The 288,358-nt window shown below is 39.0% G+C and overlaps 2 protein-coding genes across 2 annotated transcripts; both read left to right on the top strand.

The window, feature by feature from the left end:
* The first annotated feature begins 198,645 nt into the window (after positions 1 to 198,645).
* On the top strand, positions 198,646 to 199,086 carry LOC127105416 (secreted RxLR effector protein 161-like). The gene has a single exon (XM_051042601.1). It carries the CDS (start codon positions 198,646 to 198,648, stop codon positions 199,084 to 199,086), a length of 441 nt encoding a protein of 146 aa, XP_050898558.1.
* A 9,070-nt stretch (positions 199,087 to 208,156) lies between these two features.
* Positions 208,157 to 208,606, top strand: LOC127105404 (secreted RxLR effector protein 161-like). Its single transcript, XM_051042592.1, has one exon. It carries the CDS (start codon positions 208,157 to 208,159, stop codon positions 208,604 to 208,606), a length of 450 nt encoding a protein of 149 aa, XP_050898549.1.
* The last annotated feature ends 79,752 nt before the right edge of the window (positions 208,607 to 288,358 follow it).

Below are 288,358 nucleotides of genomic sequence, written 5' to 3'. Positions count from 1 at the left end.
TTACTTTCAAATACAGAATTTCCTCATCCGGGAAGTCATACTGAACTTATTGGTTCCATTCTGGATATCAACCAAGTGGTATGGTTCAACATATACTAACATAAGCGCTTAGCGGCCCAAACCAAAGCACATCATGTCTTCTCAAGCATTGAATATCGAGACTCACAATCGGTGAACTTCTTACTCAAGTAGTAGATATCATACTCTTTCTTCCCTGATTCATCTTGCTGGCCAAGGACACAACCCATAGAATCTTCAAGAATAGTCAGATACATGATCAAAGGTCTTCCCTCTACAGGCGGAGACAGAATCGGAGGCTCAGACAGATATTCTTTAATACTGTCGAAAGCATTCTGGCAATCCTCGGTCCAATCATGAGACTGATCTTTCCGGAGGAGCTTGAATATTAGCGCATATGTGGCAGTCATGTGGGATATGAATCTAGAGATATAATTTAAGTGGCCAAGAAAACCTCAGACTTGCTTCTCAGTTCTGGGCGTAGGCATCTCTTGTATTGCTTGGACCTTTGCAGGATCAACCTCAATACCTCTCTCACTGACAATAAAGCTCAATAACTTGCCAGAACGGACTCCAAATGTACACTTGTTGGGATTTAGACGAAGCTTATATTTCCTCAAACGCTGGAAAAGCTTCAACAAATTCTCTACATGTTCAACTTCCGTTCTTGACTTAGCAATCATATCGTCAACATATACCTCAATCTCCTTGTGCATCATATCATGAAACAAGGTGGTCATAGCTCGTTGATACGTGGCTCCGGCGTTCTTCAAACCGAAGGGCATCACTTGATAACAGAATGTTCCCTAATGTGTGATGAATGTTGTCTTCTCCATATCCTCGGCTGCCATTTTAATCTGATTATATCCGGAAAATCCATCCATAAATGAGAAGATATTGAATTTAGCTGTATTGTCTACCAACATATCAATATGTGGTAGAGGGAAATCATCTTTCGGACTAGCTTTATTCTAGTCTCTATAGTCCACACACATCCGAACTTTTCCATCTTTCTTAGGCATGGGCATAATATTGGCCACCCATTGAGGATATGTAGAAGTCACCAGAAACCCCGCATCAATTTGCTTCTGAACTTCCTCTTTGATCTTCACTGCCATATCAGGATGAGTTTTTCTGAGTTTCTGCTTCACAGGCACGCACTCAGGCTTTAAAGGTAGGAAATGTTGCACAATATCAGTATCTAGACCAGGCATGTCTTCATATGACCAGGCAAAGACGTCAACATATTCTCGTAGCAATTCAATCAACCCCTTCTTAACAGATTCTTCCAGGAGTGCCCCAATTTTTACCTCTCGCGCACAATCTTCAGACCCCAAGTTGACTGTTTCCAGATTCTCAAGATGCGGCTGAATGATATTCTCTTCATGCTCAAGTAGCCGGGTGATCTCATCAGAAATCTCTTCAACATCATCTTCCTCTACCTCAAATACAGGGAATTCAAAATTGGGAGATGGTGTTGGGTCATTATGTTCAATGGGTTTAGAAATCAACCTGCATTATGATTTTGGATATGAAAAGATTTAGAATTCAAACAAGGCAAATCTTATGCAGATGAAAAGATTGATTTTATTCCATTTTGAGGTTTTATGTGATCACCAATTTCATGCCAAAGCGAAAAGGGAAAATAAATGGAAAAACAAACATCAAAAATTAAATTATTGAATGAAAATATCATTGTATCTATGCGCCATCAATGTCATCACTCCTCCTTTTGGCATGGGAGAAGGGTTTTTAAACAAAGTGACCATTATGTTGACTTATGGACAACTGTTGGAATATCCTTAGCGACCCAATTGTTACAGACCCCACTAGGGATGATGAAGTTGCCAGAATCCTTTGTATCTTCTTCTAAAACAGCAGCAACCTCCTCATCTAGACCAGTGTGGATGAAACCTCCACTCTTGAATAACCCTTGCTTGTTGAAAGTACCAAAAGAAAAACCTATGCCAGCCCGGGACTCGTTGTCTTCTAACTCAATCATTTTTCCTAAACCAGTGGTTGCACCACGCTCAATGGCCAGCTTTGCATCTTTGTAGGAAGCAAATGAAGGAGCTCTTTTCTCAATAGGCTCAGCAATAGATAACGCTTGGAAAGGAGTTCCAACTTCAACCTCAGCGTCTATATAAGAGAAGGAAGACAAATGGCTAACCAGGAGAGCCCTTTCTCCCCCTACCACCACCAGCTTCTTGTTTTTCACAAATTTCAATTTCTGGTGTTCTAAGTGATCCCTCAGTCTTGAAATTTTGGCTCTAGTGTAGTACCGGTGAGTCAGCTTGTCTTCAAAATAAATGAAGGACACAGAGTTAGACCACAGGGCAAGGGACCGGAAACAAAACCTGCTTATGCATATGATGCATGCAATGTTTGTGCATATGATTTGTTTTTTATTTCAAAGGAACTTTAGAGTTTTATTTGCAAATTCTGGAAATATTAAGCATTTTATCACATATGGAAATATCTCATCAAATAATATCAGGGAAAAGAAGTGTAGCATCGTCAATCATATACAAGAGAAAAGGAAAATAATCGTCTTATGGATCCCTAGAAACAATCATCTAAAGCTCGGGACACAGGAAGATAAGATGCGTGAAGCCTCTTCACCTCCCTCTCGTAGGCTGCCTCCATATCGACCTTCTCTTTGGCGAGTCGATCATACCTCCTCTTCCAGAACTTAGAAGACTGAGGAAGTAGAGAAGTCCATATATCATCAGGGTCATCAATAACCTGATGCTCAAGAAACTCAATCAACGCATCCTTCTCTTTAATCTGCTGAAGAAACTCGTCACATTCACGGATCCAGGAACGTGAACGGTCTTCGTCTCTCAACTCCTCTACTCCTTGATTAGGGAGGGTTGAAGGCCCATCCATAATCATAGGTGTAGGTATCGGATACTCGTAAGGCATGAGATACTTAGACGCCCTCTTCCTAACCCAAACAGAGTAAGGCTCCAAAGCGATGCAATTCTTAGGACCCAACTCTTTCCTTCCTTTCCTATGAATCTTGCGCCAAACGCGGACCATCCTAGCTTTCAAGCCTTGGGGATCTTTACCATCCTGAAAGAATACACCCTCTAATAGAATGTTATTGGGTTTATCCTTTAAGGGGAACCCAAGCTGCCGACGTACCAAAACAGGATTATAGTTAATCCCACCACATGTACCAAGAAGAGGTACATTGGAGATTTCGCCACAAGAGTCAACAATCTGCACACCATCATACGCACGGTTATACCAAGAGATATCATCATTAGTGAGTGACATAAGTCTCGTGGACCACCGTAGACATTCTTTGTTCTCCTTGAAAGCGACCGTCTGAGGTAAGTGAGAAATAAACCACTTATACAACAGAGGCAAACAACACACAATGGCGCCACCACCCTTTGCATTCCTCATATGCAAAGAGAAGTAGGTATCGCCCAACAGAGTCAGAACGGGATTAAGAGTAGAGAAAATCCTGATAGCGTTCACATCCACAAACGTGTTGATGTTGGGGAACAATACCAATCCATAGATGAGAAGTACAAATATGGCTTCAAAGGCATCCTCACTCATGGCCTTCCCATATATAGTAGCTTGAGCAATGAGGAACTCAGAAAGGAGACCTTGAATTCCACCTTTGGTAGTCATATGAGCATCAACCAGAGATTCATTTATGTGTAACATATCTGCTATCTCTTGAGAAGTAGGAATACTCTCCAAGCCACTGAACGACAACTGGTCTAGAATAGGTATACCCACAAGGTAAGCATACTCCTCAAGGGTAGGCAAAAGCTGGAAATCCGGAAACGTGAAGCAACGGTACAAGGGATCATAAAACTGCACCAATACACTCATCAATCCTTCATCCACCTGAGTAGTCAGAAGAGGAATAAGCTTCCCAAAACGAGCTTTGAAACCCAAGGGATCTAATACATAAGATGTCAAATTCCTTAACTCTTCCAAATTTGGTTGCCTGAAGCTGTACTTCTTTGTATTCCTTCTTTGTCTTTCCATGTCTGAAAATTTTGCAAATAAACCCCTTAAGTTCCTTGAAAATTTTCTTATTTATTGATGATATGGATGCAAATGGGTGCATGAATACATGAATGCAACAATCACACTCAAGGATCAAGCAAATCACACCAAACAAAGGTCATGGGATGGATCATGTTATCCTAAATATCAACCATCCATTCTGGTGGATTATGGTTTGCACCTTATCAACACCCAAGTTCCATTGATATTAAGGATTCATGAACGGATCAACCATGAATCAAGGGTTTGTTGTAAGTCACGAGCATGGAGTTAGGTTAAGAACCACCCAAAAGGGAGTGTACTAAGGTTTAAACCTGCCAAACATGTTCTACAAGAGGTTCCCATAGTCATCATCCCATCTTTTGTATATTATTAGAGAAATGACTACTCGTATTCCAAAATTATTCTCAAGAGAGACTCTTATGAGTGTAGTATCGCGTAACAATCATATCAAATCTTACACTTGAACGACTTTCGCACTACATCCTAAGAATAGGCCAAGATGGGCTTGGTAAACTAAGGTCCTTGGCTTCTAAGGTCTATATTGGAAAGAGTAATGTCTAACCACAACTACTTATGTGACATTAGTGATCCCAACATAACCTCCACCAATTGAATGGACTTGCAAGTCAACTTGCTAAGGAATAACTCCACACAAGTCGACAAGACTTCTCCTATCCTAAGTGCACTCGAGTTCGGGTATAGAACTCATCTCACAAAGATCACCAAGCATACAAGGAATTAATATTCAAGCAATTCAATCATTACATACAATACAGTAATCCCAAATTGCACAAAAATATGTCACACAAAGAAAAATATACAATACAACAAATATGAAAAGTAGGCAAAACCCATTAGGCAAATGGTTGTCCCCAGCAGAGTCGCCACTTTTCTGTAGCGGGGTATTCGTTACCATTAGAGATATTGACTAAATCCAAGGTAAATCATATAAGTCGAGTCGCCACCGCACTTCTATTTATCCAAAGGAATGGTTAGAAAGCGAACAAAAACCTAAAAGTTTTATCGAATCAAAAACTAGTAAAAATGTAAGAGATCTGGGTAAGGGGGTTGGTTATGCAATGGGAAGGTATTAGGCACCCAAAGCATCCTAGGTACTCCTAGGGAGCCCTTTTCACATTTGTTGCAAAGGTTGTTATTTTTTTTTTTGAAAATTTATTTGTGCAAACATGATTGAAGGGATGAGAAAAGTGTGTATGTTTATCTAATGTACTACTTACTGTAGCGGTGTATTCGTCGCTATATGATCTATCGATTAAATCATAAGCTAGGAGATACATTGAAATTTCGAGTCGCCACCGCACTTTTATTTATCCAAAGGACTGGCTAAAAAGCGAACAAAAGCCTAAGAAGTTTTACACGTAGAAAACTAATAAAAAGATCAGAGATTCTGGGTAAGGGGTAAATTACGCAATGGGAAGGTGTTAGGCACCCACTACGTCCTAGGTACTCCTAGGGAGCCCTTTTCACACTTGTTATGCTAAATTGTTATTTGTTATGACAAAAATATTGTGCAAACATGATTGGGATGATGAGAAAAGAATATACATTTTTATTGGGTTATTGGGTTCGAACGGATGAACCCGTTGCCTACGTACCTTCCATCAAAGGTAAGGATCAGAACGCCGTAGTTCGGCTAAAAGATTTCCAAAAATGGGTTAGGTTCAATTTTAAACACAAACCCTAGGTCTTACGTTATCCACGGGAGAAAACTCAACCTTATACAGACAACAACGTCCATCATGTGAGAACAGCTTCAACTGGCCAGAGAGGGGTTAACCCTATAATAGGCGAGGAAGACTTACAATTCAATCACTAAAGACAGAAGGTGAGATTAACATCAACCACTAAGATAAATCAAACCTATAGCTCATGCATGAAAAGATTAATGGACAAAGCCAAAACAAGTGAATGAGTGGAGTTACTGATTATGATTATGAAAATGAAGTCAAAGTATGATTAAGATCAATTCAAATAAGTATTATGAAATGGAGTTTGGAAAAAAAGTCAAGGACTTGAGTCCAGGTTTTTAATTTGAAAACATGAAAATGTTTGCACAACACTTATGTCAAGTTTGAAAAGTATAGTGTGAAAAGGTTCTAAGACATAATGAATGATGAATGGATGGAGGATGGATAGTAAAACTTCTTAGAAGGTTCACTTCTTGAAATCATATAGCAGATGATTCAAGTGTGTCCTTTGGAATAGCAATTAATAATAACAAACAAAGCAAAAGAAAAGCGGATATCGGATGCCAATCACTGGTCTTATACCAATCTCCTAAAACAAAATGGGATGTCAGAAGCCACTCAATGGTCTTACACTAATCTCCTTAAAAGAAAAACAAAGATGAGAAACGGAAGCTAACTGCCAATCTATCTGGACTTAGGTTAATTCCACAGTATGGTCCTAGGAAATCCAATGCCACATCACTGGGACTTACAATGGATCCTCACATACAAGAACAAAAGCAACAATATGATCACAGGTACGCAAATGCCAACTTACAGGGACTTATAATTGCAACCTCTCATGCAAACAGATGAACAAACTATGATCACAGGAAAGCAGATGCCAACTTACAGGGACTTATAACTGCAACCTCACATACAAAACCAAACAGATCAAATTATGATCACAGGATAACAGATGCCAACTTACAGGGACTTATAACTGTATCCTCACATACAAACAGATAACAGAAGATATGAGTGACCAATGAGGTCTTACACTCTATCCTTCCATATCATAGGAGCAAATGCCAAAGAGATGGACTTACAATTGTCCTCAATGGGTAAACAAACAATGATAGCACACAACAGCAAATGAGATGAGCATGCACTAATGGCAATTGATGATGATGATAAATGCATAGCATACAGGCAAACAAGTGCACATGGAGCAATCAATCAATCAATGAATATCAAACAGCACACTCTATAGCCAAACAATTGGGGCTCACACAAGAGGGTTTGACTTTAAAAGTCCACTGTAATGGGTAAAGATCGCTCTTAACCTGGCCATTGAGGGGCTCAGGTGAAGCAGATGAATAGGAGATGAGGGGTGTGCCTCATTGCTTCTATCTCAGATTAGAGAGAGCATCAAAGAAAGTGTGGGAGTTCAGAAAGTAGGAACTCTCTCCACATTATTGACTCGATTAGATCTTGGGTTTTTATCTCATTGCTTCAACCATGTGATGGGAGCAAAGAGAGGACACACTGAATAGTGGGGGATAGATTGCTTATCCCTACCTTCCACCAATTGCCTTACTTGAAGGACTTTTCCTGCTTGGGACAAATATAAACAAACACAGGCATTGCCTCTTAAGGAGGACTTCAGACAGTTTGCCCGGTCAAATAACAGACCGGGTCTCCAGACTACATGAAGAAGAAGTAATTATACCTCAAAGCAAATGCTAAATAGCAAAGCAAGCAATCAAGTTCAAAGAACTTAGGCAACTAAAGTACCTGCAAAAGTCAAACCAATTATTAAACAGCTCAACAGTTAAAATCAAAAGGAAATGAACCAATAGTCACACAGTGGGACCAATTGTGCAAGGCACACAGACTCAAGCATATGAGTCACCTACAAAACAAAATGTTAGCACAATATAAACAATTCAAATCAAGCACATCAGAATGATCCTCAAGGCATTGATGCTTAACCTGAAACAGATGAACTCAACATAAGCTCAGAAGACCACTAGGACTAGCCTAGGGTCAAAGATGAAAGAAAAAAAAAGTCAAGGCAGCAAGCAATATTCAATCAAAGTCAAATGCAATCATGTAGGAAGCAAACACAATTGGATTCAAACTTATATCATGCATCAAGGTCAATTCATATGCAAAAGGATGCAAAGCATGGCAAGAGAAGCATACAAAAGTCAACAGCAAAGACTTCATTCAAAAGTCAACTCAAACATTTTCAAAAATTATGAAATAAATCACACTCAATCCTAACATCTAACATGGTATACATGTAAAATTTCATGGCATTTGGATGAGAGGAAGGCAGTCAAGTAAAATCATGAAATCAAACCAAATTCAAGCAAGCATGGTGAGAGTCAACAAGCATGGGTCAACTTCAAAAAATCATATCAATTTGAAAACAGAAGAGAAATGAATGAGATTAACACCATTGCAAAGCTTGAGATGTCTAGTTATCACATATGAAATTTCATGGTCATACAATAAGATTTGAGAATTTCACAAAAGATTTGGCAAGGCATAGCACAAAAAGTCAACAAATGACCAAGTATGGAAGAAAATTCTCAATCAAATGGAAAACAGCATGATTAATTCCAAGAAAATTCATACATCAATTAGACATACAAGGGATCATTCATGCAAAATTTGAAGTCATTTGGATGTGGGGAAATGTGTGAACAAAATTTGTGAAAATACATGATCATGGTATGACACCAAATGCAACACACAACTTCAAAAAATCAAAGCTCTCAATCCACAAATGAGAAATGCACAAACTTTATACCAAAATGAAGGTCAATGTGTCTAGTTTTACCACAAAAAATTTCAAAGGCATTGGATATAACATGAATATTTCACAATTGAAATGGTGAGATGTATCATTTATGCACACATGTTGGGAAAACAAATACCAATAAAAATCCAGCCAATGAAAAATTTATTAAAAATCAAAATCAAATACTAGACACTCTTGTGAAAATGATGGAAAAAGTTTCATGATTTTTGGATTTGATTTGAGTGAAATATGAATTATGGAAGATTGGTAAATATTTGGATGAAACATGAACAAAAGTAAGGCATGGCAAGTCAACATAAGTTGACCGATGGCATTTTTGCAATTCTAACTATCACTTATCAAAACGGCTGTGTTTTGGAGGGCCAAACGAAATAACCTGATTGGTTGGCCCTCAATGTAACAGTACACACAACAACAACAGCCAATCGAAAATCAAGTTGCTGGGCAACATAAACCCTAGGGTTTCAACCATGGCAAGGCATTCTTGTGCAACCAACTCAACAACGAATTTCAACATCATCAAACAAAAAGCATGGCGTTGATGCAGCAGGTTCAAGACACAACATACAAACAATAAAATTCAAACATGATTCATGAAAAATCTGGGCAGACATGCTTTATGGTTGGTACAGCAATTCATGTTCATGTGACCAACATCAACAGACCAACATACACAGCAGGATAGTCATCCTCCTTATCACAACAGCAAGGCATAGCATCATGTTCATCAATCATCATATCAAATAGAACAAACAAAAGCAACAACATGTTTCAAAATTGCAGCATGGTTTTAGCATGGCAGCATGTTCATAAACAAAACAACAGCACATGACAGTATATAAACAGCATGGATTTCTGGGCCAAGTTCAAAACAGCAATAGCAGCATCAGTTTCATGTTTATGGTTCATCAACATCAAAACAAAAAAATCGACCATCACCCAACAGCATATCATTTAGCAGGACATTGGTACAGGAGCATCAATCAATACTAACCAAAACACAATGTTCAAATTTCTGGAAATTAAAACAGGTGAAGCTCATGAACAGCAGGGGTTTATGGTTTCAGAAACAACAGCACATAGCAGCAAGCATTTGGCAATATGTAGCAGCAGGCAATCAACAGCATACAGCACAATCAAATGGATTCTTAAGGCAATGTTCATAAGGCTCAAAACTGCAGCAAGGTTTTATCATGGCAAAGGCATTTTCATTCAAACATCTACACAGAACTCGACCAGCATACAACAGCATTGCATTACCAACCAACACAGCATAAGCATATTTCATGAGATTTTCTTGACAAAGTAATTGGTTCAGCAGCACTCATCATATTCAGCCACATCAAACAAAAATGATTCAACCAAAACACACAACATAAGCGTGAAAACCTAGGCATATTAAGATAGCAAAATAGCAGCAGGGTTTATCAGCATGGTTAGCATCATGGTTTAGCACAGTAGGTTCATGCAATTAAAACAGACAACAGCAGCAGTATTCATCATTGTCATGTAATTATCATAACAGCATCAAGCAAACAGCAATAGTCATGATCATCATCGAACCAAACAAAACAACAGCAATGTAGCATAGCATAACAGCATTCATCATTATCATGTAATCATCAAAAATAACAGCATTCATTATGTTTCACATGGATCTTCTGGCATGGCATAAGGTGTTCATCAATATCCAAACAAAATAACCAACAGCACACAAAGGCAATGGCATTTCAAAGTTCTGGGCAAAGTTCTTGTAGCTAGGGTTTGGCAGCAATGGTATTCATCATCATGCTTCATCATGCACAACAGCAAGCAACCAACAAGATATAGCACAAAACATATGGTTTTTGGGTTCAAGCATAACAGCAGCAGGGTTTATAAGCATCTTCATATTCATCATCCATGCTCATCATGTTTTAATTAAAATTCGAATGGCATGGCAATCACCCAAACAATGATATAACAAGTTCATGCAAGGTGTAAACAGCAACAAAACACAGCATGTCAAGCGAAAATCTGGGCAGAGTTTGGTTAATCATGAATAGCATATCAACTTCAACATCATCATACACTTAAAATCAAATCAACCAGAAGTTCAAATTAAGCATGGTCACAGCATCAATAAGCATCAAATAACAAGAATACAACATCAAACTTCCCAGAATCAAATCAAACATGGCAAATCGAGCAAGACTTCACTTGTACACAAAACTTCAATTTCAAATATCTCATGCAATACTTCATCAATTCAAGCAAACTATGGCTCTTTAGAATCAGTGAAGCAAGGCCTACTTAAAGCATATCATTATTTGTCAAAACAAGGTAATCGAAAAACTCACTTGTTTGGAGAAAATCAATGGAACAATGCTTATTCGAAGGTGTGAAGCTGAAACAGTTCCTCTCTATGCTCTATAATGATGGATGATGAAGCTTTCTTAGCTTAAGAATACTTGGAAATGAACCAATCAACTTCTGCCATTGGAAGGATTTAGAGAAAACAGAACTCGAGGATGGGGTTCCATCTATGATTTGGTGGTGAAAATGTGCTCAATATGTTGTTCAGGTAGTGAAGGGAGCAAGAGTTTCTTGTGGTTTGTGATGATTCTTCCAATTCGATCCAACAATGCCAATTTGCAAGAGATGAGAGAATGTGTATTTTCTGTGGTATGGCTGCAGTCTAGGGTTGTGGAATGAGCTGAGCAAATGCTTTTATGTGACTGTTTAGAGTTAGTTAATCAAATGGTAATCTGGTTTTGACTTAATGAACCTATTTGCAAAAATTGCTAAGTGAAGCAAATGGAAATGGAGGTGTGTAGGCTGCTCAAATTGGGCCTGCTACAGGCTGCAAAAAGGACAACATATTTGCTGTTTTGGTTGTACAAGAAAATGCTGTACTGATTTTTACTTTTGTGAAGCTTCTTTTGCCAAATTGCCAAATTTGCATTTTGATTCAAAATTGTGATGGAATGATGGTATGGACATGGTTTTGGAATTGGAACAAGTCACAAATGTGATATGGAACATTTCCCAATTGACCAAATCAAGAAAAAGTCAAAAACTCAAAAAGTCAAAGTTTGGTCAAACTTTGAATTTAAATGCAAAAGGTCCAAAATTGCCATTTTGAATGGTAAGGTTTTAGGTCATGAAATTTATATTTTTGGAAAGAGGATGAAAAATGTGGTTTGTAGGAAAAAACCCCACCAAATTTGGCCTTATGGTTTGAGAGATATGGCTTGTTGAAGTTCAAAAATTGATGAAAATGATTTGATCACATCTTGACAACCACACATGGGATTTTGATGTTCTTGGACTTTTTGAAAATGGGAAGACAAGATCTTCAACTTTCATGTTGGGCAAAAATTCATTTGAAGCTTGTATCATGATGTAAGTTTAAGATCAAGAAGTTTCCATTTTTGGCAGTTGAAATTACAGGTCCACTTTCTATTTCTGGAAAATTTCTGATTTGACTTGATTTTCTTCCATGATGAGGTTGAACATGATAGATGAGGCCTATACAAGCATGAGTGAACTCCTTCAAATCAATTCTATCCATCAAATCTCTGATTAAATCAACTGTTGACCAAGTTTGACTTTTCTAGGGTTTTGAATGACTGGACCACTTCTGATGATTTCAAAACCCTAATTCCTTGAGAACTTGACTTCAAATGATGTCTCAAGATGTATGAACTTGTGATTATTGATCATGATGCCCAAATTCCACAAGAATGGCCATCATCCATTGCTTTGACTGATCAATGACTGACTTTGACCTAATTGCTGATGATTGCTTCAACTGCAAGCAACAAGGTTAGACTGACAATATTTTTGTACTTTTTGAATGATAAACATATGAAAGCAAGAATATACAAATGCAAAGTATGCTTGGTGATCAAGAAACAAACCCACAAGGCAATCTATCCACTAAGAGGAAAGCAAAGGCATGCATTGATCCTTGAGGCCATGATATGAATGATATGGGCCATGAGGGATCTTAGGGCCCAAAATTGGGGTCTTACAGATGCCCCTATTTAAGGTCATTCTAGCCGGAGAAGTGAAGTTTAGAAATCTTCATCTCGACGCGGTAGAATGGGCTTAAATAACAGTAATGAGACAAATTTTGGTCCCTAAGAGACCTCATGATGCAAATGTATGCATGCAAAAGACACAAATTCTGTGGGGAATATGATTCACACAGAAGAAAAGACGATCCATCGGAGTAATACACTCACCAGGAACAGAGACTCTAACAAGACTCTATGGGGATAATAAAAGAAAGAGAGATGTGTGAACAATACACGACTCCAAACTGGGGAATATAAAACTGACATAACGTGAACAAAGCACGACTCTGATTAAGGAAAACAGAAAAACAGACTGGAGAGCTCACTGGGGAGTGAAGAACTCACACTGGGGAAAGATTTCCAAATGGAAAATAAATCCATTGGAGAGGCACAAGCTGACTCCTGAGGAGAAGCAACACAAAGTTCCACTGGGGAAGTAACAAAGCACATGAGATGTTACCGAGCATACGGGTAACAAACTCAGGAAAATCTGACTCCACAGGGGGACCGAGGTCATAATAGGGAGCAGAAAGGAAGGAACACCAAGGATACCGGTTACTGGGTATATAATAGGTGACCGACCAAAGCGTGAATTGGATTTCACTTCCAAAACACTCATCATCCTGAAGTGAGCGAAAGCAAAACTTGTTTATAGGATGGACATTTGTTTCTGTAAAGAATGCAAATCTTACTCAATTGGGGAAACAAACAAAGTGTTCGACAAAAGAGTGCATGAGATATATTATTCATAGCCGTCAAAACGTGAATAATGTACTCGCATGGAAAGTTATCCTGAACCGGGTTGTAGGTTGTTTATAGGGTAAAAATCCGAAGACGTGAATTGGTGTGTGTTCCAAAACACTCATCACCCTGAAGAAAGCTAGAACAGCAAACTTGTTTATAGGATGGACATTCAATTCCACAAGGAAAATGAATCTTACTCTGAGGGGAAAACAATCAAAAGATTGACTCCAGAGCGAACGAGATATAATATCCATTACCGTCAGAACGTGGATAGAATACTCAGATGAGACATATTATTCATTACCGGCAGACCGTGAATAATATACTCGAAAGGAAAATTATCCTGAACCGGTTACTGGGTTGTTTATAGGATAAAATCCGAAGACGTGGATTGGTTTTCACTTCCAAAACACTCATCATCCGAAAGGAGGGCTTGAAAAAGCAAAACAACTTACTGGATGGACATTCGAATCCACAACGGGAAAACGAATCTTACTCAACTGGGGACACAAACCCAAAGAGTGCATGAGATATAATATCCATTACCGGCAGACCGTGGATAAGAAACTCGCATGAGATATATTATCTATTACCGTCAGAACGTAGATAATAAACTCGCATGGTAAGAAACACCAGAGATACCGGTTACTGGGTATATAATAGGTGATCTACCGAAAACGTGAATTGGATTTCACTTCCAAGACACTCATCATCCGAAACACGAAATGGTTAAAGGATGGCTACTCGATTCTACAAAGAATACGAATCCTGCTCAGTTGGGGAAAATCAACAAAGGATTCCAACTAAAGAGCGCATGAGATATATTATTCATTACCGGCAGACCGTGAATAATATACTCGAAAGGAAAAGACACCAGAGATACCGGTTACTGGGTATATAATAGGTGACTATCCAAAACAGAGAGACGATCGATACCAAGCATCCGGGTAAACGAAAGACAACTCAAAGGATAAATTGCAAGCATCCGGCAATTATCCAACAACAAGAAATATTCGACTCCGCAAAGGGAAATAACGAATCTTACTCGACTGGGGAAACACAAAAGGCTTCGACTGAAGAGTGCATGAGATATATTATTCATTACCGGCAGACCGTGAATAATATACTCGCATGGAAGATTATCCACAACCGGTTACTGGGTTAATAAAGGATAAATCAACCGAAAAGAAAGGCATCGGGATACCAAATTCGGTATATAATGATAACCAATCAAAAGGAGCAACAGACATTACCAACAAAAGGGTAAATGAAAGGCGAACTGCTGAGGATAAATTGCAAGCATCCGGCAATTATCGACAGAGACTAGCTGGGGATACATTGATAAAGAATCAATGATCCAGGGACAAATCACTAGCATACGGTGAAAAGACCCACTGGGGATAAAATTGCTAGCATACGGCAATTATCCACAAAAGACTTGCTGAGAATATAAGTGCTGATCTGAGCAACTTATCCAAGCAAAGGAAAATCATCATCAAAAACTAGATGAAGATAACCACAAAATTAGGGTTTACATCTACCGAATACGGGGTAGAAGACCAACAACTCCGCGTGGGGATAGAACAAATCACAAATCCGCCCGGGAAACCAAAATTGGGTTGATAACAAACCACCAACTGCTGAAGGGCAGGAAAATAGGATTTACAACTACCGGGTACGAGGTAGAAAACCAAAACTCTGGCTGGAGAATAAAAGGTGTATAACCACAAATTCTGTTAAGAAAGCCAGGAAAAGTAGGACTTATAACTACCGGTTATGAGGGTAGAGGCCCAAAAAACATTCCGCTGGGGAACAACCCACTGGGAAGCACAAGATATCTGACAAATAGTCAATTCGGGAATAATCCGAGAAGACAAACTGAATAAAGACACGTCCTAATGAGGGTATAACTCAAATAGGAAAATCCATCCCAATATATGTGTTGGAAGAAAACGGAAGAAACCGTCATCCACGAGGATATATCTCAGTGGGGAACTGCAGAAGGAAAGACAAACACTTTCTGCTTATGGGGTTGACTCTATATGGAGAGATTTATAAACACCCAACATCTGCTTGGGGAGATCTGTAAAGAGATCTATATCACCATAGCAGGAGACACGACAAACAAAAGATATATGGCAAGAAATGCAACATGAATATCTGAATGTTTATGAATATGCATGAATATGCGTGATTTATGTTTGATGAATGCTGACAAAACAGACAATTCTAACACAAACAGGTTCAGGAACCAGACGTCCGGTATTATACTTCCAGGGGGAAAAAACCAGCTGGAGAGCCAATCTGCGGAGATCTACATGCTGTAAAGCAAAGATCTGCAGGTACTGCTGAAGAAGCAGAAGATCAGAAAATATCAGGAAACAACCCAATTAGGGTACAGAAAGTCACAACGGGCAAAACAGCCACCAAGACAAATCTGTAGGGGAACAAGATAAATCCCAAAGATATCCGCAGGGGATCCCAGTGTCAACTGAGAAACAAAAAGGTGCATAAGCACGAACTGCTGTAGAAGCAAATCCACATAACTCCGCTGGGGTACAACCCACTGAGGGAGAAGGATATCATCCAAATAGAATCTTACTGCATAAGCAACTCTACTAGGGAAAACTGTCGACTACTCTCTTGGGAACAAACCACTGAGGGAGGACAGACCAAACAAGTATATTCTGCAACGAACCACTCCACTTGGGGAGAATATACAGCAAACTGATCACAACAAGTAGATTCTGCAATACAAGCCACTCTACTGAGGATCACAAACAGTCAAGGAAATTAATCCGTTCACTGGACGCTAAAGCCATCATCCGACCATATCGGGGATTGAAGGAGCATTCAACTGGCGAAGCTGCCACAACAAACACTCTGCAGACTAAGCTGAGGAAAAGATGGTTGCAATACGGGGATATCAACCCAAACCAACCACTGAGTAGGAAAATAAATCCTGCTCTGCTGAAGAGAATAACTCTGATGGAGAGATAGCAACAATTCCACAGACGACTTTGCCGGGGAAAGGGTAAAGTACCGGGTATCCAACCACTGACTTACCGAGTCTTCAAAAAGAAAGCGATCATGCTGAGGAAACAGACAAATCCTGCACACTGCATGGGGAAAAGAGGTAACAACTCCACTTGCAACCCTGGTGGGGATGTTAATAACAGCTCTACTCGCGACTCCGAGGGGAGTATCAATCAATCAGTAATACTCATGACTGTGCTGAGGAGACAAATAAAGTCTGGGGCATACGACCCACTGGAGAAAGTGACGGGGCACCAAGGTGACAAAACATCAACCACCGAAACTTCACAAGAAAACACCCATGCTAGGGAAAACTGCTGCTGGAGAAAACGAAGTCTTCAACAGTAAATCACTTGCGACTATACTGGGGAACAGCCCCAACAGCAACTCTGCTTGAGGGATAACCTCAACAAAGATCTGGAGAAAGAAGATACCACCAAACCAGGAATATGAACCAATGTCTTACCTGTTGGGAATCATGCAACCCTCGGGAGAGCACTGAGATATTCTTGAGTATCCTTTCAATCTTATGAATGTTCACTTTGTTTAGAACAAAAATTTGAAAAAATTGATTTGTTTTAAAACAATGACATTTTTATCAATTTAAAACATGCAAAACATTTGTTGAATTGAAACAAATAAGAGTGCAAATAATTGGATAAAAAGCTCAAATTGATTTGATAGAATGGTAGTCTGCAAATGGCAAGACTCCATAGATCTGTACAAATTTGAAATCAGTGATGTATATTGGAAGAGGGCTACATTGAACATAATGATCCTTTCTCTACCAATTTGAATCTCGATGTATCCGAATCTTCAGTTAACGACGAATCGAGAATCTTCTGACGAAATGACGACTGTGAAACAGAAAGTCTTGTCAGGATGCAGTCACTTGCCAAATCCCTAATTTTTGCCTAGATTGCCCCAGAGTGAGGTACTCAATCTAGCGGGATGCAAATATATTCTTTTTTTCAAGTCTCTAATTTTTGCCTGAATTACCCTTGCGGGTTCTCCACCGAGACGCTCATTTTTGCCTAAGCCGCCCTTTCGGGTTTTCAACTTAGCGGGCTATTCTGTTTTTTTTTTTTGTTTTTTTTTTTTTTGTTTTTTTTTTTTTTTTTTTCCATTTGCATATACTTTTTTTTTTAGGCAAAGTATCTCTTAACTGCATCTGAATTCACAGGACGAGTGAAATCCTCCCCATCCATTGTTGTAAGCATCAAAGTTCCGCCTGAAAAGGCTCTCTTAACAACATATGGACCCTCGTAGTTTGGAGTCCACTTGCCCCTGGAATCGGGCGCGAAAGACAAAACTTTCTTGAGCACAAGGTCACCTTCTCGGAACACACGAGGCTTGACCTTCTTGTCAAATGCTTTCTTCATTCTCTGCTGATACAACTGACCATGGCACATGGCAGTTAATCGCTTCTCTTCAATCAGATTCAACTGGTCATAACGACTCTGAATCCATTCAGCATCAGTCAACTTGGCTTCCATCAAGACTCGCATTGATGGGATCTCCACCTCTACTGGGAGAACGGCTTCCATGCCATAAACAAGAGAGAAAGGGGTTGCCCCTGTTGAAGTGCGTACAGACGTACGATATCCATGCAAAGCAAATGGCAGCATCTCATGCCAATCTTTGTACGTGACAGTCATCTTTTGGATAATCCTCTTGATATTTTTGTTAGCAGCTTCAACAGCCCCATTCATCTTAGGTCTGTAAGGAGAGGAGTTATGGTGTGCAATCTTAAATTCAGCGCACAACTCATCCATCATCTTATTGTTCAGATTGGATCCATTATCCGTAATGATCCTCTCTGGCACACCATAACGGCAAATCAACTGATTCTTGATAAACTTCACAACCACCTGCCTGGTTACATTCGCGTACGAAGCGGCTTCAACCCATTTGGTGAAGTAATCAATTGCTACGAGAATAAATCGATGTCCGTTGGACGCTTTCGGCTCAATCATACCGATCATGTCGATTCCCCACATGGAGAAAGGCCATGGTGATGAAATCACATTCAGGAGTGTCGGAGGGATATGAATCTTATCCGCATAAATTTGACACTTGTGACATTTCTTCACATACTTGCAACAGTCAGACTCCATTGTCAGCCAATAGTAGCCTGCTCTCAACATTTTCTTAGCCATGGCATGTCCATTGGAATGAGTACCAAATGAACCCTCATGGACCTCAGTCATCAACAGGTTTGCTTCGTGTCTATCCACGCATCTGAGCAAAACCATATCAAAATTTCTCTTGTACAGCACTTCACCACTGAGGTAGAAACTGCCTGACAACCTTCTCAAAGTTTTCCTATCTTTCACAGATGCCCCAGGCGGGTAGACCTGGTTCTGGAGGAAATTCTTGATATCAAAATACCAAGGCTTGTCATCTTTTACGTCTTCAATTGCAAATATGTGAGCGAGTCTATCCAAGCGCATCACAGTGATGTTGGGAACATCATTCCACCACCTGACAACAATCATGGAAGCAAGTGTTGCAAGGGCATCTGCCATCCGATTATCCTCTCGAGGAATATGATAAAATTCAACTTCTGTGAAGAAAGTTGAAATTCTCCTTGCATAATCTCTGTATGGGATGAGACCTGGTTGATTCGTCTCCCATTCACCTTTGATCTGATTGACAACCAAAGCTGAATCACCATAGACATCAAGATACTTGATTCTCAAATCAATGCATTCTTCAAGTCCCATAATACAGGCTTCGTACTCCGCCATATTATTCGTGCATTTGAAGGTTAGCCTTGCTGTAAACGGAATGTGCGATCCCTGGGGATTAATAATCACTGCCCCAATTCCATTTCCATATTGATTAACAGCGCCATCAAACACCATCGTCCATCTGGAACCAGGTTCTGGACCTTCATCAAGTGTAGGCTCATCGCAATCTTTCATCTTCAAATACAGAATTTCCTCGTCAGGGAAGTCATACTGAACAGACTGATGATCTTCAATTGGCTGGTGCGCTAGATGGTCAGCCAAGATACTACCTTTGATAGCTTTCTGAGCTCGATACTCAATATCATACTCAGACAACAGCATCTGCCAACGGGCAATCCTCCCAGTTAAAGCAGGCTTCTCGAAGATATACTTGATCGGATCCATTCTGGATATCAACCAAGTCGTATGATTAATCATGTACTGGCGCAAACGCTTAGCTGCCCAAGCTAAAGCACAGCACGTCTTCTCAAGCATAGAGTACCGAGATTCACAATCAGTAAACTTCTTACTGAGGTAGTAGATAGCAAATTCCTTCTTCCCTGATTCATCTTGTTGACCGAGTACACAACCCATCGAGTCTTCAAGAACTGTCAAGTACATAATCAGAGGTCTTCCTTCCACTGGCGGAGACAAAATCGGAGGTTCAGACAGATAATCCTTGATACTGTCGAAAGCTTTCTGGCAGTCCTCGGTCCAATCATGAGACTGATCTTTCCGGAGGAGCTTGAATATCGGCGCACATGTGGCAGTCATGTGGGATATAAATCTGGAAATGTAGTTCAAGCGGCCAAGAAAACCTCGGACTTGCTTCTCAGTCTTGGGTGCGGGCATCTCTTGTATTGCTTTGACCTTGGCAGGATCAACCTCAATACCTCTTTCACTTACGACAAAACCCAACAACTTGCCGGAACGGACTCCAAAAGTACATTTGTTCGGATTCAGACGAAGCTGGAACTTCCTCAAACGCTGAAAAAGCTTCAACAAATGCTCAATATGCTCAACTTCCGTTCGGGACTTAGCAATCATATCATCAACATAGACTTCTATCTCCTTGTGCATCATGTCATGAAACAAGGTAGTCATAGCTCGTTGATACGTGGCTCCGGCGTTCTTCAAACCGAAGGGCATCACTCGATAACAGAATGTTCCCCAAGGTGTGATGAATGTTGTCTTCTCCATATCCTCTGGTGCCATCTTGATTTGATTATATCCGGAAAATCCGTCCATAAAGGAAAAGACTTTGAATTTAGCTGTATTGTCTACCAACATGTCAATGTGCGGTAGAGGAAAATCGTCTTTCGGACTAGCTTTATTCAAATCTCTGTAGTCAACGCACATACGGACTTTTCCGTCCTTCTTAGGAACAGGCACAATATTGGCCACCCATAGAGGATATGTCGAAGTCACCAGAAACCCCGCATCAATTTGCTTCTGAACTTCCTCTTTGATCTTCACTGCCATATCTGGATGAGTTCTTCTGAGCTTCTGCTTCACAGGCACGCACTCAGGCTTCAAAGGCAGGAAATGTTGCACAATATCTGTATCTAAACCCGGCATGTCTTCATAGGACCAAGCAAAGATATCTGAATATTCTCGTAGCAAGCTGATCAAATCTTCTTTAACAGACTCTTCAAGAAGTGCCCCAATCTTCACCAGGCGCTCACAATCTTCAGACCCCAAGTTGACTGTTTCCAAGTCTTCGAGATGCGGCTGAATGATCTTCTCTTCGTGCTCAAGGAGACGGGTGATCTCATCAGGAATCTCATCAACGTCATCTTCTTCTGCCTCAAACACAGGGAATTCAAAATTGGGAGATGGCGTTGGATCATTATGTTCAATGGGTTTTAGTATCAACCTGCATAATGATTTTGGTTAAGAAAAATTCAGCATTTTAAACAAGCAAATCATTATGCAGATGAAAGAATGTTGCTTTTACAGCTTTTATTTTTGTTTTTATGGTTTTTTGTGATCACTGATTTCATAAAGAAAAGCAAAAAGTGAAAACAAAGGAAAAACAAATGTTTTGACAATGCAAAAATTGAATGAAAATATCATTGTATATATGCTTTGCCAACAATGTCATCACTTCTCCTTTTGGCATGGGAGAAGGGTTTTAAACAAAATGAACAATTACTCTGATCTATGGATAACTGTAGGAATATCCACAGCGACCCAATTGTGGCAGACACCACCAGGAATAACAAAATTGTTCAAGTCTTCTGCATCTTCTTCTTCAATGATAGCAGCAGTTTCCTCTTCTGCAGGTTGATCAGCATGGATGAATCCTCCACTGGTGAACAGACCTTGCTCATTGCATGCCCCAGAACCATAGCCAATGCCAGCCCGGGATCGATTATCTTCAAGTTCAAGCACTTTCCCTAATCCAGCAACTGCACCACATTCAATGGCCAGCTTTGCATCACGGTAGGAAGTGAATGAAGGAGACTTCTTCTCGATTGGTTTATCAATAGATAAAGCTTGAAACTGAGTTCCAACTTCATCCTCTGCATCAATATACGAGAAAGAAGATAGATTACTGACCAGGAGAGCCTTTTCTCCCCCTACTACAACCAATTTCTTGTTTTTCACAAACTTCAACTTTTGGTGTAGGGTGGACGTCACGGCGCCAGCCTCGTGAATCCATGGTCTGCCCAAGAGACAGCTGTATGATGGGTGAATATCCATTACTTGAAAAGTGATCTGGAAATCACTTGGTCCAATCTTGATTGGGAGGTCCACTTCCCCAATCACGGTCTTGCGCGACCCATCAAAAGCTTTAACAACAACCCCACTCTGCCTCATAGGAGGACCTTGATATGACAATCGTGAGAGTGTGGATTTTGGCAATACATTTAAAGAAGATCCAGTGTCCACCAACACATTGGACATTGCATCAGATTTGCAATTCATTGAGATATGTAAAGCCATGTTGTGGTCTCTTCCCTCCTCAGGGAGATCAGCGTCACAAAAGCTCAAGGTGTTGCAAGCGGTAATGTTTGCAACGATGCTATCAAATTGTTCCAAAGTGACGTCATGATCAACGTACGCCAGGTCCAAGACTTTCTGAAGAGACTCCCTATGAGGCTCTGAATTCAGCAATAGAGAAAGAATGGAAATCTTGGAGGGCGTGTGTAGAAGCTGGTCTACAATATTGTACTCACTCTTTCTGATGAGCCTCAGCATCTCATCAGATTCTTCATCAACAATGCCACTCGGGCCATCTGAAGAAACAGGAGTCTTTTGTACAGACGAGGAGGGTTTGGCAACATCAAGTGCCGGATTCTGAACATTCACAGCATTCCCTACAGGGCGCTCAACGGATTCAGAAGAAACAGCAGGAGCTTTGGCAGGTGCAGAAAACACACGACCGCTTCGGGTCAACCCACTAACATCAGCGATAGTGGTTACGGAAGTAGACGGCAGAGGTACCTCAACCCCATCCTGGACAGCAACAGGATTGTACCGGAAAGGTACAGCTTTATCAGATGAATAAGGCACGGGGCCAGCTGGTTTAATAATCAAAGAAGGTGAAGCCTTGGGCTTGTTGCTATTATAACGAATAACAACGGGCTCTGGCAACTTGAACACCGGTGATATAACACTCACTTCGGGCTCAACTACATCCACATTGCGATTCTGGAGAATCTCAATGGTACCTTCATTCAACAATTTTTGAAGTTCACAGCGAACCTGATCACAACCCAAGCGGTTAACAGCACAGACGCGGCACTGGTCATGGTTATGCTTCAAATAGCTGTGCTGACACAGCATCTTATGTAATCCAACCAATGACTGCCGGATATGACTGACATACTTCACCTTGTATTTCCCAAGGTCTTCCTGGATCATGTTCACAGATTTCCCATGCGAAGGCAATGGGTTCCTGGTGACATTCGGATTAGAGTCTTCAAAACTCAGAATTCCGCTTCTCATAAGGTCTTGAACCTTATTCTTCAGCGGGAAACAATTCTCAACGTTGTGGCCCGGAGCACCGGAATGGTAGACACAATGCTGGTCTGGTTTGTACCACCATTGCGGATTGGCAGGAATAGCAGGAGGATCCTTGGGAGAAACCAACTTCCTCTCCAACAAGGAGGGATAAAGCTCTGCATATGTCATCGGAATAGGGTCGAAGCTGACCTTCTTCCTATCATAGTTCACATTAGCCTGATTGGTTGTACTTCCACGAGGCTGGTAAGCCTGTTGTTGTGGACGCTGCTGTTGCTGTTGATATTGCGGTTGTGGATATTGCTGCTGATGCTGATACTGCTGAGCATTATCCTTGAATACAGGCGCCACACTAGCCACCTGATGCTGATGTCTGGCACGATGTGCAGGCTTCCTCTGAACAGAGGGTCTTCTATGTTTCGGCTGAGACTGCACGGCATGCGCTTCACCTTCTTTCCTCTTAAACGCTCCATATCGTTTAGAGGAAGAACCATCATCTTTAGTCAATCGTCCTTCTCGGACGCCTTCTTCAAGACGCATCCCCATGTTCACCATTTCGGTGAAATCAGAGGGAGCGCTGGCCACCATTCTCTCATAATAAAATGACCCAAGAGTCTTCAGAAAGATCTTGGTCATCTCCTTCTCTTCTAACGGTGGAGTGATTTGAGCTGCCAGCTCACGCCATCTCTGGGCGTACTCCTTGAACGATTCCTTGTCCTTTTGTGACATAGACCTGAGTTGATCTCTGTCAGGCGCCATGTCAACGTTGTATTTGTATTGTTTGACGAAAGCTTCGCCAAGATCATTGAAAGAGCGGATGTTGACGCTGTCCAGGCTCATGTACCAACGGAGGGCAGCACCAGACAAACTGTCTTGAAAGTAGTGGATTAAGAGTTGATCGTTGTCGGTCTGCGTGGACATCTTCCTGGCATACATGACTAAGTGTGCCAAAGGACAAGTGTTCCCTTTATATTTTTCAAAGTCTGGGACCTTGAATTTAACAGGTATCTTCACACCGGGAACCAAGCAAAGTTCGGCTGCTGATTTGCCGAAGAGATCTTTGCCTCTAAGAGTTCTCAATTCCTTCCTCAGCTCGAGGAATTGATCGTTCATTGCATCCATTTTCTCGTGAACATCTGAGCCCTCAGACGCTTCAGAGTGATAAATGGTGTCGTCTACCCTAGGCATGGTATGCACGACAGGAGGAACAGGAATAGGGACCGGGCTAGATGCCGGCATTTGAGCAAATGTTGGAGCTGGCAGATCAGGCATGAAGCCGGGAGGCATCCCCCAAGGAAAACCGGGAGGCATGGCATTTGGCTGATGGGCACTAACAGGCACCGACGACGTAGCTATTTCTGATATGACAGTCCGCTGAACGGGAGTTGCTGGCTGAGGAGCAGGCTGATTCTGGGCAGCAAGAAGTTGCTCCATCAGAGCGCCAAGTCTGGCGACTTCATCCCTTAAACTCTGGTTCTCTTGTTCCAACTGCTCCATAATCCTTGCAGAGTTGACTCTCGTATAATACCGGTGAGTCAGCTTGTCTTCAAAATAAATGAAGAGCAGAGGGTTAGAACCAGAAGACCAGAAAAATGGGTACCTGTTTATGCAAGAATGATGCATGAAATGCTTGTGCAAATGCTTTGATTTTCAAGGAACCCTCAGGGTATTCATTTGCAACATTTTGAATATTTAAACATTTTGATTACTCATGGAAAATATTTCATTCAAAATATCAAGACAAAGAAGTACAGCATCCTTTTAAATATTACAAAGAGGAAAGGTAAATGACATCCTATGGATCCCTATTAGCTCGGGATGCTGGAAGACGAGAAGTGCACCACTTCTTGATCTCTCTCTCATAGGCGGCCTCCATATCAGCTTTCTCCTTTGCAAGTTGATCATACTTCCTTTTCCAAAATTTGGATGACTGAGGAAGCAGAGAAGTCCAAGCGTCGTTTGGATCGTCGATCACTCGGTGCTCGAGAAATTCAATCATATCATCCTTCTCCTTGAGCTGCTGCAGCAATTCCTCTCTCTCGCGGATCCAGGCACGCGAAAGGTCTTCTTCTCTCAACTCCTCTACACGTTGGGTTGGGAGGGTTGAAGGCCCAGCCACATCCAACAGTGTAGGTCTCGGATGATCATATGGCATCAGGTAGGTAGCAGCCCTCTGTCTGACCCAAGAGGTATAGGGCTCCAAAGCAATGCAGTTCTTTGGACCCAATTCATTCCTACTCTTTATGCGAATATTGCGCCAAGCGCGGACAAATCTGGCTTTCAGGCCTTGGGGATCTTTACCCTCCTGAAAGAACACACCTTCTAACAGAATGTTATGGGGTTTATCCTTTAGGGGGAACCCAAGCTGACGACGTGCAAGCGTAGGGTTGTAGGTAATCCCACCACATGTACCAAGAAGAGGCACATTGGGGAATTCACCACAAGAATTGATGATCTGGACGGTATCATACACGCGATCATACCAGGTGATATCATCATTGGTGAGAGACATGAGTCTCTGAGACCAACGTGGACATCCCTTGTTCTCCTTGAAAGCAACTGTCTGCGGCAAGTGCGAAATAAACCACTTGTACAGCAGGGGTAAACAACAGACAATGACTCCTCCATTCTTCATATTCCTCAGATGCATGGAGACATACGCATCACCCAACAAGGTCGGAACCGGATTAAGGACTGAAAAGATCCTAATAGCGTTCATGTCAACGAACTTGTCAAAGTTGGGAAACAGCACCAATCCATAGATGAGCAACACAAATAGAGCCTCAAAGGCATCCTCACTCATGGCCTTCCCATAAAAGGTAGCTTGGGCAATGAGGAACTCGGAAGGAAAACCTTGAATTCCGCCTTTGATAGTCAGATTAGCTCTAATCAGATCTTCATCTATGTGCAACAGACTGGAAATCTCTCGAGCAGATAGAATACTCTCTAAGCCACTGAACGGCACTTGATCCAGAATCGGAATCCCAATAAGGTGAGAGTATTCTTCCAAAGTTGGCAGCAACTGGAAGTCCGGAAATAAGAAGCAATGATAGAGCGGATCATAGAACTGAGCAAGAGTGCTCATCAATCCCTCATCCACTTGAGTAGTCAGCAACGGCAGAAGCTTCCCATAGCGAGCCTTGAAACCCAAGGGATCTAATACATATGATGTCAGATTCCTTAACTCTTTTACATCGGGCTGCTTAAAGCTGTACTTCTTTGTATGCCTCTTTGGTCTTTCCATGTCTGAAAATTTTGCAAATAAACCCTTTAAGTTCCTTGAAAATTTTCTCTTTTTTTGATGACATGAATGCGGATGAATGCGTGAATGTATGAATGCAACAAACACACTCAAGGATCAAGCAAAGCACACCAAACAAAGGTCGTGGGAAAGCTCTATGTATCCCTAATATCAATCATCCATTTTGGTGGATTTAGGTTTTCACCTTATCGACACCCAAGTTCCATTGATATTAACGGTACATGAACCGGTTCAGACATTCTTAATATCAACCAGCCGCTTTGATGGATTTTAGGTTTTACACCTGATCCGGGATCCATTGATATTAACAATGTTTTGAACGACTCAACCACGAATCACGGGTTTGTTGAGAGTCACGAGCATGGGGTCTCGGTTAAGAACCACCCAAAGGGAGTGTACTAGGGTTTAAACCTGCCAGACATGTTCTATCAGAGGTTCCCATAATCATCGTTCCATCTTTCGAATATTATCGGAGGAACGAATACTCGTATTCCAAGAATATTCTCAAGAGAAACTCTTATGAGTGTAGTATCGCGTAACAATCGTATCAGAACTGACATCTGAACGACCTCCGCACTACGGCCCTAGAAATAGGCCAAGATGGGTTTGGTAAACTACGGTCCTTGGCTTCTGCGGAACATGATTGAAAGAATAATGCCTAACCACAAATAACTTGTGTGACATTATTAGTTCAACATGACCTCCACCAAGTGAATGGGCTCGCAAGTCAACTGGCTAAGGACTACTCCACACCAGTCGACAAGACTATGCCATTCTCCTATCCTAGAGAGCACTCGAGTTCGGGTACAGAACTCATCTCACAGATCACCAAAGCACACAGCAAATGTATATCAAGCAATTCACACATTACAATCAATACAGTCATCCCAAATTGTAAAAAAATATGTCAGATAAAGAATAATAATATAGCACAACAAGGGTGAAAAGTAGGCAATACCACCAGGGATTCTGGTGAGGTTTCCCCAGTGGAGTCGCCACTTTTCTGTAGCGGTGTATTCGTCGCTATATGATCTATCGATTAAATCATAAGCTAGGAGATACATTGAAATTTCGAGTCGCCACCGCACTTTTATTTATCCAAAGGACTGGCTAAAAAGCGAACAAAAGCCTAAGAAGTTTTACACGTAGAAAACTAATAAAAAGATCAGAGATTCTGGGTAAGGGGTAAATTACGCAATGGGAAGGTGTTAGGCACCCACTACGTCCTAGGTACTCCTAGGGAGCCCTTTTCACACTTGTTATGCTAAATTGTTATTTGTTATGACAAAAATATTGTGCAAACATGATTGGGATGATGAGAAAAGAATATACATTTTTATTGGGTTATTGGGTTCGAACGGATGAACCCGTTGCCTACGTACCTTCCATCAAAGGTAAGGATCAGAACGCCGTAGTTCGGCTAAAAGATTTCCAAAAATGGGTTAGGTTCAATTTTAAACACAAACCCTAGGTCTTACGTTATCCACGGGAGAAAACTCAACCTTATACAGACAACAACGTCCATCATGTGAGAACAGCTTCAACTGGCCAGAGAGGGGTTAACCCTATAATAGGCGAGGAAGACTTACAATTCAATCACTAAAGACAGAAGGTGAGATTAACATCAACCACTAAGATAAATCAAACCTATAGCTCATGCATGAAAAGATTAATGGACAAAGCCAAAACAAGTGAATGAGTGGAGTTACTGATTATGATTATGAAAATGAAGTCAAAGTATGATTAAGATCAATTCAAATAAGTATTATGAAATGGAGTTTGGAAAAAAAGTCAAGGACTTGAGTCCAGGTTTTTAATTTGAAAACATGAAAATGTTTGCACAACACTTATGTCAAGTTTGAAAAGTATAGTGTGAAAAGGTTCTAAGACATAATGAATGATGAATGGATGGAGGATGGATAGTAAAACTTCTTAGAAGGTTCACTTCTTGAAATCATATAGCAGATGATTCAAGTGTGTCCTTTGGAATAGCAATTAATAATAACAAACAAAGCAAAAGAAAAGCGGATATCGGATGCCAATCACTGGTCTTATACCAATCTCCTAAAACAAAATGGGATGTCAGAAGCCACTCAATGGTCTTACACTAATCTCCTTAAAAGAAAAACAAAGATGAGAAACGGAAGCTAACTGCCAATCTATCTGGACTTAGGTTAATTCCACAGTATGGTCCTAGGAAATCCAATGCCACATCACTGGGACTTACAATGGATCCTCACATACAAGAACAAAAGCAACAATATGATCACAGGTACGCAAATGCCAACTTACAGGGACTTATAATTGCAACCTCTCATGCAAACAGATGAACAAACTATGATCACAGGAAAGCAGATGCCAACTTACAGGGACTTATAACTGCAACCTCACATACAAAACCAAACAGATCAAATTATGATCACAGGATAACAGATGCCAACTTACAGGGACTTATAACTGTATCCTCACATACAAACAGATAACAGAAGATATGAGTGACCAATGAGGTCTTACACTCTATCCTTCCATATCATAGGAGCAAATGCCAAAGAGATGGACTTACAATTGTCCTCAATGGGTAAACAAACAATGATAGCACACAACAGCAAATGAGATGAGCATGCACTAATGGCAATTGATGATGATGATAAATGCATAGCATACAGGCAAACAAGTGCACATGGAGCAATCAATCAATCAATGAATATCAAACAGCACACTCTATAGCCAAACAATTGGGGCTCACACAAGAGGGTTTGACTTTAAAAGTCCACTGTAATGGGTAAAGATCGCTCTTAACCTGGCCATTGAGGGGCTCAGGTGAAGCAGATGAATAGGAGATGAGGGGTGTGCCTCATTGCTTCTATCTCAGATTAGAGAGAGCATCAAAGAAAGTGTGGGAGTTCAGAAAGTAGGAACTCTCTCCACATTATTGACTCGATTAGATCTTGGGTTTTTATCTCATTGCTTCAACCATGTGATGGGAGCAAAGAGAGGACACACTGAATAGTGGGGGATAGATTGCTTATCCCTACCTTCCACCAATTGCCTTACTTGAAGGACTTTTCCTGCTTGGGACAAATATAAACAAACACAGGCATTGCCTCTTAAGGAGGACTTCAGACAGTTTGCCCGGTCAAATAACAGACCGGGTCTCCAGACTACATGAAGAAGAAGTAATTATACCTCAAAGCAAATGCTAAATAGCAAAGCAAGCAATCAAGTTCAAAGAACTTAGGCAACTAAAGTACCTGCAAAAGTCAAACCAATTATTAAACAGCTCAACAGTTAAAATCAAAAGGAAATGAACCAATAGTCACACAGTGGGACCAATTGTGCAAGGCACACAGACTCAAGCATATGAGTCACCTACAAAACAAAATGTTAGCACAATATAAACAATTCAAATCAAGCACATCAGAATGATCCTCAAGGCATTGATGCTTAACCTGAAACAGATGAACTCAACATAAGCTCAGAAGACCACTAGGACTAGCCTAGGGTCAAAGATGAAAGAAAAAAAAGTCAAGGCAGCAAGCAATATTCAATCAAAGTCAAATGCAATCATGTAGGAAGCAAACACAATTGGATTCAAACTTATATCATGCATCAAGGTCAATTCATATGCAAAAGGATGCAAAGCATGGCAAGAGAAGCATACAAAAGTCAACAGCAAAGACTTCATTCAAAAGTCAACTCAAACATTTTCAAAAATTATGAAATAAATCACACTCAATCCTAACATCTAACATGGTATACATGTAAAATTTCATGGCATTTGGATGAGAGGAAGGCAGTCAAGTAAAATCATGAAATCAAACCAAATTCAAGCAAGCATGGTGAGAGTCAACAAGCATGGGTCAACTTCAAAAAATCATATCAATTTGAAAACAGAAGAGAAATGAATGAGATTAACACCATTGCAAAGCTTGAGATGTCTAGTTATCACATATGAAATTTCATGGTCATACAATAAGATTTGAGAATTTCACAAAAGATTTGGCAAGGCATAGCACAAAAAGTCAACAAATGACCAAGTATGGAAGAAAATTCTCAATCAAATGGAAAACAGCATGATTAATTCCAAGAAAATTCATACATCAATTAGACATACAAGGGATCATTCATGCAAAATTTGAAGTCATTTGGATGTGGGGAAATGTGTGAACAAAATTTGTGAAAATACATGATCATGGTATGACACCAAATGCAACACACAACTTCAAAAAATCAAAGCTCTCAATCCACAAATGAGAAATGCACAAACTTTATACCAAAATGAAGGTCAATGTGTCTAGTTTTACCACAAAAAATTTCAAAGGCATTGGATATAACATGAATATTTCACAATTGAAATGGTGAGATGTATCATTTATGCACACATGTTGGGAAAACAAATACCAATAAAAATCCAGCCAATGAAAAATTTATTAAAAATCAAAATCAAATACTAGACACTCTTGTGAAAATGATGGAAAAAGTTTCATGATTTTTGGATTTGATTTGAGTGAAATATGAATTATGGAAGATTGGTAAATATTTGGATGAAACATGAACAAAAGTAAGGCATGGCAAGTCAACATAAGTTGACCGATGGCATTTTTGCAATTCTAACTATCACTTATCAAAACGGCTGTGTTTTGGAGGGCCAAACGAAATAACCTGATTGGTTGGCCCTCAATGTAACAGTACACACAACAACAACAGCCAATCGAAAATCAAGTTGCTGGGCAACATAAACCCTAGGGTTTCAACCATGGCAAGGCATTCTTGTGCAACCAACTCAACAACGAATTTCAACATCATCAAACAAAAAGCATGGCGTTGATGCAGCAGGTTCAAGACACAACATACAAACAATAAAATTCAAACATGATTCATGAAAAATCTGGGCAGACATGCTTTATGGTTGGTACAGCAATTCATGTTCATGTGACCAACATCAACAGACCAACATACACAGCAGGATAGTCATCCTCCTTATCACAACAGCAAGGCATAGCATCATGTTCATCAATCATCATATCAAATAGAACAAACAAAAGCAACAACATGTTTCAAAATTGCAGCATGGTTTTAGCATGGCAGCATGTTCATAAACAAAACAACAGCACATGACAGTATATAAACAGCATGGATTTCTGGGCCAAGTTCAAAACAGCAATAGCAGCATCAGTTTCATGTTTATGGTTCATCAACATCAAAACAAAAAAATCGACCATCACCCAACAGCATATCATTTAGCAGGACATTGGTACAGGAGCATCAATCAATACTAACCAAAACACAATGTTCAAATTTCTGGAAATTAAAACAGGTGAAGCTCATGAACAGCAGGGGTTTATGGTTTCAGAAACAACAGCACATAGCAGCAAGCATTTGGCAATATGTAGCAGCAGGCAATCAACAGCATACAGCACAATCAAATGGATTCTTAAGGCAATGTTCATAAGGCTCAAAACTGCAGCAAGGTTTTATCATGGCAAAGGCATTTTCATTCAAACATCTACACAGAACTCGACCAGCATACAACAGCATTGCATTACCAACCAACACAGCATAAGCATATTTCATGAGATTTTCTTGACAAAGTAATTGGTTCAGCAGCACTCATCATATTCAGCCACATCAAACAAAAATGATTCAACCAAAACACACAACATAAGCGTGAAAACCTAGGCATATTAAGATAGCAAAATAGCAGCAGGGTTTATCAGCATGGTTAGCATCATGGTTTAGCACAGTAGGTTCATGCAATTAAAACAGACAACAGCAGCAGTATTCATCATTGTCATGTAATTATCATAACAGCATCAAGCAAACAGCAATAGTCATGATCATCATCGAACCAAACAAAACAACAGCAATGTAGCATAGCATAACAGCATTCATCATTATCATGTAATCATCAAAAATAACAGCATTCATTATGTTTCACATGGATCTTCTGGCATGGCATAAGGTGTTCATCAATATCCAAACAAAATAACCAACAGCACACAAAGGCAATGGCATTTCAAAGTTCTGGGCAAAGTTCTTGTAGCTAGGGTTTGGCAGCAATGGTATTCATCATCATGCTTCATCATGCACAACAGCAAGCAACCAACAAGATATAGCACAAAACATATGGTTTTTGGGTTCAAGCATAACAGCAGCAGGGTTTATAAGCATCTTCATATTCATCATCCATGCTCATCATGTTTTAATTAAAATTCGAATGGCATGGCAATCACCCAAACAATGATATAACAAGTTCATGCAAGGTGTAAACAGCAACAAAACACAGCATGTCAAGCGAAAATCTGGGCAGAGTTTGGTTAATCATGAATAGCATATCAACTTCAACATCATCATACACTTAAAATCAAATCAACCAGAAGTTCAAATTAAGCATGGTCACAGCATCAATAAGCATCAAATAACAAGAATACAACATCAAACTTCCCAGAATCAAATCAAACATGGCAAATCGAGCAAGACTTCACTTGTACACAAAACTTCAATTTCAAATATCTCATGCAATACTTCATCAATTCAAGCAAACTATGGCTCTTTAGAATCAGTGAAGCAAGGCCTACTTAAAGCATATCATTATTTGTCAAAACAAGGTAATCGAAAAACTCACTTGTTTGGAGAAAATCAATGGAACAGTGCTTATTCGAAGGTGTGAAGCTGAAACAGTTCCTCTCTATGCTCTATAATGATGGATGATGAAGCTTTCTTAGCTTAAGAATACTTGGAAATGAACCAATCAACTTCTGCCATTGGAAGGATTTAGAGAAAACAGAACTCGAGGATGGGGTTCCATCTATGATTTGGTGGTGAAAATGTGCTCAATATGTTGTTCAGGTAGTGAAGGGAGCAAGAGTTTCTTGTGGTTTGTGATGATTCTTCCAATTCGATCCAACAATGCCAATTTGCAAGAGATGAGAGAATGTGTATTTTCTGTGGTATGGCTGCAGTCTAGGGTTGTGGAATGAGCTGAGCAAATGCTTTTATGTGACTGTTTAGAGTTAGTTAATCAAATGGTAATCTGGTTTTGACTTAATGAACCTATTTGCAAAAATTGCTAAGTGAAGCAAATGGAAATGGAGGTGTGTAGGCTGCTCAAATTGGGCCTGCTACAGGCTGCAAAAAGGACAACATATTTGCTGTTTTGGTTGTACAAGAAAATGCTGTACTGATTTTTACTTTTGTGAAGCTTCTTTTGCCAAATTGCCAAATTTGCATTTTGATTCAAAATTGTGATGGAATGATGGTATGGACATGGTTTTGGAATTGGAACAAGTCACAAATGTGATATGGAACATTTCCCAATTGACCAAATCAAGAAAAAGTCAAAAACTCAAAAAGTCAAAGTTTGGTCAAACTTTGAATTTAAATGCAAAAGGTCCAAAATTGCCATTTTGAATGGTAAGGTTTTAGGTCATGAAATTTATATTTTTGGAAAGAGGATGAAAAATGTGGTTTGTAGGAAAAAACCCCACCAAATTTGGCCTTATGGTTTGAGAGATATGGCTTGTTGAAGTTCAAAAATTGATGAAAATGATTTGATCACATCTTGACAACCACACATGGGATTTTGATGTTCTTGGACTTTTTGAAAATGGGAAGACAAGATCTTCAACTTTCATGTTGGGCAAAAATTCATTTGAAGCTTGTATCATGATGTAAGTTTAAGATCAAGAAGTTTCCATTTTTGGCAGTTGAAATTACAGGTCCACTTTCTATTTCTGGAAAATTTCTGATTTGACTTGATTTTCTTCCATGATGAGGTTGAACATGATAGATGAGGCCTATACAAGCATGAGTGAACTCCTTCAAATCAATTCTATCCATCAAATCTCTGATTAAATCAACTGTTGACCAAGTTTGACTTTTCTAGGGTTTTGAATGACTGGACCACTTCTGATGATTTCAAAACCCTAATTCCTTGAGAACTTGACTTCAAATGATGTCTCAAGATGTATGAACTTGTGATTATTGATCATGATGCCCAAATTCCACAAGAATGGCCATCATCCATTGCTTTGACTGATCAATGACTGACTTTGACCTAATTGCTGATGATTGCTTCAACTGCAAGCAACAAGGTTAGACTGACAATATTTTTGTACTTTTTGAATGATAAACATATGAAAGCAAGAATATACAAATGCAAAGTATGCTTGGTGATCAAGAAACAAACCCACAAGGCAATCTATCCACTAAGAGGAAAGCAAAGGCATGCATTGATCCTTGAGGCCATGATATGAATGATATGGGCCATGAGGGATCTTAGGGCCCAAAATTGGGGTCTTACACTTACTAAAAGAAAGGTCAAAAGAAAATGACTCGCACGGATGTCGCATCCACTGCATACGTATCTCATCTGAATAGGAGAATCAAAGTCTTCGTAGCTCGGCTACCTATGGGTTAAAGAGGAGTGTGCTCGCTAAGACATCGCATCTTATGCCTACGTATCTCATCTGGGATGAAAATCAGAGCAAAACGTAGTTCGACCAACTACGGGGTAAGGGTTAAACGAAGTTACTACGCAATCTACCGGATGCTAGACCTTTGGAGACTTACTCGCCTGTAGTAGAAGGAGTAAACGTGTTCTTAGGAGAAGAAAAATCAATGAGTTGGGGTGTTTAGGGATGCTTATGCAAAAAGGCAGTCCTAGATGAAGGAACCGCGCAACCTTAATTGACATGCCATGAGAGGCTGTGCGAAACCTAAGAAATCGGTTACATGCGGGAAAAGTAAAGGGATCGAGAGAGCTACCGTACGGATAAAGATCTGAAGTAACAGCAATTAGATAAATAAGAAACCCAAAGACTCTTCCAAGCTAAACACCATCAAAGAAAGTGAGTCAGTACAGGTAATCGGAATAGACCTCCAGGTGGTACCCCACAAATAAAGTGGAACACCAAGCAAGCTATCCCTGCAAGAGTATGTGAGCCCTCACAAAAACTCAACAAACAGGTTAGAGTAATATGACGGAATTAGGAGAAAACAATGCCATTACAAACACAAAACAGGTTAGAGCAAACAGGATGGGGTAATCAAGAGTTGCCCCCAAATCAAAATGTAACCACATGAATCATGCCATTAAAATTCACAAAAAGCTCACAAAAAGCAACCAAGGGTAGGAGGCCTAAACCACTTGTCAAACACATGCATCAAAAGGGTATCAAATTCACCCATAATACCTCATACATTCAGAGCATTCAAATTAAAAGCATAAAGTAACGGGAATAAGGCAAACCTGACTGGAGAGATCGACTGAAATTGAATTGCCCGATTGGATTTGCAAAGCACTCTTAGGGTTTATATGAGAGGGAATTGGTTCTTTGCCGATGAGTTCCCTTCAGTCTCTGGAGGTTGCTCTGAACTCTGTTAGCTCTTCTCTCACTATCTTTTTCCCTGCCAGGGTAATAGGAATAAAATGCAATTTTGTTTCACTGAAACTCTCAATTTATAACCTGATTTTTGTGGACTTGTGGGCTCAAATGAGAGAGGCCCAAGTCCAAAATTTTATTTATTTATTTATTTTTAATTTTTTTAAACACGTGGGCTTCGCCTAGCGAGCATGACAGTTCAAGAAATTCCTCTGAGCGTAGGTGATTCTGGTGGCTTTTCTTGGGACTCGCTAGGCGACCCATTCTGCTCGCCTAGCGAGCATGACAACTCATGAACAAACTTTTGCTCCTTCAAGATTAACATTTTGACTGACGAATAGACCCCATTTGAACCTGTTGGAAGTATCTCAAGCCATTCCCTTGTGTTGACTGATCATCTAAATGGAACCCACAAGGTGTCTTGGATGATACTCAAGCTTCAAACAAAAGATGTTAGTGACACATTTTTGTGCTTTTGGTTAGTAAACAAAAGTAAGAGAAACAATGATGTATAATTCAAGCATGCTTGGTGATCTCAAACCAATCACAAGGAGTCCCACCCAAAGGCAAAGGGAACCAAGATGCTAAAGATCCTTGAGGCAATGCAAATGCAATGTTATGATGCCATGAGGGATCTTAGGGTCAAAACTGGGGTCTTACACAAATGTTGTATGGTAGATTGGTATTTGTGAAAATATTTGTGCAAACATGATTGGGGGGATGAGAAAAGAATATACAATATTTACAATTTTGTTGTTTGAATGGTAGGATCAAAACCTCGTAGTTCGGGGTAAAATCTCAAAATAAGTTGGTGAATTGATTGGTCAAAATCCTTAAGGTCTTTTGTTATCAAAGGGAGAAAACTCAACCTAAACCACAATCCACCATGTGGGGAGAGCTTTAACATACTAGTGAGGGATCCACCATATAATAAGTATGGAAGACTTATAGTCCAATCACTAAGGATAAGGTGACGTTTACATCAACCACTATGATAACTCAAACCTAATATCTAATGTTTATGAAAAGTTTTGGCAAAGGTGGCCATTGGAACCACAAAAACAATTTGAGTGAGTTGTATTCAAAAATTAGAAGTATTCACAAAATGAAGTCAAAGTTAACTTAAGATTCAATTCAAAATAAGTATTAATGAAAAAAGAGTTTGAAAAATCAAAGGCATATGGCCTAGGTTTCTAATTTTTGAAAATAATGTCAATGTTTGTACAAAATGAGTTTGACTTGGGTTAGAGTGGAGAGAAGAAGAGAAGGGCTAGTCCTAAACATGCAAAGATGAGAGAAGAGAAATAAAACCCTTGGAGTTCCTTTCTTGAGATCATAAAGATGATCCAAGTTGCTCCTTTCCTTTGGACTTAGCAATTTAACTCAAGCAATCAAGCATATAATCAATCAAGCTCCCAGGATCTTCCAATTTGGCTTGTCTTTCTCTTAACTTTGATGCTTATGACAATGGTCCTTCTAATTAGCTCATGTTTGGGATGCCTATCACACAAGAACAAACAATCAAAAAGTTCCACAATGTAATAATAGAAATGGAAAAAGAGAGAGTTTATATTAGGGGTCCTTTCAAGTCATCTTCAAGATTAAGCATTCTAAAGGCATGAGGCCTAGTTGCTCTTCAACAATTTTAGCATTCTAAAGGTATGAGGCCTAGTTGCTCTTGAACTCCATTAAGCATAGGTAAGGTCCTAATTCTAAGTCCTTTCTCCTTTTTGCATTGGGTTCAAACAAACAAAACAAAAACAAGCACAAGGCAATAGTATATTTACACAATAATGTGCTCAAGTGAGCAAAAAGCAAATGGCATAAACATAAACATGAGCTCAAGTGAGCAAAGGGCAAAGACAATATGAATGAGCAAGAAATTAAATTGCATTAAAGTAAATTGCAAGAATTAAATGCTTGAATTAAAAGCTAGTAATTAGTAGTTAGTGTTAGTGTGCCATAAGGCAATTTAGCGCTATGTTAAGCAATCGTAAGTGGACTAATGTAGTAGTCACACCTATCTGAGGTCGGTCAATAAAACTATAGGCAAATAAACATAAGTTAGATATCATGACTAGTAAGCCAAGCTCCTACAACTTGCCATGCCAAAAGAAAAGAAGAATGACCTTCTATGGATTTCAGGTTCTTTGCTTGACCAAAAAAGCAACCTATCTTGGACACAAAACAATTCACTTGATCTTTGATCAAGTTGAATTTGATTTGGATCAAAGAAGGTTAGACCTCTTATATGTCAAGGCTAACCACAAATCATTAACTCATTGGTCAAAAGAAAAAAAAACAAGAAGATGAAGATGGAAATGGAATGTACAAAAATGAAAAATCAAAAGACATAACCAACACACATTGATCAAACATGAATGGAATCAACATCAATCAATGGTTAAACAGAAGTGAAATAAAGATTAGAAGTCAAGAAAGGTCAAACATATTTTTGGTATTTTTTTGGAATTAAAATAATACATAAAATAAAATGAACAAATAAAGGTCAAACTTCAAATCCAATTCAAATCTACTTGGATAAGTCCAATTGGATCATCATAAGTCTAACATGGTCAAACAAGGTTTGACAAATTTTCTCAACATTTTTTGAAAACAGAAACTAATTTTAAACAATTAAAATTGGAGAAAAATAACATATATGGACTAAAATCTCAAATAAATCTCAAATCAATTAAGAAACTGATGAGAATATTTTTCATAGACTTATAATCATCCAAAGATGTTAAGAAAATATTTTTGGCATTTTTGAATATCAAATGGTATTTTAAATGAATTAAAAACAATCAGAAATGAAATAATTCACAAAAAATATTAAATGGAATCACAAAAATAATTAAAAATCATTTTATGAAACTAGAATTTAAGAGAAATTTTTTGCAATTGGCCCCATATTTTTGTGATCCCAAATAAAGAAGTTATGAAATTTTGAAAATAAAAAGAATTAAAGAAAATAAAACAGAAATTAATAAAAGAGAAAAATCCAGAGGCGTCTGATCCAACCTCATTAATTGACGTGGACCATTAAAAGGCCAGGAAACGCGCGCTCACCAGGCACATTAGTCAAACGCGTGGTACCATGAATTAAATGAAGTCAAACAAAGAAACAACCAAGATTAGATCTAGAGATCGTCATCCAACGGCCATGGTTCAAACACGTGGGGACGGTGGTGGAAACCACCGTCTTCTCTGGTGAAAAGGCACAGTCCGGCCACCAGTTGCAGGTTTTGCAACCTCAACTAAAACACGTGATCCATACACCAAATTAAAGTTGGGGTGATGTACATCACCCCTGTAACCTTAGTTTTCACTCAAGATCCTTATGGAAGAAGAAATCTGAGGTTGAAAAACTAGGTGTTCAATCTGAAGTTCAACAATTCACAAAATTAAAGCCACCATTGGCTCGCCTCTCACATGAGGACTTCAGAAATGCAAACCAAAACAAGCAATGCCAAATATTCAGGGAGATTCGAATCAAAACAGTTATGGTATAAACTTTTGAAGTGCAGCTTTTATGAGCATAATCCAATCCAATTCTTGATTGCAGCTTGATCTTGAAGTGACAATGAAGCAAGGCTTAGGAATTAGAAGCTGAAGATCAACCAGGGAAGTTGAAATTCAAGCTTGAAAAGAGAAGTGAAATTTCAGAATTCCTTTGGTGAGAGGGTGGGAGATGATTTCAGCAAGGATTCAGGCGCCTTCAGGTTGAGATTTAAGTGAGGCAATGCATTCTATTAATAGCCACAGCTGCAAGGAATGAGTGAGCAAACTCGTGTGCATGAAATTGGGTCCTCCATACCTGGGTCTGTATAGGCGCATGTGAGGCCCAAAATCAATTTCAAATGAATGTTGAACATCAACCAAGTTGAATTGGACGTGCAAATTGCATGGTATTGGATTGTGCATGAAGATTTCACTTGGTTTCCATAAATGATCACAAATATTCATCTCTTCGAAAGCCCCATTTGGAAAATTCAAACATAGACATGTGAGTAATGGTTGGAAAGGTCTTGACATAAGGAAAAAAAGCTATGTTGAACAAAAATCCATTTGGAGTTTGGAAAATATTGAAAACTAGCCATGAAGTTCAAGGTACAAAACATGCATTTGGAAAATTTGCCAAAAAGGACCAACTTCAAACCCTTCTGTTTCAATGATGCAAGCCTCAAATGAAAACACCTTCAACATCAAAGTTGTATATCTATTAAATACAATAAATTTGGACTTAAATTTTGCATCATTTGGATTTTTGATGAGAAAGTTATGGGCACTTGAAGTTGGACTTTTTCAATATTCAATGGCTTTGGTCCAAAGTGACCTATAATGTTTTGTATTATCACATGTACTTATTTTAGGATTATGAAATTTTGTCCAACATAACATTTGAAGTAGACATCTTAAACTTTCCAATGCACTTGGTATAACCTCAAAATCATAAAAAATGAAGGAGTTAGGTCCTTGGGAAGTTGACCCAAAATTAGGGTTTTAGTCAAAATGACTTATAATGTTTTGAAATGACTGATGACCTTCCAAGTTTCAAATGGATTTTGGATGAACATTAAAGTTGTTCATATTGTTCTTAAGAACATGTTTTCTCTTGGGGTAATCTTCATTTGACAAACACATCAAAAGTTAGGTCTCAGTGGATTTCAAAATATTCAGATGATTTGACTGGTCAACTTCTCAAGTCCACACTTCAAATCTTGATGAATGAGTGATTGAGGATACTCAAATAAGCTCATATATGCATAAAATGATGAATTTAAGAACTTCCCTTGATTTAATTTGATCATAGGTTGAGGTTGCTTCATGAGCAAGGCACAGTCAATGCACAGTTGAATTAGGGTTTCCTTGGGAAGCAAGCCTCAAGCCCTTTGGTTTATCTTGATCAAATTGACAAATTGAGATACTTGGGAGGCATATATGATGATTTAGAGCTTTGTGGACCATTCACTACGCCAAAAACTGGAATAGACAGCGCCCCTTAGAGGGCGCTTTATTACAAAAGCGCACTCTAAAGTGAAGAGAAAAAATAAGGAGCATACTACTAGAATAGACAGCGCACTTTAGAGGGCGCTTTTGTAACAAAGCGCACTCTAAAGTGAAGCGAAAAAATAATGAGGAAATGGAGGGACACCAATAGAGGACGCTTTATTGAAAGCGCCCTCTAAGGGTAACCTTAGAGGGCGCTTCTAAAAAAGCGCTCTCTATGTCCATGTACATTTCCAGTTTATAAGGCGCTTTTGGAAAGCCTTAGAGAGCGCTTTTAGAAGCGCCCTCTTAGGCCCCCTTTAGAGGGCGCTTTTGTAACAAAGCGCCCTCTAAAGTGAAGCCAAAAAAAAAATGGAGGGACAACAATAGAGGGCGCTTTTGTGAAAGCGCCCTCTAAGGTTACCCTTAGAGGGCGCTTTTGAAAAAGTGCTCTCTAAGTCCATGTACATTTCCAGTTTAGAAGGCGCTTTTGGAAAGCCTTAGAGAGCGCTTTCAGAAGCGCCCTCTTAGGCCCCCTTTAGAGGGCGCTTTTTTTAAAAAAGCGCCCTCTAAGGTCCCCTTTAGTAAACATTAAAATTATAACATATATTGCATGTCTCTTTATTTTCCCTCTCTATAAGCTATTTCGTTTACGTAACTGGGTTTTCTCTCAACTGCGATTACTCTCTACTGCGATTACTCTCGTCCTCCGTTCGTTCTCCCTCCCTCACCGTCATCGTCGCCGTTCGTTCTCCCTCCCTCACCGTTCACGTTCACTGCGTTATCCTCTTCCACCGTCACTGTTCACTTTCTTCTCCATCGTTACCGTCACCTTTAAGGTATTTCTCTTCTCCATCGTTACCGTTCACTTTCTTCATGTGTTTGATTAGGGCATTTTCTAAACTTAGTTTTTCATTTTGTGCATTATGTTGATTAATGTTGTTTAGGGCAAACTGAGTTTTTTATTTCTGATTGAAAACTGATATATTTGAAGTGTGTTTGAGCTTGTGCTTGGAAGTTTGATGATTATGGATGCAAGTTTGTTCATGTTCCAAACACCATAAGTTTGCATTGGTCTTTTGCATGCAGTAGGTGTGTGTGAGTTTGTATTCAATAATGATAAAAAAAAAGAGTTTAGATTGTTGTAACATGAGAGAAATGGAAGGTATATGAATGTGTTCACGTATTGAATCATTGTCTTACTTGGGTCTTATTGAATCATTTCTATATTACAGATAAAATGGCTAACCAAGACGATACCCATGCCGCGAATGAATCACGTAATAATGTTGAAAAAGAAATCAAACGAGGATTGACTGTTATGAAGTCAATCATTCGTGCAAGAGACAAGGGTGTAAAATTTGAAGTACATTGGAGTGCTGAAGACCAACTAATTGAGCCTAACGGTTCAATGTTGGCAAGTTACATTGGTTTCCTTGTTCGCCAACATATTCCGATTACATGTGATAATTGGAGAAGTCCGGACTTGAAGGTTGGCAAGGAAAAAATATGGTCGGAGATACAGGTACTTACCATATATTGTTATATGTTTTTTTTTGTTGACTATTTGTTAACCATATATTGTTATAATATTACTTTATAATAACACACTCCATTTGTATGTTTTTTAGAGATCCTTTCACATCGATGAAAGCCGGCAAAAATATTGTATTCAATTGGCCGGAAAAAGACTCCGAGGATTTCGATCCTTTTTGTGCAACAAATTTCTCAAGGATGAGGAAGGAAAATTTGTTGAAGGAGAACGGCCAATGAAGTATGCCGAGATTATTTCAGCCGATGAATGGGATAACTTTGTCGCCAAACGAAGAAATGAAAAATTCCATGTAATGTCTATTAATTATGGTATTATACAATTGTTAAGTTACTTGGTTCTAATATGCCTTAAACTATTTTATCCAGGAAGTAAGCGACAAAAATAGGAAAAGGGCATCAAAACCCGCGTATCCGTACGAAAAAGGGTGTACGGGTTATGCACGGTTACAACAAAGAATTGTGAGTATATTCAAATGCTATGAGCTTATACATTGTCACAATATGTTATAATTGATGATCTTATAATCTAATTCAATGTGTAGCTAGCCGAGGAGAAAAGTGACGCAACATCTCTTCCGGAGCACGTATTATGGAAGGCTGCTCGGGTTGGGAAGGATGGGGCTGTCGTTGAAGCGGTCCAAAATGTTTATGACGAATGTGTAAGTATATGTAACATTATTTCTTTAATTATATCTAAAATTTTGTTAGACATATAATTCATTTTTAATCTCCTCTAATAATATTTCAGGAGACTTTATCCCAAAACGTACCTTCAACCGAGGTCCAGGATTGCAGGAGCGTACTTAGTCGAGTACTAAATGTTCCTGAGTATTCCGGTCGTGTGAGGGGTAAGGGTTTTGGTGTGACTCCGTCGTCATTTTATAAAAAAACAAAAACAAAAAATCCTACCAACAAAGAGGTGATGGAGACCTTGGCGGAGTTAAGGGCACAAGTACTCTAACTGCAAAACGAGAATGCAAGGTATAGAGAGGAAAGGTGCGCTTCCGAGGCAAAAGATACTAGTGACCGAGCTAGTATCAATCATCAACCGAAATTTCCCGAGGTAATTATATATGTTATTATGAAATTAAAATAGCACTTTTTTACTTGACACATATACAAGTTAACAATAACATTTATTATTGGTTTAGGGCATTTCACCTTGTCAGCTGTATCTATCGTCACCAACTTATCGCATGGTTGGCAAGGGAAAAGTGCACAATACTTCGGGTGAATTACTTCACCATAATCCCCTCCCGTTGGGATATATGAAAGTTTCGGTTGACCTTGTATTAGATACCGACGCGCTTCTACCATTACCTGACGTTGTTTCAGAGACAACGTTGATGCGAGATGCAGTCGGATCCTTTGTTGGATGGCCGTCAGATCTAATTTTCCCAGATGCCGAGGTATATATGTTCTAAATGATTATGAATATTTAGTATTCACATTTCAATTCAGCTACAATTATGATATTTAATCAATTATATGGTAATGTTAGACTCCTACAAGACCCACACATAAAGTTGGTAAAGGGATTTCAAGACGCATCGAGTCGGTTGCATCTCAAAAAGAGGTACAAATATATATACCCATTGAATTATATACGCAACGATTTTGTTGCATCACAAAAAGTCATGATTTATTTTATATGAATTTTTAGGTTCCCGGTCGAGAGTTGAAAAGCGCTGCTAAGGATATTCCAACGACGTCCGGGACAAAATCTCAAATTATGATGCGTCTTGAGAAAATGGTGGAGGAGTCCGATATTATGCATGGGGCCATTCGTACTATAGATTTTGATGAAGGTGTTTTCGGAGCTGCTCATTTCGAAATAATTGGAAAGGAGGACTTCCAACAACTTTTTGAACACACCGAATTGGGCATCGCTGTCATTCATACATACATATGGTACTCCGATCAATCTATAATTTACTTAGTTGAACAATTTATTTACACATTTCAATGAGTAGTCAAATGTTTATTATGTTTCTATTTAAGGTATATGTATGTAACATTGATGCGGGGAACTGAATTGTGTAACCGTTTCAATTTTATTGCTGCTTCCCGTATCAATGCAACGTTAATAACGAATAATCCAACATCCGTAAAGAATGATCTAGTCGATAGATTCATGGCGGCCGGCGATAATACTACACCCAGTTTGTATTTTTTACCGTTTAATTTTGGCAACAGGTTAGATTTTCTTTCTAATAATTTCATTCTAATCTATGTATATCTTTTACGTAGAAAATTTTCAATTATCTAAATTTTTGTTTTATTTTACAGTGGTCACTGGGTGTTGGTTGCTATGGATCTTTCGAGACTAATAGTGTATTATCTCGATTCTTTATCGGGTGATTGGAGTAAATATCCGAATATGAAGAAGACGGTTGACGCGTAAGTGAAATTCCCCTAAATATTCGTGTGTATTTGTATATTTAATTATGTCTGTCAGATTGATCTCAATATACGTTTTTATTTTGTTAGGGCAATAATAAAATTTAGATTGAAAAAGAAATACCGCAATAGGAAGGACATTACCTGGATCAGAGTTCAGGTATATATTAAGTATCTTATTTTTTCTTATAATAGTGTTTGTTTTTTTGCTTATAATAGTGTTTGTAAGAAATTAACTATATATATATTGTTTGTTTTTCTGTGTAGTGTCCTCAGCAAAATAATTCGGTCGATTGCGGATTTTTTGTATTAAGATTTATGAGAGACATCATTGCGTTGAATCGTATAGACATCCCAAAAATGGTATGGAATAATAACTTAGGGTTTATTTTAATATTATCGAATATTTCATCTAATTTGTTACTAAATCATGAATATGTTTTATTCTCTTAATTGTAGTACTTTGAGGAATACAAAACTTACTCAAGAGCAAATTTGGATGAAATCAAGGATGAATTGTGTCAATTCATTGTTGATCAAAGAATCATATAGCTAGGTTGTATATTGTTGTACATATATGTATGGAATGTTGTTGTTGTATGTTGTTGTTGTATATATGTTGTATATTGTTGTTGTAATTTTACTAAATCATGAATATGTTGTTGTATATTGTTGATCAAAGAATCATATATTAATGTTGTATATATGGAGGATTAATGTTGTATATAAATGGATTCATGTTGTATATATCAATGGATTAATGGTGTATAACATTGGATTAAAGGATGAAATCAATATGAATTTTACACTTTTGCAGCATGCGAACAGGTTACCAATTAAATATCCACTGTTTTTCAAACAATGTTTTTTTAAAATAACTAACACTTTAGAGGGCGCTTTGTCCAGAAAGCGCCCTCTAAACACTTTACATTGACAACTTTAGAGGGCGCTTTTTCCTGAAAGCGCCCTCTAAACACTTTACATTGTCAACTTTAGAGGGCGCTTTTTCCTGAAAGCGCCCTCTAAACACTTTACATTGTCAACTTTAGAGGGCGCTTTTTCCTGAAAGCGCCCTCTAAACACTTTACATTGACAACTTTAGAGGGCGTTTTTTCCTGAAAGCGCCCTCTAAACACTTTACATTGACAACTTTAGAGGGAGCTTTTTCCAGAAAGCGCCCTCTAAGGTGTCCCTTTATGGACCACTCCAGAGGGCGCTTTTTTCTTAAAGCGCACTATAATGTGGCCACTTTAGACAGCGCTTTCTCCAGGAAAACAAAGCGCTGTCTTTACCTATGCCAGCGCCAGATTAGAGGGCGCTTAAAAGCGCTGTTATAGGCCAAAATAAACGCCCTCTTTTCCCTTATTTGGCGTAGTGATTGTCATGTTTGATTTCATCTTCATCTGGCCATTTCAATGGGCATAGGAGCCTCCTAGGAGCCTTGGATCATCTGACTGCTCAAGCTTCAAAACAAAAGAGGTTAGTGACATATTTTTGTGCTTTTGGTTAGTAGACAAAATAAGAAAAGCAATAATATACAATTCAAGCATGCTTGGTGGTCTCAAACCACTCACACAAGTCCCGCCCTAGGGTTAAGGAACCAAGATGCCATGATCCTTGAGGCAAATACAATGAGCAATGTTATGATGCCATGAGGGATCTTAGGGTAAAAATTAGAGTCTTACAGTATCAAACCGGGTTGATTCATATCCCATTCACCTTTGATTTGGTTAAGAACCAAAGTTGAATCTCCATAGGCATTAAGATATTTGATTCTAAGATCAATGGCTTCTTCGATCCCAATAATGCAAGCTTCATACTCAGCCATATTATTCATACATTTGAATGTCAATCTAGCTGTAAACGGAAAATGAGTTCCTTGAGGAGTAATAATCACTGCCCTAGTGTCATTACCATGTGAATTAACAACTCCATCAAAAACCAGACCCTAATAGGAACCATGTTCTGGCCCTTCTTCAAGAAATGGTTCATCATAATCTTTCATATTCAAATAAAATATTTCTTCATCGGGGAAATCAAATTGCACTGACTGATAATCATCAATAGGTTGGTAAGCCAAATGGTCAGCCAAGACACTACCTTTAATTGCTTTCTGAGCTCGATATTCAATATCATACTGAGATAACAACATCTGCCAACGGGTAATTCTCTCAGTTAAAGAAGGCTTTTCAAATATGTGTAAGACCCCAATTTTGTCCCTAAGATCCCTCATGTAATCTCATCATATGCATTAGCATTGGGATCACACATTGGCATCCTTCTTACCCCTCTTTCATTGGGTTTGTTTTGGGAGATATTACCAAGCACCATATGATTGTATCATACTTGTATTTTAACATTTTACTAACCAAAATACCATAAATATGTATTTGCATTTGCCTAACTCTTTTGTAGGTAGGGCATGATCACCATTGATCTATCATGTTCACATATTGGGTTTAAGACCCTCATGGCTAAGAGCACAACCAACAAATGATACACAATGTCTCTAAGAATCATATATGAGTCTCAATGATCTTTACATGTTATTTTGATCAACTATTCTTCAAGAGTTTGGAATTGGTTTGCATTGGAAACCCTAGTCTGTCTGGGTATCTTGAGTAACTTCTACAACAAGCTTCCTCACCAATTGATCAAATTCCTCAAGGGACACTTCAAAATTCATCATCTTATGCATATATGATCTATCATGAGCCTAAAAAGTCAAGAGAATTGTAAGTTAGCAAGTTGGTTGATGGTGGTTGGCCCGATGAATTCATCTGATCAAAACTGGGTCTCCCTAGACCTTATCTCCTACAATTATCATCATATGGAAATGATTCTAAGAGAAACGTTACTCTAAATGACATTACAAACAACTTTCATGTTGAGGTCTAGAGCTTATTTTTCTTGGAAAGGCATTTTCTATGTTGAAACATTATAGGTCATTTTGTCTAAACCCTAATTTGAAAGTCAACTTCCCAAGACCATAACTTGCTCAATTTTTATGAGATGAAATATTTTCAAGTTTCACAATAAAATTGAAGATGTATACTTAAACTTTGATGTTTGGAGTGAAATCTATATCAACTTTTATGAGCATGTGATATGAGGATACATTATAGGTCATTTTGGACCAATACCATTGAACAAGTGATTTTCCTCAACTTCAAAAATGCATAACTCTCTCATTCAAATCCAAATGATGTCAAATTGGTGACCATTTTTAAGGTCTTTGAAATAGATACAACTTTGATGAAGGTACTTTTCTCATTTGGAGCTTAGATAAAAAGTTTAGTAAGTTGGAACATTGAAGTATATGACTTGACACTTCGAAAAAATTTCAACATGTTGAAATTTCCAAACTTCCACCTCAAAATTCACCATGATCCAAGTTCCAAATGGAAAAGTGTTCAACATAAGAGTTATTCCTCTTGATCTAAGCTTTCCAAAGATTACTAATTCATTCATTTTGGATGAGGTTTGCTAGGGATGCGCATGTTGTTAACAGGCCTGCATCAATTGGTAAAATCAAAACTTCGAATGACCATTTCACTTTGCCTTGCCAATAAAGCTTCATTCAGACTTCAGCACAATTGAATTCGAACCTTAGTGCATTACTTCATGGGCCTATAAACGCCCATGCAAGCATGAGCATGACATTACCAAATTTGGAAGAAATTTCAAGTGTGCAAATAACACTTCATTTTGCTATAAATATGGACCCTCTGAGCTCATTTGAGAGGACCCTTGCACGCCAGCTTTGCCTCCACTCTTCAAACTCTCACAATTCAAAGAAATCCCTGATAATTTTCACTTGAAAATTGAGTTTGAATCTCAGTGTTTGGAGATTCAAAAACTCCAGGATCCAAAGCTTTGTACCAATCCTAATCCACTTCTGCAAGCTATTGGAGCAAGATCAAACAAGAACTGGAGCAAAAGAGATCAAGTTCTGCACAACATTGAAGGTATTTTCCAGATTTTTTCTTCTCTTCGATTCTCACTTAATTCTCATAAATTCTCTTGGATCTTTGGTTGTCTGAATTCCTACCAATGTAGGCAAGAAGATTTAGTTGTTTTGAGGTCAAATTAAAGCAACTCAGTTGACACACCTCAAAATTCAACTCCTCATATCTTTCTATATATTTGGAGTTAGTTAAAATTGAGGTCAGATTCGTGCTCTATGCCATTTTTTCTTTCAAATCATGTCCTACTTTTTCATTTTGATCATGGTGATGATTGAACCAGTCCGGCGAGGTTCGCCTGAGAAGGTGACCAGCCTTTGGCTCCGGTAGTGATGTGGCATGGTTCAGAGCCATTGATTTCATTTAAAATGTTTTAATCACAGGCGTTGGTTTTGATTACCACTTGTGTGGCGCGTTGAATAAGTTCCATCATGGAACGCGCGTTTGTGTCCACTTGATCTGCCACCTCAATTGATGAGGGAGATCAAGTGGTCCACGTTTTTTTGTATTTTCTGATTTTCATTAATTCATATTAATTTTAATATTGATCCCAAAAATATGAGAGTTTCACCAAAAAAATTTGAATAAAATCCTCTTTCATATTTTGAATTAAAATTATTTTTTGGATCATTATTAATATTTTTCATGATTTAATTGATTTTGTGGTTATTTTTAATTGTTAAAAAATACTTTTAAGTTTCCAAAAATTCTGAAAAAATTTCTCCAAGGTCCTTTGACCTTGTTTAACCTATGAAAAATCTCATGTCCAATTCTTTGGTGTTTTGATGAGGTTTTAGGAATTTGACCAACCATATTTAAATTAATGCAGTATATTTAGTATTTTTAATTGAATAAATGTCAAATAATTGTGTTGATCCATTTTGATTGATTTATGTAAGTTTGACTCATGTTGTTGGGCCTTGGTCAAGGTTGATTTGACTTTGTTAGGTTAAGATCATTAGAATTAGGGGATTGATGGAATGTACATTTCATCTCCTAAAATGAATGAATGATCTTAATTTGGTAAAAGTCCTCCTTTATCCAATTTGAGTTTGATCTACCTCCCCTCCCTCTTCATCTCATTCCCCTTCTTTATGCATTCATGTCATGATCCTATGATATCTCTATATCCTAAGGCTAGTTGATTGCAAAATCAACATAAGTATGGATGAGATTAGGCCATCACTTTTGCATATTCTTTTTGTGTGTGGTATGTTTCATGAGCATAGTCCATTATACTATGTCTATAACATGCATTAACACCAAAATTCTATTGCCCGACCTCAAATAGTTGTGACTTCTACATAAGTCCAATTACGATTGCTTAACATAGCGCTAAATTTTGACACAAAAGGCATAGCATTCTAGTTAGTGAGATTGTAAATCTCCCCTCTTTCATGGTATTGTATGGAAACTTGGCCTTTTTGACTTTCTTTGGAAGATGTCTTGGTTAAAGGATCCATGTTTGTGATAAGTGGGTTGAGTTTTTCCAAAGAATGACTTAAATAAAAAAAATACTAACCTCTAACTCATTAACAACTAACGTTTAATTTCAAGTCATTTACTATAATGCACTTTATTTTCTAGGTCTTATTCATTTTCCATTATTCATACCATTATAATTGTTTATGTTAATGTCATTTTCACTTTGTCCACTTGGATCATATTTTGTGATATATTTTGTTTGTGTATATTGTGTTTGATTGTGTGGTCTTTGACCATCAATGTATATAATAAGAAAAAAAACCTAAAAATATCTTGTGTGGACTGTTGGTTTGATCTAAGACAATTGGACTTAGAATTTAGGCAACACTTCCTATGCAAAGGACTTGGCCAATGCCAATTTTCATGTAACCAAGTGCTTGTAACTTGAAACTTCATCTGATACATCATTGAAGATCCATTTGAGTTCATCTGCAACATGATCATTGTGAAGCTGTTATTTTGAACCTGTGACTTGTGGCATTGTGGAATTCATCTTCTACATGGGCAAATTTGAAGAAGATCATGGAATTGCTAAGCTTGGATTTGGTTATCTTTATTTGATGCCTTGCTTCTCAAGTTGATATATTGTGCATTATTTGCTGCTTGATTCTAAAGTCCAAGGGAATTTGGGTTTCTATATGACATTCTTGTCTATTGGATTGCGGCCCATTGGTCAGATCTTTTCAACTCTTAACTTTTAAATTTATGCTTAGGATTAGTCTCTTCATCTCCTCCCCATTTCTTTAATTTCAAAATCTCTCTCTCCTTTCAAAAAAACTTCTTTGCTTGTGCTTGCTTTTTAAACAGAGACCATATTGCAAACCTGAAACTTTGGCCTTATGCCATTGCATTTTCAAACTCATTTTCTTAATCAAACTTGTAAATAGACTTAACCATACTTGACTAAAAAAATTCAAAATCCAAAAAGAACTAACTCATTCAAACCATTTTTAGGCCTTTGTATCCTTCAAGCTTAAATTTTGTTAAATGCAATGTATCCACTTTGAAATTGATACCACGAACTACGAGGTTTTGATCCCTCATTTTTATGTTGGTACGTAGGCACAAGTCCGAAGGTCTTGTCAAACACAAAAATATAATTAATGACTTCTTTTCTCATCCCCCCATTCTATTTATTTGCAAACATCATTTTGTACAAAATACATATGCACACAAAAAAGGGCTCCCTAGGAGTACCTAGGACACTTTGGGTGCTAACACCTTCCCTCTGTGTAACCAACCCCCTTACCTGTAATCTCTGGAATTTTATTAGTTTTGATTTGAAAACCTCTTACTTTTGGGTTTTGTTCGTACTTTTCCCTTGGAAACAATAAAAGCGCGGTGGAGACTCTTGTTATTTGATGTCTAGCTTATCCATAGCTTGATGATCATGAATTTACCGCTACAGAAATTAAGTGGCGACTCTGCTGGGGAGTAGTCTCTAGTGGGTGTAGTCTACTTTTTTGTGTGTATATAATTGTGTATTTGATGTGTGTATATATTTGTTTGTATGATATAATCAACTTGTTGTGCTTGGTGATCTCTGAGTGATGAGATAAGTTCTAACCTGAACTTGAGTGCAATTAAGATAGGAGGATGGTATAGTCATGTTCGACTTATGTGGAGTAGTCCTTAACTAGTGGTCTTGAGACCCACCCGCTCAGTGGAGACCCTTTTGGATTTGGAAATGTCACACAAGTATTTATGGTTAAGCATTACTATCTCTAATTTGGGATCCGAGAAGCTGAGGACCGTAGAACATTTACCCCCTCTTGGCCTATTTAGGATGTAGTGCGGAAATTGTCCAAGTGTAGACTTGATAATAGTTGTTACGCGATACTACACTCAGACGAGTTTCTCTTTAGAATATTATGGATTGATGAGTCAGTCATCCTAACCTGTAATATCCGATAGATGGAATTAAGACTCCGGGAACCTTCTAGAACATGATCTACAGGTTGTTATCCTTAGTTCACTCCCTTGGGATGGTTCTTATCCAGACTCCATGCTCGTGATTTAGAACAAACCCTTGATTCTTGGTTGATCCAATCAAGTCTTGTCAATATCAATGGAACTTGGGTGTTAATATGGTGAAAGCCATAATCCACCAAAATGGATGATTGATCTTGATAATGACTTAATTCATCCCTTGACATTTGTTTTCCTTGTGTGTGATCACTTACTTGTGATTGTTGCATTCATGCATTCATGCACATCATAACATTCATCACATGGAAATTTCAAGGAACTGAGGTATTATTTGCAAATATTTTCAGACCATGGACTGTGGACAAAGGAACACTAAGAAGTACAGTTTCAGATGTCCCGAATTGAAAGAGTTAAGGAAGCTAGCATATTTTGTATTAGATCCCTTGGACTTCAAACAACATCATGGGAAGCTTATGTCCATCTTGTCTGCTGATGTGGTTGAAGGACTTTTGAGCGTGTTGGTGCAGTTCTATGATCCTCTCACCGTTGCTTCACTTTTCCTGATTATCAGCTTGTGCCTACGTTGGAGGAGTATGCCCATCTTTTGGGGATACCTGTTTCTAACAAAGTGTTGTTTAGTGGATTGAAAGAGATCCCCATATCTTATCTTATAGCTGAAGCTCTTCACTTAAAAAAGTATGAGATAGAGGCTCATTGGGTGAAGAAAGAAGGATATGTGGGAGGAGTGGTTCCATGCTTTGAGAGAAAAGCATGAGGAGTTGCAGCTTGAGTCTAAGGACAAATATGCACTTATTGAGCTACTTGAAGACCGAGTGACAAAGAGACAGAGAGAGTCGGAGGTTCCATCTTCTAGCATGCCTCAGCCTTATGTTGCTTGGAAGAAGATTGTCAATCAGCTTGTCCTCAAGAAGACTCGGATGAAGGCTTCTTTTGAGACCGAGATCCGACGCATTCAAAGAAAGTACATGCCTGCAGCCAGATCTTCTGACATTGTTGTTAGGGATCCTTAGGATGACTAGTCTCCTTTTCTCTTGTATTTTTCACTTGGTTTCTGAAATTGTACTCAGTGTAATCCTTCCAATTATATAAATAAAAGAGATTTTTATGGTCATATCAAATTGTTGCAATTGTTATTATATATATATATATATATATATATATATATATATATAGTTGCAAATAATATAGTAAGTTCCTTGAAAATAAAAATAATCAAACATTGCATTTCATGCATAATTTGCATAAGCAGGTTTCTCTTTTGCCAGATGTCTCATTGGTGTTTCTTTTGTACTTCAGCCAAGCTGACTCATCGATACCATACTCACGCCAATCACTCCAGAATTATGGAACATCTCGAGCAAGAGAATATAGATTTGAAAGAGGAGATAGCCCCCCTGAATGCCATGATGGAGTCAGTTCTAGCTGCACAGAGCCAATCTTCTACAACACCTGCAACTCCTCCTCCTCAAATGACTATTATTTCAGAGGTGGCTACCTCTACGGTTCCTGCACCTGCTTCTCATTTTGCGCCTGCCATGCCTGCCCGATTCCCATGGGGAATGCCTCCGAACTTCGTGCCTGAAGGCTTTACGCCTACATTTGCTTCTATGCCGGTATCAAGCTCGATCATGTCTGTGCCACCGCCTGTCGTGCATACCTTACCCCGTGTGGAGGACACCATTTATCATTCTGAGCCATCTAAGGGCCCGGATGTATATGAGAAAATGGATGAAATGAAAGATCAATTTCTTGAGCTGCGTAAGGAATTGAAGACCTTAAGAGGTAAGGATCTATTTGGAAAGAGTGTTGTTGAATTATGTCTAGTGTCGAATGTGAAGATTCGAGTGAAATTCAAAGTGCCTGACTTTAAAAAATACAAAGGGAACACATGTTCGCTCAGTCACTTGGTGATGTATGCCCTTAAAATGTCTACCCAAACAGATAATGATCAGCTGTTGATCCACTACTTTCAAGACAGTCTGACCGGCATTGTGCTAAGATGGTATATGTGGTTGGATAGTGCGAGCATCCGCAATTTCAATGACTTGGGGGGAGCATTTGTAAAGCAGTACAAGTACAACGTTGATATGGCTCCCGACCGAGATCAGTTGAGATCACTATCACAGAAGGACAAAGAGACGTTTAAGGAGTATGCACAGAGGTGGAGAGAACTCGCTGCTCATATCAACCCTCCTTTAGAAGAAAAAGAGATGACCAAGATTTTCCTAAAGACCCTTAGCTCATTTTATTATGAAAAGATGATCGCCAGTGCCCCCGGTGACTTTACCAAAATGGTAAATATGGGGATGAGGCTAGAAGAAGGTGTCTGAGAAGGACGGTTGTCTAAGGAGGAAGTATCGTCTAGCAAGAGATACGGCAGGAGTTTTGGAAAGAAGAAGGATAATGAAACCAATGCAATTTCCAGTGGGAGGCAGAGGTGGCCTCAGATTATAAAAATTCAATCATCCCTTCAAAATCATCATCAAGTATCTTCCGTAATTCCTGTATTTTTAGCAAGTCAATTAGCACCAGTTCAACAACAACAACGTCAACAACAACAACCATAGAAACGAACAAACACCTACAACAACAACAATACCAACAATCATCAACAACAAAATTTTGAGAGGAAGAAGGTACCTTTCGACCCAATTCTGATGACATACACAGAGCTTTACCCATTGTTGGTTCTCAAGAACCTACTTCAACCAAGAAATCCTCCGCAAATACCTGAACCACTTCCATGGTGGTACAAACTAGATATCCGCTGTGATTTTCATCAAGGAGCACCCAGACATGAAATTGAAAACTATTATCTACTCAAATATGAAGTTCAGAAGCTAGTGAAAAATGGAATGGTGTCTGTCGCACCCCAAAATTTGACTTTGGCTTTGTTGACCACATCTTGATTAATCTCGTTGTCTCGTATTCATCTCAATTTCTTAAACTTCGCGTGACAACTGGTTTGATTAGGTTTTGTGTGTTTTCGTTGCTTACCGTGTTGTATTTCGTTGTTTTAGCAAAACCTGGCCGATATCGTTGCCTCGTATTTATCTCGCTTATCTCTGTTGTGCGTGGCATCGCTTCGATTAGGTTTTGTGCGTTTTTATCTATTTAATTGTTTGTTTGTCGGTATTTTGACTGTATTTCGAATATATTAGAGTTTTCGTATTGTCCGATTATTTGTGATTGTGTTTGTCAGCGTTTTCGTGATGTCGTGTTGATTTTATTATTGCCTAGGGTTGTTTATTTAATTACGTGTTGTGCCGTGTGATTTAAATCGAGTCTGTTTGAGTCGTGTTGTTGATTTTACTGGTTTACCGGTTTACTGGTTTATTGGTTTTATCAATTTGTCTGTTTTGCTGTGCAAATTGTCGTCGTTTTTATCGCGTTCGTGTCGCTCGATTTTATCGTATTTTAATCGTGTGCCGTTTAATATTATTTGTGCTTAATATTAATTGTGTTTAGTTGTTAATTAGTTTATTTAATTAGGATTAATATTATATTAGTTTATTATTATTATTATTATTATTATATAATATATAAATTATATTATTAATTTATGTTAGATATTTTTTTAGGTTTCCTATTGTTTAAGTAATCTAAATATATATTATTAATTTATGTTAGATATTTTTTAGGTTTCTTATTGTTTAAGTAATCTAAATATATATTATTAATTTATGTTAGATATTTTTTAGGTTTCTTATTGTTTAAGTAATCTAAATATATATTATTAATTTATGTTAGATATTTTTTAGGTTTCTTATTGTTTAAGTAATCTAAATATATATATATATATATAGATGTGGTTAGTAAGAAAAGAGAAGAGGTGGATCAGTAAGGAAAAAAACGTGTGGTGAGAGAAACAGAGAATTGAAAAGAAATATTTTCCCAAAAGCATTACCGTATTTCACTTGTTCTTCATTTTCGGTAACCCAAAATCGTCCCGATTATTCACCGAAACACAAAACCGATTTCATATCTTTGAAGTTCGTTGAGTCCAGGTCACAAATATCCAAGGTTCATTTCATTCCGGCGTCGTTTCACCGATCAAAAGCGACGTTGAAGTCAGATACTCACGAAGGCAGCCAGCACTGCGTCGGTGACGGTTTCCAGCTTTCGGTCGATCATTTGGACGATCAGAAGTTCATCCTCTTCACACAAGGTAATATTCTTCACTTATCTCTGAAATCGGCAAAGTTCCGGCTTGCCGACATGTGTTTTAATATATTATTTATCTAAATATATATATATATATATATATATATATATATATATATATATATATATATATATATATATTATTTTTGTCTATTATATATATATATATATATATATATATATATATATATATATATATATATATATATATATATATATATATATATATATATATATATATATATATATATATATATATATATATATATATATATATAGACAAATAATATACAATAGACAAAGATAATATATATATATATATATATATACATATATATTATTTTTGTTTACTATATATTTATTGTCTAATATATATATATATATATATATATATATATATATATATATATATATATATATATATATATATATATATATATATATATATATATATATTACTTTTGTTTACCAAATATTGTTTATCTTTTATTATTATTTTGCATATATGTTTTATTTAAATGTTAGTTAAATTAATTATTTGTTTAAATGTTTATTTTAATTTTTATTTATATCAAATGTTTTTTTTGTCTAAAGTAAATGTTTATATTGTTTTTTTATATTTGTTTATGTTGTTACTAACCGTTTCGTTTCAGTTTCAGCTCGATTAACGCCACTAACTATTCGTAATACTAACTATTCATAGCTAATTGTGTTGTAATAATTTACTTTCTCGCATTTTTTATGTTCTGTATTGTGTGTTTAATCGTATTGTTCACGTTTTATGTTAAAAAATCGAAAAATTCAAAAAAGAGAAACCCGATGCGATTCCAACGGTCGCCGTTTAAGAAACCCTTTTCACACACTCACAAGCTTACTCTTGATAGAATGGATGAATTCCAGGATCAGTTTGCGGAATTACAGAAAGAGATAAAAGCTCTTCGAGGGAAAGACAGAATGGCGACTGGAGTAGTTATGAAGAACTGGACCACAGTTGACATCCCACATTGTGTCCATGTAACACCCCGAATTAAATAAGAGGATTATTCAAATTAAGTTAATAATATATTTAATAATTTAATTAAATAAATTGAATTATTGGATTATTATTATTATTATTATTTGGAATAATTATTTTGGAAAATATATAAGTTGGAATAAGAAAAAGGGTTTTCATTGTTGGTAAAGGGTTTACGTGAAAACTGAGAAGCTGCAGAGAAGTGGAGAAAGGGCAAAGAGGAAGAGCTAGAGAGCAAAGGTTGAGGAACGGAAAAGCTTGAAGCTCGAAGATTTGCCGGATTGTTCAGGTAAGGGGGGTTTATCGTCGTTTGATGGGTATTATAGATTAACATGTCATGGGTAGTGATAGCCGTTGAATTGACCCTAATTGGGATTATGAATGCTGGAAAAGTACGTTGGATGAAAATGTGTTTAGGCTGTAATTGAATATGTGTTTGGGTTAGTTGTGAATTTCCGAGCGTATAGCTTTTTACGGAATTGGAATCGGAGGTCCGGAAGTCCTCCAACGGCGGAAAATGCGGAGAACTTTGCATTCTGCCTTGTGTTAGCGCAGGGACTGCTGTTTTGCCTGCGTTAACCGGTTAACCCAGGGTGTTAACCGGTTAACACTGTTATAAATTGTGAAAATGTGCTGTTTTGTCCTGCGTTAACCGGTTAACCCAGGGCGTTAACCGGTTAACACTGTTGCGTGTTGCCAGAAAATGTATTTTTGTCCTGCGTTAACCGGTTAACCCAGGGCGTTAACCGGTTAACACTGTTGCAGAGTGGGAAAATTTGATATTTCAATGTTGGGAACCTAATTGGTGATTGGCATATTCTCGTTGATTTCGATGAGTAATTTTGTTGAGTTTATGTTATGAAGTGTTGATATAAATATGTTGATAAGTTGTGTTAAGTTGTTGAAAATACTGAGTTGTAGGCTTGATGAGCCAACGTTGATTATAAGTTGATTATGTTGAAAACATTGTTGTGTTGCTGTTATTATTATGTTGTCGGAATTTAAAGTCGTGTATGCCATGTACATTCATATGCATTAAGTCGGAGCTTTGCTCACACCACGTTGGCCTGGATTGGCAAAAATCGGAGCTTTGCTCACACCACGTTGGCCTGGATTGGCAAAATTTTAAGTTGAAAGTTGAAGGCTTATGCCTTGATGCCCACTAAACTGGCAATGATTTTAAGTTGGGAGTTTTACTCCGAATGGTACCACATGCATGACGAGTCGAGTCTCATTTGAGTTGCATTTTATGTTGTTGTTGAGTTGCAATTTATGTCGTTATTGAGTTGCATTTTACGTTGTTATTGAGTATGATATTTGAGTTGATGTGCCGTTACTGAATGCATGATACGATTAGGGTGATTAACGTGTAAATTTACTTAACATAACATGATAATTTATAATGTTTGTTATATCGATTGAGGAACTCACCCTTACAACTATTTTTCAGGTAACGAGCAGTGAGTGAGTAGAAGCTAGTGCTGGAGTCTAGTGTAGTCTACGTAGTGGGTCGTGCTCTGATAGATGTAACATCGGGACGGGATGTTTTAATTGTTTATTGTTGATTGTTGAACCTTTTTACCTGTAAAACGTTATATGTTTTGAATGGTTGGTTGATTCTATCCGCTGCGAATTTTGCAAAAATGTTGTTTTGATTAAATAAAGAGCATGACAGTTATTATGGTGTGAAATGTTGTGTGACACCCTTGGTGCATGATTACTCTGATATAAATATTGTTGTTGTTATTAAATAATTGGGGTATTTTAGAAGGGTGTTACATTAGTGGTATCAGAGCAGGTCGGTCTGTCCGGCCAGTTGTCGTGTCGTTACTGTCTAACAATTGTGTAATTGTTACTAGTCTAACTTTTAAGTTGTGTTGTAGTGATAAGTTGAAATGGCTGGAAGGAATGACGCTGCAATGGCTGCCGCAATGCAAGCGATGGCACAAGCTGTGCAGAACTTGCCAAATGCTGGTGGTGATGCTGGATCACGTAGTTTGGCGACTTTTCAGAGAGAGAATCCGCCGGTGTTTAAAGGGAAGCATGATCCAGATGCAGCCTTGGGATGGTTGAAAGAGATTGAGAGAATCTTCCGTGTTATGGATTGCACTCCAGCTCAGAAGGTTCGGTATGGTACTCACATGCTAGCAGTCGAAGCTGATGACTGGTGGCTAGAGACTCACGAGAGGTTGACCGTGGCAGGTGAAGTCATTACTTGGGATGTATTCCGTAGGGAATTCATGAGAAAGTATTATCCGGAAGATGTCCGTGGTAAGAAGGAAATTGAGTTCCTTGAGCTGAAGCAAGGAAACATGTCTGTCACTGATTATGCTGCGAAATTTGTGGAGTTGTCCAAATTTTATCCTCATTACACTGGTGCTGGTGCTGAATTTTCAAAGTGCATCAAGTTTGAAAATGGACTGCGCTCTGAAATTAAGAAGGCTGTTGGGTATCAGAAGATACGCATTTTTACTGAATTGGTTGATAGCTGCAGGATATTTGAAGAAGACAATAATGCTCATTACAAGGTTGTCAGTGATCGCAGAGGCAAGCAACATCAAAACCGTGGCAAGCCGTATGATGCTCCAGCTGGAAAAGGGAAGCAAAGAGCTGCTCCGGCTCAGAGAGCTAGTGGGGGAGGTGCTCCTGCTGGTATAGTTTGCTTCAAATGTGGTCAGGCTGGTCATAAGAGTAATGTATGCACTGCTGAAGTAAAGAGGTGTTTTCGCTGTGGTAAGATTGGTCATGCAATAGCTGATTGCAAGCACAAGGAAGTGATTTGTTTTAATTGTGGCGAAGAAGGGCATATTGGAAGTCAGTGTCAGAAGCCAAAGAAATCTCAGACGGGGAGGGTGTTCGCATTGACCGGAACTCAAACCTCCAGTGAGGACAGACTTATCCGAGGTACGTGTTATATTAATGGCTTTCCTCTTGTAGCTATTATTGACACAGGTGCGACTCATTCCTTTATATCTTTGGATTGTGCTGTGAAACTTAAGTTAGAGATATCTGAGATGTTTGGTAGTATGGTAATTGATACTCCTACGAAGGGTTCAGTGACTACTACTTCAGTTTGTTTAAACTGTCCTTTGAGTATTTTTGGTAGAGACTTTGGGATGGACCTAGTGTGTCTTCCACTAGTGCAGATTGATGTTATTCTGGGTATGAACTGGTTGGTGTTTAACCGAGTTTCTATCAATTGTTTTGATAAGACGGTGGTCTTTCCTGAGATTGAGGAGGGAAAGAGTTTGTTTCTATCAGCAAGGCAAGTGAATGAAGAAGTAGCTGATGGGGCAGAGTTGTTTATGCTGTTAGCAACTTTGGAGGCTAAAGATAAACTGGTGATTGGCGATCTAGCCGTGGTGTGTGATTTTCCTGATGTGTTTCCGGAAGAGGTGAATGAATTACCACCAGAACGCGAAGTGGAGTTCTCGATTGATTTGGTACCTGGTACTAGGCCGATATCGATGGCTCCGTACCGTATGTCTGCTGTTGAGTTAACTGAATTGAAGAGTCAGTTGGAAGATCTGTTGGATAAGAAATTTATTCGTCCGAGTGTGTCACCGTGGGGTGCACCAGTGCTATTGGTTAAGAAGAAAGAAGGTACTATGAGGTTGTGTGTGGACTACAGGCAACTGAATAAAGTGACGATCAAAAATCGGTATCCTTTGCCGAGGATTGATGATTTGATGGATCAGTTGGTTGGTGCAAGTGTGTTCAGCAAAATAGATTTGAGATCTGGGTATCATCAAATCCGTGTGAAAACTGAGGATATTCCGAAGACTGCTTTCAGAACAAGGTATGGACATTATGAGTATTCTGTAATGCCTTTTGGTGTGACTAATGCGCCTGGAGTATTTATGGAGTACATGAATAGGATTTTCCATCCGTACCTAGACAAGTTTGTTGTGGTGTTTATTGATGATATTTTGGTGTATTCGAAATCTGAAGAAGAGCATGCTGAGCATTTGAGAGTGGTTTTAGAAGTTCTCCGAGAAAAGAAGTTATTTGCTAAATTGTCCAAGTGTGAATTTTGGTTAGAAGAGGTTAGTTTTCTTGGTCATGTGATTTCAAGAGGTGGTGTTGCTGTTGATCCTTCTAAGATAGAAGCGGTATCTAAGTGGGAAGCTCCGAAGTCTGTTGCTGAGATTCGAAGTTTCCTTGGTTTGGCTGGTTATTATAGGAAGTTCATTGAGGGATTTTCTAAGTTGGCGTTACCATTGACGATGTTGACTAGGAAGGGGCAAGCGTTTGTTTGGGACTCAAAATGTGAAGAAGGTTTCCAAGAATTAAAGAGAAGGTTAACTACTGCTCCTATTCTGATATTACCGAGTTCGTCGGAATCATTTGAAGTTTACTGTGATGCTTCATTGTTGGGTTTGGGTGGCGTGTTGATGCAGAATAAGCAGGTTATAGCTTATGCTTCAAGACAGCTAAGGGTTCATGAGAGGAACTATCCGATGCACGATTTAGAGTTGGCGGTTGTGGTGGTTGTTCTGAAGTTATGGAGGCATTACTTGTATGGATCAAGATTTGAGGTTTTCAGTGACCATAAAAGTTTAAAGTATTTGTTTGATCAGAAAGAGCTGAATATGAGACAGAGAAGATGGTTAGAGTTTCTGAAGGATTATGACTTTGGTTTGAATTACCATCCGGGTAAAGCAAACGTAGTGGCGGATGCATTGAGTCGGAAATCATTGCATATGTCTATGTTAATGGTTAAGGAATTGGATTTAATTGAGCAGTTTAGAGACTTGAGTTTGGTGTGTGAGAGTACTCACAATAGTGTTAAGTTGGGAATGTTGAAGTTGACAAGTGGTATTCTGGATGAGATCAGAGAGGGTCAGAAATCCGATGTGCTTTTGGTTGATAAGTTGACTCTGGTGAATCAGGGTCAAGGTGGTGAATTCAGAGTTGATGAGAATGATGTTTTGAAATTTGGTAATCGGGTGTGTATTCCGGATGTTATCGAACTTAAGAAGAGTATTCTTGAAGAAGGACATCGTAGTGGCCTGAGTATTCATCCTGGAGCTACGAAGATGTATCATGATTTGAAAAAGTTATTTTGGTGGCCGGGAATGAAACGAGAAATTGCGAGTTTTGTTTATTCTTGTTTGACTTGTCAGAAGTCAAAGATTGAGCATCAGAAGCCGTCTGGGCTAATGCAACCGTTGGCTATTCCAGAGTGGAAGTGGGATAGTATCAGTATGGATTTTGTTTCTGGGTTACCGAGAACAAGTAAGAATTTTGAAGCTATTTGGGTGATTGTTGACAGATTGACAAAGTCGGCTCATTTCATTCCGATCAGAATGGACTATCCGTTAGAGAGATTAGCCGAGTTGTATATTGAGAAAATTGTAAGTTTGCATGGTATTCCGTCGAGTATTGTTTCGGACAGAGATCCTAGATTTACATCGAAATTCTGGGAAGGTTTGCAGAAGGCTTTGGGAACTAAACTGAGATTGAGTTCTGCATATCATCCGCAGACTGATGGTCAGACTGAGAGGACGATTCAGTCATTAGAGGATCTTTTGAGAACTTGTGTTTTGGAGAAGGGAGGTGCTTGGGATTGTTATTTACCTTTGATTGAGTTTACCTACAACAATAGTTTTCATTCGAGTATTGGTATGGCACCGTTTGAAGCTTTGTATGGTAGGAGATGTCGGACACCGTTATGTTGGTATGAGTCCGGTGAGAGTGTTGTGGTTGGACCGGAGATTGTTCAACAAACTACGGAAAAGATTAAGATGATTCAGGAGAAGATGAGAATTGCTCAGAGTCGTCAGAAGAGTTATCATGACAAGAGGAGGAAATCACTTGAGCTCCGAGAGGGAGATCACGTGTTTCTTCGTGTTACTCCGATAACTGGGGTTGGTCGAGCTTTGAAGTCAAAGAAGTTGACACCTCGATTTATTGGTCCTTATCAGATTTTGGAGAGGATAGGAGAAGTAGCCTATCGTATCGCTTTACCGCCGTCACTTGCGAATTTGCATGAGGTTTTTCATGTATCTCAGTTGAGGAGGTACATTCATGATCCGTCGCATGTGATCCAAGTAGATGATGTACAGGTGAGAGATAACCTGACCGTTGAAACATCACCTATGAGGATTGAGGATCGAGAGTTGAAGCAGTTGCGGGGTAAAGAGATTGCCTTGGTGAAGGTAGCTTGGGGAGGACCAGCAGGTGGCAATGTGACTAGGGAACCGGAGAGTCAGATGAAGGAGTCTTATCCGGAGTTATTTGCTTGAGGTATGTTTTCGAGGACGAAAACTCTTTTAGTAGGGGAGAGTTGTAACACCCCGAATTAAATAAGAGGATTATTCAAATTAAGTTAATAATATATTTAATAATTTAATTAAATAAATTGAATTATTGGATTATTATTATTATTATTATTTGGAATAATTATTTTGGAAAATATATAAGTTGGAATAAGAAAAAGGGTTTTCATTGTTGGTAAAGGGTTTACGTGAAAACTGAGAAGCTGCAGAGAAGTGGAGAAAGGGAAAAGAGGAAGAGCTAGAGAGCAAAGGTTGAGGAACGGAAAAGCTTGAAGCTCGAAGATTTGCCGGATTGTTCAGGTAAGGGGGGTTTATCGTCGTTTGATGGGTATTATAGATTAACATGTCATGGGTAGTGATAGCCGTTGAATTGACCCTAATTGGGATTATGAATGCTGGAAAAGTACGTTGGATGAAACTGTGTTTAGGCTGTAATTGAATATGTGTTTGGGTTAGTTGTGAATTTCCGAGCGTATAGCTTTTTACGGAATTGGAATCGGAGGTCTGGAAGTCCTCCAACGGCGGAAAATGCGGAGAACTTTGCATTCTGCCTTGTGTTAGCGCAGGGACTGCTGTTTTGCCTGCGTTAACCGGTTAACCCAGGGTGTTAACCGGTTAACACTGTTATAAATTGTGAAAATGTGCTGTTTTGTCCTGCGTTAACCGGTTAACCCAGGGCGTTAACCGGTTAACACTGTTGCGTGTTGCCAGAAAATGTATTTTTGTCCTGCGTTAACCGGTTAACCCAGGGCGTTAACCGGTTAACACTGTTGCAGAGTGGGAAAATTTGATATTTCAATGTTGGGAACCTAATTGGTGATTGGCATATTCTCGTTGATTTCGATGAGTAATTTTGTTGAGTTTATGTTATGAAGTGTTGATATAAATATGTTGATAAGTTGTGTTAAGTTGTTGAAAATACTGAGTTGTAGGCTTGATGAGCCAACGTTGATTATAAGTTGATTATGTTGAAAACATTGTTGTGTTGCTGTTATTATTATGTTGTCGGAATTTAAAGTCGTGTATGCCATGTACATTCATATGCATTAAGTCGGAGCTTTGCTCACACCACGTTGGCCTGGATTGGCAAAAATCGGAGCTTTGCTCACACCACGTTGGCCTGGATTGGCAAAATTTTAAGTTGAAAGTTGAAGGCTTATGCCTTGATGCCCACTAAACTGGCAATGATTTTAAGTTGGGAGTTTTACTCCGAATGGTACCACATGCATGACGAGTCGAGTCTCATTTGAGTTGCATTTTATGTTGTTGTTGAGTTGCAATTTATGTCGTTATTGAGTTGCATTTTACGTTGTTATTGAGTATGATATTTGAGTTGATGTGCCGTTACTGAATGCATGATACGATTAGGGTGATTAACGTGTAAATTTACTTAACATAACATGATAATTTATAATGTTTGTTATATCGATTGAGGAACTCACCCTTACAACTATGTTTCAGGTAACGAGCAGTGAGTGAGTAGAAGCTAGTGCTGGAGTCTAGTGTAGTCTACGTAGTGGGTCGTGCTCTGATAGATGTAACATCGGGACGGGATGTTTTAATTGTTTATTGTTGATTGTTGAACCTTTTTACCTGTAAAACGTTATATGTTTTGAATGGTTGGTTGATTCTATCCGCTGCGAATTTTGCAAAAATGTTGTTTTGATTAAATAAAGAGCATGACAGTTATTATGGTGTGAAATGTTGTGTGACACCCTTGGTGCATGATTACTCTGATATAAATATTGTTGTTGTTATTAAATAATTGGGGTATTTTAGAAGGGTGTTACAGTCCACATATCAAAGTAATTAAGCTTTTCAGTTTTCAAAAATCTTCCGTTTAGCCCAAAGCGCGAAGCATTAATTTTATAAAATGGGCACTTTTGTCAAAAACGTACTATCCATGAAAAAGATCTTTTGTGTTCCTATACACTTGTGTCCTTTTATCTTTTCAGCTTTTTCGGAAAATGGTAACACAAAAAACCTTAAAAAGAACACATTTTTGCATGTCATGGTCAGTCCTCTAAAAACAATTATTTGTACAGGTTACTTAAACCTGTCGAACACAATGACATCATGCCCTCTCCCAACTTTGAACATTCTGTATTCGAAGCTGAAGAGGAAGAGTGGGATGAGATTCCAGAAGAGGTCGCCCGCCAGCTTGAAAATGAAGAAGACACTATTCAGCCATACAAGGAGCCTTTGGAAACAGTCAACTTGGGTTCGGAAGAAAATGTGAAAGAAGTCAAAATTGGAGCATTGTTATCCCCACAGGTCAAGGAGCAATTGATCAGCCTGTTGAAAGAGTATGTAGATGTGTTTGCTTGGTCTTATCAAGATATGCCTGGTGTCGCATTACGCGAAAAACCGGCGGGAAACAAGAACAATAGAGCCGCCACCGTGCGTTATTTATCCCAAAAGAGGGAAAGGAAACGCTCAGAGTAAACCTAGGAAAAGCATGGTCTCGCGACCAAAGAGAATGGGATCGGGAGTCGGTTATGCGAAGGGAAGGTATTAGCACCCCTACGCATCCGTCGTACTCGACGGGATCCATGCACAATCGGAAGGAAAAATGGTTGCTAAAACACTGCTCACACACACACACACACTGGCTGAAAGAGACACAAGAAAACAGACTGAAACTGACTCGGCAGGATACCGCATCCTGGGCCTACTTAGTCTATCAGGCATAGACATCAGAGTCGAAGTAGTTCGGACTGGGGAAACGACACATGCTCGCTAGGATATCGCATCCTATGCATACGTATCTCCTCGGACGAAGGAGAATCAGAGCATTCGTAGCTCGGCTGACACGCACACAAACAAACACAGGCAAAGGCAAACGTGGAGCCTGAATGCCAACCAATGGACTTACATCAGCATCCGAACCAAAAACACACAAAAGGAGTTGAAACACAAAGGTTGAAAAAGAAAAAGGGCGCCCGGAGAGATCAACTCATCTCCTGCCTACGTACCTCATCTGGTATGAGGATCAGGGCGACGTAGTTCCCCTACGGAGGGAAGAAAGGCTAGCTTAACCAGATAACAGAGGGAGACACAACTAGGGAGACTACGACTCGAGCCTAGATGTTATCATGCAAATCATCCCTAAGTTAAGGTTTCTATCTAACTTGCACAGGAAGCAAGCCTATCCTAAACATGACTTGCACAGGAAGCAAGCCACACCTAACTTGCACAGGAAGCAAGCTAAACTAAACCTAACTTGCACAGGAAGCAAGTCAAACAAAAACACAAGCACAAGTAGCACACACTATACACAAGCAATGGGCTCATACAAAGGTTAGGCATTGAAGTCAACTGGAATAGGGTTAATGGTGCTCTTAACCTTGACATTGAGAGCCAAGGTGAAGCAGATGAGAGGAGATGAGGGGTGTGCCTCATTGCTCTTATCCCCGGTCAGGGAGAGCATTTGAATATCAGAAGGTGTGGGAGTTCAGAAAGTAGGAACTCTCTCCACAAGTTAGACTCTATAGATCTTGGGTTTTTACTCACTATGCATCAACACAAGTGGTGTGAGCAAGGTGAGTGACACACAGAATAGTAGGAGATAGGTTGCATATCTCTTGGATTCTACCAATTGCCTCTTCACTTAGGAGGTCTTTGAATATGTACAAGGACAAATGTAAACAGTCACAAACATTGCCTCTTAAGGAGGACTTCAGACAGTTGCCTGGCCAAGTAACAGGCCAGGTCTTCCAGACTACATGAAGTAAAGAAGTTATACCTCAATGCAAATTGCTCTTAAGCAAAGCAAAGCAAAGTTCTTAAAGAACTATAAGCAACTAAAGGTACCTGAAACCAGTCAGACAACATCAGTATTCAATTCAAAGTTAAATCAAAATGAGATAGAAATCAACAGTCAACACAATCAGTTAAATGTGAAATGCACAAGCCTCAAAGCATGTGAGCCAAGCAACCTACAAAACAAACAAGTTAGTCATGATAATCAAATCAAACTCATTCAACTTGTATAAGTTTCTTTGGGCAATTGCTTCTTAACCTGAAAAAATGAACTAAAACATGAGCAACAAGACCACTAGGACAAGCCTAGGGTCAAAAGGGGATGAGAAAGTAAAAACAGCGAGTGGAATCCAATCAAAATCATATTCAAATAATCAAGAAGCAAACTCAAGTGGTTCCATGTTCATATCATTCATCATTATGATTTCATAAGCAAATTAGGTCAAGGCATGGCATATAGAAGCTCAAAAGAGTCAACATAAATATGCAACTCAAATCCAATCACAAACAATTCCAAAAATTCTCAAATAATTCATGATCAAACATCATCCATAACACGATAAGCACACCAAATTTCAGCTCAATTGGATCATGGGAAGTAGGGAAATGAAAATCAGAAAGGCAGGGCAAGTTCAAACATGCTCAAAGAAGTCAACCAAACATGCACCAACTTCAATAAATCATAAATCAGTGACAACATATGAGAAATGAATGGGATTAAAACCATGATAAACCTTAAGATGTCTACTAATCACATGTCAAATTTCATGTCCATCCAATAATGTATGAGAATTTCAGAAATCATATGGCATCATGTGTCACAAAAGTCAACAAATGACCAAACAGGGGAGAAAAATCCAAACAATTAGGAAATGCCATCAATAATTCTAGAAAAACTCACATGTAAACTAGACATCCATAAGTACATTCATGCAAAAATTCAAACCAAATTGAGTTCATTAAGCAAGGGAATTAAAATCATGAAGTTGGACATGCATAGTGTGACACAAATTGTCACACTCCTATTCAAAAAAATCATAACTCCACAACCAGCAATGAGAAACGTCCAAACTCTACACCAAAATCACCATGAACATGTCTAGTTTAAGCACAAAAAATTTGGGAAGCATTGGATAAAGTATCACCATTTCACAATCAATTTGGCAAAGCATACACAAAATGATCAACATGAACAAACCCTAGCACATTTTATTTTTCCACATGTGCACAATTTGAATAAAAATGCTCATAAAAAACTAGATGAAAAAAGGAGATCAATGCAAAAAATCCCGTCTCAATTGGATCATCCTTTAATTATTTATGAATTTTTGAAGATTGTAAAGAAAATGAAATAATAAAATAAAAAAAAAAGAAATGAATGGGAATGTTATTTAATAATTATTAAAATGAGGAAACACACTTGCTGAGTATGAAACTCAGCGTTTCATTTAAGTTAATGGGGTCAATGCCCGGTCAACAAGAGCCACGGGCCAATAGCATGCCGGTATGGGCAATTCGTTGGACCAATCAGAAGGCTTCTTCCACAAACCTCATGCAGTGCGTCAAAACAAACCCTTATGGATCTAAAAGCAATTGGCAGCAACAATTTTTCCAGTACTCAACGTGTTCATCATGCTAATTCCAGCTCAAGAACTTTCTTCTCCAAATTCAAAAACCAACACACCAATGCGTTCGTCTTCCATCACACATTCACAATCCAACAACAATTCATCAAGAAAACCAAAGATAAATGCAAATCGAAGGAGAAACACATGAACATCAAAACTTCAAAAGCTTATAACTAGCTCATTTTAGCACGAAAATTAATGGTTCAAAGCTCATTTTCACCAGCATTACAAGACCTACAACTATCACATAACCAATTCGCGAATCAAGAGGGTCGAAATCTGACCTTTATGAAGAGCAGCTGTTGCATTTGTGGTTATTTGTCCTTGTATAGTGCAAACAGAAATTCTACCATGCTCCAGGAGGTGAATGGAAGTAGGTTGGATGTTCAATTGCTTCAAATCCAGCTCCAAAATCCAACTGCCATGGGAGGGGTTCAATGGAACAGTGGTCAAAAGTAGCCTTACAGTTGTGATTCCTTGCTTTCAAAAGCTTCCAAGAGGTTTGTAGATGGTGAACCAAAGTTCAAGAACAAGAGTTCTTTGCAATTTTTCCAAGAAAAGTCCAAGTGAACCAAAATGAGAATATTAGAGAGAAGGCAATTTTTCTGTTTTGACAAAGTGGCTAGGGCTTTTTCTCACAGAAAATGGGGTATATATATTCTGTTTAACCTTTGTAAGCTTGGTTAATGGAAGTATTAATTGGAAATTAGTTTAATGAAATGTTTTTGCCATTTGCTAAAAATTACTCAAGTTGCATGGGGGTGCATGGAGGTGCACGAATTTGGGCCTTAGACAACCTCTAAACATGATTTCTGAACTATTCCAATTGGCACAAAGTGTTGGAGATGTTCAAATTGAAAGTCCATTTTTTCACTTCACTTAATTTAATTCATGCTACTTTGAAAATGGCCATTTTGATTGGTAAACTTTTGATGAATTATGATGACAAATTTGGATAGAGCACATCAAATAGGACTTGTAGCAAAAAACCCCACCCAATTTGGCCAAATGGTTTGGAAGATATGCCACTTTGAAGTTCAAAAATTTTTTAGAACGATTTGATCATAACTTGCCAACCATAAGTGATAAATGAGTGTTCTTGGAGTTTTTGGAAAGGTGAGAGCAAGATCTTCAACTTTCATGTTGGACAAAATTTCATTTGAAGCTTGTATGATGATGTAAATTTGAAGAGAAAAACTTTATATTTTTGGCAGTTGAAACTTACAGGTTACCTGCCATTTTTAGAAACTTTTTGTCTGACTTCAAATCCTTCAACCTTGACCTTTGGAATGTCAAATGAGACTTGTATGGACATGAATGAACCCTTTCAAACCATCTCCCACCTTGAAATCCATAAAATCAGGCACAGTTGACCACAGTTGACCATAGTTGACTTTTTAGGGTTTTTGGTGGACTGCACATTGACTGATGACTTCTGAGCATCCAATCCTTGACCAAATCACTTCAAAAGGACCCCTAGGTCATGTGAACATGTTGGACCAACCCTAGGGCCTTGTCTCAATGGAAAATGCACTGGCTTGCTTGATCGACTGATCTCCTGACCAGTTTGACCTAATCTTGTCAGCTGAGCTTGTACTTGGGCAAAGGGACAATGCAATGTTATGCAGTGGACTATGTTAATGTTATGACCTAATATGAGAATGTATGTACAAAAGGTAGGTGCAAATTTGAGGTGCTACAGCTGCCCCTATTCAATCAGCTGGGAACCCGAACGGATGAGAGCAACGGCTGTCAGACTTTCAGGGTAAACAGGGATTGAATACCAAGAACCGTAGAATTTGCACAATACAGGGATCCACCAATGGAAACGTCCACTGGGATTTGATATTTATTACTGGGTTATTTTTTGGTTATTTTTTGTTTTCAAAGGATACGGCCACATCCAGACATCACAACGGCGATGAATGGGAATAGAAATCACAACTAGATGCCAACGGACAACTAGGAAAAACTCAACGCTTACCGAGACCAACGGAGAGGTAACCAGACATTAATGAATGTTTGGAAGAGATACAACCATACGTCAACAGACGAAATGGGAAAAACTCAACGTTTACCAAGACCAACGGAGAGGTAACCAGACATTAATGAATGACTGGAAGAGAGACAACCATACGTCAACGGACGAAATGGGAAAAACTCAACGTTTATCGGAACCAACGGAGAGGTAACCAACTGGGGACGACCAGGAAAAACTCGACGTTTATTGAAATCAACGGAGAGGTAACCAGATATTTACTGATGAATGGGAAGACTCGACGTTTACAGACATCGAAAGATGATGTTTACAGACACCAAAAAGATCGACCCGACATTTACTGATGAATGGGAAGACTCGACGTTTACAGACATCGAAAGATGATGTTTACAGACACCAAAAGATCGACCAGACATTTACTGATGAATGGAAAGACTCGACGTTTACAGACATCGAAAGATGATGTTTACAGACACCAAAAGATCGACCAGACATTTACTGATGAATGGGAAGACTCGACGTTTACAGGCATCGAAAGATGATGTTTACAGACACCAAAAGATCGACCAGACATTTACTGATGAATGGGAAGACTCGACGTTTACAGACATCGAAAGATGATGTTTACAGACACCAAAAGATCGACCAGACATTTACTGATGAATGGGAAGACTCGACGTTTACAGACATCGAAAGATGATGTTTACAGACACCAAAAAGATCGACCAGACATTTACTGATGAATGGGAAGACTCGACGTTTACAGACATCGAAAGATGATGTTTACAGACACCAAAAAGATCGACCAGACATTTACTGATGAATGGGAAGACTCGACGTTTACAGACATCGAAAGATGATGTTTACAGACACCAAAAAGATCGACCAGACATTTACTGATGAATGGGAAAAAGAGAAACACAACCAGACGTCAACGGACGAATGGGAAAAACTCAACGTTTATCGAAACCAACGGAGAGGTAAATCCACATGGGGAATGGTACAACTAGACATCATCAGATGACTAGGAAAAACTCGACGTTTATCGACACCAACAGAGAGGAGGAAAGCTTCACTAGGGAAGGGAGGACGACGTGACAAACATCGAAAGATGATGTTTACAGACATCAAAAGAAGACCAGACACTTACGCATGACTGGAAATCACCGAAAGATGGTGTTTACCGACACCAACGAAACAACACACGCGGGTGCTGACAGGGTATTGACATTTACAAGATGACAGGGCAAGGCTAAACACTTGCAGGGGATCTCACTGGGGAGAAACAGGCTTTCCTTTTACCAACGGATGAGGAAATAAACCTCTGTGGGGATATCAATCCTGAGTACTGTCAGGAGCAACTGTAGCAGACGTGTTGTGCTGATATTGAATAAAATGATCCGCCTCTGCCGGGGATACAGTCTGATTAGGTTAACACATGAATGCATATGTTTGAATTTTTTTTATGGCGTAATGCTCCATTTATGAATGGAAATGCTACGCGATTTTTGAGGATGCAATGGTCACTACATGGAAAATGCAAATGAACCCTGGCTAGGGAGCCAAAAGATCAGGTGCTCCAACTCTGTGGGGATACTCTTCTTGGGGAAATACTCTGCGGGGAGAGCCTTCATTAGGGAATGCTTTGCGGAGAAAGCACCGACTTCTCACTCATGCTGGAGGAACAACACTGTTGCCGGGAAATGATAGACTCCATTGGGGAAAATCCTTCACAGGATCTAATCCATTCCGCTTGGGAAGCAACCAAATACTCCGCTGGGGGAGATACAACCAAGCAACTCTTTGGGGAAAGCAACCTCCGGGGAGTAGCACGACGATCTTACTGGGGAATGATAAAGCGACTTCACTGGGGAAGATTCAACCAAACCTCAGGTAGGACAACTCTGCTTTGGGATAACTGCTACTCTGCTGGGGACGACCCATCCAATCCACATGTAGGATAAACTCAGCTGGGGATGCAAATATCAGTCTGCTACGAAAACTCGTCCAATCCACTAGTAGGATGAACTCTACTGGAGAAATATGTCATTGAAACCCGCTCCACTCGGGGAACTCACTAAGGAAAACCCACACCCTTCTGCTGAGGAGAACAACCCTAGTGGGAAGAGTAACAACTCTGTTGGGGATGATAACACGTCATATCATACTGGAGATGAACCTCCACAACCCTGCTGGGGAAAAGCACTCACGGCCGTGCTGGAGATAACAGTATCACAAACCCAACTGCTGGGGAACACACAAACAGTCTACTGATAGACTCCGCTGGGGAACTCCTGGGGTGCCAGGCGCTCGGCGGGGATTCTCAACTGGGGAAATCTGCAAGCACAGGCCTGCTGGGGATAAGCAATCCTTAGATCTGCTGGGGAAAGAAGGTACTGTCCATAGACATCTCTGCAGGGGAAATAACTCTGATAGCTTCAATACTGGCTTGGGCTGGGGAAACGTCCTCTACCCTAAGAAACATTCTGCCCCTGCCACTCCCACTAGGGACATGATAACCTTCAGGCTTACTAAGGAGACACCGATCTCGGATCTGTCGGGGAGATCACACTCTCAACCCATTGGGGGGAGATACGACTTGTTTGACATGGGATGCCGGTCGACTCGTCGAACACTGGTATCCATCATCTACCCACAGTGTCGATTTTCCACTTTTAATAATCCCCAGACTCATCTGGACTTTTCTGCTCCATCATCTTATATTCCCAACTCGTCCGTACTTCACGGAGATCGAACTCCTGGGATTCATACCTACTTTCCAATCATTAGACTTTGAAGAGTCTTCTTGATTAACTTTCCAAGATCGTCATCGTAATCCTTCACCATCTTTTCACCGTTCATCTATCCCTTGCCCCTGGTCAGGCTCTGCAGGGATTTCTTGTCAAAAGGGCTCACATTACCACTGGCAAGTGAATGAAGATATCTAACAGTACCTGCACAAGAGATCGTTAGATAAAAGCGTGCCCCAGGTATGCCCCAGGCGTTTCAATATTTCAACACTTAGGTCACTCAAACTTCCGAATAAGATTTCCAAATTTCAATCTTATAGGCATGCATCGGAAGGGGACCAGTATGTTTCAAAATGCGAATATTCTTATCAAAATAAACGGATGTTTTCATAATAAAAACGGTAATGACACAAAAACAAAATTTTATTTTATTTGAACACACGCTTTATTGACTGGAACAAAAGATGGCTCACAACCGAGCAACACACAGGAAGCAAACCCTGGAAAGAGGTGATTGCACATAAAAGGAAAAAATCTATCCTAATGGCAACGTGAAACCGTGATCTCATCGGGTTCCAACTCAGTTACACCTCATATGTCCTCAAGACTTTCCGCACTTTCTGTCTTCTGAACAAGACGCTTCCGATCGGTCTCTGTCGGAGATTCTCCAAGTCATCATGAGCACAAACGATCATGCTGGACGCAGTTGTTCGTTTCAATCCCTCTTTTGCCTGGACCGCCCTTTCGGGTTTCAGTCCACCGGGATACCCTTTTTTGCCCAAGTCGCCCTTGTGGGGTTTTCAACTTGCCGGGTGTATGATTCTTTCTTTTATTATCCCTAACTTTTGCCCGAACCTTTCTCTTTTTCTTGGTTCGCCAGGATGCCCATTTTTGCCTGGACTCTTTATTCTTTTTGTCCAGCGGGTCTCTTCCACGAAGTATTTTCTAACTGCGTCCGCATTCACAGGGGACGGAAAATCGTCGCCATCCGTGGTCATCAACAACATGGCCTGGTCTGAGAAAACCTTCTTGACCACGAATGAGACACTCATAACTGTTTATCCATTTGCCCCACGATCGTCTTGAGGAGGAAGGATCCTTTTCAGCACCAGCTCTCCTACGTGGTACGCACGAGGTCACACTTACGTGGTACACAACACGTTTCATTCCTTGGGTACAACTGCCCTATGACCAGTAACTGCCAGCCCTTTTCCTCAGTTGGACTCAACGTGTCATTCTGAGTCCTTATTCATTCAGTCTTCTCTAATTTCTCACACATCTGTGAGGAAGACACTGCCCCAGGTAGATGCACATCCCAAGGTTTGATACCCAGGATACAGACGTTATGTTCCGCCACCATTGTTGGTGCATTTAAAAGTTATCCGGGAAGCACTACCTCTTTCACCTTACCTTAATCCCCTCAGGCATCAGAACCTGTTCGGATTCAGGGCCAGGCCCCTCCTCCGGGATCGGTCACTCCCAATCTTTCGATTTGAGTACCTCGAGATGTCCTCATTAGGGATCTCAAACTTCCTTGGTTGATAACCCTCCATGGGTTTCTACTAGCTTTTCAAACACATACCTGATCAGATCCATTTTGGACACCCACAAAGTGGTATCAATCAACATACACTGTCTCAGTCGGCGAGCAGCCTATGCCAAAGTACATCAAGTTTTTTCGAACAGTGAGTGTATTGTTTCACGGTCGATAAACTTTTTGCTTAGGTAAATTGCATACTCTTTTCGACCAGACCAGTCATACGCACCTCATAGACCCCTTGAGGGCTATCAAGTACCAGATTAACAATCATCCCCCTGGGAAGTATCGGAATTAGAGGTTTCTGCAATTTATTCTCTCTCTTTGTTTTTTTCCTCTTTCTCTTTTTTTTCAAGTGCCCTTTGGCAATTATTATCCTACCTGACCGTTTCATCACTTTTTCTTCTTTTTTTCGGCTCAGGCATTTCTCTTTTTTTTTTTTTTTTTTTTTTTTTGCAGGATCAACCTTGATTCCTCTGATTTACTTACAACAAGCCTCGGTAGCTTGATGAACAACACTCCATAAGTGCACTGATTCGGGCTCAACAGTGTGAGTTATCTCAACCAGCCGATCAACTTGCCCCGGTCTACCGGATGCCACTGTTCTGCTTGGGACTTTGCCATCATGTCATCAACATGGTATTCGCTTTCACGATGAATCATATCATGAAACAAAGTCACCCTTGACCTGTGTTATGTGGCACCGGCCTTCTCGAGACTGAACGACATCCCCTTATAGCAAGGAGGTGCCCCTTGTGTGATGGACATCGTTTACTTCATATCATCTGGCGACAATTCAATCTGGTCTTGGCCAAGAAGCCATCCATGAAGATACACACTGAGACCCGAGCTACATAATCAACCAATACCTCATTGTGAAGTACCGGTAAATCAATCTTCGGATTAGCTCTGTTCACGTCTTGGTGGTCCATACACATTCTCTCTCTCTCATCCTTTTCTGGCCTCAGCTTCCGCTTCTCTGGAGAACAGTCCTCTCTTAAGGGTAGCTTGTGCCCCACAACATTGGTATCCCACCTTGGTGTATCTAGATACAATCAGGCATACATATCAACCTGCTCTTTCAACAGGGCTACCATTCTTGACTTGCCTCTAAAGCGGCCTCAACTTTCACTTTCCGACCTCGGCGATGCTTGGAATAACAATCTTGAATCACCTTCTCCTCTTTTTTCACTGACTTGGCTAATTCCAGCTGATCACAATCTTCTGCGCTTTCTTCTTTGGCCTGATAGATCGGATTGTCGAAGTCATACAGAGGTGTAACCGAATTGTTATCGATGAGATCAGGAGAGTAATCACTTTTGAGGTTGGAACGAGACAAAATCAAAAGGAAATAGAACGAAAAACATTGCCATTTTTATTTGTTTTTTAAAAACTGCAAAAATAAGCGAAAAAACAAGGAACACTGCTTTTAGTTACAAAAACATCCATTTATTACTGATGCAAAATGTTGCAAAATGAAACACATGAGGTGGCCCTTACAATGGACCAGTACGCTTCGGGCAAAACGTATGGCTTTCATGCAAACAAGATTAAAACACATAAATACTACACTTCTGGATGAGTGACAGTGATGCTTTTGGAGGCCTTCCCGTTGCCTGGTACGCACGACTTTATCCACAGCTCGAGCTCGCGGTCGCTGTCAACATCCTCACTCACTGAACAAGCACGATCAGGATCCAACATTCCTGCACTGACAAAGGTGTATGGTGGGCGACATCCTCTATTTGGTCTAGACGACTCTTGATCTGGCTGATAACCGACCCCAAACATGTCTGCTTTAACCACGATGTCAATGATCCTTCCTCAGCCTTGGGCCTCTTTGTTCTTCATCACTTCCAGAGCTTGTTTATAAGAAGAAATGGACAACTTCTTCTCTTTCTCAGTGACAAGGGAATTCTCTGCCTGGACGGTTTCAACTGCCAGACTGGGTGCTTTACATCTTACATCGTCCATTGCTACTTTCTTCATCTTCTGAGTCGTGTCTTTCATCAATACACACCCTTTTGTAGTGACAGTCGCACAAGTATTATCAACAGCAGGGAGGGCTCCATCCCGTAGCAGAAGTTTTGGAACCACAAACATTGGAACCTTTAACTGATTCTCCTCAGCCACTTCCATTCCTCTCTTGTTCTTTTTCACCATCTTTACCTTTACGGGACCCTGCCTGGGTACGGGGTTGACATCCTCAGTCATTATCTGTCCCAAGCTGATAGTCTTGGAGTCCACCAGATCTTGGACAATATGCTTAAAAGCTCTACAACCCTCAATGTTGTGTCCGGGTGCCCCAGAGTGAAACTTGCACTTGGCACTCTCATCATAGTTTGTAGGCCTCCGCTGCTGTTCTATAGGAATCAAAATCCTCGGCCGAACTAATCCCAGATCCCTCAACCTTTGGAAAAGAAAGGCATAAGTTACAGGTGGTTCCTCGAACTGACGATCTTCCTTCTTTTTCTTCACCTGGCTTTCAGCTCTCGGTGCCTTCTGTTGAGGTGGCAGTTGTTGCTGTTGAGCAGGTGGATTGCTGACAGGAGTGGTTACAGTGGCAGCATAAGGGTGATAACGATCTTTACTACGTTCTTTCTTTGCGGGCACACCAACTGGCTCAACCTCCCTCTTGAATGGACCACTGTCGGAGAGTTTCTTTGCTACAGTACCAGAAGGTTTGTTCACTTCGGAGGACGGAGCCTTCCCCTGAACTTTCTCTACTATCAGCCACTTCTCAATCTTTTCCAATTTCTCAGCCATGACTTTCTGTCCCAAGGCAAGCCCTTGCACGACACTGAACAAGTCCCTCATCATCTCTTTCAGCTCAAGGATGTCGACGTTGGGAAGATCCATCAGCTTGGATTTGTTGACCCCCAGCAAGTTATCTGAACAGGCGAGCTATGCGCACCGGTTAAGTACTGAAACCTATAAAACAGCAAACAGGTTAGTATGACTCACACATGCAATGTCTGTCCGAACTAGAAAAATTTCGTCCTTTGATTCCGGTTTCATCGAGACAGATAAAATTTTATCAACAACCTTCTGACATCCGGATGTCTCTCAACCTGAGTCTTGATTTAAAAAAAATGGACCCTGAGTACGGACAGACATGAGTTGAATGCAGATGAATGCGAAATGATATGATGCAAATGCATGAATGTAGGCCCCTGTGCCACCAAGTCATCTGTAGACCCATATTTCTCTGAACCAGTCACATCTGTGGGACCAAGTCACCATAAATCCAACTTGGGGAGTTCCGAAATAAACGGAACCGGAGATTACATCACTATCTTCACAGGAACATCCACTGAACGGATGACAAACGGATCCTCTGAAAAAGTACTCCCAACTCAACCCGGGGATCCGAAATAAACGGAACCTGCTGACAAACCACGGACAGAACTCCGGCGTTCCAGCAATAAATGTCCACAATCCAATAGTCACCATCAGTACCAAGAGTCACCAACAAGTCGGCAACAACAAGTCAGCAACTGTACCTGTAACGATCAATCCCTCCCCTCTCACGGGTGTCATCTAGGCCAGGGTAAAGTCGAGAGAAACACAGCATAAATAACCTTTCGCGGAATACCATCATATACACACCTGAAGTATGCAACGACGATGTCCCACCAGGGTCTGAACTGCTCGTGATATCAATGTTCCGCTAAGTGGCGCAATACCACCCGCTTCCCATGAATCACTCTATTCCTAAGCATCCTAGATTTCACTCATGGTATGGGTATTGGACCTTTTACCTCGAGTAACTCCCACCCCAAACAGAGAAACACAGCCAGCACAGCAGATGAATATGAATGAATGCAAACATTAATGCACACAATAACTGCAAACAATAAATGCACATATATACAATGAATGCAATAAATAGCAGCAACAGGCAACCAAAATCCTAACCTAGAGAGCGCTAGGAGAGACTTGCTTAGGGAAGATGGACCAGCAGAGGTCAACTTCTCTACGTCCCCAGCAGAGTCGCCAGCTGTCGCATTACGCGAAAAACCGGCGGGAAACAAGAACAACAGAGCCGCCACCGTGCGTTATTTATCCCAAAAGAGGGAAAGGAAACGCTCAGAGTAAACCTAGGAAAAGCATGGTCTCGCGACCAAAGAGAATGGGATCGGGAGTCGGTTATGCGAAGGGAAGGTATTAGCACCCCTACGCATCCGTCGTACTCGACGGGATCCACACACAATCGGAAGGAAAAATGGTTGCTAAAACACTGCTCACACACACACACACACTGGCTGAAAGAGACACAAGAAAACAGACTGAAACTGACTCGGCAGGATACCGCATCCTGGGCCTACTTAGTCTATCAGGCATAGACATCAGAGTCGAAGTAGTTCGGACTGGGGAAACGACACATGCTCGCTAGGATATCGCATCCTATGCATACGTATCTCCTCGGACGAAGGAGAATCAGAGCATTCGTAGCTCGGCTGACACGCACACAAACAAACACAGGCAAAGGCAAACGTGGAGCCTGAATGCCAACCAATGGACTTACATCAGCATCCGAACCAAAACACACACAAAAGGAGTTGAAACACAAAGGTTGAAAAAGAAAAAGGGCGCCCGGAGAGATCAACTCATCTCCTGCCTACGTACCTCATCTGGTATGAGGATCAGGGCGACGTAGTTCCCCTACGGAGGGAAGAAAGGCTAGCTTAACCAGATAACAGAGGGAGACACAACTAGGGAGACTACGACTCGAGCCTAGATGTTATCATGCAAATCATCCCTAAGTTAAGGTTTCTATCTAACTTGCACAGGAAGCAAGCCTATCCTAAACATGACTTGCACAGGAAGCAAGCCACACCTAACTTGCACAGGAAGCAAGCTAAACTAAACCTAACTTGCACAGGAAGCAAGTCAAACAAAAACACAAGCACAAGTAGCACACACTATACACAAGCAATGGGCTCATACAAAGGTTAGGCATTGAAGTCAACTGGAATAGGGTTAATGGTGCTCTTAACCTTGACATTGAGAGCCAAGGTGAAGCAGATGAGAGGAGATGAGGGGTGTGCCTCATTGCTCTTATCCCCGGTCAGGGAGAGCATTTGAATATCAGAAGGTGTGGGAGTTCAGAAAGTAGGAACTCTCTCCACAAGTTAGACTCTATAGATCTTGGGTTTTTACTCACTATGCATCAACACAAGTGGTGTGAGCAAGGTGAGTGACACACAGAATAGTAGGAGATAGGTTGCATATCTCTTGGATTCTACCAATTGCCTCTTCACTTAGGAGGTCTTTGAATATGTACAAGGACAAATGTAAACAGTCACAAACATTGCCTCTTAAGGAGGACTTCAGACAGTTGCCTGGCCAAGTAACAGGCCAGGTCTTCCAGACTACATGAAGTAAAGAAGTTATACCTCAATGCAAATTGCTCTTAAGCAAAGCAAAGCAAAGTTCTTAAAGAACTATAAGCAACTAAAGGTACCTGAAACCAGTCAGACAACATCAGTTTTCAATTCAAAGTTAAATCAAAATGAGATAGAAATCAACAGTCAACACAATCAGTTAAATGTGAAATGCACAAGCCTCAAAGCATGTGAGCCAAGCAACCTACAAAACAAACAAGTTAGTCATGATAATCAAATCAAACTCATTCAACTTGTATAAGTTTCTTTGGGCAATTGCTTCTTAACCTGAAAAAATGAACTAAAACATGAGCAACAAGACCACTAGGACAAGCCTAGGGTCAAAAACGGATGAGAAAGTCAAAACAGCAAGTGTAATCCAATCAAAATCATATTCAAATAATCAAGAAGCAAACTCAAGTGGTTCCATGTTCATATCATTCATCATTATGATTTCATAAGCAAATTAGGTCAAGGCATGGCATATAGAAGCTCAAAAGAGTCAACAGAAATATGCAACTCAAATCCAATCACAAACAATTCCAAAAATTCTCAAATAATTCATGATCAAACATGATCCATAACATGATAAGCACACCAAATTTCAGCTCAATTGGATCATGGGAAGTAGGGAAATGAAAATCAGAAAGGCAGGGCAAGTTCAAACATGCTCAAAGAAGTCAACCAAACATGCACCAACTTCAATAAATCATAAATCAGTGACAACATATGAGAAATAAATGGGATTAAAACCATGATAAACCTTAAGATGTCTACTAATCACATGTCAAATTTCATGTCCATCCAATAATGTATGAGAATTTCACAAATCATATGGCATCATGTGTCACAAAAGTCAACAAATGACCAAACAGGGGAGAAAAATCCAAACAATTAGGAAATGCCATCAATAATTCTAGAAAAACTCACATGTAAACTAGACATCCATAAGTACATTCATGCAAAAATTCAAACCAAATTGAGTTCATTAAGCAAGGGAATTAAAATCATGAAGTTGGACATGCATAGTGTGACATAAATTGTCACACTCCTATTCAAAAAAATCATAACTCCACAACCAGCAATGAGAAACATCCAAACTCTACACCAAAATCACCATGAACATGTCTAGTTTAAGCACAAAAAATTTGGGAAGCATTGGATAAAGTATCACCATTTCACAATCAATTTGGCAAAGCATACACAAAATGATCAACATGAACAAACCCTAGCACATTTAATTTTTCCACATGTGCACAATTTGAATAAAAATGCTCATAAAAAACTAGATGAAAAAAGGAGATCAATGCAAAAAATCACGTCTCAATTGGATCATCCTTTAATTATTTATGAATTTTTGAAGATTGTAAAGAAAATGAAATAATAAAATAAAAAAAAAAGAAATGAATGGGAATGTTATTTAATAATTATTAAAATGAGGAAACGCACTTGCTGAGTATGAAACTCAGCGTTTCATTTAAGTTAATGGGGTCAATGCCCGGTCAACAAGAGCCACGGGCCAATAGCATGCCGGTATGGGCAATTCGCTGGACCAATCAGAAGGCTTCTTCCACAAACCTCATGCAGTGCGTAAAAACAAACCCTTATGGATCTAAAAGCAATTGGCAGCAACAATTTTTCCAGTACTCAACGTGTTCATCATGCTAATTCCAGCTCAAGAACTTTCTTCTCCAAATTCAAAAACCAACACACCAATGCGTTCGTCTTCCATCACACATTCACAATCCAACAACAATTCATCAAGAAAACCAAAGATAAATGCAAATCGAAGGAGAAACACATGAACATCAAAACTTCAAAAGCTTATAACTAGCTCATTTTAGCACGAAAATTAATGGTTCAAAGCTCATTTTCACCAGCATTACAAGACCTACAACTATCACATAACCAATTCGCGAATCAAGAGGGTCGAAATCTAACCTTTATGAAGAACAGCTGTTGCATTTGTGGTTATTTGTCCTTGTATAGTGCAAACAGAAATTCTACCATGCTCCAGGAGGTGAATGGAAGTAGGTTGGATGTTCAATTGCTTCAAATCCAGCTCCAAAATCCAACTGCCATGGGAGGGGTTCAATGGAACAGTGGTCAAAAGTAGCCTTACAGTTGTGATTCCTTGCTTTCAAAAGCTTCCAAGAGGTTTGTAGATGGTGAACCAAAGTTCAAGAACAAGAGTTCTTTGCAATTTTTCCAAGAAAAGTCTAAGTGAACCAAAATGAGAATTTTAGAGAGAAGGCAATTTTTCTGTTTTGACAAAGTGGCTAGGGCTTTTTCTCACAGAAAATGGGGTATATATATTCTGTTTAACCTTTGTAAGCTTGGTTAATGGAAGTATTAATTGGAAATTAGTTTAATGAAATGTTTTTGCCATTTGCTAAAAAATACTCAAGTTGCATGGGGGTGCATGGAGGTGCACGAATTTGGGCCTTAGACAACCTCTAAACATGATTTCCGAACTATTCCAATTGGCACAAAGTGTTGGAGATGTTCAAATTGAAAGTCCATTTTTTCACTTCACTTAATTTAATTCATGCTACTTTTAAAATGGCCATTTTGATTGGTAAACTTTTGATGAATTGTGATGACAAATTTGTATAGAGCACATCAAATAGGACTTGTAGCAAAAAACCCCACCCAATTTGGCCAAATGGTTTGGAAGATATGCCACTTTGAAGTTCAAAAATATTTGAGAACGATTTGATCATAACTTGCCAACCATAAGTGATAAATGAGTGTTCTTGGACTTTTTGGAAAGTTGAGAGCAAGATCTTCAACTTTCATGTTGGACAAAATTTCATTTGAAGCTTGTATGATGATGTAAATTTGAGAAGAAAAACTTTCTATTTTTGGCAGTTGAAAATTACAGGTCACCTGCCATTTTTAGACACTTTTTGCCTGACTTCAAATCCTTCAACCTTGACCTTTGGAATGTCAAATGAGACTTGTATGGACATGAATGAACCCTTTCAAACCATCTCCCACCTTGAAATCCATAAAATCAGGCACAGTTGACCACAGTTGACCATAGTTGACTTTTTAGGGTTTTTGGTGGACTGCACATTGACTGATGACTTCTGAGCATCCAATCCTTGACCAAATCACTTCAAAAGGACCCCTAGGTCATGTGAACATGTTGGACCAACCCTAGGGCCTTGTCTCAATGGAAAATGCACTGGCTTGCTTGATCGACTGATCTCCTGACCAGTTTGACCTAATCTTGTTAGCTGAGCTTGTACTTGGGCAAAGGGACAATGCAATGTTATGCAGTGGACTATGTTAATGTTATGACCTAATATGAGAATGTATGTACAAAAGGTAGGTGCAAATTTGAGGTGCTACACCTGGTCTCGACACTGACATCGTAGAGCACAAGCTACCTTTGAAGCCAGAATGTCCACCGGTCAAACAGAAATTAAGAAGAACACATCCAGATATGGCCGTCAAAATTAAAGAAGTTCTAAAGCAAATAGATGCTGGTTTTCTTGCCACTTCAGTGTATCCAGAGTGGATAGCAAATATTGTGCCAGTTCCTAAGAAGGACGGGAAGGTACGAATGTGTGTCGACTATCGTGACTTAAATAGAGCAAGCCCAAAGGATGATTTCCCCCTGCCTCACATTGACATGTTGGTAGACAATACAGCAAAGTTTGACATATTCTGCTTCATGGACGGATTCTCCGGGTATAACCAGATCAAAATGGCTCCCGAAGACATGGAAAAAACTACATTCATAACACCATGGGGAACATTCTGTTATCAAGTGATGCCGTTTGGGTTGAAGAACGCAGGTGCTACTTACCAGCGAGCCATGAAAACGCTCTTTCACGACATGATGCACAAAGAGATTGAGGTTTATGTGGATGACATGATCGCGAAGTCTCGTTCAGAAGAAGGTCACTTAGTAGATCTATTGAAGTTGTTTCAACGATTGAGGAAGTTTCGTCTTCGCCTCAATCCGAACAAATGCACATTTGGCGTCAGGTCAGGTAAACTCTTGGGCTTCATTGTCAGCCAAAAAGGCATTGAAGTTGATCCAGATAAAGTAAAAGCTATCCAAGAGATGCCCGCACCAAAAACAAAAAGGCAAGTGAGAGGTTTTCTAGGACGATTGAATTACATATCCCGGTTTATTTCTTACATGACTGCCACTTGTGAACCTATCTTCAAATTGCTGAGAAAGAGTCAGAATTGTGTTTGGACAGAGGATTGTCAGAAAGCATTTGACAGTATCAAAGAGTACCTCATGGAGCCTCCTATCTTGTTACCACCTGTTGCTGGAAGACCGTTGGTTATGTATTTGACAGTGCTTGAGAATTCTATGGGCTGTATTATGGGTCAACAAGACGAAACTGGAAAGAAAGAGCATGCCATTTACTACTTAAGCAAGAAATTTACTGACTGTGAATCACGATACTCCTTACTCGAGAAGACATGTTGTGCATTGGCTTGGGCTGCTAAGAGATTGAGGCAGTATATGTTAAGTCACACCACTTGGTTGATATCCAAAATGGATCCAATCAAGTACATTTTTGAGAAGCCTGCACTCACTGGTAAGATTGCCAGATGGCAGATGCTGTTATCAGAATACGACATTGAGTATCATACCCAGAAAGCTATCAAGAGCAGTGTGTTGGCTGAGTACCTTGCTCACCAACCCGTTGAAGATCACGATGATAATGAGGATGAGTTTCCTGATGAAGATGTCATGTTCCTAAAATCCAGAGATTGTAAAGAGCCACTTCCTGAAGAAGGACCTGAACCAGATTCTCAATGGGGTTTAGTATTTGATGGAGCTTCCAACGTTTATGGACATGGAGTAGGTGCAGTCATTATCACTCCAGAAGGTTCTCATATTCCTTTCACGGCAAGAATTTGCTTTGAATGTACAAACAACATTGCTGAATATGAAGCCTGTATCATGGGTCTTGAAGAAGCCATTGACCTCCGCATCAAAAATCTTACTGTTTATGGTGACTCAGCGTTAGTTATCAATCAGATCAAAGGAGAATGGGAAACACGCCACCCTGGCTTGATCCCATACAAAGACTATGCAAGAAGATTGTTGACTTTCTTCACCAAGGTTGAATTGCATCACATTCCTCGGGATGAGAATCATATGGCGGATGCTCTAGTTACGTTGTCTTCAATGTATCAAGTGGGTTTTCCAAACGAAGTACCCAGAATTGTGATCAAGCGACTTGATAGACCAGCACATGTGTTTACAGCTGAGGCCAGTTTTGATGATAAACCATGGTACCACGATATCAAGCATTTCCTTCAGACTCAGGAGTATCCTCTTGGAGCAACAGAAAAAGATAAAAGACTTTGAGAAGATTGTCAGGCAGTTTCTTCCTTAATCAGAATGTGCTCTATAAGAGGAATTATGACATGGTCTTACTCAGATGTGTTGACAAAAAGGAAGCAGAAATGTTGATGAAAGAAGTTCACGAAGGGTCCTTTGGTACTCATGCAAACGGCCACTCTATGTCAAGAAAGATGTTGAGAGCTGGTTACTACTGGTTGACCATGGAATCAGATTGCTGCAAATTTGTAAAGAAGTGTCACAAATGTCAGATCTACGCTGATAAGGTTCATGTACCACCAACCTTTTTGAATGTGATTTCTGCTCCTTGGCCATTCTCAATGTGGGGCATTGACATGATCGGTATGATTGAACCCAAAGCTTTCAACGGACACCGTTTCATTCTCGTGGCAATTGATTACTTCACCAAATGGGTGGAAGCAACTTCGTATGCAAAGGTGACAAAGCAAGTGGTGGTCAGATTCATCAAAAATAATCTCATTTGCCGATATGGCATTCCAAACAAGATCATCACTGACAATGGCTCCAATTTGAACAACAAAATGATGGATGAATTATGTGAAAGTTTCAGGATCGAGCATCACAACTCTTCTCCTTACCGTCCAAGATGAATGGGGCAGTTGAAGCTGCAAATAAGAATATCAAGAAGATCATTCAAAAGATGGTTGTTACCTACAAAGATTGGCATGAAATGCTGCCTTTTGCACTACACGGATATAGAACATCAGTCCGTACTTCAACTGGGGCAACCCCATTTTCACTTGTATACGGTATGGAAGCTGTGTTACCGATGGAGGTTGAAATTCCATCAATGAGGATACTAATGGAAACTCAGTTGTCAGAGGCTGAATGGTGTCAAAGCAGATACGATCAGTTGAATTTGATTGAAGAAAAAAGAATGACTGCCTTGTGCCATGGACAGTTATATCAAAAGAGAATGAAGCAGGCATTTGATAGGAAGGTTAAGCCGAGAGAATTCAAAGAGGGTGACCTTGTACTCAAGAAGATGATACTATTTCACAATGATTCTAGGGGCAAGTGGACTTCTAACTATGAAGGACCCTATGTTGTCAAGAAAGCCTTCTCAGGCGGTGCTTTAATTCTTACAAACATGGATGGTGAAGAGCTTCCACGTCCCGTGAATACAGATGCAGTCAAGAAATACTTCGCCTAAAAAATGAAAAGAACAGCTCGCTAAGTTGAAAACCCGAAAGGGCGGCTTAGGCAAAAATGAGCGTCTCGGTGGACTGAAAACCTGAAAGGGCGGTCCAGGCAAAAATTAGAGACATAAAAAACAAAGAAAATATTATCCCGGTAGATTGAAAACCCGAAAGGGCAATCTAGGCAAAAGTTAGGGATTTCAGGCAAGTAACTGCATAACGGAGACAAGATCATTGAAGTATCAGAATATTTTCAACAGTTCTCCAACTTTCTTAAGGCTGCAATACAGGTTTCAAAAGTGGAAGAGAGAATGATGTCATTGTAGTTCAACGTACCCTTTTTCCACGAAATTACCATTTTCCAATTCGTAAAGATCTATGGAATCACGCTGTTGGCTGATTACCATCCTATCAAATCAATTTGAGCCTTTCTATATTTCTTGGCACTCTTAATTTTTATTTCAATTTACGAAAGTTCTTTTACTTTGACAGATATGTTTTGAAACAAAAGTTTTGAATTAAAAACAGTTTTTGAAAAATATAAAGATTATTTATTTTGATTTGTGGACATCAGTAAAAGGATTGAGACATGTGGTCCCAGTAATTCTGAAATCATGTGATTCCAACTAGACATGTTCATGTTACTATCCTTATATGTATATGATGAAAAAATCTCCACAGGTGTCTTGGCAGTAATATTTCTCCAGCAGAGGTTGTGATTCTGGATATCCCCAGTTTTGCTTCCTAGTTTTCCTCAAGAGATCATGCAAGAAATATTTCAAGAAGATTGTTCCCTTCACTTGGGGCATGAAGACTCCCCGGTTAATTGATCATGAAGACTTTGATCCAGGTTTTAAGTTACAGATTTGGCCTATGGGATTACTACAGGTATTTCCCCAGTAATTTATTAAGGAAGGATCAGCAATGTCCCCAGCAGAGGATGAGAAGGAAGCTTTGATTTCCCCAAGCAGGAGTAATACAGAGGTCTCCATCCCTCAGCGAGTGAAGAAAGTTGATATTCAGAAACTACAGGGAATCTCCTGTTGTTCTATGTCCATTCAATAGAAGGATATGTCTCCTCCTCAGTAATGTTTTGTAGTAAAGAAGAGTGTGTTGCATTTTAAGCAAATTCAAGAATTACAGGATTCCTCCTGAATTCTCATTTACATTCAAAGGTCAGACATCACTGTTCCCCAGCAGAGTCGCCATTCTGTCGCGGCGGGATTTTTCACGAGATTAAGTATTGATTGAACTTAACCCGTTTGAAAAATATTTTAAATGCAAGAGTCGCCACCGTCTTTTATTTTATCCAAAAAGAGGAAGGGAAAAATAACGATAAATCCCTTTAGAGTTACGGGTTCGGGGGTTGGTTATGCAAAGGGAAGGTATTAGCACCCTCTACATCTGTGGTACTCCACAGGAACCTTTTTGCTTATGTTTATGTGAATGCTTTGCTTTTTTCGCTTTGATCGTTTGATTGGGGAGATGAGAAAAGAACTTGATTTTATTGCTTTTGGACTCGATAAAGTCGTAGACTTCATGCCTACGTATCTCCAAGGCGCAATGGAGAAATCAGAATCCACGTAGTTCTCCCAAAAGAAAAGGGGAAAGTCTGTTTTGTTGATTTTAGATTGGCGTGTCTTGCCATCTCTTGCTCGACCTAGGCGGGAGGCTTCGAGACTGACACGTCCTTTTGAAAATGTTTTTTTAAACTGAAAAGCCAAAGCTGACAAAAGATTTGAATGAGCCTAAACCCGGAAACAATAAATAAATGGGCTCATTATAAGGAAGCCCAAGAGTAAGCTTGTGAGTGTGTGAAAAGGGTTTCTTAAACGGCGACCGTTGGAATCGCATCGGGTTTCTCTTTTTTTGGATTTTTCGATTTTTTAACATAAAACGTGAACAATACGATTAAACACACAATACAGAACATAAAAAATGCGAGAAAGTAAATTATTACAACACAGTTAGCTATGAATAGTTAGTATTACGAATAGTTAGTGGAGTTAATCGAGCTGAAACTGAAACGAAACGGTTAGTAACAACATAAACAAATATAAAAAACAATATAAACATTTACTTTAGACAAAATAAACATTTGATATAAATAAACATTTAATTAAAATAAACATTTAAACAAATAATTAATTTAACTAACATTTAAATAAAACATATATGCAAAATAATAATAAAAGATAAACAATATTTAGTAAATGGATGAAATGAAAGATCAATTTCTTGAGCCATCTAAGGGCCCGGATGTATATGAGAAAATGGATGAAATGAAAGATCAATTTCTTGAGCTGCGTAAGGAATTGAAGACCTTAAGAGGTAAGGATCTATTTGGAAAAAGTGTTGTTGAATTATGTCTAGTGTCGAATGTGAAGATTCGAGTGAAATTCAAAGTGTCTGACTTTAAAAAATACAAAGGGAACACATGTTCGCTCAGTCACTTGGTGATGTATGCCCTTAAAATGTCTACCCAAACAGATAACGATCAGTTGTTGATCCACTACTTTCAAGACAGTCTGACCGGCGTTGCGCTAAGATGGTATATGTGGTTGGATAGTGCGAGCATCCGCAATTTCAATGACTTGGGGGGAGCATTTGTAAAGCAGTACAAGTACAACGTTGATATGGCTCCCGACCGAGATCAGTTGAGATCACTATCACAGAAGGACAAAGAGACGTTTAAGGAGTATGCACAGAGGTGGAGAGAACTCGTTGCTCATATCAACCCTCCTTTAGAAGAAAAGGAGATGACCAAGATTTTCCTAAAGACCCTTAGCTCATTTTATTATGAAAAGATGATCGCCAGTGCCCCCAGTGACTTTACCAAAATGGTAAATATGGGGATGAGGCTAGAAGAAGGTGTCTGAGAAGGACGGTTGTCTAAGGAGGAAGTATCGTCTAGAAAGAGATACGGCAGGAGTTTTGGAAAGAAGAAGGATAATGAAACCAATGCAATTTCCAGTGGGAGGCAGAGGTGGCCTCAGATTATAAAAATTCAACCATCCCTTCAAAATCATCATCAAGTATCTTCCGTAATTCCTGTATTTTTAGCAAGTCAATTAGCACCAGTTCAACAACAACAACGTCAACAACAACAACCATAGAAACGAACAAACACCTACCACAACAACAATACCAACAATCATCAACAACAAAATTTTGAGAGGAAGAAGGTACCTTTCGAACCAATTCTGATGACATACACAGAGCTTTACCCATTGTTGGTTCTCAAGAACCTACTTCAACCAAGAAATCCTCCGCAAATACCTGAACCACTTCCATGGTGGTACAAACTAGATATCCGCTCTGATTTTCATCAAGGAGCACCCAGACATGAAATTGAAAACTATTATCTACTCAAATATGAAGTTCAGAAGCTAGTGAAAAATGGAATGGTGTCCTTTGAGGACCGTGCACCCAACGTGAAAGCAAACCCACTGCCCGCCCATGGAAATTCATCTGTTAATATGGTGGACGGTTGTCCAGGGGAGTTCAAGGTATTTGATGTACGCTTCATAAGAAGGTCCTTGGTGACGATGCACAAGGACATTTGCTTGGTTAGTGATTGTGAGCATGACCATGATGGTTGTGTTATCTGCAGTGTTAATTCAAGGGGTTGTGAGATTGTGAAAAGAGACATCCAGCGGTTGATAGATGAGGGTATGATTCAGATTGTTCAATCTCGACACAGAGATGATGATGTCAATGTAATTGTTCCCGTGTTTAAGAATCCCGAGAGAGTGGTGATTTAGTATGATAGTAGCAACAGTAACAATATCATCCAAAGATCGGTATCTCCATTGTTCATATGGTTGGCAGGTCCAGTCTCATACGCATCCGATAAGGCTATTCCTTATCATTATAATGCAACTATGGTGAAGGATGGTCAAGAGGTTCCATTACCTACGACCAATTATGTCGTGAGCATTGTTGATGTTACCAAGGTGACCCTCAGTGGTCGAGTGTTTGGGTCGGTGTTCCCAAAAGATGTAGAAGATGGTTTAGTTAGTAAGAAGGTGGAAGTGCCTGCAGTAGATCTAGTTAATGCTTCAAAGCGTCAGTCTGGTGAATCCAGCAATTTGAAGACTAACGATGATGATGATTTACTTCGACTGATAAAGAAGAGAGAGTTTAATTTGGTGGAGCAGCTGCTCCAAACCCCCTCGAAGATTTCAGTATTGTCTCTGCTTATGAATTCAGAAGTGCACAGAGAAGCACTTCAAAGAGTTCTAGCGCAAGCTTTCGTAGAACATGATGTTATGATGGATCAGTTTGATCATATTGTGTCTAACATCACTTCCTGCAACAATAGCAGTTTTTATGATGAAGAACTCCCTGAGGAGGGTAGGAATCATAACTTGGCTTTGCATATCTCCATGAATTGCAAAGATGATGCTTTATCTAACGTGCTTGTTGACACCGGATCCTCGTTGAACATGCTGCCGAAGTCAACATTATCAAAGTTATCATATCAAGGAGCGCCTATGAGATATAGTGCTGTGATCGTCAAAGATTTTGATGGTTCACACAAAACAGCGATTGGTGAAGTGGACCTTCTAGTGAAGATAGGTCCAAGTGACTTCGAGATTACTTTTCAAGTAATGAATATCCATCCGGCCTACAATTGTCTATTAGGAAGACCATGGATCCACGAGGTGGGAGTTGTTACCTCCATATTGCATCAAAAACCCAAATTCGTCAAGAACGGAAAATTAGTCATTGTTGGCTGGGAGAAGACGTTGCTGGTTAGCCACCTGCCATCTTTCTCTTATGTTGAAGTTGAGGATGAGGTTGGAACTCTATTCCAAGCCTTATCTATTGTTGCTAAGAAGATAATTGGGGCACCCATGTCCTCATTGAAATATGCAAGGAAGATTGTTGAAGAAGGAATTGTTGACCAGTGGGGGCGAGTGTTAGTGGTCACCGATAACAAGAGTAGGACCGGTCTGGGTTTTCAACAAGGTGTAACACCTCAAAATTTGCCCTCCTCTCTTGGGACTAGTTTAACATATTGCATATCATTTTTAGGTCATTAGGAATTGCATATTGCATATCATGTGGTTACATTGTGCAAGTCATCCTCATAAGTCTTGATCAGAAGATGAAGAGGTTCATGATGCAAGCTAGGGTTCTATTGGACTGGATCACTAACTGTCTGAGGGTGGTTCAAATTAGGGTTTCATAGTTCTCAAGGAGATTGATCTACATCTTGGTTGAAGTGATACATCATCATCATCATGGTTTTGATATCATCCAAGAGATTCAGAAGATTGATCAGATGTCTTGAGATTAGGGTTTTGACCACTGGTCAACCCTAATCAGTTGCATTGGGCCAATCAGGGTTTGTGAAGGAGATGAAGTCTACATTGGATATGGGGATCATCATATGATTATATTGAGTTTATGGAGGCTAGGGTTTCATCCTTGAGCCATTTCATCAGAGGATTGGGGCTCAATTTGATCAGTGCACTGCCAAATTCATCTATCAGTTGAAAAAGTCAATTGTGGTCAACTGTGTTTGATTTTATGGATTTGGAGGTGGGAGAGAGTTGGATACACTTCATTCATGTTGAAACAAGTTTCATTTGACATGTCAAAGCTCAAGAATGAAGAAAATAAAGTCAGGAGAAAAATTGCCAAAAATAGAAAGTGACTTGTAATGGAAGTTTCCAAAAATGGAAAGTTTTTCACCACAAAATTACATGTCCAAAAAAGATTCAAATGAAAATTTGTCCAACATGAAAGTTGTAGATCTTGCTCTCACCTTTCCAAAAAGTCCAAGAACTTGAAATTCCCATGTATTGTTGGCAAGTTATGGTCCATTCATTTTCCAAAAAGGCCTATAATCAAAGTGGCATAACTTTCACATGGAATGTCCAATTTGGGTGATCTTTTTGTGAGCAAACCCCATTTCACATGTACTTTCATGATGTATGATCCAAATTCATCAAAAATGGTCAAGGAAAAAAGTCAAATTTCAAGTGGATTTAAGTGCATTTTTGGTGTGAACATGTGATTTTGAGAAATACTTGAAATTTGGACATGAGACCAATGCCAACACACTCCAAATGCAAAATGTGACTTGTGTGAACTGTCATGAGCTGTCATGGTGCATAATTGGAGAAGGTCATTTTTGGACTTTCATTGAAAATGCAATTAGCACTAATCACTTCAAATTTTGATAATTGAGATTAAGAAAGGGATTAGCATTGGTATATATTGTTAAGCATAACAGAATTTGCTAATGACAATCACATTCACCAAGATCTGTAACTGAATTTCACCAAAACCTCTCAAATTCTCTCAAGAACTTCATCACTTTTTTCAACAATTCTTCATCATTTCTTCATCAAATCGAATGATTCTTCTTTGGTTCATCTTCTACAAGCCTTAATCCACATCTGTTTTGACAAATCCGTGGCAAAAGCATCAAGAATCTCAACTGTCCAAAGCTTGCACATCAATGGAAATTTCTTCATTCTTGCAATTGGAGCATCCTTGAGCCAAGCTAGCTTCTCCATTCACCTTCCTCATTGTTGTACTACTTCTGTTTTGGTGAATTACACGTGGAAACATCAAGATTCATCACTGCTTCATCATAAGGTGATTTTTTCGAATTCCTCTATTGTGTGAATTGAGGCATGGCTTTTGTAGATCGTTCAATGTAGATTAACCTGATATGCATAGTTTTTTATTTGGTTAAGTGTAGAGAGAGATGTATCGATTTGAAGGTTGATGTTCGTTTCTATTTTTGTTCGATCCGTGCTGAATGTTGAGAGTTAGAAGAAATTATTTGCATATTCATAATCCTTGTTGAGAGACGGTTCTTTTGACTATAAGTTTGTGCATTTTGGTTGAGTTTTGTTGTTCTTCATTTTTCTGGAAATCTGGTGATGTTTTGGTGAAGAACACCTTTATGCTCGCGTTTGATCCATATGCTTTGGCTTTCTGTTTTGAATTCTGTTTACCGCCATCCTACAGCCACTCACAACGTGCCACCACATAAATGAAGACGGTGCCGTTTTGGTTATGTTGTTGAAAATTACCACCGTGCCATTATCAGCATAATTAAATCGTTATTTCATTTCTTTTTTCTTATTTTATTTCATTTGATTACATGAACTTCAAAAATTCATAGAGAACTCATTTTTTATCCAATTTTGGTGAGATTTTTTTCATGATGATCCTTATGATGTGTAGAATTTAATCATGATTTTTGTAAATTTTTTGCATGTGTAGAAAATTAAAATGCCTAGGGTTTGTTTGATGTGTCACATTTGTATATACCATGCCATATCTCTTATGAAATGATGATGCCTTCAAAGAAATGATTGAAATTTTTTGTGCTGATTCTTGACTCATGCCTGGAGATTTTGATGTATAGATTGTGATTTTTGGATACTTGGTTGAAGAGATATGAATTTTTGATTAGAGGTGTGACAATTTGTGTCACACCAAGCTAGGTCAACTTCATGATTTTATTTAAAATGCTTAGGGATGTTGATTTGAGTTGAAATTTTGCATGGATGAACATTTGTATGTCAGGATTACATGTGAATTTTTCTGGAATTTTTGATGGCATTTTCTAATTGATTGATAATTTTCTTCCCTGTGTGGTCATTGTGTGACATTGTGTGACATATGTTGGCATTTTGCTTGTGAAATTCTCATGGTGTATTGGATGAAGATGAAATTTGACATGTGGATTGTAGATACATTATAGGTCATTGTGGTTTTGATCCCATTCATTTCTTAATTGTTGTCACTGTTTTATGATTTATGGAAGTTGATGCTTGTTTGGATGCCTTGTGTTGGCTTGTTAAAAATTGTCTGAACTTCTTGATTTTCATTGACCTACTTCCTTTTGTCCAATTGAGCTGAAATTTGACATGCTACCCATTGAATGTGTCCTCTTTAGGTGTGAATTTTTGTGGAATTAATTGAAATGTTTTGGTATGCTTTTGATTGAGATAGTTCTGTTTGGTCATTTGAAGTTGCAAATTGCATGATTGATGCTAAATTGTGCATGAAATGATAATGGTGATTGATATGAGCATGGGACCAATTGCATTTGCTTTTGTTGGGTTTGAATGTGATTTTGGATAATTTTCACTTGCTGTTTTGATTTTTTTATCTCCTTTGGACCCTAGGCTTGGCCTAGTGGTCTTGTTTCTCATGTTTGGTTTGGATTTTCAGGTTAAAAGTGCAAAAGGCTTAAGGAGAAAAATTCAAGTTGTAAATTGAGTTTGTTTGATGTTGTCAACTAACATTGATTTTATGTTGTAGGGATTGATGCTTGAGTTTGAGCTCATGGCTTGCACTTATGTGCATTAACTTGTGTTGACTGTACAAATTGACTGTTTGACTTTTGCTGTTTACTGTTGGTTTGTCTGAGTACTGATGATACTTAAGTTGCTTACAGTTCCTTGAGAACTTGCTTGCTGTTTCTTGGTTTTTAAACCAATTGAGGTAGAATTTCTATTCTCCATGTAGTCTGGAAGACCTGGCCTGTTACTTGGCCAGGCAACTGTCTGAAGTCCTCCTTAAGAGGCGATGTTTGTGCTTGTTTACTTTTGTGCCAAGCAGGTAAAGACCTTGATTAAGGCAATTGGTGGATCAAAGAGATATGCAATCTATCTCCCACTATTCTGTTGAGTCGTCCCTCTGCTCACACAACTGTGTTGATGCATTGGGACACAAACCCAAGATCTTGTACTTTGTACAGTTGTGTCAGAGTCTTTGAGCGTAGAAGGGTTCCATCTTTCTGAACCCACGCTCCTTTGTCTGAAGCTCTCCCTGGCCAGGGATAAGAGCTGTGAAGTCTAATCTTCACTAACCTTTCATCTGCTTCACCTTAGCCCCTCAATGGCAAGGTTAAGAGCTAACACTACCCTTGTACAGGTGACTTGCCTCGACAGTCTAACCCTTTGTTTGAGCCCACTTGACTGGATATAATGTGTGCTATGTGAATATTTGCTTGAAATGCTTGTTTTGTTTTGTTAATGCTTGCATGCTTGTTTTCCTGGATAGGATTAGCTTGCTGTTGTGCAAGTAGGTAGAAACCATAACATAGGGCAATGATGCATGATAACACTAGGCTCGAGTACAGCTCCCTAGTAGTGTGTCTCCCCTTTGTCTCTGGTTAGAGTTTCTTTCCCTTTCAGGGGAACTACATCGCCCTGATCCTCGTTCCAGACGAGGTATGTAGGCAGGAGGTCGTGCGAGATCTCTCCGGGCACTTTTTTTTCTTTTTGTGTGTGTTTGTCTGACAATTGCTAGGCTCGAGTTCCCGACTCCTTAGCAACTTGTTGTTTGTTTGTTCTTGTTGTGTGCTTGGAAGCTGATATAAGTCCATCTAGTGGCATTCGGGTTCCAGTGTGGGTTGTTTGGTTCGGAAGCTGACGTAATTCCATCGAGTGGTTGTCAGGTTCCCTGTTTGCCTGTTTGTGTGTTTGTGTTGTTTGGCGTGCGTAAGCCGAACTACAGCAGCTCTGATTCTCGCTCCAGACGAGATATGTAGGCATAGGATGCGATGTCCTAGCGAGCCCCCTTCCTCTTAACCTCACCTGCGTTCCCTGTGTGTGTGTGATGTTTTAGCAACCTTTTCTTTTCTTTTAGAACGTGGATCCCGTCGAGTACGACGGACGAGAGGGGTGCTAATACCTTCCCCTTGCGTAACCGACTCCCTTACCCTTTCTCTTTGGTCGTGAGACCATGCTTTTTCCAGATTTCTCTGAGCGTTTCCTTTCCCTATTTTGGGATAAATAACGCGTAGTGGCGGCTCTGTTTGTTTTTGTTTTAGCCCGCCGGTTGTTTTTTCGCGGATGCGACACAAGGTTAACTATTAGATCATAGGGTATGCAACTCAGCTTCCGTAGCGGAGGGTTCATTCATGGCAATGACCAACACTTAGATGTTGTGCTAGAGGACGACGAAGAGGAAGACTACACCAATTTTATGACGCATGGAAAGGCTTGCAACAATTGGACTGCTATTGATATTCCTTTTATTATGCATCGATCTAACTAATTGCTCTTATTTGTTTTCAAAAATCCTTCTCCTATGCCAAAGAGAGAAGTGAACATTGTTTGGCATTTTCAAATTTGATCATCAATAAAATATAATTTTATTCATCCACATCTATGATGTTCTGTTTTTACTTTTTGCTTTATACTGAAAATGGTAATCACAAAAAACATAAATAAACAATATAATTGTCCATATGTATAATATTTGGTCACAATTCACTTCTCTAAAATCAAAATATCAAATAATTATGCAGGTTGGTTTTTAACCCCATTGAATACAATGATCCTTCTCCTTCTCCAAAGTTTGAACTCCCTGTGTTTGAGGATGAGGAGTAAAGTGATGAAGAAGTGAGTGATGAATTGTCTCATCTTCTTGAGCATGAAGGAAAAGCCATTCAGCCATTCAAAGAGCAGATTCAGCTAGTCAACTTGGGTTCCGAAGATGATGTGAAGGAAGTCAAGATTGGGTCTCGACTGTGTCCAGATGTTAAGAAGGGGTTGATTTATCTTTTCCGAGAGTATTCAGATGTGTTTGCTTGATCCTATAAAGACATGCTTGGTTTGGATTATGAGATAGTGGAGCATAGATTGGAATTGAAGCCAGAATGCCCGCTAGTCAAGTAGAAGTTGAGAAGAACTCATCCTAATATGGCAGTGAAAATCAAAGAAGAAGTGCAAAAGTAGATTTACATCGGTTTCCTTGTGATCGTTGAGTATCCACAATGGGTGGCCAATATTGTGCCTGTGCCGAAGAAGGATGGAAAAGTTCGCATGTGTGTTGATTATAGAGATTTAAATAAAGCCAGTCTGAAAGATGATTTCCCTCTGCCACGCATTGATATGTTGGTAGACAATACTGCTAAATTCAAAGTCTTTTCGTTTATGGATGGATTTTCCGGATATAATCAGATCAAGATGGCACCTGAAGATATGGAGAAGACCACATCCATTACACCTTGGGAAACATTCTGTTATAGAGTGATGCCTTTCGGTTTAAAGAATGTTGGTGCAACTTACCAGAGAGCAATGACTACTCTTTTTCATGATATGATGCATAAAGAGATTGAAGTATATGTTAATGATATGATTGCTAAATCTATTGATGAAGAGGAACATGTCGAGCATTTGTTGAAGTTATTCCAGCATTTGAGAAAGTATAAACTCCGCTTGAATCACAATAAGTGTACTTTTGGTGTTCGTTCTGGTAAGTTGTTGGGATTTATTGTCAGCGAGAAGGGTATTGAAGTTGATCCTGCCAAGGTCAAAGCAATACAAGAGTTGCCTGCGCCCAAAACTGAGAAGCAAGTCAGAGGTTTTCTCGGCCGCTTGAATTATATCTCAAGATTCATTTCACACATGACTGCCACATGTGTCCCTATATTCAAGCTTCTTCGGAAAGATCAGTCTTGTGATTTGCCCGAAGATTGGCACAAAGCTTTTAAAAGTATCAAAGAATATCTGCTTGAACCTCCGATTTTGTCTCCGCCTGTTGAAGGAAGATCGTTGATCATGTATTTGACTGTGCTTGAAGATAGTATGGGTTGTGTTCTTGGCCAGCTAGATGAGACTGGAAAGAAAGAATTTTCAATTTACTACCTCAGTAAGAAATTCACCGACTGTGAGACTCGGTATTCTATGCTAGAAAGACTTGTTCCGCATTGGCTTGGGCTGCTAAGCATCTGCGTCAATATATGTTGAATCATACCACTTGGTTGATATCCAAAATGGATCCAATCAAGTATATATTTGAGAAGTCTGCGTTAACTGGAAGGATTGCCCATTGGCAGATGTTGTTATCAGAGTATGATATTGAATACCGATCTCAGAAAGCAATCAAAGGTAGTATCTTGGCTGACCATTTGGCTCACCAACCGATTGAAGATTACCAATCAGTGCAATATGATTTTCCTGATGAAGAGATCTTGTACTTGAAAATGAAAGATTATGATGAACCATTGCTTGAAGAAGGGCCAGAACCTGGTTCCTGTTGGGGCATGGTATTTGATGGAGTTGTTAATCAGTATGGTAATGGCATTGGGGAAGTGATCATTACTCCTCAAGGCACACACTTTCCATTTACAGCTAGATTGACTTTCAAGTGTACAAACAATATGGCGGAGTATGAAGCTTGCATTATGGGGCTTGAAGAGGCCATTGATATCAGAATCAAGTATTTAGACGTCTATGGAGATTCAGCTTTGGTTATGAATCAGATCAAAGGTGAATGGGAGACAAATCAACCCGGTTTGATACCATATAGAGATTACGTGAGGAGGATTTCAACTTTCTTTACAAAGGTTGAGTTTCATCATATCGCTCTAGATGAAAACCGGATGGCAGATGATCTTGCAACGTTGGCATCGATGATTATGGTAAAGTATTGGAATGAGGTCCCCAATTTGACTGTAATGCGTCTTGATAGGCCAACTCATGTGTTTGCTGTTGAAGAGGTCAAAGACGAGAAGCCGTGGTATTACGACATCAAATATTTCCTCCAAAGTCGAATTTACCTGTCTGGGGCATCTTTGAAAGATAAGAAAACTTTGAGGAGATTAGTCGGCAATTTCTACCTGAATGGTGATGTGTTGTATAAGAGAAACTTCGATATGGTTTTGCTCAGATGCATGGATAGACACGAAGCAGACCTATTGATGACAGAAGTCCATGAAAGTTCCTTTGGTACTCATCTCAATGGACATGCAATGGCAAAGAAGATGTTGCGAGCAGGTTACTATGGTGGAAGCTCTTTGTATATACTTCAAGATTGCGCATCATAATTCTTCTACCTACAGACCTAAGATGAATGGGGTTGTTGAAGTTGCAAACAAGAACATCAAGAAGATTATTCAGAAGATGGTTGTAATATATAAGGATTGGCATGAGATGTTCCCATTTGCTTTGCACGGGTATCGTACATCCATACGCACTTCAATAGGGGCAACCCCTTTCTCACTTGTTTATGGCATGGAAGCAGTACTCCCCGTAGAGGTTGAGATCCCTTCATTGCGTGTGCTCATGGAAGCCAAGTTGACTGAGGTTGAATGGTGTCAAACCAGGTTTGATCAGCTGAATTTGATAGGGGATAAGAGGTAACTGCCATGTGTCATTGTCAGTTATATCAGCAGAGAATGAAGAAAGCTTTTGACAAGAAGGTCAGACCTCACATGTTCAAAGAAGGTGACCTTATGCTCAAGAAGATTTTGTCTTTCAAACCAGATTCTAGGGGAAAATGGACTCCTAATTATGAAGGCCCATATGTTGTCAAGAGAGCCTTTTTAGGCGGTGCGTTGATTCTTACAACTATGGATGGTGAAGAGTTCACTCGTCCTGTGAACACTGATGCAATCAATAAATACTTTGCTTGAAAAGAAAAGAACAACTCACTAAGTTGAAAACCTGAAAGGACGACTTAGGCAAAAATGAGTGTCTCGGTGGATTGAAAACCTGAAAGGGTGATCCAGGCAAAAGTTAGAGACATAAAATAGAAAAGAGTTATCCCGATAAATTGAGTACCCCATCTTGGGGCAATTTATGCAAAAATTAGGGATTATGGCAGGTAATTGCATCCTGATGATCTTCAGATTTGGAGACTCTGTTGAGCACAACGGTCGACAGTGATGCATTATCCCCAATAGCGGCCAAAAGCACAGTGGACATCAAGAGTTGGTAGAAGGATTAGTGGTCATTTGTATTCAATGTACCGTTTTTCCATGTAAATTACCATTTTCAACTTTGTAAAGATCTATGGAGTCTTGTCATTTACAAGCTACCATTCTATTAAATAAAGTAGAGATTTTACCTAATTGTTTCTACTCTTATTTATTTCAGCCAAATAGTTTTTAATTTTATTATGATCATTTTTGAAAATTAAAGTTTTAATCAAAATCATTTTTCTTAAACATATAAAAGCATGAATTTTAAGCAATCGATTTCATTTAAAGAAGAATATCAACAGTGGTTCGAAAGCAGTAAGCCCTAAGTGTGGAGCATTATCGGTTCTCCCCAAGCAGTAGGCGCAATGTTTCTTTCATCCGCGTTATCATGATTAGTACCCGGTGTTTGGACAAGTGATTCTCCTTTATCCCCAGCCGAATTTATTCCCAGCTGAGTGTGGATGTTTCGTTACGGCAATTTGCGTGATTTCGACAGAACGTTGGTCTCCCCGTCAATCGCCATCAGATTTGCTCCTAGTCAGAGTTTCCTCCTGGTTTCTGAGTAGTTGTTTGTGTTTATCCTCTGCATGGTTGTCTCCCATTTGATATGTATTGACCTAAAATTCCCCACAGACTCGATAACGATTTTCCCTCGGCAGATCTCCTCTTTCCCTAGCTAGGGTTGAGCCTTTGGGATGTTGATTTATATATTCTCTAGCAGTTGTCTCCCTCTTTTGTGGATTGATCGAGAATTGTATCGATGATTCAATTCTACGATACCCTTGTATCCTTTGCGATCGTTTTGTCAGCATAATCATCATATATACATATACACTCATATAATTTCATGGTTGCATCATCACACTTGTTGACTCATTCTTGTGATTCTTATTCTTTATTATGGCGGTACTTTATCCCCATACGAGTTTGGCGTTTGTCCTCCCTCAAATATAGAGTGTCAGCCCCCTAAGCAGAAAGATTTTAACCTTTCTCCTTTCCCCACTGAGTTGTTTACTCATGGATGATTAGTATTTCAGTTTCCTCCCCAGTTGATTATCTGGATGGAACCACTCCCCTTGAGTTATATCCTCATTGGGTCGAGTCTTGATTGACCGTTTCTTTCTAGATCCTACCTAGATAGATGTTTTGGGTCCCCTAAGAGTGTATTACCCAGTAACTGGTAATATTATTCTTGGTTTGCAGTTTGTTACTTCTTGCCCAATACCCGACAAAAGTACCCCTGTTTTCTCTCCATTGGAGTCCCCAGCGGAATCATTTTTATGTTTCCCCAAGAAGTATATCCTTGATATGTTCATCCTAACTGATGACGGATATTTTCTTCCCCTGTTTGAGTTTATCCTTGATATGTTCATCCTAACCGATGACAGATACTCTCATCTTTGGTATTCTACCAAGTAAAAAGGTAGTTGTAATCCCTACTTTGTTCCCCAGAGAGTTAATCCTTGATATGTTCATCCTAATCGATGACAGATATTTTCTTCCCCTCTTTGAGTTTATCCTTGATATGTTCATCCTAACAGATGACTGATACTTTCATCTTTGGTATTCTACCCAGTAAAAAGGTAGTTATAATCCCTACTTTGTTCCCCAGAGAGTTAATCCTTTATATGTTCATCCTAGCCGATAACAGGTTTCCTTCTCTTTGTGGTATTCTACCCACTAAAACGGTAGTTGTAAATCCTACTTTTCTTTCCCCTTGCAGAGTTTATCCTTGATATGTTCACTTTAACCAGCTGTAGCACCTCAAATTTGCACCTATCATTGTACATACATTCTCATATTAGGTCATAACATAACATGGTCCACTGCATAGCATTGCATTGTCCCTTTGCCTCAAGTGCAAGCCATTCAGAAGAATTAGGTCAAACTGGTCAGGAGATCAGTCAGTCAAGCAAGCAAGTACAATTTTTCATTGAGCCAAGGCCCTAGGGTTGTCCCAACATGTTCACATGACCTAGGGGTCCTCTTGAAGTGTTTTGGTCAAGGATTGGATGTTCAGAAGTCATCAGTCAATGCACAGTTTACCAGAAACCCTAAAAAGTCAACCTTGGTCAACTGGGCTTGATTTTATGGATTTCAAGGTGGGAATTGGTTTGAAAGGGTTCCTTCATGTCCATATAGGCCTCATATAACATGTCAAACATCATCATGGAAGAATTTGAAGCCAGACAAGAAATTTCCAAAAATAGAAACTTGACCTGTAATTGAAATTTGCCAAAAATGGAAACTTCTTGATCCTAAACTTACATCATGATACAAGCTTCAAATGAATTTTTGCCCAACATGAAAGTTGAATATCTTGTTCTCCCATTTCCAAAAAGTCCAAGAACACTCAATTCCCATGTATGGTTGGCAAGTTATGATCAAATCATTTTCTGAAATTTTTGAACTTCAAAAGGCCATATCTCTCAAACCATTTGGCCAAATTGGGTGGGGTTTTTTGCAACAAGTCACATTTGATCCCCTCTTTCCAAAAATGTCATCATCATTCACCAAAACATCACCAATCAAAATGGCATTTTTGAACTTGCATGAATTAATTTCAAGTGTAGTGAAAAAATGAGTTTTTAAAGTAAGCATTTTTAACCACTTTTACCAATTGGAATTGATCACAAATTGTATTTTGGACATGTTACAAGCCCAATTTCGTGCACTTTCATGCACCTCCTTGCAAATGGTTGGATTTTAGCAAATGACTAAAAACACTTCATTTAAGTTAATTGTGATTAACATTCCATTAGCCAACACTAAATAGCAGTATATATGTTCATTTTCTGCAAAATCAAACCCTAGCAGTCACAATTCCAAAACAGAAAATCACTCTCTCTCAAATTCTCATTTTCCATCCATTTGAACTGTCTGCTAAGAAACCTAAAAGAAATCGAGCCTGGTTTGTTTTGCCATTATCCACCAACTTCTGTTAAGCCTTTGCAAGCCTTGAACACCAACTGTAAAGCCGTTCCATGTTGCTGTTTCATCAGAGCTCCATCAATGGCAGAGTTTGATTTGAGCAAAACCAAGCATTCCTGAGCTAAAGTCTTTCCTCCATTCATCATTTGAAGCTTGAAGCAACCACTATTTCGAGCATTTGGCACCAAATCATCACTGCATCTCAACTGTGCTTCAAATCAAGTGAGTTTTCGACCCCATTGTTTTTCCAAATCATGCCATGCTTATGATAGATCTTACTTTGCTGATTCTAATGAGCTTTTAATCGTGCAAAATGGTTGAGTATTTGCAAAGATATGTTGATCTGAAGTTTGGTGTTCATATATGTTTTTGCTTGAATCTTCCATGATAAGTTGATTTAGTGAAAATGGAGTTTGGATTATGCATGTGTGTTGTTTGCTGGTCATAATGGTATACTCAATTCCAATTTCTGGGCACAAAATTATTTTTCGATTGTTGAAGATGATGAAGGTTTACTGTAGAAACCCTAGTTCCTCATGTTTGCCCAGAACTCGCGTGAAACTTTGCTTTGCATGAATTTGTCACTGTTCCATTCCACTGACCAATCACAACATTTCGTTTCCATGGCTAATGCGCTGCGTTTAACTAAGCTTCACATGTAATTACAAGTATGCCACTCCGTGACCAATTAACCACTAAATAATGTTTATTTCATTTATTTCTTCAATTTTCATTTCAATTTTGTGCTCCCCTTACAAAAATCATATCTCATTCATTGCTAATCCAAATTTCATGAGAATTTTTGCTAATTGTTCATCTGGATCTCTAGTATTTAATCATGTTTTTTCCAGAATTTTTGGATGAATGAATTTTAAATGATGCTAGGGTTTTGTTCATGTGACCATTTCTTGTACACTTTGCCAAAACATTTGTGAAATGATGATGCATTATCCAATGGCTTTGAAATTTTTTGTGCTTAAACTAGACACATTCATGGTGATTTTGGTTTAGAGTTTATGAATTTTTCATTTCTGGTTTGAGAGTTATGATTTTTTGAAGTAGGGTGTGACAATTTGTGTCACACCATTGATGTGCAACTTGATGATTTTCAATACCATGCCTCTTGACCTCAAATTGCTTTGAATTTTTGCATGAATTCACTTATGTATATCTGGTTTACATGTGATTTTTCTTGGAATTTTTTGTGGCATTTCCTAATTGTTTGAGATTTTTCCCCCCTGTTTGGTCATATGTTGACTTTTTGTGACACATGCTCCCATTTCATTTGTGAAATTCTCATGCTTTATTGGATGGACATGAAATTTGATATGTGATTAATAGACATCTTAAGCTTTGCCATGGTTTTGATCCCATTCATTTCTCATATGCTATCACTGATTTATGATTTTTTCAAGTTGATGCATGTTTGGTTGACTTCTTTGAGCATGTTTGGAAGTGCCTTGCCTTTCTGATTTTCATTGACCACCTTCTACTTGTCCAAATGAGTTGAAATTTGACATGAATATCATGCTATGGACTATGTTTGACCATGATTTATTTGATGATTTTTGGAAATGTTTGAGATTGGTTTTGAGTTAAGTCGTGTTGTTGACTTCTATGAGCTTCCATATGCCATGCTTTGACTTCTTTTGCTTATAAAATGATGATGATGATTGATATGATTGTGGAACCAATTGGGTTTGTTTTTTGATTGTTTGAATTTGATTTTGGACACTTACCATTTTCTGTTTTGACTTTCTCATCCCCTTTTGACCCTAGGCTTGTCCTAGTGGTCCTGTTACTCATGTTTGAGCTCATTTTTTCAGGTTAAGCAACAATTACCCAATGAGACCAATACAAATTGATTGAGTGTGCTTGTTTATCATGACTAATCTATTTGTTTTGTAGGTTGCTTAGCTCACATGCCTTGAACCTTGTGCATTGCACACTTATCTACTTGTGTTGACTGTTAACCTTTGTTTCATTCTGATTTAACTTTGACTTGTATACTAACTGTGCTTGACTGATTTCAGGTACTTTTAGTTGCTTTTAGTTCCTTGTGAACTTTGCTTTGATTTGCTTGATAAGCAATTTGCATTGAGGTATACTTTCTCATCTTCATGTAGTCTGGAAGACCTGGCCTGTTACTTGGCCAGGCAACTGTCTGAAGTCCTCCTTAAGAGGCAATGTTTGTGATTGTTTAAAATTGTCCCTGTACATATTCAAAGACCTCCTAAGTGAAGAGGCAATTGGCAGAACCCAAGGGATATGCAATCTATCCCCTGCTAGTCTGTGTGTCACTCACCTTGCTCACACTACCTGTGTTGATGCATAGTGAGTAAAAACCCAAGATCTATAGAGTCTAATTTGTGGATAGAGTTCCTACTTTCTGAACTCCCACACCTTCTGATATTCAAATGCTCTCCCTGGCCAGGGATAAGAGCAATGAGGCACACCCCTCATCTCCTTTCATCTGCTTCACCTTAGCCCCTCAATGGCAAGGTTAAGAGCACCTTTAACCTTATTCCAGTTGGCTTCAATGCCTAACCCTTGTGTGAGCCCCTTGTTTGGGTATAGTGTGTGCTACTTGTGCTTGTGTGTTTGTTTGACTTGCTTCCTGTGCAAGTTATGTTTAGTTTAGACTTGCTTCCTGTGCAAGTTAGGTGTGGCTTGCTTCCTGTGCAAGTTATGTTTAGGATAGGCTGGCTCCCTGTGCCAGTTAGCTAGAAACCTTAACTTAGGGACGATTTTGCATGATAACATCTAGGCTCGAGTCGTAGTCTCCCTAGTTGTGTCTCCCTCTGTTATCTGGTTAGGCTAGTCCTTTGTCCCTGCGTAGGGGAACTACGTCGCCCTGATCCTCATACCAGATGAGGTACGTAGGCAGGAGATGAGCTGATCTCTCCGGGCGCCTTTTTTTCTTTTTCCGCCCTTTTTCTTTTTCAACCCTTTGTGTCTTAACCACCCCTTGTGTGTGTTCTGGTTCGGATGCTGATGTAAGTCCAGTGATTGGCATTCAGGCTCCACGTTTGCCTTTGCCTGTGTTTGTTTGTGTGCGTGTTAGTCGAGCTACGAATGCTCTGATTCTCCTTCGTCCAAAGGAGATACGTATGCATAGGATGCGATATCCTAGCGAGCATGTGTCGTTTCCCCAGTCCGAACTACTTGGACTCTGATGTCTATGCTTGATAGACTAAGTAGGCCCAGGATGCGATGTCCTGCCGAGTCAGTTTCAGTCTTGTTTGTTCCTTGTCTCTCTTTCAGCCAGTGTGTGTTTGTTTATTTGAGCAGTGTTTTAGCAACCATCTTCCTTCCTATTGTGCGTGGATCCCGTCGAGTACGACGGATGCGTAGGGGTTCTAATACCTTCCCTTCGCATAACCGACTCCCGAACCCATTCTCTTTGGTCGCGAGACCATGTCTTTTCCAGGTTTACTCTGAGCGTTTCCTTTCCCTCTTTTGGGATAAATAACGCACGGTGGCGGCTCTGTTGTTCTTGTTTCCCGCCGGTTTTTCGCGTAATGCGACAGCTGGCGACTCTGCTGGGGACTATAGAGAAGTTGACCTGTGCTGGTCCGTCTTCCCTAAGCGAGTCTCTCCTAGCGCTCTCTAGGTTAGGGTTTTGGTTGCTTTGTGCTGTTTTGTTATTGCATTCATTATTTACTGTCCGCATTCATTGTCTATTGTTTGCATTTATGTTTGTAATTATGTTTGCATTCATTCATTATTCATCTGCCTGGCTGGTTGTCTGTTTTTCTTTGTTGGGGTGGGAGTCACTTGAGGTAAAAGGTCCAATACCCAGACCATGAGTGAAATCTAGGATGATTAGGAATAGAGTGATTCATGGGAAGCGGGTGGTATTGCGCCACTTAGCGGAACATCGATATCACGAGCAGTTCAGACCCTGGTGGGATATTGTCGTTGCACACTTCAGGTGTGTATATGATGGTATTCTGCGAAAGGTTATTTATGTTGTGTTTCTCTCGACCTTACCTTGGCCTAGACGACACCCGTGAGTGGGGAAGGGTTCATTATTACAGGTATCGTTGGTGAATTTTGGTTCTGTTGGTGACTTTGGGTTCAGACAACAGTTATCTCAGTTGACTTTGGGTTTCAAGTTGGATTTGGGTTCCGAGTTTAGACTGAAGCTTCGACCTTGTGATCAGAATTGCACAACCAGCCAGTCCAGTCTGCATCATTTGCATCATAGCATATTTATTTTTCAAAAGATACGCAATCAAAAAAAAAAGAAAAGAAAAAAAAAATCAAAAAAAAGAAAAAAAGAAAAAAAAGAAACTAATCTCTGCATGCATATCATTTCTCAGGTACATTCCAGAGCTTGGTTCACTGATAGAGATGGCAACAATCCCAGAGCCGAAGCGGAAGACCTGTTCCTACAGCTTTCATCGTGAGCCGTTGACTTCATTGATAGAGTTGGGTATCCTTGTGACTAGTGATCAGCTAAAGAGTTTTGCTGGGCAGTATGGAGACATCCTGACGGTATTGAAGACAGTAGTTGATCCGGTGCCTCTGCAGACACTTCTTCAGTTCTATGACCCGGAGCTCAGATGTTTCACCTTCCAAGACTATCAGTTGGCGCCTACTCTCGAGGAGTATTCTATCCTGTTGGGTGTCCCGATTCAGCATCAGATTCCTTTCTTGGACGTACCAAAAGAGGTTGACTTCAGAATTATTGCCAGAGCTCTCCGGATGAGTGTCAAGGAGGTTCGTGATAATTGGAAGCCCAGTGGGGGAGTTGTGGGTCTACCATTGAAGTTTCTTTTGAGAGTTGCTAGAGATGAAGCAGAGAAGGGAAATTGGGAAGTCTTTCATGCCCAGCTTGCTGCTATGATTTATGGGATCGTCCTATTCCCAAGCATGCCCAACTTTATTGACCATACAGCTATCAATATCTTCATCGGAGGGAACCCAGTCCCCACTCTTTTAGCTGACACTTACTATGCTATTCACAGTAGGCATGGTAAGGGTGGAGCTATCAGATGCTGTCTACCTCTCCTGTTCAGATGGTTTATGTCACTCCTGCCTGTCAGTGGACCCTTTGTGGATGCCCAGAGCACTCTTAAGTGGACTCAGAGGGTCATGTCGCTTACCTCCTACGACATCAGATGGCAGTCGTACCGGATGGACGTGCGGAATGTTATCATGAGCTGTGGAGAATTCCGGAACGTACCACTCGTGGGGACCAAAGGGTGTATAAATTATAATCCAGTTCTGTCTCTCCATCAGTTAGGGTTTATAATGAAGGGAAGACCGCTTGAGGCTGAAGTAGCCGAAAGTGTGTATTTTGAGAAGCAGAGTGACCCGACTAGATTGGAGCAGATAGGAAGAGCCTGGAGATCTGTTGGAGTGAAGGATGGGTCCGTCTTAGGGAAGAAGTTTGCCATTGCAATGCCCGATTACACTGATTGGGTAAAGAAGAGAGTGGAAACTTTGTTGTTACCCTACGATAGGATGGAGCCGTTGCAAGAGCAACCACCCTTGATCCTTGCTGATAGTGTGCCTGCTGAGCACTATAAGCAAGCTCTGATGGAGAGTCGTCGGTTGAGGGAGAAGGAGCAAGACACCCAGATGGAGTTGTACAAAGCTAAAGCTGATAGGTTGCACTTGGCCCATCAACTCAGGGAAGTGCAAGGGGAGGATGCTAGCAGAGCAAGGAGCAAGAAGAGATCATATGAGGAGATGGAATCTATGTTGGATGCAGAACATAGGGAGTGTTTGAGGCTGCAGAGAGCAGAAGCCAACTATCAGAAGAAGATCAGAGACCTAGAGAAGCAACTTAAAGACAAAGACGTTCAGTTGAAGAAGGAGGTAGACTTGAGACGGAAATCAGAGGACTATCTTGGAGGAGAGGTCTTAGAGCTCAGAAGACAATTGAAGGAGAAGATCACCCCTCTACCAGAATGTTCAGAATGCACACTGTTGATAGACCAGTGCCATTACCTGAAGACCCTCATTCCAGAAGACCGTCTGTCTTAGTTTGTATCTTTGATGTATTTGCTGAGAATCACCTCCAGGCTTGTTGGATGGGATTCATTTGTTTGTACTCCGACTTTTGGATCTTTGTTGTTGAGAATCACCTCCAGGCTTGTTGGATGGGATTCATTTGTTTGTACTCTGTTTATCGAATGGTTGTTGACTTGGTTGTATGACCTTTTTACCCTTATTTATAGATAAGGTTGTTGGTATTTCCCTGTTGTTCTCATTTTCCTTGTATCTGTTGTTCCCTTGTTGCTGCAGGTTGCCATCTTTTGAGGATGGATCAGGCTCTTTGAATGCTTGAGAAATGAGCATATCATGTGCATCATACACATCATTAACATCATACTCATCTCATTTGCATAACAGGTGTTCTTGTGCCGTCTTCTCACTTTGGTTCCTGTGTTCAGGCAGGATAGCTGATCAAAGACCGCACCGCTACTCAACGAGACTCAACCATCAACGGAATATGGATCAAGTACAAGCCGAGTTAGCTGAGATGAGGGCTAACATGGCCCAGTTTATTCACATGATGCAAGGGGTTGCGCAAGGACAAGAAGAACTCCGAGCTCTGGTTCAGAGGCAAGAAGCTACATTGCCACCGGTCAATCCACCTCTGCAAGAAGGAAACCCAGTTCCTGACACTCCTGCTGCTGCTATTCCCGTCAACAACTATGCTGTAGGTGAAGAGTTGAGGGGTATCCGAGTTGACGGTCAACCAATTGCTCCAGATGCTGCTAATGCCAGAGTCATCCATGCTCCGGCCCGTAACAGAATTCCGATTGTTGACAGACATGAGGATATGTTTACTCTACTCAGCGAAGACGAAGATATTCTGGGAAGAAATGATGCGAGAGATCGTAAAGTTGAAGCCCTTGCTGAGAAAATCCGGGCTATGGAATGTCAAAACTCCCCCGGTTTTGATGTTACAAACATGGGATTAGTTGAAGGTCTGAGAATCCCGCACAAGTTCAAGGCACCGTCATTCGACAAATACAACGGTACCTCCTGCCCTCGCACCCATGTGCAGGCATACTACAGAAAGATATCCGCATACACTGATGATGAGAAGATGTGGATGTACTTTTTCCAAGACAGCCTATCTGGGGCGTCTTTGGATTGGTACATGGAGTTAAAAAGAGAATCAATCAGATGCTGGAGGGACTTGGGTGAAGCTTTCCTCAGACAGTACAAGCATAATATGGATATGGCTCCGACCCGGACTCAACTGCAGAGTTTGTGTCAGAAAAACAACGAAAGCTTTAAAGAGTACGCCCAGAGATGGCGCGAGCTTGCTGCAAGAGTTCAACCCCCTATGCTGGAAAGGGAGTTGACCGACATGTTTATCAGCACTCTTCAAGGTGTATTCATGGACCGGATGGGAAGCTGCCCATTCGGAAGTTTTTCCGATGTCGTCATCTGTGGCGAGAGAACCGAAAGTCTGATCAAGGCCGGTAGGATTCAAGATGTGGGTTCTTCTTCATCGAAGAAACCCTTCTCTGGGGCACCTCGCCGTAGAGAAGGAGAGACCAATGCTGTACAACACAGAGGGAATGCGTACAGAGGGAATGTAAATAGAGAACCATATCGTCCGGTTGCTGCAGTGACCATTCCCGCACCTCAACCTCGTCAACAACAACAACAAAGGGTTCAACAACCGCAACAACAACAACAACAACAACAGCAACGTCCCTATCAGCCAAGGCAGAGGTTGCAGCCTGATAGAAGATTTGACCCGCTGCCCATGACATATGCTGAGCTTTTGCCTGAGTTGCTCAGATTGGGTTTCGTGGAATTGCGTACCATGGCTCCACCAACAGTATTGCCGCCTGGGTATGATGCGAACGTCCGCTGTGACTTTCATTCTGGGGCACCAGGCCACCATACTGAGAGATGTCGGGTTCTCCAGCACAAGGTACAAGACTTGATCGATGCCAAGGCGATCAATTTTGCTCCGGTACCCAATGTAGTGAACAATCCTATGCCTCAGCATGGTGGGCATAAGGTGAACAATATTGAAGGGGGAGAAGCTGAGGACCTAGTGGATAATGTTGATGATGTTCAGACTTCTCTATTGATAGTAAAGGGTCGTCTGTTGAAGGGGGGTGCCTACCCGGGCTGTGATGAGGTTTGTTCGGGCTGTGTTGAAGCTGTCAATGGGTGTGACCAGTTGAAGGCTGGAATTCAAAAGATGATTAACGAGGGTTGTCTCCAGTTCAGTAGGGCTGCTAAAGATAATGGGTCAGTGTCGACAGTCACCATCTATTTCAAGCCGGCTGAAGGACGAGGACAAGGGGTCGTAGGTTCATCTGCAGCAAATGGTACTCCAGTTACCATTTCCACTCCAGTAACCATCAATGCTCCAAGTACTATCATGGCGTCTAGCAGAAGACAAGTTGAGAATAGTAGGGTTGTTCCTTGGAGGTATGACAATGCCTATCGCAGCAATCGGAGGGCTGATAATCAGACTAGGCCAGCAAGTCAAGCGCCTGTGACAATCAGTGCACCGGTAAGAACTCCTGTGGTTGCAAGTCCTGTGGTGGACAATGTTGGGGGACCAGGAGGTTTTACCCGGAGTGGATGACTGTTTGCTCCTCAGCCATTGAGAGATGCTAATGCTGAGGCATCTGCTAGGGCTAAGGGTAAACAGGTTGTGATTGACGAGGAACCGGCTCAGAAGGAGGCTGAGGGTTCATTTGAAAAGGACGTCGAGGAATTCATGAAGATCATCAAGAAGAGTGACTACAAGATAGTAGATCAGCTCAACCAGACTCCGTCTAAGATTTCAATACTCTCTTTGCTGTTGTGCTCAGAAGCACATCGTGATGCCTTGCTGAAGATGTTAAACATGGCATACATACCGCAAGAGATCTCTGTCAACCAACTGGAGGGTGTGCTAGCCAACGTGAGCACCAGGCATGGTGTAGGTTTCACTGACCTGGACTTGACGCCTGAGGGTCGTAATCATAACAAAGCCTTGCACATCACTATGGAGTGCAAGGGTGCTGTTCTGTCTCACGTGCTGGTAGACACCGGGTCGTCCCTGAATGTCCTACCAAAGCAAATTCTGAAGAAGATTGATGTTGAAGGAGTTGTGCTCACTCCCAGTGACCTTATTGTGCGCGCATTTGACGGATCCAAACGTTATGTGTTTGGTGAAGTTACCTTGCCGGTGAAGATAGGTCCGGAAGTATTTGATATAATCTTCTATGTGATGGACATTCAGCCCGCCTATAGCTGTTTGTTGGGGCATCCGTGGATACACGCAGCAGGGGCAGTCTCATCGACTCTCCATCAAAAACTCAAATATGTCTGGAACGGTCAGATTGTGACCGTATGTGGCGAAGAAGAAATTCTGGTGAGTCACCTATCCTCGTTCAAGTATGTCGAGGTAGATGGCGAGATCCACGAAACACTGTGCCAGGCATTTGAGACTGTGGCGCTTGAGAAGGTAGCTTATGCTGATCAGAGGAAGCCAGGTGCTTCGATTGCATCCTACAAGCAAGCTAAGGAGGTGGTTGACTCCGGTAAAGCTGAGGGCTGGGGCAAGATGGTTGACTTGCCTATCAAGGAAGACAAGTTTGGAATCGGTTATGAGCCTCTTCAGGCAGAACAGAGTGTGGGTCCGAGCACCTTTACCAGCGCTGGGCTGATGAATCATGGAGATGTGTTTGCAACCGGTGGGGAAGACTGTGGTAGTGATGACGATTTGGACATCTGGGTCCGCCCTTGTGCACCAGGGGAGTCTATCAATAATTGGACGGCTGAAGAAGTGGTTCAAGTTACTCTTCAGACAGAGTAATTTTCCTTTGTTTTTATCATTTTGCATGAAAAACCCTACGTTCTGCCCAAGACGTAGTGGTTCATTGTAGGGCCTCATCATGTTTTAATGATTATCATAAATAAAGGACGTTTTGCAATCAAATTTTGAGATCTTTGTCTTTCTATTTTTGTTTCCACTTTTTCAAAATAATAAAAATGGCAATGTTTTTGTTTTTTGTGACTTTATTGAAATCTTTTTCTAAAAACAAAACATTAAAACATGCAGAAGTGATCTTTTGGCATCCACTGTGAACAATCCTGTTATGGCTCAGTATGATTTTGATAATCCCATCTACCAAGCTGAAGAGGAGAGTGAGGAAGACTGTGAACTCCCCGCAGAATTGGTCAGATTGCTGAAGCAAGAGGAGAGGGTCATCCAACCTCATCAGGAGGAGTTGGAAATTGTTAACCTGGGTACTGAGGACGCCAGAAGAGAGATCAAGATTGGGGCTGTTTTAGAAGACTCTGTCAAGAGGAGGCTGATTGAGATGCTAAGAGAATATGTGGAAATATTCGCCTGGACATATCAAGACATGCCTGGGTTGGATACAGACATTGTGGTGCATCGACTACCCCTCAGAGAAGAGTGTCCGTCAGTCAAGCAGAAGCTTCGCAGAACTAGTCCTGATATGGCTGTCAAGATCAAGGAAGAGGTTCAAAAGCAGTGGGATGCAGGTTTTCTGGCTGTTACCAGTTATCCACCGTGGGTGGCCAACATTGTTCCTGTGCCGAAGAAGGATGGCAAAGTCAGAATGTGTGTCGATTACCGGGATTTAAACAGGGCGAGTCCGAAAGATGATTTCCCATTACCTCACATCGATGTATTGGTGGATAATACGGCTCAATCCTCGGTATTCTCTTTCATGGACGGTTTCTCAGGCTATAATCAGATCAAGATGGCGCCAGAGGACATGGAAAAGACGACATTCATTACACCTTGGGGCACATTCTGCTACAAAGTGATGCCATTTGGGATGAAGAATGTCGGTGCTACCTATCAGAGGGAAATGACGACTCTCTTTCATGACATGATGCACAAAGAAATTGAAGTGTACGTGGATGATATGATTGCGAAGTCGCGGACAAAAGAGGAGCATTTGGTTAACTTGCAGAAGTTGTTTGACAGATTGGTCAAGTTCAAGCTGAGGCTAAATCCGAACAAGTGTACGTTTGGGGTGAGATCAGGGAAGCTTTTAGGCTTCATTGTCAGTGAAAAAGGGATTGAGGTTGATCCGGCTAAAGTCAAAGCTATTCAAGAGATGCCTGAACCGAAAACGGAGAAGCAAGTCCGTGGGTTTTTAGGGAGGTTGAACTACATTGCAAGGTTCATATCTCATCTAACTGCTACATGTGAACCAATTTTCAAACTGCTTAGAAAGAATCAGGCGATCAAATGGAATGATGATTGTCAGAAAGCTTTTGACAAGATCAAAGAATATTTACAGAACCCTCCAATCCTGATTCCTCCAGTTCCAGGGAGACCATTGATAATGTACCTGTCAGTTACCGAGACTTCAATGGGGTGTGTATTGGGGCAGCATGACGAGTCTGGTCGAAAAGAGCATGCCATATACTACCTTAGCAAAAAGTTTACCGACTGTGAAACAAGATATTCACTGCTCGAGAAAACTTGTTGTGCTTTGGCCTGGGCTGCTCGCCGACTAAGGCAGTATATGTTGAACCATACTACTCTATTGATTTCTAAGATGGATCCAGTAAAGTACATCTTTGAGAAGCCAGCTCTCACCGGACGCGTTGCTCGATGGCAGATGATTTTAACAGAATTTGACATTCAGTACACGTCACAGAAGGCCATCAAGGGTAGTATTCTGTCAGACTACCTTGCCGAGCAGCCAATTGACGATTATCAGCCTATGATGTTTGAATTCCCTGATGAAGACATCATGTATCTGAAGATAAAAGATTGCGAAGAGCCGCTTGTCGAGGAAGGACCGGATCCGGATGACAAGTGGACACTGATGTTTGATGGGGCTGTGAATATGAATGGTAATGGTGTTGGTGCAGTGCTGATCAATCCCAAAGGCGCTCATATACCTTTCTCTGCCAGATTGACTTTTGACGTCACCAACAATGAAGCTGAGTATGAGGCTTGTATCATGGGGATAGAGGAAGCCATTGATGTGAGGATCAAAACTCTTGACATATTTGGAGATTCCGCTCTGGTAATCAATCAGGTCAATGGAGATTGGAATACGAACCAGCCGCATTTGATTCCGTATAGAGATTACACCAGAAGAATACTGACGTTCTTCAAGAAGGTGAAGTTGTATCATGTCCCCCGGGATGAGAATCAGATGGCTGATGCTTTGGCTACTTTATCTTCCATGATAAAGGTTCATTGGTGGAATCATGTGCCACATGTTGCGGTGAATCGACTCGAGAGGCCTGCGTATGTGTTTGCAGCCGAGGCTGTTGTTGCGATTGATGAAAAACCGTGGTACTATGACATCAAGAACTTCCTCAAGACTCAAGAGTATCCTGAGGGTGCATCAAAGAATGATAAGAAAACCCTGAGAAGGCTAGCTGGAAGCTTTTATCTGAATCAGGATGACGTGTTGTATAAGCGGAACTTTGACATGGTCTTGCTCAGATGCGTGGATAGACACGAAGTAGACATGTTGATGCAAGAAGTGCACGAGGGTTCGTTTGGTACCCACGCTGGTGGTCATGCAATGTCAAAGAACCTGCTGAGAGCCGGTTATTATTGGATGACTATGGAATCCGATTGTTTCAAGTATGCTCGGAAGTGCCATAAGTGTCAGATCTATGCTGATAAGGTGCATGTACCACCAGGCCCGTTGAATGTCATGAACTCGCCTTGGCCGTTTGCCATGTGGGGCATTGACATGATTGGGAAGATTGAGCCTACTGCTTCGAATGGACATCGCTTCATCTTGGTCGCGATTGATTACTTCACCAAATGGGTAGAAGCAGCTTCCTATGCCAACGTCACCAAACAAGTGGTTGCCCGATTCATCAAGAAAGAAATCATCTGTCGTTATGGAGTTCCTGAGAGAATCATCACTGACAATGGTTCAAATCTCAACAACAAAATGATGAAAGAACTGTGCAGAGATTTCAAGATTGAACATCACAACTCTTCTCCTTACAGACCAAAGATGAATGGTGCTGTAGAGGCGGCAAACAAGAATATCAAGAAGATTGTGCAAAAGATGGTCGTGACGTACAAAGATTGGCATGAGATGTTGCCTTTCGCTTTGCATGGGTACCGTACCTCAGTGCGTACGTCGACCGGGGCAACCCCCTACTCCCTTGTGTATGGTATGGAGGCAGTCCTACCAGTTGAAGTGGAGATCCCTTCTCTGAGGGTATTATTAGATGTCAAGCTGGACGAAGCCGAGTGGATTCGTACAAGGTTTAATGAGTTAAGCCTTATCGAAGAGAGACGATTAGCAGCTGTGTGCCACGGGCAGTTATATCAGAGAAGGATGAAGCGAGCCTTTGATCAGAAAGTGCGTCCTCGGACATTTCAAACTGGTGATCTAGTTTTGAAGAGGATCCTTCCTCCCGGTACAGATAACAGGGGCAAGTGGACTCCTAATTACGAAGGTCCATATGTTGTGAAGAAGGTCTTCTCCGGTGGAGCCTTGATGCTTACAACAATGGATGGTGAAGATTTTCCTTCCCCTGTTAACTCAGACGTAGTCAAAAAATACTTCTCATAAATTGACCCACTGGACAAAAAGAATAAAAGAGTCCAGGCAAAAATGGGCATCCCGGCGAACCAAAAAACAGAAAGAAAAGGTTCGGGCAAAAGTTAGGGATAAAACGAAAAATTGTACACCCGGTAAGTCGAAAACCCGCAAGGGCGGCTTGGGCAAAAATGGGTATCCCGGTGGATCGAAAACCCGAAAGGGCGATCCAGCCAAAAGAGGGATTAAAACGAAGACTACAGTCTGAGTTATCTGTACTTCATCATGCTTCGTCAGCTGCCATCTCGAAAGATGTAATCGGTCCAGTCAGTCTTCTCAGAAAGCAAGGAGTTGGGAGAAAATTGATAATCTATGAGTTATGACAGAGTTGGGAAACAGTGGATGCCGTGTTCACATTGCCATTAGGATAGTTTATTTTCCTTTTGTGCACAATTACCTCTTCCTAGGAATTGCTTCCCAATGTATTTGCCTTTTCAGGCACACTTTCAATCAATAAAAGTCGTTATTCAGATAAATTGCTCCCTTGTTTTTACTTTTACTATTTTTGTTTGCAAAAACGTCCGATTTTTTGATAAACATTGCATATAAAAACATGAAGGCTAAACAATAACGTGCAAAAGATTAAAACATTTGAAAATCATTTTGAATGTTGAGGACACTTGAGCGTATCTTGTCCATGTATCCCCTGGGGGCATCTGTTATTCTGTTTCGCAGGTCGTCACTTGTGAGCTTTCTCCAGCAGTTTATTTCCCAGAACAAAGCTATTCTCTTAGCTATGGATCGGTTAAGTCTTCCCCAGCGGAGCAGTTATCTCTCCAGCAGAGTTCATCCTACCAGTGGATTGGGCGAGTTTCCATAGCAGGTTGATACCTGCATCCCCAGCTGAGTTGATTCTACTTGTGAATTATGTGGGTCGTCCCCGGCGGAGTAACAGATATTTCCCAAAGCAAAGTTTATCGTATGTGAGGTTTGTATGAGCCTTATCCCCAAAGAGTTGCCTGGTTTATCTTCCCCAGTGGAGCAGTTATTTCCCCAAGCGGAGTTTATCCTACCGGTGGATTGATTGGGATATCCCCAGCAATTTCACTTTTGTCAGTAACAAGTTGTTTGCTTACTCCCCAGCGAGTTGCCTTGTCTTCCCCTAGCGGAGTTGTATTGATGGTTCCCCGGCAGTTTCCCCGTTTTCCCCCAGCGGAATTGTATTGAAGGTTTCTCAGCACAGTCGTCCTGTGTATTCCTCAGCGGAGTTCTCATCATATTGCATTGCATGTAGTAATCATTGCATCCTCAAAACTGCGTAGCATTTCCATTCCATATGGAGCATTACGCCATAGAAAAATTCAAACATATGCATTCATGTGTTCGAAACCCCATCAGACCGTATCCCCGGCAGAGGCGGATCATTTTTGTTCAACATCAGCACAGCACGTCTGCTACAGTTGCTTCGACAGCATTCAGAACTGATACCCCCACAGAGGTTTATTTCCTCACCCGTTGGTGACAGAAAGATTGTTTCTCCTCAGTGAGACTCCCCAGCAAGTGATCGGCCTTGCCATGGCATATCTAAGATGCCCTTCTTGTGATACCAGTAAGTGTCATGTCAGCACCCGCGTGTGTTTCTTTGTTTGGTGTCGGTAAACACCATTGTTTCGGTGTCGGTAAACATCGAGTCCCACCCCAGTCATCGGTAAATGTCTGGTCATTTTTTGGTGTCGGTAAACACCATTGTTTCGGTGTCGGTAAACATCGAGTCTCACCCCAGCCATCGGTAAATGTCTGGTCATTTTTGATGTCGGTAAACATCATCTTTCGATGTCGGTAAACGTCGAGTTTTTCCTCAGTCATCGGTAAGTGTCTGATAATTCCCCAGCTAGATCCCCAGTAGAGTCATCGGTAAATGTCCTGTCTGGTTTCCGGTTGCGAATATTTGGTTTTCTCTTCCCAGTAAGTTTCTCCCCAGTCATCGGTAAATGTCTGGTCATTTTTGATGTCGGTAAACATCATCTTTCGATGTCGGTAAACGTCGAGTTTTTCCTCAGTCATCGGTAAGTGTCTGATAATTCCCCAGCTAGATCCCCAGTAGAGTCATCGGTAAATGTCCTGTCTGGTTTCCGGTTGCGAATATTTGGTTTTCTCTTCCCAGTAAGTTTCTCCCCAGTCATCGGTAAATGTCTGGTCATTTTTGGATGTCGGTAAACATCATCTTTCGATGTCGGTAAACATCGAGTCTCATCCCAGTCATCGGTAAATGTCTGGTCATCTTTGGATGTCGGTAAACATCATCTTTCGATGTCGGTAAACATCGAGTCTCATCCTAGTCGTCGGTAAATGTCTGGTCATCCTTTGTTTCCTTGTTGATAAAATCAAGATCCCCAGAAGTCGTCAGTAAACGTCTTGTCTGATTCCAACCAAAGATTTTGTTCCTCCCCAAGCAGAGATGCCATCGGTAAATGGCCCAGTTTTCCTCGATATCGGTAAATATCGAATTCCCAGTTGCAGCAGCCATCGGTAAATGGCCTTGTTGAAATTGATATCGGTAAATATCAAGTTGCTTTGAAGCCACCATCGGTAAATGGTCTTGCTTCCTTTCTACATCAAATTATTTCCCAGCAGCCATCGGTAAATGGTCTCGCTGAAGTTGATATCGGTAAATGTCAAGTTCCCAGTTTTTAACCATCGGTAAATGGTTTTGCTTTTCTGAAATTATTTCCCAGCAGCCATCGGTAAATGGTCTCGCTGAAGTTGATATCGGTAAATATCAAGTTTCCAGTTTTTAACAATCGGTAAATGGTTTCGCTTTTCAGAAGTTGTTTCCCAGCAGCCATCGGTAATTGATCTTGCTGAAGTTGATATCGGTAAATATCAAGTTTCCAGTTTTTAACCATCGGTAAATGGTTTCGCTTTTCTGAGTTGTCATGCAGTCGTCATCGGTAAATGATGTGGTTCTTCTTATATTATATCCAGTTGGTGCAAATTTCTACGGTTCTTTGGTATTCAATCCCTGTTTACCCTGAAAGTCTGACAGCCATTGCTATCATCCGTTCGGGTTCCCAGCTGATTGAATAGGGGCAGCTGTAGCACCTCAAATTTGCACCTATCATTGTACATACATTCTCATATTAGGTCATAACATAACATGGTCCACTGCATAGCATTGCATTGTCCCTTTGCCTCAAGTGCAAGCCATTCAGAAGAATTAGGTCAAACTGGTCAGGAGATCAGTCAGTCAAGCAAGCAAGTACAATTTTTCATTGAGCCAAGGCCCTAGGGTTGTCCCAACATGTTCACATGACCTAGGGGTCCTCTTGAAGTGTTTTGGTCAAGGATTGGATGTTCAGAAGTCATCAGTCAATGCACAGTTTACCAGAAACCCTAAAAAGTCAACCTTGGTCAACTGGGCTTGATTTTATGGATTTCAAGGTGGGAATTGGTTTGAAAGGGTTCCTTCATGTCCATATAGGCCTCATATAACATGTCAAACATCATCATGGAAGAATTTGAAGCCAGACAAGAAATTTCCAAAAATAGAAACTTGACCTGTAATTGAAATTTGCCAAAAATGGAAACTTCTTGATCCTAAACTTACATCATGATACAAGCTACAAATGAATTTTTGCCCAACATTAAAGTTGAAGATCTTGTTCTCCCATTTCCAAAAAGTCCAAGAACACTCAATTCCCATGTATGGTTGGCAAGTTATGATCAAATCATTTTCTGAAATTTTTGAACTTCAAAAGGCCATATCTCTCAAACCATTTGGCCAAATTGGGTGGGGTTTTTTGCAACAAGTCACATTTGATCCCCTCTTTCCAAAAATGTCATCATCATTCACCAAAACATCACCAATCAAAATGGCATTTTTGAACTTGCATGAATTAATTTCAAGTGTAGTGAAAAAATGAGTTTTTAAAGTAAGCATTTTTAACCACTTTTACCAATTGGAATTGATCACAAATTGTATTTTGGACATGTTACAAGCCCAATTTCGTGCACTTTCATGCACCTCCTTGCAAATGGTTGGATTTTAGCAAATGACTAAAAACACTTCATTTAAGTTAATTGTGATTAACATTCCATTAGCCAACACTAAACAGCAGTATATATGTTCATTTTCTGCAAAATCAAACCCTAGCAGTCACAATTCCAAAACAGAAAATCACTCTCTCTCAAATTCTCATTTTCCATCCATTTGAACTGTCTGCTAAGAAACCTAAAAGAAATCGAGCCTGGTTTGTTTTGCCATCATCCACCAACTTCTGTTAAGCCTTTGCAAGCCTTGAACACCAACTGTAAAGCCGTTCCATGTTGCTGTTTCATCAGAGCTCCATCAATGGCAGAGTTTGATTTGAGCAAAACCAAGCATTCCTGAGCTAAAGTCTTTCCTCCATTCATCATTTGAAGCTTGAAGCAACCACTGTTTCGAGCATTTGGCACCAAATCATCACTGCATCTCAACTGTGCTTCAAATCAAGTGAGTTTTCGACCCCATTGTTTTTCCAAATCATGCCATGCTTATGATAGATCTTACTTTGCTGATTCTAATGAGCTTTTAATCGTGCAAAATGGTTGAGTATTTGCAAAGATATGTTGATCTGATGTTTGGTGTTCATATATGTTTTTGCTTAAATCTTCCATGATAAGTTGATTTAGTGAAAATGGAGTTTGGATTATGCATGTGTGTTGTTTGCTGGTCATAATGGTATACTCAATTCCAATTTCTGGGCACAAAATTATTTTTCGATTGTTGAAGATGATGAAGGTTTACTGTAGAAACCCTAGTTCCTCATGTTTGCCCAGAACTCGCGTGAAACTTTGCTTTGCATGAATTTGTCACTGTTCCATTCCACTAACCAATCACAACATTTCGTTTCCATGGCTAATGCGCTGCGTTTAACTAAGCTTCACATGTAATTACAAGTATGCCACTCCGTGACCAATTAACCACTAAATAATGTTTATTTCATTTATTTCTTCAATTTTCATTTCAATTTTGTGCTCCCCTTACAAAAATCATATCTCATTCATTGCTAATCCAAATTTCATGAGAATTTTTGCTAATTGTTCATCTGGATCTCTAGTATTTAATCATGTTTTTTCCAGAATTTTTGGATGAATGAATTTTAAATGATGCTAGGGTTTTGTTCATGTGACCATTTCTTGTACACTTTGCCAAAACATTTGTGAAATGATGATGCATTATCCAATGGCTTTGAAATTTTTTGTGCTTAAACTAGACACATTCATGGTGATTTTGGTTTAGAGTTTATGAATTTTTCATTTCTGGTTTGAGAGTTATGATTTTTTGAAGTAGGGTGTGACAATTTGTGTCACACCATTGATGTGCAACTTGATGATTTTCAATACCATGCCTCTTGACCTCAAATTGCTTTGAATTTTTGCATGAATTCACTTATGTATATCTGGTTTACATGTGATTTTTCTTGGAATTGTTTGTGGCATTTCCTAATTGTTTGAGATTTTTCCCCCCTGTTTGGTCATATGTTGACTTTTTGTGACACATGCTCCCATTTCATTTGTGAAATTCTCATACTTTATTGGATGGACATGAAATTTGATATGTGATTAATAGACATCTTAAGCTTTGCCATGGTTTTGATCCCATTCATTTCTCATATGCTATCACTGATTTATGAATTTTTCAAGTTGATGCATGTTTGGTTGACTTCTTTGAGCATGTTTGGAAGTGCCTTGCCTTTCTGATTTTCATTGACCACCTTCTACTTGTCCAAATGAGTTGAAATTTGACATGCATATCATGCTATGGACTATGTTTGACCATGATTTATTTGATGATTTTTGGAAATGTTTGAGATTGGTTTTGAGTTAAGTCTTGCTGTTGACTTCTATGAGCTTCCATATGCCATGCTTTGACTTCTTTTGCTTATAAAATGATGATGATGATTGATATGATTGTGGAACCAATTGGGTTTGTTTCTTGATTGTTTGAATTTGATTTTGGACACTTACCATTTGCTGTTTTGACTTTCTCATCCCCTTTTGACCCTAGGCTTGTCCTAGTGGTCCTGTTACTCATGTTTGAGCTCATTTTTTCAGGTTAAGCAACAATTACCCAATGAGACCAATACAAATTGATTGAGTGTGCTTGTTTATCATGACTAATCTATTTGTTTTGTAGGTTGCTTGGCTCACATGCCTTGAACCTTGTGCATTGCACACTTATCTGCTTGTGTTGACTGTTAACCTTTGTTTCATTCTGATTTAACTTTGACTTGTATACTAACTGTGCTTGACTGATTTCAGGTACTTTTAGTTGCTTTTAGTTCCTTGTGAACTTTGCTTTGCTTTGCTTGATAAGCAATTTGCATTGAGGTATACTTTCTCATCTTCATGTAGTCTGGAAGACCTGGCCTGTTACTTGGCCAGGCAACTGTCTGAAGTCCTCCTTAAGAGGCAATGTTTGTGATTGTTTAAAATTGTCCCTGTACATATTCAAAGACCTCCTAAGTGAAGAGGCAATTGGCAGAACCCAAGGGATATGCAATCTATCCCCTGCTAGTCTGTGTGTCACTCACCTTGCTCACACTACCTGTGTTGATGCATAGTGAGTAAAAACCCAAGATCTATAGAGTCTAATTTGTGGATAGAGTTCCTACTTTCTGAACTCCCACACCTTCTGATATTCAAATGCTCTCCCTGGCCAGGGATAAGAGCAATGAGGCACACCCCTCATCTCCTTTCATCTGCTTCACCTTAGCCCCTCAATGGCAAGGTTAAGAGCACCTTTAACGCTATTCCAGTTGGCTTCAATGCCTAACCCTTGTGTGAGCCCCTTGTTTGGGTATAGTGTGTGCTACTTGTGCTTGTGTGTTTGTTTGACTTGCTTCCTGTGCAAGTTAGGTTTAGTTTAGACTTGCTTCCTATGCAAGTTAGGTGTGGCTTGCTTCCTGTGCAAATTATGTTTAGGATAGGCTGGCTCCCTGTGCCAGTTAGCTAGAAACCTTAACTTAGGGACGATTTTGCATGATAACATCTAGGCTCGAGTCGTAGTCTCCCTAGTTGTGTCTCCCTCTGTTATCTGGTTAGGCTAGTCCTTTGTCCCTGCGTAGGGGAACTACGTCGCCCTGATCCTCATACCAGATGAGGTACGTAGGCAGGAGATGAGCTGATCTCTCCGGGCGCCTTTTTTTCTTTTTCCGCCCTTTTTCTTTTTCAACCCTTTATGTCTTAACCACCCCTTGTGTGTGTTCTGGTTCGGATGCTGATGTAAGTCCAGTGATTGGCATTCAGGCTCCACGTTTGCCTTTGCCTGTGTTTGTTTGTGTGCGTGTTAGTCGAGCTACGAATGCTCTGATTCTCCTTCGTCCAAAGGAGATACGTATGCATAGGATGCGATATCCTAGCGAGCATGTGTCGTTTCCCCAGTCCGAACTACTTGGACTCTGATGTCTATGCTTGATAGACTAAGTAGGCCCAGGATGCGATGTCCTGCCGAGTCAGTTTCAGTCTTGTTTGTTCCTTGTGTCTCTTTCAGCCAGTGTGTGTTTGTTTATTTGAGCAGTGTTTTAGCAACCATCTTCCTTCCTATTGTGCGTGGATCCCGTCGAGTACGACAGATGCGTAGGGGTGCTAATACCTTCCCTTCGCATAACCGACTCCCGAACCCATTCTCTTTGGTCGCGAGACCATGTCTTTTCCAGGTTTACTCTGAGCGTTTCCTTTCCCTCTTTTGGGATAAATAACGCACGGTGGCGGCCTTGTTGTTCTTGTTTCCCGTCGGTTTTTCGCGTAATGCGACACCAGTGACGAATATTCTCTCCTTCGGTATTCTATCCAGTAACTGATAGATGTAATTCCTATTTCTCTCCTCCCAGAGTCTATCCTTGATGCGTTCATCCTAACCGGTGACGGGTTTTCTCTTTGGTGGTATTCTATCCAGTATTCGATAGATGTAATTCCTACATTTTGTTTAGTTGGTTTATCCTTGATATGTTCATCCTAACTGATGACGGATATCCTCCTTGACGTCCCTAGGAAAGTATATCTTTGATATGTTCATCTTAGCCGATGACGGATTTTCTTTCCTTTGAGTCTATCCTTGATATGTTCACCTTAACCAGTGACGGATATTCTCATCTTTGATCTTCTGCCTAGTAACTAGTAGTTGTAAATCCTATTTCTGTAGTTTTTCCCCAGCGAGGCTATTCTTACCCAGTAAGGTAATGAATGCACTCTCCTGGTAGCCCTCAGCGAGCCATCCTTGATGTGTTCATCCTAACCGATGACGGATGTCCTCTTTGTCAGATCTTTATTATCTCCTTACCCAGTAACAGGTCGTGGATAATAAATTTCTACTCCTCCTGCGTTGAAGTTTGCTTCTTCCCTAGTTGAGTTAAGTGCGTATTTCCTTAGTGAAATCTCTTTTCCTGCATGATTCAAGTATTTCAGTTTTATCCTGATCTACTCGTTTCCCCTGTAGATGTTTTCGTTTCCCCGGCTGAGTATTTCCATTTTCATTGAATTCCTCTAGTCACCCAGCAATTTTTAAGTCGTAGTCTGGCCTACGCATAACCCTTTTACCCCCTCAGAGTCTCTGTCTCCCCAGTGAGTTTTCCTTACGAAATGCATTATGCTCCTGCGGACCTTCGGACTCTCTGATTTCTTTTCCTTTGTGGCAACATTTCCCAATAGAGAATTTGTTTTTACATTCATATCATATTCATCATGAGATCTCTTAGGGACCAAAAATTTGTTTCTATATGTTTTTATTTAAGCCCATTCTACTGAGTCGATATGAAGATTTTAACCTTCACCTCCTCAGTTAGAATGTTCTTAAATAGGGGTAGCTATAAGACCCCAATTTTGGCCCTAAGATCCCTCATGTAATCTCATCATATGCATTAGCATTGGGATCATACTTGTATTTTAACATTTTACTAACCAAAATACCACAAATATGTCTTTGCATTTGCCTAACTCTTTTGTAGGTAGGGCATGATCACCATTGATCTATCATGTTCACATATAGGGTTTAAGACCCTCATGGCTAAGAGCACAACCAACAAATGATACACAATGTCTCTAAGCATCATATATGAGTCTCAATGATCTTTACATGTTATTTTGATCAAATATTCTTCAAGAGTTTGGAATTGGTTTGCATTGGAAACCCTAGTCTGTCTGGGTATCTTGAGTAACTTCTGCAACAAGCTTCCTCACCAATTGATCAAATTCCTCAAGGGACACTTCAAAATTCATCATCTTATGCGTATATGATCTATCATGAGCCTAAAAAGTCAAGAGAATTGCAAGTTAGCAAGTTGGTTGATGGTGGTTGGCCCGATGAATTCATCTGATCAAAACTGGGTCTCCCTAGACCTTATCTCCTACAATTATCATCATATGGAAATGATTCTAAGAGAAACGTTACTCTAAATGACATTAAAAACAACTTTCATGTTGAGGTCTAGAGCTTATTTTTCTTGGAAAGGCATTTTCTATGTTGAAACATTATAGGTCATTTTGTCTAAACCCCAATTTGAAAGTCAACTTCCCAAGACCATAACTTGCTCAATTTTTATGAGATGAAAGATTTTCAAGTTTCAAAATCAAATTGAAGATGTCTAATTAAACTTTGATGTTTGGTGTGAAATCTATATCAACTTTTATGAGCATGTGATATGAGGATACATTATAGGTCATTTTGGACCAATACCATTGAACAAGTGATTTTCCTCAACTTCAAAAATGAATAACTCTCTCATTCTAAATCCAAATGATGTCAAATTGGTGACTATTTTTAAGGTCTTTAAAATAGATACAGCTTTAATGAAGGCACTTTTCTCATTTGGAGCTCACATAAAAAGTTTAGTAAGTTGGAACATTGAAGTATTTGACTTGACACTTCGAAAAAATTTCAACATGTTGAAATTTCCAAACTTTCACCTCAAAATTCACCATGATCCAAGTTCCAAATGGAAAAGTGTTCAACATAAGAGTTGTTCCTCTTGATCTAAGCTTTCCAAAGAGTACTAATTCATTCATTTTGGATGAGGTTTGCTAGGGATGCGCATGTTGTTAACAGGCCTGCATCAATTGGTAAAATCAAAACTTCGAATGACCATTTCACTTTGCCTTGCCAATCAAGCTTCATTCAGACTTCAGCACAGTTGAATTTGGACCTTAGTGCTTTTCTTTTCATGGGCGTATACACGTCCATGCAAGCATGACATTGCCAAATTTGGAAGAAATTTCAAGTGTGCAAATAACACTTCATTTTGCTATAAATATGGACCCTCTGAGCTCATTTGAGAGGACCTTTGCGCGCCATCTTTGAGGTCAATCGAAGCAACTCAGTTGACACACCTCAAAATTCAACTTCTTATTTCTTTCTATATATTTGGAGTTAGTTAAAATTGAGGTCAGATTCATGCTCTACGCCATTTTTTCTTTCAGATCATGTCCTCTTTTTTCATTTTAATCATGGTGATGATTGAACCAGTTTGGCGAGGTTCTCCTGAGAAGGTAACTGGCCTTTGGCTCCAGCAGTGATGTGGCATGGTTCAGAGCCATTGATTTCATTTAAAAAAATTTAATCACAGTCGTTGGTTTTGATTACCACTTGTGTGGCACGCTGACTAAGTTCCATGATGGCACCCGCGTTTGTGTCCACTTGATTTGCCATCTCAATTAATGAGGGAGATCAAGTGGTCCACGTTTTTTTGTATTTTCTGATTTTCATTTTATTCCTTTGATTTTCATTAATTCATATTAATTTTAATATTGATCCAAAAAATATGAGAGTTTCACCAAAAAAATTTAAATAAAATCCTCTTTCATATTTTGAATTAAAATTATTTTTTGGATCATTATTAATATTTTTCATGATTTAATTGATTTTGTGATTATTTTTAATTGTTAAAAGTCCTCATTTTGTCCAATTATTTTTTCCATCTCCTAAAATGAATGAATGATCTTAATTTGGTAAAGGCCCTCATTTGTCCAATTTGAGTTTGATCTACCTCCCCTCCCTCTTCATCTCATTCCCCTTCTTTATGCATTCATGTCATTGTCCTATGATATCTCTATATCCTAAAACTAGTTGATTGCAAAATCAACATAAGTATCGATGAGATTATGCAACCAATTTTGCATATTATTTTTGTGTGTGGTATGTTTCATAAGCATAATCCATTATACTATGTCTCTTACATGAATTAACACCAAAATTCTATTGCCCGACCTCAAATAGTTATGACTTCTATAAGTCCAATTACGATTGCTTAACATAGCGCTAAATTTTAACACAAAAGACATAGCATTCTAGTTAGTGAGATTGTAAGTCTCCCTTCTTTCATGGTATTGTGTGGAAACATGGACTTTTTTTCCTTCCTTTGGAAGATGTCTTGGTTAAAGGATCCATGCTTATGATAAGTGGGTTGAGTGTTCTCCAAAAGAATGACTTAAATAAAAAAAGTCAATACTAACCTCTAACTCATTAACAACTAACGTTTAATTTCAAGTCATTTACTTTAATGCACTTTATTTTCTAAGTCTTATTCATTTGCCATTATTCATACCATTCTAATTGTTTATGTTAATGTCATTTTCACTTTGTCCACTTGGACCATATTTTGTGATATATTTTGTTTGTGTATATTGTGTTTGATTGTGTGGTCTTTGACCATTAATGTATATAATAAGAACAAAAACCCTAAAAATATCTTGTGTGGACTGTTGGTTTGATCTAAGACAATTGGACTTAGAATTTAGGCAACACTCCTTATGCAAAGGACTTGGCCAATGCCAATTTTCATGTAACCAAGTGCTTGTAATTTGAAACTTCATCTGGTACATCATTGAAGATCCATTTGAGTTCATCTACAACATGATTATTGTGAAGCTGTTATTTTGAACCTATGACTTGTGGCATTAAGGAATTCATCTGCTACATGGGCAAATTTGAAGAAGATCATGGAATTGTTAAGCTTGGATGTGGCTATCTTTATTTGATGCCTTGCTTATCAAGTTGATATATTATGCATTGTTTGTTGCTTGAGTCTAAAGTCCAAGGGAATTTGGGTTTCTATATGACATTCTTGTCTATTGGATTGCGGCCCATTGATCAGATCTTTTCAACTCTTAACTTTTAAATCTATGCTTAGGATTAGTCTCTTCATCTCCTCCCCATTTCTTTAATTTCAAAATCTCTCTCTCCTTTCAAAAAAACTTCTTTGCTTGTGCTTGTTTTCTAAACTTAGACCATATTGCAAACTAGAAACTTTGGCCTTATGCCATTGCATTTTCAAACTCATTTTCTTAATCAAACTTGTAAATAGACTTAACCATACTTGACTAAAATTTCAAAAGCCAAAAAGAACTAACTCATTCAAACCACTTTTAGGCCTTTGTTCCTTTCAAGCTTAAATTTTGTTAAAACCATCGTATCCACTTTGAAATTGATACCACGAACTACGAGGTTTTGATCCGTCATTTTTATGTTGGTATGTAGGCACAAGTCCGAAGAACTTGTCAAACACAAAAATATAATTAATGAATTCTTTTCTCATCTCCCCATTCTATTTATTTGCAAACATCATTTTATACAAAATACATATGCACACAAAAAAGGGCTCCCTAGGAGTACCTATGACACTTTGGGTGCTAACATCTTCCCTCTGTGTAACCAACCCCCTTACCTGTAATCTCTGGCCTTTTACTAGTTTTGATTTGAAAACTTCTTACTTTTGGGTTTTGTTCATACTTTTCCCTTTTCCCTTGGAAACAATAAAATCGCGGTGGCGACTCTTGTTATTTGATGTCTAGCTTATCCATAGCTTGATGATCATGAACTTACCCCTACAAGATGTACTTGATTGAATCCATCTTGGATATCAACCAGGTAGTATGATTCAACATATACTAGCGCAGACGCTTAGCAGCCCAAGCCAAAGCATAACATGTCTTCTCAAGCATAGAATATCGTGATTCATAATTGGTGAACTTCTTACTGAGGTAGTAAATAGCATATTCTTTCTTACCATATTCATCTTGCTGACCAAGAACATAACCCATACTCTTTTCAAGCACAATCAAATACAATATCAAAGGTTTTCCTTCAACAGGCGGAGACAGAATCGGAGGCTCAAGCAGATATTCTTTAATACTGTTAAAAGCTTTATGGCAATCTTCAATCCAATCACAAGACTGATCTTTCTGAATGAGCTTGAATATAGGAGCACATATGGCTGTCATATCCGATATAAATCTTGAGATATAATTCAAGCGGTCGAGAAAACCTCTGACTTGCTTCTCAGTTTTGGGTGCATGCATCTCTTGTATTGCTTTAACCCTGGAGGGATCAACTTGTACATAATAGGGACGCAACACACAATGGTTCCACTAGCCTTAGAATTCCTTAGATGTATAGAGAAATATGTGTCACCCAACAGAGTCGGAACAGGATTCCCAATCAAGAAGATTCTAATCGCGTTAACATCAACGAAGTTGTCAATGTTAAAGAACAATATTAGACCATAAATGAGAAATACAAAGATAGCTTCGAAAGAATCCATACTACCAAGTTGAGAAAAAGAAGTGGCTCTCCCAATCAGAAACTCAGAAGTCATACCTCGGATCCCTCCTTTCTTCGTCATATTAGTGTTGATCTCAGACTTGTTCAAATGAAGAGCATCAACTATGACTTGAGATTTCAGAATCTCCTCTAATCCACTAAAATGTACCTTGTCAGATACGGGTATACCCAAGAGATGTGCATACTCTTCCAACGTAGGCATAAGCTGATAATTAGGAAAAGTGAAGCACTGATAGAGAGGATCATAAAATTGAACCAATACACTCAAGAGTCCTTCCACAACCTCAGTTAACAACACGGATAGAATCTTCCCATGACGTACCTTGAAATACAAGGGATCAACTACAAAGGATGTTAGCTTCCTTAACTATTTAAAATCTGGACATCTGAAAACTGTACTTCTTAGTGTTCTTTCATCCATAATTTATGGTCTGAAAATATTTGCAAATACGGCCTTAGTTCCTTGAAATTTTATTTATGTGATGAATGCTATGAGGTGCATGTATGCATGAATGCAACAATCACACACAAGGCAAATACAAACAAAGTTCAAGGGATAGATCAAGTCATCGTCAAGATCAATCATCCATTTTGGTGGATTATGGTATTCACCTTATCAACAACAAAGATCCATTGATATTGATGATAACTTATCAGATCAACCAAGAATCAAAGGGTTTGTTGTGAGTCACGAGCATGGAGTCGGGTTAAGAACCATCCCAAAGGAGTGTACTAAGGATATAAACCTGCATATCATGTTCTAAAAAGTTCCTAGAGTTATGATCCCATCTATCGGATACTATAGGTTTGGATGACTGACTCATCAACCCATAGTATTCTCAAGAGAAACTGGTTTGAGTGTAGTATCACATAACAACTATTATCACGTCTACACTTGAACTTTGTCCGCACTACGCCCAAAATAGGCCAAGTTGGGTTAAATGTTCTACGGTCCTTAACTTATCAGACTCCCTGGTCGAAGAAAGTAGTGCATATTCACGACTTACTCGTGTGACACCAGTAACTCCAAAGGGGTCTCCACTTAGTGGATGAATTTCAAACCAACTTCACACGAGTCGAACATGACTATATCATCCTCCTATCTCAGATTTCACTCAAGTTCTGGTTAGAACTTATCTCACCACATAGAGATCACAGAGCATAGCAGGCAAAAAGTTTCACACATACAATATACACAAACATCAATAATCAACAAATAATACACACAAAAAGTAGGCTAAACCCACTGAGGACTACTCCCTAGCAGAGTCACCACTTTCTTTTCATAGCGGTAAATTCATGACCGTTGAGCTATTGGTTAACTCAACATCAATAAAATAAGAGTCGTCGCTGCGCTTTTATTGTTTCCAAAGGAAAAGGGAAAAAGTACGAACAAAACCCAATGATAAGAAGTTTTCAAATCAAAACTAATAAAATATCAAATATTATAGGTAAGGGGGTTGGTTATACAGAGGGAAGGTATTAGCTCACAAAGTGTCAGGTACTCCTAGGGAGCCCTTTTTGTGTGTAAGTGTTTTGGTTGAAAAAGATGTTTGCTAAAAATTAGAATGAGGGGATGAGAAAAGAATTCATTATTTACATTTTTATGTTTGACAAGACTTTCGGTCTTATGCCTACGTACCTACATAAAAATGAGCTTTTGATAAGATCAAGGGGATTTTGCAAGAACCTCCTATTTTGATGCATCCCGTGTCGGGCAGACCATTGATCATGTACCTCACCGTTCTCGAAGGATCCATGGGATGCGTCCTTGTCCAACATGACGAGACTGGTAGAATAGAACACGTTATATACTGCTTAAGTAAGAAGTTCACCGATTACGAAAGTAGGTATTTGATGCTTGAAAAGACTTGTTATGCACTAGCATGGGCTACTAAGCGCTTAAGAGAGTACATCCTCCCTCACACAATGCTATTAATCTCTAAAATAGACCCTATGAAATACATCATTAAGAAGCCTGCTCTAACCGGTAGAGTAGCCCAATGGAAAATGGCTTTAACCGAGCACGACATCCAACATGTCACTCAAAAGTCCATTAAAGGGAGTGTATTGTTCGACTACCTCGCACATCAACCCTTATAGGACTACCAGTCTATGCGTTTCAAAGTTCTAAATGAGTATATTATGTTGATTAGGGATTGCAACATCCCCGGCCCCGAGAAAGGACCCGAGCCTGGATCCCGATGGACCTTGGTGTTTAATGGAGCTTCTAACGCTCATGGCAATGGAATTGAGGAAGTTATCACCTCCCCAACTGGTTTTCACCTCCCCTTCACCGCAAGGTTATGTTTTGAATGTATAAACAAGATGGTGGAGTATGAGGATTGTATATTAGGTATTGAAGTTGCGATTGATCTTAGGATCAAAATCCTTAAAGTCTATGGAGATTCAGCCTTGGGGATAAGCCAAGTCAAAGGACATTGGGACACTAGAGATCACAAGCCCATACCTTATAAGGAGCATGTCCTGAAACTGATCCCTTACTCTGATGAGATCATACTTTATCACATCCTTCGAAAGGATAATCATCTAGCCAACACCTTGGAAAATTTAGCATCCATGTTTAAGGTCAAGTGGAAGAATGAAGTACCATCCTTTCACCTTAACTACTTGGACGAGCCTGCTTACTGTTTGGTTGCCGAAGACGAAGTTGATGGTTATCCTTGGTACTATGACATCATGAGACTCTTAGAGTACCAAGAATACCCTAAGGATGCATCCATTACCGACAAAAAGCACCTTCGAAAACCGTCTTCCAAGTTCTTAAGTGGAGAGGTATTGTACAAGAGAAATTATGATTCGGATTTGCTAAGATGTGTGAACAAGCAAGAAGCAAATCAAATCATAATGGAAATCTATTAGGGATCTTTTGGAACGCATGCTAGTGGACATACCGTGGTGAAAAATATCTTGAGGGTCGGCTATTATTGGATGACTATGGAGGTTAAGTGTCACCGCAACGTCCAAACATGCCACAAATTCTAGATATACACCGACAAGATCCATGTACCACCAATTCCACTCATCGTATTGACATCTTCTTGGCCTTTTTCCATGTAGGGCATTGACGTAATCGGACGTCTATAGCCAACTGCCTCGAATGGACACCGATTCATCCTTGTTGCCATTGACTATTTCACAAAATGGATAGAAGTAGTTTCATACGCCAACGTTACCAGACAAGTGGTGGCTCGGTTCGTAAGAAAGGAAATCGTCAAATGTCATGGGGTCCCTAACAAGATCATCACTAATAATGAATCTATCCTCAATAACAAGATGATGAAAGAGTTGAGCCAAAGTTTCAAAATTGACCACCACAACTCATCACCCTATAGGCCTAAAATGAACGGCGTTGTTGAGGCAGCTAACAAAAACATTAAGAAAATCATGCAAAAGATGGTAGAAACCTACAAGGATTGGCACGGAATTCTCCCGTTCGCATTACATGGAGATCATAACTCAGTACACACTTCCACTTGGGCAACTCTCGTCTCTCTTATATATGGCATAGATGCAGTCCTGCATGTTAAAGTAGAGATTCCTTCCTTAAGGATTTTGATCGATGTCAAGCTCGACGAAGCCGAGTAGGTACAAGCCTGTTTTGACCAGCTGAGCCTCATTGATGATAAGCGCTTGGCATCCATCTGCCACGGCTAGCTTTACCAAAACCGCATCAAACACTACGCCAAAATCTTGAATAGACAGCGCACCTTAGAGGGCGCTTTATTACAAAAGCGCACTCTAAAGTGAAGAGAAAAAATAAGGAGCGAACAACTGGAATAGACAGCGCACTTTAGAGGGCGCTTTTGTAACAAAGCGCGCTCTAAAGTGAAACGAAAAAATAATGAGGAAATGGAGGGACACCAATAGAGAGCGCGTTTAAGAAAGCGCCCTCTAAGGGTACCCTTAGAGGGCACTTTTAAAAAAGCGCTCTCTAAGTCCATGCACATTTCCAGTTTATAAGGCGCTTTTGGAAAGCCTTAGAGAGCGCTTTAAGAAGCGCCCTCTTAGGCCCCCTTTAGAGGACGCTTTTTTTACACAAGCGCCCTCTAAGGTCCCCTTTATTTAACATTAAAATTATAACATATATACTGCATGTCTCTTTATTTTCCCTCTCTATATGCTATTTCGTTTACGTAACTGGGTTTTCTCTCTACTGCGATTACTCTCTACTGCGATTACTCTCGTCCTCCGTTCGTTCTCCCTCCCTCACCGTCGTCGTCGCCGTCGCCTTTTTCTGCTGTTGCGTTCACGTTCACTGAGTTATCTGCGTCCACCGTCGCTGTTCACTTTCTTCTCCATCGTTACCGTCACCTTGAAGGTATTTCTCTTCTCCATCGTTACCGTTCACTTTCTTCAGGTGTTTGATTAGGGCATTTTCTAAACTGAGTTTTACATTTTGTGCATTATGTTGATTAATGTTGTTTAGGGAAAACGAGCACTATATGGTGTTCATGAGCACCTTGTTGTAAGGTTTTTTATTTCTGATTGAAAACTGATGTCATTTGGAGTGTGTTTGAGCTTGTGCTTGGAAGTTTGATGATTATGGATGTAAGTTTGTTCATGTTCCAAACACCATAAGTTTGCATTGGTCTTTTGTATGCAGTAGGTGTGTGTGAGTTTGTATTCAATAATGATGAAAAAAAGAGAGAGTTTAGATTGTTGTAACATGAGTGAAATGGAAGGTATATGAATGTGTTTTTTGTGTAGCTTCACGAATATGGTCATTGTCTTACTTGGGTCTTATTGAATCATTTCTATATTACAGATAAAATGGCTAACCAAGACGATACCCATGACGCGAGTGGATCACGTAACAATGTTGAAAAAGAAATCAAACGAGGATTGACTGTTATGAAGTCAATCATTCGTGCAAGAGACAAGGGTGAAAAATTTGAAGTACATTGGAGTGCTGAAGACCAACTAATTGAGCCTAACGGTTCAATGTTGGCAAGTTACATCGGTTCCCTTGTTCGACAACATATTCCGATTACATGTGATAATTGGAGAAGTCAGGAATTGGAGGTTGGCAAAGAAAAAATATGGTCCGAGATACAGGTACTTACCATATATTGTTATATGTTTTTTTTGTTGACTATTTGTTGACCATATATTGTTATAATATTACTTATAATAACACACTCCATTTGTATGTTTTTTAGAGATCCTTTTACATCGATGAAAGCCGGCAAAAATATTGTATTCAATTGGCCGGAAAAAGACTCCGAGGATTTCGATCCTTTTTGTCCAACAAATTTCTCAAGGATGAGGAAGGAAACTTTGTTGAAGCAGAACGGCCAATGAAGTATGCGGAGATTATTTCAGCCGAAGAATGGGATAACTTTGTCGCCAAACGAAGAAACGAAAAATTCCATGTAATGTCTATTAATTATGGTATTATACAATTGTTAAGTTACTTGGTTCTAATATTCCTTAAACTTTTTTATCCAGGAAGTAAGCGACAAAAATCGGAAAAGGGCATCAAAATACGCGTATCCGTACAAAAAAGGGCGTACGGGATATGTACGGTTACAACAAAGAATTGTGAGTATATTCAAATGCTATGAGCTTATACATTGTCACAATATGTTATAATTGATGATCTTATAATCTGATTCAATTTGTAGCTAGCCGAGGATAAAAGTGACGCAACATCTCTTCCGGAGCACGTATTGTGGAAGGCTGCTCGGGTTGGGAAGGATGGGGCTGTCGTTGAAGCGGTTCAAAATGTTTATGACGAATGTGTAAGTATATGTAACATTATTTCTTTAATTATATCGAAACTTTTGTTAGACATATAATTCATTTTTAATCTCCTCTAATAATATTTCAGGAGACTTTATCCCAAACCTTACCTTCAACCGAGGTCCAGGATTGCAGGAGCGTACTTAGTCGAGTACTAAATGTTCCTGAGTATTCCGGTCGTGTGAGGGGTAAGGGTTTTGGTGTGACTCCGTCGTCATTTTATAAAAAACCAAAAACAAAAAATCCTACCAACAAAGAGGTGATGGAGACCTTGGCGGAGTTAAGGGCACAAGTACTCGAACTGCAAAAGGAGAATGCAAGGTATAGAGAGGAAAGGTGCGGTTCCGAGGCAAAAGATACTAGTGACCGAGCTAGTATCAATTGTCAACCGAAATTTCCCGAGGTAATTATATATGTTATTATGAAATTAAAATAGAACTTTTTTACTTGACACATATACACGTTAACAATAACATTTATTATTGGTTTAGGGCATTACACCTTGTCAGTTGTATCTATTGTCACCAACTTATCGCATAGTTGGCAAGGGAAAAGTGCACAACACTTTGGGTGAATTACTTCACCATAATCCCCTCCCGTTGGGATATATGAAAGTTTCGGTTGACCTTGTATTAGATACCGACGCGCTTCTACCATTACCTGACGTTGTTTCAGAGACAACGTTGATGCGAGATGCAGTCGGATCCTTTGTTGGATGGCCGTCAGATCTAATTTTCCCAGATGCCGAGGTATATATGTTCTAAATCATTATGAATATTTAGTATTCATATTTCAATTCAGCTACAATTATGATATTTAATCAATCCTTATTACATGGTAATGTTAGACTCCTACAAGACCCACACATAAAGCTGGTAAAGGGATTTCAAGACGCATCGAGTCGGTTGCATCTCAAAAAGAGGTACAAATATATATATCCATTGAATTATATACGCAACGATTTTGTTGCATCACAAAAAGTCATGATTTAATTTATATGAATTTTTAGGTTCCCGGTCGAAAGTTGAAAAAAGCTGGTAATGATATTCCAACGACGTCCGGGACAAAATCTCAAATTATGATGCGTCTTGAGAAAATGGTGGAAGAGTCCGATATTATGCACGGCGCCATCCGTAGTGTAGATTTTGATGAAGGTGTTTTCGGAATTGCTTATTCCGAAATAATTGCAAAGGAGGACATGCAACAACTTTTTGAACACGAAGAATTGGGCATGGTTGTCATTCATACATACATATGGTACTCCGATCAATCTATTATTTACTTAGTTGAACAATTTATTTACACATTTCAATGAGTAGTCTAATGTTTATTATGTTTCTATTTAAGGTATATGTATGTAACATTGATGCGGGGAACTGAATTGTGTAACCGATTCAATTTTATTGCTGCTTCCCGTATCACAACAACGTTTATAACGAAAAATCCAACATCCGTAAAGAATGAACTAGTCGATAGATTCATGGCGGCCGGCGATAATACTACACCCAGTTTGTATTTTTTACCGTTTAATTCTGGCAACGGGTTAGATTTTCTTTCTAATAATTTCATTCTAATCTATGTATATCTTTTACGTAGAAAATTTTCATGCATCTAAATTTTTGTTTTATTTTACAGTGGTCACTGGGTGTTGGTTGCTATGGATCTTTCGAGACTAATGGTGTATTATCTCGATTCGTTATCGGGTGATTGGAGTAAATATCCGAGTATGAAGAAGACGGTTGACGCGTAAGTGAAATTCCCCTAAATATTCGTGTGTATTTGTATATTTAATTATGTCTGTCAGATTGATCTCAATATACGTTTTTATTTTGTTAGGGCAATACTAAAATTTAGATCGAAAAAGAATTATCGTAATAGGAAGGACATTACCTGGGTCAGAGTTCAGGTATATATTAAGTATCTTATTTTTCCTTATAATAGTGTTTGTTTTTTTGCTTATAATAGTGTTTGTAGGAAATTAACTATATATATATATATATATATTGTTTGTTTTTCTGTGTAGTGTCCTCAGCAAAACAATTCGGTCGATTGCGGATTTTTTGTATTGAGATTTATGAGAGATATCATTGCGTTGAATCGTATAGACATCCCAAAAATGGTATGGAATAATAACTTAGGGTTTAGTTTAATATTATCGGATATTTCATCTAATTTGTTACTAAATCATGAATATGTTTATTCTCTTAATTGTAGTACTTTGAGGAATACAAATCTTACTCAAGAGCTCATTTAGATGAAATGAAGGATGAATTGTGTCAATTCATTGTTGATCAAAGAATCATATAGCTAGGTTGTATATTGTTGTACATATATGTATGGAATGTTGTTGTTGTATGTTGTTGTTGTATATATGTTGTATATTGTTGTTGTACTTTTACTAAATCATGAATATGTTGTTGTATATTGTTGATCAAAGAATCATATATTAATGTTGTATATATGGAGGATTAATGTTGTATATAAATGGATTCATGTTGTATATATCAATGGATTAATGGTGTATAACATTGGATTAAAGGATGAAATCAATATGAATTTTACACTTTTGCAGCATGCGAACAGGTTCCCAATTAAATATCCACTGTTTTTCAAACAAATTTTTTTAAAATAACTAACACTTTAGAGGGCGCTTTCTGTAGGAAGCGCCCTCTAAACACTTTACATTGACAACTTTAGAGGGCGCTTTGTCCAGAAAGCACCCTCTAAACACTTTACATTGACAACTTTAGAGGGCGCTTTGTCCAGAAAGCGCCCTCTAAGGTGGCCCTTTATGGATCACTCCAGAGGGCGCTTTTTTCTGAAAGCGCACTATAATGTGGCCCTTAAAGGGCCACTTTAGACAGCGCTTTCTCCAGGAAAACAAAGCGCTGTCTTTACCTATGCCAGCGCCACTTTAGAGGGCGCTTAAAAGCGCTGTTATAGGCCAAAATAAGCGCCCTCTTTTCCCTTATTTGGCGTAGTGAAAGGGGCGCATGATAAAAAGGTCATCCCCCGCAGCCTCGAGGTGGGAGACCTTTATAGAGGTAAACTCATGACCACTGAGCTATTGGTTAGCTCAACATCAATAAAACAAGAGTCGCCACCGCACCTTTATTGTTTCCAAAGGAAATGGGAAAAAGTACAAATAAAACCTAAAGATAAGAAGTTTTCAAATCAAAACTAATAAAATGTCAGAGATTATAGGTAAGGGGGTTGGTTACACAAAGGGAAAGTATTAGCACCCAAAGTGTCCTAGGTACTCCTCGGGAGCCCTTTTTGTGTGTAAGTGTTTGGTTGAAAAAGATGTTTGCTAAAAATTAGAAGGATGGGATGAGAAAAGAATTCATTATTTACATTTTTGTGTTTGACAAGACTTTCGGTCTTATGCCTACGTACCAACATAAAAATGAGGGATCAAAACCTCGTAGTTCATGGTAAAAATTTCAAAGGTGGGTGGATTAATTTTAACAAAAGCTTAGAGATATTTTGTTATCAACGGGAGAATATTCAACCAAACATCTACCGATAATGAGGGCTTTACAAAATTTAAGAGGGAGGGCTCCAACTTGGATTCAATCAACACGCATGCCACTAACCCCTAATAAATGGAAGGTCTTATAATCAACATATCATGGAATGGGAGAATTATATCTCAACCAAAGATAACTTACATCTAAATGTTTTATTTTGAAAAAGTGAAAAGGAAAATGCACAAAGTGGCCAAAATGATTAGATGAGGTTGTTAGTTCTTTTTTTTTGAAAGTAAAGTCAATATGATTAAGTTCGTTTAAAATTTTGATTAAGAAGATATTTTTAAAAAAATTAATGGTATAAGGCCAAGGTTCCTACTCATTAAAACAAGTATAAGTTGAAAACACAAGCAAAGAAGTTTTTGAAAATGAGAGAGAGATTTTGAAATTAAAGAAAGAGGAGGATATGAAGGGACTATCCTAGACAAGATTTAAAAGTTTAGAGTTGAAAAGATCTAACCCATGGAAAGCATCCACAAGGCAATAGTTTTAGATAGAAACCCATTTCCTTTAGATTGTTAAGTAAGCAACAAAGCCATAATCATCCAAGCAATTAATAAGAAGATCAAATGGTATCAAATAAAGATAACCAAACATCCAACTAAGCACTCCAAAGCAAGCGGTCTTCAATGTCCTTTAGATGTATCAGACGAAATATCCCTTGAAACATACTCAAAGAAAGGTCATCAAATATCAACAATAAGATCAAAATAACAACTGGATAAAGAGAAAGTATATGATAAACCAAAAGGTATTTTTTTCATGCTTGTATCAAATGAATGTAATTGTCTAAGAATTGGTCTCAAATCAATGGCATTGGCCAAGTTCTTCCATAGCTCAGGGATGTTGTCTACTCTAAGGCCAAAAGTCCAAATCAAGTCACAGACAAAGGTCCAACAATCCACCAATGTATTTTTTAGGGTTTTTGTTTTTATTAAGTGTTTTAAGGTTCTAATACCATAAACAAAACAAGATCACAAGCACAAAGTATATCACAAGCACAAATACAATGGCTCAAGAGAGCAAAAGTGAAAATGACTGAAACATAAACAATTTGCATGAATGTAAATGACAATGAATGATAAAGTGCAAGAACTTAAATTGTATTAAAGTAAATGACACTAAAATAAAGTCAATACAAAAAGATGTTAGTGAATGTTAGTGGGAGAAGAAAAGATTGTTTAATTCGTTTTTTGGAGAACACTCAACCATCCACTCACAAGCATAAAGATATGAACCTAAACATCATTCATGAGAAGGGCTCCAACTTGGATAAAATCAACAATTATGCCACTAGCTCTCATAAATGGAAAAGAGGTAACATCTTTACACAATACCATGAGTAATAGGAGACTTACAATCTTACTTACAAAAATGCTATTGCTTTTGGGACAAATTTAGCGCTATATTAAGCAATCGTAATTGGACTTGTGTAGAAGTCACAACTATCTGAGGTCGGTCAATAACAATATTGGTGTTAATGCATGCTAGAGATAACCTATCAAGACCAAGCTCCTAAAGCATACCACACACAAAAATAAGAGGGGATAGACATATCTCAATCAAGCTCATGTTGATTCATCCTACACACGATCATTGATGAATCAACTAGCATTTTGATCTACGAGAAATCATTGGCCATGAAAGGATTGGGGAAGAAGTGAGATGAAGATGAAAAGATGAAGTGAAAGAGGATCCCAAATTGATCAAGGGATGAACCTCACTTGATCAATACCATTCATTCATCTTGAGGGATGAAGTTCAAACTTCATTAACCCCCTAAATCCAATGGTATTGACCAAGTCAAGGTCCAATTCAACCAAGATCAAGGCTAAATAGAATTTGAGTCAACACAAAGTCAATAAAATAGCTCAACAAAATATTAAAGCAATTAAAACAATTTAAATCAATTTTAAAAATGAAGAAAATGATTTTTAAAAGGGGAAACCCCTAAAATCCCTTCAAATCACCAAACAAATGGCAAAGGGATTTATCATAGGTCAAACAAGATCAAAGCACCATTCATTAATTATTTTGGCATTTTTTGAAAGTCAGAAGTATTTAAAAATCAATTAAAATAAGTCAAAAATATCAAACTCAATCAAAAACTTAATTTTAATTCAGAAATTGGAAGAGGAAATTATTTGTGAAATTTTGATGGTGATCCTGTAATTTTTCGGGTTAAAAATGAAATTATAGTGAATTTAATTAAAAAATAATTTGGAAAAATAGTATAAATCAGAAAAACAAGGGCCATCAGATCCCCCTCATTAATTGAGGTGGTAGATCTGATGGCCACCGGCATGTCATCCACCATAGGCCTTAGTCAACATGTGCGTACAAGTGGTAATTAAAATGGATGGACCAGATTAGAACATGGTCATCGGCTCAAATGGTCTGGACTGCACCAACAGACCACCAGAGCTCTAGCTCCAATCATCTTCTCTGGTCAACTCATCGGACTGGTCCAATTAAAAAGTTCATAAAAATGAGTGGATCATACATCAATTTGAAGATAAAATCAAGAGGATTCCAAATATGACCTCCAAATCTTCCAACTCTCACTGTATAATGAGAAAAGTGGAGTTGAAAGTTGAGGTACCAAAATTGAATTGCTTCGATTCAACCTCAAATCAACTTAATATCAATGCCTACATTGGTAGGACTTAAGTCATATACAAAACAAGCCAAGATCTTAAGAAATGAGAGAGAATCGAAGAGGAGAAGTTTGAGAAAATTCACCTTCAGGTAGCAACTTTGAAGCTAGATCTTGATGCAATTCCACTTGGTTCTTCTTCCTCTTGCTTGCAGGAGTTGAATGGAATGATATTGGGTTCTTTGGAAAGTTACCGTCATGGGGAATAACTTTGATGTTGGTAATTTTTCCATTTCAAGCTTGGAACATGATGAATTATGGCCTTGAAGTTGGAAGAATCAAACATACTTGAAAATTTTCTAACTTAAAAGTCAAATGACCCCTCTTTCCATCTTGAATAACTTTTTATATGAGCTTTAATTGACTTTGGTTCCTTCTAAAAAGTTGTACCTCTTTAAATTATCTTCAATTTGGTCACAAATTTGACATAATTTGGAGCTTCCTTGATGGAGTTATGTATTTTAGAAGTTGAGGAAAATTGCTTGTTCAATGATGAGGACCAAATTGGACCTATAATGTTTCCTCATGGAACATGACCTTGAAAGTGGAATTCGACCTTTATCAAAGTAGAAACTTTGTAGAAGACATATTTAAATTTATCATTAAACTTTGATAATCTTCATATCATAAAAATTGAGGAAGTTATGGTTCTTGGAAGTTGACCTTCTATCTAGGGCACATACAAAATGACCTATAATCTTGCACCATAAAAAATGTCTTTACAAGTAAAATTATATCTTTATTACAACATGAAAGTTATTTGGAATGTCATAAATAGTAACTTTTCTCTTGTAATCATTTTCATATGACAAATATTGTAGGAGATAGGGTCTAAGGAACCCTAGATTTGACTAGTTGACTTTTCTGGTCAACCTCCTTGAACCAACTTATAAACTTGAAGTTCATTTTATCTTTGGGGCACATGGAGGATAATAAATGCTTATTATGATGTAAAATGAAGTATAACTTGATATCTTTGACCAATTGTTGAATAAACTTGTCGAGGAAGGCACACAAGATACCTAGATGAATTAGGGCTTCCATGATAAACAAACTTCAAACTCTTGATGAATTCTTGACCAAAATGACCAATAAAGAACATGGGGATCCATATACGATGCTTACAACCAATGTGAACCTTTTCTTTCTTGATTTCTTGCATTGAGGGTCTCAAACCCTAGTTGTGAGCTTGATGAGGCACAAGTGGACACACACACTACCTACAAAAGAAACAACGCTACACTAGACATATATTTTGGATTTTGGTTACTAAACAAAGAAAAATAAAGTATGATACAATCAAATATGCTTGGTGATCTATCTCAATGCAAACCCAATGAATGATAGGTGGGAGAGTACCAAGGTGTGATCCTAATGCCAATGCAAATCTATGAGATGGCATGAGGGACGTTAGGGGTCAAAATTGGGGTCTTACAACCTTGCATTGAAGAATACTATGCTCATTCTCACCGATCTAAGAGGAAAATGGATGACAACCTATGAAGGCCCATATGTTGTAAGAAAGGTCTTCTCTGGAGGAGCTTTAATCCTTGCAACTATGGATGGTGAAGATCTTCCATCCCCTGTGAATGCGGATGCATTCAAAAAATACTACGCTTGAAAAAATGATGAAGAAAAGAGAGTCCGATAAGTTAAAAACCCGAAAGGGAAACTTATGCAAAAATGGGTATCCCGGTAGACTGAAAACCCTAAAGGGCAGTCTAGGCAAAAATTAGGGATTTAACAAAAGCGAGAGGTTGCATCCCGCAAAGAGTCTTTTCTTCATTCCTCAACAAGTCAATCATGTGGCTTCCCCCAGCAATTCAATCTAATCACTCTCCTTTTGAAAGCAAAACCAAAGGACGACCAAAGGAATAAGGACTATAGCAGAGTTGGAACTTGGTGGAAATCTGAGATATTTCATTCCTATTATACTTTTTTCAATTTCTTTTCGCAATCTCCTCCTTTAGGAATCACTTATTTGTACAAAATCACCCATTTCGGGGCCATTTATCAATAAGATCAGTTCCATCATATGTGCTCAATATTTTTACTTTTCCTGCTTTCTCTGTGAAATATGGCTTTTCTGGAAAAAATGATATTACATTGGAATTTTCTTGATAAAAACAACTTTTTTCAAAAGCAAAAAAAACTCAAAGGGAAATAACATCGAATTATTTCTTTTTCACAAAAAATCTAAAGGTAATCAAAAATATGTTTGAAGGTAGAGAAAAACAAGAAAGGGTGGGTTGAATTGTTTTCATAGGAATTAAAAACTTTTGCAACACCACACACACAAAATAAATACTAACAACACAAAGAATTTATCCTGGTTCACTTGAAATTCAAAGTTACTCTAGTCCACCCTGTCGCATTACGCGAAAAACCGACAGGAAAAACGAAACAACAGAGCCGCCACCGTGCGTTATTTATCCCAAAAGAGGGAAAGGAAACGCTCGAAGTAAACCTGGAAAAGACATGGTCTCGCGACCAGAGAAAGATGGGATCGGGAGTCGGTTATGCGAAGGGAAGGTATTAGCACCCCTACGCATCCGTCGTACTCGACGAGATCCACGCACAAAAGAAAGGATAAGGTTGCTAAAAACTGCTTACAAACTGCACAAGGCTGGAAGAAAACACAGAAAGACGGAAGAAACGGGACTCGGCAGGATATCGCATCCTGGGCCTACGTAGTCTGTCAGACACAGACATCAGAGTCGACGTAGTTCGGGACGGGGGAAACGTGCTCGCTAGGATGTCACATCCTATGCATACGTATCTTCTCTGACTGGAGAAGAATCAGAGCACTCGTAGCTCGGCTAACGCACGCCAAACAAAACACAAACACTGGAAACCGACTGCCAATCGTTGGGCTTACGTCAGACTCCACACAAACAGGTAAACATGGAAACCGAATGCCAATCGCTGGACTTACATCAGACTCCAACAAGCAAACAAGACACAGGAAACCAACTGCCAATCACTGGACTTACGTCAGACTCCAACACACACAAGGGGGTTGAAAAAGAAAAAGGGCGCCCGGAGAGATCAGCTCATCTCCTGCCTACGTACCTCATCTGGTATGAGGATCAGGGCGACGTAGTTCCCCGAAATAGGGAAAGAACTTCTAACCTAACCATAGACAAAGAGAGATAACAGACTACTAGGGAGACTACGACTCGAGCCTAGAAGTTGTCATGCATACGATCCCTATGTTGAGGTCTCTATCCTAACTTGCACAGGAAGCAAGCTAGCCTAAACAGCACAATCAATCACAAGCAAGCACACACACTATATGCAAACAAGTGGCTCACACAAGGCTAGGCTTTAGTCAAGGGGTCAAATCAACCTCGACAAACAAGCCAACTGGAAAAGGGTGTGGTTAGCTCTTAACCCTAACATTGAGAGTTAGGGTGAAGCAGATAAAATGGAGATGAGGGTAAGACCTCATAGCTCTTATCCCTGGCCTGGGAGAGCTTGACTCAAATAGAAAGTGTGGGAGTTCAGAATGTAGGAACTCTTCTCCACATGACTGACACAACAAGATCTTGGGTTCCTATTCAAAGTGCATCGACACAATGGTGTGAGCAGGATAAATGACACAACTGAATAGCAGGGGATGGATTGCACATCCCTTGTATCTGCCAATGCCTCTTCACTTAGGAGGTCTTTGAATTTATAGGGCACAGCATTAAACAATCACAAGCATTGCCTCTTAAAGAGGACTTCAGACAGGTGCATGTGGAAACATCTAAACCAATCAGTTTAACTGTACAGATAAGCAATCAACAGTTAATATCAAGCAGACAGACAAATCCAATCAGGCAACAATGGTGCAAGGCATTAGGCAAACACAAATGAATTGTCCTCAAAGCCTACAAAACACACAATGTTAGCAAATAACAACAAAGGACCAAGCTCAAATGAAGGAGCATCATCACTCATGGAGATGTATACTTGAACCTGAAATCACAACCCAAATGGTAAGTCCAAACCACTAGGTCAAAGCCTAGGGTCAAAAGAGGATCAAAAAGTCAAAACAGAACCTCAAACTCAACACCAAGCATGTTAATCACTCAAGAATAAGTCCTAAAAAGGACCAAATCATAATCAATAAGCAAGTCCATGTACCAAGCATGTGAAGTCAAAGACCAATTCAAGGCATCCAAGTGGCCAACATGAATGAAAATTCTCAATCAAAACAGAAATGATTCAAATAATTTTGGAAAAATTCATGAGCAATCAAGACATCTACAACATCCATCACACAAAAAATCAGAAACATTGGAGATCATTAGGCATGGCAATCACATTGTACAAGTCAGACAGCCAAATGTGTGACACAAATTGTCACACCAAGTTAACACAAGCACGGAACAGAATTGGTACATGAGAAAAATGTCAAACCAAAGCCAAAATGTCAATCGACATGTTAAGAAACTACACACAAAATTTCAAAGCCATTGGATTATTTTCGATCATTTTATGATGGAAAGAACAAGGCAATATCACACATGCATATGTATTCAATCATCCTAGGACAAATTATTTTTCCAGCCAGGCATAACTTGAAAATTCATGCTCATAAAAAACTAGACAGAATAAGGAGCATTTTGCAAAAAATTGGGATGAAATTTGATCAATTTTCAATTTGTTATGATTTTTCTAAGTTGAGGAAAAAATTTGAAATCAAATGAACCAAGCATGGCCAAATATGGAGGGAAACATGGAAAATGGAAGGCAATTTGAAAATTTCGCTCACTCAGTATCGAACCCTTGCCACATTTGAATTTGGCGCCCAACCTAAAACGACAGCGTTTTGACTTAAGCCCTAGCGCTGGAAACAATTCCCAGAATTCGTAGCTAAACATGAACAGTGGTAGCAAATTCGTAGCAAATTCAAAGCGAATCTGGAAACGTGATGATCTTCATAGGTTGAAGATGAAGATTGCATGAACTTCATGCGCCAATTCCAGATTTTCCAGAAAACGTCCAGAAATCAAAAATTTTAACACCAAACGATTCATCATTTCATGCTCATGCAAGATCAAACAACAATTAAACATGAATCATCATAACAAGCTCAGATCGAAGGAAATAAGATTTGTGCACAAAACTTCAAACACATGTATCTTCATGAATAATTCACCATTTCACTCAAATTTTATACCAGCATCATCACCAATCAAAGATCTACATGAATATCATAATGAATTGGAGAATAATTGAACTCGAAACCTGACCTCTTTGAAGAACAGAACCTGGAATCGTGCTCTACAAAGCTCAGCAATGGCTCAAATCTCTTCTACAATGCTTGTTGAAGTGATTGATGATGAATTGAATGCTCCAGCACGCACGAATTTAGCTCAATTTGCAAACTCCATTGAACCTTCAAGCTTCAAGTATGGACAAATATGGCACGAATTGTCTTAAATCCACGTTCAAACTTGCTTAGAAATGCTTCCTCATCATGAATCCATCAATAGAAATGGCTTTTGTGTGAAGAATTTGGAAAATATTTTGAGAGAAAATTTTGATTGATTTTTGAATCTAGATCTGAAAACTGTGGTTAATGATGAATGCAGTTATGATTAACAATATATATCCCTTGCTAATGATTCTGAAATCAAGTTTAAGCCAAAGCTAAGTGAGATTAGCAAGTTATGAGTTGTATGCACCAATTGTGTTTTTCACCCCCATGCATGAGGTAGCCACGTGAACAGTACCAAAGCTGATCCAAAACCACTTAAACAAGGCCCATGCACCCTTTGGAAATGGTTTTTTAAGCATATGATCATCCAAAATGATTTTATGAATTTTCCTTCACAAAACTTCATGAGTGAGCACATGATCATGCAAGTGGAATTCATTCCATGTAAGGATGTTTTGGAAACTACATGTTATGAGGAACAAAATGCAAAAAGAACCACCCAATTTAGAGCCTTGGTTCAAAAGTTATGCCCATTTGAAGTTTTAATCACACTTTGCCATGATTGGATCATATCTCCTCAACCACCCATTAGAAATTCATGATCTTGGACTTTTTGGAAATGGGAGAGAAAGATCTTCAACTTTCATGTTGGACAAAATTTCATTTGAAGCTTTCTTGATGATGTAATATTGAGTTGAAGTTGGTCCAAAACCTTTCCATTTTTGGAAATTTCAAATTATAGGTCACTTGCTATTTTGGGAAAGTCTTTACGTGACTTCAAATTCTTCAATGTGAGTGTTTGAAATGTCAAATGAGACTTGTTTGAACATGAATGAAGCATCTCTAATCATTTCCCACCTCCAAATCCACAGTTGACTTTGTTGTTGACTTGCAGTTGAGTTTTATGGGCCTTAGATGATTTGCACATGCACTGATGAGTTTTGAGCCTTCAACACTTGGCCAAGTTGCTTCAAAATCATCCTTGAGTCATGTAAGCTCATTGGAACCACCCTAGGGCTTTCATCTCATGGAAAAATGCTCTTGTTGCCTTGCACGGTTGAATCTCCTGACCAGTCTTGCCTGATGAGATGTGACATGCTATGCAATGCTAATGCAATCTTAATGACCTAAAAATGAAATTTATGTACAAATGAGAGGTGTAAATTTGAGGTGCTACAGCTGCCCCTATTCAATCAACTGGGAACCTGAACGGATGAGAGCAACGGCTGTCAGACCTTCAAGGTACACAGGGATTGAATACCAAAGAACCGTAGAAATTTGCACACTGCGGGATATGATACAAAGAAAAGCCAGGCCATTTACCGATGGCGGCTGTACGATAATTTCAGGAAAGCGAGGCCATTTACCGATGGCGAAATTATTGGAAACTTGATATTTACCGATATCAACTTCAGCGAGACCATTTACCGATGGCTGCTGGGAAACAACATCCAACAGAAGCAGGACCATTTACCGATGGTGGATTCAACTGGGAATTTGATATTAAAGGGAAGCAAGACCATTTACCGATGGTGGCTTCAAAACAACTTGATATCTACCGATATCAACTTCAGCGAGACCTTTTACCGATGGCTGCTGGGAAACAGATGTCACAGAAAGCGAGGCCATTTACCGATGGCGGCTAAGCTGGGCATTTGATATTTACCGATATCGAAGCAAGACGAGACCATTTACCGATGGCATCTCCAACTAGGGAGGAAAAAGATATTTGCAACTGGAACCAGACAAGACGTTTACCGACGACTCTACTGGGGATCTTTGATTTTTATCAAAGGAAGGACACCCGACCAGACATTTACCGATGACTGGGAAGAGACTCAATGTTTACCGACATCGAAAGATGATGTTTACCGACATCAACAAAAAACAACCAGACATTTACCGATGACTGGGAAACAAGATATACAACTAGACGTCAACAGACGAATAGGAAAAAATCAACGTTTATCGAAACCAACGGAGAGGTGACCAGACATCAACGGATGAATGGAAAAATATACCACCAGACGTCAACGGACGAAATAGGAAAAACTCAACGTTTATCGAAACCAACGGAGAGGTGACCAGACATCAACGGATGACTGGGAAAGGAGAGATGTTACGAACATCGAAAGATGATGTTTACCGACATCAAAAAGGGACGACCAGACATTTACCGATGACTGGAGTGAGACTCGATGTTTACCGACACCGAAACAATGGTGTTTACCGACACCAAGGAAACAATACACATAGGTGAAAACATGACACTTACCGGTATCACAAAAATGACGTCTTCATATGTCAAGGCAAGGCTAAACACTTACTGGGGATCTCACTGGGGAGAATCAACTTTCCTTTCACGGACGGGTGAAGAAATAAACCTCTCTGGGGAATTATCAATCCTGAATACTGTCAGGAGCAACTGTAGCAAATGTGCCGTACAGATGTTGAACGATGATCCGCCTCTGCCGGGGATATGGTCCAGACTGGTTTAACACATGAATGCATATGTTTGAGTTTTTATGGCGTAATGCTCCATACTGAATGGAAATGCTACGCGCTTTGAGGATGCAATGATTACTACATGCAAGATGCAAAATGATGAAGACTCCTGCCGAGGAGCAAACGGATTGCTCTGATGAGCACACAAATCTGAATAGATTCTCCAACTCTGTGGGGAGACGCACTGCTGGGAGTGCTCTGCTGATCTGATACTCTGGGGACGGCAGAGGAACCAACCAGCTGGGGAGTCTCTGGCTGGGGAACACACCAACTTCTCAACCGTGCTGGGGAATAGCACTGCTGCTGGAGAAAGGATCCCACCGGGGACAACCTTCACCGAATCCAATCCACTCGGGGACTCCGCTAGGGAAACAACCAATGCTCACCTCTGCTGAGGATAGCAGCCAATCCACAGGTAGGATAAACTCTACTAGGGATAATTTTCACCGAACCTGATCCACTCGGGGAACTTGCTGGGGAAAACCATCAACACAAACCTCTGCTGGGGAGATCTGCTAGGGGAAAACATTCACAACCCTGATGGAGAAAGGCATTCACAACCCTGCTGAGGATTACAGTACTTCATACCCGACTGCTGAGGAATAAACTACTCACTGACACCTCCGCTGGGGATACAACAACCTTCCGACTCGGTGGGGATTAATAATCTTCAGACTAGCTGGGGAAACAATAGCCTTCGAACCTGCTGATGAGGGACACACTACCCACAAACGCCTCTGCCGGGGAAGAACAGTTACAATAGCTTCCGGACCTTCTTGGGGAAACAGCCACTTCCAAGCCTGCTGGGGAAACATCCTCAATCCTGCTGAGGAATTCCTGATCTTGGATATGCTGGGTAGACAAGTCCTGAACTTGCTTCATTTGCTGGGGAAGATCCTCATCCTCTCACACTACTGGACAGTGCTGACAACATCCCTGAACAAACCGTAGCTTATCTGCTTCAGCCAGGAACCAAAGGTGATAACCTGCAAAACCAGACATACATGCCCCAGGGGATTGCATGGACAAGATACACTCAAGTGTACTCAACATTCAAAATGATTTTCAAATGTTTTATCTTTCTGCACGTTATTGTCTAGCCTTCATGTTTTTATATGCAATGTTTATCAAAAATTTGGACGTTTTTGCAAACAAAACAGTAAAAATAAAAACAAGAGAGCAATTTATCTGAATAACGACTTTTTATTGATTGAAAATGGGCCTGAAAAGGCGAATACAACGGGAAGCAATTCCTAGGAAGAGGTAATTGCGCACAACAGGAAAAATCTATCCTAATGGCAATGTGAACACGGCATCCACTATTTCCCAATTCTGTTATGACTCACAGATCATCAATTTCTCCCCAAATTCCTTGCTTTCTGAGAAGAATGACTGGACCGATCATATCCTTCGAGATGGTAGACAATGAAGCGCGATGAAGTACAGATAACTTAGACTGTAGTCTTCGCTCTAATCCCTCTTTTGCCTAGATCGCCCTTTCGGGTTTTCAATCCACCGGGATACCCATTTTTGCCTAAGTCGCCCTTGCGGGTTTTCGACTTACCGGGTGTACAAATTCTTTTTATTCTTTATCCCTAACTTTTGCCCGAACCTTTTCTTTTTTTTTTTTTGGTTCGCCGGGATGCCCTTTTTTTCCTGGACTATTTTATTCTTTTTGTCCAGCGGGTCAATTCATGCGAAGTATTTTTTGACTACATCTGAGTTAACAAGGGACGAAAAATCTTCACCATCCATAGTTGTAAGTATCAAGGCTCCACCAGAGAAAACCTTTTTAACAACATATGGACCTTCATAATTAGGAGTCCATTTTCCCCTGTTATCTGTACCGGGAGGAAGGATCCTCTTCAAAACTAAATCACCAGTTTGATAGCTTCGAGGACGCACTTTCTGATCAAAGGCTCTCTTCATCCTTCTCTGATACAACTGCCCATGGCAAACAGCTGCTAACCGCCTCTCTTCGATAAGGCTCAACTCGTTAAACCTTGTTCGAATCCACTCAGCTTCGTCGAGCTTGACATCCAACAGGACTCTCAGAGAAGGGATCTCCACTTCAACTGGTAGGACTGCTTCCATACCATACACAAGGGAGTAAGGGGTTGCCCCGGTCGACGTACGAACTGAGGTACGGTACCCATGCAAAGCGAAAGGCAGCATCTCATGCCAATCCTTGTACGTCACTACCATCTTCTGCACAATCTTCTTGATATTCTTATTTGCCGCCTCTACAGCACCATTCATCTTTGGTCTGTAAGGAGAAGAATTGTGATGTTCAATCTTGAAATCTTTACAAAGCTCCTTCATCATCTTGTTATTGAGATTTGAACCATTATCAGTGATGATTCTCTCAGGAACCCCATAACGACAGATGATTTCCTTCTTGATGAACCGGGCAACCACTTGCTTGGTCACATTGGCATAGGAAGCTGCTTCCACCCACTTGGTGAAGTAATCAATCGCAACCAGGATGAAGCGATGTCCATTAGAAGCAGTAGGCTCAATCTTCCCAATCATATCGATGCCCCACATCGCGAACGGCCAAGGCGAATTCATGACATTCAGAGGGCTTGGTGGTACATGCACCTTATCAGCATAAATCTGACATTTATGGCACTTCCAAGCGTACTTGAAACAATCGGATTCCATAGTCATCCAGTAATAACCGGCTCTCAACAATTTCTTAGACATTGCATGACCACTAGCATGGGTACCAAAAGATCCTTCATGCACTTCTTGCATTAACATGTCTGCTTCGTGTCTATCCACGCATCTGAGCAGCACCATGTCAAAGTTTCTCTTGTACAACACATCATCCTGATTCAAATAAAAGCTTCCAGCTAGCCTTCTCAGGGTTTTCTTGTCATTCTTTGACGCTCCTTCAGGATACTCCTGGCTTATGAGAAAATCCTTGATATCATAGTACCACGGCTTCTCGTCAACAACAGACTCGGCTGCAAACACATACGCAGGCCTCTTGAGTCGATTCACCGCAACATGTGGCACATGATTCCACCAGTGGACTTTGATCATAGAAGACAAAGTAGCCAAGGCATCAGCCATCTGATTCTCATCTCGGGGAACATGATACAGCTTCACCTTCTTGAAGAAAGTCAGGATCCTTCTGGTGTAATCTCTGTAAGGAATCAAATGCGGCTGGTGAGTATTCCAATCTCCATTGACCTGGTTAATCACTAGAGCGGAATCTCCATAAATGTCCAGAGTTTTGATCCTTAGATCGATGGCTTCTTCTATCCCCATGATACAAGCTTCATACTCAGCCTCGTTGTTGGTTACGTCAAAAGTCAATCTGGCAGAAAAAGGTATATGAGCCCCTTTAGGATTGATAAGCACTGCCCCAACACCGTTACCATTCACATTCACAGCCCCATCAAACATCAGTGTCCACTTGTCATCAGGATCCGGTCCTTCCTCGACAAGAGGCTCTTCATAATCTTTCATCTTCAGATACATGATGTCTTCATCAGGGAATTTAAACATCATCGACTGATAATCATCGATCGGTTGCTCGGCCAGGTAGTCTGATAAAATACTACCTTTGATGGCCTTCTGCGACGTGTACTGGATATCATACTCTGTTAGAATCATCTGCCAACGAGCAACATATCCGGTGAGAGCCGGCTTCTCAAAGATGTACTTCACTGGATCCATCTTAGAAATCAATAAGGTAGTATGGTTCAACATATACTGTCTCAGTCGGCGAGCAGCCCAGGCCAAAGCACAGCAAGTTTTCTCGAGCTGCGAATATCTGATTTCACAGTCGGTAAACTTTTTGCTAAGGTAGTATATGGCATGCTCTTTTCGACCAGACTCATCATGCTGTCCCAATACACACCCCATCGAGTTCTCAGTCATTGACAGGTACATTATCAGAGGCCTCCCAGGAACTAGAGGTATAAGGATTGGAGGTTTCTGCAAATACTCTTTTATCTTATCAAAAGCTTTCTGACAGTCATCATTCCACCTGATTGCTTGATTCTTTCTTAGCAATTTGAATATCGGTTCACACGTGGCAGTTAGGTGAGATACAAACCGTGCAATGTAGTTCAATCTCCCTAAAAACCCACGAACCTGCTTCTCAGTTTTCGGTTCAGGCATCTCTTGTATAGCTTTTACTTTTGCTGGATCAACCTCAATCCCTTTCTCGCTGACAATGAAACCCAACAGCTTTCCGGATCTCACACCAAACGTACACTTGTTTGGATTCAGCCTCAGTTTGAATTTTCTCAGCCTTTCAAACAACTTCTGCAGGTTTACCAGGTGCTCCTCTTCTGTCTGCGACTTCGCAATCATATCATCCACGTACACTTCAATCTCTTTGTGCATCATGTCATGAAAGAGAGTCGTCATAGCCCTCTGATAGGTAGCACCGGCATTCTTCAGCCCAAATGGCATCACCTTATAGCAGAACGTGCCCCAAGGTGTAATGAATGTCGTCTTTTCCATGTCCTCTGGCGCCATCTTGATCTGATTATAACCAGAGAAACCATCCATGAACGAGAAAACCGAGGATTGAGTCGTATTATCAACCAATACATCAATGTGAGGTAATGGGAAATCATCTTTTGGACTCGCTCTGTTTAAATCCCGGTAATCGACACACATCCTGACTTTGCCATCCTTCTTCGGCACGGGAACGATGTTGGCCACCCAAGGGGGATAAGTAGTAACTGACAGGAAACCCGCATCCAACTGCTTCTGAACCTCTTCCTTGATCTTAACAGCCATATCAGGACTAGTTCTGCGAAGCTTCTTCTTGACTGAAGGACAATCTTCTCTGAGAGGTAACCTATGCACCACAATATCTATATCCAGCCCAGGCATATCTTGATATGACCAGGAGAATATCTCCACATATTCTCTCAGCATCTCAATCAACCTTCTCTTGACATCTTCCTTCAAAGCAGCCCCGATCTTGATCTCTCTTCTGGCGTCCTCAGTACCGAGGTTAATAATCTCCAACTCCTCCTGATGAGGTTGAATGACCCTTTCCTCCTGCTTCAACAATCTGACCAATTCTTTAGGGAGTTCACAGTCTTCCTCACTCTCCTCTTCAGCTTGGTAGATGGGATTATTGAAATCATACTGAGCCATAACAGAACTGTTTATAATGGAGTCCGTAAGATCACTTCTGCATGTTTAATGCTTTATTTTAGAAAAAGAGTTCAAGAAAGTCACAAAAACAAAAAAACATCGCCATTTTTATTGTTTTAAAAATGAAAAAAAAACAAAAAGACAGGAATCACAAAATTGTTTGCAGAACGTCCTTTATTAATGATATCATTGAAAAAACATGATGAGGACCTACAATGAACCATTACGCCTTGGGCAGAACGTCGGGTTTTATGCAAAATGAAAAACAAAAGAAAATTACTCTGTTTGAAGAGTAACTTGGACCACTTCTTCAGCTGTCCAGTTGTTGATCGACTCCCCTGGAGCGCACGGTCGAACCCAGTTGTCCAGATCATAGTCATTGTCCCCGTCTTCACTACTGGCTGCAAAGACGTTGCCATGATTCATCAGCCCAGCGTTGGTGAAGGTACTCGGCCCTTGCTGGTCAATCTGCTCTGCTTGCAGAGGTTGATAACCAATACCGAACTTGTCTTCTTTGACGGGCAGGTCAACCATCTTGCCCCAGCCTTCTGCCTTACCAGATTTGACAACCTCCATAGCCTGTTTGTAGGATGCAATTGAGGCACCTGGCTTCTTCTGCTCAGCAAAAGCCACCCTCTCAAGAGCAACGGTCTCAAACGCCTGGCATAGAGTTTCATGGATCTCGCCATCCACCTCCACATACTTGAAAGAGGATAAATGACTCACCAGAATGTCCTCCTCGCCGCACACAGTGACAATCTGACCGTTCCAAACATACTTCAGCTTCTGATGGAGAGTTGACGAAACTGCCCCAGCCCCATGTATCCAGGGATGCCCCAACAAGCAACTATATGCTGGTTGAATGTCCATCACATAGAAGATAATATCAAAAACCTCCGGGCCAATCTTCACTGGCAACGTGACTTCACCAAAAACAGACCGTTTGGATCCATCAAATGCACGAACAATTAGATCGCTCGGAGTGAGGACGACCCCTTCAACATCTATCTTGCTCAGAATCTTCTTGGGCAATACATTCAAAGACGAGCCAGTGTCCACTAACACATGTGACAATACTGCGCCTTTGCACTCCATAGTGATATGCAGGGCCTTATTATGGTTGCGACCTTTAGGCGTCAGATCCAAGTCTGTGAACCCCAAACCGTGCCTGGTGCTCACATTAGCAATAACACCCTCCAACTGGTTGACGGAGATCTCCTGAGGCACGTAAGCCAAATTCAACATTTTCAGCAAGGCATTACGGTGTGCCTCAGAGCATAACAGCAATGAGAGTATGGAAATCTTGGACGGAGTTTGATTCAGCTGATCTACAATCTTGTAGTCACTCTTCTTAATAATCTTCATAAACTCCTCCACATCTTTCTCAAACGAGCCTTCAGGCGCCTCCTTCTGTACAGACCCTTCATCAACCACAGCTTGTTTACCCTTTGCTTTGGCGAGAGCCTCAGTGTTGCTGTCTCTCAAAGGTTGCGGTGCGAACAGACGACCACTCCTTGTAAAACCTCCTGGTCCCCCTACATTGTCCACAACTGGACCAACAGTCACAAGAACTCTGCTCGGCAAACCAATAGTCATCGGAGCTTGATTAACTGGCCGGATCTGACCCTCTGCCCTTCTGTTGTTGCGGTAGGCATTATCATACTTCCACGATACAGCCCTACTGTTCTCAATAGCCCTTCTACCATACACAACAATAGTAGTGGGAGCACTGACAGTTACTGGAGCAGAAATGGTAACAGGGGTACCAACGGTCACTGGTGCATTGACAGTTCTCTGGCCACGTCCCTCAGACGGTTTAAAATAAATGGTGACAGTTGACACCATTCCACAATCTTTCACGGCCCTAGCAAACTGCAAACAACTCTCGTCAATCAGACCCTGAATACCATTCTTCAACTGCATACAACCATTCTCTGAATCAGCACTGTCTGAACAGCCCTGATCACAGCCCGGGAACACTCCCCCATTCAGCATACCCTCTTTCACAACCAGCAATGGTGTCTGAATCTCACCAACATCAACTACCAAGTTCACAGCTTCCCCATCTTCCATATTGTTCACCTTATGCACACCGTGCTGAGGCATAGGATTGTTCACAACATTAGGCACAGGAGCAAAATTGATTGTTTTGGCGTCAATTAAGTCTTGGACCTTATGATGAAAAGCCCGACAATTCTCAATATGGTGCCCCGGTGCACCGGAATGGAAATCACAACGAACATTAGCATCATACCCAGGTGGTATTTTTGTCAGCGGAGCCATTGTACGCAACTCAATCTGAGCAATTCGGGCAGCAACTCAGCGTATGTCATAGGTAACGGGTCGAAACGACGATCCGACATTCTCTGTCTCTGCTGAAACGGGCGTTGTTGTTGTTGTTGTTGTGGTTGTTGAACTCTTTGTTGTTGCTGTTGTCGTGGTTGAGGTGCTGGAATGGTTACAGCAGCAATCTGGCGATATTACCCTCTGTTCGTATTTCTTCTATGTTGCACAGCATTAGTTTCACCTTCCCTTCTGCGAGGTGCCCCAGCAAATGGCTTCTTTGAAGACGAAGAACCAGCATCCTGAATTTTTCCTGCTTTAATGAGGCTCTCTATTCTCTCCCCGCAAATCACAACGTCAGAGAAACTGCCAAATGGGAAACTCCCCATCCGGTCCATGAACACTCCTTGTAAGGTTCCGATGAACATATCGGTCAACTCCCTTTCCAGCATAGGAGGTTGCACCCTTGCAGCTAACTCACGCCATCTTTGGGCGTGCTCTTTGAAACTTTCTCCTGATTTCTGACATAGGCTCTGCAACTGAGTCCGGCTTGGAGCCATGTCCATATTATGTTTATATTGCCTCAGGAAGGCCTCACCCAAATCTCTCCAACTTCTGATAGATTCTCTTTTCAGCTCCATGTACCAGTCCAAGGAAGCTCCAGACAAGCTATCCTGGAAAAAGTACATCCACATTTTTTCATCGTCTGCATAGGCAGAGATTTTTCTGTAGTAAGCCTGCACATGGGTGCGAGGGCAAGAAGTACCGTTGTATTTGTCAAAGGAAGGCGCTTTGAACTTATAAGGAATTCTCAATCCCTCAACTAAACCCATATTTGTCACATCAAACCCCAGAGAGTTCTGACACTCCATGGCTCTGATCTTTTCAGCTAGGGCATCAACTTTTCTATCCCTCTCTTCAACTCTTCCAACCTCATCATCTTCACTGAGCAGGGTGAACATATCTTCCTGCCTGTCAACCAGCGGAGCAGGATGGCGCACGGGAGCACGGATTACTCTGGCATTAACAGTCTCTGCAGCAAGAGGCTGTCCATTAATTCGGATACCCCTCAATTCATCACCCACAACATTGTCATTGACGGGGGCAGTAGCAGCAACATTATCATTACCGGGGACACCCACTGGTGAAGCACGGCTGGGTGGCAAAATCGCAGCTTCCTGACTCTGGGCTAAGGCACGCAGCTCCTCTTGCCCTTGAACGGCCCCTTGCATCATGGTCATGAATTGGGCCATGTTAGCCCTCATCTCAGCCAATTCTGCTTGAACTTGGTCCATGTTCCTCTGTTGATTCAACCGGGTTGCGTAGCGGTGCGGACGTTGATCAGCAATCCTGCCTAAAACAGGAATCAGAGTGAGAAGTCTCGATCAAGAACACCTGTAATGCAAAATGATATGTGTATGATGCTAATGATGCGTATGATGCACATGGTATGTTCATTTCTCAGGCATTCAAGAGCCTAGTTCATCTTTCAAGAAATAGCAACCTGCAATAAACAAAAAAGCAGTAATCTACACAGGAGTAATGAGCGCAAGGTGAAACATCAACAACCTCATCCATAGACATGAGCAGCAAGGATCATACAACAAAGGTTCAAATGATCAGAGTACAACAATGAATCCCATCCAACAAGCCTGGAGGTGATTCTCAACATAAACAACAGATACAAGCTAAGACAGGCGTCCTCCAGGAATGAGAGTCTTCAGGTACTGGCACTGGTCTATCAACTGGTCGCATTCTGAACACTCTGGCAGAGGGGTGATCTTCTCCTTCAGTTATCTTCTGAGCTCCACAACTTCTCCTCCAAGCTGACTCTCTGATGCATGTCTCAAGTCTACCTCTTTCTTCAATTGGATGTCTTTGTCCCTAAGCTGCTTTTCCAGGTCTCGTATCTTCTTCTAGTAATTAGCTTCAGCTCTCTGCAACCTCAAGCACTCACGGTGTTCTTCATTCAACAAGGTCTCCATCTCCTCATAGGACCTCTTCTTGCTCTTCAATCCGCTAGCATCCTCACCCTGCATGCCTTTGAGTTGATGAGCCAAGTTCAACTTATCAGCTTTGGCTTTGTAAAGCTCCATCTGGGTATCTTGTTCCTTCTCTTTCAACCGACGATTCTCCATCAAGGCTTGCTTGTACTGCTCAGTAGGCACATTCTCAGCAAGGATCAAAGGTGGTTGCTCTTGCAAAGACTCCATCCTATCATAGGGCAACAACAAAGTCTCCACTCTCTTCTTGACCCAATCAATGTAATCAGGCATAGCAACAACAAACTTCTTCCCTAGAACAGCTCCATCCTTGACACCAATGGTCTTCCAAGCTCTTCCCACTTGCTCCAATCTAGCAGGGTCACTCCGCTTCTCAAAACACACACTTTCAGCTATCTCAGCATCTAGTGGTCTTCCATTCATCACAAACCCCAACTGGCGAAGAGAAAGAACCGGGTTGTAATTGATGCAACCCTTAGTCTCTATGAGTGGCACATTATGAAACTCTCCACAACTCATGATGACATTACGCACATCCATCCGATAAGATCGCCACCTGATATCATAGGAGGTAAGAGACATAATCCTCTTAGTCCACTTATGAATGCTCTGAGCATCCACAAAAGGTCCACTGGTTGGCAACAAGGACAAGAACCATCTGAGTAGTAAAGAGAGACAGCATCTGATAGCTCCACCCTTACCATGCCTGCTGTGTACAGCATAGTAAGTGTCAGCTAACAAAGTAGGAACTGGGTTTCCACCAAGGAAAATAATGACAGCAGCAAAGTCCACAAAGTTAGGCATACTCGGGAACAAGACAACTCCATAGATCAGGATAGCTAACTGGGCATGAAAAGCTTCCCAATTTCCCTTCTTTGCTTCTTCTTTAGCCATCCTCACCAAATACTTTAAAGGCAACCCCACCACATCACCACTGGGCTTCCAATTGTCACTCACTTCCTTGATACTCAAATAAAAAGCTCTGGCAACAACTTTGAAATCCACCTCCTCGGGAACATCCAAGAAAGGCACCTGGTATCTGATCGGGACATTCATCAGAATGGAGTACTCTTCAAGAGTGGGCGCTAACTGATAATCCTGGAAAGTGAAACAATGGAGCTCGGGATCATAGAACTGTAGAAGAGTCTGCAACGGTACTGGATCTACCACCATCCTCAACAGTGTCAACAAATCCCCATACTGATCAACAAACACCTTCTGATTACCGCCGGTCACAAAGTTGCTCAACTCTATCAAAGACGTCAATGGCTCACGGTGAAAACTGTAGGTGCAAGTCTTCCTCTTCAACTCTGGAACGGCTGCCATCTCTCACAGTGAACAGGCTCCTGAATGAACCTGAGAAATGATATGCTTGAGGAGATTAGCTTTTTTTCTTTTTTCTTTTTCTTTTTTCATTCTTTTCTTTTTTTTTATTGCATTGTTTTTTGAAAATAAATATGTTATGATGCAAATGATGCAAACACGACTGGCTGGCTATGTATCGCGGAGCACAAGTTCAAAGCTTCGGCTTGAATTCGGAATCACAAAGTCATCTGAGACCCAAAGTCATCTGAGACCCATATATCTCTGAATCAAGTCACCAACAGGAGCCAAGAGTCACCAACAAAATACGGTCACCAACAGATCAAGTCACCAACTGTACCTATAATGATTCATTCCCTCCCCACTCACGGGTGTCATCTAGGCCAGGGTAAGGTCGAGAGAAACGCAGGATAAACAACCCTTTCATAGAATATCATCATGTACACACCAGATGTATGTACCGATAATACCCCATCAGGATCTGAACTGCTCGTGATATCAAGTTCCGCTAAGTGGCGCAATACCACCCGCTTCCCATGAATCACTCTATTCCTAGGTGTCCTAGAGTTCACTCATAGCCTGGGTATTGGGCCTTTTACCTCTTGTAACTCCCACCCCACAGAGAGACAAACACATAGCCAGCACAGATGAAAATATGATGCATGCAAACATAAATGCAAACATACACAAATAAATGCAATAAATGAAACAGTAAAGCAACCAAACCCTATCCTAGAGAGCGCTAAGAGTGACTCGCTTAGGGAAGATGGACCAGCAAGAGGTCAACTTCTCAGTAATCCCCAGCAGAGTCGCCAGCTGTCGCATTACGCGAAAAACCGACAGGAAAAACGAAACAACAGAGCCGCCACTGTGCGTTATTTATCCCAAAAGAGGGAAAGGAAACGCTCGAAGTAAAGCTGGAAAAGACATGGTCTCGCGACCAGAGAAAGATGGGATCGGGAGTCGGTTATGCGAAGGGAAGGTATTAGCACCCCTACGCATCCGTCGTACTCGACGGGATCCACGCACAAAAGAAAGGATAAGGTTGCTAAAAACTGCTCACAAACTGCACAAGGCTGGAAGAAAACACAAAAAGACGGAAGAAACGGGACTCGGCAGGATATCGCATCCTGGGCCTACGTAGTCTGTCAGACACAGACATCAGAGTCGAAGTAGTTCGGGACGGGGGAAACGTGCTCGCTAGGATGCCGCATCCTATGCATACGTATCTTCTCTGACTGGAGAAGAATCAGAGCACTCGTAGCTCGGCTAACGCACGCCAAACAAAACATAAACACTGGAAACCGACTGCCAATTGCTGGGCTTACGTCAGACTCCACACAAACAGGCAAACATGGAAACCGAATGCCAATCGCTGGACATACACCAGACTCCAACAAGCAAACAAGACACAGGAAACCAACTGCCAATCGCTAGACTTACGTCAGACTCCAACACACACAAGGGGGTTGAAAAAGAAAAAGGGCGCCCGGAGAGATCAGCTCATCTCCTGCCTACGTACCTCATCTGGTATGAGGATCAGGGCGACATAGTTCCCCTAAACAGGGAAAGAACTTCTAACCTAACCAGAGACAAAGGGAGATAACAGACTACTAGGGAGACTACGACTCGAGCCTAGAAGTTGTCATGCATACGATCCCTATGTTGAGGTCTCTATCCTAACTTGCACAGGAAGCAAGCTAGCCTAAACAGCACAATCAATCACAAGCAAGCACACACACTATATGCAAACAAGTGGCTCACACAAGGCTAGGCTTTAGTCAAGGGGTCAAATCAACCTCGACAAACAAGCCAACTGGGAAAGGGTGTGGTTAGCTCTTAACCCTAACATTGAGAGTTAGGGTGAAGCAGATAAAATGGAGATGAGGGTAAGACCTCATAGCTCTTATCCCTGGCCTGGGAGAGCTTGACTCAAATAGAAAGTGTGGGAGTTCAGAATGTAGGAACTCTTCTCCACATGACTGACACAACAAGATCTTGGGTTCCTATTCAAAGTGCATCAACACAATGGTGTGAGCAGGATGAATGACACAACTGAATAGCAGGGGATGGATTGCACATCCCTTGTATCTGCCAATGCCTCTTCACTTAGGAGGTCTTTGAATGTACAGGGCACAACATTAAACAATCACAAGCATTGCCTCTTAAGGAGGACTTCAGACAGGTGTCTGCCCACATAACAGGACAGGTCTTCCAGACTACATGAAGTCAAGGGATTATACCTCAGTGGTAAGCAAACCACAAGCTAGCAAAGCAAAGTTCAAGTGAACTTAAAGCAACTTAAGTACCTGTGGAAACATCAAAACCAATCAGTTCAACTGTACAGATAAGCAATCAACAGTTAATATCAAGCAAACAGACAAATCCAATCAGGCAACAATGGTGCAAGGCATTAGGCAAACACAAATTAATTGTCCTCAAAGCCTACAAAACACACAATGTTAGCAAATAACAACAAAGGACCAAGCTCAAATGAAGGAGCATCATCACTCATGGAGATGTATACTTGAACCTGAAATCACAACCCAAATGGTAAGTCCAAACCACTAGGTCAAAGCCTAGGGTCAAAAGAGGATCAAAAAGTCAAAACAGAACCTCAAACTCAACACCAAGCATGTTTAATCACTCAAGAATAAGTCCTAAAAAGGACCAAATCATAATCAATAAGCAAGTCCATGTACCAAGCATGTGAAGTCAAAGACCAATTCAAGGCATCCAAGTGGCCAACATGAATGAAAATTCTCAATCAAAATAGAAATGATTCAAATAATTTTGGAAACATTTACGAGCAATCAAGACATCCATAACATCCATCACACAAAAAATCAGAAACATTGGAGATCATTAGGCATGGCAATCACCTTGTACAAGTCAGACAGCCAAATGTGTGACACAAATTGTCACACCAAGTTAACACTGTAGCGGTGTATTCGTCGCTATATGATCTATCGATTAAATCATAAGCAAGAGATACAATGAATTTCGAGTCGCCACCGCACTTTTATTTATCCAAAGGACTGGCTAAAAAGCGAACAAAAGCCTAAGAAGTTTTACACGTAGAAAACTAATAAAAAGATCAGAGAGTCTGGGTAAGGGGTAAATTACGCAATGGGAAGGTGTTAGGCACCCATCACGTCCTAGGTACTCCTAGGGAGCCCTTTTCACACTTGTTGAATAAAATTGTTATTTGTTATGACATAAACATTGTGCAAACATGATTGGGATGATGAGAAAAGAATATACAATTTTTATTGGGTTTGAACGGATGAACCCGTTGCCTACGTACCTTCCATCAAAGGTAAGGATCAAAACGCCGTAGTTCGGCTAAAAACTTCCAAAAGTTAGTGGATTCAATTTTAAACACAAGCCCTAAGGTCTTACGTTATCCACGAGAGAAAACTCAACCTTATACAAACAACAAGTCCACCATGTGAGAACAGCTTCAACTTGCTAGTGAGGGGTTAACCCTATAATAAGCAAGGAAGACTTACAATTCAATCAACTAAGGACAAAGGAATGGTCTTACAATTGTTCTCAATGGGAAACAAACAATGATAAATGATGTCACAAAGACAAATGAGATGATCATGCAATAATGAGCAATTAATGATGATAAATGCATAAAGCATGCAAGCAAACATGTGCATATGAAACAACAATCAGTCAATGAAAGCAATCAGCACACACTATAACCAAACAAGGAGGCTCATACAAAAGGGTTAGGCATTGAAGCCAACTGGAATAGGGTCAATGGTGCTCTTAACCTTGCCATTGAGGGGCTAAGGTGAAGCAGATGAAAGGATATGAGGGGTGTGCCTCATTGCTCTTATCCCAGGTCAGGGAGAGCATTGAATATCAGAAGGTGTGGGAGTTCAGAAAGTAGGAACTCTCTCCACAAATAAGACTCTATAGATCTTGGGCTTGGATCTCAATGCTACAACCATGTAATGGGAGCAAGGAGAAGACTCACAGAATAGTAGGAGATAGGTTGCTTATCTCTTGGATTCTACCAATTGCCTTATTTAAAGGACTTTTCCTGCTTGGGACAAATATAAACACACACAAGCATTGCCTCTTAAGGAGGACTTCAGACAGTTGCCTGGCCAAATAACAGGCCAGGTCTTCCAGACTACATGAAGAAAAGGGATTATACCTCAATGCAAATTTGCTAAATAGCAAAGCAAAGCAAGTTCAAGAACTAAGCAACTAAAGGCACCTGAAATAGTCAAATAGAATCAGTACACAGTTCAAAAGTCAAAGCAAAAGGAAACAGAAGTCAACAGTCAAATAGACAAATGTGCAAAGCACAAGACTCAAGTCATATGAGTCAAGCCACCTACAAAACAAAGAGGTTAGCTCATCATAAATAATCAAGCTCAATCAAGTTGTATAAGTTTCTTTGAGGTAATTGCTTCTCAACCTGAAAACATGAACTCAAACATAAGCAATGAGACCACTAGGACAAGCCTAGGGTCAAAAGAGAATGAGAAAGTCAAAACAGCAAGTGGTATCCAATCAAAATCAAATTCAAACATTTAATAATCAAACCCAATTGGTTTCATGTTCATATCATGCATCATCATCATTTCATAAGCAAAAGAAGTCAAAGCATGGCAAATGAAAGCTCATAGAAGTCAACAGCAAGACTTAACTCAAAACCAATCATAAACAATTCAAAAAATTATCAAATAATTCATGTTCAATCACAATCCATAACATGATATGCATATAAAATTTCAGCTCATTTGGATCATGGGAAGATAGTCAATGAAAATCAGGAAGTCAAAACAATTTCAAACATGCTCAAAGAAGTCAACCAAACATGCATCAACTTCAAAAATTCATAACTCAGTGATAACATATAATAAATGAATGGGATCAACACCATGGCAAAGCTTAAGATGTCTACTAATTACATGTCAAATTTCATGTCCATATAATAAAGTATGAGAATTTCACAAATGAAATGGCAACATGTATCACAAAAGTCAACATTTTGGTCAAACAGGGGACAAAAATCTCAATCAATTGGAAAATGCCACAAATAAATCCACAAAAAATCACATGTAAACAAGACATCCAAGAGTAGGCTCATGCAAAAAATCAGATCAATTAGAGGTCAAGAAGCATGGTATCAAAAATCATGAAGTTGCACATCAATGGTGTGACACAAATTGTCACACCCTACTTCAAAAATTCATAACTCACAATCCAGATAAGATAAATTTACAAACTCTACACCAAAATCACCATGAATGTGTCTAGTTTGTGTACAAAAAAATTTCAAGGCCATTGGATATATCATCATCATTTCACAATTGAATTGGTAAAAGGTACAAAATATTGACACATGAACAAAACCCTAATACCATTAAAAATCCACTTATCCAAAAAATCAGGAAAAAACATGATAAAAAAGTAGAGATCAAGCAAAGCATAATGCAAAAAATTTCATGAATTTTGGAATTAAAATGGATGAGTTATGATTTTTGTAAGATTGTGTAACAAAGTAAAATAAAAATTGAAATGAAATGATTTTAATTGAATTAATAAAACCGGGGATGGCATTTTTGTAATAATCTGGACAAGTTAGTGAAACGCCGCGTTTTACACATGCAAATGGAATGTCCTGATTGGCCAGGCGATGGAACAGTAACAACAATCATGCAAACAGACCAAACACGAAATTCTGGAAAATATTTTAGGGTTTTGCTACAGTACTTCGTCTTCTTCATCAAAATCATGAAATCATTTTCCCAGAAATGGACATACAGCATAGCATTTGACTCATCACACAACACTCATCACAAATCCAACAACCATTTTCATGGAATCAAGTTATCCAGCATGAATCGAGCAGAAACAACAATGAACAATAAATTTCATTTCCAAATATCTCACTCATTACTCAACTATTTCACACGATTTAAGTTTCAAAGTGATCAGCAAGGCAAGGTCTTCAAGATGCATAGCATGATTTTACAAATGGTGAGATTCGAAAACTTACTTGATTTGGAAGGTAGTGATGAAACAGTTGGGATTTGGCTATGAAAGGTTGAAACAGTTGAAGCTTGCAGTTCCAAATGGTGAGTGATGCACGAGTTTTAGCTCAACAGCCTTGCTTCTAGCTGCAACCAAGATCTGCCATGGGAATGAGCTTGAGTAGCAGCTGAGGATTCCTTGCTTACAGTCACCAAAAGAGGATTGAGAATGCTTCAAAAATGTTGGCAACTGATGAACAAACCAAAACAAACTCGTATGCTTTGAAGGTTTTTGGCAGAATTTCAAAAATGTAGAAAATGAGATTTTTGAGAGAATGGTTTTTTCTGTTAGAATGGAGTGGCTGCTAGGGTTGGAATGGACAGAAAAAGAGCTTTATATTGGCTGTTTAATGAAGCTAAGCTCAATTAATCAAAGTGGTAATGGGAAATTTGCATAATTGAAGTGTTTTGCTAATTGTGCAATTTTCACTTAAGTGGTGAGGTGAATGGTGCTGGCTGCGAAAATGGGCCTGCAAACATGTCCCAAATGACATTTCAGACCTATTCCAATTGGCCAAATGTGTTAAAATTGGTTATTTCACAAAATCACTTTTGCACCACACTTGAAATTAATTAATGCAAGTCCAAAAAGGCCATTTTGATCCATGAGGTTTTGGTGCATGAGGGTTACATTTTTGGAAAGAGGGGATCAAATATGACTTGTAGGAAAAAACCTCACCAAATTTGGCCAAATGGTTTGAGAGATATGGCCTTTTGAAGTTCACAAATTTTTGAAAATGAATTGATCATAACTTGCAAACCATACATGGGAATTGAGTGTTCTTGGACTTTTTGGAAATGGGAGAACAAGATCTTCAACTTTCATGTTGGGAAAAAATTCATTTGAAGCTTGTATCATGATGTAAGTTTAGGATCAAGAAGTTACTATTTTTGGCAGTTAAAATTACAGGTCAAGTTTCTATTTTGGGAAATTTTCTGTTTGACTTCAAATTATTCCATGATGATGTTTGCCATGATATATGAGGCCTATATGGACATGAATGAGCTCCCTCAAACCAATTCCCACCATCAAATCACTGATTAAATCCACAGTTGACCAAGTTTGACTTTTCTAGGGTTTTGCTTGATTGAACCACTTCTGATGAATTCCAAACCCTAATTCCTTGAGATCTTGATTCCAAATGATATCACAACATATATGAACTCTTGATTAATGATCATGGTGCCCAAATTCTGCAAGAATGGCCACCATCCACTGTTTAATGACTGATTTGACTGTTTGACTGATGATTGCTTCATCTGCAAGTAACATGGTTAGCTGACAATATTTTTGTACTTTTGGTTAGTAAACATATGAAAAGCAAAGATATACAAATGCAAAGCATGCTAGGTGATCAAGAACCACACTCACAAGACAAACCACCCACTAGGAGGGAAACTAGGGCATGCAGTGATCCTTGAGGCCATGATATGATATGATATGGGCCATGAGGGATCTTAGGGCCAAAATTGGGGTCTTACAGATGCCCCTATTTAAGGTCATTCTAGCCGGAGAAGTGAAGTTTAGAAATCTTCATCTCGACGCGGTAGAATGGGCTTAAATAACAGTAATGAGACAAATTTTTGTCCCTAAGAGACCTCATGATGCAAATGTATGTATGCAAAAAGACACAAACTCTGTGGGGAATATGGTTCACACAGAAGAAAAGACGATCCATCGGAGTAATACACTCACCAGGAACAGAGACTTTAACAAAACTCTAGTTGGGGATAGTAATAGAAAAAGGCATGCGTGAACAAGACACGACTCTGGTTAGGGAACAGAAAACAGACTGGAGACCTCACTGGGGAGTGAAAGACTCACACTGGGGAAAAGAAAATTCCAAAGGAAAAACATCCATTGGAGAGACACAAGCTGACTCCTGGGAAGAAGCAACAAGAAACTCCACTGGGGAAGCACCAAAGAATGAGATGTTACCGGTATAAGGGTAACAAGCTCAGGAAGAATGAATATCTAAGACCGGTATAAGGGTGAGAGATATCAATCAACCAACATCTGAGAAAGACCTGAAAAAGGTACATAAACTCAGGAAAATCTGACTCCACAAGGGACCAAGGTCATAATAGGGAGCAGAAAGGAAGGAACACCAGGGATACCGGTTACTGGGTATATAATAGGTGACCGACCGAAGCGTGAATTGGTATATATGCCAAAACACTCATCATCCGAAAGGAGGGCTTGAAAAAGCAAATCGACTTACAGGATGGATATTCGAATCCACAACGGGAAAACGAATCTTACTCAAATGGGGACACAAACCCAAAGAGTGCATGAGATACAATATCCATTACCGGCAGACCGTGGATAAGAATACTCGCATGAGATATATTATCTATTACCGTCAGAACGTAGATAATAAACTCGCATGGTAAGAAACACCAGAGATACCGGTTACTGGGTATATAATAGGTGATCTACCGAAAACGTGAATTGGTATATATGCCAAAACACTCATCATCCAAAACACAAACTGGTTAAAGGATGGATATTCGATTCTACAAAGAATACGAATCTTGCTCAGCTGGGGAAAATCAACAAAGGATTCCAACTAAAGAGCGCATGAGACATATTATTCATTACCGGCAGACCGTGAATAATATACTCGAAAGGAAAAGACACCAGAGATACCGAAGCATATAATAGGTGACTAACCAAAAAGAGAGACAATCGATACCAAGCATCCGGGTAAACGAAAGACAACTCAAAGGGATAAATTGCAAGCATCCGGCAATTATCCAACAGCAAAGAAATATTCGATTCCACAAAGGGAAATAACGAATCTTACTCAACAAAGAAAACACAAAAGGTTTCAACTGAAGAGTGCATAAGATATATTATTCATTACCGGCAGACCGTGAATAATACACTCGAAAGGAAAAGACACCAGAGATACCGAAGTATATAATAGGTGACTAACCAAAAAGAGAGACAATCGATACCAAGCATCCGGGTAAACGAAAGACAACTCAAAGGGATAAATTGCAAGCATCCGGCAATTATCCAATCAACAAAGAAATATTCGATTCCACAAAGGGAAATAACGAATCTTACTCAACAAAGAAAACACGAAAGGCTTCGACTGCTGAGTGCATGAGATATATTATTCATTACCGGCAGACCGTGAATAATATACTCGCATGGAAGATTATCCACAACCGGTTACTGGGTTAATAAAGGATAAATCAGCCGAAAAGAAAGGCATCGGGACACCAAACTAGGTATATAATGATGACCAATCAAGGAGCAACAGACATTACCAACAAAAGGGTAAATGAAAGGCAATCTGCTGAGGATTCACTGGTGAAAATCAATGATCCAGGGATGAATTGCATAAATAGCAACTATCCACAACAACAGGCTAGGGATATAATGATGACAATCAAATATCCGGGGAACGCAATCACTGACAAAAGGTGAAAGGACCCACTGGGGATAAAATTGCTAGCATACGGCAATTATCCACAAAAGATTTGCTGGGGATATAAGTGCTTATCTGAGCAACTTATCCGAGCAAAGGAAACTCAACATCAAGAACTAGATGGAGAGAACCACAAATTTAGGGTTTACATCTACCGAATACGGGGTAGAAAACCAACAACTCCGCGTGGGGATAGAACAAATCACAAATCCGCACGGGAAACCAAAATAGGGTTTATAACAAACCACAAACTGCTGGAGAGCAGGAAAGTAGGATTTACAACTAACGATTGTTAGGTAGAAAACCAACAAATCTGGCTGGGGAATAAACGGTGTATAACCACGAATTCTGCCAAGAAGCCAGGAAAAATAGGACTTATAACTACCGGTATGAGGGTAGAGGCCATAGAAAAATTCCGCTGGGGGATAACCCACTGGGAAGCACAAGATATTTTTGACAAATAGCCAATTCGGGAATAATCCGAAAAGACAGACTGAATCAAGACACGTCCTAATGAGGATATAACTCAAATAGGAAAATCCATCCCAATATATATGTTGGGAGGAAACGGAAGAAACCGTCATCCACGAGGATATATCTCAGTGGGGAACTGCAGAATGAAAGACAGACTTTTTCTGCTTATGGGGTTGACTCTATATGGAGAGATTTTAAACGCCTAACATCTGCTTGGGGAGATCTGTAAAGAGATCTATATCACCCGAAAGCAGGGAATAACAAACAAAGGATATATGGCAATAAATGCAACATGAATATCTGAATGTTTTATGAATATGCATGAATATGCGTGATTTATGTTTGATGAATGCTGACAAAACAGACAGTTCTAACACAAACAGGTCCAGGAACCAAACGCCCGGTATTATACTTCCAGAGGTAGAACCAACTGGAGAGCCAAACTGCGGAGATCTACATGCTGTAAAGCAAAAATCTGTGGGTACTGCTGAAGAAGCAGAAAGTCAGAGATATCAGGAAACAACCCAGTCAGGGTACAGAAAGTCACAACGGGCAGAAACAGCCACCAAGACGAATCTGTCGGGGAACAAGAGAAAATCCAAGATATCTGCAGGGGATCCCAGTGTCAACTGAGAAACAAAAAGTGCATTGCACAAGCACGAACTGCTGTAGAAGCGAAACCACAAAACTCCACTGGGGAACAACCCACTGGGGGAGAATGATACCATCCAAATAGAGTCTAACTGCATAAGCAACTCTACTGGGGAAAGCTGTCGGCTACTCTCTTGGGGAACAACCCACTGAGGGAGGACAGATCAAACAAGTAGATTCTGCAACAAACCACTCCACTTAGGGAGAATACACAGCAAACTGATCACAACAAGTAGATTCTGCAATATGAGCCACTCTACTGAGGATCACAGACAGTCAGGAAATCAATCCGTTCACTGGATGCTAGAGCCATCATCCGACCATACTGGGGATTGAAGGAGTATTCAGCAGGCGAAACTGCCACAACAAACATTCCGCAGACTACGCTGAGGAAAAGATGGTTGAAATACTGGGATGTCAACCCAAATCAACCACTGAATAGGAAAATAAATCCTGCTTTGTTGAAGAGAAAATTCTGATAGAGAGATAGCAACAATTCCACGGACGACTTCGCCGGGGAAAAGGTAAAGTACCGGGTATCAAACCACTGACTTACCGAGTCTTCAAAAAGAAAGCGATCGTGCTGAGGAAATGGACAACTCCTGCTGGCAACTGCACTGGGAAGAGTGACGACAATTCTGCACGCGAATCCGATGGGGATATTAACAACAGCTCTACTCGTGACTGTGTTGAGGAGACAAATAAAGTCTGGGAATATTGACCCACTGGAGAAAGTGACGGGGCACCAAGATGACAAACTATCAACCGCCGAAACTTCTACAAGAAAAACACCCATGTTGGGGAAGATTGCTGCTGGAGAAAACGAAGTCTTCAACAACACTCTGCTTGCGACTATACTGGGGAACAACCCCAACAACAAATCTGCTTGAGGAACAACCTCAACAAGGATCTGAAGAAAGAAGATACAACCAAACCAGGAATATGAACAAATGTCTTACCTGTTGGAGATCATGCCACCCTCGGGAGAGCACTGAGATATTCTTGAGTATCCTTTCAATATTGTGAATGTTCACTTTGTTTAAAACAACAATTTTGAAAAATTTGATTTGTTTTAAAACAATGACATTTTATCAATTTAAGACATGCAAAACATTTGTTGAATTGAAACAAATAAGAGTGCAAATAATTGGATAAAAAGCTCAAATTGATTTGATGGGATGGTAGCCTGCAAATGGCAAGACTCCATAGATCTGTACAAATTTGAAATCAGTGATATATATTGGAAGAGGGCTACATTGAACATAATGATCCTTTCTCTACCAATTTGAATCTCGATGTATCCGAAGCTTCAGTTGACAACGAATCGAGAATCTTCTGACGAAATGACGACTGTGGAACAGAAAGTCTTGTCAGGATGCAGTTACTTGCCAAATCCCTAATTTTTGCCTAGATTGCCCCAGGATGAGGTACTCAATCTAGCGGGATGCAAATATTCTATTTTTTCAAGTCTCTAATTTTTGCCTGGATTACCCTTGCGGGTTCTCCACCGAGACGCTCATTTTTGCCTAAGCCGCCCTTTCGGGTTTTCAACTTAGCGAGCTATTCTGTTTTTTTCTTTTTTTTTTTTTTTTTTTTTTTTGCATATACTTTTTTCTAGGCAAAGTATCTCTTAACTGCATCTGAATTCACAGGACGAGTGAAATCCTCCCCATCCATTGTTGTAAGCATCAAAGCACCGCCTGAAAAGGCTCTCTTAACAACATATGGACCCTCGTAGTTTGGAGTCCACTTGCCCCTGGAATCGGGCGCGAAAGACAAAACTTTCTTGAGCACGAGGTCACCTTCTCGGAACACACGAGGCTTGACCTTCTTATCAAATGCTTTCTTCATTCTCTGCTGATATAACTGACCATGACACATGGCAGTTAATCTTTTCTCTTCAATCAAATTCAGCTGGTCATAACGACTCTGAATCCATTCAGCATCAGTCAACTAGGGACTTGAGGGTATAATCTTTCTTTTTTCTTCTTGAAGAATTTTGAAAAAAAAATTCCTGATTTTTGATTTTTCCATCTTTTTTTTTTTTTTCACCCTCTTTCTTTTTCTTTTTTTTTATTACATTTGTAATGCCCCAGTTTGACTGTTCTGCTGATTTTCATAATACAGCCGAATGAGCTCCTTTGGTGCTTCAAGAAGACGGGTAATCTCATCAGGAATCCCCTTCAACATCATCTTCCTCTGCTCCGAATACAAGGAATTCAAGATTGGGAGATGGCGTTGGATCATTATGTTCGATGGGTTTAGAAATCCCTGCATAATGATTCTGGATAATGAAAAGCTTTTGTATTTTAAACAAACAAATCATTTATGCAGATGAAAAATGTTTGCTTTTATTTTTGTTTTTATGGTTTTTTGTGATCACTGATTTCATGCAAAAGCAAAAAGTGAAAACAAATGTTTAACGATGCATTAATTGAATGAAAACATCATTGTTTTAAATGCTGCCAACAATGTCATCACTTCTCCTTTTGGCATGGGAGAAGGGTCTTAAACAAAGTGAACAAATCATGCTGATTTATGGATGACCGTAGGAACATCCACAGCGACCCAATTGTGGCAGACACCACCAGGAATGATGAAATTGTTCAGGTCCTCTGCATCTTCTTCTAAGATAGCAGCCTTCTTCTTCAGGTTGATCTGCATGGATGAATCTTCCACTCATGAACAAACCTTGCTCATTACATGCCCCAGAACAGTAGCCAATGCCAGCCCGGGATTGGTTAACCAGGAATAAATCCATCAAAAGTACTTAGTCTGGCAAATATCTCCCTGAGTTCACAACTCTCTTGCTCAGGATGATCCATAAATCTGGCAGAGATGGCTTTGGTATAGTACCGGCAAAGTGCGTCTTCAAAATAAATGAAGAGCACGGGGATCGAACCACGGGACGGGAGACCGGAACAAAACACCTGCTTATGCAAATGATGCATGAAGTGTTTATGCATATGCTTGTTTTTTATTTCAAAGGAACTCGAGGGTTTTATTTGCAAACTCTGAAATATTAAGCACTTTGATCGTATATGAGAATATCTCATCAGATATATCAGGTGAAAAAATTTTCCCGGTTTTTTCATGTTTGAAATTTTTTGCAAATAAACTCCTTTGAGTTCCTTGAAAATTTTCTTTTTTTTTTATGACATGGATGCAGATGAATGCATGAATGTATGAATGCAACAATCACACTCAAGGATCAAGCAAGTCACACCAAACAAAGGTCATGGGAAAGCTCATTGTATCCCTAATATCAATCATCCATTTTGGTGGATTTAGGTTTTCACCTTATCAACACCCAAGTTCCATTGATATTAACGGTACATGAACCGGTTCAAGCATCCTTAATATCAACCAGCCGCTTTGGTGGATTTTAGGTTTTACACCTGATCCGGGATCCATTGATATTAACGGTGTCTGAACGACTCAACCATGAATCAAGGGTTTGTTGAGAGTCACGAGCATGGAGTCTCGGTTAAGAACCACCCAAAGGGAGTGTACTAGGGTTTAAACCTGTCAGACATGTTCTACCAGAGGTTCCCATAATCATCGTTCCATCTTTCGAATATTATCGGAGGAACGAATACTCGTATTCCAAGAATATTCTCAAGAGAAACTCTTATGAGTGTAGTATCGCGTGACAATCGTATCAGAACTGACATCTGAACGACCTCCGCACTACGGTCCTAAAAATACGCCAAGATGGGTTTGGTAAACTACGGTCCTTGGCTTCTGCGGAACATGATTAAAAGAATAATGCCTAACCACAAATAACTTGTGTGATATTATTAATCCAACATGACCTCCACCAAGTGAATGGGCTCGCAAGTCAACTGGCTAAGGAATACTCCACACCAGTCAACAAGACTATGCCATTCTCCTATCCTAGAATGCACTCGAGTTCGGGTACAGAACTCATCTCACAGATCACCAAAGCAAACAGCAATTGTATATCAAGCAATTCACACATTACAATCAATACAGTCATCCCAAATTGTACAAAAATATGTCATATAACAAATAACAATATAGCACAACAAGGGTGAAAAGTAGGCAATACCAACCAGAGATTATCCCCAGCAGAGTCGCCACTTTTCTGTAGCGGTGTATTCGTCGCTATATGATCTATCGATTAAATCATAAGCAAGAGATACAATGAATTTCGAGTCGCCACCGCACTTTTATTTATCCAAAGGACTGGCTAAAAAGCGAACAAAAGCCTAAGAAGTTTTACACGTAGAAAACTAATAAAAAGATCAGAGAGTCTGGGTAAGGGGTAAATTACGCAATGGGAAGGTGTTAGGCACCCATCACGTCCTAGGTACTCCTAGGGAGCCCTTTTCACACTTGTTGAATAAAATTGTTATTTGTTATGACATAAACATTGTGCAAACATGATTGGGATGATGAGAAAAGAATATACAATTTTTATTGGGTTTGAACGGATGAACCCGTTGCCTACGTACCTTCCATCAAAGGTAAGGATCAAAACGCCGTAGTTCGGCTAAAAACTTCCAAAAGTTAGTGGATTCAATTTTAAACACAAGCCCTAAGGTCTTACGTTATCCACGGGAGAAAACTCAACCTTATACAAACAACAAGTCCACCATGTGAGAACAGCTTCAACTTGCTAGTGAGGGGTTAACCCTATAATAAGCAAGGAAGACTTACAATTCAATCAACTAAGGACAAATAGGTGAGATTGACATCAACCAACTAAGATAAATCAAACCTATAGCTCATGTATGAAAAGATTAACAATGGACAAAGCCACAAAAACATTGAATGGGTGAAGTTAATTGATTATGATTATGAAAGTGGAATCAAAGTATGATTAAGATTAATTCAAAGAAGTATTATGAAATGGAGTTTGAAAAAAAAGTCAAGGACTTGGGTCCAGGTTTTTAATTTGAAAACATGAAAATGTTTGCACAATATCTATCTCAAATTTGAAAGTAAAGTGTGAAAAGGTTTAGGACATAATGAGGATGAATGGATGGAAATGGATTGTAAAACTTCTTAGAAGGTTCACCTCTTGAGATCATATAGAAGATGATTCAAGTGTGTCCTTTGGAATGGGCAATAAGCAATAACAAAGTAAACAGACAAGTGATACCGGATGCCACTCAATGGTCTTACTCCAATCTCACAAACAAAAAGCGGATACCGGATACCAATAGATGGATTTACACCAATCTCCTAAAACAGGAATGGATATCAGAGGCCACTCAATGGTCTTACACTAATCTCCTTAACAAAGAAAATGAAAAGAAAGTGGATACCGGATGCCAATCTGTCTCGACTTATACCAATCTCCAACAAAGGAAACATTTGGATGTCAGATGCCAATCTATCTGGGCTTACTCTAACCTCCACCATATGATCATAGGAATACAAATGCCAAATTACACGGACTTACAATTGCATCCTCACATACAATCAAACAAATGCAACATATGATCACAGGAAAGTAAATGCCAACTTACAGGGACTTATAATTGCATCCTCACATAAACAAACAGAAGCAAAACATGGATGTCAGATGCCAATCTATCTGGGCTTACTCTAACTTCCAACATATGATCATAGGAATACAAATGCCAAATTACACGGACTTACAATTGTATCCTCACATACAACAAACAAATGCATCAAGCAAAGATAAGATGAGTGGCCAATGAAATGGTCTTACAACTCACTTCCATATCATAGAAACAATGGCCAAAGGAATGGTCTTACAATTGTTCTCAATGGGAAACAAACAATGATAAATGATGTCACAAAGACAAATGAGATGATCATGCAATAATGAGCAATTAATGATGATAAATGCATAAAGCATGCAAGCAAACATGTGCATATGAAACAACAATCAGTCAATGAAAGCAATCAGCACACACTATAACCAAACAAGGAGGCTCATACAAAAGGGTTAGGCATTGAAGCCAACTGGAATAGGGTCAATGGTGCTCTTAACCTTGCCATTGAGGGGCTAAGGTGAAGCAGATGAAAGGATATGAGGGGTGTGCCTCATTGCTCTTATCCCAGGTCAGGGAGAGCATTGAATATCAGAAGGTGTGGGAGTTCAGAAAGTAGGAACTCTCTCCACAAATAAGACTCTATAGATCTTGGGCTTGGATCTCAATGCTACAACCATGTAATGGGAGCAAGGAGAAGACTCACAGAATAGTAGGAGATAGGTTGCTTATCTCTTGGATTCTACCAATTGCCTTATTTAAAGGACTTTTCCTGCTTGGGACAAATATAAACACACACAAGCATTGCCTCTTAAGGAGGACTTCAGACAGTTGCCTGGCCAAATAACAGGCCAGGTCTTCCAGACTACATGAAGAAAAGGGATTATACCTCAATGCAAATTTGCTAAATAGCAAAGCAAAGCAAGTTCAAGAAATAAGCAACTAAAGGCACCTGAAATAGTCAAACAGAATCAGTACACAGTTCAAAAGTCAAAGCAAAAGGAAACAGAAGTCAACAGTCAAATAGACAAATGTGCAAAGCACAAGACTCAAGTCATATGAGTCAAGCCACCTACAAAACAAAGAGGTTAGCTCATCATAAACAATCAAGCTCAATCAAGTTGTATAAGTTTCTTTGAGGTAATTGCTTCTCAACCTGAAAACATGAACTCAAACATAAGCAATGAGACCACTAGGACAAGCCTAGGGTCAAAAGAGAATGAGAAAGTCAAAACAGCAAGTGGTATCCAATCAAAATCAAATTCAAACATTTAATAATCAAACCCAATTGGTTTCATGTTCATATCATGCATCATCATCATTTCATAAGCAAAAGAAGTCAAAGCATGGCAAATGAAAGCTCATAGAAGTCAACAGCAAGACTTAACTCAAAACCAATCATAAACAATTCAAAAAATTATCAAATAATTCATGTTCAATCACAATCCATAACATGATATGCATATAAAATTTCAGCTCATTTGGATCATGGGAAGATAGTCAATGAAAATCAGGAAGTCAAAACAATTTCAAACATGCTCAAAGAAGTCAACCAAACATGCATCAACTTCAAAAATTCATAACTCAGTGATAACATATAATAAATGAATGGGATCAACACCATGGCAAAGCTTAAGATGTCTACTAATTACATGTCAAATTTCATGTCCATATAATAAAGTATGAGAATTTCACAAATGAAATGGCAACATGTATCACAAAAGTCAACATTTTGGTCAAACAGGGGACAAAAATCTCAATCAATTGGAAAATGCCACAAATAAATCCACAAAAAATCACATGTAAACAAGACATCCAAGAGTAGGCTCATGCAAAAAATCAGATCAATTAGAGGTCAAGAAGCATGGTATCAAAAATCATGAAGTTGCACATCAATGGTGTGACACAAATTGTCACACCCTACTTCAAAAATTCATAACTCACAATCCAGATAAGATAAATTTACAAACTCTACACCAAAATCACCATGAATGTGTCTAGTTTGTGTACAAAAAAATTTCAAGGCCATTGGATATATCATCATCATTTCACAATTGAATTGGTAAAAGGTACAAAATATTGACACATGAACAAAACCCTAATACCATTAAAAATCCACTTATCCAAAAAATCAGGAAAAAACATGATAAAAAAGTAGAGATCAAGCAAAGCATAATGCAAAAAATTTCATGAATTTTGGAATTAAAATGGATGAGTTATGATTTTTGTAAGATTGTGTAACAAAGTAAAATAAAAATTGAAATGAAATGATTTTAATTGAATTAATAAAACCGGGGATGGCATTTTTGTAATAATCTGGACAAGTTAGTGAAACGCCGCGTTTTACACATGCAAATGGAATGTCCTGATTGGCCAGGCGATGGAACAGTAACAACAATCATGCAAACAGACCAAACACGAAATTCTGGAAAATATTTTAGGGTTTTGCTACAGTACTTCGTCTTCTTCATCAAAATCATGAAATCATTTTCCCAGAAATGGACATACAGCATAGCATTTGACTCATCACACAACACTCATCACAAATCCAACAACCATTTTCATGGAATCAAGTTATCCAGCATGAATCGAGCAGAAACAACAATGAACAATAAATTTCATTTCCAAATATCTCACTCATTACTCAACTATTTCACACGATTTAAGTTTCAAAGTGATCAGCAAGGCAAGGTCTTCAAGATGCATAGCATGATTTTACAAATGGTGAGATTCGAAAACTTACTTGATTTGGAAGGTAGTGATGAAACAGTTGGGATTTGGCTATGAAAGGTTGAAACAGTTGAAGCTTGCAGTTCCAAATGGTGAGTGATGCACGAGTTTTAGCTCAACAGCCTTGCTTCTAGCTGCAACCAAGATCTGCCATGGGAATGAGCTTGAGTAGCAGCTGAGGATTCCTTGCTTACAGTCACCAAAAGAGGATTGAGAATGCTTCAAAAATGTTGGCAACTGATGAACAAACCAAAACAAACTCGTATGCTTTGAAGGTTTTTGGCAGAATTTCAAAAATGTAGAAAATGAGATTTTTGAGAGAATGGTTTTTTCTGTTAGAATGGAGTGGCTGCTAGGGTTGGAATGGACAGAAAAAGAGCTTTATATTGGCTGTTTAATGAAGCTAAGCTCAATTAATCAAAGTGGTAATGGGAAATTTGCATAATTGAAGTGTTTTGCTAATTGTGCAATTTTCACTTAAGTGGTGAGGTGAATGGTGCTGGCTGCGAAAATGGGCCTGCAAACATGTCCCAAATGACATTTCAGACCTATTCCAATTGGCCAAATGTGTTAAAATTGGTTATTTCACAAAATCACTTTTGCACCACACTTGAAATTAATTAATGCAAGTCCAAAAAGGCCATTTTGATCCATGAGGTTTTGGTGCATGAGGGTTACATTTTTGGAAAGAGGGGATCAAATATGACTTGTAGGAAAAAACCTCACCAAATTTGGCCAAATGGTTTGAGAGATATGGCCTTTTGAAGTTCACAAATTTTTGAAAATGAATTGATCATAACTTGCAAACCATACATGGGAATTGAGTGTTCTTGGACTTTTTGGAAATGGGAGAACAAGATCTTCAACTTTCATGTTGGGAAAAAATTCATTTGAAGCTTGTATCATGATGTAAGTTTAGGATCAAGAAGTTACTATTTTTGGCAGTTAAAATTACAGGTCAAGTTTCTATTTTGGGAAATTTTCTGTTTGACTTCAAATTATTCCATGATGATGTTTGCCATGATATATGAGGCCTATATGGACATGAATGAGCTCCCTCAAACCAATTCCCACCATCAAATCACTGATTAAATCCACAGTTGACCAAGTTTGACTTTTCTAGGGTTTTGCTTGATTGAACCACTTCTGATGAATTCCAAACCCTAATTCCTTGAGATCTTGATTCCAAATGATATCACAACATATATGAACTCTTGATTAATGATCATGGTGCCCAAATTCTGCAAGAATGGCCACCATCCACTGTTTAATGACTGATTTGACTGTTTGACTGATGATTGCTTCATCTGCAAGTAACATGGTTAGCTGACAATATTTTTGTACTTTTGGTTAGTAAACATATGAAAAGCAAAGATATACAAATGCAAAGCATGCTAGGTGATCAAGAACCACACTCACAAGACAAACCACCCACTAGGAGGGAAACTAGGGCATGCAGTGATCCTTGAGGCCATGATATGATATGATATGGGCCATGAGGGATCTTAGGGCCAAAATTGGGGTCTTACAAACACAAGCACAGAACAGAATTGGTACATGAGAAAAATGTCAAACCAAAGCCAAAATGTCAATCACCATGTTAAGAAACTACACACAAAATTTCAAAGCCATTGGATTATTTTTTATCATTTTATGATGGAAAGAACAAGGCAATATCACACATGCATATGTATTCAATCATCCTAGGACAAATTATTTTTCCAGCCATGCACAACTTGCAAATTCATGCTCATAAAAAACTAGACAGAATAAGGAGCATTTTGCAAAAAAATTGGGATGAAATTGGATCAATTTTTAATTTGTTATGATTTTTCTAAGTTGAAGAAAAAATTTGAAATCAAATGAACCAAGCATGGCCAAATATGGAGGGAAACATGGAAAATGGAAGGCAATTTGAAAATTTCGCTCGCTCAGTATCGAACCCTTGCCACATTTGAATTTGGCGCCCAACCTAAAACAGCGTGTTTTGACTTAAGCCCTAGCGCTGGAAACAATTCCCAAAATTCGTAGCTAAACATGAACAGTGGTAGAAAATTCGTAGAAAATTCAAAGCGAATTTGGAAACGTGATGATCTTCATAGGTTGAAGATGAAGATTGCATGAACTTCATGCGCCAATTCCAGATTTTCCAGAAAACGTCCAGAAATCAAAAATTTTAACACCAAACGGTTCATCATTTCATGCTCATGCAAGATCAAACAATAATTAAACATGAATCATCATAACAAGCTCAAATCGAAGGAAATAAGATTTGTGCACAAAACTTCAAACACATGTATCTTCATGAATAATGCACCATTTCACTCAAATTTTATACCAGCATCATCACCAATCAAATATCTACATGAATATCATAATGAATTGGAGAATAATTGAACTCGAAACCTGACCTCTTTGAAGAACAGAACCTGGAATCGTGCTCTACAAAGCTCAACAATGGCTCAAATCTCTTCTACAATGCTTGTTGAAGTGATTGATGATGAATTGAATGCTCCAGCACGCACGAATTTAGCTCAATTTGCAAACTCCATTGAACCTTCAAGCTTCAAGTATGGAGAAATATGGCACGAATTCTCTTAAATCCACGTTCAAACTTGCTCAGAAATGCTTCCTCATCATGAATCCATCAATAGAAATGGCTTTTGTGAGAAGAATTTGGAAAATATTTTGAGAGAAAAATTTGATTGATTTTTGAATCTAGATCTGAAAACTGTGGTTAATGATGAATGCAGTTATGATTAACAATATATATCCCTTGCTAATGATTCTGAAATCAAGTTTAAGCCAAAGCTAAGTGAGATTAGCAAGTTATGAAGTGTATGCACCAATTGTGTTTTTCACCCCCATGCATGAGGTAGCCACGTGAACAGTATCAAAGTTGATCCAAAACCACTTAAACAAGGCCCATGCACCCTTTGGAAATGGTTTTTTAAGCATATGATCATCCAAAATGATTTTATGAATTTTCCTTCACAAAACTTCATGAGTGAGCACATGATCATGCAAGTGGAATTCATGTCATGTAATGGATGTTTTGGAAACTACATGTTATGAGGAACAAAATGCAAAAAGAACCACCCAATTTGGAGCCTTGGTTCAAAAGTTATGCCCATTTGAAGTTTTAATCACACTTTGCCATGATTAGATCATATCTCCTCAACCACCCATTAGAAATTCATGATCTTGGACTTTTTGGAAATGGGAGAGAAAGATCTTCAACTTTCATGTTGGACAAAATTTCATTTGAAGCTTTCTTGATGATGTCAGCTTGAGTTGAAGTTGGTCCAAAACCTTTCCATTTTTGGAAATTTCAAATTATAGGTCACTTGCTATTTTGGGAAAGTCTTGACCTGACTTCAAATTCTTCAATGTGAGTGTTTGAAATGTCAAATGAGACTTGTTTGAACATGAATGAAGCATCTCTAATCATTTCCCACCTCCAAATCCACAGTTGACTTTGCTGTTGACTTGCAGTTGACTTTTATGGGCCTCAGATGATTTGCACATGCACTGATGAGTTCTGAGCCTTCAACACTTGGCCAAGTTGCTTCAAAATGATCCTTGAGTCATGTAAGCTCATTGGAACCACCCTATGGCTTTCATCTCATGGAAAAATGCTCTTGTTGCCTTGCACAGTTGAATCTCCTGACCAGTCTTGCCTGATGAGATGTAACATGCTATGCAATGCTAATGCAATCTTAATGACCTAAAAATGAAATGTATGTACAAATGAGAGGTGCAAATTTGAGGTGCTACACACCCGGCCAAGGTGATTTCGCCTTCAATAAGAACTTAATCCACTAATCTCAACAGATTACAAAATTCGTCTAAGAGTTTAACAACCTCTTATTCCTCTCAAGTCTAAAGACTTAAACAATTCATTTGAGGAATTACAAGCAATTTCAGGAATATAAGTGTTTGACTATATGCTTCTAGATTAGCAGTATAAACACACTTTAAGTACAATGAAACACAACCATACAATATTGAGCAACAACTCTTGTATGGAAACTATTTCTTACAACAATGATAGCGAAAAGTATTTGTAGTATGAGAATGTTGTTGTCAAAGTTGTGTATTCATAAAGTTGTAAGAATGCCTTTATATAGCACTTGATATGATACCATTAGGGGGAAATAAATGGAGATTTCGTTCTGGCTGTGGGAGTTAAAGGTAGTAAATTTCTTGTCCTTTCGATAGCAGTATTAGAGCGTAATCCATTGTTTCCTTAAAAGGAATTATACTACAACTTTGAATACTTCCAGCGTAACTTTCTGATTAGGTGATATATGATGGCGTGTTGAGCATGTATCAGAGTGAGCATGATCATAATCTTCAAAGTTAGAGTCTTCGGATATTTCTTGCAGTCTTCAGATATCTCTTGCAGAGTCTTCATATATCTCTTGCAGAGTCTTCAGATCTCTCTTGCAGAGTCTTCAGATATCTCTTGCAGTCTTCAGATATCTCTTGCAGTCTTCAGATACAGAGCTTGAATCTCAAAGTCAGATTCTTCAGTTGATTTCTTCTCAGATGCATTCTGTTTAGAGTCAGATCTGATTTCTCTTTGTGATGGGTCAGCTTTTCTTGGACTGGATCAAATGCCAGATATTCGTTTCTTGAAGATCAGAAGATGACTTATAAGAGTCATTTTAACTTAGAATCATGCACACTTAAGAACAATTGTTATGATACCAAATTGTTTCATTCTTTGTTATCATCAAAACTTAGAGATATATTGCAGAATCAAAATCTTGTTCTAACAATCTCCCCCTTTTTGATGATGACAAAACTTAGAATTTTGATGAAACAATAAGTACTTTCAGAGATACAAAAAAAAAATGATCAGAGTCAGATATAAAGGTGACTCCCCCTGAGATTAGCAATCTCCCTTAACTCTAATACTTGGAAAACATTTTTTAACGATATATTTAGTATCAAATATGGGTTTCTGGAGTAGAGAATTTCTTACCAGATTTTCTTAGGTTGCTTGACTTAATTTAGTAGTTTCTCAGATAAGGTTTCAGTTTCACTTATTTTAGATAGATCCTGAAAAGTGACTTAGTCTATGCAAAAAAATTATGTTAGAATGTAAGCAGTGCATTTCTGAGAGTTAGATATATTACTTCATCAAAAGACTTCTATTTAATTCTCCCCCTTTTTGTCAGACTCAAAACGTAAGTAACTTAAAAAATTTCATTGATAAGGAAAGACTTTACATAATACATAACAAAAGATAAGGCCTTAGAGGCAAAAACACTTAGAGAAAAAAATATTACATAAAAAAAACCTAGAGTGTCAAAGGGCTTGGAGGAGAAGGCGTCCTTTGAAGAAGCTCAACTAGCAGACTCTGAATGTTGGAGTTGACTTGATCCTGTTTGTCGAGTCTGGCTCTGACTAGTTGTTGTTCTTTCTACAACTCTTCCAGATTCTTGATGACTAGAGGAGCAAGGTCAGTTATTGATGACTCTCCTTGAGTCAGAGAAACCTCTATGGTCTTCTCAACATCTTCAGCAGATTTCTATACAGCTTCAGTGGCCAATGTTGCTTCAGCTTCAGCTTGTTCTCTGGATGCAGCTTCTACAGCGACTTTCTCAGTTGTCTCCCTGGCAGCAGCTTCTGCAGCTGCTTTCTCTACAACTTCCCTTTCTGCCTTCTCAACATCTTCCTTTTCCATACGAGCCTCCATCTTCTCCTCAGCACCTCTAGTAAAGTCATTTCTGACTTTCTTAGATAATCCCTTCAGCTTGAAGACTTCAGAAGTCATCCGTCTGATGAACCCGTTCTAGTGAGTCATTACTTCAAAAGGATTGTCACTAACGCTTGATTTGTCAGAGAGCTTCTTAAATATCAAAACGGAACTCTCTGAGAACTTGGCTAGTGCCTCATCAAAGGTAGGTAAAGTGAGGTCAGGCTCAGAGGGCTCGAGAATAGGTTCAGATGGTTCAGGTATGGGTTCAGATGGTTCAGGTACAGAGAGAGTCTTTTCAAAGTCAGATGTGTCCTAAAGGTCTTCAAAGTTTGGGGAAGGTGGGTCAGAGTTATCTGAACTAGAGTGTTCAATGTTAGAAGAGAGGTCATAATAAGGAGGGGAGCTAGGGGTGGAGGAGAGTGATGGTGATAAGGGTTTGTTAAACAGTAAGGCTTCAGAGTGGGGTATGGATGTGGTTTGGAGGTTGAAAAGAGGTAAGGGAGATGAAGGTGAGATGGTTCTAAGAGGGATGGTGTTAGATGTTGTGGTTTCTGATGGATTTGGTTCATAAAGGATGGGTATATAGGGTGTTGGTTTAGATGAAGAAGGAATTGTTAGTTATTGAGGTTTAGATTTTGCTTTAGGAGCTATAGTATGTGTGGAAGGTGAGGTGGGTGATGTTGTAACAGTGGTTGAGAGTGTGGGGGGTAGAAGAGGGAGTGATGAGGCAAGTTTCCTAGAACCAAAAGTAAGAGGAGATTCTGAGATAGGTGACTTACGTGAAAGTGCTGAAGAAGTCATAGGCATTGGCGTCTTCTGAGTCGCTAAAGACTCTCCCAACTTGAGACTCTTCTTCTTCTGAGAAGGTTCCCTCTTTCTCTTCAGGAAGTTGGGGGTTGATCATGGAGCTAGTCTAAGTTGAAGCTAGGGATGTCATATTCTTGAGCTTCCAGATCCTGCAAGTAACATGCGATGACTTATGGAGGATCAATCTTTGAGAAGAGATGCATCTCATTAGCTTTCTCCCTTTGGTCCTTCAGAACTTCTGAAGAGGTGTTTCTTGTGGGTTTGACATGGACCTTGTCAATCAGACCCATGCTCTTCAGATTCCTCCCATTGAGAGGCTTCCCAACATCCACAGCGACGTCTTCCATCAGATTTAGAGAGATGAGATGGTCCACCAGACCATTCTCAATCAGAACTTCTGAAATTAATCTTCTCAGAGGGATGTAGTTCCTAGGCTCCATGTTGTTCCTTGTGTCTCTGACAGAATCTCTGAGATATTTGAAGACGATAAAGGGAAGGTTGAGCTTCATACCTTTATGCAGACATTAGAGAATGCACTTCTGATCTGTGTTGACATAATCAGAGGAGCTGGATGAAGGACGGTGGTGAATGCATCCTAGAATGATCTTGAGCCATTCTCTTAGATGCTTTTGAAGCTCTCGATTCTTAGGGTTTCTTCCTTCTGGGTTCTGAGAGAAGATGGTGAGGATGACTTCTTGGGACATATACTTAGGCCTAGGGTTTATGTTGTAAATTATTTTTCCCCTACCCTTTACCATATTCAGAAGTACAGCTATGGATTTCTCAGTGATGACCATCTTGATTCCTAGAACATGAAACATAATATAATGGTCATCATAGTCGCGAATATCCTAAATTCCATCACCAGGTTAGTGTAGATGGGGCCATAAAGACTGTTGAAATAAGTGAGCCACCATTGATTTTCCAGTTCTGGTGTTAGGTCCATGCCATTTCCCTTGAGGTTGTCAAAATCCAACAGTAACTCACAAAGAACTTCAAGTTGTTCAAAGGGAGTTGAAAGGTTTATGTGGGAAGGATGATTAAGAACATGGGGTTCTTGATAGGAAGTTATTGTTGGAGCAGGAGTAGAGGTTGCAACTTGTTGTAGAGCTTCGACTTGTTATTAAGTGGTGTTCATTTGTTGAGAGAATTCAAAAACCTGTTGTTCTTGAGCATTCATGTTGATGTTATAGTGAAGGAGATGAAGAGAAGTTGCAGAGAAGTTTGGATTTTGGGTTTGTGTAAGTTGTGAGTAGTGAAAGTGTGAATGTGGGAGTCGTGAGAGTATATAAACACAAGTACAAATATGCAAAAACAACCGCGTTAGTTGAGAGGGAACAGAAAAATTCATTATTGCTAAAACCGAGTTTTGACAAACGTGGGAAGAATTAAATGCAGCTAATGATGGGTGTCTAATCTCAAGATTTGCACATTGCTCGAGGGAAACTCAATAGTTTGGCCCTTGAGTTCTGAGCTAGACAGGTGTCTAGAAGAGCCAGAGCCACACGTTTGAGTGACCACTTGTTGATGTTTCTTGAGTCAAGAATACCAAAAGGCTTATGACTAGATAGGTTTCTGATAAGGATATCTTCTAACTTATAGAAGTATCAGAATCAGAATAAGATAAACATCATATGCTTGAGTCAAAATCTAATTTAACACCAAAGATGAAAAGCACATGCATAAAGTCATTCTGGGAAATCTGCCATATTTAAAATTTTCAGAATGAAGAGAAATCTATCTTCAACTTAGGGTTTTGTAAAGATATCAGCACATTGATGATATGTATCTATAAATTTTAAAATAATTGTCCCTTTCTGAAGATAATCTCTAATAAAGTGGTGTTTAATTTCTACGTGCTTCACTCTAGAATGTAAAATTGGATTCTTACTTAAGCAGATAGCAGCAGTATTATCACAAAATATAGGAATGTTACTCTCATAGATCTGAAAGTCCTCAAGCGGATTCTTCATCTAGAGTATCTGAGTGATGCAAAGTGAAGTTGAGATATACTCAGCTTCTGCAGTTGACAGTGCAATGGTTGGTTGTCTTTTTTTTGCCCATGAGATGAGGTTTCCTCCTAGAAATTTACAGTTCTCATATGTGCTTTTGTGTTATACCCTATCTCCATCATAATCTGCATCACAAAAAAGCCTATACTTTGATGTTTTCTTATACATCAAGGAAAGGTTAGGTGTTCCTTTCAGATACATAGGGATTCTCTTAACATCAGTTAGGTGAGATTCCCTTGGATCTGACTGAAATCTAGCACATAGATATACGTTGAATAATATATCAGGATGAGAAACAGTCAGATAAAGGAGATAACCTATCATACCACGATAGAGTTTCTGACAAACCTTTTGGCTTACCTCTTTCTTCTCCAAAATGCAAGTAGGATGCATGGGAGTCTTGGCTGACTTGCTTTCTAACATGTCAAATTTCTTTAGAAGATCTTTTATGTATTTTCTTTGATAGACATACGTGGCTTCTGATGTTTGATTGATTTGAATGCCCATAAAGAACTTCAGTTCTTGCATTAATCATCTCAAATTCTACATGCATTAACTCCGAAAAATCTTGGCAAGCAGATCCAAATATTATGTCATCAAAATAAATCTGACAAATCATAAGATTGCTTCTGATGTTTTTTCAAAAGAGAGTGGAGCTCACTTTGTCTCTGATAAAATCATTTTCTAGAAGAAATGAACTAAGTCTTTCATACTAAGCTTTGGGAGTTGTTTCAGACCGTAAAGAGATTTTTTAAGTTTGAAAACATGTGTTTGGAAGTTTTGAATTTTCAAAGCCAGGAGGTTGATGGACATACACTTCTTTAGAAATGTAACCATTCATAAACGCGCTTTTGATGTCCATTTGATATAATTTAATGGAATAATTTACAGCAAAAGATAGAAGGAGACGAATAGATTCTAACCTAGCGACTGGAGCAAAGGTTTTATTGTAGTCAATTCCTTCTTGTTGACTATAACCTTGTGCCACCAGTTGTGCTTTGTTTCTGACAACTTCACCCTTTTCATTTAGCTTGTTTCTGTAAGCCCATTTAGTTCCAGTCACATGGGTTTCCTTGGGTCTTGGTACAAGATTCAAAACGTCATTTTTGGAAAACCGATCAAGTTCTTCTTTCATTGCCATAATCCATTCTTTATCTTGAAGAGCTTCGTCATAGGATGTTGGCTCTATCAGAGATACTAGTCCCAGTAGTGTTTCTTCAGAAACATTGAATGTTGATTTTATTCTGACAGGTTCATCCTTGTTTCCCAGAATTGTTCTTCATAAATATTTTGTCTACTTCTTTGTCTTTTCAAATTGGTTGTGCGTTCGGGTGCTTATGAAGTTCCTCTTTCTGCTTCTTTAGAACCAATTGTCTTTTCGTTAGAACTTGCAAGTGTGATCTCCGGATCTGCAAATTTCTCAACTAGCTTTGACTTTTCAGAGTCAAGCTTATCATCAAATTTGACATGAATTGATTCTTCCACAATTTTTGTTTATGTACTGTATACTCGATATCCTTTAGAACATTCTAAGTATCCCAACATAATACACATTTGTGCCTTAGAGTCAAACTTGTTAAGATTTTCTTTAGTGTTCAGAATAAAGCAAGAGCATCCAAAAGGATGAAAATATGCAATGTTGGGTTTTCTTCCCTTGCACAGTTCATAAGGAGTCTTCTCCAGAATTCGTCTCATGTAGATTTTATTCTGAAAGTAACATGTTATATTCACAGCTTCTGCCTAGAAGTGCTTAGCCATATTAGTCTCATTGATCATGATTCTGGCCATTTATTGGGGAGTCCTATTCTTCCTTTCTACAACTCCATTTTCTTGTGGAGTTATAGGACAGGATAAATCATGGGATATTCCATTAGAGTCGAAAAGTTATTCAAAAAGTTTGTTTTCAAATTCGCCACCATGGTCACTTCAGACTTTGATAATCTTAGAGTCATATTCATTTTACACTTTTGAACAGAAACTGGTGAACATAGAATGTGACTCATTCTTGTGCCTCAAGAATTTCACCCATGTCCAATGACTGTAGTCATCAACAATGACAAGTCCATACTTCCTACTATTGATTGACGTTGTCTTAACATGTCCAAAAAGGTCAATGTGTAGAAGTTCTAGAGGTTTATAGGTGGAAATAACATTTTTGGTTTTGAAAGTGGTTTTAGAAAATTTCTCTTCCTGACATGCTTCACAAAGAGTATCTGAAGAGAACTTCAGCTTAGGCAAGCCTCTGACTAACTCAAGTTTATTCAGCTGAGAAAATCCTCCTCAAACTAATGTGACCCAAGCGTCTATGCCATACTCATTGCCCTTCATTAACAGACATCAAACATTTCACATTTTGGTTTTTCAAATCTAAAAGTTTTATTTTATAAACGTTGTTTTTCCTCTTTCAAGTGAAAAGGATTGTGTCTTTTTCCTGATCGACAACCTTGCACGTTTTATGATTTAAGATAATATCATAATCATTATCACTTAATTGACTTATGGATAACAAATTATGCAATAATCCCTCAACATAAAGGACATCAGGAATAGAGGGAAGAGATCCTTAGAGGGAGTGTGTATGAGGAAACAAACATGTGCATGAGTGATCAAACTGTTTGGGCCTTAGGCCCAAACCGAAATCATAATTCCCTTATCCTAAGGCTCGTGCGCCACTGAAAGGGAAAAAGTGCTTTTGGGAAAAGCTGGGACATGGCTGAGAAGAAAACCTATTGAAAAAAAACTATGATTGATAATGATTACATCATCACATTCTGGCATCGACTTTGCTCATGTTTCAGGATTCAACATCATTGGGATTTCAGATTCTGAGCGTTCGATTCATGGATGGCGTTCAAGGATATTTCATTCTTCACAACCGTCTAAGGGGTTCACGTTTGTGGAGATTCTCATCGCTTTTTAGATTAATCAGCATCTCGAACATGGATAACATCTTCTCGCATCATGATTCGCGTTTTGGAAATCGTCTTCAAAGTTCAACATGGTGGATTTAACTTCTTCATATCTCAGAGCTCAAGGAACGTGTCGCATAGTACCGCTTTTATTTCAGCTTATGCGCTTTCAATGACCAGCCATGGCATCGTGTTCAGAGTTTATTCAGCGGTACAAATTCAACAACAAATATCCAAAAAGCACACTTGATGCTAATTGCGGATTGAAGCGAAATAATCACCTGTTTCGACGCAGCGACGTAAATAGGTACAATTCTTCCTCTGCCTTGCTCTACCTCTTCTTCGTCTTGCTTCTTCTGTTGAACTCACATGTGAGTTTGGTTGCGTCACGGTGCTTTTTTCGAAGGTGTGTGTCCGTGTGTGAGTGCGTTTTCTGCTTGTTGCACTTCTTGTTACGGTGCCAGTAAATTGTTGAATTGCAGATTGTTCGTGAGGTTTGTGTGAGATTGAGAGAGAGCTTTTTTGCAGTGAATAGAGAGAGAGAGAGGTAAAACTGAATTATACTTGTGAAATTTTGATTCTGTGAAAATGATGATTGAAAACTTGATTAAGGTGAATGATTAAGGACCCGTTTGTTTTGGCTTTTTTTAAAAATGATTTTTATAGTGTTATATATTTTAGCGTAAAAAAAATTTACAAAGAAACTTTTCATAAAAGCTTCAAATGAAAATTTTGTTTGAATAGTTATTCTTAAAATGCTATTTTAGATATTTTATCATTTTATCGAAACTTTTTTGGATATCAAAATTTTAAAAAATCACTTAATTTTGAAGCTATTTCAAATAGTTTTTTCTAAAAATCATTTTTGAGATACAATTTTTAAAAAAAATTGTGATTTTGACTATGTATTGATCTTCAATAATGTATATTTATGTTATATAATGAACAATTCAATCTTTTAATTTATAAAAAATAAATTTAGAAAAACTTGTAATATTTTGAAAAACATTTTTGTAAAATCTATTTTCAAAAATACAAAGAAAAAATCCATTTTTTTAAAGATAAAACAAACTGACCATAAGTTATATAGGAATTGGATTCAATAGAGATTAACTCTCTTAAATCTTCCTAGCTCAAATCAGTTAGTTTCTATTAATTAAATCGTTAAGTTAGTTATGGGTTAGTTATCAAATGTAAGTGAAATTCCAAATGAAAATGAAATTATGATGAGCTTGAAATTGAGTTTAGTTTCTGTTTGAATTTGGCTCTGCAGTAGATGCAAAACACTATTGTTGTTAATGAATGTTGTGAGAAAAATGTTAGCTGTTAAATTAGTTTGATTAATTAGTTTTTGATTAAAAAGTGATTAACTTAAATGTGAATTGGGCTTTGCATTTGCAGGGATGTTCTATCAAATTGAGTTAGTAGTGAATTGAATTTTAGTTAATAGACTTGTTATGATTCGGTATGCCTTGTCGTAGGTTAGTTATCATGGACTCTCCGTTTGTGTGTTCTGTTAGATTGAAAATTGGAAAACGAAATTTAACTTGAATGGAAGTGTTTCAGTTAAAAAAGAAGTTGTAATTTACTGACTGAGTTTTTATTTTACAGTTTATCAAGAAAGTAGATGAGGTCGTTAACCGTGTTTCCAGGGGCACTGCGTTCCGATCTTTTGGTTGAAGAGTTCTTCATTGCTATGGATGTATTGGATGATTAAAAATGGTGATTGCAAGTGCATTTATGACTGCTATTGTTTATGAGCTTGTTAGTAGTTAATGATTGAAACTAGTTAGTGAAATGAAGTAAGTTAGATGTTAGGTGATGTTAGTTTTGGCATTGAATTTCTATTATACTTTGGTTGGTTTAGTTAGTTTAGGAAGCTGTTAAAGCGGCATTGGTTTTCGTTTCGTATGTTATTAGTATTAGGGGTGTTCATTGATCATAAATCAAACCAAATTGAACCATATATATGGTTCGGTTTGGTTCATAAAACCAATTTATTTTTTAAAAATCGGTTTATAAGTGGATCGGTTCGGTTTTAAATCGATTTTTCAAAAAAAAATAGTTTAAAAAAAACAGTTTTAAATCAATTTCTTTAAAACCAATTTTTTATTTTCTTAAAAAAATCAATTTCAAAACCAATTTTATAAAAAAAAATAGTTTTTAAAACTATATTTTTAAAAAATCAATTTTATATCAAAAATAGTTTTATTTTATTTTAACTAACTTTTTTATTTTTATTAATTATAAAACTATTTTATATAAAAAAAATATTTATTTTAAAAAATTACTTTAAATTTGACTTTTATAATCACCACAAATAATATCTCGATTAAAAACAATCTCAAAGTATGATGTGTTACATAAAAACGGTCATAAAATAAAAAAATTATGAATCATATCTCTATAAATCATAATTGTTCATAAAATAAATAATTCATCAAAAAAATTGTTCAAATTTCTAAAATCTCTCATAATTGTTCTTAAATAAATTTTATCAGGTTTTAAAATATTTATTCTTTTAAAATTTAAAAAACTTAAAAAAAAAAATTTAAGAAAAAAAATAACAAATATTCAGAAAAAAGAAAAAAAAATATATAAAAAAAATTATATTCTGAAAATAAAAAAATATTAAAAAAAAATTATTTTTTTTACTGAAAAAATACAAAATATTTTTGATAAAAAATATCTTTGTTATTTAGAAAAAAATAATAATTTTATTTGAAAAAAAATATCAAATATAATTTTTTCGAAAAAAAAGTTCAAATATAATATTTCTGGTGAAAAGAAAAAAAAACTGATTTTTATTTTTAAAATATTTTTTTATAAAATTTAAAAAATTTAAAATATAAAATTGATTTATAATGTGATAAAACATACAAATATAAAAATTTAACGCATAGTAAAATTTAATGCATGAAAACATACAAATATAAAAATTTAACATATAGTAAAATTTGGATAACCAATAACAAAACTAAATTTTTATAATGGGTAACGGTTTATATTTGGATAACAAAATGGATACCAAAATTTTTATTTAGCATTTGGTTTGGTTTTTTTAAAGTGGATCAATTTGGATACCAATTTGGTTATAGATAATCGGTATTTTGCACACCCCTATTAATCGTCACTATTATTACTCATTTGATATGTTTTAGCTGTCTATATTAAAATAATATATAAAATAATTATAATTTTTAGAGTTTAATTAAAAAGAAAAATGGACTTTGATGGTCATGAAGAATTTTTGTTTAAAATATTTACTAAATTTAAGTCATCAGTTTAGTTAGAGATCGTGATATACACGACACATTGTTATTCTTTAGAGTCATTTATCAATATTTCTAAATTTATAAATGGTTTCTCAAAACTCCTAATGGCTAACAAAAAAATTTATTTGAATGTAAAACATTATTCAATTGCTAATTTAAAGTAGTCAAGAAAATAACAATTTATTAAACGCGTAAAAGGGAATTATGGCTAGAATCCAAAATTATGTTTGTACATTGATCCCTTTTCTTGTTTTATTTATCGTCAAAACCATCGAAAGTACGTATATTTTGCATCTTAATACTTCAAATAATATCTTATATTCAATATTTTATTATATTTTTATAACATTAATTTTATTCTTACTTGACTTTCAAAGGTCGTATCCCATGCCACAATGATGGTGGTTGTAAAAAATATTTAGGTTGTCCCCGTCCTTTAGTCCCAAAGTGCTATAATTTTTATTGTAAATGTAAAAAAGTGTAATAAGTAAGTATAAAAATAAGAGATTAATTATTATATATATTCAGTGTAAAAAATTTTACACCATCGATTCATCACAATCATCCATTTGTATTACTTTATAGATTTTTGAAACAAAAGTCAAACTTCTTTTAATATCCGACGGCTATGACTAACTGATGGTGTAAAATTTCTTTATACTATCAGTGTATTTCAATTAAACTTTAAAAATAATAACAGTCATCATGAGTGGTGGTTTTACCGTCAATTTTTGATCCAAAATCATCCCTCTAAATTTTTTTCTTTTTATTTAAATACTTGATTCCACATATATTTTTAATTTTTTTTCTTCCTGATTTCATTGTTTTAATGCGATATTGTGTTGCTTGTCATTTTATTGTTGTGTTTTTTTTTCCGTCTTGGTGCGGTGTTTGTCCGATTCTAATTTTCAGATTAATTTCGACTCAGTCAATAACTTTGACGTCGTCAATGCTGCAGACTCAGAAAGATAATATTCTGAACATGTCAATTTCGTCATATTTGTAGGTTTTGTCACATTTATAGACATTTCGTCATTATATGTTATTAACATGGATGATATGAGTTTGTTTGCGTATTCATCTTTTTTAATTTATAACGATTTTGAATTTATAGTATAAAAAAATATAAAAATAATAATTTAATTGATACACAATTAGTGTAAATTACAAACACTTCATTATAAATGTTAAATTTATTAAAAATATTTGATTTTGATTATAATTATTTATAAAATCATATTTATTAATGATTATGATGTAAAGTCTGTATAAAACTTTTTACATTAACGATTAAGGTTAGTTAATTTAATTTAGTTTGTTATTAAATAAACTAGTGCTTAGTTTAATTCTAACTAGTTTTCATTTTCCGCTTATTTTTTATTTTGAAATACTCGTATAAAATGGGGTTTTACTCCATCATGTAAATATTGAGTTCAATAAAGAAACTCTAGTTCAATATGGTATCTTTCACGATTTTGATCCTTCTTTCATTGTTCCATTACTGAGACTTTCTCTACTCTTCATTCATGTGTCCCTGTGTTTAACCTCCTACCTCCTGATCAAATCTTTGATTAGTCTTTACCATACTTCGTTCATCCAAGTGATGGACCCTTTTCATTTTTATTTCTCCAAAACTCACTGGTTCGAATTCTCACTCTTGAGTGCGATACCATGAGAAGAGAACTCGATGGAAAAATTGAAACTCGATTTCATCGATGGCGACATTCTAGTTCCCACTAATACCTTTGATCCTTCTTTTCGAGTTTGGAATCAATGTCATATGTTAGTTCATTAATTGTTTGTGAACTCTGTATTACATTTAGTTGCTCAGTTCTTCGTTTTCATGGAGAATGTTGTTGATGTTTTGAGTGATCTCAAAGAATGATTCTTGCAAGGTGGTCTTATTCGTATTTTTGAAAGGTTACCGTTGTAATAATTAAAGTTAGAATGTACTAAGCCATATATATCACCTTTGAATATAACTTTAAGGTGCTTTTTGTTAGGAATATGAGGGATTAAATGGTTTTTCTTGAATGCATGTGAGTCTCATTCATCAATGATTACAAATGAGTCTGATTTTCTATTAGATGCAAGATTGTTTTTTATTGCCAACAATATTTAATGTTTTTGTTTTAAATCTTTAGTATAACATTTGGTTTGAAGTTTGAATTTTTTTAATATATTATGAATTCTGAGTTTTATTGTTGTTGTGATATAATTCAATTTTAGTTTGTTATGGTAATTACTTGGGATACAATTAATTACTTGTACATAAATACATGTATGCGGTGAATCAGTCACCATTATTGTCTATATATTGAACATGTGCCCTACCAAGAGACTGAAGAACAAGGTTCCTAAATAAGTTTGGAGTGGAAAGACGCCATCAGTGAGTCATTTGAAGGTATTTAGCTATATCTGCTACAAGCATGTTCTTTATGCAAGGAGAAAAAAAATTGATGATAAGAGTGATGGTTCTGATAGGATATCACAAGATTGGATCATACAGACTATTCAATCCTATTAATGGTAACACATTTTGGTGAGTTGAGACGTTGCGATTGATGAGAACTCTATCTGGAATTGGGAGTCAAATAATGCAACCAACAAACCATTGATGAGTTATGACTTTGATGAAGAAAGTAGTGATCATGACGAGGTTCTAATTAATGACCTTCAATTAGTTATTTAAGTTCCCACTATTGAAGTAGACATTCATGAGAGTGTGGCAGGCACAAGACAAAGACCTCAAAGAATCAGAGTTGTCTTAGCAAGACTTCAAGACTGTGAAGTGGTTGGTGATGATGAAGTCACATCAGATGGAGATTTGGTGTGACTTCATCATCACCAACCACTTCACAGTCTTGAAGAATAAATAATGGAAGTCACCTCTTGTTGAAGAGTTTGAAGTCATTAAAAAATAATACATGGGAGCTAGTCAAATTGTCAACACACACAAAAGCTATCAAAGTGAAGTGGGTATTTACATTAAAGCAGAAACCTGATGGGTCGATTGCAAGACATAGGGCAAGATTATTAGCACGAGAATTTATTCAAATAGAATGACTTGACTACTCTGAAGTATATGCAGTAGTTTCAAGATTGGAGAGTATCATACTAGTGGTAGCCTTAGCATCCAAGCAAGTTTGGCCGATATTTCACTTAGATGTGAAATCAACATTTTTGAATGGTTCCCTAAATTAAGTTGTATATGTCACACAACCACCTGGTTTTATGATATGGGGGGAGAAAGGAAAGTGTACAAGTTACATAAATCCCTTTATGGCCTAAAACAAGGACCTAAGGCATGGAACAAGAAAATTGACTCATACCTAGTCGAATTGGGATTCATCAAATGCAGGTCTAAGTTTGGTGTATATGTACATGCCATGGAACGAGACATAACCATCATATACTTATATGTTGATGACTTACTAGTAACTAGAAATAACCCTGAAAACTTGTCGAAATTTAAAGAGCTGATGAAGATAGAATTTAAAATGTTAGATCTGGGAAATTTGTCTTATTTCCTAGGCATGTAATTTCAAATTACCAAACAAGGTATGGTGCCATATCAAAGGAAGTATGCCAAATAGATACTCAAGATATTCATGATGGCTGATTCGAATGTTGCATTCTCACTTATCGAACAAAATTTGAAACTGGAGAAGCATGTAGAGGAGGATAAGGTTGATGTCACTTTGTTCAAACAAATTGTAGGATCTTTGTGGTACGTGTGCAATAATAGACCTGGTATAGGTTTCTCGGTCAGATTGGTGAATAGATACATGGATGAACCAAAGGTGTCACATATGAACGTTGCAAGGACAATCCTGAGATACCTAAAAGGATCATTAAATTATGGAATCTTGTTTCTACAATATATTGACGACAAAGAAGTTGTGATCAATTACTACTCAGATCCTGATTGGTGTGGAGATAAAAAGGATAGAAGAGCCACAACTGGCTATTTCTTTCAAGTGTTTGGTGCCTCAAACTCATGGTGCTCGAGAAAGCAACATGTGGTGGCATTATCATCAAGTGAGGTTGAGTAATAACATGATCCCGTGCTTCTTATCAAGAAATCTGGATCAGATTTGTGCTACATTAGATGAATATCGAAGTAAAGAGACCGTTAGTGTTGCAAATCAACAATAAGTAAGTCATTAATCTTGCAAGAAATCTAGTTCTACATGGAAGAAGTAGGCACATTGAAGCTAGGTTTCACTTCCTGAGGGAGAAGGTAAATCATGGTGAACTTGAGGTAATGCATTATTCGAGTGAAACACAAGTGGCCTATATTTTCACCAAAGGCTTGAAGATAGAAAAATTCCTAATTTTGAGAAATAAATTATAAGTATTTCAAATCGATTATGATTAGTTTGTAATTAGCTACTTGTATTATAAGGGGGTATGTTTGTGATTGATCAGTCACCATTTTCACAATATTTTTGTTACTTATCCGACAAGACACCAAGGATTTTAAGACACTGTGTACGCATTATGGTACCATTAAAGTTAATTTTCATTCCCGTAAGTTATTTAAGCAATTTTATTAATTGCCAGTTTTATTTTATATTTTCGTGATTTTACGCGTAGCATGTCTGTGTTTTTGTCCAACAGGTCCAGGTGGAAGTACCGAGGAACTCAGAGCGAGACAGTGTGGAATTCCGGCAAGCAAAGGAATGGAAAAATCCTTATACAGGAGGCCTGACACGGCCACCCGTGTCACCTGACACGGCCACCCGTGTCACCTGACACGGGCCGTGTCAGGCAGAAGGAGAATGAAGCAAAAAAATTGTAGCTTGACACGGCCCGTGTCAGGCCTTATCCCATACCGTGTCAAACCCGCATGGGCATGTCAAGTGAAGCAATGAGCTGACATGGGCCGTGTCAGCCCAAGCCCAAAATTTTCCCTTTTCATTGGGTTTTTGATTATCGGGCTTGCTGAGAGATTGTTGGACATGTCCACCTATTGCTTGGAATTTTCACTATATAAGAGAACCTTCTACCAAAGAAAATATCATCTTGGAAGGAGGAAAAACACAGTATTGTCAAGCAATCAAGTATTACAGAGAGCAAGGAGTTCGGAGAGCTGAAGGTTTTCATGAGCGGAAGCGATTGAAGATCGAACTCCTCCAAATACTTGTAATGTGTAATTTTTATCTTGCATTTGTTTTGAACAATATGAGTAGCTAAACTCCCCAATTCTATGGGGGTGTCCCTGATTTAGAATTGTAACGAATTTGAGTATACTTTTGCATTTATAATATTATTCTTACGGTAACCTTTTGATGTGTTTAATGCTTTCTCTTTCGGACCAATCGAAATTGTTTTGTGGTTATCAATTAGGTTGGACCGCCATTGATAAGGTTTCCATAAGGTTACTCGGCAGTAGATATCACCTAGGACTAGGGATACCCTGTATGAACTAGAATATTCTTGATATAGTAAAGCTTAACTTCACCTGAATTGCCTATAGAAATAGAAATTAGGGTAGATTGATTAAAGGTTTTCTCACCAAGGACTTGGGAGAAAATACCCTTGAGAACTAGTAGTAATTGATATTTGTTGATGAAATAGTGACTCAGAGTTGTTACAGGGATAAATCATACACCTTCCCTGACATTGTTCCTCTTACCCTGCAAACCCTTATTTTCATCCTAATTTGCCTTTGCCTTTATTTTTATAATTTTGAATATAAAAACCCAAATCATACTTTTTTTAATTGAATGATAATTTGAACTCGGTATTAACGTGCAGTCCTTGAGATCACATTCGGGGAATTTACCCGTTACTACTATAATAGGCAAAATACTACACTTGTTATTTTTCCGATCAAGTTTTTGGCGCCGTTGCCGGGGACTGCCAAAATATAGAGTTTAATTTTTAGTTCAATTAAAATTTTGTTGCTCTGCAATAAAATTAATTTTTTGTCATTTATATAATTTAATTCACTAATTTGTGTATGCGAGGAGAGCCCTCAGCGGAATTTCTTTTTGACGCAGAAATCGAGAGAACCCTTCATCGGAGACGCAGAAATGCTAGATTGGATTCCAAAGAAGAAGTTCCCTCAGATCACTCAGATTCACAAAAAGAAACTATGGCTGAAATTCCTCCAGTTCCACCACTTCCACCTCCAGAAAGACTCCTAAGTGACTATGGAGGTGCAAATACGCCGGGTGGTAGATTGACCATTGTCAACCAACCGGTGAATGTGACAAACTTTGAACTGCATCCTAGCACAATCAATCAACTTGAGAGAAAATCTTTCACCGGAAAGGTTAATGAAGATGCCAACAAGCACCTGCAGAGATTCCTGACCATGAGTACTACTTTGAAAATTGATGGTCATACTAATGAAGCAAAGAAGTTAAGAATGTTTTCGTTCACTTTATCTCAAGAGGCGGAAGAGTGGTTCTACTCTCTTCCAGTTGTCAGTATCACATCATGGAAAGAGATGGAAACAATTTTCTTAAATGAGTATTTTCCCGCATCGGTATTTTTGAGAAAAAGGTATAAAATCTTGAACTTCAAACAGAAAGATGGTGAGTCTTTGGGAGATACCTGCAAAAGACTCAAAAGGGTCCTGGTAGCGTGCCCAACTCATAATATGGACCAGACTGAACAAATGCAGATGTTTGTGAATGGTCTGAAAATAAAGACAAAAGAGTTAACTGATACAGCAGGCGGTGGCTCAACAAATTTCTCAACAGCCACCGGTATTAAAAGGATCATTGAAGCGATAGCCGCAAATGAGCATCTGGAATTATATGATAGGTGTACAAGAAAACTTGAAGGAGTCATTGACCTGAAAGTAGAAGCAAATCAAATCCGTTTGGAAGATACAGTCGCTGCTGAAGTGGAGAAGAAATTGAAAGCGATGAATATAGGTACTCAACAAGTAGCTCAAATTCAACCTGCTCAGACCATCACTTGTGAAATCTGTAATGGACCTCACCATACTGTGTACTGCTTTGCAACTCCTCAACAAATTGAAGAGATAAAATTCTTAAAGCAGAATAACCCCTACTCTAACACTTACGATCCAGGTTAGAAGAATCATCCAAACTTCTCCTGGAAATATCAACAAGGGAATGTTCCACAACAAAGTCAAGGTCAATATCAGACTCAATATCAATAACAACAAGCTCCAAGGAAAGCAGACTGGGATATTGCCATGAAAACATGGCAGCTCAAAATAGGCAATTTGAAGAAGAGACGAGAAACAATCAGAAAAACACCACCGCCTCTCTAAAGAATCTTGAAGTTCAGTTGGGATAGATATCACAACAACTAGCAAGTTCTCAAACACCAGGTTCCTTACCAAGTGAAATAGTTCAAAATCCGAGAGGTCAAGAGAATACTAGTACTGTCACGACAAAAAAGAGAAAGGCTGCTAAAAAGAAAAAAAATATATCACCGGGCGAGCCGACTGAAGAGGAAATTACAAAGGAGACTAAATCGGCAATTAAGTTGCCCTACCCTCAGAGAGTGACAAAGAAGGAACCAAGCGAGTCATACTTGGAGAAATTCATGACAATGTTAAAAAAGGTTGAGGGTCATATGTCTTTGTTTGAAGCACTCGAAAGAATGCCCATGTACAAGAAATTCATGGAAGAGGTAATGGCTGAAAAGAAACCAACAGCAGAAGAACAGGTAGCCTGGAAGGAAAAGTATAGTGCAAACTCACTGGAGGAGAAAATTCCTAACAAACAATAGAATCCGGGAACGGTAACAGTACCATGCACAATTAAAGAAAGAACCTTCAAAAAGGTACTAATAGATTCGGGAGCTAGTGTGAGTCTGATGCCATTATCAATATATCACAGGTTGGGTATTAAAAATGTCAATGATATAAAGACCAATTTGAAGTTTGCAGATCATTCAAGAAAGGACGCATATATTCATGAAATGTTTAAATTTGTAGACGAGGAGAAAAACAGAAGGATACGAGTCTAGGTATTATGTAATGAAAGACATGTTAAATATTGTCTATGTCGGTATTGTTGATTTTTGGGATAAGGTATATATTATGTCATGAGATGCTTACAATAACGTGTTTTTAGCTTAAGTTTGCTATTATATTTCAAATCATGTGATATTGAATTTTCTTTATTTTTTTATAGATGTTTAACAACTGAACATATTTCTCCCCCGGTGACTTAAACAATATACGTAAACATTGTTTTTTATTTTCAATGCATTACTTGAAAATGGTGTTAATGTATGACTTTGGCTTTAATGTATGTAAATATATGATTTTGTCTTAATTTGATACTTGTAATATATGACAATGGTATACACATATTTGTTTGTAAATAATATTTTTGGCTTTGATGTAAAAAATATTTAGGTAATATATGTATAAAATACAAGTACCAAAAATACAGGTTTGTTATATATGGAAAAATAAAAGAAAATTAAAAAAATATATAAAGTATTTCACCACATTTATTTACAATAACCAATGTAATAAGAACACGTCAATTAATTAGATATCATACAACCATTGAGTTTCAAATTCATGACCTTTATATATATTGTACAACAGTTGTTTATTCTAACCGTTGTGATATATCGTATAATACCTAGTTTATCACAATAGTCACATGCCCGTATTGGAAACAACATATTTAGAGCACACTCTATCTCACAATCGTGATTGTATCCATTTTTCAACCGTTATAAAATAGATTTTCCGTAATAATATATATAAGACTTCAATAAAGATTGACAAATAAAAGACTTTATTTTAACCAACATAATATGAGAGAGTTTAAATAGAACTCGCCATAGAAATACAGCTTTTTTTGTTAGTAATTCAATGTTAATAAAAAAATATAAATATTTAATTGCAAATTTTAAATTTAGTTTAATAGAAGATAACAAAAATTATAGTCATAAAAATATCTTATAAAACTTGTACACATTAAATATTTTAATAATGATGGATGAAAAAAATCCAATTTTAATATTTGTCTTAGCCTTCGCATTATGTTGCGTCAGTTTGTAATCGGTATAATATATTAAATTTATATTAACTTTTATTTATAATGTTTTCGAATAAAAACCATCATCATATTGTATTTTTAGTCTCTAAATAAATAAATATGATGTCATCTCATTATTATTTAGTGGCGGATCTTGAGAAAAAATGTGAGGTGCCAAAAAGTACAATATATTTATATATTACCCTAAAGATGATGGTTCCTCTTGACAACACGAGAAAATAAGGGATACTATGACCTCCTCCTACCCCTATTAATCGTCACTATTATTACTCATTTGATATGTTTTAGCTATCTATAATAAAATAATATATAAAATAATTATAATTTTTAGAGTTTAATTAAAAAGAAAAATGGACTTTGATGGTCATGAAGAATTTTTGTTTAAAATATTTACTAAATTTAAGTCATCAGTTTAGTTAGAGAACGTGATACATTACACGACACATTGTTATTCTTTAGAGTCATTTATTAATATTTCTAAATTTATAAATGGTTTCTCAAAACTCCTAAGAGCTAACAAAAAAAATTATTTGAATTTAAAACATTATTCAATTGCTAATTTAAAGTAGTCAAGAAAATAACAATTTATTAAACGCGTAAAAGGGAATTATGGCTAGAATCCAAAATTATGTTTATACATTGATCCCTTTTCTTGTTTTATTTATCGTCAAAACCATCGAAAGTACGTATATTTTGCAACATGTTAATACTTCAAATAATATCTTATATTCAATATTTTATTATACTTTTATAACATTAATTTTATTCTTATTTGACTTCACAGATCGTATCCCATGCCACAATAATCATGGTTGTACAAGATATTTAAGTTGTCCCCCTCCTTTAGTCCCAAAGTGCTATAATTTTTATTGTAAATGTAGATAAGTGTAATAAATAATAATAAAAATAAGAGATTAATTACTATACATTGTCAGTGTAAAAAAATTTACACCGTCGATTCATCACCATCATCTGTTTGTATTACTTTATAGATTTTTGAAATAAAAGTCAAACTTATTTTAATATCCGACGGCTATGATTAACTGATGTTGTAAAATCTCTTTACACTATCCGTGTAATTCAATTAAACTCTAAAAATAATAACAATCATCATGAGTGGTGGTTTTACCGTTAATTTTTTATCCAAAATCATCCCTCTAAATTTTTTTCTTTTTATTTAAATACTTGATTCCACATATATTTTTAATTTTTTTCTTCCTGATTTCATTGTTTTAATGCGATATTGTGTTGCTCGTCATTTTATTGCTGTGTTATTTTTTTTCCTTCTTGGTGCGGTGTTTGTCTGGTTCTAATTTTTAGATTAATTTCGACTCAGTGTATATTCAATCAATAACTTTGACGTCGTCAATGCTGCAGACTCAGAAAGATAATATTCTGAACATTTCAATTTCGTCATATTTGTAGGTTTTGTCACATTTTTAGACATTTCGTCATTATATGTTATTAACATGGATGATATGGATGATATGAGTGTTTGCCTATTCATTTTTTTAGTTTATAACGATTTTGAATTTATATTATTTTATGTATTATATCAACTTGAATGAATAAATATCATTTATAGTATAAAAAAATATAAAAATAATAATTTAATTGATACAGAATTAGTGTAAATTACAAACACTTTATTATAAATGTTAAATTTATTAAAAATATTTGATTTTTATCATAGTTACTTATAAAATCATATTTATTAATGATTATGATTTAAAGTCTGTATAAAACTTTTTACATTAATGATTAAGGTTAATTAATTTAATTTAGTTTGTTATTAAATAAACTAGTGCTTAGTTTGTGATTATTTTAATTCTAACTAGTTTTCATTTTCCGCTTATTTTTTATTTTGAAATACTTGTATAAAATGGGGTTTTACTCCATCATGTAAATATTGAGTTCAATAAAGAAACTCTAGTTCAATATGGTATCTTTCGCGATTTTGATCCTTCTTTCATTGTTCCATTACTGAGACTTCCTCTACTCTTCATTCATGTGTCCCCGTGTTTAACCTCCTACCTCCTGATCAAATCTTTGATTAGTCTTTACCATACTTCGTTCATCTAAGTGATGGACCCTTTTCATTTTTATTTCTCGAAAACTCACTGGTTCGAATTATCACTCTTGAGTGCGATACCATGAGAAGAGAACTCGGTGGAAAAATTGAAACTCGATTTCATCGATGGCAACATTCTAGTTCTCACTAATACCTTTGATCCTTCTTTTCGAGTTTGGAATCGATGTCATATGTTAGTTCATTAATTGTTTGTGAACTCTGTATTAGATTTAGTTGCTCAGTTCTTTGTTTTCATGGAGAATGTTGTTGATGTTTTGAGTGATCTCAAAGAATGATTCTCTCAAGGTGGTCTTATTCATATTTTTGAAAGGTTACCGTTGTAATAATTAAAGTTAGAATGTACTAAGCCATATATATCACCTTTGAATATAACGTTAAGGTGCTTTTTGTTAGGAATATGAGGGATTAAATGGTTTTTCTTGAATGCATGTGAGTCTCATTCATCAATGATTATAAATGAGTCTGATTTTCTATTAGATGCAAGATGATTGTTTATTGCCAACAATATTTAATGTTTTTGTTTTATTTCTTTAGTATAACATTTGGTTTGAAGTTTGAATTTTTTTAATATTTTATGAATTTTGAGTTTTATTGTTGTTGTGATATAATTCAATTTTAGTTTGTCATGGTAATTACTTGGGATACAATTAATTACTTGCACATAAATACATGTATGCCATGAATCAGTCACCATTGTTGTCTATATACTGAACATGTGCCCTACCAAGAGACTGAAGAACAAGGTTCCTAAATAAGTTTGGAGTGGAAAGACACCATCAGTGAGTCATCTGAAGGTATTTAGCTATATCTGCTACAAGCATGTTCCTGATGCAAGGAGAACAAAAATTGATGATAAGAGTGATGGTTCCGATAGGATATCACAAGATAAGATCATACAGACTATTCAATCCTATTAATGGTAACACATTTTGGTGAGTTGAGACGTTGTGATTGATGAGAACTCTATATGGAATTGGGCATCAAATGATGCAACCAATAAACCATTGATGAGTTATGACTTTGATGAAGAAAGTAGTGATCATGACGAGGTTCTAATTAATGACCTTCAATTAGTTATTTAAGTTCCCACTATTGAAGTAGAAAGTCATGAGAGTGTGGCAGGCACAAGACAAAAACCTCAAAGAATCAGAGTTGTCTTAGCAAGACTTCAAGACTGTGAAGTGGTTGGTGATGATGAAGTCACATCAGATGGAGATTTGGTGTGACTTCATCATCACCAACCACTTCACAGTATTGAAGAATAAATAATGGAAGTCACCTCTAGTTGAAGAGTTTGAAGTTGTTAAAAAATAATACATGGGAGCTAGTCAAATTGTCAACACACACACAAGCTATCAAAGTGAAGTGGGTATTCACATCAAAGCAGAAATCTGATGGGTCGATTACAAGACATAGGGCAAGATTATTAGCACGAGAATTTATTCAAAGAGAATGACTTGACTACTCTGAAGTATATGCACTAGTTTCAAGATTGGAGAGTATCATACTAGTGGTAGCCTTAGCATCCAAGTAAGTTTGGTCGACATTTCACTTAGATGTGAAATCAACGTTTTTGAATGGTTCCCTAAATTAAGTTGTATATGAAACACAACCACCTGGTTTTATGATATGGGGGGGGGGGGGGGGGGGGGAGAAAGGAAAGTGTACAGGTTACATAAATCCCTTTATGGCCTCAAACAAGGACCTAAGGCATGGAATAAGAAAATTGACTCATACCTAGTCGAATTGGGATTCATCAAATGCAGGTCTAAGTTTGGTGTATATGTACATGCCATGGAATGAGACATAACCATCATATACTTATATGTTGATGACTTGCTAGTAACTAGAAATAACCCTGAAAACTTGTCGAAATTTAAAGAGCTGATGAAGACAAAATTTGAAATGTTAGATCTGAGAAATTTGTCTTATTTCCTAGGCATGTAATTTCAAATTACCAAATAAGGTATGGTGCCATATCAAAGGAAGTATGCCAAATAGATACTCAAGATATTCATGATGGCTGATTCGAATGTTGCACTCTCACTTATCGAACAAAATCTGAAATTGGAGAAGCATGTAGAGGAGGATAAGGTTGATGTCACTTTGTTCAAACAAATTGTAGGATCTTTGTGGTACGTGTGCAATAATAGACCTGGTATAGGTTTCTCGGTCGAATTGGTGAATAGATACATGGATGAACCAAAGGTGTCACATATGAACGCTGTAAGGACAATCCTGAGATACCTAAAAGGATCATTAAATTGTGGAATCTTGTTTCTACAATATATTGACGACAAAGAAATTATGATCAATTACTATTCAGATCCTGATTGGTGTGGAGATAAAAAGGATAGAAGAGACACAACTAGCTATTTCTTTCAAGTGTTTGGTGCCTCAAACTCATGGTGCTCGAGAAAGCAGCATGTGGTGGCATTATCATCAAGTGAGGTTGAGTATATAACATGATCCCATGCTTCTTGTCAAGTAATCTGGATCAGATTTGTGCTACATTAGATGAATATCGAAGTAAAGAGACCGTTAGTGTTGCACATCGATAATAAGTAAGTCATTAATCTTGTAAGAAATCTAGTTCTACATGGAAGAAGTAGGCACATTGAAGCTAGGTTTCACTTCCCGAGGGAGAAGGTAAATCATGGTGAACTTGAGGTAATGCATTATTTGAGTGAAACACAAGTGGCCTATATTTTCACCAAAGGCTTGAAGATAGGAAAATTCCTAATTTTGAGAAATAAATTATAAGTATTTCAAATCGATTATGATTAGTTTGTAATTAGCTACTTGTATTATAAGGGGCTATGTTTGTGATTGACCAGTCACCATTTTCACTATATTTTTGTTGCTTATCCGATAAGAAACCAAGGATTTTGAGACACTGTGTACGCATTATGGTGCCTTTAAAGTTAATTCTCATTCCCGTAAGTTATTTAAGAAAATTTATTAATTGTCAGTTTTATTTTATATTTTCGTGATTTTACGCGTAGCATGTCTGTGTTTTTGTCCAACAGGTCCAGGTGGAAGAACCGAGGAACTCGGAGCGAGACAATGCGGAATTTTGGAAAGCAAAGGAATGGAAAAATCCCTATACAGGAGGCCTGACACGGTCACCCGTGTCACCTGACACGGCCACCCGTATCAGGCAGAAGGAGAATGAAGCAAAAAAAACAGTAGCTTGACACGGCCCGTGTCAGGCCTTATCCCATACCGTGTCAAGCCCCCATGGGAGTGTCAAGTGAAGCAGTGAGCTGACACGGGCCATGTCAGCCCAAGCCCAAAATTTTCCCTTTTCATCGGGATTTTGATTATCGGGCTTGCAGAGAGATTGTTGGAAATGTCCACCTATTGCTTGGAATTTTCACTATACAAGAGAACCTTCTACCAAAGAAAATATCATCTTGGAAGGAGGAAAAACACAGTATTGTCAAGCAATCAAGTATTACAGAGAGCAAGGAGTTCGGAGAGCTGAAGGTTTTCATGAGCGAAAGCGATTGAAGATCGAAGTCATCCAAATACTTGTAATGTGTAATTTTTATCTTGCATTTGTTTTGAACAATATGAGTAGCTAAACCCTCCAATGCTATGGGGGTGTCCCTGATTTAGAATTGTAACGAATTTGAGTATACTTTTGCATTTGTAATATTATTCTTACGGTACCCTTTTGATGTGTTTAATGCTTTCTCTTTCGGACCAATCGAGATTGTTTTATGGTTATCAATTAGGCTGGACCGCCATTGATAAGGTTTTCATAAGGTTACTCTGCAGTAGATATCACCTAGGACTAGGGATACCCTATATGAACCAGAGTATTCTTGATATAATAAAGCTTAACTTCACCTTAATTGCCTATGGACATAGAAATTAGGATAGATTGATTAAAGGTTTTCTCACCAAGGGCTTGGGAGAAAATACCCTTGAGAACTAGTAGTAATTGATATTTGTTGATGCAATAGTGACTCAGAGTTGTTACAGGGATAAATCATACATCTTCCCTGGCATTGTTCCTCTTATCCTGCAAACCCTTATTTTCATCCTTATTTGTCTTTGCCTTTATTTTTATAAATTTTAATCTAAAAACCCAAATCATACTTTTTGTTTAATTGAATGATAATTTGAACTCGGTATTAACGTGCAGTCCTTAAGATCGACATCCGGGGAATTTACCCGTTATTACTATAATAAGCAAAATAGTACACTTGTTATTTTTCCGATCAAGTTTTTGGCGCCGTTGCTGGGGACTGCCAAAATATAGAGTTTAATTTTTAGTTCAATTAAAATTTTGTTGTTCTGTAATAAAATTAATTTTCTGTCATTTATATAATTTAATTCACTAATTTGTGTATGCGAGGAGAGCCCTCAACAGAATTTCTTTTTGACGCAGAAATCGAGAGAACCCTTCATCGGAGACGCAGAAATGCTAGATTGGATTCCAAAGAAGAAGTTCCCTCTTATCACTCAGATTCAGAAAAAGAAACTATAGCTAAAATTCCTCCAGTTTCACCGCTTCCACCTCCAGAAAGACTCCTAGGTGACTATGGAGGTGCAAATGCGTCGGGTGGTAGATTGACCATTGTCAACCAACCGGTGAATGTGACGAACTTTGAACTGCATCCTAGCACAATTAATCAACTTGAGAGAAAATCTTTCACCGGAAAGGTTAATGAAGATGCCAACAAGCACCTGCAGAGATTCTTGACCATGAGTACTACTTTGAAAATTGATGGTCATACTAATGAAGCAAAGAAGTTAAGAATGTTCCCGTTCACTTTATCTAAAGAGGCGGAAGAGTGGTTCTACTCTCTTCCAGCCGGCAGTATCACATCATGGGAAAATATGGAAACAATTTTCTTAAATGAGTATTTTCCCGCATCAGTATTTTTGAGAAAAAGGTATGAAATCTTGAACTTCAAACAGAAAGATGGCGAGTCTTTGGGAGATACCTACAAAAGATTCAAAAGGGTCCTAGTAGCGTGCCAAACTCATAATATGGACCAGACTGAACAAATGCAGATGTTTGTGAATGGCCTGAAAATAAAGACAAAATAGTTAACTAATACAACAGTCGGTGGCTCAACAAATTTCTCAACAGCCACCGATATTAAAAGGATCATTGAAGCGATAGCCGCAAATGAGCATCTGGAATTATATGATAGGTGTACAAGCAGACCTGAAGGATTCATTGACCTAAAAGTAGAAGCAAATAAAATTCGTTTGGAAAATACAGTCGCTGCTGAAGTGGAGAAGAAATTGAAAGCGATGAATATAGGTACTCAACAAGTAGCTCAAATTCAACTTGCTCAGACCATCACTTGTAAAATCTGTAATGGACCTCACCATACTGTGTACTGCTTTACAACTCCTCAACAAATTGAAGAGATAAAATTCTTAAAGCAGAATAACCCCTACTTTAACACTTACAATCCAGGTTGGAAGAATCATCCAAACTTCTCCTGGAAATATCAACAAGGGAATGTTCCACAACAAAGTCAAGGTCAATATCAGACTCAATATCAACAACAACAAGCTCCAAGGAAAGCAGACTGGGAGATTGCCATTGAAAACATGGCAGCTCAAAATAGGTAATTTGAAGAAGAGACGAGAAACAATCAGAAAAACACCACCGCCTCTCTAAAGAATCTTGAAGTTCAGCTAGGGCAAATAGCACAACAACTAGCAAGTTCTCAAACACCAGGTTCCTTACCAAGTGAAACAGTTCAAAATCCGAGAGGTCAAGAGAATACTAGTACTGTCACGATGAAAAAGAAAAAGGCTGCTAAAAAGAAAAAAATTATATCATCGGGCGAGCCGACTGAAGAGGAAGTTACAAAGGAGACTAAACCGACAATTAACTTGCCCTACCCTCAGAGAGTGACAAAGAAGGAACCAAGCGAGTCAGACTTGGAGAAATTCATGATAATGTTCAAAAAGGTCGAGGGTCATATGTCTTTGTTTGAAGCACTCAAAAGAATGCCCATTTACAAGAAATTCATGGAAGAGGTAATGGCTGAAAAGAAACCAACAGCAGAAGAACAGGTAGCCTGGAAGGAAAAGTATAGTGCAAACTCACTGGGGCAGAAAATTCCTAACAAACAAAAGGATCCGGGAACGGTAACAGTACCATGCACAATTAAAGAAAGAACCTTCAAAAAGGTACTAATAGATTCGGGAGCTAGTGTGAGTCTGATGCCATTATCAATCTATCATAGGTTGGGTATTAAAAATGTCAATGATATAAAGACCAATCTGAAGTTTGCAGATCACTCAAGAAAGGACGCATATGGTATAGCAGAAGACGCACTGGTAATAATAGAGGACTTGATTTTTCCTGTTGATTTTGTAATCCTAGACATACCTGAAGATGATGAGGCACCCATCATTCTGGGTCGACCTTTCATGCAGATAAGTCGATGCAATCTTGACATGGACCAGGACACGTTAACCTTGAAACCTCATGACAAAGAGATAACGTTGAATGCTATTGAAGACCAGGAGTTAGAGGAAGATATAGAATCTCACTATCAAGTAGGCTTAATCAGGACAGAGGCGAGAAGGAAAAGTAACATGCCAATATCAGAGAAAGATGCAGGAAGGCCCTCTCGACTCTCATCACTTCCATTAGCCACCCTAAATGGAAAGACTCCCATCTCCATTCCAAAAACCAAGAGAAAGTAAAAAACGAAAACATGGTAAGGAGATGAAGGTTAAAAAGGACTTGTGGCACAAAAGAATCCATACGGATGAAAGACACAGCTTCCTAGTTTTGGACAAGAGGTGCAACAAGGCTTGGAGGCTGAAGTACCCCTCGTAACAAGGGGAATGAACCGTCGAGCCACGCGACATTAAACAAAGCGCTTCGTGGGAGGGAACCCACGCGCTACTAGTTCTAATTATTGTTTGTGTTTGTTTGTTATTTTAGGTTTGCATAGTGCCTTGCATAAAAGGGCTAAGGTACTCACATGAAAAAGGTTGAAAAATTTGAATTTCGTGTGGGCATGTTGCACTTTCCGCCCCATCCCCTTCAGTGGGGCACTGTGAGTCACCCTCCTTCTATACTATTCTAAAACATTGAGGTCAATGTTTAGTTCAAGTGTGGGGGACGTTTTCCTATGCTTTTTACATTTATTTTTGTTTTGTTTTATGTTTTATTTGATTAGTTCCCAATTTTTACCGTTCACATTTGGTTTATTTTTACTGTCGGGTATCATCTGTTGCATGTATTTCAGGTTCTTGGTATTATAGTGGGATGAGGTAATGATCAATAGAGGTAGTGGATGAAATGATCACTCCACTTACTCTTGCTTGTTGTGAAGGATCTTCCCAGAAAGTTGATACTGTTGAAGAAAAGATCGGATGCAATTTCTAAAGCTCAACTAACGTAGGTTCCCTGTGCATTCCGAGTTGAGTAAGAAGCTGCACCATACTTGAAGTATTGTGGATGTTGTCAAGCTTTACCTAACATGGTGAGTTCATAAAAGGCCAAACACATTTGTCATCATGAGCGATATTCAGGTATGTCTTTATCACTCTAAGTTTGCGTAGGTTCTCTGGGAGTTTCACTTCATGTATACACACACTGAGGCACGCTGTTTGATTATAGTCTGGAGCCTTTCTAGCCATCCAGTTAATGTTATCCTTTGTTAACCCCATTTGAGCCTATATCCATTGTTTGTTTAACCCCGTAAATGTACCCCACAGCCAAAACACTTCCTTACCCTGTTCGGAGTCAAGTTGATATTATTAAAGCTGTGTTGAAATTCTAAGTTTGGGGTAAAACCCCATAAGTTTCAAAAGCCAAGGTGAGTGCGGAAAAAGAAGAAGAGAGAATCATCGAGAAAATAAACTTGAGGGTTCAAAAGAAGCATTGGCCAAAGAAGGGCACTCGGTTGAAAAACAAGAATAGCAAAGAAAAACATGAGCTATAAAAAAAATATAATAGAGGAAAAGAAAGAAAACGAACAAACATAGTGAAAATAATACTAACATTGACTCTGAACCAAAAATCACTTGTTTACCATTTTATTTGGAATATCCACACCATAACCCAAACCCCGTTACAACCCGAAAGACCTCAAAAAGTGTGTGTTATGTGTAGTTGATATGAAAGGAGAAACTATTCAAACTTATGAGTTGATATTGCATATTCTGAATTGGGAGTGAAAACACTTAAACCCCGAGAGACATGGTGAAAGTGTGATGTAAGCTGACAGGTGAAGCAGTACCTCGATGAGGAAGTGTGACAGAAAACTCATTAGGAAAAGCAGGAACTATACAAGGGGGAGTGAAGGCGTTGACGAAAGATCTCAGCAGTATCATGGTAAGAATACAAATTTTGGAAAGTGACACTTTGTCATATAGGATATTACTTGAGGACAAGTAATGAGCTAAGTTTGGGGTTGTGATCAGTCACCATTTTCAATATATTTTTGTTGCTTATCCGACAAGAAACCAAGGATTTTGAGACACTGTGTATGAATTATGGTACCTTTAAAGTTAATTTTCATTCCCGTAAGTTATTTAAGCAATTTTATTAATTGTTAGTTTTATTTTATATTTTCGTGATTTTACGCGTAGGATGTCTGTGTTTTTGTTCAACAGGTCCAGGTGGAAGAACCGAGGAACTCGGAGCGAGATAGTGTAGAATTCCAGCAAGCAAAGGAATGGAAAAATCCCGATACAGGCCTGACACGGCCACCTGTGTCAGCTGACACGGGCCGTGTCAGGAAGAAGGAGAATGAAGCAAAAAAAAACAGTAGCCTGACACGGCCGGCCGTGTCAGGCCTTATCCCATACCGTGTCAAGCCCCCATGGGTGTGTCAAGTGAAGCAGGGAGCTGACACGACCACCTGTGTCAGCTGACACGGGCCGTGTCAGTCCAAACCCAAAATTTTCCCTTTTCATCAGGCTTTTGATTATCGGGCTTGCAGAGAGATTGTTGGACATGTCCACATATTGCTTGGAATTTTCACTATATAAGAGAAACTTCTACCAAAGAAAAGATCATCTTGGAAGGAGGCAAAACACAGTATTGTCAAGCAATCAAGTATTATAGAGAGCAAGGAGTTCAGAGAGCTGAAGGTTTTCATGAGCGGAAGCGATTGAAGATCCAAGTCATCCAAATACTTGTAATGTGTAATTTTCATCTTGCATTTGTATTGAACAATATGAGTAGCTAAACCCCCTAATGCTAGGGGGTGCCCCTGATTTAGAATTGTAACGAATTTGAGTATACTTTTGCATTTATGATATTATTCTTACGATACCCTTTTGATGTGTTTAATGCTTTCTCTTTCGGACCAATCGAGATTCTTTTGTGGTTATCAATTAGGCTGGACCGCCATTGATAAGGTTTTCATAAGGTTACTCTATAGTATATATCACCTAGGATTAGGGATGCCCTGTATGAACCAGGGTGTTCTTGATATAATAAAGCTTAACTTCACCTTAATTTCCTATGAACATAGAAATTAGGGTAGATTGATTAAAGGTTTTCTCACCAAGGACTTGGGAGAAAATATCCTTGAAAACTGGTAGTAATTGATATTTGTTGATGCAATAGTGACTCAGAGTTGTTACAGGGATAAATCATACACCTTCCCTGGCATTGTTCCTCTTACCCTACAAACCCTTATTTTCATCCTTATTTGTCTTTGCCTTTATTTTTATAATTTTTAATCTAAAAACCCAAATCATACTTTTTGTTTACTTGAATGATAATTTGAACTCGGTATTAGCGTGCAGTCCTTGAGATCGACATTCGGGGAATTTACCCGTTATTACTATAATAGGCAAAATAATACACTTGCTATTTTCCCGCTCAGTGATATAATCCAAGTTTAGTTTGTTATGGTAATTAATTGGGGTACAAGTAATTACTTGTATATAAATACATGTATGTAGTTAGACTACAACATAAAATTTACTTTTTATTCTCCATATTTTCTCTAACACTTTCATCCATTCCTCACCTAATGGCTTCAACACTAACAATTGTGACATTTGAAGTATAATATGTTACTTTGACTATGAGTTTTGAGTTTTATTGTGAAATTTATTGATGTTTTGTTTTGTTTCTTTAATACAAGAACTAGTTTGGATTTCAAATTGTATTCAAATATTATGCTTTTTTACTTTTAGTTTGAATGATATAATACACATTTTACCAATGTTTTAAAATTAAAAAAATTTCAAAAAAAAGTCTTTTTTAAAGAAGTTATTTTTGTCTTTAAAAATGTAATATATAAATAATATTAAATATGTTTATGGCCCCCCTAAATATCTTAAACTTTACTTTTAGCCCCTCTAAATTTTATGTTAAATAATGACTATTCTAATATTTTTCGTTAAAGCTTTTGATCCCTCCAGTCAACGTCTGTTAACTGAAGCTGACATTTCACATCACATTGAAGATTTTTAATGATTAGACATAAACATGATAGTGACAGTGTGACAAAGATGCTGACGTGACCATGTCACGTCACTTAAGACCAACATTATACACTATAAAAAGTGAGATATATTGTTGGGGTTACAAACCTCCTTAAAATAACTCAAACCTTGAACTTTTATAATTTTCGTATAAATTTGAGGAGTAATTCTAGATGACTAGTTGAGTTACACGTCTGTGACTATCAACTTATAAACCGAGTTAATAACTGGCGTCAATGAAAAATAAAATATGAATCTCTTGCAACTTTGGAAGAACTACCAAGAGTACAATTTGATGAACTTGAAACGAAGTTGAAATATGTATTGAAAATTTCTACTGTTGCAGTCTTTTAAAAATAATAAAACTTTGAATTAGCAACATTCTTATGACTTGCAGTATTGTACAAAAACATAAACAGTGAATAAAATGAATATAATAATTATTAGAAATATTGGTTGTTGTTATAATAAAGAGAAAGAAGATAAACGTTTAAAGAGAAAAAGGAGAAATGTTCTTTTACTTATTTCATTTGTATAATCATATACAATAAGATTTCTCGTATTTATACGATAGAATATAGACAATGTAATAAATGAAAATTGTTATAAATAAGGAATGAAGCTATTCCGAAGAAAAATCATTCATTATTCATGACCCTCTCTCTTGGATGTTTGTTTTGGATATGTCTCGTTAAAACCTTACTGTAGATGTTTGATTGGCTGCATTGTATGGTAAAACACTAGCTGGATTCTAATGTCTTGACTGATGTCATGACATGCTGTGGAGATGTTTGTTTGACTGCATTGTATGTTAGAATACCTAGCTGTACTCTGATGTCTTGGCTGATGTCATGACATTCTGAGTAGTGTACTGCAGGATTAGCTAATACAGGATTCATTGAATGTCAAACTGGATGTTATGACATTCATCCCTGTCAGCAGATACTGAGGAATAGAACAGGTGGTGTTCTACTATAACTCAGTATTTATTATCAGTCTGCTTATCAAGGAAATAACAGACCTGGCATAAGGCCTACTGTCTGAATGTAAAACTGGATGTTATGACATTCATCATTGACAGCATATACTGAACAATAAGCAGATTGGTTTTCTGCTACATTTCAGTATGCAACTCAGTCTGCTTATCAAGAGGATAACAGACCTGATGTAAGGCTCTATGTGTGAATGTCAAATTGGATGTTTTGACATTTATTAATGTACGCTGATACTGAAGTATGGACAGATTGGTTCTGTACAGTACAACAAATTGTACAGTCTGTTTTCAGGAAAAACAGACTTAGCATATGGTTAATGATTTGGAAGTCAAACTGAATGTTGTGACATTCATTCCTGACAGCATATGATATATTGTAGGTTGTTTAGTTTTTCTGTTTCAGCATTTTTCTCAGGCTAAAATCCAGTAAACCAACAACCAAGCTACAATTAAGGAACCTAACAAATAGCCTATTTGTTAGCACACTAATATGTGGAAATTAGTTAGAATCCTATGTGGCATTATTTGTGGAGGTCTTGAGATATTTTAGGAACTAAATATGGAGATATTTTAGGAACTAAATATGGAGATATTGTAGGAACTAAATATGGAGATATTTTAGGAACTAAATATGGAGATATTTTAGGAACTAAAAGATTGAAGACCTTGTTTGTAGCAGAAAGTTTCTGCTGATGTTGTAACAGGAAAGGAGAAGTTTGCTGCGATTTCTGAAGGCCCAAATCCAGTTGGGTGATTAGGTTATAAATAGCATATTGTAACCTAGTTTTTGTAAGCCTCATGGAATGAAAATTTAGGGGTGTGTGTGAGGTAAACCTCCCAACCTGTGGGAAGGTTACCATGTGTTTCTCAATGATCCAACACTGAGAGTAATTGTAACTCAAAGCCTGTAGGCAAGAGTGATTATGGTCTTGAATGAAGCTGTGAAGCAAATTCAAGTTGTTTAGCATTACATTGTATTTGTAGTGATAGGAATGGAAACAGGAGGTTTCTATCTAGGAGTTCCTAGGTATAGATTGCATTGGGTAGGGATTAAGTGAAGAGTTGTAAACGGGGGAGTTTAACTCTGAATTAATACTGCTGATAGTGGATCTTCTTCCTGGCTTGGTATGCCCCCAGACGTAGGTGATGTTGCACCGAACTGGGTTAACAATTACTTGTGTTATTTACTGCACTTACTTTTTAAGTTCTGCTTAATTCTTGTCTGCGCAGAATTGGATGTCATAACAACTCGTGTGACATCGAAAGTGACAGAACTGGGTGTTCTTCCATTCTATGGTGATATAGTAGCAGATGTCGTGACATCTGTAAATGTGTGCTTATCAGTACTGGGTTTTAATTTGTATAACTGTCTTGCTGTATTAGTAACAAAGTTGGATTAGATGTCATTACTTGGAGTAGAACCTCTGAATTCTGACTATGCCAGAATTTCAATTGGTATCAGAGCAGGCATCCTGTTCTGTTTCTGGATGAGATCCATGGGTGATACTTTCTGGTATCTTGCAAGGAGTTATGTTAGTACTGATGGTGGAACCGTTGGAAGGTTCTGTGATTCCCCTAAATGGTCCCTTGAAGTAGGTGGTTGGACTATTCATGACAGGAACTGCGTATACCGGTCTCTAGAGGTTGGCAATTGGCCTTTGTGTGGAAAAGCTATGCTAGTATTGAACCATATTCAAACTTGGTAAGTTTTTGAAGGCTGATCTGGTGAAGTGCGTGGTCATAGGTTGAGTTGTATTATGATTTCCGCTGCATAATACCTGGCTAAACTCAAACTCTGATGAAGTTTCCCCTCATATGGATGAAAGGCTGCTGCATTCAAGATTTCATCATAATCTACTGAAGATGTCAAAGATACTTGAGTATCCTCAAGTCCACTCATCATGACGTTCTCACTTCAGGATGATAAGAATCACCTGATCACTGATTCTTTTACTCTCTTGGGTAGTGTATATGAAGACCTTGAAGTCCTTCAAGGAGGGTTTGTTCCAAGGAGGTGGAACTAATGTTCTATGTGATGGTAGAACATGTTGTTCAACAAGTATGCAGCTGCTGGTTGAAGAACAGATGTTTTTAGGTGTCAAACAAAGGGATACTTTTGTTTGGAACCTACTCCTGACCTGGAAGAGGAGCAATCTGTGTGTGCTAAGTTGACAAGGGTAGGGTCAACTATGTGTGTGCTCAAGAAGGTCACTGTTAGAAGTCTGATCTCTAGAAGTGGAGCTGGTTGAGATGTGACATTGTGCAATTTCCTGCCGATTGTCTTATTCCTGTAGATTGATCAAGGTTGGATAGTTGTTCCCTGAAGTACTATGTTGTGTTGGAAGACAAGTCCCCTGGATGTTAGAAGTCAATAATGGGGTAACCTGATTGCTATTTCATTTAAGAGGATTGGGACCATGAATCTTGTTTTTCAAACACCTCGCTCAGAAGTGGCAGTTCCTTCAAGGAGTGAGAATATGAAGATTCAGAGGTTGGTTGAGGTAGTATGCTCTGGCAATGCATATCTACTATTGACTGGTGTTGTGTTTCACTAGTACTTATGGTCAGCTGAAGTCTGATTGGTGTGATTGGAGTATGTATAGGTATAACTCATAGAGTTAGGTGCCACTGGTAGGGATGGTGTATGTCATGTTGAGACATGTCTGTACAATGCATGGATATTGGTGTGAAGTTTCCATGATTGTTAATTTGAGGGGGAGTTTTGGTTAACCTTTTCACGTTTGGATAGCCTAGGGTCTGGTTGGCTGTTGACCTGTGCCACATGGGTTCTGGTGGTTGTGTGACACATATGAAAGGAAGGATCCATCTCTCTCATTCCTAAGGGTGAATCTAATTTGGAAAGATTCTCAAGACTGTTGTGGTGCTCGCAAGCAGATGATGTTGACACAATAAGAGTATTTTCAAAGTATTCTTATGGTGGAAGTATCTAAAAGGTTAATTGGGAAAGGATTTAAGACCCATGTCTACTTGTGCCAAGTACAAGTATTTAATTGATTATCCTTGGAGCTCAAGATAACTGATGTTCTTAAAGATGTTGGAATATCTCTTCTTCAAGACCCTGTGCAGAATCACAGGAAGGATAGTCCATTGGTTTATAATCTATCTCTTTGGTGGCAGCAAAAGCATATGATCTCTGAAAAGGTTTCCTGACAAGAAACTTGTTCAGCCTTGGTGTGTACAAGAAGAAGAAGACATCATAGTCTTGATGATGGTTACTTGGATCAGTTTATTTCTGATCTAGGTAAGGAAGTGCATTGGCTAATGCACACTGTGGAGTTAAGAACAAGTGGCAGCATTCTTGACATCATGGAAACAACCTTGCTTTAGGAAGTGGAATCCTTGGTATAGCTGAAGGGGTAGTTTCTAACTGGTCCTTCTGAAGACTCATGCATCAGAGTGTCTGATGTCTTTGGAGAAGAAGCAGGGATTCACCAAGGTGTGAGCTTGGATGACTTGACTGCAAACCTGCAGGATGGAGGTTGTTTACTCAAACTTGGTTCCACAATCAAGTCTATGAGAGCATTGAACTCTTGTTCTGTGTAGGGAGGAAGTTCTTTCAAGTGGCAGAAGAAGGAGCTGAATTCAACAGCTAGATGTTAAAACACAATGTTGTGACATTTGGTTCAACATCAGAATCTTAGTTGGTGAAGTGGCACATCAACTTAAGATAGAAAGGTCTACAAAGTTGTAGATTGGGTACTTCAAAAAGATCGTTCTCATTGCAGTTCTTTGGAGTTGCTGGATGGAGAAGATGTTACATGTTCATGTCTTAGAGAATCTAAGTTTTGTTTAGCATGTAGCTTGAAGTTCAAGTCTCACTTGGAAGGTCAGAATATCTTTGGGAGAAGTCTGTAAACGTGGAGAGGTCAATAAGTGACATTTGACTTTTTCATATGAGGATTCATGAAGGAGGTAATCAACCAGTGGCATTTGGTCTATCTCAGAAGTGAGTTCGAAGAATCAAGATAATCAACATATGGCAGCTGATTATTCTTGAGGAAAGTCTGAGACAAATTACTTTTGAGCAAAAAAAAAGTAGTAAGTTGAAGACAAAAGGAGGTGTTTTCTATTCATCTCTTGGAGCTTGTGGTAGAAGTTCTGAGCTATCTATGGAAGATTGTCTGTTGTAATGGGATGACAATGTATATGTCCCAATTTATGTCTGGGTTCTTTTGGATCAAGCTGGTGACTCAGTGATATCTGAAGACTATCAGATGGTGTTCTTTGTGAAGGATGTCCTAACTAATGTTAGAACACTTTGTGAAGTGGTTTTCTGTTCTGGTTAGAAGAGAGATTGACATAGAGTGTGGATGTGTTCAGCCAAGAGGGTTGAACAGAGGGTGTTCTCTTGAAGACATGAAGATGCGTCTTATGTTTTCCATTCATCAAGTGGTCTGGGTTCTCTTTGAATCAGGAAGTATGTGAAGGTCCAACTTTGGGGTGTTGGATATGTTCATGTGTGATCTCCAAGTTTCAAGAGGAGAGTTGGTTGTTCATGACAGGGGGAGTTCTGTCTTTGCGCTGCAAGTAATCATCAAGCTTGTGGTCTATGTGTTCTCAGATAACAAGGTATGGCACCTTGTTAGTTAGTGGGATGATGTGGTGTGTGTCAAGGCTGAGTGAGCAGAAAAATGTCTGACCGGATGTCATGACATTGCCTTGGACAATATTGTTATTTCCTTCCAAAACTTACAGTCATAAGGAAATATGGATGTTGTGTGTCTCATTATGATATATTAGAATGAGCCTGTGTGTTACAGTTGTGTGGTACAGGGGGAGTAACCATCTACTGTTGTTTTGGTTGTAGTGGTGCTAGATGTCAAGCTACCACTGGAGATAAGAAAGTGGTTTTAGGAAAGAGTGTGTGACTACTTGATCCAAGCTGTGAAGCAAGATCAAGTGGGTGGTGTCTTGATCAAAGTTGTAAAGCAAGATCAAGAGGGGGTATTCTTGATTAAAACTGTGAAGTAAAATCAAGATTGTCTGTCTGACATTTGTGTGTAGTTCTGTTTTATTTTGGTCTGTAATTTAAAGTGTTGCTTTGGCAACATTTTTGACAAAAAGGGGGAGAAACACCTGTGATGCCCCAGGATGCCCCAAGACAACAGATTATGTGTTAAACAGATATTGAAGATCCTCTAATCCAGAGGTTGTGCTGCAGCTGTTGTTCCACTTCTAATGAGTGTGAGTGTGTTTATGTGTGCTGCAATTAGAAGTTTTTATTTAACTTCTGTATGTGTGCTGTTATGTGAAGTTTTTATTTAACTTCCATCTGTGTGAGTGTGCTGCTACTCTGAGTGTATTAGCTAGGTTAATTTCCTGCTAGATGTGTGTTTTCCGCTGCTATGGACTCTGTTGTGAAGCCAAAGTGTTTTAGCCAAAAATTTGCCAAAGGGGGAGTTTGTAGATGTTTGATTGGCTGCATTGTATGGTAAAACACTAGCTGGATTCTAATGTCTTGACTGAAGTCATGACATGCTGTGGAGATGTTTGTTTGACTGCATTGTATGTTAGAATACCTAGCTGTACTCTGATGTCTTGGTTGATGTCATGACATTCTGAATAGTGTACTGCAGGATTAGCTAATACAGGATTCATTGAATGTCAAACTGGATGTTATGACATTCATCCCTGTCAGCAGATACTGAGGAATAGAACAAGTGGTGTTCTACTATAACTCAGTATTTATTATCAGTCTGCTTATCAAGGAAATAACAGACCTGGCATAAGGCCTACTGTCTGAATGTCAAACTGGATGTTATGACATTCATCATTGACAGCATATACTGAACAATAAGCAGATTGGTTTTCTGCTACATTTCAGTATGCAACTCAGTCTGCTTATCAAGAGGATAACAGACCTGATGTAAGGCTCTATGTGTGAATGTCAAATTGGATGTTTTGACATTTATTAATGTACGCTGATACTGAAGTATGGACAGATTGGTTCTGTACAGTACAGCAAATTGTACAGTCTGTTTTCAGGAAAAACAGACTTAGCATATGGTTAATGATTTGGAAGTCAAACTGAATGTTGTGACATTCATTCCTGACAGCATATGCTGTATTGTAGGTTGTTTAGTTTTTCTGTTTCAGCATTTTTCTCAGGCTAAAATCCAGGAAACCAACAACCAAGCTACAATTAAGGAACCTAACAAATAGCCTATTTGTTAGCACACTAATATGTGGAAATTAGTTAGAATCCTATGTGGCATTATTTGTGGAGGTCTTGAGATATTTTAGGAACTAAATATGGAGATATTTTAGGAACTAAATATGGAGATATTTTAGGAAATAAATATGGAGATATTTTAGGAACTAAATATGGAGATATTTTAGGAACTAAATATGGAGATATTGTAGGAACTAAACGATTGAAGACCTTGTTTGTAGCAGAAAGTTTCTGCTGATGTTGTAACAACAAAGGAGAAGTTAGCTGCGATTTCTGAAGGCCCAAATCCAGTTGGGTGATTAGGTTATAAATAGCATATTGTAACCTTGTTTTTGTAAGACTCATGGAATGAAAATTTAGGGGTGTGTGTGAGGTAAACCTCCCAACCTGTGGGAAGGTTACCATGTGTTTCTCAGTGATCCAACACTGAGAGTAATTGTAACTCAAAGCCTGTAGGCAAGAGTGATTATGGTCTTGAATGAAGCTGTGAAGCAAATTCATGTTGTTTAGCATTACATTGTATTTGTAGTGATAGGAATAGAAACTGGAGGTTTCTATCTAGGAGTTCCTAGGTATAGATTGCATTGGGTAGGGATTAAGTGAAGAGTTGTAAACGGGGGAGTTTAACTCTGAATTAATACTGCTGATAGTGGATCTTCTTCCTGGCTTGGTATGCCCCCAGACGTAGGTGATGTTGCACCGAACTGGGTTAACAATTACTTGTGTTATTTATTGCACTTACTTTTTAAGTTCTGCTTAATTCTTGTCTGCGTAGAATTGGATGTCATAACAACTCGTGTGACATCGAAAGTGACAGAACTGGATGTTCTTCCATTCTATGGGGATATAGTAGCAGATGTCGTGACATCTGTGAATGCGTGCTTATCAGTACTGGGTTTTAATTTGTATAACTGTCTTGCTGTATTAGTAACAAAGTTGGATTAGATGTCATTACTTGGAGTAGAACCTCTGAATTCTGACTATGCCAGAATTTCACTTACTAGAAAAAACCCAGTGGGAAAAAGTTTAGTGAAGAAAAAAGAGTACAATATCCTTTTAACTTAAATTCATTTCTCCCCCTCATCTGAACGGTTGTTTCTTCGACATTGAATACCAATCTTTTGTACTAGTTGGTTAAAATTTCTACTTGGGAGTGACTTTTTGAAAAGGTCTGCATGATTATCACATGAATGGATTTGTTGGATGTTTATATCACCACTCTTTTGAAGATCATGAGTGAAAAAGAACTTTGGAAAAATATGTTTTGTTCGGTCTCCTTTAATGTAACCATCTTTCAATTGAACGATGTATGCAGTATTATCTTCATATATGGTCGTTGTATTTAATTTTTCAGAAGACAAACCACAAGTATTTTGTATGTGTTGAATTAAGGATCTCAACAAAATGCATTATTGACTTGCCTCATGTAATGCTAAAAGTTCTACATGATTATATTAAGTTGTTGTTATAGATTATTTCACCGATCTCCATGAAATAGTTATACCACCACATGTAAACAAATAACTTGTTTGTGATCTACCATTATAAGGATCTGATAAGTAACTTGTGTAACACCTCAAAATTTGCCCTCCTCTCTTGGGACTAGCTAACATCTTGCATATCATTGTTAGGTCATTTGGCATTGCATATTGCATATCATGTGGTTACATTGTGCCAATCATCCTCCTAAGTCTTGATCAGAAGATAAGAGGTGGAGATGCAAGCCTAGGGTTTTATTGACTGATCATTAGCCATTTGAGGATTGGGCTATAAATTAGGGTTTTTGATTTCTCAAGGAGATTGAGCTTCATCTTGGTTGAAATGATACATCATCATCATCATGGTTCTGATATCATCCAAGAAGTTCAGAAGATTGATCAGATACCTTGAGATTAGGGTTTTGACCACTGGTCAACCCTAATCAGTTGCATTGGGCCAATTAGGGTTTGTGCAGGAGATGGGGTCTATGATGGATATGGGGATCATTTCATGGTTTTATGGAGATTATTGAGGCTAGGGTTTCATCCGTGAGCCATTTCATCAGAGGATTGGGGCTTAACTTGATCAGTGCATTGCCAAATTCATCTATCAGTTGAAAAAGTCAACTGTGGTCAACTGTGCTTGATTTTATGGATTTGGAGATGGGAGAGAGTTGGATACACTTCATTCATGTTGGAACAAGTGTTATTTGACATGTCAAAGCTCAAGAATGAAGAAAATAAAGTCAGGAGGAAAATTGCCAAAAATAGAAAGTGACTTGTAATGGAAGTTTCCAAAAATGGAAAGTTTTTCACCACAAAATTACGTGTCCAAGGAAGCTTCAAATGAAAATTTGTTCAACATGAAAGTTGTAGATCTTGTTCTCACCTTTCCAAAAAGTCCAAGAACTTGAAATTCCCATGTATGGTTGGCAAGTTATGGTCCATTCAATTTCAAAAATGACCCATAATCAAAGTGGCATAACTTCCACATGGAGTGTCCAAATTGAGTGATCTTTTTATGAGCAAACTCCATTTAACATGTAATTTCATGGTGCATAATTGGAATTCATCAAAAATGGTCAATGCAAAAGGTCAATTTTCAAGTGTACAATTAAAAAGTCAAGGGCAAAATGGTCCAAGTTGAGAAATAATTGGAATTTTGGCATGGGAGTTTTTGCAACACATCACATTTGCCAATTAGAAATTGTCTCAACTGTCATAAACTTTCAAAGTCCAATATTTGACTAAGTCATTTTGGAATTGCACTTGAAATTGCATATTTTGGCATAGCATGTTGAAAATGAAAATTACAAAGCCAATTGCCATGAGACAAGTGCCAACACATCACAGCTGGTATTTGGAGAGTGTGTGAGCTGTCATACAGCTGTCACAAGCCCCAGGGTGAAATGTCCATCTTGCCCTTGCTTTGTAAAATTGCATTTTTTGCTAATTACATCATTTTTGGTTAATTTGTGATTAGAGATGGATTAAGTGGAGGTATATAACATTAATCATAACTGAATGTTGATGACAATCACAATTCACAAAGTTTTCTAACTGATTTTCCCTCCAATTCTCCAAATTCATCAAGAAGCTTCAAGAACCAAATTCAACCAAACTCCTTCAATTCTTCATCAATTCGAGTGATTCTTTTTGATTTGTGCTCTATGAACATGGATCTTCAACTGTTTTGAGGAAGCATCACCATAACCTCACGAATCGGGACTGTTCATCTTTGGTTCAACAATGGCATTTTGCAATTTCTTCCAATAGAAGCAACTTCGAGCTAACATAAGCACTCCAGTCAACTTCCCTATCATCATGCTGCATCTGTTTTGAGGAAACACGCGCCAAAGCTCGAAGAACCAACACTGTCTTCAATTTAAGGTGTGAATTCGAATGTCACTATTCTTTCAATTTCCATATGCGTTCTATAGTGCCTTCCATGTAGATGATCATGATGTAGGTAGTTTTTGATTTAGTGAACTGTAGAGGAAGAAATCGCGTTTTGAAGTTGGATGTGTGTTTAGGTTTTTGCTCGATCCGTGAGATACAGTAGGAATTAGGGCAAATCGTTTACATATTCGTTATCCTGGTTAGAAGACGGTTCCAATGGTTATCCTTTTGTTGATTTTCATTGAGATTTGTTGATTTTCGATTTTCTGCATTTTTCTGGAAAATATTGATGAGGAAGATGATGAATTGTTGCTGTTTGATCCGCTTCTGTTTGCCTTGCCATTTGAATTGTGTTTGCCGCCGGTTTTAGCCAATAGGAACATTCCGTTGCCGCGTTTAGATACGACGTCGTTTTGATGGATTTCAGCTTATTTTCAAAAATGCCACTGGCGCATTAAATTAAATAATAATTCTATTTTCTTTTTCATTTCATTTCCATTTTATGCCATGAACTTAGAAAAATCATATAGGCTTCATTTTTTATCCAAATTGAGTGCAATTTTTTGCATTGTTTTTCTGGTAATGTGTAGAATTTAATGATATTTTTTGGGGATTTTTTGCATGTGTAGAAAAATAATGAGCCTAGGGTTTGTTGGATGTGTTACATTTTTGTACACTTTGCCATAACCAACATGAAATGCTCATACTTGTAAAGAAATGAATGGAAATTTTTGTGCTTATTCTGAACATGTTGATGGTGATTTTCATGTAAAGTTTGTGAATTTTGGATACTTGGTTGATTAGATATGAATTTTTGGATTAAGGTGTGACAATTTGTGTCACACCAAGCTAGGTCAACTTTCTGATTTTATTTGCATGACCTAGGATTGTTGAATTGCTCCAATTTTTTGCATGAATGATCATTGATATGTCAAGATAACATGTGATTTTTGCTGGAATATTTGATGTCATTTTCTAATTGATTGATAATTTTCTTCTCTGTATGCTCATTTTGTGAATTTATGTGACACATGTTGGCATTTTGCTTGTGAAATTCTCATATGGTATTGGATGAATGTGAAATTTGGTGTGCTGATTGTAGACACATTGTAGGACATCATGCTTTTGGTCCCATTCATTTCTTAATTGTTCTCACTGTTTTATGAATTTTTGAAGTGAATGCTTATGTTGATGCTATGAATTGGCTTGAATAATTGTGTCTGGATTTCTTGATTTTCATTGACCTACTTTCTTTTGTCCAATTGAGCTGAAAATTGAAATGCTACTTGTTGATTGTGTCCTGTTTAGGTGTGAATTATTTGAGAATTTTTGGAATTGTTTTGGTATGCCTTTGATTGAAGTCATTCTGTTTGGACTTTTGGTGTTGTATTTGACCTAATTTGACATGTTTTGGTCATGAAATGATGATGGTGAATGGTATGAGCATGGGACCAATTGCATTTGCTTTTGATTTGTTTTAATGTGATTTTGGTTGGTTTGCACTTGCTGTTTATAACTTTTTATCCCTTTTGGACCCTAGGCTTGGCCTAGTGGTCTTGTTTCTCACATTTGGTTTGGATTTTCAGGATGAAATGCACAATGCTTAAGGAGGTTGCTTCAAGGCAATTTGAATTGAGTTTGGTTGATGTTTATGAACTAACTTGACTTTGTGTTGTAGGGATTAAAGCTTGAGCTTGGGATTATAGCTTGCACTTATGTGCATTAACTTGTGTTGTCTGTATAGATTGACTTTTGCTGTTTATTGTTGGTTTGTCTGAGTACTGATGATACTTGATTGATTTCAGGTACATTTAGTCGCTTACAGTTCTTTAAGAACTTGCTTGCTGCTGCTTGGTTTTTAAACCACTTGAGGTAGGACTTCTATTCTTCATGTAGTCTGGAAGACCTGGCCTGTTACTTGGCCAGGCAACTGTCTGAAGTCCTCCTTAAGAGGCGATGTTTGTGATTGTTTACTTTTGTGCCAAGCAGGTGAAGACCTCTATGAGGCAATTGGTGGATCAAAGGGATATGCAATCTATCCCCCACTATTCCGTTGAGTCGCCCCTCTGCTCACACGGCTGTGTGTTGATGCATTGGGACATTAACCCAAGATCTAGTGCTGTTGCACAATCGAGTCAGAGTCTTGAGCGTAGAAGGGTCCCTCCATTCTGGACCCACGCTCCTTTGTCTGAAGCTCTCCCTGGTCAGGGATAAGAGCTGTGAAGTCTAATCTTCACTCACCTTTCATCTGCTTCACCTTAGCCCCTCAATGGCAAGGTTAAGAGCGAATACTACCCATGTACAGATGACTTGCTTCGGCAGTCAAACCCATTGTTTGAGCCTCACTTGACTGGTTATAGTGTGTGCTATGTGAATATTTGCTTGATATGCTCGTTTTGATCTGTTGATGCTTGCATGATTGTTTTCCTGGATAGGATTAGCTTGCAGTTGTGCAAGTAGGTAGAAACCTCAACGTAGGGCAATGATGCATGACAACACTAGGCTCGAGTCCAGCTCCCTGGTAGTGTGTCTTCCCTTGGTTTCTGGCTAGATTTTCTTTCCCTTTCAGGGGAACTACGTCGCCCTGATCCTCATACCAGATGAGGTACGTAGGCAGGAGACCGCGCGAGGTCTCTCCGGGCACCCTTTTCTTTTTTGCGTGTGTTTTGTTTGACAGCTATCAGGCTCGAGTTCCCGACTCCCTGTTAGTCTGTGTGTTCAGTTTCTTCTGACGTCTCAGCGTCTTATTGGTGTTTTGTTTGACAGCTATCAGGCTCGAGTTCCCGACTCCCTGTTAGTCTGTGTGTTCAGTTTCTTTTGACGTCTCAGCGTCTCTTCTTGCTTGCTTGATGACTTTTAGGTCCGAGTTCCCGACTCCCTATTAGTTTGTGTGTTCCTTTTCCCTTTCAGGGGAACTACATCGCCCTGATCCTCGTTCCAGACGAGGTATGTAGGCAGGAGACCGTGCGAGGTCTCTCCGGGCACTTTTTTTCTTTTTGTGTGTGTTTGCTTATTATCTTCTTGTGTGTATTTGGTTCGGATGCTGATGTAAGTCCAGTGATTGGCTTTCAGGCTCCACGTTTGCCTTCTTGTGTGCGTTTTGGTTCGGATGCTGATGTAAGTCCAGTGATTGGCATTCAGGCTCCATGTTTGCCTGTGTTTATTTGTTTGTTTGGCGTGCGTGAGCCGAACTACGGCAGCTCTGATTCTTGTTCCAGACGAGATACGTAGGCATAGGATGCGACGTCCTATCGAGCTCTCTTCCTCTTAACCCCATCTGTGTTGTCTTCGGTGCGTGTGTGTGTGGTGTCTTAGCAACCTTTTCTTTCTTTTAGAACGTGGATCCCGTCGAGTACGACGGACGTGAGGGGTGCTAATACCTTCCCCTTGCGTAACCGACTCCCTTACCCTTTCTCTTTGGTCGCGAGACCATGCTTTTTCCAGGTTTCTCTGAGCGTTTCCTTTCCCTATTTTGGGATAAATAACGCGCAGTGGCGGCTCTGTGTGTTTTTTTGTTTCAGCCCGCCAGTTGTTTTTCGCGGATGCGACAGCTGGCGACTCCACTGGGGAAACATAAGATGTTGACCTGTGCTGGTCCATCTTCCCTAAGCGAGTCTCTCCTAGCGTTCTAGGATAGTTTAGGTTGCTTGTGCCGCTTTATTTATTGCATTTATTATTCTGACTGTGTATATATTTGCATAAATATTTGCATGCATCATACTATCATGTTGCCGTCCTCTGTGCAGGTGGTTCCTCTGTTTTGGGGTGGGTGTTCTGAGTGAGGCCCAATACCCAGGCCTGAGTACACACCTAGGATTAGCGTGGTCTCATGTCTCTTCACATGTTGTACGACATGATGCGGAGACATGTCACCACAGCCGGACGAGGTTCATTTGAGAGAGTCTTGCCGGGTGGAGTTATTCCGCTTAGGTTGGATTATCTCTTTTGGGCTATTGACTTCGGTGACCGATCATTTCCCGGATCTTTGGTTTAGACGATCTCAGGAGAGCTACAATGGCACACCCGAAAGGGCAAACCCATTGAGTATCTCTGCCCGATTGTCGAGACTATTATCCGCCTTAGGGTGACCTGATTAGAATTTACCTGTGAGGGGAGGGTGATTCTTACAGATGCATGTTCTGATGGTGACTTTGATGGTGACTGATGGTTCCGTTGATCAGAGTCATATTTATAAGTCGGATTTATGGTCATTTATTGCCGTGACGCCGGAGTGCTGTCCGTGGTATTTATCAGTGGGGATCTGTTTATTTCAGGATTCCCTGGGCCGATTTTATCAGTGGGGATCCGTTTATTTCAGGATTCCCTAGGCCGATTCTGAGATCATTGTGGGTATCTGCGCAGAGATTATATGATGGTGATGATGATGTATCTGTCAGTTCCGTTTATTTCGGAACCCTTGAGTCGGATTTATGGATACATGTTCCTTCAGATGGTTGTGATCGGTTCAGAGACTGGGCTTCAGAGCAACAGATGATCAGATGACTTGGAGGATGGCACAGTGCATTGCATTCATACATCATTCCCACTTTGCATTCATCTGCACCAAACCCACGTCTAGTCATATGGGGAGTATTATGGATTGAGAATCTGGTTGAGAGACATCTTGAATTTCAGAATGTGGATGTCAAAATGTTATCTGTCTCGATGAAACCAGGATCAAAAGACAGAAGCTTCCTCGTATGGATAGACGTTGCATTCATGCATATTAACCTGTTTGCTGTTTTGCAGGTGTCGGGTTTTAACGTGCTTGATTGTTTCAGGAATCGTTGCTCGAGCGCGCAGAGCTGTACCTTTGCACTCAACACGTCCTCACAGATACTTCACCAGACGCAACACTCCAAGGCTGATGGATATCTCCGTCAAGAAAGACCGCTTCGGAGTGGGGTATCAGCCGAACAGAGGCTCGCTTGGACAAGGCAGAGGACGCCGTACGTCAGTCACGTTCACCAGTGCTGGAATGCTGGATCCGGATCACATCTGCATGGTGGGTGATAAAACTGATAGCAACTGTGAATTGGACCGATGGATAAAGCCGTGCGTACCAGGGACCTGGAAGGCCTAAAAAAGATCATCCGGGTCACTCTGCTCGAAGAGTAATAATTTCTGTTTTTCAGTTTTATTTGCATGAAAGCCATACGTGTTGCCCGACACGTAATGGTTCATTGTAAGGGCCACCTCATGTTTCATTTTGCAACATTTTGCATCATAAATAAATGGATGTTTTTCAGTCAAAAAGCGGTGTTCCCTGTTTTTCATTTATTTTTGCAGTTTTAAAAACAAATAAAAATGGCAATGTTTGTTTTCTGTTTTTCCCTTTTTGATCTATCTTGTCCCAACTTCGACAAGTAATTCCCCGGATCTCGTTGATAACAATTTGGTTACACCTCATATGACTTCGACAAACCGAGCTATCATGCTAAAGAAGAAGGCGAAGAAGATTGTGATCTGCTGGAATTAGCCAGGTTGTCAAAACAATAGGAGAAGGTGATTCAGCCGCACGAGGAGCGGGTTGAGGTTGTTATTCCAAGCACCGCCGAGGTCAGGAAGGGAAAAATTGGGGCCGCTTCAGAGGCAAGTCGAGAGCAGAATGGTAGCCTTGTTGAAGGAGTATGTGGATACTTTCGCCTGGTCATGTCAGAATATGCCAGGGTTGAACACCGATATCGTTGTGCACAAGCTACCATGGAGAGAAGACTATCCTCTAAAGAAGCAGAACGCCAGTGCCTGTATCAGAGAGCCATGGTGACTTTGTTTCATGATATGATTCATTATGAAATCCAATGCTATGTTGATGACATGATAGCAAAGTCCCAAACAGGAGAGGGGCATCTGGTAGACCGGGGCAAGTCATTTGACCGGTTGAGACAATTCAAACTGAGGTTGAATTCAAATAAGTGCACTATCAGAGTGCGGGCCGGTAAGCTGATGGAGTTCATTGTAAAAGAGGAATCAAGGTTGATCCTGCTTAAAAAAAAAAAAAAAAAAAAAAAAAAAAAAGGGGGGGGGGGAAAGAAAAATAAGAAATGCCTGAACCGAGAATGGAAAAAGAGGTTCGTGGTCTCTTAGGTAGATTGAACTACATGTCATGGTTCACATCTCACCTAAGCAGCCACGTGTGAACCCATATTCAAGATATTGAAAAGAAAAGATCAAACGGTCAGGTAAAATAATGATTGCCAAGGGGCATTGAAAGAATAAAAGAAAAAGTTGCAGGAGCCTCTGATTCTGATGCCTTATGTGGAGGGAGCAATTGTTAATCTGGTACTTGACAACCTTCGAGGGGTCTACGAGGTGTATTGGGTCAGCATGACGAGTCTTGTCGAAAAGAGCATGCAATTTACCTTAGCAAAAAGTTTACCGGCTGTGAAACAATACATTCACTGTTCGAGAAAACTTGCTGTACTTTGGCATAGGCTGCTCGCCGACTGAGACAGTGTATGCTGGTTCATACCACTTTGTGGATTTCAAGATGGATCTGATCAAGTACATATCTGAGAAGCCAGCATTGACCGGACGGGTTGTGAAAGAGCAAAAGTGTTTGTTGACTGATTTGTGATACTCCTAGAAAGCGATCGAGGGGAGTGTATTGCCTGATTACCTCGCCCAGCAACCCGTGGAGGATTATCAACCGATGAAGTTTGAGTTCCCTGATGAGGACATCTCGAGGTACTCTAATCGAAAGATTGAGAGTAACCGATCCCGGAGGAGGGGCCTGACCCTGAATCCGAACGGATTCTGATGTCTGATGGGGTTAATATGGATGAGTCAGTGCCGTGTTGGCTACGCAAAAAAGGGATCCCATGTTCCCGTCGTTTCCCGGATAATATTTGAATGCACCAACAAGGGTGGCTGAGTACGAAGCTGGTATCCTGGGTATCGAACTGCGGTGCGGGAGTCTACTGGGGCAAAGCCTTTCTAGATGTGTATGGGATGGAAGCCGTGCTACCGGTTGAGGTCCAGATTCCCTCTTTAAGAGTCCTGATGGACGTCAAGTTGCAAGAGGCTGAATGGGTAAGGACCCGGTATGAAGAGTTGAGCCTAATTGGAGAAAAAAGGCTGGCGGCCATCTGTCATGGGCAGTTATATCAGCAACGGATGAAACGTGCTTTTGACCGAAAGGTACGACCTCGGGTTTATCACGTAGGTGATACGGTGCTGAAAAGGATCCTTCCTCCTCAAAACGATTGAAGGGGCAAATGGACACCCAATTATGAAGGTCCGTTCGTGGTCAAGAAGGTCTTCTCTGGCGGAGCCTTGTTGTTAACGACCATGGATGGCGAGGATTTTCCTTCCCCTGTGAATGCGGACGCAGTAAAAAAATACTTCGTATGAATTGACCCGCTGGACGAAAAGAATAAAATAGTCCAGGCAAAAATGGGCATCCCGGCGAACCAAAAACAGAAAAAGGTTCGGGCAAAAATTAGGGATATAAAAAGGAAAAATGTACACCCGGCAAGTCGAAAACCTGAAAAGGCGACTTGGGCAAAAAAGGGTATCCCGGTGGACTGAAAACCCGAAAGGGCGGTCCAGGCAAAAGAGGGATTGAAACGAACAACTGCGTCTAGCATGATCGTTTGCGCTTTGATTAAAGCATCATGGATAATACCCGGTAGGGATCAGTTGGAATTGTCTTGTTCAGAAGGCAGAAAGCACGGAGAGTCTGAGGACATATGGGGTGTAACCGAGTTGGAACTCGATGAGATCACGGGTTTCACATTGCCATTAGGATAGATTTTTCCTTTTGTGCGCAATTACCTCTTTTCAGGAATTGCATCATTTGTATTGCTCAATTTGAGCCACACAATTTCCAATCAATAAAATGCATATTCAGTCAAATAATTTTGGTTTTTGTTTTTCATTACCGCTTTGATTGCAAAAACATCCAGATATTTTTGATAAAGAATCTTGCATTTTAAGACATACAGGTCCCTTCCAATGCATGTTTATAAGATTGAAAGCTTGAAATCTTATTTGGAAGGATGAGTGACCCAAGTGTTGAAATCTTGACACGCCTGGGGCACGGTTTTATCTAACGATCTGTTTTGCAGGTGCTGTTAGTTATTTTCACTCACTTGCAGGTTGTGATGTGGAAGCTGTTGGTGAAGCAAATCCCTATGGAGTCCAATCAGGGACGAGGGACGGACGAAAGAATATGAAGGGATGACGAGAAAACGTTGAGACGTACGACGATCCTTGAATGATATCAAGAAGACTCTTCAAAATCGGAAGATTGGAAAGTCTGTAGAAATTCCCCGCAGGGTCCGGTCAGGGACGGATGAATGGGTAGAGAAGCGATGAGAGACGTAGAGACGTCCGACGACCCTTGGAATTAATCAAGAAGACTCTTCAAAGTCGGAAAATTGAAAAGTATGTACAAATCCCAGGAGTTCGATCTTCGTCGAGCGCGGAGCGGCTGGGAATACAAGATGATGGAGCAGAAAAGGTCCAGACGAGTCTGGGAGTTCTCAAAAGTGGAAAGCTGATACGAGATTGGGAGGCGGATACCGTGGTTCGACGAGTCGACGGGTGTTCTGTACCGACTTTCCTCATTTCCCCAGCTAAGTCCTCAAGCAGAGTTGTGAGGGCTAACTCCCCAGCAGATCCAAGGTCTTTGGATCCCCTAGCTGAGTCAGGATGGTTATCCCCGGCAGGTTTAAAACGATGTTCCCTCAGCAGCCAGGCCTGAAGGTTGTTATCCCCGAGTGGAGCGGGTTTCAATAAAATATATCTCCAGCAGTATTCATCCTACCAGTGGATTGGACGAGTTTCCGTAGCGGACTGATATCTGCATCCCCAGCTGAGTTGATTCTATCTATGGATTGCATGGGTAATCCCCAGCGGAGTGGCATTCGCTTCCCTAGCAGGGTCAGGATGGTTATCCCCAGCAGGTGTTAGATCGATGCTTCCCCAGTTGCCAGGCCTGGAGGTGGCTGTTTCCCAGCAGGTGTCAGATCAATGCTTCCCCAGTCGCCAGGCCTGAAGGTGGCTGTTTCCTGGCAGAGTATCTGTGAGCATTTTCCCAGTGAAGTCGTCAGGTATCTGTGAGGGTTTCTCGAAGCAGAGTTGGGATCGATATCCCCAGTAAGTCAAAGATTGTTGTATCCCCACAGAGTGCATTGGTGGTTCTTATCCCCAGCAAATTCCCGAGCGGATTGGGTGCAAAGGAGGTTTCCCCAGCAAGGGTTGCCTATTTCCCAGCAGTAGTGCTATTCCCCAGCAGGGTGGAGTTGGAGCAATGGCGAGTTCCTCAGCAGAGTGTCTCGTGCTTCCCAGAAGAGTCCCTTGAGGGGGATATTTTTTATGCATTCATCATGTAAATAAGCATAGCATATTGCATAGAAAAAATAAATAATCGCGTAGCATTTCCATAATTATGGAGCATTACGCAGAAAAATCAATCATGCATCATTGCAAGCATAGGCTAGTCTCAAGCCGTGGTTACCGTTTGAGATATGGTTCTGCCAGTGGGTGAAGATGCTACTCGAGCCGTGATTACCGTTTGAGGAGTGGTTTCACTAGTTGGAAAATCATCAGTTACTCGGGCCGTGATTACCGCTTGAGATTTGATGTTCTCCAGTAGTGCAATACTGGAGGAAACTTTTCCGTCGGACAGAGATGGAGATGTGACGCGTTCAGCGCGATTCAAGCCGTGGATACCGCTTGATATTTGGTTTCACCGGATGGTGAAGATGTTACTTGGATAAGTTCAACATCGTGACGCGTTCAGCGCGACTCAAGCCGTGGATACCGCTTGATATTTGGTTTCACCGGATGGTGAAGATGTTACTTGGATAAGTTCAACATCGTGACGCGTTCAGCGCGACTCAAGCCGTGGATACCGCTTGATATTTGGTTTCACCGGATGGTGAAGATGTTACTTGGATAAGTTCAACATCGTGACGCGTTCAGCGCGACTCAAGCCGTGGATACCGCTTGATATTTGGTTTCACCGGATGGTGAAGATGTTACTTGGATAAGTTCAACATCGTGACGCGATCAGCGCGATTCAAGCCGTGGATACCGCTTGATATTTGGTTTCACCGGATGGTGAAGATGTTACTTGGATAAGTTCAACATCGTGACGCGATCAGCGCGATTCAAGCCGTGGATACCGCTTGATATTTGGTTTCACCGGATGGTGAAGATGTTACTTGGATAAGTTTAACATCATGACGCGTTCAGCGCGATTCAAGCCGTGGATACCGCTTGATATTTGGTTTCACCGGATGGTGAAGATGTTACTTGGATAAGTTCAACATCGTGACGCGATCAGCGCGATTCAAGCCGTGGATACCGCTTGAAGGTTTGGTTTCACCAAATGGTGAAGATGTTACTCTGAGGAGTTTAGCATCACGACGTCAGATCAGCAATGTTCCCCAGTAGTGCGATATTGGAGGAAATGTTTCCGTCGGACAGAGATGGAAATAAAATCAGAGGGCGTTACGCGATCAGCGCGATTTTCCGGGGTCCAAATGGAGAAAAGGAGACACGAGGTGTTTTCTGGAGATGGGGTTCATTATTTTGGCAAACTGGAGAATGGGGTTCATTATTTTGGCAAACAGGAGAACGGGGTTCAAATGCAGTGATCGGGGATCATTCGCGAAAAAGAAGATTTCGGGGTTCAAGAAAATGAAAAAAGAGCGACCATCAGAAATTTCGGGGTTCGAGAAAAGCATAAAAAAGAAAGGAATAATAATCCCGAGCGGATGTGGTATTCGGACCATGGTTATCCCTGCGTTACCATTTATTTTGGTATCCAGGTCGACGTTTTTGTTTCGGTATTCAGGCCGACTTTCTCCGTTCCAGACGGATTTGTGTTTCAGAGATTGTTTCTTCGCCGATTCTGACAGGCGTTATTAATTATTTTCCCATCGGAGTGCAAATTGTTCGTCTGTTCTTGGTATTCAATCACTCTTCATCCTGATCATCTGAAAGCCGAGGCTATTCATATCGACAGGTTCACAGTGGATTGAATAGGGGCAGCTGTAACACCTCAAAATTTGCCCTCCTCTCTTGGGACTAGCTAACATCTTGCATATCATTGTTAGGTCATTTGGCATTGCATATTGCATATCATGTGGTTACATTGTGCCAATCATCCTCCTAAGTCTTGATCAGAAGATAAGAGGTGGAGATGCAAGCCTAGGGTTTTATTGACTGATCATTAGCCATTTGAGGATTGGGCTATAAATTAGGGTTTTTGATTTCTCAAGGAGATTGAGCTTCATCTTGGTTGAAATGATACATCATCATCATCATGGTTCTGATATCATCCAAGAAGTTCAGAAGATTGATCAGATACCTTGAGATTAGGGTTTTGACCACTGGTCAACCCTAATCAGTTGCATTGGGCCAATTAGGGTTTGTGCAGGAGATGGGGTCTATGATGGATATGGGGATCATTTCATGGTTTTATGGAGATTATTGAGGCTAGGGTTTCATCCGTGAGCCATTTCATCAGAGGATTGGGGCTTAACTTGATCAGTGCATTGCCAAATTCATCTATCAGTTGAAAAAGTCAACTGTGGTCAACTGTGCTTGATTTTATGGATTTGGAGATGGGAGAGAGTTGGATACACTTCATTCATGTTGGAACAAGTGTTATTTGACATGTCAAAGCTCAAGAATGAAGAAAATAAAGTCAGGAGGAAAATTGCCAAAAATAGAAAGTGACTTGTAATGGAAGTTTCCAAAAATGGAAAGTTTTTCACCACAAAATTACGTGTCCAAGGAAGCTTCAAATGAAAATTTGTTCAACATGAAAGTTGTAGATCTTGTTCTCACCTTTCCAAAAAGTCCAAGAACTTGAAATTCCCATGTATGGTTGGCAAGTTATGGTCCATTCAATTTCAAAAATGACCCATAATCAAAGTGGCATAACTTCCACATGGAGTGTCCAAATTGAGTGATCTTTTTATGAGCAAACTCCATTTAACATGTAATTTCATGGTGCATAATTGGAATTCATCAAAAATGGTCAATGCAAAAGGTCAATTTTCAAGTGTACAATTAAAAAGTCAAGGGCAAAATGGTCCAAGTTGAGAAATAATTGGAATTTTGGCATGGGAGTTTTTGCAACACATCACATTTGCCAATTAGAAATTGTCTCAACTGTCATAAACTTTCAAAGTCCAATATTTGACTAAGTCATTTTGGAATTGCACTTGAAATTGCATATTTTGGCATAGCATGTTGAAAATGAAAATTACAAAGCCAATTGCCATGAGACAAGTGCCAACACATCACAGCTGGTATTTGGAGAGTGTGTGAGCTGTCATACAGCTGTCACAAGCCCCAGGGTGAAATGTCCATCTTGCCCTTGCTTTGTAAAATTGCATTTTTTGCTAATTACATCATTTTTGGTTAATTTGTGATTAGAGATGGATTAAGTGGAGGTATATAACATTAATCATAACTGAATGTTGATGACAATCACAATTCACAAAGTTTTCTAACTGATTTTCCCTCCAATTCTCCAAATTCATCAAGAAGCTTCAAGAACCAAATTCAACCAAACTCCTTCAATTCTTCATCAATTCGAGTGATTCTTTTTGATTTGTGCTCTATGAACATGGATCTTCAACTGTTTTGAGGAAGCATCACCATAACCTCACGAATCGGGACTATTCATCTTTGGTTCAACAATGGCATTTTGCAATTTCTTCCAATAGAAGCAACTTCGAGCTAACATAAGCACTCCAGTCAACTTCCCTATCATCATGCTGCATCTGTTTTGAGGAAACACGCGCCAAAGCTCGAAGAACCAACACTGTCTTCAATTTAAGGTGTGAATTCGAATGTCACTATTCTTTCAATTTCCATATGCGTTCTATAGTGCCTTCCATGTAGATGATCATGATGTAGGTAGTTTTTGATTTAGTGAACTGTAGAGGAAGAAATCGCGTTTTGAAGTTGGATGTGTGTTTAGGTTTTTGCTCGATCCGTGAGATACAGTAGGAATTAGGGCAAATCGTTTACATATTCGTTATCCTGGTTAGAAGACGGTTCCAATGGTTATCCTTTTGTTGATTTTCATTGAGATTTGTTGATTTTCGATTTTCTGCATTTTTCTGGAAAATATTGATGAGGAAGATGATGAATTGTTGCTGTTTGATCCGCTTCTGTTTGCCTTGCCATTTGAATTGTGTTTGCCGCCGGTTTTAGCCAATAGGAACATTCCGTTGCCGCGTTTAGATACGACGTCGTTTTGATGGATTTCAGCTTATTTTCAAAAATGCCACTGGCGCATTAAATTAAATAATAATTCTATTTTCTTTTTCATTTCATTTCCATTTTATGCCATGAACTTAGAAAAATCATATAGGCTTCATTTTTTATCCAAATTGAGTGCAATTTTTTGCATTGTTTTTCTGGTAATGTGTAGAATTTAATGATATTTTTTGGGGATTTTTTGCATGTGTAGAAAAATAATGAGCCTAGGGTTTGTTGGATGTGTTACATTTTTGTACACTTTGCCATAACCAACATGAAATGCTCATACTTGTAAAGAAATGAATGGAAATTTTTGTGCTTATTCTGAACATGTTGATGGTGATTTTCATGTAAAGTTTGTGAATTTTGGATACTTGGTTGATTAGATATGAATTTTGGATTAAGGTGTGACAATTTGTGTCACACCAAGCTAGGTCAACTTTCTGATTTTATTTGCATGACCTAGGATTGTTGAATTGCTCCAATTTTTTGCATGAATGATCATTGATATGTCAAGATAACATGTGATTTTTGCTGGAATATTTGATGTCATTTTCTAATTGATTGATAATTTTCTTCTCTGTATGCTCATTTTGTGAATTTATGTGACACATGTTGGCATTTTGCTTGTGAAATTCTCATATGGTATTGGATGAATGTGAAATTTGGTGTGCTGATTGTAGACACATTGTAGGACATCATGCTTTTGGTCCCATTCATTTCTTAATTGTTCTCACTGTTTTATGAATTTTTGAAGTGAATGCTTATGTTGATGCTATGAATTGGCTTGAATAATTGTGTCTGGATTTCTTGATTTTCATTGACCTACTTTCTTTTGTCCAATTGAGCTGAAAATTGAAATGCTACTTGTTGATTGTGTCCTGTTTAGGTGTGAATTATTTGAGAATTTTTGGAATTGTTTTGGTATGCCTTTGATTGAAGTCATTCTGTTTGGACTTTTGGTGTTGTATTTGACCTAATTTGACATGTTTTGGTCATGAAATGATGATGGTGAATGGTATGAGCATGGGACCAATTGCATTTGCTTTTGATTTGTTTTAATGTGATTTTGGTTGGTTTGCACTTGCTGTTTATAACTTTTTATCCCTTTTGGACCCTAGGCTTGGCCTAGTGGTCTTGTTTCTCACATTTGGTTTGGATTTTCAGGATGAAATGCACAATGCTTAAGGAGGTTGCTTCAAGGCAATTTGAATTGAGTTTGGTTGATGTTTATGAACTAACTTGACTTTGTGTTGTAGGGATTAAAGCTTGAGCTTGGGATTATAGCTTGCACTTATGTGCATTAACTTGTGTTGTCTGTATAGATTGACTTTTGCTGTTTATTGTTGGTTTGTCTGAGTACTGATGATACTTGATTGATTTCAGGTACATTTAGTCGCTTACAGTTCTTTAAGAACTTGCTTGCTGCTGCTTGGTTTTTAAACCACTTGAGGTAGGACTTCTATTCTTCATGTAGTCTGGAAGACCTGGCCTGTTACTTGGCCAGGCAACTGTCTGAAGTCCTCCTTAAGAGGCGATGTTTGTGATTGTTTACTTTTGTGCCAAGCAGGTGAAGACCTCTATGAGGCAATTGGTGGATCAAAGGGATATGCAATCTATCCCCCACTATTCCGTTGAGTCGCCCCTCTGCTCACACGGCTGTGTGTTGATGCATTGGGACATTAACCCAAGATCTAGTGCTGTTGCACAATCGAGTCAGAGTCTTGAGCGTAGAAGGGTCCCTCCATTCTGGACCCACGCTCCTTTGTCTGAAGCTCTCCCTGGTCAGGGATAAGAGCTGTGAAGTCTAATCTTCACTCACCTTTCATCTGCTTCACCTTAGCCCCTCAATGGCAAGGTTAAGAGCGAATACTACCCATGTACAGATGACTTGCTTCGGCAGTCAAACCCATTGTTTGAGCCTCACTTGACTGGTTATAGTGTGTGCTATGTGAATATTTGCTTGATATGCTCGTTTTGATCTGTTGATGCTTGCATGATTGTTTTCCTGGATAGGATTAGCTTGCAGTTGTGCAAGTAGGTAGAAACCTCAACGTAGGGCAATGATGCATGACAACACTAGGCTCGAGTCCAGCTCCCTGGTAGTGTGTCTTCCCTTGGTTTCTGGCTAGATTTTCTTTCCCTTTCAGGGGAACTACGTCGCCCTGATCCTCATACCAGATGAGGTACGTAGGCAGGAGACCGCGCGAGGTCTCTCCGGGCACCCTTTTCTTTTTTGCGTGTGTTTTGTTTGACAGCTATCAGGCTCGAGTTCCCGACTCCCTGTTAGTCTGTGTGTTCAGTTTCTTCTGACGTCTCAGCGTCTTATTGGTGTTTTGTTTGACAGCTATCAGGCTCGAGTTCCCGACTCCCTGTTAGTCTGTGTGTTCAGTTTCTTTTGACGTCTCAGCGTCTCTTCTTGCTTGCTTGATGACTTTTAGGTCCGAGTTCCCGACTCCCTATTAGTTTGTGTGTTCCTTTTCCCTTTCAGGGGAACTACATCGCCCTGATCCTCGTTCCAGACGAGGTATGTAGGCAGGAGACCGTGCGAGGTCTCTCCGGGCACTTTTTTTCTTTTTGTGTGTGTTTGCTTATTATCTTCTTGTGTGTATTTGGTTCGGATGCTGATGTAAGTCCAGTGATTGGCTTTCAGGCTCCACGTTTGCCTTCTTGTGTGCGTTTTGGTTCGGATGCTGATGTAAGTCCAGTGATTGGCATTCAGGCTCCATGTTTGCCTGTGTTTATTTGTTTGTTTGGCGTGCGTGAGCCGAACTACGGCAGCTCTGATTCTCGTTCCAGACGAGATACGTAGGCATAGGATGCGACGTCCTATCGAGCTCTCTTCCTCTTAACCCCATCTGTGTTGTCTTCGGTGCGTGTGTGTGTGGTGTCTTAGCAACCTTTTCTTTCTTTTAGAACGTGGATCCCGTCGAGTACGACAGACGTGAGGGGTGCTAATACCTTCCCCTTGCGTAACCGACTCCCTTACCCTTTCTCTTTGGTCGCGAGACCATGCTTTTTCCAGGTTTCTCTGAGCGTTTCCTTTCCCTATTTTGGGATAAATAACGCGCAGTGGCGGCTCTGTGTGTTTTTTTGTTTCAGCCCGCCGGTTGTTTTTCGCGGATGCGACAACTTGCATCTGCATAACTTGTTAATTCGAATCTGGATACTTAGGTATAAAACAAACATATGTCTATTGTACCTCTAAGGTAACGAAATATATGTTTGACACGATTTCAATGTCTTTGTGTAGGTGAAGAATTGTATCTTGCTAATAGATTGACATGAAATGATATATTAGGATGTGTATAATTAGCAAGGTATATTAGTGATCCAATTTCACTGAGATATGGTACTTCAGGACCAAGAAATTCTTCATTTTTTTCTCGAGGTCTGTAAGGATCTTTTTCCACATCTAATGATCTAACAGCCATTGGAGTAGACAACGGGTGACATTTGTCTATATAGAAACATTTTAACATTTGTTCTACATAGCCTTCTTGATGTACAAATATTCCTTTGTCGAAATGCTCAATTTGGAATCCTAGACATAATTTTATCTTTTCTAGGTCTTTCATCTCAAACTCTTTCTATAAACAATTCTTAGAATTTGGAAGCTCTTCAAGAGTTCTAATAATATTTATGTCATCCACGTAGACAGCTATTATTGCAAATTCTTTTCCTGATCTTTTTATAAAAATACAAGGACAAATTGAGTTATTTGTATATCCATCTCTAAGCAAATATTCACTGAGACGATTATACCATATGCGTCCAAACTATTTCAGCCTATAGAGAGGCTTATTCAATTTTATGGAGTAGCTTTCTCGAGATCCGAAATTATGTGCATCTGATATATTGAACCCTTTATGGTGTTTCATGTAAATTTCACTATCAAGTGAACCATATCGATAAGCTATTAGAACATTCATCATGTGCAAATTACGCCCTTCATGTGCTACAAGGCTTATTAAATATCGAAAAATGGTTGCATCCATTACAGGTGAATATGTATCTCACAATTTCATTATTTTCATTTTGTTTTTCCATGAAAACCCATTTGTATCTGTAGCGGGGTATTCGTTATCTTTAGATTTATTGACTAAATCAAAAGTAAATCATACAATTCGAGTCGCCACCGCACTTCTATTTATCCAAAGGAAAGGTTAGAAAGCGAACAAAAACCGAGAAGTTTTATCAAATCAAAAACTAATAAAAATGTCAGAGATCTGGGTAAGGGGGTTGGTTATGCAATGGGAAGGTTTTAAGCACCTAAAACATCCTTAGTACTCTAAGGGAGCCCTTTTTACAAATGTTGTAAGGTAGGTTGGTATTTTGTGAAAAAATATTTGTGCAAACATGATTGGGGGAATGAGAGAAGAATATACAAATTATTTACAATTTTGTGTTTGAATGGATAAACCCATTGCCTACGTACCATCTTAAAAAGGTAGGATCAAAACCTCGTAGTTCGGGGTAAAAATCTCAAAATAAATTGGTGAATTGATTGGTCAAAAGCCTTAAGGTCTTTTGTTATCAAAGGGAGAAAACTCAACCTAAAACCACTAATCCACCATGTGAGGAGAGCTTCAACATGCTAGTGAGGGGTTAACCCTATAATAAGCATGGAAGACTTATAGTCCATCACTAAGGATACAGGTGAGTATTATATCAACCTCTAGGATAACTCAACCCTAATAGCTAATGTTTATGAAAAGCTTTGGCAAAAGTGGTCATTGGAACCACAAAAAACCAATTGAGTGAGTTGTATTTACAAATGAAAAGTATTCACAAAATAAGGTCAAAGTTGACTTAAAGTTCAATAAGAAAAAAGAAAAAAGAAAAAGAAAAAGAAGAAATAGAATGTACATAATTGAAATTCAAATGACATAAGCAAAACACATTGACCAAATATGAACGGAATCAACATCAATCAATGGTAAACAAAAGTGAGATGAAGCTTAGAAGTCAAGAAACAATAAAAATATTTTTGGTATTTTTGGAATTAAAATAATACTTGAATTAAAATAAATAAATAAAGGTCAAACCTCAAATCCAATTCAAATCAACTTGGAAAAGTTCAATTGGATCATCATAAGTTCAACATGGTCAAACAAGGTTTGACAAAAAGATTTCATCATTTTTTGAAAACAGAAACTAATTTTAAACAATTAAAAATGAAGAAAAATAACATAATTGAACTAAAATCTCAAATAAATCTCAAATCAATTAAGAAATTGATGAAAATATTTTTCATAGATTCATCATCATTCAAAGATGTTAGGAAAATATTTTTGGCATTTTTGAATATTGGAAAGTATTTTAAATGAATTAAAAATAACCAGAAAAGAGAAAAGTCACAAAAAATATTAGATGGAATCATAACAAATATTAAAAATCATTTTTAGAAACTAGAATTTAAAAGGGAACTATTGCAATCGGTCCCATATTTTTATGATTAAAAATGAAGAAGTTTTGAATTTTTGAAATAAAATGGAATTAAAGAAAATAAAATGGAAATTAGAAAAATCAGAAAAAACCACAGCGCTTGGATCAGCGCTCATTAATTGACGTGTCCAATCTGATGGCTGTGAGGCACGCACGTACCACAAGCTTGAGTCAACACCATAACACGCAGCACTAAAATAAGTCATAACATTCCAAGGCCAGGATTAAATCTGGAAACAACATCCAATGGTCCAGAACTCATCCACGTGGGGACGGTGGTGTACACCGTCGTCTTCTCCAGCGAGATTCACAGTTCCGGCCAAAACTTGCAGGTTTTAAAACTACACCAAAATGCACGATCTATATATCTTTGGAAAGCTGGGGTGATGTACATCACCCCTGTGACCTTGGTTTCTACTCTAGACTCTCATAGAAGGAGAAATCTGAGATAGAAATTTATGGTGTTCAATCTGAGTTTGCTCAATTCATGAAATTAAATGCACAGATCAATTTCCTCTCACATGAGGACTTCAGAGGTACCAACAAACACAAGAAATGATCAGTATACAAGGAGTTTCGAATCAAAAAAGTTTGAACAACAACCTTTGAAGTGCAGCTTTACAAGACTTGATCCACTCCAATTCTTTGATGCAGTGTGTTCTTGAGGTAACAAAGAGGTTAGGCTAAGGAATTGAAGTTCAGAGATCAACCAAGGAAGTTGAAATCTGAGCTTGAAAATTTGAGAGAAAATCAAAATTCCTTTGAGTGAAGGTTAGGGATTCAATTGTGCAGCAGTTCAGGGGCCTTGAGGTTGGATTTTGAAGAGGAATGGAGCTTCTATTTATAGCCAAGCATGATGCATGCAATGAAAAATCTGTGTGTGCATGAGCTTGGGTCCTCCATGCATGGGCCTAACAGGCGCATGGGAGGCCCAAATGCAATGGCAATTGAGTGCTGATGATGAAACAAATGAATTTGGACGTGTACATTGTAACACCCCTTTTTCTACCCCAAAATACTTAATATATAATCAGAGTAAATAAGCACGCATATAAACGAAAGGGCGTCACATCGACGTTTTCAAAAACTAAAAGCTTTCAAAAACCAACATCATTCATCATCAATATACAATACACCTGGTAATTTAAAATAACACATTTCAATTATCATGAATATTCAAGAATATGCGTTCGCAGCAGAAAATAATGAATACTCATGTATTTCATAAAATGATCCATATCCCATACCATGATCATCTCTCAATAATCTCCTCAAGGTAACTAAAACCATATCCAGGATATTTGGCACTGTGGCCTCACAAACAGCGAATTTCAAATAAACATGTTCACAAGTAATAACATGATACGTATCCAAATCAGATATGAGTTCAATACGACTAATCTACCCTATGTTACATGACCAGAGCATTGAATCACTACCTAGTCTCTAAAACAAAGCACCGAAACTCTCCAGCTAATCTCGAGTGAGTTATCGTCCACTTACTGCAGCAATACTACTTTGGAGTATCTGCACGATGCCCATGTAAAGACAATATTCAAACAGAAGGGTGAGAATTCAAATCATTATGAAGAAGTATAATAAGGCATAATGATTAAATCCACAATTAATGGAGTTCATCACACCTTGTATAACCATGTAAATAATACTAACCAATATTTATTTCACAGGTTTCAAGCATACATCAAAACTCAAGGAGTATAATATTCAAATCCAATATTATATTCCCAAATATACACACAACTACAACTATCACATAAGCACATACTTTGCCAAATTATGTATCCAAACATCACCAAATTCAATTACCATATCTCATACACACCTCACAATCACGTCAATGCATACATTCAATTATCACATAACTCTAATGTGACTCAATGCAAGACATGTGACTCTATGCATGTGGTACCGCAATGTGAACCCAATGTTTCACCGCTTTCCGATTCAATATCTAGAATCTAAGCCACGTTTCCGATCCGGACAAGATCAAAGCCACTACGTCTATTTCCAATTAAGGATCAACGTCTGCTACGCCTATTTTCATTCAAGGATCAGCGTCTATTACCATGTGAACCTACAGTTTCACCGCTTCCACCATGAAGCCGACCATGCCATGAATGAATGTACAAATACCAACACATATGAAATTAAGATCATCTCTACCATCTTAACATTCCACATATCACCATAATTCAACTCGATGAATTATCCACCAATGGCACATATACACATTCATAACAATATATCATTCACAAATATAGGCTAATTTTCAAATGCGCACACTTAGATTTCCTTCAAAATGAATACAACTTTTAAAATCTCAAATTTTCCTTTTTCAACAGCAAGTAACCGGTTAACGCTTGTAGGGTAACCGGTTAACACAAAACAGAATCAACTTCTGGGCAGGGTTTTAGCAAGTAACCGGTTAACGCTCGGAGGGTAACCGGTTAACACAAAACAAAATGCAGAATTTTTGGGCAGGTTTTAGCAAGTAACCGGTTAACGCTCGGAGGGTAATCGGTTAACACAAAACAGAATGCAGAATTTTTGGGCAGGTTTTTAGCAAGTAACTGGTTAACGCTCGGAGGGTAATCGGTTAACACAAAACAGAATGCAACATTTTTTTGCGTTTTTCATTGTTGGAGGACTTTCGGACCTCCGATTTCGATTCCGTAAAAAGCCAAACGCTCAGAAAATTATAACTCATAAAATACTCTAAGTGTATAAAGTTAATTTACAGTTTTAACACAATTAAATCACCACAAATCACGAATACTCATCAAAACCTACCAATTTCAAACAACCATACAAAATTAGGGATTTTAACCTAAACATACTTCTACCCATTGACCCAATCATACTAACCCATAATAATAAGGATTCTCCCCTTTACCTCTTCAATTTTCTGGAAACCTTAGCTTCTCTCTTGTTCTTCCCCTCTTCCCTTTACTTTTCCTCTTTCCTTTCTCTGTTTCCGTCAAATGAATAAAATAATCCTACTCCTCACTCTCCTCACCTCTTATATCCTAGTATTATATTTGGGCTTAAAGAATGATACCTCTAATTTAATTATTAGGCCCAATAATACCTAGTATTATAATATCTCTATTTAATTCAAATAAATTAAACCAACACAATATACACACCAAGTTAATTAATATAATCAATTATTCAACTATATCTCATATCAACTAAATAATTAATTAACACACCAAATCAATTAATATAATCAATTATTATACTATCTAACAACCAATTAATTATTTAACACTCCAAATAAATAAAATAAAATATAATAATAATAATATAAGAAATAATTACTAAAATTGGGTTGTTACAACTCTCCCCCACTTAAAAGATTTTCGGCCTCGAAAATTTACCTCAAACGAACAACTCCGGATACGATTCCTTCATCTTATCCTCGAGTTCCCAAGTAATATTGCCATTGGCGGCTCCGCCCCATATCACTTTCACCAAAGCAATCTCCTTACCATGAAGCTTCACTTCTCGATCTTCAATTCGCATAGGTGATGTATCAACCGTCAAATTATCCCTCACTTGCACATCATCTAATGGGACAACATGCGATGGATCTGCAATGTACCTCCTCAATTGAGACACATGGAACACATCATGAAGATTAGAAATTGATGGTGGTAATGCAATCTGATATGCCACTTCACCTATCCTCTCGGAAATCTGATAAGGACCAATGAAACGCGGCGTCAACTTACGCGACTTCAAAGCTCTACCAACACCCGTTATTGGCGTAACTCGAAGAAACACATGCTCATCTTTCTCAAACTCAAGAGCTTTCCTCCTCTTATCATGATAACTCTTTTGACGACTCTGAGAAGCCTTCATCTTCTCTTGAATCATCTTGATCTTATCCGTAGTCTCTTGAATCAACTCGGGTCCAACCACAGCACTCTCTCCCGATTCGTACCAACATAAAGGAGTTCTACACCTTCTACCATAAAGAGCCTCAAAAGGTGCCATTCCAATACTCGAATGGAAACTGTTGTTATACGTAAACTTGGTAAAAGGCAAGAAACTATCCCAATTTCCTCCTTGTTCCAAAACACAAGACCTCAAAAGATCTTCAAGTGACTGAATAGTCCTCTCCGTTTGACCATCAGTTTGCGGATGATATGCCGAAATCAAACGCAACTTCGTACCAAAAGCACTTTGCAAACCTTCCCAAAATCTCGAAGTGAACCTCGGATCTCTATCCGAAACAATGCTCGATGGAATACCATGTAAACACACAATCCTTTCTATGTACAACTTAGCAAGTCTCTCCATCGAATAATCCATCCTCATCGAAATAAAATGAGCATATTTCGTCAACCTGTCCACCACGACCCAAATCGCCTCACAATTACTCAATGTCCTCGGCAAGCCGAAACAAAATCCATAGAGATACTATCCCACTTCCACTCGGGAATAAATAACGGTTGCATCAAACCAGACGGCTTTTGATGTTCAATCTTTGACTTTTGACAAGTCAAACATGAATACACAAATTCTGCTACATCCTTCTTCATACATTGCCACCAAAACATCTTTCTCAAGTCTTGATACATTTTAGTAGCACCAGGATGAATACTCAGACCACTTCTATGCCCTTCCTCAAGAATCCTCTCTCTCAAATCCGCAACATCCGGAACACAAACTCGATCACGACACCTCATGATACCATTCCCATCAATCCGAAAGTCACCACCTTTGTCTTGATTAATCAATGTCATAACATCGACTAATTTCAAATCTGACTTCTGACCTTCTCTAATCTCGTCAATAATGCCACACGTAAGCTTCAACATACCAAGCTTAACACACGAAGGTGTCGCTTCACAAACCAAACTCAAATCTCTAAATTGCTCCAACAATTCAAACTCTTGAATCATCAATATAGACATGTGCAATGACTTCCTACTCAATGCATCGGCTACAACATTCGCCTTTCCAGGATGATAATTCAAACCAAAATCATAATCTTTCAAGAATTCCAACCATCTTCTTTGCCTCATATTCAATTCTTTCTGATCGAACAAGTACTTCAAACTCTTGTGATCACTAAACACATCAAATCGCGATCCAAACAAGTAATGTCTCCAAAGCTTCAACACAAACATAACGGCGGCCAACTCTAAATCATGCGTCGGATAATTCCTCTCATGAACTTTAAGTTGCCTTGAAGCATAAGCTACCACTTGCCCTTTTTGCATCAGAACACCTCCTAAACCCAACAAAGAAGCATCACAATACACAACGAAAGTTTCTAACGGATCCGGTAAAATCAAAATAGGAGCCATAGTCAATCTTCTCTTAAGCTCTTGAAAATTCACTTCACACTGCGAAGTCCAAATGAAAGCTTGACCTTTCCTAGTCAACTGCGTCAATGGTAACGACAACTTAGAAAATCCTTCAATGAACTTCCTATAATAACCAGCCAAACCAAGGAAACTTCTAATCTCAGCAGCAGACTTAGGAGCTTCCCACTGAGATACAGCTTCAATCTTCGTAGGATCCACAGAGATACCACCACTTGAAATCACATGTCCAAGAAAACTTACTTCACTCAACCAAAACTCACATTTAGAGAGTTTAGCAAACAACTTCCTCTCTTTCAACACCGATAACGCAACCCTCAAATGCTCGGCATGATCCTCTTTACTCTTGGAATAAATCAATATATCATCGATGAACACAACAACAAACTTATCCAGATAATCATGAAAAATTCTATTCATATACTCCATAAATACACCAGGTGCATTAGTCACACCAAAAGGCATCACGGAGTACTCGTAGTGACCGTACCTTGTCCGAAAAGCAGTCTTTTGAATATCCTCAGCCTTTAGACGAATCTGATGATACCCCGACCTCAAATCTATCTTGCTAAACACCCAAGCTCCAACCAGCTGATCCATCAGATCGTCAATTCTCGGAAGTGGATACTTGTTCTTAATCGTCACTTTATTCAGTTGTCTATAATCAACACATAATCTCATAAAACCTTCTTTCTTCTTGACCAACAAAACAAGTGCACCCCACGGCGACACACTAGGACGAATAAACCTCTTCTCAAGCAAGTCTTCAAGTTGACTCTTCAACTCTTTCAATTCACAATCAGACATTCGATAGGGAGCCATCGATACAGGACTAGTTCCAGGAACTAAATCAATCGAAAACTCAACCTCACGTTCCGGCGGTAAATCACTTATATCTTCCGGAAATACCTCCGCAAACTCATAAACTATTGGCAATTCTTCAATCGTCCTCTTCTCACGAATATCCAAAGTTGCCAACAACATAAACAACTCGGCACCACCTTGCACCGATTCATCCACTTGCTTAGCAGACACAAACCAATCTTCCTTCGCACCAACCTCAGGAAAAATAACTGTCTTCTCGAAACAGTTGATATACACCCGATTAAATTCTAACCAATTCATACCCAAAATCACATCAAGTTGCTCTAAAGGAAGGCAAACTAAATCAATTCCAAAATCCCTACCAAAGATACTCAACAGACAATTCAGACACACATAGGAAGTAGAAATAGAACCCATAGTAGGTGTATCAATAACCATACTTCTACGCATATCAGATAATATAAGATTCAATCTCTTAGCACAATCCAAAGAAATGAAAGAATGTGTTGCACCGGTATCAATAATGGCAGTCAAAGGTGTACCATTAATAAAGCACGTACCTTGGATTAGCCTATCATCGGTAGTGGCCTCCGCACCAGACAATGCAAACACCTTTCCCTTCGCTTGCTCCTTCTTCGGCTTATCACATTTGGTACTAATGTGACCTTTCTCACCACAATTGTAACAAGTCACACTCGAACCAACTCCACACTGGTTTGCTCTGTGACCACTCTTGCCACACTTGAAACACGTCACAGAATCCTTACTATAATCAACAACACGATGACCTTCAACGCCACATTTGAAACACTTAAGTGGAGTAGAAGATCCTCCCCCACTTGGCCTCTTGCCAAAACCAGATTGTCTCCTCTTGTCATCATACGATTTCCCACGATCCTGGTTTTTCCCCTTCAAACTCTTGTAGAAAGAAGCACTTTCCCTACTATCCTCATCATAAATCCGACTCTTGTTAACCAACTCCGCAAAACGAGTAATCTGTTGGTAACCAATGGCCTTCTTGATATCATGTCTCAAGCCATTCACAAACTTCAAACATTTAGATCTCTCAGCATTAGCAGTATTGTAATGAGGACAATACTTGATAAGTTCCTGAAATCTAGCAGCATATTCAGCAACAGTACCATTTCCTTGCTTCAATTCAATGAACTCCACCTCTTTCTTCCCACGACAATCTTCTGGAAAATAGTTCTCCAAGAAGACATCACGGAAAAGAGCCCAAGTAACCTCAATGCTGTCTCCTTCAAACCTCTGAAGAGTGTTACTCCACCAATCTTCAGCTTCCTTCTCAAGCATATGAGTACCAAACTGCACTTTCTGAGCATCAGTACAGTTCATGACTCTGAAGATCTTCTCAATTGCCTTTAGCCAAGCTTGAGCTTTATCAGGTTCATGCTCACCCTCAAAGACAGGAGGATTATTTCGCTGGAATCTCCCCAAAGCACGGAACTCATCATCATCTCCATTTCGGTTACCAGCATTCGCTTGAGGGATCTAACCAATGGAGTCAGCCAACATCCTCAGCGCCTCAGCAATGGCATCGTCATTCCTGCCTGCAACCATTGTCCTGAAGAGCCCGAACAACCAGACAAACAGTATCGATCGTGTCAGATACACAAATCAAATACAACGGGATGGAAAACCCTAACGACTATTGACCAACTGGTCAACCAGGCTCTGATACCACTAATGTAACACCCCTTTTTCTACCCCAAAATACTTAACATATAATCAGAGTAAATAAGAACGCATATAAACGAAAGGGCGTCACATCGACGTTTTCAAAAACTAAAAGCTTTCAAAAACCAACATCATTCATCATCAATATACAATACACCTGATCATTTAAAATAACACATTTCAATTATCATGAATATTCAAGAATATGCGTTCGCAGCGGAAAATAATGAATACTCATGTATTTCATAAAATGATCCATGTCCCATACCATGATAATCTCTCAATAATCTCCTCAAGGTAACTAAAACCATATCAGGGATATTTGGCATTGTGGCCTCCCAAACAGCGAATTTCAAATAAACATGTTCACAAGTAATGACATAATACGTATCCAAATAAGATATGAGTTCAATACTACTAATCTATCCCGGGTTACATGACTAGAGCATTGACTCACTACCTAGTCTCTAAAACAAAGCACCGAAACTCTCCAGCTAATCTCGAGTGAGTTACCGTCCACTTACTGCAGCAATACTACTCTGGAGTATCTACACGATGCCCATGTAAAGGCAACATTCAAACAGAAGGGTGAGAATTCAAATCATTATGAAGATGTATAATAAGGCACAATGATTAAATCCACAATTTACGGAATTCATCACACCTTGTATTACCATGTAAATAATACTAACCAATATTTATTTCACAGGTTTCAAGCATACATCAAAACTCAAGGAGTATAATATTCAAATCCAATATTATATTCCCAAATATACACACAACTACAACTATCACATAAGCACATATTTTGCCAAATTATGTATCCAAACATCACCAAATTCAATTACCATATCTCATACACACCTCACAATCACGTCAATGCATACATTCAATTATCACATAACTCTAATGTGACTCAATGCAAGACATGTGACTCTATGCATGTGGTACCACAATGTGAACCCAACGTTTCACCGCTTTCCGATTCAATATCTAGAATCCAAGCCACGCTTCCGATCCGGACAAGATCAAAGCCACTACGTCTATTTCCAATTAAGGATCAACGTCTGCTACACCTATTTCCATTCAAGGATCAACGTCTATTACCATGTGAACCCACAGTTTCACCGCTTCCACCATGAAGTCGACCATGCCATGAATGAATGTACAAATACCAACACATATGAAATTAAGATCATCTCTACCATCTTAACATTCCACATATCACCATAATTCAACTCGATGAATTATCCACCAATGGCACATATACACATTCATAACAATATATCATTCACAAATATAGGCTAATTATCAAATATGCACACTTAGATTTCCTTCAAAATGAATACAACTTTTACAATCTCAATTTTTCATTTTTCAACAGCAAGTAACCGGTTAACGCTTGTAGGGTAACCGGTTAACACAAAACAAAATCAACTTCTGGGCAGGTTTTTAGCAAGTAACCGGTTAACGCTCGGAGGGTAACCGGTTAACACAAAACAAAATGCAGAATTTTTGGGCAGGTTTTTAGCAAGTAACCGGTTAACGCTCGGAGGGTAACCGGTTAACACAAAACAAAATGCAGAATTTTTGGGCAGGTTTTTAGCAAGTAACCGGTTAACGCTCGGAGGGTAACCGGTTAACACAAAACAGAATGCAGAATTTTTTTGCGTTTTTCATCGTTGGAGGACTTTCGGACCTCCGATTTCGATTTCGTAAAAAGCCAAACGCTCAGAAAATTATAACTCATACAATACTCTAAGTGTATAAAGTTAATTTACAGTTTTAACACAATTAAATCACCACAAATCACGAATACTCATCAAAACCTAACAATTTCAAACAACCATACAAAATTAGGGATTTTAACCTAAACATACTTCTACCCATTGACCCAATCATACTAACCCATAATAATAAGGATTCTCCCCCTTACCTCTTCAATTTTCTGGAAACCTTAGCTTCTCTCTTGTTCTTCCCCTCTTCCCTTTACTTTTCCTCTTTCCTTTCTCTGTTGCCGTCAAGTGATCAAAATAATCCTACTCCTCACTCTCCTCACCTCTTGTATCCTAGTATTATATTTGGGCTTAAAGAATGATACCTCTAATTTAATTATTAGGCCCAATAATACCTAGTATTATCATATCTCTATTTAATTCAAATAAATTAAACCAACACAATATACACACCAAGTTAATTAATATAATTAATTATTCAATTATATCTCATATCAACTAAATATTAATTAACACACCAAATCAATTAATATAATCAATTATTATACTACCTAACAACCAATTAATTACTTAACACTCCATATAAATAAAATAAAATATAATAATAATAATATAAGAAATAATTACTAAAATTGGGTTGTTACATACATGGCAAGGCAATGTGGTGTGCAAGCAATTTAATCATGTTATGCATAAATGAACACAAATCTTTACCTCTTCGAAAATTCCCTTTGCCAAATCGAAACATAGCCATGTGGTTAATGGTTGGAAAGGTATTGACATGAGGAACAAATGTTATGTTGAACAAAAATTTATTTGGAGTTAGGAAATTATTGAAAACATGCCATGAAGTTCAAGGTACAAAACATGTATATGGAAATTTAGCCAAAATGGACCAACTTCAAGCCCTTCTATTTCAATGATGCAAGCCTCAAATGACAAAACCTTCAACATCAAAGTTGTAGATCTTTTCAAGACAATAAAATTTGGACTTACATTTTGCATCATTTGGATTTTTGATGAGAAAGTTATGGGCACTTGAAGTTGGACTTTCTCACATTTCAATGACTTTGGTCCAAAGTGACCTATAATGTTTTGTATTATCACATGTATTTCTTTTAGGATTATGAAATTTTTACCAACACAACATTTGAAGTAGACATCTTAAAATTTCCAATTCATTTGATCCCACCACAAAATCATGAAAAATGAAGGAGTTAGGTCCTTGGAAAGTTGACCCAAAATTAGGGTTTCAGTCTAAATGACCTATAATGTTTTGAAATGAATGATGACCTTCCAAGTTTCAAGTCAATTTTTGATGAACATGAAAGTTGTTCATATGGTTCTTAAAAACATTTTTTCTCTTGGGGTCATATTCATTTGACAAACACATCAAACGTTAGGTCTCAGTGGATTTCAAAATAGTCAGATGAATTGACTGATCAACTTCTCAAGCCCAAACTTCAAATCTTGATGAATGAATGATTGAGGACACTTAAATAAGCTCATATATGCATGAAATGATGAATTAAAGAACTTCCCTTGATTTTATTTGATCATGGGTTGAGGTTGCTTAATGAGCAAGGCACAGTCAATGCATAGTTGAATTAGGGTTTCCTTGGGAAACAATCCTCAAGCCCTTTGGTTTCTCTTGATAAAATTGACAAATTGAGATACTTGGGAGGAATATATGATGATTTAGAGCTTTGGGAACCATTGTCATGCTTGCTTCCAACTTCATCTAGCCACTTCAATGGGCATAGGGGCCTCATAGGAGCCTTGGATCACAATGATTGCTCAAGCTTCAAAACAAACAAAGTTAGTGACATATTTTTGTGCTTTTGGTTAGTAAACAAAATAAGAAAAGCAGTAATATACAATTCAAGCATGCTTGGTGGTCTCAAACCAACTTACACAAGTCCCAACCCAAGGATTAAGGAGCCAAGATGCTATGATCTTTGAGGCAAATGCAATGTGCAATGATATGATGCCAAAAAGGATCTTAGGGTCAAAATTAGGATCTTACAGATGCCCCTATTTAAGGTCATTCTAGCCGGAGATATGAAGGTTAAAATCTTCGTCTCGACGAGGTAGAATGGGCTTAAATAATAACAAAGAGATGAATTTTGGTCCCTAAGAGACCTCATGATGCAAATGTATGTATGCAAAAGTTAATACTCTGTGGGGATATGTGTCCACAAAGGAAAAAGAAATCAGGAGAAACTGAAAATCCATATGAGTAATATACTCATAAATGGGACAAAGACTCCGGGGACTTTACTGGAGAATAAAGGGGATAAAATGCGTGAGCAGGTCACGACTTAAAACTTGCTGAGAGACACGAAGGGATTCCATGAAAATAAATCGATGGAAAGACTCGAGCTGACGCAAAGATGCATGTATTAGGGAATATGCCAATACAACAAACTATCCACAAAGGATACTTCAGATAAAAATCCGGACTCGGATGGGGAAAATCCGCTAAGGGACTCAGGCTGGGAACATCCACAAAGGACTCAGCTGAGGGAGAAACAAAATGAGGTATTACCGGTTATTGGGTAATAAGCTCAAAGAGACATGTGATCAAAACACCGGTATAAGGGTGAAAGAATAACACACTCGGGGAGAATGAATATCTAAGATCGGTATAAGGGTGAGAGAATCAATCATCTAAAACATCTGAGGAAAGACCTAAAACGTATATTTTAACTCAGGAAAATCTGACTCCATAGGGGACAAAAAGTCATAATATGGAGCAGAAGGAAGGAACACCAGGGATATCGGTTACTGGGCATATAATAGGTGACCAACCATGCGTGAATTGGGGAATATTTCCAAGACACTCGTCATTCGAAAGGAGGGCTGAAAAAGCAAACTCGATTACAGGATGGACATTCGATTCCATAAGGAAATATGAATCTTACTCAACTGGGGAAGAAAAAGACTTCGACTGAAGAGCACATGAGATATATTATCTATTACTGTCAGAACGTAGATAGCATACTCGCATGGAAGATTATCTACAACCGGTTACTGGGTTAATGAAGGATAAATCGACCGAAAAGACAAGACATCAGGATACCGGCTACTGGGTATAAACTGATGACCAATCAAAAGGGGAGAAATAATCATTACCAAACAAGGGTAAATGAAAGATGACTTGCTAGGGATACATTGACAAAACCAATGATCCGGGAGATATATCACCAGCTATTGGGTGGTATACTCAAAAGGTGAAGGAATATCAATACCGAATATTGGATAAAGATGACCAACAAAGAGGGGATTACATATACCGGCTACTGGGTAGAAAACCACGGGTGAGAGTACCCGTCATCGGTTAGGATAAACAATATCAAGGATAACTCTGTAAGGGGACAAAATGGGATTTATAACTACCAGTTACTGGGTAGAAGGCCACAGAAATAGGACTTATAACTACCATTTACTGGGTAGAAGGCCACAACATCCGCTGGGAGAGAATGAACAATTACTGTTTACTGATCAATTGGTCACCTGAACCACAGGGAACTGCAGGGGAAATAACAAGATTAGTCAATCTAGGAACAAACTAGAAAGACAATAGTGAAACAATACTCAACCCAATGAGGATATAACTCAGGGGAGAAATTCCATCCCAATACATATTTTGGGAGGAAACTGAAATAAAAATCATCCACGAGGGCATAACTCAGTGGGGAATGTGGAAGAAAGGATAAACACTTTCTGCCTATGGGGCTGACTATATATGGAGAGATCAGACACAAACATCTGCTTGGGGAAATATGTATCACCAAATAGAAGTAGACAACAAACAAAGATATATGGCAAAGAATGCAACATGAATATCTGAATGTTAAGAGCATATATGTATATGCGTGGTTTATGAATGATTAATGCTGACAAATAGACATATCTAACACAAACAGTTCCAAGAATCAATGGACAGACATCCGGGACTACATCTCAAAAGAGAAAGCTAAAGCCCACTGGAGAACATCCAATCTGGTGGGGGCAACAAATACTAGGAAACCACCAATCTCTGCAGGGGATAAAGGCCAAAGTTGAGGATCCAACAGAGTCGCTGTCGGGAACAAAGACTACTGCTAGGGGAACAAGCAGGATCACCGGGGATCAGAGACCACTATTGGGAATAAGCAAAGGGTCACAACCACCAAAGCTGGGGATCTACCAACAGTATGCAGAGACAAGGATAAGATCAGTCAGAGAAGAAATCTACTGGGGATCTTATCAGAGGGTGATGTGGAATTCTGTAGGGGACAACCAACAAACAAAATCACCTCCAACAACATTCACTTCTAACCACGGAAGGAAAGTCTCTGCTACGGAGAAAGAGAAACAGTCACTCCACTGGGGGAAAAAGACAACATGTCCTCCCAGGAGTTCCAAAGCCAAACTAGGGTCAAGTAGAGCCTTAGCTGGGGAAGTTAAACACGGAGAAGATCTATCGTAGGAGTAACTCTACTGGGGAAAAACCAAGGGAAGATATGAAACTCTGCGGGGAATAACCACCAAACAAAAATTCCAATAACCAACACAATTCCTCATACTTCTGGAGAAACATCTCTGCCGAGGAGAAGAGAAACACCGCTCCGCTGGGGATAAAAAATAAACATTTTCATCACCTGCTCTGATAAGAGGAAAACCATCCGAGAAGGAGGAAGTAACAACAATCAGGCTCCGATCAAGCACCTCCACTGGGGGACAACTGCTGATGACTGAAACAGTAATAACCTGTAGGCGGTCAGCTGGAGATAACCCGCCGATGACCAAACTGGGGAAGTCTAAGATGAACAACCCTGCTAAGGATGAACAGGAGGAAAACCTGCTGGAGATCAATGTAGGCGAATCCACAGGGGATAAGCTACAAACCAACTTCCTCGAAAAAGATAGCATGCCAATTTATCAATCTACAAGGGGTTTTAGGTCAATCCACACAAGGGATGACAACCATATAATTGATAACACAGATGCTAGATCCCGACTCACTAGAGGAGTTAGAAGACCGAGACCAAACTCCAGACTCTCAAGGGCTCTGGGTGGTGTATCATCTCTCTGCGCTCACTGAGGAGACAACCTGAAAGATGATGAAGAGGATACAAATATGCTAGGAATATGAACAAATGTCTTACCCTTTTGGAGATCATACTATCCTTGGGAGAGCACTGAAGACACTCCATTTATCCTTTCGGTCATTGTGAATGTTCACCTTGTTTAAAAACAATTTGTAAAAACTTTATTTGTTTAAAACAATGATATTTATCAATTAAAACATGCAAACATTTGTTGAACAGAAATAAATAAGAGTGCGAAGAATTGGATAAAGGCTCAAATTTATTTGATGGAATGGTAGTCTGCAAATGGCAAGACTCCATGGATCTTTACAAATTTGAAATTGGTGATATATATTGGAAAAAGGCTACATTGAACATAATGACCATTTCTCCACCAACTCTGAATCCAATGTATTTGAAGCTTCAGTTGACGATGACTGAGCGAGAATCTTTGACAGAAGACGGTTGTAGAACAAAGTCTTGTCAGGATGCAGTTACTTGCCAAATCCCTAATTTTTGCCTAGATTTCCCCAGGGTGAGGTACTCAATCTAGCGGGATGTATATTCATTTTTTTATATGTCTCTAACTTTTGCCTGGATCGCCCTTTCGGGTTTTCAATCCACCGAGACACTCATTTTTGCCTAAGCCGCCCTTTCGTGTTTTCAACTTAGCGAGCTATTCTGTTTTTATTTTAGGCGAAGTATTTCTTGACTGCATCTGAATTCATAGGACGAGTGAAATCCTCCCCATCCATAGTTGTAAGTATTAAAGCACCGCCTGAAAAGGCTCTCTTAACAACATATGGACCTTCATAGTTTGGAGTCCACTTGCCCCTGGAATCGGGCGCGAAAGACAAGACTTTCTTGAGCACAAGGTCACCTTCTCGGAACACACGAGGCTTGACCTTCTTATCAAAGGCTTTCTTCATCCTTTGCTGATATAACTGACCATGGCACATGGCAGTCAATCTCTTCTCTTCAATCAAGTTCAGCTGGTCATAACGACTCTGAACCCATTCATCCTCAGTCAACTTGGCTTCCATCAAGACTCTCATTGATGGGATCTCAACCTCCACGGGAAGCACAACCTCCATGCCATATACAAGGGAGAAAGGGGTTGCCCCTGTTGAAGTGGGACAGATGTACGATAACCATGCAAAGCAAATGGCAGCATCTCATGCCAATATTTGTACGTAACAACCATCTTCTGAATAATCTTGATTTTTTTATTAGCAACTTTAACAGCCCCATTCATCTTGGGTTTATAAGGAGAAGAATTATGATGTGCAATCTTGAACTCGCTACACAGCTCTTTCATCATCTTGTTGTTCAAGTTAGATCCATTATCAGTAATGATCTTATCTGGCACACCATAACGGCATATGAGTTGATTCTTGATAAACTTCACAACTACCTGTCTGGTCACGTTTACATATGATGCCGCTTCAACCCACTTGGTGAAGTAATCCATTGCTACGAGAATAAATCTGTGACCGTTGGACGCCTTTGGCTCTATCATGCCAATCATGTCAATTCCCCACATAGAGAAAGGCCATGGTGATGAAATCACATTCAGAAGTGTCGGGGGAATATGAATCTTATCCGCATAAATCTGACACTTATTGCATTTCTTCACATATTTGCAGCAGTTAGACTCCATTGTCAGCCAATAGTAGCCTGCTCTCAACATCTTCTTTGCCATGGCATGTCCATTGGAATGAGTACCAAATGAACCCTCATGGACTTCAGTCATCAACAGGTCTGCTTCGTGTCTATCCACGCATCTGAGCAGAACCATGTCAAAATTCCTCTTATAAAGCACATCGCCATTGAGGTAGAAACTGCCTGATAATCTCCTCAAAGTCTTCTTGTCTTTAACAGATGCCCCAGGCGGGTAAATCTGACTCTGAAGGAAACATTTGATGTCATAATACCATGGTTTATCATCTTTCACTTCTTCAACTGCAAATACATGAGCTGGTCTATCCAAGCGCATCACAGTAATATTGGGAACTTCATTCCAGAATTTCACCACAATCATCGAAGCAAGTGTAACAAGAGCATCTTCCATCCGATTCTCATCTCGAGGAATATGATGGAAGTCAACCTCAGTAAAGAACGTTGAAATCCTTCTCGCATAATCTCTGTATGGGATGAGGCCAGACTGATTCGTCTCTTATTCACCCTTAATCTGATTAACAACAAGAGCCGAATCACCATAAACATCAAGATGCTTGATCCTAAGATCAATACACTCTTCCAATCCCATAATACAGGCCTCATAGTCCTCCATATTATCCGTGCATTTGAAAGTCAGCCTTGCTGTAAAAGGAAAATGTGTGCCCTGAGGAGTAATAATCACTGCCCCAATACCATTTCCATATTGATTTACAGCGCCATCAAATACCATGCTCCATCGGGAACCAGGCTCTGGCCCTTCATCGAGCGTAGGCTCATCGCAATCTTTCATTTTTAAATACAGAATCTCCTCGTCAGGGAAAATGTACTGAACAGACTGATAATCCTCAATTGGTTGATGTGCCAAGTGGTCAGCCAAGATACTACCTTTAATAGCCTTCTAAGCTCGATACTCAATATCATACTCAGACAACAGCATCTGCCAACGAGCAATCCTCCCAGTTAAAGCAGGCTTCTCAAAGATATACTTGATTGGATCCATTTTGGATATCAACCAAGTCGTATGATTTAACATATACTGGCGTAAGCGCTTAGCAGCCCAAGCCAAAGCGCATAATGTTTTCTCAAGCATTGAGTATCGAGACTCACAATCAGTGAACTTCTTACTCAAGTAGTAGATGACATATTCTTTCTTCCCTGATTCATCTTGCTGACCCAGGACACAACCCATAGAGTCTTCAAGAACAGTCAAATACATAATCAAGGGTCTCCCTTCCACAGGCGGAGACAGAATCGGAGGCTCAGACAGATACTCTTTGATAATGTCAAAGGCCTTCTGGCAATCCTCGGTCCAATCATGACTCTGATCTTTCCGGAGGAGCTTGAATATTGGCGCACATGTGGCAGTCATGTGGGATATAAATCTAGAAATATAATTCAAGCGGCCAAGAAAACCTCGGACTTGCTTCTCAGTTTTGGGCACATGCATCTCTTGTATTGCTTTGACCTTGGCAGGATCAACTTCAATACCTCTTTCGCTGACAATAAAGCCCAATAACTTGCCGGAACGGACTCCAAATGTACACTTGTTCGGATTCAGGCAGAGTTTGTACTTCCTCAAACATTGAAAAAGCTTCAACAAGTGTTCTACATGTTCAACCTCCGTTTTCGAATTTGCAATCATATCATCAACATATACCTCGATCTCCTTGTGCATCATATCATGAAACAAGGTAATCATAGCGCGTTGATACGTGGCTCCGGCGTTCTTCAAACCGAAGGGCATCACTCGATAACAGAATGTTCCCCAAGGTGTGATGAATGTTGTCTTCTCCATATCCTCGGGTGCCATTTTGATCTGGTTATATCCGGAAAATCCATCCATAAATGAGAAGACATTGAATTTAGTTGTATTATCTACCAACATATCAATGTGTGATAGAGGAAAATCATCTTTCGGACTAGCTTTATTCAAGTCTCTATAGTCCACACACATTCGGACTTTTCCATCTTTCTTAGGCACGGGCAGAATATTGGCCACCCATTGAGGATATGTAAAAGTCACCAGAAACCCCGCATCAATTTGCTTCTGAACTTCTTCTTTAATCTTCACTGGCATATCAGGATGAGTTCTTATGAGCTTCTGCTTTACAGGCACACACTCAGGCTTCCGAGGCAGGAAATGTTGCACGATATCAGTATCCAGACCAGGCATGTCTTCATACGACCAAGCAATGACTTCGACATATTCTCGTAGCAACTCAATCAACCCCTTCTTAACAGATTCTTCCAGGAGTGCCCCAATCTTCACCTCACGAACACAATCCTCAGACCCCAAGTTGACTGTTTCCAGATTCTCAAGATGTGGCTGAATGATCTTCTCCTCGTGCTCAAGTAGACTGGTAATCTCGTCAGGAATCTCTTCAACATCATCTTCTTCGGCCTCAAATACAGGGAACTCAAAGTTGGGAGATGGTGTTGGATCATTATGTTCAATGGGTTTGATCAACCTGCATAATGATTTTGGATATAAAAGAGATTTTAGAATTCAAACAAGGCAAATTATTATGCAGATGAAAAGATTGATTTTATTCTCTTTTTAGGGTTTTATGTGATCACCAATTTCATGCAAAAAGCAAAAAATGAAAATAATTTGGAAAAAAACAAACATTTAACATGAATTTATTGAATGAATATCGTTGTATTTATGTGCCAACAATGTCATCACTTCTCCTTTTGGCATGGGAGAAGGGTTTTTAAACAAAAATGAACATTACGTGGACTTATGGACAACTGTTGGAACATCAACAGCGACCCAATTATTTCAGACTCCTCCAGGGATGACAAAGTTGCCAGAATCCTCCTCTGCCTCATCTTCCACAACAGCAGCAGCTTCTTGGTCTTCGACCGTGTGGATGAAACCACCACTCTGAAACAACCCATGCTTGTTGAAAGTGCCTGAAGAGTATCCTATGCCAGCCCGGGATTTATTGTCTTCCAGCTTGATCATTTGTCCTAAACCAGTAGTTGCGCCATGCTCAATGGCCAACTTCGCATCATTATAGGACGCAAATGAAGAAGTTCCTTTCTTAGAAGGATCATCAATAGACAAGGCTTGGAACGGCGTCCCAACCTCATCCTCGGCATCAATATAAGAAAAGTAAGCCAAACGGCTAACCAAGAGAGCCTTCTCTCCCCCTACCACCACCAACTTCTTGTTCTTCACGAACTTCAACTTTTGGTGTAGGGTGGATGTCACGGCGCCTGCCTCGTGAATCCATGGTCTGCCCAACAAACAGCTATATGATGGGTGAATATCCATGACCTGAAAAGTGATCTGGAAATCACTAGGTCCTATCTTGATTGGGAGTTTAACCTCGCCAATCACAGTCTTACGCGATCCATCAAAAGCTTTAACGACCACTCCACTCTGCCTCATGGGAGGCCCCTAGTATGAAAGTTTGGCAAGAGTGGATTTTGGCAACACGTCCAACGATGATCCTGTGTCTACCAGCATATTAGATAGGGCATCATCCTTGCAGTTCATAGAGATGTGAAGTGCCAAATTGTGGTCTTTTCCCTCTTCGGGAAGATCAGCATCATAGAAGCTCAGGTTGTTACAAGCAGTAATGTTTGCAACAATGCTATCAAACTGCTCTATGGTGACGTCGTGATCCACGTACGCCACGTCCAACACCTTCTGCAAAGCTTCTCGGTGTGGCTCGAAGTTCATCAACAAAGACAACACTGATATCTTTGAAGGCGTTTGTAGCAGCTGATCTACAACATTATACTCACTCCTCTTGATGAGCCTCAGCATCTCATCACATTCCTCTCTTATCATGCCATTCTGGCCAGCAGGGACAGGAGTTCTAGCAGTCACGGCAGGTCTGGCAACAGCAAGTGCCGGATTTGGAGAAGAAGAAGAATTCCCCAAAGGACGGGTAGCACTATCAGTAGCATCAGCTCTTCTGGTGTCAGCCTGGGGTTTCGGCGGCGCCGAGAAAACACGACCACTACGAGTCAAACCACTGACATCAGCAATATTGGTAACAAACGTGGAGGGTAGAGGCACCTCCTTCCCATCTTCTAATGCAACCACATTATATCGATAGGGAACAACCTTGTTGGAAGAGTATGGAACAGGGCCAGCTAGCTTAATGATGAGAGTAGGAGAAGCCTTCTGCTTGCTGCCATCATATCTGACAACAACAGGCTCAGGTCTCCTGAAGACATGGGATATAACATTGACTTCATCCTCATCATGATTCTGAAGTATCTCGATCACACCTTGATCTAGCATTTCTTGGATGTCTTTTCTGACTTGACGACATCCCCTCTCATTGACAGTGCATACACGACAGCTGTCATGGTCATGCTCATAGTGACTGTATCCACATAACAGTTTATGCATCTCGACCAGTGATTGTTTGATATGGCTGACATATCTGACCTTGTACTTGCCAGGGCAACCCCGAACCATATTAACAGCAGATTTCCCATGCTCGGGCAATGGGTTCTTCTTCACATTAGGACCAACTTCCTCGAAAAACAGAATACCACTTCTAACAAGGTCTTGAACCTTGGTCTTGAGAGGGTAACAGTTCTCCACATCATGTCCGGGGGCACCAGAATGATAAACACAATGAAGCTCGGGCTTATACAACCACTGAGGGTTGGTTGGTATAGAAGGTGGGTCACGTGGAGTAATCAGCTTCCTTTCAATTAAAGAAGGATATAGCTCGGCATAATTCATTGGAATAGGATCAAAACTGACCCTCTTCCTATCATAGCTAGTGCTGGTTTGATTGTTGTTTCGAGACTGGTAGGCCTGTTGTTGAGGACGATGATGTTGTTGTTGATACTGTTGATGTTGCTGTTGCTGGTTCTGATGCTGATAATGTTGGTTTTCTCTGAATGCAGGTTCTATATGAGCCACCTGGTGCTGGTTACTGGCGGGACGCACAGTCTTCCTCTTCACAGAGGGTCTTCTTGATTTAACATGGGAGGACACAGCATGCGCCTCTCCATCTTTCTTCTTGGCAAATGCCCCATAACGTTTGGCAGAAGAGCCTTCTTCTCTGGTCAGGCGCCCTTCCCTGACTCCTTCTTCTAAACGCATCCCCATGTTCACCATCTCGGTGAAGTCAGAAGGAGCGCTAGCAATCATCCGCTCATAGTAGAAAGAGCTTAAAGTCTTGAGAAAGATCTTCGTCATTTCTTTCTCTTCGAGCGGGGGCACAATCTGTGCAGCCAATTGACGCCACCTCTGGGCGTACTCCTTAAATGTTTGTTTCTCCTTCTGGGACATAGCCCTCAGTTGGTCCCTATCGGGAGCCATATCAACGTTGTACTTGTACTGCTTGATGAAAGCTTCGCCAAGGTCGTTGAAGGAGAGGATGTTCACACTATCCAGGCCCATGTACCATCTCAAAGCGGCACCGGACAGGTTATCCTGGAAGTAGTGGATCAGGAGTTGATCGTTGTCGGTCTGAGTCGACATCTTGCGTGCATACATCACAAGATGGCTGAGCGGGCAAGTGTTTCCTTTGTACTTTTTAAAGTCAGGCACTTTGAATTTGACAGGAATCTTGACATTAGGCACGAGACAGAGCTCAGCAGCAGATTTGCCGAAGAGGTCCTTCCCTCTGAGAGTTTTAAGTTCCTTGCGCAACTCAAGGAATTGATCATTCATAGCGTCCATTTTCTCGTACACATCTGGGCCCTCAGATGGCTCAGAGTGGTAAATGGTGTCATCAACTCTCGGCAAAGTATGCACGACTGGAGGTGGCACAGCAAGGACCGGGCTAGATGCCGACAGAGAAGCAAATGTAGGGGCGAGACCCTCTGGAACAAAGTTAGCGGGCATCCCCCAGGCAAACCCGGCTAGTATAGCAGACGGAGCAAAGTGAGCACTGGCAGCAGGCACGGTAGAGGAAGCAACCTCTGAAATGACCGTCCTCTGGGGAGGAGTTAAAGGCGTTGGAGAAGACTGGCTTTGGGCGGCCAAGAATGACTCCATCAGGGCAATCAATCTTCCCACTTCCTCCTTAAGTTCTCTGTTTTCTTGCTCGAGGTGATCCATTAGCTTTGATGAGTTGGCTCTGGTGTAGTACCGGTGCGTCAGCTTGTCTTCAAAATAAATGAAGAACATAGAATTAGACCACTGAACAAGAAGCCCTGGAACAAAACCTGCTTATGCACATGATGCATGCAATGCTTGTGCATATGATTTATTTTTAATCAGAGGAACTTTAGAGATCTATTTGCAAATATTTGGAAATATTAATCATTTAGACATATAATGGAATAATCATATCAATAATATCTGGAAAAATTTTACACCAAAGAAGTACAGTCTTGGTAACCAAATACAATACAAGAGAGAAGGAAGATGAACATCCTATGGAACCCTAGAAACAATCGTCCAAAGCTCTCGAGACCAGAAGATAAGTTGCACGAAGCCTCTTCACCTCTCTCTCATAGGCTGCCTCCATATCTTCCTTCTCCTTGGCGAGTCGATCATACTTCCTCTTCCAAAACCTGGAATACTGAGGAAGAAGAGAAGTAACCACATCATCAGGCTCGTCGATAACCTGATGCTCCAAAAACTCTATCAAAGCATCCTTATCTCTAAGCTGCTGAAGTAGCTCCTCTCGCTCACGGACCCAAGCACGCGAACGGTCTTCATCTCTCAACTCCTCTACTTCTTGGTTAGGGAGGGTTGAAGGCCCAACCACAACCATAGGTGTAGGTCTCGGGTGTTCATAGGTCATGCGGTACTCAGAAGCTCTCTTCCTCACCCACGAGGTGTAGGGTTCCAAAGCAATACAATTCTTCGGACCAAGCTTTTTCCTTCTCTTCCTATGAAACTTGCGCCAAGCGTGGACCATCCTGCCCTTCAAGTTTTGGGGGTCTTTACCCTCCTGAAAGAACACACCTTCTAACAAAATGTTATTAGGTTTATCCTTTAAGGGGAACCCAAGCTGACGACATGCCAAAATAGGGTTGTAGTTAATCCCACCACATGTACCAAGAAGAGGCACATTGGAGAATTCACCACAAGAGTCAATAATCTGCACACCATCATATACACGATTGTACCAAAAGATATCATCATTAGTGAGAGACATAAGTCTCGTGGACCATCGTAGACATCCTTTGTTCTCCTTGAAGGCGAGCGTCTGAGGCAAGTGCGAAATAAACCACTTGTACAACAGAGGCAAACAACACACAATGATACCACCACCCTTTGCATTCCTCATATGCAAAGAGAAATAAGTGTCACCCAACAGAGTCGGAACGGGATTAAGAGTAGAGAAAATCCTAATGGCGTTCACATCCACAAAATCGTCGATGTTGGGGAATAACACTAGCCCATAGATGAGAAGTACAAATATGGCCTCAAAGGCGTCCTCACTCATGGCCTTCCCAAACATAGTAGCTTGAGCAATGAGGAAATCATATGGGAGACCTCGAATTCCACCTTTGGTAGTCATAAGAGCACCAATAATAGATTCATATATATGCAACAGATCAACAATCTCTTGAGAAGAAGGAACTCCCTCCAAGCCACTGAACGACAACTGATCTAGGATAGGTATACCCACAAGATAGGCATACTGCTCAAGCGTAGGCAAAAGTTGGAAATCCGGAAATGTGAAGCAACGGTACAAGGGATCATAGAACTGTACCAACACACTCATCAGACCTTCATCCACCTGAGTAGCAAGAATAGATAGAAGCTTCCCATGGCGAGCTTTGAACTCCAAGGGATCTAATACATAGGATGTCAAACTCCTTAACTCTTTCAAGTCGGGTTGTCTGAAACTGTACTTCTTCGTATTCCTTCTTTGCTTATCCATGTCTGAAAATTTGCAAATAGACCTCTTAAGTTCCTTGAAAATTTTCTCATTGTTGATGATATGGATGTGTATGAATGCATGAATGCATGGATGCAACAATCACACTCAAGGATCAAGCAAAACACACCACACAAAGGTCATGGGATGGATCAAGTCATCCTTAATATCAATCATCCATTTTGGTGGATTATGGTTTACACCTTATCAACACCCAAGTTCCATTGATATTAAGGATATACAAGAACGGATCAACCATGAATCAAGGGTTTGTTGCAAGTCACGAGCATGGAGTCTCGGTTAAGAACCACCCAAAGGGAGTGTACTATGGTTTAAACCTGACGATCATGTTCTACAAGAGGTTCCCATAGTCATCATCCCATCTTTCGGATAGTATCGGATAAATGACTACTCGTATTCCAAAAATATTCTCAAGAGAGACTCTTATGAGTGTAGTATTGTGTAACAATCGTATCAAATCTTACACTTGAAAGACCTTCGCACTACGTCCTAAAAATAGGCCAAGATGGGCTAGGTAATCTAATGTCCTTGGCTTCTAAGGCATATATTGGAAAGAGTAATGCCTAACCACGACTACTTGTGTGACATTATTGATCCCAACATAACCTCCACCAAGTGAATGGACTTGCAAGTTAACTTGCTAAGGAATAACTCCACACAAGTCAACAAGACTATGCCATTCTCCTATCATAAGTGCACTTGAGTTCGGGTATAGAACTCATCTCACAAGAGACCACCAAGCACACAAGCAATTGATATATCAAGCAATTCATACATTACAAACAATACAGTCATCCCAAATTTGCACAAAAATATGTCACAAAAATAAATATAAACATACAATACAACAAAGGTAAAAAGTAGGCAAAACCCACTAGGCAAATGCATCCCCAGCAGAGTCGCCACTTTTCTGTAGCGGGGTATTCGTTACCTTTAGATTTATTGACTAAATCAAAAGTAAATCATACAATTCGAGTCGCCACCGCACTTCTATTTATCCAAATGAAAGGTTAGAAAGCGAACAAAAATCGAGAAGTTTTATCAAATCAAAAACTAATAAAAATGTCAGAGATCTGGGTAAGGGGGTTGGTTATGCAATGGGAAGGTTTTAAGCACCCAAAACATCCTTAGTACTCTAAGGGATCCCTTTTTACAAATGTTGTAAGGTAGGTTGGTATTTTGTGAAAAAATATTTGTGCAAACATGATTGGGGGGATGAGAGAAGAATATACAAGTTATTTACAATTTTGTGTTTGAATGGATAAACCCATTGCCTACGTACCATCTTAAAAAGGTAGGATCAAAACCTCGTAGTTCGGGGTAAAAATCTCAAAATAAATTGGTGAATTGATTGGTCAAAAGCCTTAAGGTCTTTTGTTATCAAAGGGAGAAAACTCAACCTAAAACCACAAATCCACCAAGTGAGGAGAGCTTCAACATGCTAGTGAGGGGTTAACCCTATAATAAGCATGGAAGACTTATAGTCCATTGATCAGTCACCATTTATGCTAGACATTCCACTATTTAACCGTAAATAAGTCAGGTAAACTGTGTAAACTGAAGCATTTTTAGTTAGATATAAGCTCAATTCTATAATATTAAGTGTGTTGTTACTTATGAGTTTCTTGAGGATATTTTACACTTTTTGGTATGTTAGCAGGTAAAAAACTAGTTTGGAAGCTCAGGGAAGCAAACGTCAGATGCGAAATTGAGCCCGAGCAAGAAAACGGAAGAAAAAAAATCATTTTTAGGAGAACCTGCTGTCCATACGCGTATGGCCTTACATGATACGCGTATGGACCTGATCAGTACGCGTAGCATACGCGTATGACCAGAGGGATGGAAAATCAAGCAAAATAACAAGCCTCTGGTGATACGCGTATGGGACTGGGCAGTACGCGTACCAACTTGGGCAATACGCGTACCAGACTGGGCAATACGCGTATCAGAGGCTGTGTTACGTGCAGTACGCGTATGGGACAGCTCAGTACGCGTATGGAGCACAAAATCAGGAAAAGTCCAACTGAATAGCTATTAAGAGGGCAGAACACGATTTCCCGGGGGTTGGACGTTTTTGGAGAGAAAAGGGACGCGTTTTGAGAGCTGGAGACTCGACGAATATCAAAGGATTCATATGTTCAAGAGTTTTCCGACGATTGAAGATTGATTCCTCACGAAATTCTGTAATGACAACAATGTTAATCTTTGTTTTTATTTCGATTATGAGTAACTAAACCCCCCATTGCTAGGGGGTGACCCTGATTCTGAATGTGACAGATTTATGTTTATGAATGCATTGATTATTTCTTCTTTTCCATTGATTTGTTCTTATTACTGTTCTTTATGCTTTATTCGTCGGACCAACGAATGATGATTAATATGAATAGTTTAAGCTGGACAGCGATTATTCATTGATCTGGATAAGAACTTTGGATAGTAAAAATAACCTAGGACTAGGGATTTTCTATCTGACCGGTAATTCTTGATATTTGAATGCTTGAGTATGAACTTAATTATTTATGGACATAGTAATTAGGTTACATAATCAAAGGTCTTTTCACTAAGGACTTAGGAATAGACACCCTTGAGGACCGGAATTAATTTGACAGGAATATTGTCTAAGCCTTCATAAATTATATCTGTTACAGGATGTTTCATTCACCGACCCCTAGCAATCTTCTCTCATTTGTATCTCGTTCAACCTTTTTACTTATTTTATTTATCTGCAATTGGTAATATAATTACTCACAACACAAAAACCAAAGGCTTTTGTCTAATTGAAACACTCGATAAACTCTGTATCGTCAAGTAGTCCTTGAGATCGACAAACGGGGAATTTCCCTTTTATTACTACAGTGAGAAAAATAGTACACTTGCTATTTTCCCATCAAGTTTTTGGCGCCGTTGCCGGGGACTGCCAAAGATAATAGAGTTTATTAATTTATTTTCAATTAGAATTTTGTTGCTCTGCATCCAAAATTTTATTTACTGTTAATTTTATTTTTATTGTTATTATAACTAATTTCTGTCTAATCTGTGTATGCGAGGTAAGGCCTCAGCTAATTTTCATTTTGACGCAGAACCAGAGAGAACATTGCGTGCAAAGCTCAGAGAAGCTAGAAGAAAGAAACTGGCAAACTCTGACACCGAAGAACCGACCACACCTAGAACACCAGCTTCTGTTCACTCCGAAAAATCTGAGTCAGACACATATTCACATCCAGACACTGTTAACATGGCTGCAGACCCACCCCCAGCGGAAAGACTTTTAGGTGACTATGGCAGACAGAATAACCCAGCAGTGCGGTTGACCATTGTTAACCAACCTGTTAATGTTGCTCACTTCCAGTTACACCCCTCAACTATCCGTCAGTTAGAAAGCAAACCTTTTGCAGGAAAGATCAATGAGGATGCAAACAAGCATCTGCAGAGGTTTCTGACTATGACTACATCATTAAAAATTGATGGGCATTCTGAAGAGGCAAAGAGATTGGTCATGTTTCCATTCACGTTATCTGAGGACGCTGAGGAATGGTTCTATTCCCTACCTGCAGGAAGCATTACTACATGGCAACAAATGGAAAAAACATTCTTGAATGAGTATTTTCCTGCTTCTGTGTATATCCGTAAGAGGTATGACATTGTGAATTTTAAACAGAAAGAAGGAGAGACACTTGGAGATGCATACAAAAGATTCAAGAGATGTTTAGTTGCATGTCCTACACATAATCTGGATGAAACTGAACAAATGCAGAATTTTGTAAACGGGCTGAAGATGAGAACTAAGCAGCTCATTGATACAGCTGCCGGTGGCTCGTCTAATTTTTCTACAGTAACCGGTATCAAGAAAATCATTGAAGCTATTGCAGCAAATGAGCATTTGGAATTATATGACCGTACTGTAAATCAACCGGAGGGAAAAATTGACTTGAAATTGGCAAATCAGGTAGTGAAAATGGAAGACCAGATTGCAGCTGAGGTCGAAAGAAGATTGAAAGCTATGAATTTAGGTACCCAGACTGTTGCTCAAGTTCAGCCGGTTCCGACCATGATTTGTGAGATTTGTAGTGGACCACACTTTACCATGCATTGTGTTGCAACCGCAGAACAAGTGCAAGCTATAAATTACCTGAGGCAAAATAATCCCTACTCAAATACATATAATCCGGGGTGGAAAAATCATCCTAATTTCTCTTGGAAAGATCAGCAAGGTAATATTCAGAATCAAGGACCTCCACAACAACAACCACAATATCAATCGCAACAGCAACCTTATCAGCAACAAATACCGAAGAAAGCGGATTGGGAGATTGCTATAGAGAAGATGGCAACTCAGAATATGCAATTTCAGGAGGAGACCAGGAATAATCAGAAGAGCACTAATGCATCCATTAAAAATCTGGAGATTCAATTGGGTCAGATAGCACAACAGATAACAATTTTTCAAACACCGGGCGCATTACCTAGTGCAACAGTGACAAATCCGAGGGAGCACCATAATGTGAGTGCGGTAACAACAAGAAGCGGAAGATATGTTGAAGATCGTAAGAAGAAGGATGAAGAAGAAGATCAGTTGCTTGAAGTGGACCTGGAAATCTTAGAAAACAAGACACCATCTGAGGAAGAAATTGTAATACCGCCGGTGGTACAAGAAAAGCTCCCTGAACCAAAACCCATCATTAAGCTTCCATTCCCACAAAGAAACAAAAAGAAGAAGCAAGATGAGAAAATTTTTCAGAAATTCATGGAGTTGTTCAAGAAATTAGAAATCAATATTCCATTCTCTGAGGCACTCGAGCAGATGCCTATCTATGCGAAATTCATGAAAGACATCATCTCCAAGAAGCGCACCACTGACACTGACCCTGTTATACTAACTGAAACTTGTAGTGCTATTTTGCAGGGTATGAAGATTCCAGTAAAGAAGCCAGATAGAGGTTCTGTGACTATCCCGTGTACCATTGGAGATAGGTCCTTTAAAAGGGCGCTGATTGATTTGGGGGTTAGTGTTAGCCTTATGCCTTTGTCTATTTACAGGAAGCTAGGAATTGGAAATGTTCAAGATACCAGAATGACACTTCAATTTGCTGACCACTCAGTGAAGAGACCTTTTGGGGTAGTTGAGGATGTTCTGGTCAAAGTTGATAAATTTGTTTTTCCTGTTGATTTTGTAATTTTGGAAATGCCAGAAGATGAAGAGATACCTCTGATTCTGGGCAGACCTTTCTTAGAAACAGGTAGATGCAATATAGATATGGAGGAAGGTACCATGACCCTAAAGGTGTATGATGAAGAGCTCAAAATTGATGTCCGAGATACTATGAAACATAAAGAGAATATGTGTACAAACCACTCCGTGGAAGTGATTGATCAAATTGTAACTAGCACAATTCAAAGAGAGTTTCCTGAATTACCGGTAGAAAGAGTTCTTAGTCTGTCGGTCAGAGAGATGGAGGAGAAGGATGAGGAAAAAGAAAAAGAAGTGCTTGCTATGCTGGATACACAAACCCCTTGGAGGAAATACAACCCACGCAGGTGGGAGGATCTGAGAGCTTCACCAGAATTAGAAGATGAAAAGGTACTGAAGAAAGATAAAAGTGGTATTGGTGTTTTATATGAGAAGAATGGCGACACCTTCAAGGTTAATGGTCAGAGGTTGAAACCATATGATCCCGGTGAAGGGGAACCAATTGAAACTGTTAAACTCATCTGAGTATGAGGTGTCCCGTCGAGCCATGCGACGTTAAACGAAGCGCTGCTTGGGAGGCAACCCAAGAGAGGTTTGATTGGTTTTGTCATTTTATTTTTGCCGAGTCAGTTTTTTTAAGAAAAGAAAAAATTTATTAAAATAGAAAAAAAAAATTTGAAAATGAACCTGCCAATACGCGTATGGATCGCATGATACGCGTATTGGACAACAAAAATGCACTCCTCTGGTGAAACGCGTATGATACGCGTAAAGAAGAAGAATACGCGTATGACACGCGTAAGGGACCAGGCCATACGCGTATCACATTATGATACGTGATCTGTTACGCAGATCACTTTTTGCACTTGTTTCAGCAGCGTATGATACGCGTATGGCATATTGATACGCGTATGGTACGCGTATGGGAGCCAGATACGCGTATTGGCTGCGTATCATACGCGTATCAGTTTTATGGGCATGCTTATATAGTTTTTGTCCGTACGGACTTCATTTTCTCACTGTTTTCGTTACGTGTTTTGTGCGTATTGCTTTGATTTTTCTCTGTTTTCTTCTATTTCATTCAGTCTACAGATCAATATCATGTCTCAATCACCAAACGAGGTCAACACATTCCGTACCACCTACCATGAAGATAGATATGAGCAAATCAAGAGTCGAAGCATGGTCGAAGAAAAACATTGGATGTATCAGAATGACACGTATCCAGAGGTCACTAATATTCTAAAAAAGCTGAAGTTGATCTACTTCAATGACAAAATCCAACCGGTTTCACTGGATCTGATCTGGGAGTTCTACGCTAATGCACTACGGGTAACATCTGATGAAGACGATCCCACAGGGAATGCAGCGTTCGTTTCATGGGTAAGGGGCAAAGTTATCAAATATGATGGGAAGACGATTAACAGTGTGCTGAAATGCAAATTCTATGATTCCGTTTGCCCGTTTAACGAAATGAAACGGTCTGACAAGAACTATTGGCCATACACTGATATGAAAAACTCACTGATTAGGCCAGGTAACGATTGGGCACCCACTTCAAAAATCTCTCCGGCGAAGGTTATGGTAGTTGATCTAGCTCCGATTCCTAAGGCATTGGCATATTTCATTCATCATAATTTGAGTACTAATCGGAGCGGGTCGGAATTGATATCAGAGCGTGCCCTACTTCTTCATCAGATCCTGCATCAGAAACAAGTGAATATTGGACAGATCATCGCTGCTGATATGGATGACATCGCTCAGTCTCCTAAGAAATCCTTAGGCCATGCGACTGTGATTTACCTGTTGTGCAAGAAAGCGGGTGTTCCGGATTTCTCTGATTCGCTGATGTTGCGACCGGCTGCACCGCTGAACGCCCATTGGATGAAGGAGAGGACGGTCACAGATGATCCGCCCCGACCTCTGAGGCGACCACGAGACAGGGAGGGAAGCACCAGTGCTCCGCACCAGGAGGCTCAGCCGACTGCAGCAGAGACACAGCCACCTCAGCCTCCTCCGATTGATGAGAACTCCAGAGAGTACCGGATGCAGATGTCACAGTTTTGTGTTATGCAGGACTTCTGCTTTCAGTATGGATTGTCAGGGAGAGTTCTTACTCATCAGACAGATCTTTGGGAGGAGGCACAGCGCTTTAGAGATAGATTCTCCGGACCGCCTCCAGCACCTCACTTTGGCCAGTTCACCTTTCCTTGGTGGAACCAGCCAGTTCAGATAGGGGGAGAGATTCCGCAGCAGCCACCGCACCAGACACCACCTCAGCAGCAGCATACTCCGTCGGGCAACACAGAGACATTGACGCCTATCTCTGCCTTCGCACGAGGGCACACTATGTTGGATCCGACAGATATGATTAACTTTGATACCCATATGCAGGACGGTGGACAGAGTGATTGATTTTGATTATGTTTTTTGTACTTTTGGTTTTCTTTGTGTAATTTTTGTTTTTTTATTATTTATTCAGTTTTTAATTTCTGTTGCTGTGATGTAACCACCTATTATGGGTTGGCTTTATCTAATGAATTTGATTTGGTTTACCTCCATTTTCCTGTTTATTTCATTAGATACGTGACTATGTCTGGCTATTGGTTTCTTGATCACTTACACCAACTACTGGGGCGTCCTCTCTTTCAGTCCCCTGACTGTAGATACTGTTGTTTATGATTGGACGCACTGGTTAAGATTAACCGCAGAACCACGAGCATGAGCTTTGAACTCAGAGGTATGATAGAACAAGTCAGCTTAACCCGTCCTGGTGAGATCATAAAAAGCCAAACACTTATCATCATATGAGAGATATCAGGTATGTCTTTATCAATCTTGGTTTGCGTATGTTCTTTTGTTATTATTAGCTGTACGAATACACACACTGAGGCATGTTTTTTGTTTATCACCTAGAGCCTTTCTAGCCATCCCTTTATTATTATTATTATCCATTGTTTTACTCTGTTGAGCCTGTTAATCATTTATTTCTGATATACCCATTTTTTTTCTAAAAGCCATGACCTTATACCTATCCTACCCTGTTCAGAGTATGTGAGGATTGATTTCATTTCTACGTTTCTATCTAAGTTTGGGGTTGCTGTTGGAATAACAACCTTTAAGTTTGGGGTAGCTTTGTAGTACGTGAATAGTAAGTGAATGTAGTATAAAAGAAAGAGAAAAAAAAAAGGAAAAAAAAACACAACAACAACAACATGAAAAGAAAGAAAGACAAAAGCGAAAAGCAACAAAAGAACAGCGTTTGAAAGATGCTACATTCACTATATATAAAAGGAAAAGAGGATTGCATAACCCTACAGGAATAATAGAAAAGAAACGTAGTGAGAGAATGATTTCATGTACTCTGAACCCAAAAACCTTTGTTCAAATTTCATAGCCTACCTAAACCAAAACCCCGTTACAACCCAAAAGAAAAAAAAACCCTTGTTCCAATTTCATAGCCTACCTAAACCAAAGCCCCGTTACAACCCTAAAAGACCTCAAAAAGTGTGTGTGATTGTACATGTTGATAGGATGAGAGAATTTATTCAAACTTCTGATTTGATATTGCATATTGTGATTTGAGAGTGATAACACTTTAACCTAGAGAGACTTGGTGAGAGTGTGATATAAGCTGACAGGTAAAGTCATATCTCTGAGGGAAAGAGTTTCTAGCTCGTTGGTTATGTGGAAGAATCAGAAAACCTGAAAAACATCAAGAGGTCCAGTGCGAAAGATTTCAGCAGTATTGTGGTAAGAACTGTTTTACAGTAAGTTTAGGGTGACATGATATTTGATGGTAATAAAATGTTACTTGAGGACAAGCAACAAGCTAAGTTTGGGGTTGTGATCAGTCACCATTTATGCTAGACATTCCACTATTTAACCGTAAATAAGTCAGGTAAACTGTGTAAACTGAAGCATTTTTAGTTAGATATAAGCTCAATTCTATAATATTAAGTGTGTTGTTACTTATGAGTTTCTTGAGGATATTTTACACTTTTTGGTATGTTAGCAGGTAAAAAACTAGTTTGGAAGCTCAGGGAAGCAAACGTCAGATGCGAAATTGAGCCCGAGCAAGAAAACGGAAGAAAAAAAATCATTTTTAGGAGAACCTGCTGTCCATACGCGTATGGCCTTACATGATACGCGTATGGACCTGATCAGTACGCGTAGCATACGCGTATGACCAGAGGGATGGAAAATCAAGCAAAATAACAAGCCTCTGGTGATACGCGTATGGGACTGGGCAGTACGCGTACCAGCTTGGGCAATACGCGTACCAGACTGGGCAATACGCGTATCAGAGGCTGTGTTACGTGCAGTACGCGTATGGGACAGCTCAGTACGCGTATGGAGCACAAAATCAGGAAAAGTCCAACTGAATAGCTATTAAGAAGGCAGAACACGATTTCCCGGGGGTTGGACATTTTTGGAGAGAAAAGGGACGCGTTTTGAGAGCTGGAGACTCGACGAATATCAAAGGATTCATATGTTCAAGAGTTTTCCGACGATTGAAGATTGATTCCTCACGAAATTCTGTAATGACAACAATGTTAATCTTTGTTTTTATTTCGATTATGAGTAACTAAACCCCCCATTGCTAGGGGGTGACCCTGATTCTGAATGTGACAGATTTATGTTTATGAATGCATTGATTATTTCTTCTTTTCCATTGATTTGTTCTTATTACTGTTCTTTATGCTTTATTCGTCGGACCAACGAATGATGATTAATATGAATAGTTTAAGCTGGACAGCGATTATTCATTGATCTGGATAAGAACTTTGGATAGTAAAAATAACCTAGGACTAGGGATTTTCTATCTGACCGGTAATTCTTGATATTTGAATGCTTGAGTATGAACTTAATTATTTATGGACATAGTAATTAGGTTACATAATCAAAGGTCTTTTCACTAAGGACTTAGGAATAGACACCCTTGAGGACCGGAATTAATTTGACAGGAATATTGTCTAAGCCTTCATAAATTATATCTGTTACAGGATGTTTCATTCACCGACCCCTAGCAATCTTCTCTCATTTGTATCTCGTTCAACCTTTTTACTTATTTTATTTATCTGCAATTGGTAATATAATTACTCACAACACAAAAACCAAAGGCTTTTGTCTAATTGAAACACTCGATAAACTCTGTATCGTCAAGCAGTCCTTGAGATCGACAAACGGGGAATTTCCCTTTTATTACTACAGTGAGAAAAATAGTACACTTGCTATTTTCCCATCATCCATCACTAAGGATATAGGTGAGTATTATATCAACCTCTAGGATAACTCAAACCTAATAGCTAATGTTTATGAAAAGCTTTGGCAAAAGTGGTCATTGGAACCAAAACAAAAAAACAATTGAGTGAGTTGTATTTACAAATGAAAAGTATTCACAAAATAAGGTCAAAGTTGACTTAAAGTTCAATTCAAAATAAGTATTATGAAAAGAGTTTGAAAAATCAAAGGTATAGTGCCTAGGTTTCTAATTTTGAAAACAATGTTACTGTTTGCACAAAAGTTTCGCTTGGGTTAGAGTGGAGAGAAGAAGAGAATGACTAGGTCCTAAACATGCAAAGATGAGGGAAGAGAAATAAAACCACTTGGAGTTCCCTTCTTAAGATCATAAAGATGATCCAAGTTGCTCCATTCCTTTGGACTTAGCAAGCAATAAGCAAATAACTCAAGCAATCAAGCAAATAATCAATCAAGCTCCTAGGAATCTTTCAATTGGCTTTGGTATCTCTTATCTTGGATGTCCATGACAATGGTTCTTCTAAGTAGCTCAAGTTTGGGATCCCTAGCACACAAGAACACACAAATCAAAAAGTTCCACAATGCAAATAAAAGAATGGAGAAGAGTGAGTTTAGAATTAGGATCCTTTCAATTCATCTTCAAGATTAAGCATTCTAAAGGCATGAGGCCTAGTTGCTCTTTGAAAATTTTAGCATTCTAAAGACATGAGGCCTAGTTGCTCTTCAAACTCCATTAGCATAGGTAAAGTCCTAAATCTAAGTCCTTTCTCCATTTGCATTGGGTTCACACAAACAAAACAAACACAAGGCAATAATATATACACAATAATATGCTCAAGTGAGCAAAAGGCAAATTGCATTAACATAAACATGAGCTCAAGTGAGCAAAGGGCAAAGGCAAATGAATTAATGTGCAAGAAATTAAATTGCATTAAAGTAAATTGCAAGAATTAAATGCTTGAATTAAAAGTTAGTCATTAGTAGTTAGTGTTAGTGTGCCATAAGGCAATTTAGCGCTATGTTAAGCAATCGTAAGTGGACTAATGTAGTAGTCACACCTATTTGAGGTCGGTCAATAAAACTATAGGCAACAAACACAAGTTAGAGACCATGACTAGTAAGCCAAGCTCCTACAACTTGCCATGCCAAAAGAAAAGAAGAATGATCTTGTATGGATTTAGGTTTTTTGCTTGACCAAGAAGTAACTTATCTCTAATGCAAAGCAATTCACTTGATCTTTGATCAAGATGAATTTGATTTGGATCAAAGAAGGTTAAGCCTCTCATATGTCAAGGCTAACCACCAATCATTAACTCATTGATCAAAAAGAAAAAAAAGAAAAAAAGAAGAAATGGAATGTACATAATTGAAATTCAAATGACAAAAGCAAAACACATTGACCAAATATGAATGGAATCAACATCAATCAATGGTAAACAGAAGTGAGATGAAGCTTAGAAGTCAAGAAACAATAAAAATATTTTTGGTATTTTTGGAATTAAAATAAAACTTGAATTAAAATAAACAAATAAAGGTCAAACTTCAAATCCAATTCAAATCAACTTGGAAAAGTCCAATTGGATCATCATAACTTCAACATGGTCAAACAAGGTTTGACAAAAAAAATTCATCATTTTTCGAAAACAGAATTTAATTTTAAACAATTAAAAATGAAGAAAAATAACATAATTGAACTAAAATCTCAAATAAATCTCAAATCAATTAAGAAATTGATGAGAATATTTTTCATAGATTCATCATCATTCAAAGATGTTAGGAAAATATTTTTGACATTTTTGAATATTGGAAAGTATTTTAAATGAATTAAAAATAACCAGAAAAGAGAAAATTCACAAAAAATATTAGATTGAATCATAAAAAATATTAAAAATCATTTTCAGAAACTAGAATCTAAAAGGGAAATATTGCAATCGGTCCCATATTTTTATGATTAAAAATGAAGAAGTTATGAATTTTTGAAATAAAATGGAATTAAAGAAAATAAAATGGAAATTAGAAAAATCAGAAAAAACCACAGCGCTTGGATCAACGCTCATTAATTGACGTGTCCAATCTGATGGTTGTGAGGCACGCGCGTACCATAGGCCTGAGTCAACAGCATAACACGCAGCATTAAAATAAGTCATAACATTCCAAGGCCAGGATTAAATCTGGAAACAACATCCAATGGTCCAGAACTCATCCACGTGGGGATGGTGGTGTACACCATCGTCTTCTCCGGCGAGATTCACCGTTCCGGCCAAAACTTGCAGGTTTTAAAAACTACACCAAAATGCACGATCTATATATCTTTGGAAAGCTAGGGTGATGTACATCACCCCTGTGACCTTGGTTTCTACTCTAGACTCTCATAGAAGGAGAAATATGAGATAGAAATTTATGGTGTTCAATCTGAGTTTGCTCAATTCATGAAATTAAATGCACAGATCAATTGTCTCTCACATGAGGACTTCAGAGGTACCAACAAACACAAGAAATGATCAGTATACAAGGAGTTTCGAATAAAAAAAGTTTGAAGCACAACCTTTGAAGTGCATCTTTACAAGACTTGATCCACTCCAATTCTTTGATGCAGCGTGTTCTTGAGGTAATAGAGAGGCTAGGCTAAGGAATTGAAGTTCAGAGATCAACCAATGAAGTTGAAATTTGAGCTTGAAAATTTGAGAGAAAAATCAAAATTCCTTTGAGTGAAGGTTAGGGATTCAATTGTGCAGCAGTTCAGGCGCCTTGAGGTTGGAATTTGAAGAGGAATGGAGCTTCTATTTATAGCCAAGCCTGATGCAAGCAATGAAAAATCCGTGTGTGCATGAGCTTGGGTCCTCCATGCATGGGCCTGTACAGGCGCATGGGAGGCCCAAATGCAATGGCAATTGAGTGATGATGATGAAACAAATGAATTTGGACGTGTACATGGAAAGGCAATGTGGTGTGCAAGCAATTTAATCATGTTATGTATAAATGAACACAAATCTTTACCTCTTCGAAAATGCCCTTTGCCAAATTGAAACAAAGCCATGTGGGTAATGGTTGGAAAGGTCTTGACATGAGGAACAAATGTTATGTTGAACAAAAATCCATTTGGAGTTGGGAAATTATTGAAAATAGGCCATGAAGTTCAAGATACAAAACATGTATATGGAAATTTAGCCAAAATGGACCAACTTCAAGCCCTTCTGTTTCAATTATAAAAGCCTCAAATGACAAATCCTTAAACATCAAAGTTGTAGATCTTTTCAATACACTCAATTTGGACTTAAATTTTGCATCATTTGGATTTTTTATGAGAAAGTTATGGGCACTTGAAGTTGGACTTTTTCACATTTCAATGACTTTGGTCCAAAGTGACCTATAATGTTTTGTATTATCACATATATTTAGTTTAGGATTATGAAAATTTGACCAACATAACATTTGAAGTAGACATCGTAAACTTTCCAATGAATTTGATCCCACCTCAAAATCATGAAAAATGAAGGAGTTAGGTCCTTGGAAAGTTGACCAAAAATTAGGGTTTCAGTCAAAATGACCTATAATGTTTTGAAATGAATTATGACCTTCCAAGTTTAAAATCAATTTTTGATGAACATTAAAGTTGTTAATATGTTTCTTAATAATATTTTTTCTCTTGGGGTCATTTTCATTTGAAAAACACATCAAAAGTTAGGTCTCAGTGGATTTCAAAATAGTCAGATGAATTGACTGATCAACTTCTCAAGCCCAAATTTCAAATCTTGATGAATGAATGTTTGAGGACACTCAAATAAGATCATATATGCATGAAATGATGAATTAAATAAATTCCCTTGATTTTATTTGATCATGGGTTGAGGTTGCTTCATGAGTAAGGCACAGTCAATGCACAGTTGAATTAGGGTTTCCTTGGGAAACAATCCTCAAGCCCTTTGGTTTCTCTTGATCAAATTGAAAAATTGAGATACTTGGGAGGCATATATGATGATTTAGAGCTTTGGGAACCATTGTCATGCTTGCTTCCAACTTCATCTGGCCACTTCAATGGGCATAGGTGAAGGAGAATTGCGGTCCAAAATGCAACGGAAATTAAAATTTTCTCCTTTAGAGATCCTTACGAATGGTCATGATCAGTGATAGAATATTTACCTCTTGTGACGATTGAAACCTTTGGTGCAGATCTCTTGTGACGATCAAAACCTTTGATGCAGTTCCACGAAGCGATCACGAACGTTGAACGATGACAACGTCTCTACTCAGTCCACACGAACGGATTCCTTCAATCTCAGTGCTAGCTGGTACGAATGAAGGCTTTGAGTGAGAGAGAGAGAGAGAGAGAGAGAGAGAAAACGAAAATAATGCAACCGCAATGAATGCTTCTGCACAAGGGTTCTATTTATAGAACCACTTGTGTTGGCTTCAAGCTAAAAAGCCCACTTAAGTGTATTTTGGCCCATATCTTATAATATGCCCAAAATCACTTAAGCCCATGGTACCTTACCATATTTCGCATTCTACTCAAGTACACCGTACCTTACGATGTTCTATAATTCACTTAAGGGCACCGTACCTTACGGTATTCCTTAGTTACTCTATCTCTCATCAATCCGTCCTTTGTGTGTGACCCTGTATGTTTTCGTGACGTTGGCAATTATATTAAATCACGCATTTAACATAATAAATAGTGAGCGGTATCTAGCAACACATCACTGCTACCCAAGACACGAAAATTTCATGTGATCTGACAAAACCTTCTGTGATAATACTTATGTGTATAATTACCATTATGCCCTTATGTCTATATTGAACACAAGGCACAGACCGTGTCATCCTTGTCCAGTGCAATATTGGGCCCATAGACATTTATCCTGTTATGCAGGATGGGCAAATTCCATCTAGGTCACTCATGTCCCTCAGCATGCTTCGTGGAGTACCCATCAACTGTCTTTATGGTTATCCAGTTACGGACAATGTTGGATCAGCAATAAAGCACTCGACTCCATATCTAGGGTCCATAGTGGTTTCAGGTCGAAGAGTGGTATACACCATTATCACCATGAGAATAACTTATGACACTTTTCATAACTTTCTATATAGTATTCTCATAGCGGGTCAATCCGGTATAAATATTACTCCTAATATTCATACCTATGTTTAAGACTTGATAACTCTTTATCCATGATCCATGAGATGTGATCATCAGTCTACAAACATAATAGTCTTAATGCTTTAATGTTATCCCATTTCACACTAAAGCTCGACTACAGATACTTTAAGAATAGTGTCCTTATGTTTAATGTGCTCTCATGATTAAGTCACACTTAATACATTAAACGGACTATCTATTCCAGGGACTTTATTAATCAGCCATAATAAAGAAAATGCCTTTTATTATTAATAAATAATTCGATACAAGTACCAAAAGTATTGGCCTCTAGGACTTACACCAACAATAGGGGCCTCCTAGGAGCCTTGGATCACAATGATTGCTCAAGCTTCAAAACAAACAAAGTTAGTGACATATTTTTGTGCTTTTGGTTAGTAAACAAAATAAGAAAAGCAGTAATATACAATTCAATCATGCTTGGTGGTCTCAAACCAACTCGCACAAGTCTCAACCTAAGGGTTAAGGAGCCAAGATGCTATGATCCTTAAGGCAAATGCAATGTGCAATGATATGATGCCATGAGGGATCTTAGAGTCAAAATTAGGGTCTTACAGTATCAAACTAGCTTTACACCTTGAGGTGTTCAGACTACAGGTCCAAAAATTTGTTTTTTGTATAGCTAGTTTAATTCTTCTCCAGTTGCATCTTTCCATTTTGGCCAATTCTCACTTTGCCTAGAATTTTTAATAGACGTTGGTTACTTATCCTCTTTGTCATTTATCTCATTTAGCACTATATTGTATTCAAAAATATCAACAATGTTGACTTCGTTTTGGTTCCACTGTATTCCATTTTGGACATGATTTATCAAGATCTCTTTATTTTCATTAGTTTCAGGTAACCGATCAATCTCTTCTAGAGATAAAATGTTTATTATGTCTGAAGATTGTTTTAAATTTTCTATATCCTCAATCGAGCCATCCTTATTCTTAGCTCCCTTTCTTGTTCGAGGATTTTTATATTTGGAACCGATTGTTCTGCCACACTTCAGGCGTGGTTGAGACTCATTGGATTGTCCAACAGGGATGTCCATTATTATTGGAGCATTTGTAGCTGGTATATATGATTTATTCATACCTTTTGGATTAGTGAATGCATTTGGTAATTGATTTGCTAAGATTTGCAGGTGAATTATCTTTTAAACTTCTAGTTCACATTGTTTTATTCGAGGATCAAGACGAGATAGTGATAATTCGTTCCAACTGATCTCTTTTTCCAGCTTCTTATTCTCTCCGCCTAATGTTGGAAAATTTGATTCATCAAAGACAATCAGTAAAATAAGTAGTGAATAAATATCCTGTTGTTGGTTCAAGGTACTTTACAATAAATGGAGATTCATATCCAACATATATTCCCATCCTCCTTTGAGGACCAAACTTAGTGCGTTGTGGTAGAGAAATTGGAACATACACCGCACATCCAAAAATTATTAGATGGGAAATATTAGGTTCTTTACCAAAAACTAATTGTAAAGGGGAAGAGATGTGGTAACTCGTTGGCTTGATGAGAATCAATATTGCAGCATGTAAAATTGCATGTCCCCATGCAAAAACTGGGAGTTTGCATCTCATAATAAGTGGTCTTGCAATTAATTTTATATGTTTAATAAATGATTCTGCAATTCCATTTTGTGTATGAACATGTGCTACTGGGTGTTCAATGTCAATTCGAATAGACATACAATAATCATTAAATGCTTGAGATGAAAATTTTGTAGCATTATCAAGACGTATTTTCTTGACATGATAGTCGGGGAAATAAGCTCTTATTTGAATTGCTTGAGCTAGCAATGTCGCAAACGCCTGATTGCGAGTTCACGACAAACAAAAATGTGACCATCTAGTTGATGCATCAACTAAAACCATAAAATATATAAATGGTCCAAATGATGGGTGTATTGGCCCATAAATATCACCATGTATATGCTTTAAAAAACTGATAGATTCATTTCCAGTTTTTGTTGGTGATGGCCGAATTATTAACTTCCCTTACGAGCAAGAGCTGCATGAGAACTTATTTGATTGAATAATTTCTCGACTCATTAATTGATGACCGCATGAATTTTCAATTATTTTTTGCATCATTTTATAACCGGGATGGCCCAACCGATCATGCCAAATTATAAATTTATCATTATTTGTAAACTTCTAGTTTACGGATGTATGTGCTTCAATTGTACTAATATAAGTGTAGTATAAGCTAGAGGATAAAGTCAGTAGCTTTTCCATTACATATTTTGTGTCTAAATTATGTTTTGTTATACAAAGATATTCAATACCTCTATCATCTCCTGTTTCAATATGCTATCCATTTAGGCGAATATCTTTGAAACTTAATAAATTTCTATGAGACATTTTATTATGAATATGCAATATTGTTCCTCTACATAACAACACATTTTATTTTCCGAAGCCTTCAATTATTTTCGAGGTGCCATATATAGTACTGACATCAGTCTTTCGATTCACTAAATTAGAGAAATATCTTTTATTCTTGAGAATTATGTGAGTTCTTGCACTAGCAACAAAAAACATATCTTCATTATAGGTGCTAGTGTCAATATTCATTCTAAAAACAATAATATTTTTTAACGATAAGTTGTAAGCTCACTTTAAAGACACAAGTCATTTAAACAATAAAATATGTAAACAAACAAGTAGAAAACATACTTTATTATTATTAGAAAAGAAAATTACATCCATAAAAACTTATT

Source organism: Lathyrus oleraceus, chromosome 1 (genome assembly GCF_024323335.1).
Source record: "Lathyrus oleraceus cultivar Zhongwan6 chromosome 1, CAAS_Psat_ZW6_1.0, whole genome shotgun sequence".
In the NCBI taxonomy this organism is placed as follows: Eukaryota; Viridiplantae; Streptophyta; class Magnoliopsida; order Fabales; family Fabaceae; genus Lathyrus; species Lathyrus oleraceus.
The sequence above is the reverse complement of the archived record's forward strand: the minus strand, read 5'-3'. Positions and strand labels throughout refer to the sequence as shown.

What these genes read in the sequence shown, in the direction of transcription:
- LOC127105404 (XM_051042592.1), top strand. Translation starts at nt 208,157, where the DNA reads ATGGCTGATTCGAATGTTGCACTCTCACTTATCGAACAAAATCTGAAA.
- LOC127105416 (XM_051042601.1), top strand. Translation starts at nt 198,646, where the DNA reads ATGGCTGATTCGAATGTTGCATTCTCACTTATCGAACAAAATTTGAAA.